Genomic DNA, 275,772 nt, shown 5'->3' with positions numbered 1-275,772 from the left:
TTTGACCTTGATTTTGGCCTAGTGACCAACTTTCACATTTCTCAAGCTACAGCCTTCAAATTTGGACCAGTTGCATAGTTTTATGTACCGATATAAACTTTGACCTTAAGATTGACCTAGTAACCTACTTTCAGATTTCTCAAACTACAGCCTTCAAACTTGATGCACATGCATAGTTTTGTGCACAAAGAACTTTGTCCTTGAAATTGATCTAGTGACCTACTTTCACATTTCTCAAGCTACAGCTTTCGAATTTGGACCACATGCCCAGTGTTGTGTACAGAAATGAAATTTGACCTTCAGCTAGTCATTAAGTCTTGAAATTAGGAACACTCAAAAATGGCACATTGGTGGGCGCCAAGATCACTCTGTGATCTCTTGTTTAGAATTACTCCCCTTTGCTGTTACAATAAATAGCTTATATTGTAACTTTTTAGCTCACCAGTGGTGAGCTATTGTGACCAGTCATTGTCCGGTGTCCGCCAACATTTTGCCTTGTGAACAGTCCAGAGGTCACATTTTTGGCCCAATCTTTATGAAACTTGGTCAGTATGTTAGTCCTGTTGATCTCTAGGCCTAGGTTGAAAATGGGTTATGTTGGTTCAAAAACTAGGTCAGTAGGCCAGATCAAAGGAAAAGCTTGTGAACTCTCTAGAGGCCACATTTGTGATCTAATCTTAATGAAACTTGGTCAGAATGTTCGTCTTGATGATCTCTAGGTCAAGTTTGAAACTGTGTCATGTGGGGTCAAAAACTAGGTCACTAGGCCAGATCAAAGGAAAAACTTGTGAACACTACAGGCCACATTTGTGGCCCAATCTTTATGAAACTTGGTCAGAGTGTTAGTCTTGATGATCTCTAGATCAAGTTTGACACTGGGTCATGTGGGGTCAAAACCTAGGTCAGTAGGCCAGATCAAAGGAAAAGCTGGTGAACACTTCCGATGCCACATTTATGACCCATTCTTTGTGAAACTTGGTCAGAATGTTAGTCTTGATGATCTCTAGAACAAATTCTAAACTGGGTAATGTGGGGTCAAAAACTAGGTCAGTAGGTCAGATTAAATGAAAAGCTTGTGAACACTTTGTGACCCAATCTTTATAAAACTTGGTCAGAATGTTTGTCTTGATGATCTCTAGGTCAAGATCTAAACTGGGTCATGTGGGGTCAAAAACTAGGTCAGTAGGCCAGATCAAAGGAAAAGCTTGTGAACATTCTAGAGGCCACATTTGTGACCCAATCTTTATGAAACCTGGTCAGATTGTTAGTACAGATGACTTCTAGGCCAAGTTCGAAACTGGGTCATGTAGGGTCAAAAACTAGGTCAGTAGGCCAGATCAAAAGAGGTTGTGAACACTCTAGAGGCCACATTTGTGTCTCAATCTTTATGAAACTTGGTCAGAATGTTTGTCATGATGATCTCTAAGTCAGGTTCTAAAATAGGTCATGTGGGGTCAAAACTAGGTCAGTAGGCCAGATCAAAGGAAAAGCTTGTCAACACTAAAGAGGCCACATTTGTGACCCAATCTTTATGAAACTTGGTCAGAATGTTTGTCTCGATAATCTCTAGGTCAAGTTCGAAACTGGGTCATGTGGGTCAAAAACTAGGTCAATAGGCCAGATCAAAGGAAAAGCTTGTGAACACTACAGGCAACATTTGTGACCCAAAGGTTATACTTGAAGGATTATTTCAGTATAACGTAATGCAATTTGAAATGAAAAATTCATCTGCAACGTTTTAGCGATGTGTCTGACCTTAAAGGATGTGATGGATACATTGACGATGCCGTTATATACCATGACACTAAATCATCTGCAAACGGGTAAGGATTTCGACAAAAGAATCAGCGAGGCAAAGTTGACAATGACAATCAACTTATCAAAAAGTGATTTTTTGTTAAACTTGTGTTAATTTCTTAGGTCATGCTGTGGGAAAGGGTTAAGTAAACCCCATCGATGCTAAGGTTGAATCAGTCTCTGATGTTCCAGTTTCAACTCGTAAAAGACAACTTATGCGTTTTCTCCATATGGCTTGAAACTGCTTCCTTCGGCATATTGATCGTATCTTGATTTTCTTTTGTTTTGAGCAGATTGCAAACTTTAGCGTTCTATTTCACAAGCTTTTGTCATCAGTAGCATACTGTAGCAAATTTAAAGAAGTGCCATCTTCTGAATGGAATTTCTCTTTAAGCAAGTTTAATGGTCCACGGACAGTGTGTAACCAAACATTAATCCAAACGCACTGAAGCCAAGTGATTCTTGTGCAGAATCTCTGCATGCAAATAGCAGTAAATGAATACCTTCATCCCAGTCCTCCTCTGTATCGAAACAATATGTTCTAATGATATCTTTTAATGTTTGATGAAATCTTCTAAGGCACATTGTCTTTTCGGATGATAGATTGAAGATTTGTATTGTTTAAGACCTAAATTGTGTAATACTTGTTGAACTATGTAAGACATAAAATATGAACCTTGTCCAGTCTGTAAAGATTTGGGGACACCAAAAAGGGTGAAAAATCCAATTAAGGCCTTAACAATGGATTTGACTTTAATTTTTCTTAAAAGAGTAGCTTCAGGAAATCTTGTTGAAGCATACACAATTGTCAAAAGATACCGGTTTCCCTAATTATGTTTTAGACAAGGGACCAACACGATCCATTTAAATTCTACTGAAAGGTCAATAAATTAGGCCAACAAAAATTCTTTAAGATTTTGTGGTACGTTTAATTTACACCACAATGACCTGACATGGGCCTTTCGTGAGCAATGGTTAGAATTTTCTGACTATAAAATTTTAGGACCACAATTTGGTAATTAACTGTCCATTCATGACCAGTAGGGGCATCAGATGGCCGTCATTTTCTCATTAAAATCCCGTGTTTAATGAAATAGCAGAAAATGACCCGTGAAGCTTCGATCAATAAAAGCCTTTTGTCAAAATAATGAAATTTCAGGATCATTGTGTCGTCCTGAATCAGCTGTGAGCTATGAGTTATGACACTGGTCATTGAAAAGAGAATGATCTGAGAAGGGTCTGCCTATGTCTGGCACGGGAGCACTCCCAATGGCTCTCTTAGCCGCAGAACGGGAACCTGCAGAGGAGGGGTACAGGTCAGGAATTTCCTCCTCATTTGAATCCGGGTTTTGATGTAAACAAGATTTGTCAGTTACAAGTGGATTAACTACTACCTTATCTCCGGCTAGATCATCTTCTAAATGTAAATGGACACTTCTGAATGGTAAATCAGGTCTAACACCCACAGTCACAGGGCCAGTAACCGAATCCGAGGTTAAATAAACATTATGTTCGGCGGTAAAGAAAGAAAGTAACACTCTACCCGTTGAATAAGTTCATTTTTACTAGAAGTCTTGACAGAAAAAGGCAGGACATCTGCATGACTAAGAGATTGAGAAGCTCTGTTATCCCGTTAGAATTTAATACTAGACAGAGTCACCAATAAATGATACAGAACAGCCAAGCATAAATGGCTCATAAAACTCAATGATAGAATCCTAATTGGTATCAATGACAACTAAAATAATATTAATATTAGTTTAAGACTGGGGTTTAGATCTCAGGAAGGTAAGGCATGTCAGCTTTGCCGCATCTCTGTCCTGCCTCTTAAGAGGAGTGAAACATTCAGAGATATTGTGTCCATGTTTCTTGTAATAGCTGCAAGTTAGTAGAGACAAGGGTTTCTCATTAGGTTTATTACCTGTAAAGTTTGATTTTTGGAATATTCACTCATTGGAAATATTGCCAGATGAGAGATACTTGAAAAAATTGTGAAAAGGAGAGTTTCTTTTTGAAAACATTTTGTTTGTTGAAGGGAAATGTACAAGTTAAAGTACGAGTTCCTACCATTGAGTCTGACTCAACATAATTCTTAGTTGTACAGCGACTATTTGCATGACATCCCCTAGAGCCTGCCAAAAGGCAATTTTCAGTTTTACAGACTGAGGCTATACGAGTTAATATCGAGTCTGACCCCCGATAATTCTCAGTTTTTTGTACAAATAATAATTTGTAGTTGTACGCTGTTTGTTTGTTCGAAATCTCTTTAAATCTGCCACCAGACAATTCTCAGCTCTAAAGTTGACTGTGAATATTTGTACAAGATCCCGATGAATATGCCACCAGACAAGTTCCAGTTTTACATTGACTACATTGACTTCTGTATGAGATCTCATTGAGTCTACAACACACAATTATCGGTTTTAAAAGGACTATTTGTACGAGATCCCGCTGAGTCTACCACCAGATATTTCATAGATTTACAGTAACCATGTGTACCAGTCACCGTCTATTCTCCCACCATGCAGAAAATTCTCAGTGGTTAGTGGTACAGTGACTCTTTGAATGAGATCATGTTGAGTGTACAAAAGGTACATTCAGACAAACAAAGTTTTGTCCATATCCACCAAGTGCTTTTTATCTAAATTATCTATTTTCCATAAACATATCTATCGGTTACTTGTCTAAGTTTCCATTCAGTGTTCCGTCAGGAAATTTGAGCTAGGAATCGTTTTCATGGTAACACCTAAAGATGGGTTTGCATACGCGGCCTGAAACACATGGACTAAAGTTTGTTTGTTTGTTTTGGGTTTAACGCCGTTTTTCAACAGTATTTCAGTCATGTAACGGCGGGCAGTTAACCTAACCAGTGTTCCTGGGTTCTGTACCAGTACAAACCTGTTCTCCGCAAGTAACTGCCAACTTCCCCACATGAATTATCAGAGGTGGAGGACTAATGATTTCAGACACAATGTCGTTTATCAAATAGTCACGGATAAAGTAGAAATGAAAACAGGTTAATTTTCATAAAAGTTTGAGCTTTGCAACACTATGCCACATATATTCCAGGAGCGTATATCTCCATTTTTTAGTTTTTTAGTGGACCCGTAGTTACAATCGGCAAATTACGTATTTTTCGTATGCGTTTTCGGCATTTTCCATAAAGCCGGCATACATGCGTTGAACTACATCCGAACAATTCCGAATTGCCAAATCCAGATCCAATACTTAAATTAAAACAAGTTGAGCCAGGTTAGCTTTGAGTAGGAGCGAATGCAGTGATCTAACATTACTAACAGTGTTCTGGAGGAGTCGCCCATAGGGGTTACCGATAGTGACTATAAGTAAGGACTATATATATAGATCTAGTGCCTTGGTACAAGATAATCATGGTACATAAAGCAGTTAGCAGATATTTCTCATGTATTGCTGACCATTTATATCAGATAGAAATAAAAGAAGAGGTCTCCGCGGCCGAGTGGTTAATGACTTGACTTCACTTCCCTGAGTCACCTGCTCCTCACCGACGTGTGTTCGAAACCTCGCTGGATGTGTAGTATTGTTCATGAGAGTAAGTCATCCAGCTGGTTAACGGAAGGTCACTGGTTCTACCAAGGTATCCATCCATGCCCGAACTTGACATTGCTAGGGTGGGCACCTGTAATCTTCCCAGAGGTAAACCGCTATTTGAGCCGCGCCATGAGAAAACCATCATAGTGGCTTTGCGACCAGCATGGATCCAGACCAGCCTGCGCATTCACGCTGTCTGGTCAGGATCCATGCTGTTCGCTTTCAAACTTTATTGCAATTAAAGAAACTGTTAGCGAACAGTATGGATCCTGGCTAGACTGCGCGGATGCGTAGGCTGGTCTTGATCAATGCTGGTCGCAAAACCACTATGTTGGTTTTCTCACGGTGCGGCTCATTTTTTATTTTGCAAATAGTTTAAAAAGTGCATTTTCTTAATTTAATTTAATTTTGATTTTATCCATTTTACTTAAAAGCCCGTTGAAAAAGTTACAAAAATACATACGAAAGGTAAATATAAGAAAACTGTAGATTTTGATTTCTTACTAGGGAATGTTTAAATTTCACAACACATTAAATGCTCTTTAACGATAGGACATGGCAACGCAATTACTCTGTTTTGTTGTCATTTTCTTCCCTCATAACGTTTTTTCGTTTGTTCATAAATTTTATTATTGTGACTTTTCAAAGACGCAAAAGGAGAAATTTATATGACAGCTAACATAATTTGATTTTGTTGAAAAAGTGAAAACTTTTGCTAAGTGTAGACTAAATTTCAAAACTGTACATTCAGTTATTAGCTCACCTGTCACAAGGTGAGCTTTTGTGATCGCGTGGTGTCCGTCGTCCGTGCGTCCGTGCGTAAACTTTTTGCTTGTGACCACTCTAGAGGTCACATTTTTCATGGGATCTTTATAGAAATTGGTCAGAATGTTCATCTTGATGATATCTAGGGCAAGTTCGAAACTGGGTCACGTGCGGTCAAAAACTAGGTCAGTAGATCTAAAAATAGAAAAAACTTGTGACCTCTCTAGAGGCCATATTTTTCATGAGATCTTCATGAAAATTGGTCAGAATGTTCAACTTGATGATATCTAGGGCAAATTCGAAACTTGGTTACGTGGGGTCAAAAACTGGGTCAGTAGATCTAAAAATAGAAAAACCTTGTGACCTCCCTAGAGGCCATATTTTTCACGAGATCTTCATGAAAATTGGTCAGAATGTTTACCTTGATGATATCTAGGTCGACTTCAAAACTGGGTCACGTGGGGTCAAAAACTAGGTCAGTAGGTCTAAAAATAGAAAAACCTTGTGACCTCTCTAGAGGCCATATTTCTCAATGGATCTTAATGAAAATTGGTCAGAATGTTCATCTTGATGATATCTAGGTCAGGTTTGAAACTGGGTCTCGTGGGGTCAAAAACTAGGTCAGTAGATCTAAAAATAGACAAACCTTGTGACCTCTCTAGAGGCCATATTTTTCAAGAGACCTTCATGAATATTGGTCAGAATGTTCACCTTGATGATATCTAGGTCAAGTTCGAAACTGGGTCACGTGGGGTCAAAAACTAGGTCAGTAGATCTAAAAATAGAAAAACCTTGTGACCTCTCTAGAGGTCATATTTCTCAATGGATAGTCATGAAAATTGGTCAGAATGTTCACCTTGATGATATCTAGGTCCAGTTCGAAACTGGGTCACGTGGGGTCAAAAACTAGGTTAGTATGTCTAAAAATAGAAAAACCTTGTGACCTCTCTAGAGGCCATATTTTTCAAGAGATCTTCATGAATGTTAGTGAGAATGTTTACCTTGATGATATCTAGATCAAGTTCGAAACTGGGTCACGTGCGGTAAAAAACTAGGTCAGTACGTCTAAAAATAGAAAAACCTTGTGACCTCTCTAGAGGCCATATTTCTCAATGGATCTTCATAAAAAGTGGTCAAAATGTTCATCTTGATGATATCTAGATCAAATTTGAAACTGGGTCACGTGCGGTCAAAAACTAGGTCAGTAGGTCTGAAAATAGAAACAATTTTGTGACCTCTCTAGAGGCCATTTTTTTCATGGGATCTTTATGAAAATTGGTCAGAATGTTCACCTTGATGATATTTAGGTCAGGTTCGAAACTGGGTCATGTGCGGTCAATAACTAGGTCAGTAGATCTAAAAATAGAAAAACCTTGTGACCTCTTTAGAGGCCATATTTTTCAAGAGATCTTCATGAAAATTGGTCAGAATGTTTACCTTGATGATATCTAGATCAAGTTTGAAACTGGGTCACGTGCGGTCAAAAACTAAGTCAGTAGGTCTAAAAATAGAAAAACCTTTTGATGTCTCTAGAGGCCATCTTTCTCAATGATCTTCATGAAAATTAATGAGAATGTTCAGCTTGATGATATCTAGGTCAAGTTCGTAACTGGGTCATGTGCGGTCAGAAACTAGGTCAGTAGGTCGAAAAATAGAAAAACCTTGTGACCTCTCTAGAGGCCATATTTTTCACGAGATCTTCATGAAAATTGGCGAGAAAGTTCATCTTGATGATATCTAGGTCAAGTTTAAAAGTGGGTCACGTGCCTTCAAAAACTAGGTCATTAGGCCAAATAATAGAAAAACCTTGTGACCTCTCTAGAAGTCATATCTTTCAATGGATCTTCATAAAAATTGGTCAGAATTTTTTATCTTGATGATATTTAGGTCACATATGCTCAAAAACTAGGTCACTATGTCAAATAATAGAAATAACGACGTCATACTCAGTTCAACACTGGGTCATATGGGGATAGGTGAGCGATTCAGGACCATCATGGTCCTCTTGTTTTTTAAATTACATTTTTGTACTGGCAAAATGTCGGTCTGCGGATCGCGGGGTCGCGAGTTCGATCCTCTGGCGGGGCGTATTTTCTCCGTCACTATTTGATAAACGACGTTGTGTCTGAAATCATTAGTCCTCCACCTCTGATCCATGTGGGGGAAGTTTGCAGTTACTTGCGGAGAACAGGTTTGTACTGGTACAGAATCCAGGACCACTAGTTAGGTCAACTGCCCGCCGTTACATGACTGAAATACCGTTGAAAAACGGCGTTAAACCCTAAACAAACAATAATAATAATAATACTAATAATAATAACTTTATTTTCTGAAGGTGACATACTAAGTGTACAAATACAGATATTTTACAACTTATTTCCATTATGGCCTTCAACTGATATACATTCACACATACACACAATCATACAGTCAATTTATAATTTAACATTTATACAAAAATACACATATCAGAATTACTTAAATTTTCTCGACAAACACGTCTCAAATTAAAGAAGTCTTAAATAAACGTAATGTAACAATAACTATGTTTTAAAAGAATTACCATGCGTCACAAAGATTATACATGACAATTAAGATACATACAAAAATGGAAGTCTGTCCCATAAGATAATAAATAGTTCCGGATTTGAATAATAAGATAGTATGAATATTATTATTATTGGAATAGAATACAGTAACATCAATTCAACAAAATCTTGTAATTACAAGTAATTAATTGCTAAAAACTATTGTAACAAGAGAAAATTCTTTAAATTATGCTTGAAAGTAGTTATATTATTATTATGAAGTTTAATGTAAGAAGGAAGTGAATTCCATATGTGTGCAGCTTTGTAGCTAAATGTTTGTTTCAGGTACATGTAGTTCGTTTTAGGTTTAACAATAGAAAGATCCATGTTTTCGATTGAGCGCAGACTGTAATGATCATTATGAACAAAATGTAGTAAATCTGAAACAAACAAACTAATGGCGATTTAGCTGTTTTGTTCAGTATACAAACTAAGCCTTTTTGTATTCAGAGAAAAGTAGGCCAGTTGCTTCTTACTGTATATAACGTATTCTTTCTTGGAGTGTTTGAAACAACAGAACATTTTAAATCATAACTCTGCAAATCAATTTTCAGTTAACATCAACAAAAGGAGGGTCAATGGTACTAGTACATGTATTGTTTACTGAACAAAGCGACGGAAAAATAGAGAGAACAAACATGAAATACAAACATCACGAAACAATAAAATAGAATTCTAGAATCAATTTGAAAGTGGACAAGAGGGAAACATCCTACTGGTTGGGTATTTTGGATCCTTAAAGAATGATAAAAGTGTTAGCACTCAGTTCAATATATAAAATCCTTATCTTTGTATACTTTTCGATAGACAAAACAGGATATTCATTGTTGTAACCAGTTGAAAGCTTTTGTATAAGACAACTTGAATTGAATAAAATAAAATTATACACGACGAGATTGAATCAGGTGCCGACGTCAATCATTTTTACATATATTCTAGTGTTTCCTGTAAAAAGGTTAAGTGTCTGAAAATAAATAATCAAAGAGTAAAGAAGAGGTAAAATTTCAAACTGAATTTAACGAACTGATATTAATCATTAATCGTTTTTGTTAAACTCCTTGACAGGGTTACCGTTCCTTACTCTTTTTACAATCTCCTTTACAGAGTTACCGTTCGTTGCACTCAGACTCTTCCACGCGTTTATACTACAGCGCATATATTTGTATTGCTAGACAGATCAGTGGAACAGACTATACACTTACTTAGAGCCGAATGTGTAAGAGGGTCCTTATATTATCTAAAATCACATTTACAAAACATTTGTGTTTCTTCTAGTAACTCTGTGCAGTGTCCCTTAATTCCCAACATATTCACAAACCAGTGATCTCTGACCTCCGCACACATCATCATTCCATGTATGCCCGGCCCATTCGATAAGGAGACCAGCACATTCACAGACTGTGCCTGATGGGCAGAATGGTTGTCCAATACCCCAGTTCGAATCACTCAAAGTTGCTCCACTCTGCCACTTCCAGACGCCGTTCGTTTTCTTGAAAAAAAAAATGAAATAATTTTTCTAACAGTATATTTCTTTGCTTACTACAGCAGTCTCATACGCAGTGGTTCCCCCTTGTATTAAAGTACAGTAATTTTTAAAATTGTTTTCTTTTAAAGTTGATATCAAATTTTAATTATTGAAATATAATTATTTCAGACATATGAGGTTATTTTAGGTAACAAAACGAAAAAATAAAATAGAAAAATACATATGAATTTCTTTTCGATGGTCAAGTGGTACATGTATTTGCACTGACTGTAGCGTTAGGGGAGATAATCAATGTAGGGGACACAAAGAACTTCTTACAATTTTGATTCAAAAAGAATTGGTTCAACCGTAAGCATCTACGCAATCCTGTTAAGTTCATGTCGTGTTTGTGTTAATGGTCCATGCACGACGCGAGACACGATGTACGATAATGCGGCAAGATGCGCGTCTTGCTCGATGTCGCGATGTCGTGACGTATTGTCGTCCGTCATATCGTGTGTCGAGAAGCGTGTCCCATTGTCGCCCGTCGTGTTGTGTTTGTTCTGTTCTAGGTGGACGTTTGTCATGCGATATGACGATCGATAATACAAAACGACGCTTGACATACATTACGACGGGTTAAAATATCACATGACATCCCGACATTCATGTCTCGCGTCGTTACGCACTGTTGTTTGTCGTGTCGCTTTGTCGTGGGTTGTATCGCATGTCGTGCATCGACCTAAAAAGTTTGCAATACAATAATACGAAATGATGGCATGACAAAAAACTAACATTACACGCGACAATGCGAGAAGACGATCGAAACATAATACGACCAGCGTCGTATCGTGTGTCTTATCGTATTGTCGAGCGTCGTGTCTTGCATCGCCGCCCTAAGACAAGACGGACGGCGCGCAAAAGTTCACCAGCTAAACAGGATTCTGTAATTTTCAACGTTAATTTGATTAACAGTTGTTTCACGTTAGATCTATATGTAACATTAAACGAGGTTCTTACTGTGATTGTATGTAGGCCTAAAAATAATAACATTTATGAAAAAAGCTGTGTTAGCATAGACTGTAAGCATAACATGAATAAAACATATCTTAGTTCGGTAATATAAAATTCTTTCACTGGTTGTAGGTGCTGATGGGAATTTCCGGTCTCGAGGGTAACTGTTTAGGCGGTTACGAGGCTCCAGCCGAGTGACCGCGTAAACAGTTACCCGAGAGCCTGATATTCCCATCTGCACCTACAGCCAGTGATGATAATCTTTTCCTTGCATACCATATTCAACAAAGAAGAGTAAAAAATAAATTCAAACAAATGATTTTCTTATAGCACTGTTTTCTTATAGTGGCGTACTAACAAAGCGCGGGAACTTTACGTCCGTAAACAGGAAGTACATCATGACGTTACAAAGACGAAAACAACGTAAGAGTTCCGGTTTTCTTTTATCGTCTACAATGAAACGTTATGTTATTTCTTTAAAATAACGTTGTTTTTTGTAATCGAGAAATATATTATAAGGAAATATGAGGAATTATCAAGGTATTTAATTTTGATCCCGTTTTACGAAAAACGTTATTATTACTACACTCATCTTCTGTACATATGTAGTTCGTTATACGTCATTTACAGCACGAGAGTCATCTTACACCCCGGAGTTTTCCAGCACCGGTGAAATCACCAGAAATCCCCGTCTGGTATGCAAGAAAATGATGTTCACAATTTAAAAAAATAATGTATAGAAAAATCGTGTTTTAACGTTATTAATACACGGAAAGAGGATTTACGTCCGCGTAATAATTTCTGGAGGGCATAGCCCGAGTGAATTATTCTGGCGACGTATAACCGATTTTGAGTGTGTTAATTTAGGTAAAACACGATTTTGCTATACATTTTTTCAATTCTAATATGCCCTTTATCTAAAACAGTAGATAAAATATAGTAGCGCTATTTCTTGGTCACAACAAAAACATTGACGTCATCGCACGTTGACGTGACGTCATTTTAGCGAAAGCTACAGAAACAAGCATATTAGAATTATATTTAAACTAATATGAAATAAGGCAAAGCCTCAAAGCGAGCTCAAAGAAATTGGATTTAGCTAAAAATATTATACATAATTTATTTGTCACAAAGAAACTATATTCACTACTCACAAGAATTCAGGAGAACCTATTCACTTGAAAAAGTGTACATTTAGTGTCACCATACCTATAACAGTGAATATCATACGTTGCAAAATTTATGGAAAGCCGGTGTCACGGTGACGTCAATACCGCGTTCCCGTTTCTTTCTGCTTATTAATGACATTTTTTCCATTTTCTGGCCGATACTTAATCTTTTAAATGAAATTAATATTTTTTTTCAAACAACTGGAAATCATTCTTTCATTATTGTTGAGTGATGAATAATTTTAAGTAATTGAATAAAGTTCTGTATTCACTCCGGAAAGAAGTATTTCCTGTGAGCACCTGTCCGCTAGGGTGCGCTTTTAAAGAACTTCCGACGAAACTTTTCAAATCCATCACCAAGTGTGAAAGTATACTTGCGTTACCGTAAAGCTCGATTCTCGAGCTCGCTAATATGAACTAAGGCAAAGCCTCAAAGCGAGCTCAAAGAAATCGGATTTATCTAAAAATAGTATGCATCATTTATTTGTCACAAAGAAACTATTCACTAGTCACAAGAATTCAGGAGAACCCATTCGCTTGGAAAAAAAAAGTCTACATTTAGTGTCACCATGCCTATAACAGTGAATATCATACGTTGCAAAATTTATGGGAGCCGGTGTCACGGTGACGTCATTACCGCGTTCCCGTTTCTTTCTGCTTTAATATTAATGACATTTTTTCCATTTTCTGGCCGATGCTTGATCTTTTAAATGCAAATAATATTTTTTTTTCAAACAACTGGAAATCATTCTTTCATTATTGTTGAGCGATGAATAATTTTTAGCAATTGAATGAAGTTCTGTATTCACTCCGGAAAGAAGTACTTCCTGTGAGCACTAGTCCGCTAGGGTGCGCTTTTTTAAAACTTCCGACAAAACTTTTCAAATCCATCACCAAGTGTGAAAGTATACTTGCGTTAACGTAAAGCTCGATTCTCGAGCAGGCCCTTCGGGCCTTCTCTTCGAGCTCGCTATGAAAAGCATACCCTGAGTTCTAATTTTCCCTTACCAGGCGGAGTCCTCGCGGAGTCTATGTCATTTCAAGATGTCATAAAATAAACATTGCATTCTGAGAAAAGTTAATATCTGTGAAACAGGTTTATTTCAATCTTGTTTGATGCAAATAAGCATGAGCTTTCCAGAACAATATATCTGTGATTCATTACCTTTACAATTAACTAAATATTTTCAGATGATAAAATGAGAGTGCGATGTATGTACTTACATGTATTCCTAGAAGAATTACTTGTTTGGGTATTAATGTCGCCACATCCGGTCTCTGTATCAAATTTGAAAACGCTAGTCGTTTTTTAGTAGTTTCTAGTGATATTACACGTGCGTTCCGCTGACTGCAGTATTGTTGACCTTCGGAAAATTTGTAAGTATTTGTTGCCACGTGCACACACATTTCTCCAGCTTCATCATAAAAAAATCCAAGATAACCAGGACATTCCGTATCTTCCGTTACATAAAACTTCCAGTTAGGCACAGTGATACCATCACTGATTTGAAAATAGTCCGCACTGTGAAGCCTGCAGATTTCTAAAGCGTTGTTATAAAAGAATGACATACATTCTGCACGTTGCCCACAGAAAGTCGCGCATCGCCTCGCATTCACCACGTTTAACAAGTCCACGATATGATCAGTATTAAAGTACAAATTGTCATTCCCGGTGTACCGAACAATTTTCTTATATTGTATCACAGCCATTGAAAATATATTAAAACAGTTGTAATATACAAATACCAGTTTAAGCACTCTCATTTTCCCGTAGAATCCAGTATATAGAAAAAACATTTTCATGAAAATCGACAATTAATTCAGTACGTGATCGTTATACATTTTTTTGCGCTGGTTGGAATTTAAACTAATACATTTAGATTAAGAATTGTTTATCCAGAACATGCCCAGGCCCCGTGTTCACAAAACATTTTCAGTCTCAGCTGAGTTTGATAATGAAACTTTATTGTTCATTTATATCTAAATAGCATGTTTAAAACTAAATTTGAAGTTAATAACTATTTTCAAGTGACTATTTACTACTGATGGCCAGTCTCATTTGGAATTTAACCATGTAGATTTAGTAAAACTGATATTAAAATTTCAAACTCAAACTCAACTGAGACCGAAAAATGTTTTGTGAACACGGGGCCTGAGCAGCATTTCATCGCAGAATGACAGTAAATGTTGACCGACAATGTGATGACAGCATCTCTAAATTGTTTTATTTATTATAGATTTCGGTCCACACATATTTCAATAGAACCGGATACAGGTAGGGCCTAGAGGTTGGTCGATGATTGACGTAGAGCATTTTTAACTTTCAATATTGAATATATTCGTAACTTGTGGTTTTATTCAATAATGATAGAAAGACGCCCCTTTTTGATATTTTTGATTTTAGATATTTTTAGTGGACACCAGTCAGGTCAGTGAACGCCAGAAATTAGTATAAAATGACATCATTTGGTGCTACATGTTTTAAACATATACTTATTTCCCAATATGTACATTTTAGATGAGAAAATACATAGATGAATTAGACTAGAAGCCAATAGGCTTATTGAAGTCCTCTCCATATATATAATATAATAAATTCTAACACGTTCCGCAGCAATTGCTAGTTATAATCATCTGTGCCACCGTATATATCCTATACAAAAAGAAGACACCGAACGATAGATTTTGTTCTTTTATTTTGTATGAGATATAATCAGTAAATGAAAATATGATCTTTATTATTTTCTTTTTATTTTTCATTAAAGAAACTAAGACATAGAAAATATAAATACACAAAATCATATATGTTGGCCTTAACAATTTTAGCTAGGATTAAATATTTTGCGCTATTCACATCTTCTCTCATTAATATCTATATATTCTCCAAATTTTTATAAAACTCTCTTAAGTTCTTTTGCAGTTATGTTCCCTACGCACAGAGTGGCTGACTTTATTACCATTTATATCAAGTACTATACATTTTAATTTCTGTTCATAATAATAAATATTCATATTGATACCTTTTCATCTTAATTACATAATCTTAATGAAAGTTATGATTACCAATGATATGGCACTTGAAAGAATTGGAAAACTAAAAACCCTAACTGATAACGTGCGGTTCACTCCCACGCTATTTAAATCAAAGTACTGAGAGGACTGATGGGGGCAATGCTTTGCAGTTTCAAGACTTGATGTAACCCATTCATTCAGGGAAGTACATGCAGGCATTATGTAATGCACTTGTGTGTGGCAAGAAATGGAGTGGTCACAACTTAAAGAGTGCACAACAATAAAATTTATTAACTTTGTGTTCAATACACTTCTATATTTTGTTCAAAAGGTAAAGATAAAAAAATCTAGTCTTGTTCAATAGCAGTTGTTCAACGACAAACAAAAACCTTTCATTGCCAGGTTTGATCAAATGGAAAAGATAAAGCTACTGTATACAATGTATTTCAATTTCTTTAATACTTCTGTTTGCACTCTATGTCCTGACATCATGTGTTCTTGACAGTCTAACAGAAGCAGGCAAACTTTGTAACACTTTATGAAAGTTTGGAAAGAAAGTCAAAATATTCCAATATGTGAAAGTTTAAAGGAACAGAATTTCCTTGAACTGACATTGAAAAAAATCTTGGCTATTTTTTCTAATGTGTACAATACTTTAAAAAGTCAGAAATGTTTTTTGTTACAAATAAGCATCATTTTAATAAGGAGTCGTCATTAGTTAACACACAATCACCTGTAAAAAATATTTTTATCGATCTACATTTTTTCCATTCCAACTATTGCTAAAATTCAGTAACTGTTTTCTTAACAACATACATGATATATGATGATTTATTTTTTATTCATATTGTTTATATTTTGTTGATCAAAATAACATTGTCTTTTCAATTTAGGTTATTTAATGTACATGCACCTGTATTTCAAACTATCACTATCATGATATAAGAATACATTAAACACTACGAAAACTGCGTGATTCGTCATATCAATGAACCTCCCGAACTGGCGTATACAGTTAGGTTCGAGTAAATTAGGATACGAAACGCCCGTGGAAAAAGAACAAGATTTCTGGTGGTTCTGCCTTCGAATATCACCATCAGAAACCATTTGCACCCTCAGATAGGTGAAATACATTCAACTGGTGACATAAGTGTATATCTGCAGGGATAGTTACCAAGAAAATGAGGCCAAAATATAACGGGCACCTGTGGCAAGTTATCATCGCGGAGTGGTGGATTACCTCCCATAGCAAAAATTACTCGGTCTGAAAAATGATGAAATACGTATATGTACGCGCAATTATAACAGTATTTAGCGCAGTTTTAACGTTAAACGATAATTTTCCTGCAGATAAATACCAGTTTGGTCAACGTATATGGCGTTTTTTTAAAATAAAAATCTGGGAATGTATGTTTTCTCCGGTCCTTTTTCAAGGATTTCCCGAACATTATAATTATGTTTAACACGTCATATACATAATGTTCTGATCTTTAGACTAAAGAATCGGGCACATGTTCAGTTTTAATTATCAGCGACTTTTTCCACAGTCTTTAACCAATTTTTGCTTTGATACCATACATATCAAGCGCACTATTTGTATTCATTTATCAATATTCTTCCAAATAATAAAGATAAATAGGCCGAAATGTAATGGAATTTTTCAAAACCACTTACTTTCGGTTTTGTCGTGGCACCGGCGGTCTCTCTGCATACCAGTTGTGTGTTTTTTTTTTTTGGTTATTTTTTTTATGCACAGGCAGGCTCTCTGCATTACGCACAGAGAGGCTCTAGGCTAATGACTATCTGGAAACATTATACAAATATTAATTTGGTGTGTTTATCTGACTTTTTATAACTGCCAACCTGTTTTAGCAAAGAATCGCCGTTCCGACGCAAGAAACCGCCGATAAAGCATATTCGCAAAGAGTCCGCCAATATGGATATGCACCGTGCAATTGTGTATTAAATTTTAGTAACTATTGAAATTCAATTAATTTTTATGCAACTTCTGTGGACAAGACATTTTGATTAAAGATTTACAGCTGATTTCGAGATCAAAATATAATTAATTTTATAAAAACAATCACGAATAAGGACGGTCCGACCAAGTACATAAATATGCCTTTATGCTTTTAAAATGTTTCTAATATTGGTGTAAGTAGAAGTAATCTGTTCATAGTTGATTTTACAAATTCGAACAATGGAGAAAAAATCTACTGAGGATTATTAGATAGACTATATTAATTCAAAAAATCAAACTGTCAAAATTATGACCCCACACCTGCCCACGTAATCCAATAATCATAAATTTCAAATGAACGAATAAAATGAATTGTTTCTACCATTCTATTTCAAGTAAACCATTTTTTTTTATTTTAGTATTTGTCATGATTATATCATTTATATAGTATTAATTTATTAATAACATATTCTTGAAAATTGTTTCTAGACATGCGAAAAGTATTTCATTTCGAACTCTATTTTTGAATAATATTTTAGAAATAACACCTGCACAAAAAAGATATTTAACAGATTGCGAATCGGGATTAGACTCTTCCACGCGTTTAGGTATACATTTACAGATCAGTGAAAACAGATGAATGCGGGATCTTAGGATGTGCTGCATATTATTATAGATTTCGCAAGTGATTAAAGTATCTTCCACCGTAATAACACATCCACCAACGTGTCGAGGCACGGTTGATGAAAATAATCAATAACTATGGCTTATCAGTGGCGTTTTCACGCAGATCATGTCATGAACAATTTTTTTAAGCGTACTGAAACTAGTCAGAATTTCAGGATAGGTCACATAGAAGGTCTAATACGTATCAGTTGTTCAGGTCACATGATCAAACAAGTGTCGGTTTCAGAATTTGATCACTATTCAAATCAGCGTTTTTATTATTCTTACGCTGAAGAAGATCTATTATAAATTTATATTTATAATGCAGTTTAGTTTTCTTCCACTACTGTTGTTGATATAAAATGTGTAGATTTATTTAATCATATCGGATCGAAAATATAATTGCAAAATGCAATAAAAGTTATGTTAGGTAATACTTTGGAAGCTTGTTTTCTGTGTGTGTCATTTGGTCTAAGCTCGACAGGAAAATGAAAGACGGTTTGTTAATCTGTGGGGCATTGCCCCCAAAAATGTTTCCGGTGGGGAGGAAGGAACCCTGAACTACATTGTATTATATAAATTGATCTATAAATTGAAAATATTGATGTTGTTTTAAACAATCAAACAGAAATTTGGAAACGCTATTATGTTCATAACTTTGTGGACCTGTAATAATGTTTAAAATCGTACTGAATTTGTTTCCAAATGTTTAAACATTTAGTTTCAAGCAGTACAAGGCAGTCTGAAAGACAGCTAAATCCCCCGCCACTTGCTAGGATAGTGAAAGGTATAAACCTTTGAATTTAGCTGTGACCTTGACCTTTGAACATGACATGGCATGACATCATGAATTCTGCACAACGTCTTGATGAGTGATCATTTGACCCAGTTTACATGAAAATCCTTCAGGGGTTTAGGACGATATCCAGAGCTGAAACCTTTGAAATGTCAGTTTGTGACCTTGACCTTGATTGACATGAGCTGACTCATGATTCTTGATGAGGTGATCATTTGACACAAGTTTGATGAAAATCTTCAAGTGGGTTTAGGAGATACAGAGTGGACGATCAAAATGAAGGCTCAACCTCGACCCTAGTTGTGACCTTGACTGAGCTGGCATGGTTGACTCATAATTTCTGCACATCGTTTTGATGAGGTAATATTGACCCAAGTTTTATAAAATTCCTTCAAAAGGGTTTAGGAGATATAGAGCGGACACGAAATGGAATGCTCAAACATTTGACCTTCAGTTGTGACCTTGACCTTGAGCCGACATGACCGACTCATAAATTCTGCAAATCGCTTTGATGAGGTGATCATTTGACCCAAGTTTGATGAAAATCCTTCAAGAAGGTTTAGAATATAGAGCGATCAGTAAAGGAAGGCTAAAACCTTTGACCTAAGTTGTGACCTGACCTTGAACCGGCAGACTGACTCATGGGATCTGCACATCGTCCTTGATGAGGTGATCATTTGACCCAGTTTTAGAAAATTCCTTCAAGGGTTTAGGAGTCTATAGAGCGGACACAAAACTGGAAGCTCAAACTTTGACCTTCAGTTTGTGACCTTGACCATGAGCCGACAAGGCTGACCATGAGTTCTGCACATCGTCTTGAAGAGGTGCATCATTTGACCACAAGTTTCATGAAATCCTTCAACGAGTTTAGAAGATATAGAGCGGACACAAAATGGAAGGCTCAAAACCTTTGACCCTAAGTTGTGACCTTGACCTTGAGCCGCATGGCTGCCTCATAGTTACTGCACATGTCTGATTGAGAGTGAATCATTGACCCAAGTTTTAAAATGTCTTCAAGGGTTTTATGGAGTTTATGAGCGGACACAAATGGCAGGTCAAAACCTTGACCTTGAGTTGTGACCTTGACCTTGAAACAGACAGGCTGACTCATGGTTCGCACATCGTCTGATGAGGTGATGCATTGGCCAAGTTTCATGAAAACCTCAGGGGTTTTAGGAGATATGGACCGACACGATTTTGTTACGGAGGAATGGACGGAAGGACGCAGACCATTCCTATAATCCCTCCGCCACGGCGGGGGATTAAAAACTGGTATTTTTAAATGATTTGTTTACTTAAAGACCTGCTCCAATCCTACATTTTAATCCTAAATTGTCACTGAAAAAGCCTGAAAATCCTGACTATGAACTATGAAATAAAGTGTGGCGCGTTGCCGTTATCTGTTACCTATTGTAATCATGGGTTGCATGCACACAATAGAATTTGAATAGCCGCGGAACAGGGCTTTAAATCTCTGTGATTATTTTTACTTACTTATTGTCCAAAAAGGAAATCACAATACAATGCATTTCAGGTAAAACTGAGTAATCATTCCTCGTCATTGTGGCATTTCCGGCCCTTTTAAAACTTTGTAGGATTTATACTATAGCTACTTTTAGAATCGTACCAGAGAAATAACTTCAGTTCCTTTAAATATACCGTTATGCAAATGCATATATTGTAATTACAATAGTAGATGCTTTTCAATTTCCATGAGCATTTTAATCTCAAAGGTGGGTCTTTCTGAGGTCACATTGCCCGGTTGGCTACGATTGTTTACATACGTGAAAAACGTGCGTTTTACCCAGAGCTAGTGCGTTAAGAATAAATTTGTGAAGGTTAATCAATCAAATTAAAATGTGAAGGTAAGAGAAAGATAGCTGCAAATATTTTTTTAAAAGTTTATTTTATTTGTCTATTTGTTGTACGTCTATTGGTAACAATTTACGTCGTGCATAAATTACACAAGGTAACAGAAAACAAAACAGCTACTATTAACAATAACAAAGTTTATTATAAAAAAGTAACAATTTAGATACCTTAAAAGTTTAACAGGCCGTATAAACCAATCTAATATGCAAGAATAGTCCAAGTTCTGTCTTAGTCAAATTTAAATCTAATCAGTAACAATTCCAAATTCCTCACAAAATCCAAACTGAATTTAGTATAACCAGAAAATATAAATATCCTCTTTTAAAGTTTAAAAAAAAATTAAATCCACAGTCTTAATGTAAATCGATCAAATCTGAAATTTCCAAACTGATATAATTTTGTTATTAAGAAATATAATCTTGAAAAGTAATCCCTCGAAAGACGAAAAATGCAAACAGTGAAAATTGCACTCGTTGATTGAGTTGTTCATGGAGCATGTAATGGCAAATGCAACATTGCCCCCCCTGCACCGTTAAGCAGTATCAATTTTCAAATCTTAATAGTTGAAAATCAATGATCCGAAGACCAGAAAATATACTAACACTGAGATGATACATGAAAATTATTAATTCTTAACTAATTTGTACTTCAGACAGCTCAATTTAGAAACACCATGGAAGATCCCATCACTTTCGTGTATCATCAAGAATGAAAAGAAGATTTTAGAAAAATCCAGAATAAACCCAGACTTTGAAATACTGTTTATCAATATTTTAATGGAACCTTTTGGAAAACCATAGAATATAAATAACTTATTGACATACATGATGTTTCAAAACTAGGACAGGCTTGACGGTAAACATTGAGTCGTCGATATAGAAAACTAATAAGGTGAATTAAGACATGTACAAAACAGTGTACATGTATATAACATGCATTTGATTGTTTAAAGATGGATAATCAGATTTTGGTCATGTAACGGATTTGTTCGAAACTTTAGCATGTGATCATTTACACTCATTTATGTTCAGTTAACACTTAATACAAATTAGATTTTCACTGGAGGTATTTTTAAAATTTCATTTTCCTATCCTGGTTGCCCAACCAAGATAGAGTTATTCTATCATAAGTATAAATTTGATAAACATACTTTGCCTAAGGAAATGTATAAATATTAGACATATTGTAATATATTTGTAAAATATTTGCATTAAAAAATATGTATTTAGATGGAATTCATTAGAAACGCAAGTTTGAAAAATTATTACTACCTCCTTTTGCCTATCTTGGTTGCGCAACCAAGATAGATTGGAAATAAATGAATTCAGAAGCTACACACAGCTTTTAAACTTGCATTTTGGTTCAGATTGTTCAATAGTTGATAGGTCTATCAAATGCAAATGTAAAACTAGACATTGTATCGAAATAAAAAGAAATACCCAGCTTTTTATATACTTTCATATTAAAGGGGAGTAATTACAAAATTTTATAAAAATAATAAAATATACATTTCAAATAGGAATCTAACTCTATGTAATCGGTCTTTTTGTTCCTTAAATAATTCTCTACCAGAATAAACAAAAAGTAAAAAATGTCATTAAATGTTGTTTAAATGTGATTTACCACCTTTAAAGCAAAATTATGTTATTTTTGTTATAAAAACATGTTCATATAAGTTACGATACATTTTAATTACTGTTCATATTAATAGGTATTCGTATTAATTTCTATGCATCTTTAATACTGAACATTAATGAAAGTTCTGATTACCAATGGTATAACACTTGAAAGAATTTAAAAACTGTAAAAAGCAAACTGATGATGTAGGGTTCACTCCCAGATTGTTGAAATGTTTCCGGTGGGGCATCCGTAAAAGGAAGCTCTTGAACTACATTTTGTTATATAAATTGATCTATAAATTGGAAATATTGATATAAATTTAAACAATCAAACAAGACCTGGAAATATTATTATCTTGACACATTTGCTGACCTCCAGTACAATTTAAAAATGTATTGAATTTGTATACAAGATAGTTATTGAACGTTTAAACAGTTAGTTTCCAGTAGTAAAACTTTTCAAAAAAATGATTCCTTTACTTAAATATCTGGGTTTCTTAGAGAAAGGAAACAACACAAAAATGTGATGCTAAAGGGATTGCACACTTAAAAAAATTGTCTGCGAACACAGATCTGACTGACTTTTGTCGTATGTTAGAGGTATGTTTTCCTTAACTGGAGAGTAAAGGCTACTCAGTTCTACTGCAGGGAATGAAGTCTGAATCCACATTCATCAGTTTAAACCAATTCAAAATTCACAATAAGTTCCTTTATTTTGTTTGTTTTGTCCATGTTTTCTATATATTTGACTTTGAATATGCATTTTGTGTGCATACGCATACATATATACACTGATGGAGGGGTCAGTTTGAGGAGAAGGCGGAGAAAAAGAGGGATTTGCTTTGTGGGACTAAACGTGCTTGTTTCTTTTCTTTTTTTGTGGTGGGGGGGGGGGGGGGGGGGGGGTAAGTTTACCTGCTACTTAAGAACGTGTGACAATTATAGAATCTTTATTTTATTCCTAATCATATCAAAAAGATGTTCATGTGCTACACAAGATAGTTCCATTCATTGACGCGGGTGAATTATCAATGATCAAGCAGTACTAATTTAACCTGCCTCCATTCGTACTGACCATTAAGATTATTGAAGATCTATCAATGATCAGGTATTCCAGCCCATGGCTACATCACTGCTGGCCATTTAGATAACTTCACGTAAGGTCACGCAGATTTCTTAGATTTGATACACATTTATTTTTGTCTCTTATAAGAAGAGAAGAAGAGAATGTAATAATGTATAAGTTAGATATCTATTAAGTAAAAGTAGTGAATGTTACTAATTCACACTTGAAGCTTTTTTTTTCATTTGCATGCAAAATGTTTGTTGTTTTTCTTTTATAAAGTTACATTTTGAGGATTTTGTACAGATAACATAACATTTTCTAATAGACAAAATGTCAATGCAGGTATTCTCCACTTTATCCTAGCTGTTAATTAATGGCATTGAGGTACACAATAATTGCGATATAACAGATTACATATTTATCAAAGCCCGCCCAACCAGACTTCTCAAGGCTTTGATTCCTACTGCTTCATTGTTCCTATTATTTGAGTATCATTCGAAGCTGAATACTGGAGAAAAAAACCTGTATCTCTATTATCAAAGTGTCAAAATATAACGTTTATCATAACCACAACTTGCCAATGATACAGAAAGTGTGCAGGTGTAAATCGGCAAAATCAGAAAAATCTTTGTAGAGCTGAAACAATTCTGTTCGTAGTTGCTGATTTACAAATTAGAACTGGTCGGCATTAGGCTTGAAAATAAGGTAATGCAATAATGTTCAATTAAAATTTTGTGTTATTCTGTTCTAGAATGGGTAAATTTGTAGCTGTTGACAAGCTTTCAGCTGACTTTTGTTAAACTATTTAATTTTCTCGAGAAGCTTTAAATCACTCAGTATAATAGGACACTAGAACATTAAATTGTTGTTCCGGTACAGCCAATGAAAGGACAATCCCAACAGTTTTGTTTAAATATCAATTCCTAATGCAAATACCTCTTTCCTGTGTTTGCCGCACTGCCAGCTTTCATAGCCAAATTTACATTGTAGCCTCCCTTGATTATCTGGCAATTCGTACATATCTGGATTGTTTCCCTTAGGCAACGTATTTAGGTTATCTGCTACCTGGTGAAAATCGATATTCGGTCAGATATTCGGTCATTGTTTGGAAGGCGTAAATAATCAATATTTGTCAGTGGTACTGTACAATTTAGTTGACCCATTACCAACTTTTAGTAACATCTCTAAACCGATAAAGCGGGGCAGATCTACCTATCATAAAAATCAATAAAACCAATAATCCAATATCATCGCTACCGGACGGATTCGTTGATTTCCGTACTAATTGTTGTTGTTGTAGTAACACGGGGGCAAAAATCGATAATTAACAGCTTTGGTCATTATCTGATGCATTTACAGGCGGGCGGTTTTCTATGATATACCTGAATGAAGTTTTAATAATTATTAAAGTGAAAATCATCATATAATACTTTATTAATTGTCAAATAAAAGTAATATTTAAGAATATGAATATGTTATCTGAAATATTTAGAAATCGTTACATTTTATACACCGAACACATAGATTTACTTTCTTTTTAATACATGAAACATCATGCTAACATATATCTATTTACAGAAAAGAAATATTTACGCACAAGAAACTGTCTGTAAATAAAATAAATATTCATGAATATGAATATGTTATCTAAAATATTTAGAAAGCGTATATACTTCCTCTATACGCGCTTTCTTTCACATATTATGAACATTAGAGTATGAGCTTTCGTTTCTAAAATATTTTCAAAATTCTAAATCACTAACGCTTTTCGATTTTTATCGTAAAGGGTAGTAAAACAGCAAGTTCTCATGTATTTCCGTAACATAAAGTTTGTCAGTAATTAAGTTTTGAAGCCTTCATAAGAAATATAGCTTTTTTTCAAGATATCTAAAAAGTATTTTTGTTGTCGAACGATTTGGAGACCAGTCGCTTTAAAGAAAAAGAAGTATAGAAATAAGACTTATACTTTTAAAAGGAAATACTTAACCCTTACCATGCTGGACACGATTTGTTCTTCCTTTGCGATCGGTGCAGATCATGATCAGTATGCACGGATGTGCAGGTCTGCACGGATGTTCAGACTGATCATCATCTGCACTGTCTGCCATTCAGACAGTAACTTTTTGGTATGCACCCTTTTCATAGTACTGTCCAAATTGAAAGATTGACAAGTTTATTATTGTAATTTAGCATGGTAAGGATTAAGCTTCTTATATCGTGCCTAAATAGAAATATCATATTTGCGTGACTTGAATAGGTACTGCTGACAAATACTACTACCATAGTATACTTTAACTATAAATATATCGTTACAGGAAAAAATCAACATTAAATAACAATAACTTAATCAATATCTCAATTTTAGAATAGCAGACTTACTAAATTATAATTTTAGAATAAATAAGTTTTTTCGTGAAATTTGGGCCAAGATCTTTACACAGTAAATATTTACGGAACAACTCAATTAACGACGTGAATTCTAAATTTGTACTGTCATACGATTCATGAAATAAGTGTAAAAATCGTAAAAACAAAGTTCCTGAAAGAAAGGGAAAAGACTATATAAAGACAGAAGAAAGTGAAATAAATATATTAAAACGCAAAAACCATAAAACCATAAAAATACCTATCACTTGTAGTAAGTGGGGTAACATATTTTTTATGACCCGGCTTGAAACAACACTGTTTACCCCTAGGCAATATTGTAATACACAATAAAAGTCAAAGGGTAATTTTAAGATATTTGTTACAATTAAATTATTTTATGCTTGACGTGATTGTGTGCAATCTTGGGACTAAAACAAATAATAGATATCGCATTTTTTTAAACGAATGATTTAAGAATGTACCAAAAACATGCATTAATTTAAGAATACAGAATAATATAAACAAAGTAGATTCGGAAAGAAGCAGAATTATCAGTTCATCAAGGCTATCTTTCAAATTAAAGTTTGGTCATATTATGAATAATAGAAAATGATTTTTTTGTTTCAAAATTATTTTAAAAAAATCCCATATGAAGAAAAAAAGTTGACCGCGTTGGAGATCGGACCCTGACCGCCGCGGCAATAAAAAAGTCACCAGCAGCAAAAAATAATATAGGTACTATAGGTATTTGGAAATTAATTATCGCTATATTTCTTAAGAATGCTTTGAAACTCAATTACTGACAGACTATATTTTACGGAAACACATGAGAATTAGTTGCTTTAAGTATCTTTTTTTGCGGTGAAAATTAAAAGCATTTGTATATTTTATACATGCGAATTGAACATTTAATCCTCCATAGCGTTATTTTAAACGACAGCAGATCTTGGTTTCTGAGTTTCTGAATTCAACAATTAATTTAGTTAATTTGTCTTATTACAATCTCAGTTTTTTTGTTGTTTTTTTTGTCAATGTGAAGTTGCCTACAATTCATAGGCTTTGAGCTATAACAACTTGAACGGACAAAGTCAGGCTAGCAGACGACAATATTTTCCGTAACAGCTTCCGAGTACTTACGGATAACGGCGGAAAAAGCCGGATTTTTAAAGAAATGTTCACTGTACACACTAAAATGCAAAAAGGACCAAACAAACCATTATCAAATTTAAAACAAATTACACATAACAAAAATTGAATAATTTTTCTACATTTTTAGGGGTATCGAATTTTTGATTATTTGCGGAAAATATCTCATTTTATCTGTTAAATTTGAAAAAGTCAAATTTTTTAACCCGTTTCCTACAGAGTCTATATGAACTGAGGTGGGTCTATTTAAAGTAAAAAAAGGACCAAAATAAATATTCATAATATCCGGAATAAATTAAACTTTAATTTGTGGGGTATCGAATTTTTGATTTCCAAATAGAACTTTTTCTATTTAAGTTTAAGTGATTTTTTCCTTCTTTGTTTATATAGGCAAATTTATCGATTTTCCGATAGATCGATGTTACTAAAAGTTGGTAATGTGTCAAAACATGTTTCTGACTTTCATGTTTTGTCACAAAAATTAAGGTTACCTTGTGCATTTATTGACCTGAAAAAGGCATTTGATTCAGTTTACCGTAATGGTCTGTGGTATAAACTTTTCAAATTAGGCATTGATGGCAAACTGCTGAGGATTTTTAAAGCCATGTACCATGTTGTCAAATCTTGTGTAAGACATTGTAATAGTTTATCTGATTTTTTTTAACATATCAGTGGGCTTACGTCAAGGTCAAAATAACTCTCCAGCTCTGTTTGCTCTATTTTTAGAAGATTTGGAACTGTATTTACAGAACGATATAAATTCTGGATTTCTTTATATGAAAATTTGTGTTATTTTACTATTATTTGCGGATGACATGGTAATACTGGGCCATTCCCAAGAAGATTTGCAAACTAGTCTTAATAGTTTATATGAATACTGTCAATTATGGGGACTTGAAGTCAATACTACAAAGACCAAAATAGTTGTTTTTCGCAAAAGGGGTAAATATCTATCCCCATGAAACTTGGTTTTATAATAATGAACAAATTGAAGTTGTTGATGACTTCAATTATTTAGGTGTTGTTTTTAACTATACAGGTTCTTTTGTACTTAATAACCAGTACGTCTGTGGGAAAGCCTTAAAGGCTATGAATGTTTTGTCATATAATATAAATAAGTACGAATTATCACCACATGTTGTATTGCAATTGTTTGACTCATTTGTTGGGTCTATTTTAAATTATGCTTGTCCTGTTTGGGGATTTACCAAAAGTAAGGATCTAGAAAGGATCCACTTAAAATTCTGTAAATCTACTTTGGGTGTTAAACTTAGTACCAGTAATGCGGCAGTTTATGGCGAATTGGGAAGATACCCTTTATACATAAATAGATATGTTCAAATAATCAAGTACTGGTTTAAATTATTGCATACAAACAATATTTTACTAAATGTAGTGTATGACAATGCTTTAAATGAATGTAAGAAAGGTGTTAAAAATTGGGTTTCCAAAGTAAAATGTTTGCTTGAAGAATATGGTTTTTCAGATATATGGAATAACCACACTTGCTTATCAGTCAAATGTGTTTTTACTAACATTTAAAGAAAGGGCTATAGATTGTTTTAAGCAAAAGTGGTTTTCTGATATTGCAAACAACAATGTATTAAATACTTTGTATATGTATATTAAACCTGTATTTGGTATGGAAAGTTATCTAGAAAAAATTGTTTGTAAAAAACTAGGCAATATTTAACCCGTATTAGGGTATCTGCACATAGTTTGCGCATAGAAACTGGAAGATATGGTAGAGATAGATTGGAGAGAAATCAAAGAACTTGTCAACTCTGTAATGTCCACGATATTGAGGACGAGTTTCATTTTATCTTGAAATGTAACTTTTATAATGAATATCGTAGCAAATGTATACAAAGGTACTACTATGAAAGACCAAATATGCATAAATTTGTCGAACTATTGCAGTGTACTAAAAAATCTGTTCAGTTAGGGTTATGTAGATATATCAGATTGGCAAGCGATAAAAGGAATACTATGTTACTTAGATAATAAGGCAAACATGTTCATTATGTCTCCCACCACACAGTGGTGTGGGAGACATATGATTTACTCCGGTCTGTGTGTGTGTGTCTGTCTGTCACAAAGATTGTCCGCACTTTAAGTCAAGCATTTCTCAATCGATCTTCACTAAACTTGAAAAAAATATGTGTGACCATAAGACCTCGGCCATGTTCGATAATTAGCTAAACCGGTCCAGGCATATTGGAGTTACTTCGGAGTAACGGCCATTGATTTACCGAAAAGTCGGCCTTGTTGCTATTGTCCGCAATTTAAGCCAAACATTTCTTATCCGATTTTCACCAAACTTGAACAAATGTGTTTGACCATAAAGGGCCAAGTTGGAGTTACGGCCCTTGATTACCGAAAAATCAGCTCTTTTGCTGTTGTCCGCACTCCAAGTTGAACATTTCCAACATGATCTTCGCCAAATTTGTACAAAATGTGTTTGACTGTAAGACCTCTGACAAGTTCGATAATGAGCCAAAGCGGAGTTTGGGCCCGTTAATTGTTGTGAGTGATATGTATATAAAGGCTTAACTTGCAATTTAGATGATTAGGCAGTTGGGGAGGCATTCCCTTTTCTTAAAAGCAGCTCTATTTGTAGTGTTGTTATGATTGTTTCATATATTTTGTATACGAAATTATTATCTGTGCTCATCCCACATTGCATAAAAGCATTGACAATTATAACTGCATGGAAACATTATACCAGCAGGACTAACAACTAGTTATTTTTTGTCATAGTGAATTATACATAGTTCATTCTTCCAGATAGTTTATGTAACTATATCAATATTGAATAGTAACCACTGATGTTGTTATTGTAACGTTTTTTGTGTTCCTTCGCAACATCATCATCTTTATTTTAAGACCGTTACGATTCGCGGGTCTTTTTGCCCCGGGACGTCCCAGTTTACATTTTTGGGTTTGTCGCAACAATTGAAAGGGAAACAACTGCTACATCTTTATTTACAGTTAAGTAGTTTTGGGTTGTTCCCCTTGAGTTATCATTGTTATATAGTTACCTAATTACAGTATCAAACAAGTGATTATTTTGATGCTGGGTGTCATGGTGGTTGCTGTGTTTTGGGGTTCTGGGGTGTCTTGGGGTAAAAAGACCTGCCCGTTACGGCTTGTTACGATCCGTTCTCCATTTAAAGTTTAAATTTTCAACAACTTTGCCACATGATCATATCTTATATGTCAATGTATATCATGTAATGAGGTACTGTATGTACAAATTACTGAATAAACTTCTGTTCTGTTCTGTTCTGTTCATGTTTCTGACTTTCATGTTAATCTTATATAGGCATGAATAGAATATAATGAAAGCCGGGAACATGTTTTGACAGGTCAAATAAATTGTACAAAATATAGGAGAGATCGCCGTGACGTCACGCGTTAACATCTGTTTATCTGGTGGTTGGCAAAACAAATGATTTTAACACCGTTTGCGTATTGAATCAGAATTTTTAATTTTTAATAACTTTTTTGCTCATGTATGGATTTTCAAAATTCAAAAAGATTTGAAATACTAACAATCTTCATATTTTTGTATCCAAATATCTTTTTTCAATGAATAACCGTTTTAAATTACATATAATTTTAAAAGCGGCGTAGTGATTTTCACAACCTTTTGAAAAAACAGTGTAAGTTAAGCGTTCATAATTAATCCATTTTATTTCGAAATAACAATTAAAAGTAATCAATAAATTGCTTGTTTTATAACCTTTCCACTGATCAAAAAATATTTTTGTAATTTGTGTTTTAAGAAAGTTTAGACCGTAAGAAAAACATCACTATTTACAAAAAACATTGACGGTCGGCTTCTGCCCACCCGATCACTGTCTTATCAGTTCTCAAAATAGAATTTGTATACAAACACGATCTCGCCTATAGAGATGTAATATTATAATCAGACTCAACACTAGATATCAAAAGACACATTTATATTGTAACTTTTGTTCCAGGTTGTACGCACGGACCGTTAAATTATTTGTTTATAATAGCATGGCAAGTTATTGGTTTATAATTTAAAAAAAAAAATGAGATAATTAAAACATACTTGTTTAATTGTTTTCATGTGTATTAAGTCTGGTATAGTTTTAGGTTTACACCGTATTATGAACACTGCATTGCAATTTATTTTTTCTTCACAAATCTAATAAAAAGTGAATCGAAGTGAAGTAAAATTATCAATAATTGATTAAGAGACATACCGCGGTAAAGTGCGAATCTATCGAGAGAAAATAATCAAAATGCCGAATATTTTTCCTGGTCAGTTTTATTCTAAATGATTTTTGTCACTCTATTCTATAGGTACGTGTCGGAAATGTTGAAAGGAAAACGGCCATTAAAACAGTGTTCTAACAGTCTGTAAGTGTTTGTTTATTCTAGACACAACTGTTGTGATATAAGGTGCTAATGTAGTTTAAATCTAATCGGTGCAAACGCTATCTTTCAAAAAGTTCAAATGGGTCTCTTCTGTATCTATTGCGAATGTTTGTAAAATAAGCAAAAGCGACACTTCACACATGAGCATAAAATATCGAAACTACTCTAAATTTTAATATATTATTCTGTACCTATTTTATCTATCCAATTGCGAACGTTCATTTGCAACACGTGACCGTACAATATATTACGGTATTTGGATGCTGTATTTTCTGTATTTGGACGGTTCAACAGTCACATGTTACACATACGATCAAGCCCGAAACGCGTGAAAATGTTCCGAATGTAAATCGGATGAAGTAGGCGCTCTATGTACAGGGTTTGATTATGCGTCTTGAAATCTGGATTTAATTTGAGTTTGTTTTCTTACAATACACGATTCAAGGGATAACAATGCTATCTGATTTAGATATTAAAACGTTCGTTAATAATCAAAAACTTAAAAATACAGTAAAAAGGATCATCAGATGTTGGAATATTTGAAAAGTCGCTTAAAGAAGCCATTCCGGACGAAACCTAGAAATTGGTATCAGTCCTGACTGTCTGAATAGCTACCTCAGCAGTTTTTGGTGGCTCCTGCCACCAGTGTCAAAAAAGAATACTCAGTTTGAGAAATCTTGTCAGTTCTTAAGACCATCCCAACAACACAACCAAAAATAGTTCCAAGTTTTCCAGGTAAACAATTATCTACACAACGTGCAGAATATGCAAAGCTACAATATATGCCTTAATACCATTTTTAATGTAAATTCGGCGACTAAAATCAATACAAACTGAAGTCAACGTTTTAATTAAAACAACCACGTGTATGAATACAAATATGCAAATTTATGGTCACGTGAATAAACGATGACCTCATGTCACCTGAACCGGAGCGATGATATTGATTACCTATTAGTAATGCCCCAGAGGTCACGTAGCTTATAACGTAGAAAAGGTAGCATATATATATATAGAAACCTAGCCTGGTAATCCAGACTGACAAATTCAAAAATGTTTCCTAACCGCAGTGTCACATGTATAACTCCCGAAATTTAAGGCTTTATTTGATATGCTAGCAATAATCCGCGGCTAAAAATAGAAACGGAATTTCAACGGATAAGTTTCCAAACATTTCCGGTCCATAGACAATACCAGTTTGTACCTCTGATAGCTTTTCCAGCAAGTTGTAACACTTTTCAAATATGTCAGAACAAACTTAAATGTTCGTCATAGCTATCAAATTGTAAGATATTATATTAATGCAACCCTAGTGATCTAAGAATCACGGGAGGGGATCCAAATTTAACATATGTATTCCCAAATGGGCACCGCTTAAAGTCATATGTTGTGCTTCCGGTAGTACATATGTGGTAAACATTTCGCAGAAAAATACGCGAGATTTTAATTTGTGATTGAATATTGTGAAAATGACATTGTTTTGCCAAAAAATCGCGATGCAGTGCAACCGAGTATACATGACCTACCATGTAAGTGCATGTACCTTACCTGTATTTGTAGAAATGACGGAGAAAAACGTATCGTCCGTGAAGCGGTTGGACTGGTTTAGGACTTTGCTTTGTCCTACTTTATGTCACAATTTTATAGCCATATAACTAATTTTGTACTACGTTTTGATAACTAAATAATATTACATTCTAATAAAACGTCTGACATTGGTTAGATGTCAGACATTTTCAATCCACGTTTATCTTGTGTCTTTATTGTGACATAAATGAACTGCATCGGCAGGGGAGCGTAAATATAAAACCATACTTTATAGATTGAAATGATATAAAGTTGTTTATATTTGCCTTTTAGCTACTAATTTTTACATGTGTCCATAATAGCAGTGCATAGGGGTCTTATCACGTTATTGTTGTTACTTATCCTTTTCGGACCTTTTCCCCCTTTCATTATCTTTAGCCTCGTTTTGAGCGGAAAACATCGGAAAAAATACAGAGAACTTTTTCTTATTTTATTTTGTTTTTCCACATACCACCCCACCACCCACCTTGCTCTGCTATTATGTTTTGTTTGAAAATGTCGCTAAACAAGTTTTCTAGTCACAATGTCTTATTATAGTTAGTGATGCTTTCTTTTCCTTGATCTGTTATATCTAGTCAATGGACTTTGCTTTGTCCTACTTTATGTCACAATTTTATAGCCATATAACTAATTTTGTACTACGTTTTGATAACTAAATAATATTACTTTCTAATAAAATGTCTGACATTGGTAATTGCGCAAGCCGCACAAAGGCGTAACTGTATAAAAAGCACACAAAGGCGCAAGCCGCACAAAGGCGTAAGTAGTAAATTAACTGCACAAAGGCAATAAGTGTATATAGTCAAACATCATACAACCTTTTTCTTTGTATTTCTACAGAACCAGGACTAAACAACTGTATTCTTCCTGTTTCCCCAATGTAGATTACCAGATTTGTAGTTCTAGTTTGTAGTTTGATACAAAATATCTGAAATGTACAGTAAACATGAATAATCAAACATATAAAAATAAAATATATTGACATAATGTACATGAATATACAAGGTATTGGATAATACAACACTCTTACAGGTGGTTTTCAGCAAACAAGAGTGCACCCCTAACTGAGTTGTAATATCATGGCATACCACGAACACTGTCTACGTGGATGCCATCTTGAGCCACATATTCTGCAAGAAAACGTCTATTGTAGTTGTTCCTGGAATGTGACCAAAAAATTAAAGAGGGATCTCCAGAACATACTTCCTGGAGCAGGGCATTAGTCTGAGACACCTTGCAGTTGAAATGTTCAGCAATTTTTCTTGGCAGTATTTCTGAAAAAAACAATAATTCTACACCCATACTCAAGTAGCTTGTACGCCAATTCAGTCATGCTCTGTACCATTTTGGATGGTTCCACAGCTGGATCACACAGGTCGTTGCTGCCAATATCTAAAAATGTTATTTGAACATTTAAAGCAGATGCCAAATACGTTTCGGGCCAGATGGACTTCTGATGACAAGGGTCAATGACATTCCCTCCACTTATTCCATGCCAGAATATCTGCAACCTGTTGGAATCTAGATTCATATTTATCTGCTGATTTTCAACACACCATCTCTGTAGCCTTCGAGTGAATGAATGACCTAGTATAAGAATGTTAATGGGAAGTGGCATAGTTAATATTTTAAAGTGACAATCGTAAAGTATTGGCAGTAGAAAGAACAATGGAATGTGGCTACAACCCACGCTATAAAGTAGGTCAAAAACGTGTTTCTTTGTTCCTTCTTTGTTCTATCCGAATTTTAAGTTTATCCGTAATTCGTACGTAAATTACTCAGTCAAATCAAAGTTAGATATATGATTAAGAAAAAGCTGCTAAAATTATCGATTATCGGAAGAATATGTAGCTGAAAAAACAAAATAAAATAAGAAAAACTTCTCTGTATTTTTTCCGATGTTTTCCGCTCAAAACGAGGCTAAAGATAATGAAAGGGGGAAAGGTCCGAAAAGGATAAGTAACAACAATAACGTGATAAGACCCCTATGCACTGCTATTATGGACACATGTAAAAATTAGTAGCTAAAAGGCAAATATAAACAACTTTATATCATTTCAATCTATAAAGTATGGTTTTTTATCGACAGGTGGAAATATGTTGTTTAGTTGCCCTGCGCCTGCTTAATTTTGCCCTCGCAACCTTCCATATGCTAAACCCCATCCAGAAGAAAAAATATTTGGCGATCACTTTGTTAGAAAAATATTTTTGGGCGAAAAACCGAATGGGATACATATGTTGTGCATGGGCTACATATGTGGTGCATTAGATTTTTTAGAACTCCACAGATCTTGAGCTTAAATGGTACCTAGATAAAGAAACGAACAGGAAATACGTGCTAAGTATATGTCACATCAGTCCAAAAATTATATATACATGTGTATGAAAGGGATAACTTATAAACGAGCACAGGTTTAAGCTTATATTAGATATTGTAGAACATTTTCACTTAGGAGTCAACGCATCTCTCCTAAATCCGAAAGGCGTTAATGTGTTGCTTATATGTGTGTTGACCTGTGAATGTCGGAAATACGCATGTTTAGTTTAGTTTAAACATATTTATTGCATGAATTTCACAATTAACAATAGTACAGTAACCATTTTGCATGCAAAGAATATTGACGAAAGCACATTGTACTTATAAGGTCAATCTTCTATTATAAGATATACACCAAAACATGGCTTAAATTTACAAAACAGAATAATATGTCTTGTGCAATACATCCAATTTTAGAAGAAAATATACGATAAGAGATGTTTCTTTGAATCGTAGACACTTAACATATAAGGCTGTATTCCTATAAATCCCAAGAACAAAACAAAATATTGACAGCCTGTTCGTACATATTTTAGAAGTCACAAATAAGTTAAGTGCTAGTAAGAAAATCGTAGTCACTTAACATCATACAAGGCTCTTTTATTCCTATAGTTACCAAGAAAAAGACAAACTATTATCAGCCTGTTCAGTCATTTTTCAGAAGTCACAAATAAGTTAAGTGCTAGTAAGAGAAGTAAAGAATTTCAAATCGTGATAGTTATAAGAAAAAATATGTAGAAAAAGAAAGGAATAAATCAATAAATGAAAATAAGTGAAAAATAATGAAAATAGAAATAATCCACCTGCAGATGAACAAGTTAAAACGTAGAAGGATGATGTCAGGTGTTATCAAGATATTACAGCACATGTCACAATGAAAGTCAATGTTAATTATTAGTGAACCTTCCACTGTCAAGAATATACTTCTGGACAGCTGCAAATAGTTCTATGTTATCTTCATCAGATAAAGAGCCGTCATCAAAGAGCAGGGTAGTTTCACAAATATTTCTAGTGATATGGACAAGACTCGCCAGAAGTGAGGTGCGACAGTTGTCATAAGCTCTACAAACAAATAAGAAGTGGTGACTGTTTTCTACTTCACCGCACTGACAGAGACGGGATTCAACAATATTACGTAGAAACAAGTGATAATTCAAGCTACTGCACTTCATCCGAAGTCTCGCGTGAAGGACCTGGGCTCTTCTATTGCCAGTGTAATAGAATTTTGGAGTTTTGTTAACGTTATTTTTCGAAAGATTCTTGAAGCTAGTCAAAGTTGGCGCATTTCGGATTTCAGTGGACAAATTGTTCCAATCACGTATAGTAGCAGGTAAGAATGAATAGAAGTACATGTACTGTGAAGTGCGCGAGTATACCGGTCTTATAAAATCAGGATTGCGAAGATTGTATTGGGTTGAAGCTCCTGCTGACGGAGGAATTAACTGTTGTAGATACTCCGGGGTCAGTCCTTTTTCATTTTATAAAATAAAATCAATCTGTGGTCTCTTCTTCTGTTTTCAAGTGATTTCCAATGGGTTTCACGTTGAAGATTTTCTAGGGATACTAGTCTAGTTGCTCCTGTCACAATTCGCGCACATTCATTCTGAATCTTGTCTAACTGATCCTTTTCAAAAGCTGTACAGTTATTCCAGATATCGTCGGCATACTCTAAAATAGGGCGAACAAAAGAGGTATATATCGTTTCAAGGGATTTCCTGTCGAGAGTCATTTTCAATTTACGCATAATGTGTACTCGTGTCCAGGCTTTTTCAGTGATGTAGTTGACATGTTCATGCCAAGAACAGTCATTAGTAAGTATGAGTCCAAGATGTTTATGATGTGACACTTCCGGAATCGCTTGGCCATACATAGTCAGAGCAGGATGAAGCAACTGTGTTGTTTTTCTGGATATAAGAAGTGATTCTGACTTTGAAGGATTGAAATCTACAAGCCATTGATCAGCCCATGACATGATTTTAAGAATGTCCGATTGCAGAAGCTCCGCAGCTGGGACCGGAAAGTCAACAATGATGTAAAGACTAGTGTCATCTGCAAAAAGGCGGATATGACTACCAAGATCAAGGACGATATCATTTATAAATATTAAGAACAAAAGGGGACCCAATATTGATCCATGGGGAACACGGCAGTAATATATGCCCAGGATGAAGAAATACCAGGAAGTACAACACGTTGACGCCGTCCAGACAGATAGTTGGTGAACCATTTTAAAAGATTCCCTGAGACACCGGCATTTTGGAGTTTTATTAAGAGGCCCTGATGCCACACCCTGTCAAAGGCTTTGCTGATATCGAAAAAGACCGCCCTAACTTCAAGTCCGTCGTCAAGGGCTTTGCAGAAAATATCATAGAGAAAGGCAAGCTGGTTAACTGTTGAGTCCCCTGGCCTGAAACCAGACTGATAAGGAGAAATAAAGTGTGCATGTTTAGTTTGGTGTATAGTATATTAGTTGCCTATAAGGTCTGCGTAATTATATGTTCTTGAACCTAGTGTTCTTTTCATGTTTGCTTTACCCGTTCGTGTGCGCCTTTATATAGATCTTCGGCGGTATTTTGCATCGTTAACTGTGAAAATTGTCTGTCCGTGAACTGAGTTATTGAGCAAAATATCTGTTTCGGGCAACGGACTCAAAAATAAAATGTAATAAATACTCTACGGCCAGGGTGTTTCAGGAGGTATTTTGGTTTGCACGATACAGAACTACTGGCCCAGCCTCTCCACTACATGTACACATGATATTGTGGACCTGGCACTTACTTGTGTAAAACTACGTTGTTTCATGTATACCGCAACTCCACATTCTAGGTCTATCATAGTTTGTGGAAATATAGGAGGGAGGATATACTTCAAGGTACTCTGTCATCTAATCAGAACATAGCTGCGTCTGGTAGGTAACTTTATCAAATTAAGGGCCCAGGACATATTTCATAATTTAATGACCATGCTGAGTTATATTCACACAATTTTTGACCGAGTACCTTGCAGTATATCCTCCCTCCTATATTGCCACAAACTATATAGGTCTAGCTTGCGAAGTTACTGCGTAGTTCAACACAAGTAAGTGCCAGGTCCACAATATCTTATGTATTGGAGCGGCCGGGCCAATAGTTCTGTATCGGGCAAACCAAAATTACCTCCTGAATTGAAATCCAAGACCCTAAAGTATTTATAACATTTTATTTTCGAGTCCGTTGCCCGAGACACAGATATTTGGCCCTATAACTCAGTTCATGATTCAAAGACAATTTCCACAGTTAACAATGCAAAATACTGCCGAAGATATATAGAGGTGCACATGAACGAGTAAAACAAACACGAAAAGAACACTAGGTTCAGTAACATATAATTACGCAGAACGTATCGGCAGCTAATATGCTATACACCAAACTATACATGCATATTGCCGACATTCACAAGTCAACACACACAGCAACACGCCTTCGGATTTAGGAGAGATGCGTTGACTTCTTCGTGGAAATGTGCTACAGCTTCATATGTAACCTTAAAGCTGTGCTCGTTTCTAATATCTTATCCCTTTAATATACATGTATATTATTTTTGAAATAATGTTACATGTACAGTCGAACTTCGATGGCTCGAACTCGAGGGTCCCGTGGAAATTAGTTCGAGTTTTCCGTTGTTCGAGCCATCCAAATGGCGGCCATTTTGAATTTGGGAATTCGAGGGCATGATGTGTTACAAACCTTACATCGTAATATATTTTCATATTGTACCTAAATGTGAGTATGATACGATGACAAATAAAAAACGAACGCTGAAATATGCTTAATTATTTATTTTCAAACATGACATGATACGGAAAAAACACAAAATAAAACACTAATATAATTATAAGAATTTGGTGAAGACAGCATCAAATAGAAAGACATGAATAACAAATCTTTTTGAATCATAGTCCAGTACAAATATTATCAAATTTATTGCTTTCCAGTAGCCGACTTAGCTATCCCCCCGTATCCGGGTCCTTTACTAAGTTGTTCAGCCATGCTAAAGCAGTATGAAAGTTGACGTCGGATCTTCCGTTTTTATGCAGAAAAAAATAAAGACAGACGTAGTATGTACATTGCTCAATCATTTTAAATAATTTTATTCGCATAAATCAAAGCCCATTAAAGCGTTGCAGTGAACGAAAGTCACTTTGTTTAATTTGTTTGTCGTATACTGACGCTAATTACGTAAGCGTGTGAAAATTAAGCACGCGCCGGTTAAAGGGGAAGCTTGGCGAATGTCAGACAGAAGTGTGAAAAACCTTGTAAACACAAGCCATCCCGGTAAAAATTGTCTGTTCGACTGAATAGGTGTAATTATCACTGTAATTAAGCCGAGGGGACCACCAAATGAGTTCGAGAGTTCGAATTATCGAAGTTCGAGCGATCCGAGGTAGAACTATATAGAATAAAGAAGGAATAAATTCGGGACCGGGCGAAGAGTTCGAGCGATCCCGGGTGTTCGAAAGATCCGAGTTCGAGCCATTGAAGTTCAACTGTACTTGGCAAGTATTTCCAGTTCTTTTCTTTATCCAGGTACCATTTAAGCTCAAGATCTGTGGAGTTCTAAAAAGGCTAATGCACCACATATGTAGCCCATGCACAACATATGTATCCCATTCGGTTTTTCGCCCAAAAACATTTTTCTAGCAAAGTGATCACAATAATTTTCTTTTTCTGGATGGGGTTTTGCATACGGAAGGTTTCGAGGGCAAAATTTAAGCAAACGCAGTGCAATTACAGCATCTGTCCATCTGTTGATAAAAATGTTGCTAATTTTCAGTCATACCGCTTCGCGGAAAATAAGTGTTTCTCTGTCATTTCTACAAATACAGGTAAGGTACATGCACTTACGCGCTAGTTAATGTATACTCGGTTGCACTGCATCGCGATTTTTTGGCAAAACAATGTCATTTCCGCAAAATTCAATCACAAATAAAAACCTCACCTGTTTTGCTGCGAAATTTTTACCACATATGTACTACCGGAAGCCCAACATATGAATTTAAGCGGTGCCCATTTGGGAATACATATGTTTGATCCCCTCCCGTGAGAATGTTACTGAATTGTCGACTGCATTGTCTTGTTTTCGTTTCAAGCACGCAAAAATATGACCACATGTTAATTAGGCTATTTATAGAAAATCGATAATCAGCAGTGATGTGGATTTCCTCAGGCGTTGATACTGCCAATTAACACTAATTAGCGCAAATTTAGTGAGATGATTTATGAACAGGACAGTAATTTATGGATATAATTTGGACATGTACAGTTCATCGTTATATCAAGAACAAAATATACTAAAACATGCTTAGCAATACGAGAGTGAACAAAAATAAAAGAACATTCAGTTAAAATTCATTCGATATTGTTTGCAATGTGACCTGCCGTGAGAATCAAAGACATGTATGTTTTCTAAATAATATTCACTCACGGATAATCTTCCTTTAGCAAATGTACAATATAAGATGCTGTGTATGCATAGATAAACATGTATTCGGTACATTTCGTCTGACAAAACACAAATTATCAACGTGGAAACCCACAGGTCGCCCAAGCTGACAAATGTTGCAAGCTCGCTTTGACTAAGTGGTGCTACTGTATCACGATTTCATCAACTTGTAAGCCCATGAAAGTGGCGCAGCGATGATACTAATACTCGCCTTTTTGAAAACTGTAGCAAATCGTCGGATAACAGATTTGACCAACTTAAAAACTGAATTGTTTCAAGACAGATTCTGCTCACTTCAGCTAAATTCATTCGAGTCGTACCATGAGAAAAACAACATAGTGCATTTGTGACTAGCATGGACTCAGATCAAACACTCTGGTCAGGATCCTTGCTGTTCGCTAACGGTTTCTCTAGTTGCAAGCTAACAGCATGGATTCTGACCAGACTGCGCGGATGCACAGGCTGGTATGGATCCATGCTGGTCGCAAACGAACTATGTTGTTTTCTGATGGTGCGTCTCAATACATCTGGATTGATACAAATATATGTATGAAAATTAAAACGGTTTCGTTTCGCCAATTACATGTAAGTTTGTCTGACTTAATGTCCAGCATTTTTGCGAAGCCTGCTGTTATGTCTAGCGAACTTTTGAGTATAACAGATGAAGTAATAATTAATGCACCTCTAAAATACACTGGCTGCAGAACTGACATTTTGAGATGCATTTGTGGTGCATGTTTGTGTTGTTTTCTTTCACAAAAGTCTCATGAAAACCACAGCTATCTGATACGGATTTAATCAGTGTGTATAATAATTCATGACAGGCAGTGCCCAAAAGTTTTAAAAAGGAAATCTTAAAAGCTGAATGATTTGGAGAAAAAGCTTGTATTATTTATAAATTCACAAATAATCATAAAGGATCAAAACTCATGATTCGTTAAAGACTGAATCAGTGCGTATGTAAACAATGACTGGCAGTGAAAAAGAATTAATTTTGAAACCAAAACCGAATATTAAAAAAAAAAATGCAAAAAAAGTTCTTATGGTTTATATAAACAATTCCTCAGTTGTCGCTTTCTTTGTAATATTTTAAACATTGATTAGCAGCCACCATCAGCGCTGAACAGCGCTTCAGCGCTTTGATTATTTAACGGTTAAGAAACAAAATGGAGAAGATTATGAATGGCAACGGACGGGCGGTCCGCATCCAAAACATGTCTGCTCTATAATTCAGTTTTGGTCGGATCTTCACCAAACTTGCTGACAATGTTTGTTGGCATTACATCTCGGCCAATTTCGATAACCAGCCAAATTATACCAGGCACTCTTTGATTATAGTCCTTGAATTACTCGAAAAACGGGGAATTTAGCCTTGTCCGCTCTTTTAAGTCGAATAGTTTTCATCCGATCTTCACCAAACTTGCTGACAATGTTTGTTGGCATATAATATCTCAGCCAAGTATTATTACCACCCAAATCGTCAAATGGCTGTTGTAGGGAGGTTGCACCAATATTTTTTTTAATGATGATACGCAGAAAAAACAGCATTCAATGAATTACGTATATTACGTATGAAGTGAAATAAATATAGAATAAAAAGGTTATTTAAATTCTTACATTGTTCTGTATAATATATATTTGCACTCATACCAAGCTGGGAAAAACTAGAAAAGGCAGGAATACAATATTCAGTGAAACATTTTTAATTTAAACTATTATTATAGTAAGATAAAATAGATATAGAATAAAAAGGTTATTTAACATTGTACTGTACAATACGAGATATATTTGGACTCGTACCCAGCTGAGCGGCTCGTCCAATATGGTTTTCTCAGCTGGGTACTCGTCCAAATATATCTCCGTATTGTACTGAACAATGTTAAATAACCTAATACTATATATAATACTTCTCCTAACTCTTTGATGTATTCAATTTCAATTTTATTTATTTCTCGCAGGTCACAATACATGACAACATTAAGTATTACATAATATCACACAAACAAGCGAGGCAACAAAAAGGCATAGAAACAAATAATCGTTACTGTATACAGTAGTATATAATAAAAACATGTTTAATGATATATAGTTATTTGGAAAGTACAACATTTTACTTAAGAAATAATGAGTTCCCAAACGTGGTTTAACGTAGGATAACCCGAGTTTTGAGTTCTTTTGGTCGTGTTAGAATTACAGTTGAACTTCAATGGCTCGAACTCGGATCTTTCGAACACCCGGGATCGCTCGAACTCTTCGCCCGGTCCCGAATTTATTCCTTCTTTATTCTATATAGTTCTACCTCGGATCGCTCGAACTTCGATAATTCGAACTCTCGAACTCATTTGGTGGTCCCCTCGGCTTAATTACAGTGATAATTACACCTATTCAGTCGAACAGACAATTTTTACCGGGATGGCTTGTGTTTACAAGGTTTTTCACACTTCTGTCTGACATTCGCCAAGCTTCCCCTTTAACCGGCGCGTGCTTAATTTTCACACGCTTACGTAATTAGCGTCAGTATACGACAAACAAATTAAACAAAGTGACTTTCGTTCACTGCAACGCTTTAATGGGCTTTGATTTATGCGAATAAAATTATTTAAAATGATTGAGCAATGTACATACTACGTCTGTCTTTATTTTTTTCTGCATAAAAACGGGAGATCCGACGTCAACTTTCATACTGCTTTAGCATGGCTGAACAACTTAGTAAAGGACCCGGATACGGGGGGATAGCTAAGTCGGCTACTGGAAAGCAATAAATTTGATAATATTTCTACTGGACTATGATTCAAAAAGATTTGTTATTCATGTCTTTCTATTTGATGCTGTCTTCACCAAATTCTTATAATTATATTAGTGTTTTATTTTGTGTTTTTTCCGTATCATGTCATGTTTGAAAATAAATAATTAAGCATATTTCAGCGTTCGTTTTTTATTTGTCATCGTATCATACTCACATTTAGGTACAATATGACAATATATTACGATGTAAGGTTTGTAACACATCATGTCCTCGAATTCCCAAATTCAAAATGGCCGCCATTTGGATGGCTCGAACAACGGAAAACTCGAACTAATTTCCACGGGACCCTCGAGTTCGAGCCATCGAAGTTCGACTGTAAGTCTAACTTATAAATAGTATAAGCAATATATATATGTGGTATTAATATTCTCACTGACATCTACATCAATTTAACAATTATTTCCTTCACAAAGAGGCATAGATTATTGTGTTCAGAAACATTTATTTTTGCAATATTCATTAAACTGTTGATCCTGTTTACATTTGGTCGTGTATAATATTCCGATTTAAGAAAATGTCTTCTTAACCTGAAATACTAATGTTATTGCAGCCTTTAGCACCTTCCTCTAGATCATATAAAAGAAAGCACATAAAAGAATGAGTTTAAAGCACATAGAAGACGCAAGGGACAGTAGATATATCGTTATTATCATGCCATTATTTTTTCGTGAATTATTGTACTACTCCTGAGCTCCCGCCACGTGCACGTCGCGGAGTACCTTCAGCCCATCCCATCCCATCCCATGAGACCATCCCAGGTTTTCCAGGATGCCTATTATTGTACCATGAAATGCAGATTTAGTGTGGTGATCAAGACTAGCTTTATCATGGCATAAAATAAAGGACAGTAGTAATGCCATTATCGTGTTATGATAATAGTTATAGGGCGGCGAATCGCCGGTGACATTATCGTGTTGTGATAGTAGTTATAGGGCGGCGAATCGCCGGTGACATTATCGTGTTGTGACAGTAGTTATAGGGCGGCGAATCGCCGGTGACATTATCGTGTTATGACAGTAGTTATAGTGCGGCGAATCGCCGGTGACATTATCGTGTTATGACAGTAGTTATAGGGCGGCGAATCGTCGGTGACATTAACGTGTTATGACAGTAATTATAGGGCGGCGAATCGCCGGTGACATTAACGTGTTATGACAGTAATTATAGGGCGGCGAATCGCCGGTGACATTAACGTGTTATGACAGTAGTTATAGGGCGGCGAATCGCCGGTGACATTATTGTGTTATGACAGTAGTTATAGGGCGGCATTAACGTGTTATGACAGTAATTATAGGGCGGCGAATCGCCGGTGACATTAACGTGTTATGACAGTAATAATAGGGCGGCGAATCGCCGGTGACATTATTGTGTTATGACAGTAGTTATAGGGCGGCGAATCGCCGGTGACATTATTGTGTTATGACAGTAGTTATAGGGCGGCGAATCGCCGGTGACATTATTGTGTTATGACAGTAGTTATAGGGCGGCGAATCGCCGGTAATTATAGGGCGGCGAATCGCCGGTGACATTAACGTGTTATGACAGTAATTATAGGGCGGCGAATCGCCGGTGACGTAAAACATGAGATAAGATGGCATTAATCATGCCATTATTGTGTCATTATGTAAAACGAATGTAATTTTAGGGCGGTGATATCATGTCATGAAATAAAACGAAGAATATATTCTATGTTAAACTTGGATTTCTTTTGATTTCATCAAACTGTATAGAACAGAACTATTGAAGAATGATTTATTCTACAGATTTCACTATACAATAGTCTGCTTTTCTTGAAAAAAAAAGATGCGAACTTGTCTATCTATATAGTCAAGCAATATCCAATGAGTACAACATAAACAAAGCAAGACAACACTAACTCAAGCTAATTATAAAGATATTAATACATAAAAAGGGGCTTGTTTGAACTCCATACACACCTCACAACGTTCATCCATAGAATGATCATTCCTACTGAAAAAGTAACTTCAATCCCGGCTTTAATAATAATAAAAAGGTAAGCAATCAATCGGCAAACAGATTCATAAACATTCACTTACTGTTACTTACATTATTTTATCCAAATCTAATAGTACAATATGGGGAGCGTTCGTCCTGGGAATGTTTGTCATGGGACTTGTTCCGAAAAGGCCGGTTCGTGAGCCGCGAGCTAGTTAAATTAATGGTTACCGTCTTCTATCCGCCTGGCGCCTGTCGTAGTGATAGGAGTTGGGAGGTAATTGGTACGCACAATAAGGGTGTCTCATAAGCCAAACTGGCTGGCCCTTTCATTAGGGGTGACACCATAAAAAACAAGACCTTCAACTTTACCTTTTTATATGTCATAGTCAGATGACATTTACTCACCGTGCCTTTAATATACGGTCTTACAGTTACCCTAGATACTTATCCTGATTTCTCTTTCAGAAAACTGGTGGTTGCTGTACTTTGGAGAATGGAATAAGTCATGACTTATCGGATCGGTACCAGGGTACTGAACAAAAACCATGCTTTACTGAGTATCTGATTGGTTCGTAAGTTTGGGTTGGAGGTGGAGTGACAGTAATTGCGCAATCATACTCATCTGTGTGCATGATTAAAATAGACCTGGAGCGCCTGTGAAAAATTACAGACTCGGGTATACACCGGATTCAAGCGATTTGAATGATAAGTTATCTTTAATGTATATATTTTGTAACCATATTAATCCTAACTCTAACCTTTAGTCAGTATATCATACATATTATACACTAAATGCATGCGGACATGCAATAATTTGTGTATTTTTGCCGTGCACTCCGATTGATAACCACTTCCGGACATGCACTGAAGACCGCTCCAGGTCTGCAGAGAGCAATATCGATTAAAATATGCATTAGTTTTATATTGAATTATACTAAAACATCTGTTATATATTAATTCGCCATATTGATTACGTTTGTCCTTTCATGGTATCTTTCAGAATATACCGCGTTGACCTCTCAGAATATAACGCGTTGATTTTTCAGAATATACTTTTTGATTGATTGTTGAAGTACGATATTTTAAAGTTCCTATGGTAAAAGCATTGAACCTGGAATTACTTAACCCTTAGCCTGCTAAATTTCTAAAATGGACTGGTCCATCATTCAATTTGGGCAATACCATTTATTATTTGAAGGGGTGTTTACTGAAAATTTACTGACTGAATAGCGAACAGTGCAGACCATGATCAGACTGCACGGATGTGCAGGCTGATCTTGGTCTGCACTGGTCGCAAAGGCAGAATTACTGCCGCCAGCAGGCAAAGGGTTAAGGGTTTTAAAGTTTACAGCGTAATGGTTTGTTTGCCATAAATTTCGTCTATTTTTTTTCCTATATTTTTAATTTCCAAACCGAAAATGTAACCATTTATTTCAATTCATCAACGTGATTAAGCATGGAGGGTCTACACAATATGTGAATACTTTGACAAATACTGTCACAGATTTTAGCGTTGACGCATTGTTACAGGCAAATCAATTGTTTTTATTTGAGCAAATGCCCAGTGTATTCACATACGACTTTGTGGGATTCCGAACATGAAATGTCATTCCATTTCCAGTTCCAAATCTGAAAAGCTGTCATACACGCGCAGGGAGCAGAAGGACAGTATGGTTGGCCGGAACCCCAGATGAATTCCTCTTGTATACTTTCGTCACTTTTCCAGTGCCAGCCACTTCCATCATGCTACAATACATGGTAACCATGAACTCAATACAAATCTAAATCCAAGTCAGTTTTCAGTTTGAAATTTATGGTGAGATTGTGACATGCTGTTAGGGTTTTACTTAGATTCTCCACATAACATACTGCCATTGTTATGTAAATTCTATTGTCTGTTTATTACTTATGTGTGTACATGTGATATACATTGAGCTTTCATGGAAAAATGAAACATTTACATTTCACAAGAAAATGCATTTAGAAATTTTTAAAATAGAGCTATAAACAGTTATCACTTTTAAGAATGATTTTTCCAACATAAGTTTAAGGTATTTACAAAGCCCATGTACTTACTTTTAAGCCAAGGTAAAATTGTTTGCCATTTATCAAAGGGTAAAGGTCGTCATTCTCCAGTAACTTATTCATTAGATTTTGGAATGCTTGTCGTTTTTCTGCAGTTTCTAATGTAATAATCCGCGAATTCCGTGCCTCACAGAGGTGTTGACCCTCTTCATAGGTGTAAATAGAACTAACCGCAAGATAAACGCATAATCCTTCCTGATTCGATATAAAGCCAAGATGAAACGGACAACCGCTTTCTCCGTATCTGTAAAAGGTCCATCCTGGGGACGTGACACCGTCAGCATTACTAAACACCATAACATTATGAAGTCTACACAGTTTGTTTGGCTTGTCATAAAATAATGACAGGCACTCGTTAAATTGTCCGCACATACATATACAGTTGAGAGCACTTGGTACGTTTTGTAAGATGACCAAAAGATGCGTTTCAAATATCAAATTATCGTACACTGTGGAATGGACAGCTTTTCCATGCTGCAGAACCGATGCATGTATATCTAAAACTGTTAGCAGCACCAGTGCTAATACAGCAGTAATTGTTCTTGTCATATTTGGTGCGACGTCAACAAACACGATTTAAACACAGAACAAAACAAGTGAAGAAAACTCTAACGTAGAGATTAAATATGTGCATACTTATGTTCGACAGAAAGAACGGTCTAAGCATTTTAGAATAAGAACAGAGCATTCAATCAATTTTGCATTTGACGGAAACACATTTATCAGTTTTATAATTTTCCACTTATGTCAATATTGAAAGTAGATCAGTTCCCAACACCCCACTCTGATTTTCATTATCTCGGTCAATACTGCATTTAAAAGGTTACCTCCCAGAATTATTAAGAGCTTTTCAATGTGTCTGAGAGGAACATCGACAAATCGAAGTTATTATCAACAATTTCATATTTACAATATACATATGTATAGAAACGATGTTTACCCACAATTTTCACAACAGTATAGAAGTATACACTATATTTGTCCATTATGCCTCCGTAATGCGGTTGCACTTATTAAACGTATTTATTTCCTCTTATAGGCATTCCTGTTTCAGAATAGTTTTCTTTGATGTTGTAACCGGTTTGAGTATCTAATTAACATAATGGAAACAATTATTCTGCTCCTCCTGGTTCCACATAAGCTGTCAAAAATATAAGTCCCAGTGTTTATAATAACCTGGTTCAGTGTGATGTTTCGTTCTCCTGGTCTTGCACAATTCGTGACCAACAATTGTTTTTCGAATACTTCTTTCAGTACTATTGATTCATTGGTATCTGAAAACAGTTTCTCTGTCCTCATATAAACCCAACTTTATCATCTCATGAAAGCAAACACCCTCATTCACTTAAGATATTAAATATTAACTGTCAATCTATAGTCAATGAAAACATGAACTATATGCTCGCATAGACGAACACATACCCGTCATTATTGTAGGTATGGAGTCATGCCTTTCCTCCGAACATTCTAATGCTGATATTTTCCCCCAGTCTTTGGGCTACCCACCCTTGAGAAGGGATACATCTGGGTCCAAAGGTGATGGTGTCTTTATTATAGTCCGTCAAACTTAAATTGCAACAGAACAAACAGAACTAGCCACTGACTGTGAAATACTATGGGTGAAACTGGAAATGGAAAAGTGTAAACCAGTTTATTTTTCTACATTCTAACGTCTGAGAGAGTCCTACTTTTATGGAGCTGATTATCTTTAGAGAAAACTAGGGTTTTAAAACGTAACATTTGGGTATTAAATTTTGGTGACTTTAGCTACCCTCATTTTTGTTGGGATGAAACTCATACCTCATCCATCAAACATGGCTGCAGGTACCCTAAAATATATGAAGATTTTATAAATCTTCTTGGTGATTTCAACCTAGCCAAAATGGTATCAGATAATACACGTGACCTATTCTTAACATCAAATCATACACTCACTAACACCGTTGTTACAACCACATTTGTAATAAAAACCAGATTTGTAATAATTATAACATTTCTCGTTTTTATTACAAAAGTGGTTGCAAAGGGTCAACCACATTTGTAATAACCAGATTTGTAATAAAAATCGCAAACGTTTTTTTCGGGATATATGTTATCCCACGTGATATTCAAGCTTATGCATGCGTTATTAAGCACGTGCAGGTCGAATTGAACTCTCCTGGGCCATTTAAGAACTCCAAATCTTTTACGTTAAATCCTTGTCCATGGACATAATTGTGTTACTTTAAAAAATTATTACATTTCTCGTTTTTATTACAAAAGTGTTTGCAAAGGTTCAACCACATTTGTAATAACCAGATTTGTAATAAAAACCGCAAACTTTTTTTTCGGAGATGTGTTTTCCCCACGTGATATTCAAGCTTATGCATGCGTTATTAAGCAGTGCAGGTCGAATAACAACTGTCCCTGGTCATTTAAGAACTCCGAATGTTTAACCTGAAATCCTTGTTCATGGACCTATTTTACTTTAAAAATTATTACATTTCTCGTTTTTATCACAAAAGTGGTTGCAAAGGTTCAACCATATTTGTAATAACCAGATTTGTAATAAAAATCGCGAAATTTTTTTTTCGGGAGATGTGTTTTCCCACGTGATATTCAAGTTTATGCATGAGTTATTAAGCACGTGCAGGTCGAATTAAACTGTCCTGGGTCATTTAAGACTCCAAATGTTTTAATTAAATCCTTGGTCATGGACATATTTTACTTTAAAAAAATATTACATTTCTCGTTTTTATTACAAAAGTGGTCGCAAAGGTTCAACCACATTTGTAATAACCAGATTTGTAATAAAAATCGAAAACTTTTTTTTTCAGGATATGTGTTTTCCCACGTGATATTCAAGCTTATGCATGCGTTATTAAGCACGTGCAGGTCGAATAGAATTCTACTGGGTCATTTTAGTACTCCAAATGTTTTACCTGAAATCCTTGTTCATGGACATATGTTACTTTAAAAAATTATTACATTTCTCGTTTTTATTACAAAAGTGGTTGCAAAGGTTCAACCACATTTGTAATAACCAGATTTGTAATAAAAATCGCAAATTTGTTTTTTCGGGAGATGTGTTTTCTCACGTGATATTCAAGCTCATGAATGCGTTATTAAGCACGTGCAGGTCGAATACAACTGTCCTGGATCATTTAAGACTCCAAATGTTTTACCTGAAATCCTTGTTCAAGGACCTTTGAACTAGTGACCTCATTCTCAGTTATGAACATCTAGGCTACCGGGGACCATTGCGGCCAAGTTTGATTAAAATCCACCAAGTAGTTTCAGAGGAGATGCCATAACAAAATGTTATCACAATTTCCAGTTGATGGTCTCTGTTACCTTGACATTTGACCTAGTGTCAAACTTGGCCGCAATGATCCCCGGTAGCCTAGATGTTAGTAACTGAGAATGAGGTCACTAGTTCAAAGGTCAAGGTCGCAGTGAGTTATGGCCCTTTTAACTTAGAATTTTTTCATTAAAGTTATTGTTTATGGAATTATCTCTGTTACTTTGAAAGCTATTGATTTGAAACTTAAAATATTTCTTTAATATCAAAGATTACACTAGTAGAAACAATCTCCATAACCCCTAATAGAAGAGAGAGTTATGCTTCTTTTGCACCGAGAACCTTTATGGTACAGTTTTATATCAAGTTCAATTTATCAGTAACTTTCAAAGGTATTGACTGGAAACTGAAAATGGATCTCTACTATAACACTTTACACTAGTAATGATTTTCCCCACAACTCTGTTATGAGTTTTTTTTTCTTTTTACATATTTATGCCACATTTTAAGTTAGATTTTGTTACATATAAAAGTATTGTTAAGCTCTTAATGTATATTTCTGCCTGCCAGGTTGTGCGTGTGCGCGTTCGTGTGCGTGTGTGTAAATGTTCGTGTGTATGTGTGTCTGTAACTATTTGCATCTGTCGCCTGCTTTGACTCAGCAGTGAATCTGGAAGACGTTAGGTGTTGGGTCATTAGAGTCAAAGACACTGACATGACTGATACTAAAAGCGATGTTGTAACCCTGATTTGTAGCATTGTGCCTTATTTCATGCCTGCTTACGATACTACGATACTTGTTGTGTAATTTTCGTTAATTGTTCATGTGTCTTTAAGGGTCTAAAGGATATAGACCTAATAAAGTTTACTAAATCTTAATAAGCTTGTATTTGATTATTTCCTATATCAAATGATTCTGCTGAAGTCCAATATTTGCCATTGGTGTCGTGTCTATGTCCATGTGTCAGGTAAGCTGTAAGAGTAAGGCTTAATGCAAATACGACCTTTCGCTAAGATGATCTTGAATACCCCAAGACGACAACTGTTTTACAACGGATTAGGGTCATTTAGAATTAAAAGTAGATGGTATTTATGAAATTTTGAGGAATTAATCCTACAGAAATTATTTGCGCATGTGTGATAAAATAGCTACGAATTAGCTTACATAAAGAGTCTACTAAAATTGCTGATATGAAATGGCTTTTGTTTACAGGCTTTTGGCAATTAAATTGTTTTAAAAGATAAATATAAGTAAATTTCTGGAATAGATTCATAACATTTTCCGAATCTCTATCAAGCAGAACCTTTAATAAATGCCGTTCATGTCTTGACAAATATTTAACAGAGATTTCAAGTAAGCATTTGGAGTTCTAAAATTGACCCAGAGAGTTCAATTCAACTGCACGTGTTTAACGCTTTGGCATAAAATTGTTGAAAAGAATTAAATAAAGTAAGAATTTCTGGAATAGATTCATAACTATTTTCCGACATCTTCTATCAAGCTAGAACTGTTAAAAATGCCAGTTCAGTGTCTTAGGACAAATATTTATACAGAGATTTCAAGTAATGCATTTGGAGTTCTTAAATGACCCAAGAGAGTTCAATTCAACCTGCACGTGCTTAATAACGCATGCATAAGCTTGAATATCACGTGGGAAAACACATCTCCGGAAAAAAAAGTTTGCAATTTTTATTACAAATCTGGTTATTACAAATGTGGTTGAACCTTTGCAATCACTTTTGTAATAAAAACGAGAAATGTAATAATTTTTCAAAGTAAAATAGGTCCATGAACAAGGATTTCAGGTAAAACATTTGGAGTTCTAAAATGACCCAGTAGAATTCTATTCGACCTGCACGTGCTTAATAACGCATGCATAAGCTTGAATATCACGTGGGAAAACACATCTCCCGAAAAAAAAAGTTTGCGATTTTTATTACAAATCTGGTTATTACAAATGTGGTTGAACCTTTGCAACCACTTTTGTAGTAAAAATGAGAAATGTAATTATTTTTTAAAGTAAAATAGGTCCATGAACAAGGATTTCAGGTAAAACATTCGGAGTTCTTAAATGACACAGGACAGTTGTATTCGACCTGCACGTGCTTAATAACTCATGCATAAGCTTGAATATCACGTGGGAAAACACATCTCCCGAAAAAAATAGTTTACGATTTTTATTACAAATCTTGTTATTACAAATGTGGTTGAACCTTTGCAACGCCTTTTGTAATAAAAACAAGAAATGTAATATCTTTTTTTTAAGTTAAAATATGTCCATGAACAAGGATTTAACTTAAAAAATATTTGGAGTCTTAAATGACCCAGGACAGTTGTATTCGACCTGCACGTGCTTAATAACGCATTCATGAGCTTGAATATCACGTAGGAAAACACATCTCCCGAAAAAAAAAAGAAAAAAAAAGTTTGCGATTTTTATTACAAATCTGGTTATTACAAATGTGGTTGAACTTTTGCAACCACTTTTGTAATAAAAACGAGAAATGTAATATTTTTTTTAAAGTAACATATGTCCATGAACAAGGATTTCAGGTAAAACATTTGGAGTTCTAAAATGACCCAATAGAATTCAATACGACCTGCACGTGCTTAATAACTCGTGCATAAGCTTGAATATCACGTGGGAAAACACATCTCCCGAAAAAAAAAAAGTTAGCGATTTTAATTACAAATCTGGTTATTACAAATGTGGTTGAACCTTCGCAACCACTTTTGTAATAAAAACCAGAAATGTAATATCTTTTTTTAAGTTAAAATATGTCCATGAACAAGGATTTCAGGTAAAACATTTGGAGTCTTAAATGACCCAGGACAGTTGTATTCGACCTGCATGTTCTTAATAACTCATGCATAAGCTTGAATATCACGTGGGAAAACACATCTCCCGAAAAAAAAAGTTTGCGATTTTTATTAAAAATCTGGTTATTACATATATGGTTGAACTTTTGCAACCACTTTTGTAATAAAAACGAGAAATGTAATAATTTTTTAAAGTAAAAAAGGTCCATGAACAAGCATTTCAGGTAAAACATTCGGAGTTTTTAAATGACCCAGGACAGTTGTATTTGACCTGCACATGCTTAATAACGCATGCAGAAGCTTGAATATCACGTGGGAAAACACATCTCCCGAAAAAAAAGTTTGCGATTTTTATTAAAAATCTGGTTATTACAAATATGGTTGAACTTTTGCAACCACTTTTGTAATAAAAACGAGAAATGTAATAATTTTTTAAAGTAAAATAGGTCCATGAACAAGAATTTCAGGTAAAACATTCGGAGTTTTTAAATGACCCAGGACAGTTGTATTCGACCTGCACGTGCTTAATAACTCGTGCATAAACTTGAATATCACGTGGGAAAACACATCTCCCGAAAAAAAAAGTTAGCGATTTTTATTACAAATCAGTATCTGGTTATTACAAATATGGTTGAACCTTTGCAACCACTTTTGTAATAAAAACGAGAAATGTTATAATTATTACAAATCTGGTTTTTATTACAAATGTGGTTGTAACACACCGTCCGCACTCTTCCTGGCATCTCCTATCATGACATTGTAGAAATAACATCAGATGTTTAAAAAATGAATAAACAAAAGCCAAGAGAAATACATCTTTACAAAAAACAAAACAAAAAAAAAACAAAAAAAAAAAAAAAAAAACATGCTGGAATGGGACATTTGGCTAAAAGACATCTACCGCTTAAACATTTGATAAAACAGAAGATTAAAGCATCCTGCAACACTTATTTAGAAAGTTCCTTGGCCTTGACAGTAACAATCCTGATCAAAGCTCATTCTCTACAGAAAATATTCTTACTAATAAAAATGCTAGAAGACACACAAGGTATTGCACCCCTATTAGACGATTCCAGTTGTTCGCTGAAATATGGTAACACTGACAAAGCAAATATTCTTAATAGCCAACTTCAATCTGTTTTCACTCCATTAAATCCCCATTCTCTCACATGAAAGGACCTCAGAGTGATTCATCGAACTATCGTCCTATCACATTAACCTGTATTCTTTATAAACTGACAGAACACATTATTGCATCAAATATTTCCTCACATTTTACTAGTTATATCATTCTGTATGAACTGCAACATGAATTCAGAGAGAGTCGCTCATGTGAAACGCAACTCCTACAATTGATTGCTGTTCTAGCCAGAACCCTTGTTGCAGGCCAGCAGTCAGATTTTATTCTCGTTGATTTTAGCAAGGCTTTTGTAAGTCACACTAAACTACTTTATAAACTTCATAAGCATGGTATCAGAGGCTGCACTCTTGACTGGACTTGCTCTTTCTTATTAGGCAGAACCAAGGTGTTTTTTTCTCAAGGGTGAGAAATTTGTTGAAGTTCCTGTGATATCTGGTGTGGTGTGTCCCAAGGTGTTTTATGAGATACTCTGAATGAGTAACACGGAGTACACTAAAAGGGTGTATAAATTAAAAAAAACTGTCTTTTCTGTTCGGACAAAATGCTATGCACAATTAATGTTGAAAATAATCGGATGAAAATATCACAAATCCTTTAAACAATTTGCACAGTCACGCGAATCCGTGAAACTCCTACCACTATTTACAATATATTACCATATGCCGAGAACCGGATTTTTACAAAATATAGCGTTTCCGTTAGATGTAAATAAAATACCTGTTTGCTGAAATACTATAAAATGTCATTTGTTGAACAAAAGAGGCTATTTAAACATCAATAAAATGCATTAAACATTCTCTTAAATTGGCAGTAAATATTAAAATAGAAATCTGAAATAGTTTTGTCTGAAGTACAAATGGAAACGGAGACAAAAGCACAGCAACAATTAAAAAAATAGCGGCAACTCAGTTTTGTACTTTTAAAATATTATTTATTATGTAAGGGTGATGATTTATGGTATAGTTGTAATTTTTTATCAATGTTCCATTTTTTTAATTTGTAGAACTTACCTGTGGCGGTCTTACTTTCTTTGAAAGGAATTTGTACAACGAGACCACAAGAAAATGGCATAGAAATCTTCTTGGTAATTTTTAGCTTTTTGCAATGGCCAGCCTTGTCTGACATTAACTCAGCCATTTTTTATGCGTCGCTCAGGCTTAAAATGATAAACTCAAATTTCTTCCCTAGTGAGCTACTTAGAAAGATTCTTGGGATTACATTTTTTTAATATATTTTTTTAGCAGTTTTTGAGTGTAAACAAAATTTTTAATATGAAAGTAGGTGCTACCTAAAAGGCAGAGCTCCCATGAAAAATCACCAGTGCCCGTTAAAAATTAAAGGAGTGGTGCTGGAATTATCTGGAATTATGGATTCGTTTAGGAAGTTTATGTTCTTTAGATCTATTAAAATTATTAATGATAATTCATGATTTCTGAATACATGTTTTAGACTGAATCAAGATTAATTCTCGACATGAGAAAACTCTACAAATATTCTGTATATAATCAAAAGAAAGTTTGATATAGATTAACATCTGCATCAAGATAAAGAAAAAAAAGGTATTTGAATAATTTCTGTTATTCTTATTAAAACGCACTGCATCAACAATTTTACATAACTTATTATCATACTGGAAACCAGTCACAAAATGATAACTGCTTCAAATTGAAAAGCTTGAACTCTGAAAATTTCAAACCTAACAGAATCTCATTAGGCCAATAGCCAAAGGAATTCTGTGTCTTTGCGTGTGAATATTGGGCAATGAGGACTTAATGTAAAAAGTTAATGTTCCAATTCCAAATTTAATTACAATAGACTTTAGTTATACAATGTTTTCAAAACTCATAATAATACAAAAAAAAATGAAATAAAAAATAAAAATTAAAAAAAAAATCTTGTCCAGGTGAGGTTCGAACTCACGACCTCTGAATTACAACGCGAACTCGCTAACCACTACACCATTGTGGAGTTATGACGTCATGAGACAAACATGAGTATATATAATAAAGTTCAGTAATGGCAGCGTGACAAAAGTCGTTTCAAACTGAAAATATTGTTTTATTTCTTTTTTTCCTCGTAGAAAATGTATTTAGCATTAATTTCTTATAATCAAACGCTCATTTGCATTTTTATTCAATATTCAAAGCAGTAAGCGAGACGCTTTTGTCAACCGTAAACAGTAAGCGTCTACTGACGTCTTTACTGATTAATTACTATGTGCATAGCGTACTTGAAAAAATCCGAACAACACCGATTCCAAAAAGTACCACGAATTTTCAACTCGATAGTATACACAGTTAGATCTCTCTATTCATTTTATTTTTCATACGTTTAACCGTAATGCGACGCTGTCGGCGCCGCTTCGCGGCGCTGATAGCTCTGCTATGAACGACACGGGTGACAAAATTAATAAGGTAGTTGTTCACATTTGATAAACCGGAAGTAACGGTGTAACGTCATGGGGGAACCGGATACCTGCAATCGGTATACGAAAATGAAAATCTTTTTATGAATTAACGACAATCCGTGAGAAAAGCGGCAACGTAACTATCTTTCTAAAGATGATAAATTATATCAAATTCTAACACGGTCCGATTCAATTTCCTATTAAACAAAGAAGGCAGAAAACAGTGAATTATTATACAGCAAATCACTGTTTTGACGTCACAATTATTACGTCATGGCGTCAAACGGCATAGCGGCGCGCTGGAAAAGAAACCGATTACAAACGTGCAAATATTTAATGAATGTCGTCAAGCATGTACTTAAAAATCCTTGGTAACGTGTTAGAATCGAAATAATATATCTCATTCAGTGATTTGCTCTTGAATAAATCATTGTTTGTCGTTCAGATGCGTATTATTATATCACTCGGGCTGCGCCCTCGTGATATAATTCCTTCGCATCTGAACTCCAAACAATGATTTATTCTACGACAAATCACTGGATAAGATATATTTTTTCTTAAACATTTGAAACGTTAGAAAATTCCAAACAATGTCTTAAATTCAGCGTTAAATTTATAAGTATACGGATGGGTGGGTTGGGGGGTGGGGGGGATAAAATGTAAAAAAAAGTGCAAGTTTAAATTATGCAGTCGAGGACATGGTGCATTGGCGTGTATTATAGGGGAAAAGTTTCACTATGTGCAACTATATCTGTTCAATATATGTGCGTGTGTCTTTCTTAAACCTGAAACTTATCTATAAAAGCTTTCAATCGGTCTGAAACATATTTCATTTGAGTTTTCTCTTGGTAACCCGTGCTATGAATCATAATTCATATACATGTTTCATCTTAATCAGATTTTTTTATATCGGAAACGCTCGTTGATGTTTCCGTCAAACATGTACAAATTGATCCATACACACACTCCTTAAGATAAAACAAAAACTAGTACATGCTTTACAGTCAAATCTGCATTGAGCAGACGGCCAAGAAATCAGTATAATGTGGCCTTTTAAAAGAGGTGACTGCTTGAGTTAATCAAAAATCAGAACATTAAGGAGGTAGGTTACCTTCATATTTGTATATGCGCATGTCCAACCGGAAGCTAACGTGACGATTTACGACGACGTTTACGACAAACTAAATGTGTTTGTATATTCATTCTTTTGAAAGCAAATCATGAACCTGTCTACAATCTGATGCTTTATGGTTTAATAATACAGAAATAATGAATAAATTGCCGCAGAAACGCTTCAAAACAATGTTGCCTTAAAATGACGTCATTGACGTCATGACGTTACGTGCCGGTTACCGCGCAAAATTCACAGCTTTTATCTTGAAAGTATTTTCTGTGCATTTTCTTTATTTTAACTATTTTCAAATAACCATTATTTGCTGAAATACTTTTTATGAGTCTTTTGCTCTGAATAATAATCAATATTTTGCTTCTTTTATGTAATTATATTGAAATGTTATGCGGAATGTAAGAAAATGGATGATGGTAACCAATGTTATTTGGAATATAGTTGGGTGAAAGGTTACTTGTTACGGCAATTTTCAAATAAAAAAAACTAGCAGTTTGATTTGTAATACCTATTTTTCAGGTTTCGTTGATAACTTGTTACTTATATACTAAAACTTAGATCTAAAATTGTTCAAATTTCAGTAGAAAATTGTGGTTTCTTGAATTGAATTTATGTTACCATGGAAACGAAGCCCGTGACCTATGTATCTAAATGTGAAATTCAAAAGCGTTGACACTGGTCTATTTAAGAAATACAGCTTCGGCTTTTTATTTTCATTTCAACAATATCCGTGGGAATAATAACAGCATGCTGAACGATTTTTCCACGAAAAATGCCAGACGAGGACTACTGCTGTAAATATTTTAAGCTGTGAAATTTGTTTGAATAAATGCAAATAACACGAAAATATAACTTACGCTAGAAATAGTATGTTTTAAATCTACATTAACTTGAAAGATAACCTTATTCAATATTTTTTTTTATAAGAAATTACGACAAAAAGCAAGATATAAGCTATTTTAAACATCACTGTTGCCATGGTTACTTTAAACCTTAAGAAAAATAGGGTATCATGTAAAGTGCTTGGCATTTTGCTAATAATATTACTCAAATATTCCATGTTGGTCATTAACAGAATGGCACTGAAGCCGTCGAAACCCCCTACTTTTATACATAGTTGTTTAAAAATGAGAAAAAATGCGTTACCATGGAAACACGAGCCCCGCGACATATACATTTTAAGCTTACATTAGAAAGCTAACGTACATACTAGTAAAATTATCAATTATGCAGACTTCTACGGAAAACAATAGAACTAACATACACTGAAAAGTGTTAAATATCCGTATTTTCCTTCTTCTTTCAATATGAAATACCTTTGAAGGGTCATGTTCTTCAAACCTGGATAAAAATTTAACTTGATGGGACAGAGACAAACGAAATTAAGATTGTAGCAGTTAAAACTTCATATTACACAAAATACAAGAAAATGCTGCGGTTTAACTAATTTGAATTTACCCTTGTAACAAGGTAACCTACTTCCTTAATCAATTTGGGAAATCATCTTTCTGGCTGCCTAGGACAATGACTGCTTGATACAGGTAGCTTCTAAGGCAGGTTAATTTGTACTTTGAAAAACAACAAGGACAGAGTCATATCAAAGATAGTTACTCTTCTTACGCAGCATATGATGCGTAAATATTTACCAGACACTCATTAATACGGTATCCCGTTAAGGCCATCACCGTATATTTTGATCTCGAAACAACAAAAGAATATATAGTATATGCTATACAGTCAAACCTGTATTGAGCAGTTAGCCAAGAAAGCAGTATAACATGGACACTTAATACATGTTACTGCTTGAGTTAAGTAAAAATCAGAACAAATATCAATTTGAGAAGTCAGCTGATTGGTTTACACGGCGGATTGTTACTTTTAACCCAGCATATAATGGGACATTCTTTAATACAGTTTCCTGTTAGTGCCATCACCTCCTCGTTATTTGAGTTCGAAACAATGAAAGACCGCTATAACGATAACGAAAACACGAAACGATGGTGAAAAGATGAAGTTAGTTCATATCTTTACTTTCGTCATGGTACTTTCGACTTTTCGCCATCGTGGTTTTGTTGTTTCAAGGCATTTAACAACTTGCTTTCGATATTCGACTTTTTAACACGTAGTTTCGACTTTTCACCATCGTATTTCGACTTTTCACCATCGTAGTAACGCGTTCCTGTTACACTTGCGCAAAGGATTAAAAACAATTGACAAATACATTAGAAAACGCTTCCACGAATAATACACGTACAGAAAAAACAGGCGGCAGGATGGCGATACTACGATGCTGAAATCGAAACTACGATTGTGAAAAGTGTGAGAAAGTGGCGAGATTACATGTATTTGCTTTGGCTGCGTTTGAAGCTGGCAAAGTATCTTCAGATAGTTTTATAATTATTTTCACATCTACTTTCGTTCATGCCGAGTAACGGCCGTAAAATCGCACTGTACTTTGCTTTTGTGTTTTTATTGTACATGCATATCACTTACGATTCGATATTACATTATAATAAAGTTCCGCTTAAACCGGTGCTAGGAAACGTGAGCAGTGTTGCCCGTTTTATTACTTGCCATGAACATTACCTCTTATGAAACATTACCTCTTATAAAACATTACCTCTCATAAACACCATCACTCATGAATCATTACCACATGAAACATTACCTCTCATAAAACATTACCTCTCATGACAACATCACCTCTCAGAAATCATTACCTCTCATGAAACATTACCTCTCATGAAACACATCACCTCTAAAGAACAGACTCCCTCGAATAGAATCTGCATCTACTTGTCTTAATTGCGGTCTATACGTCCAAAGGGTAATCCTATAGACTTGATTCATCGTCGCATACTTTATTCCCTTTGTAATTGGTTAATCGATTTGAAATGTCAAGCAGGGCATATAGACATTTGCGAATTAAGTCTACGTGGACTGTGAACACCTAAGACGATAGAATTTTCAAGGGGGCCGTCTCAACATGACTATTTTAATTTATGTGTGGTAGGAAAACATTCCTATTATGATTGTAAGGTCTGGCTTATTATGTTTCCGCACAGGATAAGATTTGGATTTGTCTGTCCGTCCGTCTGTTCGCCAGAGAAATGTTTTGTTATACATATCGCAAAAAGTATTTGATCTAGCGTCAAAACACTTTCCTGATATGTTCTTCAATATGATTTTTAGTGAGAGTTTTTCGGGAAATTTCTTCCCTTTGTTGTGCTTTTCCTTTGGGCTTCAACAGTAAAGTTCTTTAAATTTTGCTCCCATCCTCATCCTCATATTCCTTCCGGCGTATATTGTCCCGTTTGTTGAAGCACTTTATATTTCTGTAACAGCCGCGTTAATGACTTCTGTAATCGTATAACTTTATTGTTTTAATTTGTCAGTGGATGGACGAAGAGATGGACAGCTTATTTGCTGGATGAATGAACGGAGGATAGGAAAATCCAAAATATAAAATCTTCCCATTTGTACTGTATTATGGTATAAATATGAATAAAATGAAATCCATTTCTTGTTGTTCAGTTTTCATCGCACCCCTAAGTGTGACATTGACCATCCAAAACATGCACTCTGCACGTCGTCTCGATGTGATGGACACTGGTGCAATGTTTCTTTAAAATCCTTTAAACAGATCAAGGGTTACAGAGCGGACACGAAACAAAGTCATATGACCTTGACCATTAAGTGTGACCTTGACGTTAATGCGAGCCATCTGATACAGGCTCTCTGCACGTAGTCTTGATGTGGATAACATTTGTATCAAGTTTGTTTGAAAACTTTCAAGGGGTTCACGAGTTACAGAGCGGAGTCGACACGAAATTGCTAACGGAAAGACGGACACACAGACAGACAGATGAACACCTGTGGTATAACAAAATACGTCCCTTCGGGCGTATAATAACAAAGGAAAGGAGACGCAAGATATTACGATTTCTACAGTTTTCACAATGTTTTACCTGCTGACCTACATTTTGATCCCAGCTGACCCAGTTTAGATTTTTTCATGTCGGACGACGCCGACGATGGAATATGGATACGTTTCGATCAGACTAGCTTATCTTTTCAACTTTGTCGCAGATGCGCAACTTATAATTTTGAAGAACATTTCAGGAATGTGTTATGACGCTAGATCAAATACTTTTTGCGATATGTATAACAAAACTTTTCTCTGGCGAGCAGACGGACGGACAGACAAATCCAAATCTTATCCTGTGCGGTAACATAATAAGCCAGACCTTACCATCATTCAAGGAATTTTTTCCTACCACACATAAATTAAAATAATCATGTTGAGACGGTCCCTTTGAAAAATCGACCGTCTTAGGTGTTCACAGTCCACGTAGACTTAATTCGCAAATGTCTTATAAAATGTTATATTTTCAGTTTTATCTGTAAATCTATTCTTTCTAGAAATTCTGTCATATTCATTTTGTTTTGGTGTAGATGCATTGATTATCAAATTGTGTGGTCTTCTGGGATTGACGCATAATAGTAACAGCTGCTGCTGCAGAGTTACGTGTTTTGGTGTAACGAAGAACAAACTTAATGACAGATATGTTCTTTTTCCAAAGTGTGGAGGCAGACGGGGTGCTTGGTCGATCGGGATATGTCAAGCAAATCCGAAAATAACAAAGAAAATGACAAAAGAGCGTATCTGTATCATATTTCAATGATTAAAGTTTTGGAAACCAGAGGGTTTACTGACCCAAAAGACTCAAATTAAGATAGGTAACGTCTGCTTGTAACCTTTATACTACAGCTGTTTTGGCTGCAGTGATGCCACCGGAAAATAATTCAAATTGCGTTTACTTCCGATCGGCGATTTTCATTTATTTCTGTATCTGATCGCAATATTAGTCATTTATATGCGGGAGAATAAAATTCAAGACGTACGAGTCTGTGAAGTATGGTAGGTGATTTGTATGTCATGAACACGGCGCCTCCGCAGTTGGACCAATTTGTCAAGTTCGTTACCTTTATTAGTCGTTATTTCGTTTGAAAATAATTCGACTTTTGTGTTGTCCCACTATCATATCCTTGTATCCAGCACTCAAACACGACATGGCAGACGTCAGCCACTGCTGTAAAACATAACTTACCTGTTTAAAGTCTGTTTTGGGGCAATTAATGGCCTTTGGATTTACGCTATTAAAAATAATGCATTTGTTATATTTTCTGGTCTTTTGGAACTCAACGTGTATAGACAATAAAGTTCTATTCAAGCCGGTGTTGGGGTCATTGCAAATTGGCGTGCTGCCAATTACTAAAATTTCAACGGATCTATTTATAGATTTTATTAACACTTTAAGTGCCGTAAAACGGTCGTAACGTGGATTCAGTGTTGTTTTAACTTTGGTGTTTTGGGATCAAGATGTCCATTCAATCCGTTGTTGTTGGGAGTGAGAGGTGTTGCATATTTCACAACCTTTTGTGAGCAGATTCAATCAAATTGACTTTGCTATGACTTTGAATGATGACGGGAAGTGATATTTTCTTTTTTTATATATAGATTTCGTTATAACCTTGGTTTATACTATCGAATCTTTTGAAACAGTGTATGTATTTTAGCACATGTTTCACGATCTTGCTTAAGTCTAAATGAGATGAGATATCAAGATAATGTTTTATTTTCTTTCTTATATGATGATTCAGAATTCTTGTTTTTGATGAACACATGTTACAATGTAAAGAAATGATTACGCTTCATTACCAATTGTGAAAGAAAGATCGAATGTTTTTCTTCTGGTTTAAACAAACTGCGTCATGCTGATACGTTCAATACAGACATTCTGTATGAAAGGTCAATATAATATAAGCAAACATAAATAATTCGAAAGGTTTAAGTAATTCCTTTCCTTTCGCAGTCTCCTGTGCGACACTCAACCCTGTTCTACAAGGGTGTTGCTACCAGTGCGCGTACATGCATGAGAAATGCAAAGGACACAGAGTGGACATTGTAGAGGTAGCCTATAGTTATTACACATCAGCCGCCGAAGTCTTCAAGAAAGCCGATTTTGTGGTCCTTCCGTGGCGAACGCAAGTTGTAAACATATAAGTGCCATGTCCGGATTGACTGTGGCTCACTGCAGACCTGGAGCGCATGTATAAATTACAGACCCCGGTATATACCGGATTCAAGCAATTTGAATGAAAAGTATCTTTAATGTATATATTTTGTAATCCGATGTTTCTCATTAAAGACCTGGTGCAGCAGTTCTGCGCATGCCCGGAAGTGATTATCAATTGAAGCGCACGGCAAAATTACGCAATTTTTTCATGTCCGCACGCATTTAGTGTATAATATTTATAGGTTATTAGCTTTGTATCGGGAAATATGCACGAGTTCTCAGCGGAAATATTGCGCGACTTTAGGAGCGCAATATTCTTCCGCTGAAGAACGAGTGCATATTCCCCGATGCAAAGATAATAACCTTTTTATTACATACACATCTACATGTATAAATATAACGTAAATATTATAAATTTGTTCAATAGCCTGAACAGCATTGACAATACTGGACTGAATAGAAAAAAATAGTGCAAGAACAAACACTGAATTACGTCACGCACCCGATATGAAATTCAGGCGTCAGTGTATGGAAAAATATTGACGTTTCCGGTACCAGTGTAACTTAACGGGGAATAGAAACGTGTATGTAATAAGTATAATATACTGACTAAAGGTTAGGGTTAGTATCACCATGGTTACAAAATATATACAATTAAGATACTTCTCGTTCATATTGCTTGAATCCGGCATATACCAGAGTCTGTAATATATCACAAGCGCACCAGATCTGTTTTTAGTCACAGCCTTTTGTAACCATGGTAATACTAACCCTAACCTTTAGTCAGTATATTATACATAGAATACACTAAATGCGAGCGGGCATGCGATAATTTCGTATTTTTGCCGTGCGCTCAAATTGATAATCACTTCCGGACATGCGCAGAACTGCTGCACCAGGTCTTTAATGAGCAACATCGGTCCGGTTCAGTAGTTTCCGCCCTTTGAATGTTTACGGAATGCTGTATATTTTGCAATACTGATGTCAGCTTTGTGAGGATGACCCCTCCTACAGTTTTCAATGGATTTGGCCAAAACTCACAGATGTTTATCATTATAAAGTGACCTTGAGCACATTTTAGGACATGAATGCATCATGTCTGGACCTTTGAAATCATACAAAATGTGGTGTATCGTGAAAAATTTGTTCGAGCATTGCCTAGATATTTCCTACATTTTTCAATTGATATGTTCCAATCTTACAGATATTTATCATTATGAAATGAACTTGCGCAAGTATATTTCAGGACGTGAATGAATCATGCCTGGTATATGAGTTACGTCCCTTTGAAATTTTAAAAAATCACGAGACTGCTGTATATAATGTAATACTAACATAAGCCTTGACCAGATAAATTTTATAGATTTAAATGATCTGGCCCAAACTAACACGCATGTATCATTATGAAGTGAACTTATGCATGTCATCAGCACGCGAATGTGTCTTGCCTGCTTTAGGAGTTTTTAGAGTCATGACCCTTTAAAGTTTTACAGAATGCTGTTTAGTACCCAATACTGAATACTGTCAGAATAACTCCTCTTTGAGTTTATTAAAGTTCTTGCCAAAATTTAAAGAAAAGTGAAAATATTTTTAGGACATACCACGCATGATGAAGGAGTTATGGACCTGTAAAAGTTTACGAAATGCTGTATTTTGCTATATAGATAACTCCTGTAACAGTTTCCAAGGGACCTAGCCCAAACAACAGAACTGCATCGCTTATCAAGTGAATATACGCACATTAAGACACTTCTACTACCATATACCCTAAGATAAACGTCCCTTCTCCTAATAATTGCATACCTTCCTCCTATTTGCCAAACACATATTGTTTTAAAATACAATGCACTGACCACAAGACATTGACATTGAACCGAAATGGTTGAAAATTGCGTTCTGCACATCGTCTTGTTATGGTAAACATACGAGGCAAGCTAATTTGAAAATGGCAGTGACATTCAGACATACCCACACGATTTTTTTTGCGTATACCAGATGCCTTTGCGAAGATAATGGGGAATACATACGAGTGTTACCAGTTTTGAAGGAGACCAATGACACCTAGAATAATTTAAATAGTTCGGTCAAAAAAGTCCTTCTTTAATTCGTCTACTTTTCGCGCAATTTAACAAGAACTTGCGCTTAAATAATACTTTCTCTCACCGCTAGAATGCATTATGCATAAAATGAGTTGGATTTTTTATGTTCATAGCCTAACGATGACAACTTTTGAAGTTCTAAACCGAAAGTATAGGGGTTTAATGTGCGGACAAGAGCAAATATTTACATTCGCCATATTCTTTTCCATTGAAAATTATGACGTTCATTTCGTATGGACAGCAAAAGAAAAGGCACGAAATTTACGTCAACGCTGCATAGAGATAACGGTCCGCTGTTTTGACGACGCCCGCGTATAGTCAAGGAGAACGTTCCTTAGATGGCGTTGCAACTGTTCCGTCTGGTGAGCAGAATGGCCGGGAAGCTGATTTTAATGTTAAATGCAGCAAAATTTGTGAAATTTATAATATAATATTGTTTACAAATGGAAAGGAAATGCAATGTAAATATAAGAAATGAAACATTTTTTTTCGGTGTTCATGCGAAATGAACAACAGAATAGGATCGGCAAATTAAACATGAATCGCGCTAATGCGTCTTTTCTGGAGGACAGACGACCACCACTGAGGAACTATTCAACCCCGTATTTTCTTTTTATTTTTCCGTCAGTTTATAAAAGAACTTTCATGAAAAGTAGGTGTACGAGAAAGTGATGTTCTTTAAACGCACACGATTAAAAAAAAATATATAGCAAAACAGTGTTTTAACGCTATTAATACACGATGGGCGGTTATTCGTCGGGCGTAATAATTTCTCTAGCGCAGCCCGAGTGAAATTTCCTTTCTAAAATTTCGTTGTAATAACCATAAGATGCCTATTGAATCTGGTCGTTTTTATAACTTGCATCGGAATAATAGAATCTGTGAATTATGCGATCTTGAGCAATTAGGCGATGAGTATCATTATCTATTATGTTGTCCCTTTTTTAATAATTTTAGAAATAAATAGATCTATATTGATAGTGAATATTTTTCATATCCTAATACTTATAAGTTCTCTCAGTTAATGAACATAGATGATAAGGCAAAATTGTTAAATCTGTCAATATTTTGTAAGAAAATTATTTCTTTTTTTAACCAGTAATACAGACTCTCATTCTCCAATATTCATCATTTGTTTTACTGTCATCCATTCAACTTTGTGTATTTTGTCATATTATATCATGCAAATAAGTTGTTTCTTCTTTTTTATATTGATCATTATTGTTTTGTTTTCTTGCCATTTGTATGTGCTATTCTGTTTGTTGTTTATTGTCGTATCACATGCCCAGTTGGGCCTTGATTTATTCAATAAACTGAATAAACTGAAACTGAAATTATTTCGAACGACGTATAACCGCCCGAGTGTATATAAATAGTGTATACATGTTTGTAGCTGCTTAACAAGTATTGGGTAAACTGGCATAATAAACCAATAGTTGCTTAATAAGTATTGGGTAAACTGGCATAATAAACCAATAGTTGCTTAACAAGTATTGGGTAAACTGGCATAATAAACCAATAGTTGCTTAACAAGTACTGAGTAAACTGGCATAATAAACCAATAGTTGCTTAATAAGTATTGAGTAAACTGGCATAATAAACCAATAGTTGCTTAACAAGTACTGAGTAAACTGGCATAATAAACCAATAGTTGCTTAATAAGTATTGGGTAAACTTGCATAATAAACCAATTTGAAAATAAGAGCGCATTAATTGGGTGTCTAGACTAGGTTTAAACATTTAAACAGAAGTTCAGTTAGATGGCACCACTAACAGATCAATTATAACAAACACAACATTAATGCTTTAGCTCATATATCTAAAGGCAAATATAAACAATGCATTTTGTGCAAATACTAGCAGTCGTTATCTCATGACGTTGCAAAAAAATACCTCCCGAAAATCAGCTTCAATAATTTTTTGTCCAAGTTGAATGATGAGTCGGTCGTTTCATACACATATCACGTTCCAGCAATAGCTCCAAGCTTCCCATGGGATTCTTGTTTGTGCACATGGCCACGGGCGACCAATAGACTCCGTCTGTGTAGCACATGCATAATTTATCGCCAACGGTTACATATTCGCCTTCTTTTATCACAGTATCTCCCCTTAAACAGGTTCTTTCTGCAGTACAGTAAAAAGAAATACAAGTGTGAAAGTCAAAGCTCAGTTGGGAAATCAGTCCTGTATTATTCTTAGATTTAACCCTTAGCCTGCCAAATTTCTAAAATGGACTGGTCCATCTTTCAATTTGGACAATACCATTAACAGTAAAAAGGGGTGTTTACCAAAAAGATACTGACTGAATGGCGAACAGTGTAGACCATGATCAGACTGCACGGATGTGCAGGCTGATCTTGGTCTGCACTGGTCGCAAAGGCAGAATCATTTGCCACCAGCAGGCTAAGGGTTAATGTAAACTGATGAAAAATATGTCAGTAATACTAATTACTCTATACTTTATACATTCACATTTTATCACAGATGGCCAACCCACGTGACTTTTCGGTACCGACCGCTCGATTCGTATAACATTTTTGATTGTAATTTTCTTGTTACTTGATGATTTTTTTAAAGTAATAAATAAAAGGCGTGGAAGACAGAAAAACAGGGGATTTCTTCGTCACAAAACATCTGCGAGACTTTATCAATGCTGTCTTCAAAATTGACAAATATTTCGCCCAAATTCTAGTATGACGTCACCTAGCCGTTTGCTCCTTGAAAAGAGAAAAGTATCAAGAATGTCTGGCAGACGCTTTGTCAAATAGGGAAAAATAGGCATACAGACACTAAATAGGAAAATGGCGCGAAAAAATGGCGGATTCAAATAGTCCTCAGATTTTCTTTGCTCTGTAGTGCTATTTTTCTTATATTGTTTGCAATTTTTTGCTGAAATCACATGGCAGATCTATGCTTGACATGTTGGTAGCATTTTCATAATGAAATAACAAAATGACAGATTTTTTTCATGGAAACTTAGATCATACACCACCACTACAATTTGGGGTCTCATTTTTAGCTGATTTTGTAGTTTGTGTGTTTGACTGAAAATATTTTTCTTGCATCAAACATGACTCCCACTTTTCTTTTGATTTTTATTCAGCACTGACAATATTCTTCAAGAAAATGTAAGTTACAGACATTTAAAATGGGTCCTGATGTGTGCTGCGGCCATATGCGGAAATATGTCAATTTTATATAGAATAAAGAAGAATAGCTATTTAGTGTGTTGTAACCAATAGAACCTGCGAGTTTGCTAACTTTAATTTTGAAAGTTTGAAAAAAAAAAAAAAAAACAAAAAACCCAAGAGTCCATCACTTCTGGAATATGAAATTAACCATTTGCCAATGGCTTGTCATATTTATATGTTCCTGTTTTAGCAAGTCCTCGTTTTAGCATTATTTCTTCAAATTACTTTCAAAATAGGCTCTCAATGCCTTTATTGCATATTTAAATATCATTATGACAGTATATATTTAACAAATAATCAAGGCCTTCGAGTTGTTTATCGTCTGATTTACCACGGTTCAGAGTTCAGATGCGTAAGAATTGAACCTTGAGGGCGTTAGCCCGAGTGGTTAAATACTGAAGCATCTGAACGATGAACCGTGATTAATTAGACGATAAATAACAAGAAGGCCTTGATTGTTTTCATTCTGACATGCTCATTGATATATTTTAATAGATATTATACTGGACTTTGTTTACGCGAGGAGTAATATATCGGACGTCATGCGGCAATATGACGTCATAATTGACGTCATAAGGCTCTCTTACCGGTCCGCGCGTCAACCGTTGTTTATCGCAGAATATATAGAGCTTGATTTTCTTCTTTGTTTAACTGGAAATCAAATCGAGCCATGTTAGAATTTAAAATTTATTCAACTTATTCGAATGCTTAATGCCAAATACTAAGTACTAAATGCTAAAACATGCTTACCGTCAAATATTTCAATCTAAAGGTTGCATTCCAAATGTTATATGCTAAAATTTGTCAAATGCTAAAAAAGTCAAATAGGCCTACTTATTGTGTTGCTAAATGATAAATGCGTAGTGAGTAATTATTTTTATTCAGCTTAGGACCTGTATCTCTTAAACTAATGCATGTAACTCATTTATAAGGAAATATATCTGATTTAAAACAGTATCATGTTCTACTGGTCGGGTGAAAATGGAGACTGAAACTATTTCCTCTAAAATGCATAGAAAAAGTTTTTAAAAGAGACAGTTACATAACAAGCACCAATGACAATCCAAAGGACGCAACATTTAAAAAATATATTCAGCTAGCTCTTTACTTGAATAATCACATGGAAAATGCATTTTACCTTTCCCAGTTTACTTTTAGCATTTGCAATACTACAATTTCAATTTGACAGTCAATACTTGACATTAACGGATTTAGCAGTTTAGCATTTAATAGTTTCTCGCATTTAGCATTTGGTATTACATTTAAATCACCGGATTTTCCTAGATTCACCAAATGATGTTGAGATCAACAAATCACTTAAAAATCTGTGTCTTTTTATATACAGTTTACTGACACCAATTTCTTTGAAAACTACGATGTCCTATTCGGGCCACTTTATTAATTATCGCTTCTCTCCAAGTGAAGAGATACATAGATAGATATCTTTATTGCCTCCAAAGATTGAAAAGTACATATTATAATATATAACATTTCAATTTACAAAGCATAATTACAAAACAATAGGTACAATATAAGTTCAATGTACAAATCACAATTGCATATTAAGATGAATATTGAATATCAATTCCAATTATAACTGAGATGCTAACACATATGTATATTATATCTACATATAGTAGTAACAGAAACCTGTGTACATATGTGTGGAATAATAATTGCAGAAATAGTTCGAACTTCATTAGATGACAATAAATACATGTCACATGCATTTATGGTATTTAAGTGCACATTTCCAGACACCTTGTGTTTACATTTACACCTTAATTGTAGAAAACAGGTGTCACTATTTAGGGGATTAAATAGCCTCACTAATTGTGCGCAAAGGGCCCTTTGATATATAGAGACTATAACGCCCTCCATAGAGGCAGATATACGGTAAATGTCAGTGTGTAAAATCGGTCTTCCTTCCATTCGAAAAATTAAGACTATGGATTAAAGAACTGACCAGTTTAAAGGGGCATGTTCTAATCTCTGGCCTGGCCTGGCCCGGCCTGGCCTGGCCCGATGAGCTCTATTTTCGACTGGGCCGGGCCAGGCCAGGCCAGGCCAGGCCAGATTTTATTATATATAGAGAAATGAATGGCATAAAATCTAAATATACAATTACAACAGCAGGCGGTATTAACCCGCATTGTTTACTTGCTGCATGTCAACCAGTCCTCCGGAGAATCATTAATTAGCCGTCATTCATCTTATTTGAAATACAGATTTGCACTGAAGAAAATGGTGTAACTAAATGATAACTACCCATTTTTTCTGTAATCAAATTATTTAAAGTCAACTTTAACACTTAGTTTTAAAACTAATGGCTAATTTCATTGATAAGTTTACCTGCTGCAGTATAACTGAATATTTACATGCACTGAGAACACATCTCTTTGGGAATTGTAATTACAGGTTGTGTCCCTACTATCCTTAGCTGACCTTTTAACTGTTCAGTTGAACTTTTAATGTGTTCGGATTAGTTAAGCTGATGTCCAATTTATTGAAGAGTAATGAAAATAACACTCATTAATTGTGGGACCTCTAACTCATTGTCAGGGAGCTGGCATTTTAGATTATTGATATTTTTCTTGCACAAAAAAATAATGGTGCATTGTGTTTATGTTATTTCTAAGTGATATATTTCATGCTAAAAGATGCTCTTGAGCCTGTTTCACAAGACTTTGTATGATTTTTTTTCCACATACTTATTATCATTATAGATCAATATAAAAACAATCTTACAAAAATATTCAGTATGTGTATAACCTAAACTACAAAATTTATATATCGCTTCCCCGCACCATACTATCCCAGGTTCTAGAACGGAGGTAGCATTATTTTTAGAATTGAAGTTGTGTCTGTAAGTATTGACAGGTGCCACTCTTTATTTACATCATATTTGTAACCTGAAAATATCTAAATTGACCAAAATAACATGCAAAGTTTACCAATGGCACATTGGCGTAGTGATAAGTTCTCCGACTTTCATACATGTTACCGTGAGTTCGATTTCAATTCAGATTGTTTTCATTAAATCAATATAATGTCATTTTATTGATACTGGTTTTATTCTTACAACATTTTATGGTAATAATCCACTATGTAGAAGAATGTCAAATACTTGTGTATTTCTTTCAATAAATGAACAATAAATCACGATAAGTGATAATTTTCCTGCATTCTAAGTTTACAGAGGAAATTTAAAAAAAATGATAATGAAAATGGTCAAACAGGTGTTTCGAACTTACAGTCCCGAGATTGGTAGCTGAACGTTTTGTCAGCACAACTTTATCTGCATGTACGGCTAGAACTTGGTGTAAGACCACACCAAATTTAAGCTTGCCCTATATATGTTTCATCCCCATACCCAACTATACATTTCAATTTATGTAAATATCTATAGTTAGTACATGAGATATTTTACAGTAGATATCCTAATCACTTATAAATAGATCCACTTACGGAGTATTTCTATATACCTTGCAATATAGGGTCCCCATGTCCCCAGGTCCCCAGATCTGATCATCTAAGTTCACTTTTAATTTCTATTTATTTAGTATCTATAGTTAGTATATAATTTACTTTTTGATATATTAGGTATCTTTTAATTCACTCTATTACAAATATTTCTAGAACAAATTTTCTGTATACCTTGCAAATCAGGGTCCCCAGGTCCCCAGGTCCCCAGAAGCATGTTATTTATAACTCTGTCTGACTCTTTCTGACAGTTTTTCCTGTATTTCATGTAAATGGGGTCCCCAGGTCCCCAGCAGCAGAAAACTATGAAGAGCTGCAAGACTTTCAATTTTCCTTTAGTTCTCTGTGAAGAAGCATACAATTATATCTCCTGATTTTTACAGTTTAGAATTTGTCAGATGTATATATATATATTCAATAAAGTGTACCGGTATTAAAATTTCATGAAAGCGTATAAGTTCAATAATAAACTATACTGACTTGCACATTAATGTCCTGTCATTATTTTATCAACAATTATTTAATTTAGAATCTTTAAAACGTTTTGTCTGTATATGCAATAATACAAATATAATGCACCAATATATTCTCCACAAGTATTGACCTAGCACTCATGAATACTCTGTATATTTCGGTAAGTTAATTTTCGGTGCCTGAACCTATTCAATAGGGATATATCTATCGAAAAACAATGCACGATATAAATTTGTTAATTATACTGTGACCTAAATGTAAATAAATAAATAAATCATCACCAAGTCGCATGTGCATAAGCAAAATAAATAAATCAATCATCACCAAGTCGCATGTGCATAGGCAAAAACATTCATCTACCTATCTCTGGGTTGTGGGTTTGAGACCTTTATCTGACAGTGTACTCAAACCTCATCTTATATGTTCTGAATCATGAATTGTATACTTCCTTTATCTCTAGAATACAGTCTCAGTATTTAATATGACAATTAAAGGGATTTAATGCAAGTATGCAATCATAGAGTTTGATTCGTCTAGAAACCATTATATTTCCTTTCTCCAGTACAACTCTGACAAAACACGGAAAAATTAGAAACAGTGGTGATTGTTAGGTCAAAATGTGTTATTATAAATGTCAAAAGAAAATGACAGAACAGAGGACAGAACAGAACATAACGTATATTTTTAAGCTTTCAAGTTCTTGATTTGTACAAATAAAATTGCCAACGGATAACAATTTCAAAGCAGCAAATAACTGAAAATTTTACTCTTATCAAATGATAAAATTATGGTAAATAAGATTGCGTAATACATGTATGTAAAATGTTTATAACTTTCATTACAACACGACTCCTTATATAAATCACTGGTCAAATTTTTTTTATATTACAGTTTGACCGTCACAATGTAAAACAAACTGTATGCGTCAGATTACTTAACCTCCTAACAGTTTTATAGTTTATTTACGTCTCATTCATTTACAAACATATAAATTTACATACAGCATAAAATTGTTTTGTAAATGACCGTTCTTACTAGAACTACAAGAGACAATATACATATTCAAATGTGCTTTTATAAAACCCGTATGAATAAAAAGCTGAGAGTTGCAAATCAAATGAGTAAGTTAAGAGAGTACATGAATGTATGAATGTGGTGCAACTGACTGAGCAAGTACATATATAACACATGTACTATATATAACACATGTACTGCTGTATTAACTGACCAAGTGAGTACATGAATACATGTATAAATGTTGAGTGAGTACATGAATGCACGAAGTTGAGTAATTGACCGATTAATTACATGAATGTACGAACATTGAGTAAGTGACCGAGTGGGAACAGGAGTCTACAGATGTTGAGTAATGAGTAAGTGACCGAGTAAGTACATAATATATGTACGGGTGTTTAGTGAGTACATGAATGCACGAATGTTGAGTAACTGAGCGAGTGAGTACATGGATACATGTACAGGGGTTGCGCGAGTACATGAATGTTGGGTAACTGACCGAGTGACTACGTGCATGTATGGATGTTGAGAAGTTGCCGGGTGAGTGCATGAGTGTGCGGCTGTTGAGTTAGTGACCGAGTAAGTACATAGTAAATGTACAGATGTTGAGTAAGTACATGAATGTATAAATGCTGAGTAACTGGCTAAGTGAGTACATGAATGTACGGCTGCTGAGTAAGTGACCGAATGAATGCATGAATGTATGGTGTTGAGTAAGTGACCTTGTAAGTGCATAACACATGTACAGATGTTGAGTGAGTGCATGAGTGTACAAATGTTGAGTAACTGACCAAGTGAGTGCTTGAAATTACCTATGTTGAGTAAGTGAATGAGTGAGTTTATGAGTATACAGATGCTGAGTAAGTGATGAAGTGAGTACATAATACATGTATGGGTGTTAAGTAAGAGACTGTGTGATTACATGAATGTACGTATGTTAAGTAAGTGACCGTGTAAGTACATATGAGCCGTGCCATGAGAAATCCAACATAGTGGCTTTGCAACTAGCATGGATCCAGACCAGCATGCGCATCCCCGCAGTCTGGTCAGGTTCCACGCTGTTTGCTTTCAAAGCCTATTGGAATTAGAGGAACTGTTAGCGAACAACATGGATCCTGACCAGACTGCGGGGATGCGCAGGCTGGTCTGGATCTATGCTGGTCGCAAACCCACTATGTTGGTTTTCTCATGACACGGCTCATATATATACTCTGTTTACCTCTCATTTTAACAATTTATAGGAACATAAAATCATATGCAAAACCATTATATTAGAAAATTATAGGAGACTGAAACAGCTACAATATATACCACACACTATTAACTTATTACTATATATTAAGATATATATTTAAAAAATTGTATGTAAAAACATGTAACATGTTGATGGTGGCAACAGTTTAATTGCCGTTGTTTTCAAAATACGGGTAATAATTTTCGAGTGATAGATCAGGGTAATGTTTCAAAAACGGGGGAAATGAAACTACTTAGGATATATTTCCGACTCTCGTCTCGATGGATCACCTGCATTCTTAGATCAATAGGGAAAACACGAGTTGCAGGGTCGTAAGTTCAATCCTCAGGCGCGACATATGTTCTCCGTGATGAAAAAAAAAACAAAAAACATTGTGTCTCATTCATCCTCCACCTCTGATTCATGTGGGGAAGTTGACAGTTTAATAGTTACGGAGAACAGATTTGTACTGATACATAATCTAAAAATACTGGTTAGGTTAACTATCCACCGTTACAAATCTGAAATACTGTTAAAAAAAACAGTGTTAAAATCCAAAACAACAACGTCTCAATGGGATAGCACTGTATTGAAAATTGCATAATTATTATTATCTTGGTCAGGCATCTGGCTTTCCAGCTTCTTTTTCGAAAACACAGGTCGCTCAAGTTCTTCTCATAAATATTGTCAATCTTTCACAAAACGGAACCGTTCTGTTTTCTAGTAAATGTATATATATTCTTTTTTGTTTAAGTGATAATAAAGATTTTTTTTTTTGTTTTTTGTTTTTTGTTTTTTTTTTTTTTTTTAAACTAATTAATCAAGGAGTGATATGATATGAATATCATTTAGAAGCTACAGTACGGTCCATTAATTTTAAGTTAAAGCTTATTAAAATAAGAGTCTCATTTTTACTCTTGCGTTATTAGCTCGACTATTCGAAGAATAGTCTAGCTATTCTACTCACCCTGGCGTCGGCGTCGGCGTCACACCTTAGTTAAGTTTTTACATGCAAGTACATACAGCTATCATTTAAATGCATATAGCTTTGAAACATATTTTTTTCTTTTTCTAGGTCAATTACCAACCTCACTGGGTCAAGTTCCATAACTCTAACATGTATTTTGAGCAAATTATGCCCCCTTTTGGACTTAGAAAATTCTGGTTAAAGTTTTACATGCAAGTTACTATCTCCAAAACTAATGCAGATACTGAATTGAAACTTGACATGTGTCTTCGGGGTTATAAAACTAGTTGATAGCACCAAGTCCCATAACTCTGACCTTCATTTTGGCCAAATTATGCCCCCTTTTGGACTTAGAAAATTCTGGTTAAAGTTTTGTGTGCAAGTACCTACAACTATTACTAAAAGGCATATAGATTTGAAACTTATTTTTTCTTTTTCTAGGTCAATTACCAACCTCACTGGGTCAAGTTCCATAACTCTAACATGTATTTTGAGCAAATTATGCCCCCTTTTGGACTTAGAAAATCCTGGTTAAAGTTTTACATGCAAGTAACTATCTCAAAAACTACTACAGATATTAAATTGAAACTTCACATGTGTCTTCGGGGTTATAAAACTAGTTGATAGCACCAAGTCCCATAACTCTGACATGTATTTTGGGCAAATTATGCCCCCTTTTGGACTTAGAAAATCCTGGTTAAAGTTTTGTGTGCAAATACATACAGCTATTACCAAAAGGCATATAGCTTTGAAACTTATTCATTCTTTTTCTAGGTCAATTACCAACCTCACTGGGTCAAGTTCCATAACTCTAACATGTATTTTGAACAAATTATGCCCCCTTTTGGACTTAGAAAATTCTGGTTAAAGTTTTACATGCAAGTTACTATCCCCAAAACTAATGCAGATATTGAATTGAAACTTAACATGTTTCTTCGTCGTTATAAAACTAGTTGATAGCATCAAGTCCCATAACTCTGATACGTATTTTGGTCAAATTATGTCCCCTTTCGAACTTAAAACTATTTTGATATTTAACATTTTGGGTAATAATTTCCTCCTTCTGTGACAATATTTCGAATAGTCGAGCTTTGCTGTCTTACGGACAGCTCTTGTTTTCTTATAGAACTGATACTAGACCAGTCACTACAGACTGATAATAAACATATTTTTTGTCGAATTCAATTTCACAGAGACAAAAACCAGTCTATTTTAGATATTTTCACAGAGAACTGATTGTAATATTATCAGACAATGATATTAGACATTGGATCTAGACTGGCTCAGTTCACTATATTCATTCATAAAAAATGTAAAAGGATATATCATAGACTAGGAGCTAGTCTACACTGACATAATGTTTGTTATATGTTCTAAAAATAACCTGCATTTCATTGGCCGAAACCGGTCATCATCTTTCAAAATATATTTCATGTTTACTGGTTAGTGGATTTTCCCAATTAATCATTACTTTTAAAAATAGAATGGAAGTTGAACTGACATGTAGCTCTAGTTACAATATGAACAATGGGAAATCAAGCATCAAGTGTTACTCGGCTATCGCCTCGGTCAATATTGCCATCTTCCGGTGAATATCACATCATATCCAATGGCTCAAGAGTCAATAATTGTATAACATATGACATAAAACAGTCGTTGTTCTTTTATTGACTATACGTATTCTAGATTTATTTGTAACAAAAGTACCATTGAACATACATTTTTGTATTGTTTTAGAGCGCATAGATGTTAGCATGCATTTTCTCTACCGTCCATGAACAGGCTCAATCAAACCAAGGCCTGCAACATTTTCGTTTTTGTTGTGTTGTGGGACCTGTGGAGTTTCCACTTGTAATAAGCAAAGCTTGTTGTTTATCTTTATTTAGTTCCGGCTATATAGTGGAAGTTGATTCCTGTTAGGAAATATCTGTTTACCACAGCTTTAAAAAATATAACTTAATATATCTTCCATAAAATTTCTATAAATCATCAAAATGAATTAATGATCAAAAGATCAACTTACAAAAAAATCATTTTGCCTACACAATCATGTTTATAGATATTTATAAGTGAAAAATATAAAACATCTTAATATTTACCTTCTTTCTGCGTGTGACCTAGGTTAATTCAGTATACATTTTCCATTACCATTGATGAATAATGATTATTGATTACAGTCTTACAGATCTGATACAAATATTGTACATATTTAGACATAATTTCATATTACAATTATAACACTAAAATTTGTATATCTCAAACTCTATTAGGCTTGCTACTGATTTGATATTTTGCACAATAATCTTAATAAGTCCTAACCCCGCTTAGACTTTTCATTGCATTTTTTAAAAAAGAAAACTTTTTTTTTTCACTTCTGAAAATGAAACATAAGCGTGCGTTAGTGCGTAGGCCCAGCTATGTGCCTTTTTGTAACCGTTATTTCTAAAAGAGAGAGAATAAATGACATTAATCTTACAAAAAAATTCTGTTTAGTTTCTTATTCCTGGTATCATACCGCAATTAAGACCCAGACCCTGTTGCCTGTTCACAGGTTCTTTAAAATAATGTAAATTTTTAATTCAGAAAGTACAAGACTATTGATGATAAAGTTCTTGCATCTTTCACCTGTTTCTTACAAATGTGTGAATAAAAATGAACAGTATAAAAAAATAGCATTTACATTTGTAATGTCATTTTGATTATTGATTGGTCTAAGTGTTGATCGGTGTTTTAGATTTTGCTTTAACACACTCATTAAAACTGCAGTCCAGAACAAAAGCTGTTTTGATGAAAATAAAAAAAAAAGAAAAACAACCAAACTTGCTTAGAAATGGCAGTGTACAAGAAGTAATTTGGGTAAATAGATTGTCCCTTTGGGACATGGGTGATTAAAGGTTTATATCGCATCAGTTAGGTGCGATCTCTAATGGGCAGTTAACCATAGTTCTAAATGGCCATTTATCAAATGAGATCGCTAAATGTTTATACAAGAATTCTTAACGGATTCCTGGCAATTTCATACTAGGATGACATTACAACTTTCAATTTTCCAAGACCCGGATTGAATCAGATTTTCAAATTTTATTGCTGCAACATCAGTTTAACTTCTATATTAATTTATACTGTAAAAACACTAATATGTATATCATGTATTTAAAAATGCAATTTTGATTTAATAATATTTTGTTTATAGGTTATGCAGTAATTCGGTCAAAAATGTGCTTCCGTGGTGTATTGAAAGAAGTAGATTCTATTTTTTTTTCTATTTTTCGCGCATTTGCGCGTAAATCGGGAGCTAAATGGGGATATCTATTTAACTCGTGGAATGAATTGTACATAAAATAGGACACTTTTCATGCTAATATTTGCATGTTTTTGAGTAGTTTACTTGAAAAAGAAAGTAGGGTGTTTATTCTGCAGACCGCTTTCTGAAATGAGGGTACCTGACTTCAGTTTACTTGCATTTCACTGCATTCTATTCAACACCCTTTTTCTTTTCGTTTTCATGAAGCAAATGTATGGATATCTTGTGGAAAATAGGTCTACGACGGAGTGAAATCTAGAAACTGTAACAATATTGTTCTGAAGTAGCTGAATTTATATGAAACAAAGAACAATTTCTTTATTGGTATATAGCCTATATTGATAATTGGATTAGGCCAGGGTTATTGTAACCAACATCAGTAAACAGTCCGCCCCACACAGATCGAGTACAGTTACGTAGAATTACGAAAAATATGTAAAAAAATATAAAAGTTCATTCAGGGAATTGAACAAAACTATAACATACATACATATGTAGCTACACACATACATGCATACATACATACGAGATACATACATACATACATACATACATACAAACACACACAACAAAGAACACCATGACTAAAATTGTGTACATTGACAGTGTAAATCCAGTTTTTTGTCAGTGTTTTACTATTGTATTCCCAGTGTATTTTCATGTTTTTTTTTCCCAGCTGACTGCCAGCTTGTTATTCTGTTATAACCAGTTATCACAGTGTGTATTGAGTTTATTATCAGTATAATACCAGATCTGGTAATATCATACAATAATCTGGAATTAAACTGACAACTAACTAAAAACACACTAATACCCAAAACAGTTAAACAAAGACGGAAATCAAGCTTGGTATATTTAAGAAATAATAAATCTGTTCCTATATTTTATCAGTTAATAAAATATGGGCAGGAGTTTGGATGCGTAAGAATTAAATCACGAGTGCGTAGCACGAGTGATTTAATCATTCGCATCCAAACGACTGCCCATGTTTTATTAATTGATAAAATTATTGGAACATATTTATTATTTCGATTCTAACAACGCAAATAATTTGCATTTTACAGTACTACATTATCAGCGTAATACGTATTCGGGTCATATGCTGTTACAATTTACCCCCTGTGGTTAGAAAGAGTTGCATAGCCAATGGAACGTATAGATATTTGTTTCTTTTTATCAGAATTTTGAGAAGTATTTATAATTTAGTAATCTAACAGCTCGCAAACTAATTATGAAGAGAATCATCAAATTAAGCGATTTGATCCTGTGTTACAAGTTACGAGCTTAACTTTATATGACGTCACATCATTATGACGCCATACTTTATGTCATACATTTATGACGTCACCGCTGAATCTTAATTAAGCTAATTGAATTCGCTCGTAGAGATCGAAACGTGTTTTACGGTCCTACACACAAGTCAGTATGACTTTTTATCATATTTATGTTTTTGAAATGCTATTTTCAACCGTTTGGCCCTGAAATAATTTGTATGTAATGGAACTGAAGTAGAATCTCTTATGCCACAATCATAGGGGTTGAAATGTAACAGCCAACCATATTTTATCGTAGATTCATGTATAGGCGATTTCGCTATATGCTTATATAGCAATTGCTGCAGATCGTGTTAGAATCTGTGATAAACAACGGTTGACGCGCGGACTGGTAAGAGAGCATTATGACGTCAATTATGACGTGATATTGCCACATGACGTCCGTTATATTACTCCTAAGGTAAATGAAGTCCAGCATTACATTTATTAAATTATGACGATGAGCATGTCGGAATGAAAACAATCAATGCCTTCTTGTGATTTATCATCTAATTTACAACGGTTCATCGTTCAGATGCTTCAGTATGTAACCACTCATGCTAACGCCCTCGTTCAATCTCTACGCATCTGAACTTTGAACTAAACGATAAACCACTCGAATGCCTTGACTATTAAATTAAATTTTGTTAATTTTAACTTGAGTCGATTTGATTATTGGACCCCTAATAGTAATGTTTAAAAAATGGCAATTGTTTGGTATATTCTTAAAGTTGCCCATGTTTCGCATTGTGTTGCAAATTTTAAACAACTTTTACTGTGTCAGTTTTGGAAATTTTGTATAATTTATGGTATTTCCTCAAGCTCAAATAGAGACAATTTTCAATGTGATGGCCACTATCTAAAACGTTTGCAGATAATTCATTACAGCATTAATTTTGCTAAAAGAAACATCAAACTATTGTTAAACAATTATAAAACACAAAATAAAACTGTAAATATCATTTTTTCTAGGGTGCCTCAAGTAAACAGATTTAATGACACAGAATTCTAACTCCACCATTGAAAAATTAAGGTCGAATCCTGTGGGTCTGTTTTGAATTTTGCTCCCTTCATTCAAAACTAACCCTGGGGCAGAAGTAAAACCTACCTGCATTTCTTCCACAATATGTATTCTAAAGAATGAAGGCAAAATAGAGAACATTTACCGCATGTAACTCAGTAATTTTAATGATGTCTAACTCTACCCTGGAGGCCTCCTGATTCAGAGGTAAATTCACTTTGAACAGCAAGAAATCGTTTATAAAATGAAAATTTTCCACCTTTGTACAATACAACAATAATAAGTCTTGAAAGAAGTAATACCTTACTAGAAACAAGAGGATCATGATGGTCCTGAATCGCTCACCTATCCCCACATGACCCAGTGTTGAACTGAGTATGAAGTCGTTATTTCTATTATTTGACAAAGTGACCTAGTTTTTGAGCATATGTGACCTAGATATCATCAAGATAAAAAATTCTGACCAGTTTTCATGAAGATCCATTGAAAAATATGACCTCTAGAGAGGTCCCAAGGTTTTTCTATTTTTAGACCTACTGACCTAGTTATTGATCGCACGTGACCCAGTTTCGAACTTGACCTAGATATCATCAAGGTGAACATTCTGACCAAATTTCATAAAGATCCCATGAAAAATATGGCCTCTATAGAGGTCACAAAGTTTTTCTATTTTCAGACCTACTGACCACGTTTTTGACCCCACGTGACCCAGTTTCAAACTGACCTAGATATCATCAAGCTGAACATTCTGACCAATTTTCATGAAGATCCATTGAGAAATATGGCCTCTAGAGAGCTCACAAGGTTTTTCTATTTTTAGACCTACTGACCTAGTTTTTAAACCTACGTGACCCAGTTTCGAACTTGACCTAGATATCATCAAGGTGAACATTCTGACCAATTTTCATGAAGATCCATTGAGAAATATGGCCTCTAGAGAGGTCACAAGGTTTTTCTATTTTTAGACCTACTGACCTAGTTTTTGACCCCACGTAACCTAGTTTCGAACTTGACCTAGATATCATCAAGATGAACATTCTGACCAATTTTCATGAAGATCTTGTGAAATATATGGCCTCTAGAGAGGTCACAAGGTTTTTCTATTTTTAGACCTACTGACCTAGTTTTTAATTGCACGTGACCCAGTTTCAAACTTGACCTAGATATCATTAAGGTAAACATTCTGACCAATTTTCATGAAGATCTTGTGAAACATATGGCCTCTAGAGAGGTCACAAGGTTTTTCTATTTTTAGACTTACTGACCTAGTTTTTGACCGCACGTGACCCAGTTTCGAACTTAACCTAGATATCATCAAGGTGAACATTCTGACCAACTTTCATAAAGATCCCATGAAAAATGTGACCTCTAGAGTGGTCACAAGAAAAAGTTTACGCACCCCACGGAACGCCGGGACGACGGACGCTGCGTGATCACAAAAGCTCACCTTGTCACTTTGTGACAGGTGAGCTAAAAAGGAAAATTGGTTGGTCTCTGAGTGGGGCTTTAAACTACACCCACCTGAAAATTGCAGTAAAAGTAGGTTATGGTAGGAAATAAATACTCTTCAAATGGAGGTACTCTATTACGGGTCCAATACGAAATTGATGGGTTTAAAACCATGGTATTCATGGTTACCATGGTAGTTCATGGTAATGGGGTAGTGGTTAGCCCTGATTGACCATGTGCGGTAAAGGGCACCGCAGTAATAGAACATGGTATCAGACCATGGTCACAATCGTGGTCGACCATGGTAATCGAAGGTTTGTGTGCCATGGTATTCATGGTCTGGGACCAGGCTGTGGTAATTGGCACCACGGTTATAGAACATGGTTATCAGCCCATGGTCGACCATGGTTATGGACCACAGACAACCATTGTTGACCAAGGTCCATGACATGGAAAACCTTTGGAGCCAAAATGCAGTCAGGCGTCTTTGGTGCATTGTAAAACTTGCCAAGTGTGAAAATCACTAACATGACCATGATAGTCAATGGTAACCAGGGGTTGAAAAAAAAAAGAAAAATATGACCTGGTAGACCAGGGTCAAACTACTGATCGACTTTTCGACCATGGTCAACCATGGCCAATCTTATCTCACCAGGGTTGACCATGGATGACAGTGGCCTGACCATGTTTAACCATTTTATTTGATAGTTGACCACTTTTAGTTCATGGTCAACCTCAAGAAACGTGGTGATCAGGTCAGCCATGGTCAACATTTCGTCTGGAAGCTCTGTATATTCTGCGATAACAACGGTTGGCACGCGGACCGGAAGAGCAAAAGCATTATAAAGTCAATTATGACGTCCATATTGATGCATGCGTCCGTTCATTACTCCCGGGTAAATGAAGTCTAGCATAAGTTTTATTAAATATTTCACTGAGCATGCCGGAGGGGAAACAGTAAAGGCCTCGTTGTGATTTATCATCTAATTAACCACGGTCGTCATTCAGATGCTTCGGTATCTAACCACTCGGGCTACCCTCATGTTAAATTTCTAACATCTGAACTCTGAGCCGTAATAAATTACACGATAAACACCAAAGGCCTCGATTATTTTTTAAATTTAAATCACGAATGAAGGAAATATTTTAAATTTTAAAGTACACTTTAATTTAAATTAAAACTAAAACTGAATATTTGATTAAACGCCTATTTTATACAACGATATATTCAATGGCGTTGTACTAATAATAATAATTATTATTATAACAATTTTAATAATGTCAATAATAACAATAACAGCCTTATTGAAACAAATAGTCATGACCGCACCCCTCCCTTGGGGGTCATTTTACCCTATTGCGAATATCACACATGCACGCCAGACGAGCTGCATATAGAGGATCACATCCCCAGGTTAATGGTGCCATCATATTCTTAAGAAATTCTACACTACCCTAGAGCCTTACCAACGTGCATTTAATTGAAAAACCTTGGAAATATAAATTTGAAATGAAACCTTTTACAAAAAATCAAAGACTTATAATCACCTCGCATAATAAACATTTATAAAAAATTTTAAAAAACAATGCCGCGGAATCTCTAAAATACAGGGTCTTAAGATTTTTTTAATGTGTCAAGTGATTTATATTTGTGTAGTTCTAAGGGCATTTCATCCAAAGTTTGGACCAAAAGTACAAAAACTTCTATCATTGAATGTTTTGCACTTGTATGGAAAAACATAATGACATTCAAAATTTTTCAGGCGACCTAAAACCCTTTGTCTGCTAGGAAATACGCAAACCTTGCCCTACTAGAATTATATTAACAATTTAGACACATATGGACAATAGACAGACTGCAAAACTGGCTTTTAAACTGGGGAAAGTATGGTAATACACTGACAACACGGAACAGCTGAAAATAAACGACCAAAATTTAAATTTTGTCATTGTATTTCCAGGGGGATGTCAGATATATCTGGCAATAATTGAACAATTCGGGAAACTAATCTAAATGTCATAGGTTAATAACTGACAATACAATGGAAATAACCAAAGGTATTTCAGTTTGTTACCCTGTTTTCTGCCTCCACTCCCCCAATGAGTAATGAGGGCATATAGATTTGGTCTTATCTGTGCGTTTGTCCGCCCGCCCAAAGTTCGTGACGCGCCTACTCAAAAAGTATTTGATATAAATTAATGAAAGATTGCATGAGTCTTTATCATGATATGAATTTGCTCATCTCCTACTTTACGTCTGGCTCCGACCCCTATTTCCAGAGTTATGGCCCCTAAAATGTAAAACATGAACATTTTCCACCTTGTGCCCGCCTACTCAAAACTGTTTGATATAGTTTCATGAAACCTGCATGAGTCTTAATCATGATATGACTTGTGCATCTTCTTTTTTTCATTTGGGTCCGCCCCCTATTTCACAGTACGGGCCCCCTGAAATAGTCAAAAATGCACTTTTTCACCTGTGACAGCTCAAAAAGTATTTGATATAGATTCATGAAACCTTGCAGGAGTCTTAAAATCATGATATGAACTGCGCACCTTTTATCTTTCAGTTGGGTCTGCCCCCAATTTTTAGAGTTATGGCCCCTGAAATAGTCAAAATGTACATTTTCCCCTTGTGATGCAACCTAGCTCAAAAGTATTTAATATAAATGGTTGAATACTTGCATAAGTCTTATCTTGAAAAGATATGCACACCACTAATTTTTTGGCTGGTTCCATCCCCTATTTTTAAAGTTATGGCCCTAAAAATAGTAAAAAATGCATTTTTTTCACCTAATTATGTGCCTAGCTAAAAAAGATTATATGTAAATTCAGGAAACCTTGCTGGAGTTTTTAACGTGATGTGACCTTGTACACTTGGCATTCTTCTTGAGAATCTTAGCTCTTATTACAGATTTTATGGCCCTTGAAATACCCAAAAATAGTGGGATTTTTTGTTGTGATGCTCATAGCTAAAAAAGTATAGGGCCTAGAATAATGAATCCTTTTCATAAAATGTTTGTTGAGGCTATACCCCATTAGACTGCAAACACTTGAATTATTGCCCCTTGTTGTGACATGTACAGTGGGGGACACACCCTGTGCCCCTACAAAACATATTCTAGTGAAAAGAAAAAAAAATGACAAAAAAATCATTTTGAGAAACAATTTGATTTTTGGTCATGTTTAATTTGCATTTAGCCTATTCTAAGAGTAATAATGTTATTTTAAACGGCAAGGTGTGCTTGTGTGTTTTTAGGGGAAGACTTTGGTACTAAAAATATGTGGGATTTATTCGATAAAGGAAACACTACCATTTTTATGCCGTTGCTGCCCCACTGTGCGTAAACATTTGAAACTGGCTTGAAGTAAGACTTTCTGAAAGAGTATTCACTGCCCAAAGAGGGCCAACCATTTGTAAAAAATAAGTCTTTTGAAAAAAAAAAAATACAGACCTGGAAGCAATGCACATGTCAAAATGTTCATATCACCTTTCTCATTGCTCTTTGGGTCACAGGGCAAAATTTCAAAATGAATTTTTGGAATTTCTTTCCTTAGAAAAAACCTAACAATTGGAAAATATGTAAGTGTATATGGCTCATGGCCCCATACTGTATGTTACTACCACCTGTCTAAAAGGCATTTAAACCCAAAAATTTAACGTTATCTGCAGAGATGCATTTGAAGTGTTACGTAATAATGCATTTGAAGTGTTACGTAATATAGAAAAATGGATGAAAAGTACTTGAGGATAATGCTCACAGTGTCCTGACCTCAACCCTCTCCTCTGCACGGCTAACTGTGAGCATTTTAAAACGAAATAAGCATAATTTATTTGTCCCCACTCAGCATTTTTTAAAAATGTACTTCACTATAAGACTATTATTATTATATTATTATTATTTTTTATACCAGATTTATATAGCGCACTTTTCATGATCAATTACACGTTCAAAGGCGCTTTAGATATTCAAATGCAGGGCACAAAATTTTCATCCTCTACTAGTACAAAACACAGAGCGACTGACCAGGGGGACAGAGTGAGACAAACCCCCCACGACAGAGAGATCAGAAATCAGATACAGGTTATCCGGCTAACTTACCCTAGCTCGTGGCGAATAGACGCCTGGTTCTTTAACGTGCCCAGTGTATAGCCTGATACACGCAAGGATTGCCGGGGTTCCTGATCAGTACCCCCTCTAGTGAGTGGGAAACACGCCGGGATCGAACCCCAACCTCAGGATTGAAGGCCAGTTTGCAAACCACTGAGCTATCCGTCCACCCTATCCGTCTACCCTACCCAATTCACAATGAGCATGGGCGAATTTTAGTTAATACATTATTTAGGTTGATTGCGAAGGAAGTTCTACAACTTATATTTATTTTCACACAACACCTCTTTCCTGATGGAATCCATCGCCACAAGGGTATGAGAGAAGAGGCCATTTCCCTTTTAATGCTGAGCGCCTGAAGGAAGGGAGCTACTGGTACCATTTTTCACGTCTGTGGTATTACGCAGCCGGGGATCGAACTACCACCTCCCGCACTCTAAGTGGACGTTCAAACCACTTAAGGTTTATCGAGGCAAATTTGGATATGATCTGTTTTGGGTTTTTACTGCACCCCAAAACACATCGCGTCATAGACGACTGACTGAAAATTTTTGCTTCACATCTATTTACACCAAAATAAAATCAAAAGATATGAAATCACAGAGTTAAAGCAAAATCAAGTGTTCTGAACCACTGGCACCAGATCAGAAAGAAAATGCCTCCGTACGTGTTACACCCTACCCCTAGGTATTCTATAAGAACCATGGTCATGAACGGGAAAATATACTAACCCATTTCAATCGCGTATTTCATACCTAAAACACGCAGGTCAGTAAATGCCATATTGCAGAGATGCTCCGTATATTTTATGCTTTAGTCAACGTTACAGAAAAAACTTGCGTGAACTTCCCTAATGAACATCCGGTCTAGAGGTCACGACAGTGTGCACATGTTAAGCGAAATGTAAACAAAAAAAAACAGAATGCAATATATTCACAGTTTTACGATAAGACTCGAAATGATGAAAAAAATTTCCCATCTTGTAAGGGGTTTGAATTTGAAACATACATAGTTATACATCTACTGTTATTAATTCATTTTGCACATTTATGCTGCATATAAACATTTTAGCGTACCGTGTAGTAAAATGACGACTGACATACATTTTCACATCAGCCAATCAGAGTGTGTCTATAATCTAGAACGGAACTTCACCAGGGAAGTTCAAGCAAGTTTTTTGTGACCTGTGAAAAAACTGTAAACTCACGTTCTTTTTCTAAATATAAGAACTATTGAAAGAATGTGACCGGGACCAACGGAAGATAAATTACCACTTGTTTAATATCAATAGTACACATTTACGAACGGGGGTGTTTTTGATATGAAATACGGGGATGAAATGGGTTTAGTATATTTTCCCGTTCACGACCATGGTTCTTATAGAAAACCTAGGGGTAGGTATATAACATGTACAGAGGCATTCTTTCTGATCTGGCGCCAGTTTTTCTGAACCTATTATCGCCTCTCACGTTAAAATCATCTCAGTTTTTACAATAATATTATTAGAACCATGCAGTTCTGTTCAGTTAGGTTTTTCTACACTATCCTTATAACAAATTGCAAGATGAATTTTCAGATATGATAAATTTTCTTTTTCTGAAACTCTGTAAAGAAGATGGATAGATATTATTGCATGTATTCTGCTTTTGAAAAATATAGAATAGCCAGAATAAAAAACATTTCTGTATATTACAGTACCACAAAAGTTTGCATATCACTAATACTGTATCTGTCATGTTAAAAAACAGACCGAAAGACAATTGAAAGAAGTGTTGCAGATTCTTTCTATGAAATAACAAAAGCATATAAGAATGACTGCTAAACATTACATTAAATGTAAATGTAGCTCTACAAACACTCTTAGTTTATATATTTAGCCAAGTTAGATTCGTTTGAACTATTTCAGTGAGTAAAGTCAACTATTTCAAGTAAAGGGTATCTTTAAAACTAGCTCTAAAATATGGTAGAAAACCCCTTTATTTCGTAACACAAATGTATATATCAAGTTTGTCATATAATCTTCATTCTTGCACTACCATGGGTAAGAGCAGAGCTATGATACAAAGGGGATGCATTTTTGGTTTGACTTCATCTACATGTTGATTGATTTTTGGGAAAATTGTCAGTACTTGTGGGGGGCAAAATTTAATAAGCATCATACACATTCCAGGAACACTGGGACTCTGATAAAATGATAATCATAAGACAACAAAGCTTAGTCATCAAACACACAAAGCAAATTGTACACTAAAATTCTGCTATGAAAAATGTTGAATTTTTTACTTTTCTACACAAAGGTACAATATTTATTAAATGAATTTTTTTTTACTTCTTTGAATTTTCTTTAAATTTTCGTTTTTTAAGGGGGGCTAGAACTGATGACCAAATTTTTCAAAACCCGACATATGAAAGATATCCTGCAATCTAATCCCATGATCCTCCATCTTGAAATGAAGTTAGCAAATAATTGTAATGTACAACCCCATAAAAGAAATATTGGCTTAGTAATAAATCAGGATGTCAAAACAATTTCTGTTAAATGGACTTTTCTGGCTGTTCTATAATTATTTTTAAGTTTTAAAGGGGATCATTTTTATTTTTTTTTATAGATCAATCAAAACCCTTTCCACAATCTTCTGTATCTCATACATCTACCTATACAATCAAAAAATAACTTTAAGAAAATATTTTAGGTCAAGTCATCATGTGTTATATATTGTGTTAAAACATTACTTCGGGAATTTACTTGTATATCTTTTTTAATGTGGGAAAGTTTTACAAACAAAACTATTTGTGTTATTTTTCTATCTACCTATTTTCAATCTTTTGTGTGTGGGGTTGTGGGTTTCTTTTAATATGTTTCAGTAAATCCAGAACAGTTATTACTATTCTATTTCTAGAACAATTTTATAAAAAAAAACTGGTAATAATGCATTGTTTTTCCTTTGCAGTGAAATAAAACAAATATAATTATGTAATATGTTACATATATTATGATTTATAAAATTTTCATTATATTAATATTTTTGTTGATATAAATTTTGATTTGCTTATCTAACTATTTTCCTTATAATAACCTTTGTAGTAAATGTTGCTGATATTCAAGTACCTGACTATATATATATAGTAAATATATACATTCTTAAATAATACATTAATTTACATACAACAACATGTAACAACAAAGACAGTCATAATGTCAATGTATCAGTACTGGGGATCATACTATTGAATACAAATACCTGGTGTGTAGTGCAGCTGAGAAAACAGACAGAAACATTTTACTTTGATGGGGACATGGGGACCTGGGGACCTCAAACACAGAAACACAGGAACTGTTACTAAAAATAAAATTAAATATAAAGTTCACCATGTTTAACCTAATTGAAGATTGGGGGCTGGGGACCTGGGGACCTCAATCCAGGGGATACAAAGATATTCATGTAAAATTGTATGTATAATACACTATGTAATTTAAACAATATACAATGTTAAAGATTGAAATAATTTATAGTGAAGGAATAATATAAATATATTATTTAAAATCCAGATAATTTAAATATCTACATAGTGGTTGGGATGGGGATGAAACATATATAGGGTAAGCTTAAATTTGGTGTAGTCTTACACGAAGTTCTAGCCGCATGTACGACCTGGCAGTAAAGAAATGTTTAATTTTATTTGGTTTTCATATTTATATTTTTATTTTTGTTTGGGCACATTTTTTTTTTACGGAAGCATACAAAATATATTCTTGAGTGCTAGTTTTTTAATAATTTCGGACAATACTAAATAATCCTCAAAAGACAAAATAATAAATTTTTAGGTTATTCAATTTTGGGAAAACCAAACCACCATCAAGGGGCAATTGAGGTGGAGAAACCCCTGATAATAGTCATAAACAATTAACAGGGATCACCTTTAAATTAACATAAAGTTATGTTAGCTACAGGCTTATTCCCAGGTGTATAATTTTAAAAGAGTGGAGTTCAAAATGTATTTATATAATGCTGGGAAAAATCCAAACTTATTCCAAAAGTCCCGATTATAAAGACGCTATAGAAATCACTTTCACGAAATTGAAATCTATGGCCTGGCCTGGCCTGGCCTGGCCCGGCTCAGTCGGAAATTGGGCTCAACGGGCCAGGCCAGGCCAGGCCAGGCCGGGCCAGGCCAGGCCAGAGATTAGAACATGCCGTTTAAAGGTCCATTACTAAGGGAAAGTGAGATGGCATTTTTTTTCCTAGCCAGTGCATAGACTTCTGCAAGACACTAAATAATAAAGATTGGCAGGTCAAAATTTACAGAAGGTCTTTGGAACTCAAAGAAATGCTTTTTAAAAGAAATTAAAATGTTCACTTTCCTTAGTATTGGACCTTTAAAACTCATGTGAGATTATACATTTTTTTTAGTATATGACTGGAGAATATAACTGAACTGGTTTTCCCCTGAGAGAGACAATATTATAGACCTGTAATGGCCCTCGGTTATTTTCGTATGATTACGTACTCTCGTTATGCACTTCGGCCTTCTTCGGGCATAAATATAGCTGAACGCAAACATGGCAATCCGTAGAAAAACGGAGAATGCCGAAATCGCACACGGGACATACGTAACTTACCGATTGTCAATACGGTTTACACATATTTGTTCCTAACAATATACATAATTATATTTATATACTAAACATTACGAGCACGTACAGTTGAACAAAAGACAAGTCTTATAGAGTTCTTCTCCTAATTCGACTACCTTAAAGATATATTTCGGAGATTTTACAGGAATACTTCAAAATTACATCAATGGCTGCTTTTAAAAAGTTATATTTCAGTTAAGTTGATATCATACAGGGATACTTTTCAAAAATCAAATATCAATATGTTAACATTACTTTATTTCTTAGTATGCAGTGAAAATCTAAAATAAAAAATAAAATTAATTTTACACATGTCAGTGTGCGCCCACTTTAGCTCAATAGGGAGTCGGGGTTGGGGAGTGTGTGTGTGTGGGGGGGGGGGGGGGGGGTCTTGAGATATATCCATGGGCGAGGCGTATGTTCTCAGTGACGATTGAAAAGGCACTGTGTCCTCCATCGCCTCTTCATGTGGGGAAGTTGGCAGTTACTTGCGGAGAACAGGCTAGTACTGGTACAGAATCCAGGAGCACTGGTTAGGTTTACTGCCCATCATAACATAACTGAAATACTTTTGAATCCAAAACAAACAAACAAAATATTCTAAGTTCACAGAGCGCTTGCATTAATGTGCCAGCTCCTTAGATTGGGCGAAGTGAAATTTTTCCAATTTTAAAACTGTCATGTGATAAAGGGCCATACAATTTTATAGGTTTATATTTCTTTATATACGCGACTATTACTGGCTTGACGCCACGGTGGAAAGCATGCGTGCTTTTGTTATGGTGCGTCGTTTGAACGTTCCAAGTACTGACAGTCGCTGCAGTACGAAGACAAGTGAGAAACTTTTGAAAATATAAGTAATATAAGTACAGTATAGAACACGTAATTTAGACAATAAACATTGAGTTTTATTTGCAAACTTATTTTCCTCTACTGAAGTATTTTCTGTACGAAACTACCCTCTTTTCCCCACTAGTATCGTTATAATGGAAAAACAATCTATAACAGGTATTAAAATATATAAACATTAATCAAATGGTCCTCGTGACAGTGCCCGGATTAGTGTAAACGTGATCATTTGAATGCGTGTAAACGTGATCACTTGAATGCGTGTAAACGTGATCATTTGAATGCGTGTAAATGTGATCATTTCAATGCGTTTAAATGTGATCATTTCAATGCGCGTAAACGTGATCTTTTGAACAAGTTTTCCTAAAATTATCAAAGAAACAGCTCTAGTTTAGCCATCAACTTAACACAACTACCAAGGAGCTGTTTCATAAATGCCGTAAAAACTGCGAAACTTCTCATTACTTGGACATTTCCGGTCAGTGTACATAATACCCTGTTTGCAGGTGCGTGTGACACACTGTCTTTTCTTGAACTATGAGAGGTTTGATCAAAATCTACATTGTAAAACAGAAGTTTTACATGCGAATATTGTGAAAATCATTAAAATGTCAGGTTGGTTGGTCTATCCTCTCTTAAGACTATGACCATCTTCCTTACTAAAACGATTTAACTATTAAAATAAATTTATACTAATTCAATTTCAGATTGATTGTGATGAAAGCTTCATGCTTATTTGAACCACTCTGAGATCCGCTTTCAGAACAAAACCAGTGCCGGTGTCATATGGTGTGGTCGTGAAAATCGGGCACACCATATTTTAATATTTCAAATGAACTTCTCTATTTTGAAATACTTGTCCATTTTAAAACTCCTTTTAAGGCCCAATTAGGGGGTTCATTTTCAATAAAAATGGTAAATTTGTAATTTCATAAAAACAGTACCGGGCTGATTATTACTAATTAAAAAAAAACACACCCCGCCCCCCCCCCTCCCACCCCGCAAAAAAAAAACACCAACAAAAACAACAACAACAAACATTTTACTTCCACATCGAAACTATAAAGTATATTTTGAAATAGACTGTTCGAAACTTGAAAGCCCATCATACACGCGACATGGAGCAAAACATACATGTATGAATTAAAGAGATCTTACCATTTGGACAATACCATTCACATGTGTCTGGATTTATCTTCGCATCAACACATTGAAGCCTTGGCGATGGGCAAGCTGCTTTGTTTTCACAGGTGAGCTCTCCGTTTTGGCACCTGCATTGTTCGCATGCCGGATGAATATCATTATCAATTATCGCTGGGCCTGAAATATAGATTATTGTTTGCGATACGAAGTTCTGGCACAACACAATACAAGAGCACCTGCGCATTAGGCGGTAATGAGGCTTGCTGAATTACCGCCCATGCCCAGGTGGCCGAGGGACGGATATTTCTATCCGATTCGTAAACACATGACTGATATTTTTTCTTGCATATCGTATACAGGTTAGCATTTTATTCTGGCAGATTATTTTTTCTTGCATACCGTATTTTTACAAATAACTGGTAGAAATACTTTCTTTGTAGCACTCTTTCTTACAGTAGAGCGCGGGAAATTAACGTTCGTAAGCAGAAGTGACGTCATGATGTTTTGCGTTACGCATCATAACAAAGTTCCACTTTAGTTTTATCGTTTATAGCGTAACGTTACGTTCTTACGGTAAACTGACGTATTTTGAATCGAAAAATATACTAAAAGGAACGGAGAGAAACTATCAAGGTACCTGCTTTTTTCATATTTTTACATAAACAATATATTATCAGTGCATGAACCACTAAAGTCTGTTCCACCTATTACGTTTACCTCGTTTCTGAATTATCAGTATCGGTAACATCGTCCAAAAAACATATTTATATACCATACATCAATATCTCTAGACCTTTTTTTCATTTTTTCAATAAAGTGTATTTCAAAGATATAATCTTGGATTTTTCTTTTTTCCCCATAGACCGTAATGCTATATGACGTTACGCCGACTTTCCAATATGGCGGCGCCCGTAGCGCAATAAACTAGGGGTCAACTCAAAATTAAAACGCCCGAGTTAATATTTGAAAAGACTGTTTTTGTTATCATATTAATATGTTAATTCTTGGGGAAATTCAGGTTAGGCCACCTCAACATGAAAATAAATAAATATATAAGAAAATAGAAAGAAACAAACACAATAGAACAAGGACATTCTGAAAAGAAAAACAAAATTTGCGTGCGAACGTCTCGATATTTTAGTAACACATGGGCATTCTCCTTATATCATGTTTTCTGTCGTTGAAAGAAAATTATATATATCTTGACTTCAGTTGATGTGCCCTAAATAGATATTTTCTCTCGGAAGTATCTTTATGGATTTAATTAATAAAAGTGAAAACTAAACTTCGCAGTCCGCCAGGATATTCCCTTTCAACACGTCGCATTACTGAATTTGAACGGACAGGGCAAGGAAAAAACTATTTTAAACATAAAAGGGTTAGATGTCTACAACTCGAAATATTTGCGTTAAAATAAGTTCATACATACAAAAACCATCGTGACCGTTTAGAATTACAACTATTAGGTTTTCCTAAATAATCTTGTTAATATTTCTGTATTTTTAAGTTATATTTAGGACCCAGATCTAACAAAGAAATATCAGTTTATGTAAATGTTCCTCTGAAACACCAAATTTTAAACTCTGACCAGTGAGTATTCGGAAAACATACAGAAAAATAATAACTTAAAAAGATTTTTTCTTTAAGACTCCATAATTATGTTGCATGTAAAATCCTTTAGTCACCACTGTGGATAAAAATGTAGAACGAACCATGGCCTCTTTTTCAAAGGTAACAATTTAACGTTTTGTATTGTTATTATTAAAATAACATTTGATAGCAACATTGGTTAATCATACCCATTTCGATCCGTATCTTTCACATGTTTGTCCTCAAAAACGGAGAGTATATGAGCTTGTAAGACTACGAGATGTACAGGGATATATTAAACATTGTTCAGCTGGCAATTAATTTTTTGTCCGCCAGAATAAGTGAAAAGTCTTTTTGTGATTCAACTTGACGGCCTTTTTGAAGTTTAACGCATAATCAAAATATTAATATTTCCGCAAGAAAATTTTCATAAACATATAGTCACCGTCGTACAGAAACGAAATTCATTCACGCTCAGAATCGCGTATTTTCATTTGGTAAACTTACAGAATAATTCAAGATTACGTTCTATAATAAAATCAGAATCGTTTCTGTTGATATAAAACCATGACGGCAACATGAAACTTTATGCTAATGAACCGGTGGAGCGCAATAAAAACACGTGCAGTTTTCCCGCCAAAATTAGGAACGGATAACAGAAAACACATAGCAATTACATATACATAGAGATATTAATTCCCGCGGAACTGCACGGCAAAAAGCCTGTATGATTATTTGACATACATTTTGCATGAGCAAAACTGTCCTTTTTAATCATCTTCAGCCCGATTTAGGCCCCCGACGTGCATGCTTTTATTTCGGTTTAGGTTTCGGCGTATATATGAAAACCTTCGTCAGCTATAAAGCATTCTATTTTTTCAGGTTCAGGTTTGGTATGCATAGTTATGTTAAATCTCTCTATCTCAAAGTTAATTACATTAGAACAGTATGTTTCTATAATCTTTGGACTATTTGCGTTGCATCAAATTCTTATGTAAATGCTCTCTCAAATGGACTCTTCTGTTACTTCTATGGAAAAAATTCTTGTTTTAATTAAAAGTGCGGGAACGACGGGGAGTGGTAGAGGGGGGGGGGGGGGGGGGGGGCAAACAAAATACATGCTGTACACCATATTTGTGGGTGTCCTTCAGGTCCCGCTGCTCCTACGCCTATGTTACACTTTCTGCTTATCATTTTGAACATTCTATTATATTTTCTTCGATCGCGCGCCTCGTCACGTGCCAATTATGATACACGTGTGAGCAAAGGCCGAAAAAAAGAATTATTAATCGGTCTCCGTGGACTTTATCAACAAGAGTTTGTGCCAGAGACAATAATTAATCTGTGCTCGTTTAATCCAGCAGAAAACTAAAGTGACGTAACACTTGCGACGATTACGCACAATGTCATATCTTGTGGAATTTAAAAGCATACTCCAGCCTACATGTTCAACAGAAATGTACGATATATAAAAATAATGAAAAGGAACAAAAAGAAAATACCAAACCTTTGTTAAAAACCCTGACTGGCAGTTTCAAGAATGTAAGACTAAAGTAAAACTTTAACGGAGAAAAGTTTCAGCTCACATTACCGTTAATTATTCATGAATGATCTGAAAATAGTATTTGAATGTTTAGATCTGTTTCTGGACATCGTACCTCCGGTGGACAATAAAAGTTGATAAAATGATAGTTCGGGGATATATTTCATAATTGAAATCGGCGGTTATAAATAACAATATTCTACGCTCTATGACTTCTCTCTGAGTCAAATATAAATCTGACATAATAATTATAATAATAATGATGATAATAATGATTTAATAAACAGAGAGAATGTGTTCGCGATCCGATTTCGCTTTTAAAGAAATCTAAATAAGCAGCCTTCGGATCAAGAGTAAGTCACAGGTTTAAAAAGAGATGCTTTCATATAGGCCTAAACAGCAAAATTGTAATAATAATAATAAAAAAAAAACAAAAAAAAAAAACAGATAGGTTGATGAAATGATAAGCAATTAAGCATTTTTTAATCATATATTTCAAAAGTAAAGTTTAATTCTAGCGTGATGTACGTCAAGATGTCTATCTTCTATCGGCTGATTGTGTATCTAAGTACTACACCTGTGTAATTCTTCCCTTGTGCGCCTCGAATAAATCTGCATATTGCCAGCAATACTACGTCATTTATCTTATACGTCATAAGTTTCTTTCGGAGAAAAAGAAGCATACACAGCCGGGACTCGATATGGCGAATATTGTGTTTTGAAAACTGAAAATTGTGAAAGAAATTGGATATGTGGCGGACTGTAAATACTTCAGTAAGGATGCTAAAATACAGGTTATCTTTGAACCATGCGTTTGGAAATGATGTTAAATTGAACAAGTCATCGTTTCAAGGGCATGGTGCGATTGATGCCTGAATTTCATCGATGCGTAAAAGAGCTTGTTTGTTTACAACTGATTCACTGAGGATTGGATAGAGCTATTGAAGACTTGGAAGATTTTTGGAGTGTTTACACCTTTGATAGGTTAAAAGTGAGTCAATTTACATTTTTGTTAAATCTAAATAACATATTTTTAAACACAAAATTTCATTTCACTCAATGCATTTACATGTAGGAAATTGTAAACGAAATGAGTTTTGAGTCGCTCCCGAAAAAATTCACGTGAATTTTCCCGTTATACTTAAATTTAGAGAGCAAACTCCAATGGTGACAAGAAATTACAATGGGAGACTGCCGTTGAAAATATAAATTTGTCATTTATTTGGATATTAGGCAAAGCAGAAAAAAATCGTTAAATTTCTCGAGGGTGACTTTTTTTAGTTTATCAAACCATGTTTACTTTGCCGGTAAGTGTCGTAGTTTTGTCATATGACACCAAAGTTGGGGTAAACCTTTGGAATGGAACAGACTTTAGTTGTCATTAACAGCACAAGCGTCATCTGGCATGGGTGTGCCTGATGGGTTTTGCCGACATGGGTAAAATCACCGGAAACGCCAGTCCGGTGTGCAAGAAGATAGGTTGTTAATACTATAGATATTTGTATTTTTAAAAATAATTTAATACGGCATATAACTCACTGAATCACACTGTTTCCACCTAATTGTAGACACACTCAAGCACTGTAATTTTCCTAACTAGAGATCTCGCTGAATGACTTTGTTTTCTCCCAGTAACAGAACTCACCGAAACACTTTGTTTTCCCTCGATGATAGAACTCACCGAAACACTTTGTTTTCCCCCATAAATAAAACTAACCGAAGAACTTTGTCCCCCTCCACTCCCCACCACCATAATAGAACTAAACGAAGTACAAAATGTACTTTTATTTGGCCCAGTCCTGGAACTTAACGGATCACTTTGATTTTGCTGAATTATAGAACTGTTTTCCCTCTATCATAGAACTAAATGAACTACTTTGTTTCCCACATTTATAGAATTGACTAATTTGCTTTGTTTTTCCCTTATTAAAGAACTCACCGAAACACTTTGTTCCCCATTCTAACAATATAACTCACGAACTAATTTTGTTTCTCCCAAATATAGAACTTACTAAACCATGTTCTTGTTCCCATTTATAGACCTCACCAACCAAGTTGTTAACCGCCGCCCCCCGCCCCCACCCCCAGTAAAATAATTACTACTTCATGTTATTTTTTCTCATCATAGAAATCAACGAATCACATTGTTTTTCTCTAGTTATATATATATAAATAACTCACTGAACCAACTTGTCACCGTCACTCCCATCCGCCCACTCACTAAACAGTCACGTTGTTGTCCCCATTTATAGAAATCACTGAATCACATTGTTTTCCTCCAAAATTAAAATTTACCGAATCACTTTGTCACCGTCACCCCTACCCGATCCCCTCCTCCCCCCAATTGTAGAACTCACTAGATCACATTGTGGTCCCCATTTATAGAACACACCTCTTCACGTTGTTCCTATTTCCCAATTAAAGAGCTCTTTAAATCACGTTGTTTTACCCATCATATCACTCAGCAAATCATGTTGTATTGCTCCAACTGTATATAATTCACCGAATCACGTTGTTTTGCCTCAATTATAGATTTTTTTTAAATTACGTTGCGTATCACTCCAATAATAAAATTCACTGAATAACTTACAGACTTAGTTTCTTCCAATTAATGAATTCACTGAATTCCTTTGTTATCCTCCATGGATAGAACTCTTTTGAATCACTTTATTTTTGACCTTATTTTGAAAAAAAAAAAAAAAAAAAAAAAAAAAAAAAACAACAAAAAACACACACAAAAAAGACACGAAAAGGCGTGCTCCTTTAGGTGGCAAATAATGTTTTCTGATATTTTTGTTGTTCGCAAAAATCTCTTAAAGTTTATTACTCTTTTGTTATACTTCGAAAGTTTTATAGACGTTTATAGACGTATACATTTTTGGAAAGAAACTGAACCCTTTAGCCTGCTGGCGACAGGTGTTTCTGCCTGTGCGACCAGTGCAGACCAAGAAGAGCCTGCGCATATGTGCACTGTTCACTGTTCCGTTAGTAAAATTTCAGTGAACACCCCTTCGAATAATAAATGGTACTAGTCAAATTGAATGACAGACCAGTCCATTTTAGAAATTTAGCAGGGTAAAGGTTAAATGTGCAAACAGATATAACAAAACCAGTTTTTTAGCAGTTGTACTGATCTAGTGAACTATCTTTGGAAGAAAGTATTAACATGCATTTGAGTGTATGTATATTTAAGAATAAAAAAACTAGAACTTCCTTATTAAGGGCAGAAAAGACTTCTCCAAATTTAGATCCTTGTCTTATATGAAACAAGTTCTCTTTTTCTGCATTTTTTGTGCTTCTAGAATTTATTTTACATGATATGTACCGCTTTTATTTCTAACTTGTATTTAAGAACTTTTAAATGTATCGTAAAATCTCCATTTTGACAGGACACTTTGGATATCATTTTTTGATAGCAAATGCTACCTATAACATGACTTTTTCGACGTGACCAGAATAACTTTCGTTTTGTCAATTCTTTCGCTTACAGCCAGTGCAGTTATCAATTATACACGTAGTGCATACGTGTTATTTGCGCAACCCTTTCCGGTCTAATGTTGTTATTGAATGACGGCTTTGGATTGGCTGAAAAGTGTAAAACCCGTACGGTTCAATGAGACAATAGCTGATTGGTTAAAATGTGTTTCCTTGGATCACGAAAAAATATTTAAAACCTTTAAATGTAACTTTTTTTGTGCAATTTGTATTTTACAGCTGCCTGGCTATATATTTGATTCTGAAATTTGCAGTTAAGTTAAGTAAGTGCTATTAGGAATTCCATCACTAAATTCTATGCAAAAGTGAGGGTAGTTGTATTTGAATGGAAATAGGAAAAAGAAATGGATCGGTTATGCCCCATATATAATTACATTTTGTGTGTCTGAAAGACCTTTTGACAGGGGAAATGACACCTCATGGGTCAACGAAAGTTTTGACATGCTCCTACTGAGTCATTTCTTACAATTTACGCCTATCGGGAAACTCAATAGCAGAGTCTGACCTTCAAAGGCTGCGGCCTAAAGAACTTGGAAGACCAGATGGATCTGATGTTCCTAGATGCTATCACCGTGTCAGTATGGGTTCGGGTCCAGGTTCCGGCTAAACTGATTTAGCACGGTTTACTTTTAGTTTGTGCCCATGGTAGTTTTGAAACATGATATTGCCTCTTGAAATTAAGTAGACAAAGACCTACTTGTAAATAAAGTTGTTTTATACTGCGTAATATTAATTATGTATGTAGCCTACACTAGACGAAGCAGTTATTAAGGAAATATACTAAAGTATTTCACACTATACATCACAAGGCCAAAATGCTTACTTGACGGTAGAACAACTCCGCCCCTGGTATAACAACCACATGTCATACAACAATCATTCGCAGCATAGTGAGGTGTTCCTGAAGCGCAGCTTGTAATACTACAGGTTTTATCCTTGCATTCGGCATCGCAGTCAACACAACACCCATCTGGTGTTATATCTTCAAAGTGCTCCGTTCCGCAAGGGGGTGGCTGGGGTATGTTACACTTTTTTTTCAAGCACCTGACTTTCCCGGTCTCGCAACATGTGCACTCTCTGCAATTATCCATGGGATGAATGAATGTTTCTGAAAAAATAAAAACAACAAGTAACGAGGACAATGTTTTTATTGTTGTTTGTTGCCTTACAAAAAAGGAAATATTTTCAAAACGAGTCACAGCTGTAACGACGCACATCTTAAAGGGGATCAATTCATTTTGTAAATAAGGTGTTTTAGTCTTAATAATATATTTTCTTAGATTCTTGTTATATGAGCCGCGCCATGGTAAAACCAAGATAGTGGCTTTGCGACCAGCATGGATCCAGACCAGCCTGCGCATCAGCGCAGTCTGGTCAGGATCCATGCTGTTCGCTAACAGTTTCTGTAATTGCAATAGGCTTTGAAAGCGAACAGCATGGATCCTGACCGGACTGCGCGGATGCGCAGGCTGGTCTGGATCCATGCTGGTCGCAAACCCACTATGTTGATTTTCTCATGGCGCGGCTCATATATGAAACTAGTACCCATCAGTAAATGTGACCCTGTGTAAAATGCATTTCAACATTAAAAACAAGCATTACCAACTTGAGTGAGTTTAAAGGTACACGTATATTGGATCCAAAGTTCATATTTTAAAATATGAACAAGTACTTCATATCATTTATATACACATAAAATTAACAAGTTTATGTGTATTAACAGTATGCAATAGGTTTAAAATAGTACATACTGCATACAGATAAACACGCTATAAATGTGTATTATCACTAAAAAACTGGCTGTTTTTTAACCCTTAGCCTGCTGCAGGCGAATTTAACAGCCTTTGCAAACAGCTTGGAACCACATCAGGTTCCAAGCTGTTTGCTACTCTGACAATATTTCTTCCAATTTTGGAGCAAATTGAATGAACTTAACAATTTTAGCAGACGACATTTCCAGAAGACAACAATTTACCTAGCATGCTAAAGGTTAACAATCATCTGTTACTGCTTGACATTTAATTATGAATCTAGTTCCGTATGTAAACTTGATTTATATATTTAGTAAAAATAAATACATTTAACGAGGATTTTATGCATCTGAAGTAAATATCTAAAGATAAAATATTTTAGTGAAAGTTGGCCATTGGATATCTTTAAAGTACGGCTCTAATAAATGGGAACCGTACTTGAACATTTATAGCTCACTTGGGAACCGTTCTCTTACATTAATAGCTCACTTGGGAACCGTTCTCGTACATTAATAGCTCACTTGGGAACCGTTCTCATACATTAATAGCTCACTTGGGAACCGTTCTCGTACATTAATAGCTCACTTGGGAACCGTTCTCGTACATTAATAGCTCACTTGGGAACCGTACTTGAACATTAATAGCTCACTTGGGAACCGTACTTGAACATTTATAGCTCATTTAGGAACCGTTCTCGTACATTAATAGCTCACTTGGGAACCGTTCTCGTACATTAACAGCTCACTTGGGAACCGTTCTCGTACATTAATAGCTCACTTGGGAACCGTTCTCGTACATTAATAGCTCACTTGGGAACCGTTCTCGTACATTAATAGCTCACTTGGGAACCGTTCTCGTACATTAATAGCTCACTTGGGAACCGTTCTCGTACATTTATAGCTCACTTGGGAACCGTTCTCGTACATTAATAGCTCACTTGGGAACCGTTCTCGTACATTAATAGCTCACTTGGGAAACGTACTTGAACATTTATAGCTCACTTGGGAACCGTACTTGAACATTTATAGCTCATTTAGGGAACCGTTCTCGTACATTAATAGCTCACTTGGGAACCGTTCTCGTACATTAATAGCTCACTTGGGAACCATTCTCGTACATTAATAGCTCACTTGGGAACCGTTCTCGTACATTAATAGCTCACTTGGAAACCGTTCTCGTACATTAATAGCTCACTTGGGAACAGTTCTCGTACATTAATAGCTCACTTGGGAACCGTTCTCGTACATTAATAGCTCGCTTGGGAACCGTTCTCATACATTAATAGCTCATTTAGGAACCGTTCTCGTACAATAATAGCTCACTTGGGAACCGTACTTGAACATTTATAGCTTACTTGGGAACTGTTCTCGTACATTCATAGCTCACTTGGGAACCGTACCTGAACATTTATAGCTTACTTGGGAACTGTTCTCGTACATTAATAGCTCACTTGGGAACCGTACCTGAACATATATAGCCCACTAGGAACCTAATTCCTAAATTTATAGCTCATTTGGGAACCGTACTCAAACATTTATAGCTCTTTGGGGATTCGAACTCGTACATTTATATCTCATCAGAAAACCGTACTCGTATATTTATAGCTAACTGGGGAACCGTAAAGTAACTTTGTACCTTATTTCGGAACCGAGCTCGTTAAATTATGGCGCATTGGGAAGCCGTACTCGTACGTTTAGTGCTCATTGGGGAACCGAACTCGTAACTTTATGGCGCACTGGGAAGCCGAACTCGTACGTTTAGTGCTCATTGGGGAACCGAACTCGTAACTTTATGGGGCACTGGGAAGCCGTACTCGTACGTTTAGTGCTCAATGGGGAACCGAACTCGTTACTTTATGGCGCACTGGGAAGCCGTACTCGTACGTTTAGTGCTCACTGGGGAACCGAACTCGTTACTTTATGGCGCACTGGGAAGCCGTACTCGTACGTTTAGTGCTCACTGGGGAACCGAACTCGTAACTTTATGGCGCACTGGGAAGCCGTACTCGTACGTTTAGTGCTCACTGGGGAACCGAACTCGTTACTTTATGGCGCCTTGGGAAGCCGTACTCGTACGTTTATTGCTCACTGGGGAACCGAACTCGTTACTTTATAGCTCCTTCGGAAGCCGTACTCGAATTTTTATAACTCACTGGGGGAACCGGGCACGTAAAAATATAACTCAGTTGGGAATCGAACTCGTGCATTTATAGCTCACTGAGGAAACGTACTCGTGCATTTATAGCTTACTAGGGAACCTCACTGTCGCAATAATAACTCATTGAGGAATCGTAAATGTACATTAATAACTGACTGGGGAACCATACTCATACATTTATAGCTCATTGGAGAAACGTACACGTACATTTATAGATCACTGGGGAACCGAAGTCGTGCATTTATAACGGATTGGGGAACCGATTTAATAGCTTTATAGTCCCTTGGGGAGCCGTACTCGTACATTTATAGCTCAGCGGGGAACCATATTCGTACATTTATAGCTCATTGGAGACCGCACTCGTACATTTATAGCTTACTGAGGAATCGTACTCGTGCATTTATAGCACACTGGAGAACCTCACTCGTGCATTTATAGCTCACTGGGGAACCTCACTCGCACATTTATAACTCATTGGGGAACCATACTCGCACATTTTTTATAGCTCATTGTAGAATCGTCCTGGTACATTTTAACTCATTGGAGAACCAAACTCGTAAATTTATAGCTCAGTTGGGAATCGTACTCGTGCAATAATAGCTCATAGGCCATTTCACAGGAACTTCGGAATCTATCGGAAATTTTCGTAAAATCAAATCAGGTGGAGGCTTATCATCTGATCGGCTCGACCAATGAAATACTGGTTCTTAATTGTACATGACTTTTTTGTAATGGCGAGTGCTTCAGCAGCAGACGAGCGTCCTTTTATTGAATTAAAAGACGCTTATTCTATTGGAAAACTGCCACAGAATTTCAGAAAATTCAATATTTCTACTATTATTACTTATTTCCTCTATACGCATTCCGATTTTCGCTCAATCAGGGAAGATTCTTTCGAGCACTACACGAACGGACATGTCCGAGTAAGTAAACATGTATATTGGTATCGTAGCGTATGTAGGTTAAGTTCCAAGACAAAGAAAAGTTAGTTGTGAAGTTTTTCCTGCTGGACTTTTGTCTTTTTTTCACATTACTACGCTATGGTTAACCGTACTGAGTGATAGTATAAATAATGAAGTAGTTTCAGTTGACGTTTTTACAATAAAATCCATACTTTAAAAAGTAAATACGCGCCGTTGTTTATGATTTATGTTATGCTATTTAAAGCGTATTTTGTACATGTATCCTCCAGCATTTGATTGGTCAGACGATTAGATCGCCGATTTCCGTGGATTCTCGTTAAAAACCGTAGTGAAATGGGCTATTGGAGATCGCACTTATACATTTATAGCTCACTGAGGAAACGTACTTGCACATTTATAACTCATTGGAAAACCATACTCGTGCATTTATAGCTCACTTAGGGACCGCACTCGCACATTTATAACTCCGATGATTTGGGAATCGTAAGTGTACAGTATTGACTGACTGGAGAACCAAACACGTACAGTTAAGGGGACACATACTTTGAAATTAGAAAAAAGTGGGTGGGGTATTATAAAATTTACCTGCAAAAAAGTTCAAGGTTTTGGTAAATGAAATGAATACTGTTTCAACTGTTACAAGTACACAAAGGATTGCTCACTAAAATAAAAATGAGAAAAACTGAAACAAGAAAGTTATTGTTGAATTACATAAGACTTCTTGTGTACATTCAAAGTCAACAATTAAGACTTCTTGGTACGAAAATAATAGTGCTTCGCTTTGTCCAAACATTTATCAATGTCCTACAGATTCTAATTTAAAGAAAGAATGTGAAATAAGTTCACTGTCTTGCTTTTCATTTGGCATATGTGAGCTAAAACACAATATTTAGTTTGTTTACAAAGTAGTGCATAAGAAAAGATACGGTGGTCAAGGAATGCCACATTCCAAAACTAAAAGAGTATATTCCCCTTAATACATTAAACATTTATTGTTACAGAAGTCTAGTGGCTTACAATAAAGGCCTAGAAATGTTGCCATTATTAATTTTTAACTTGGTATTCATGAACTACAATGCACTTAAATATCAAAACACATTCAACAAACTTTTGAAAATGTATCTTCTTAAAAATCCCTAAAATAAGGTATGAAATTTGGTTGAGAGGTCCAATCAATGTGTATATGTGCAAAAGCAACATTATAATCTTGTTCACAAAAGTTACTAATACACAGCAGGAATGTCAATGATCAAAACTGGACGAATATACAGTTATCCTTACTTTAATGTCATTTATAATTTGTCCATGAATTCTCCACCATACTTTTCATAACTCTGTTTGCACGAGTTGCACGAAAATGCTGTCATTCACGTAAAAAAACGGGGTCAAATAAGTTGTAAATGCAATATCACCTAAACGTAATTAATGGATTATGCAGTTCAAGACAAACTTTATCTCATAACGTAACGAACATGTATAATGTTGTAACAAAAACTTTACTTACACTGATTTAAAGTAGCAGTCGGTTTATAAGTGACGTTATTGATTCATTTTGTGTTTTGTTATTGTTGTCAAAAAGTATAACGGAAGTGCCTCACAACTGAAGCGGAAACCAGTTTGATGCGCAAAGTAGTCCACTGTAAGTAATATTTTTTGACAAATGTCCACAGAAATTAATAATTTTCTAATATTAAAGACGAATATCTGAATAGGATTCATTATTTGATAAGAAATTATAATCATTGACATGTTTTTTTTTAAAAATCGTACACGTGCTGACACCTAAGTTGTCTCCCGTTGTTTATTAGAGTCACCTTTCGTCCGGCGCAGTAATACATTTGCAGTGAATCGCCGAGAAGTCGTGGGAAAATTAAAAACCATGTAAACAAACTAAAATTAACCACCTTTTCAAGATGAATTTCAAGTGATCGACATTATGCATTTAACCAGCCTGACCTGTGTAGCATCTTAGATATCTGTTCTAAGGTATTCATTGTGTAGAATGTCATGTTATGCCCTTGCAATGCTAATCCCACTCTGATTTTTTTGTTTACATTTTTTATCAACGAGAAATATGGCGTCCATCCCGAGATGAACTGACGTGGCGTTAAATTTTTACATGTTTAAGCAAACCTGGTGTGTTAGAAAGAAAATCTCATCCCTTCAACATTATTTGGAACACTGTTATTGTGAAAAACCTGTTTTTTCCTTATACAAAAGCGTAATATTTTGTGTTGAATGTACTTTCACAAAGACCTCTGTTTTCCTATTACATTCAATGTACCACATCCTTATCCACAAAATACTGAATATTACAGGTGTCCATCAGTATTTTATCAGTTTAGGAATATGTTTTTTTATTTTCCCACCATTGATTTCTTGAATATGCACCCCTTCCGCATTGCTGTATGAACTGTGAATGTAGCAATATGCGTCCCCTTAAAGCCCATTAGAGAAACGTACTCGTACATTTATAGCTCACTGGGGAACCAAACTCGTGCATGTATAACTGATTGATAGTAGTATTATAGCTCCTTTGGGAGCCGAACTCGTATATTTATAGCTCAATGGAGAACCTTACTCGTGCTTTTATAACTTATTGGATGACCGAACTCGTAAAGCTCAGTTGGGAATCGTACTCGTGCATTTATAAACTGAAACTGATTAATTTGATTAAACGCCTATTTCTATACAATGGCATATTCAATGACGTTGTACATGATATAATGATAATAATAATAATAATAATGATAATAACAACAACAGTAATGACAATAACTTTATTTAAACAAACAGTCATGACCGCACCCTACCTCCTGAGGCCATTTTACCCCTATTGCCGAATACCAGTGCTTAAAGCCTTACATGATATGCCCAGACGGTCTTGATTGATAGATGATGCTTAAAAAAAGAAATACTATTAGGTTATTTAACATTGTTCTGTACAATACGGAGATATATTTGGACGAGTACCCAGCTGAGAAAACCATACTGGACGAGCTACTAGGCGAGTCCAATGTGGTTTTCCCAGCTGGGTACGAGTCCAAATATATTTCGTAGTGTACAGAACAATGTTAAATAACCTTTTTATTCTATATCTATTTTATCTTAGTTAAAATTAAAAATGATTCACTGAATATTGTATTTCTGCCTTTTCTGTATTTTCCCAGCTTGGTATGAGTGCAAATATATGTTATACAGAACAATGTTAGGCCCTAAATAACCTTTTTATTCTATAATATTAACATTCGCCCTATTCTTTTCCATTGGAAATTATGACGTTCATTTCAAAACAGCAAAAGGAAAGGCGATAGTTACGTCAACGCTGCTTAGTGATAACGGGTCGCTGTTTTGACGACGTCCGCGTATAGTCAGGGAGAACGTTCCTTAGATGACGTCGCAGTTGTTCCATCTGGTGAACACAATGGCCGGGAAACTTATTTACTGTTAATGTTGCAACAAAATATGTGCAATTTATAACTTATAAATATTGGAAATGAAACTTTTTTTCCGGTGTTCATGCGAAATGAACGACAGAATAAGATCGGCAACATGTTCCCATCGCATGCTATGTAAAAATGGCGGCGTAAAAATCTAATGTTTTCAAAAGAGAAATTGAAAGAAGCGAAAAGGAGTAAATTCAGCGGGTTGTATTTAACGAACTGTAAGTTTCTTATATCAAAGTTAACACCCCTTGTCTTTTTTGTGTTTCTAAAGTAGCGATATAGTTCTTTATGGAAATATAAGTCTCTGAAATTCAGATATGCTAGAAAATGTCAGAAACCGTTTTAATGTCAGTGGATTTTATATAAAATAAAGAACAGCCGGATTTAGTGGTGTTTAGCCTTTATCGTATGTTTAACATAGGACTGTTGAACCGTCCAAATACGGAAAAAAATACAGTTTTTTTTTGTACGCACGTGCGTCCAATAAGGTAATATATTGTACGGTCACGTGTGCAAATAAACGTTAACGATTGGATAAATAAAAAAGATATAGAATAATACACGCTACCCTATCCATAGAGCTTGTACCGGCAAGTACATTTAATTTAACAAACCTTGAAAATCATGATAACAGTTGAAATGTAAAAACTTTTACAAAAAATTAAAAACTATCACCTGCTGTTATTGCATATAAAACAATTATCAAAAAATTTAAAACAATTTTATGAAGTCTCTGAAATACAGTCTTAAGATTTTTTGAATGTATCAAGTGATTTACTTTTGCGTAATGCTAACGGCATTTTATTCCACAGTTTTGGACCAATAGTTCAGAAACTTCTATCATTAAATGTTTTGCTCATGTTTTATGGAACAACATAACGGCATTCAGGATTTTCTCTCAAACCTTTATAAACATTTATAGCTCATCGTAGATCGCATCATCGAGGAACGTACTCTTACATATATAGCTCATTGGAGACCGCACTCTTGCATTTATAGCTCACTGAGGAACGTACTCTTACATTTATAGCTCATTGGAGACCGCACTCGTGCATTTACAGCTCACTAAGGAACGTACTCGTACATTTATAGCTCACTGGAGACCGCACTCGTGCATTTATAGCTCACTGAGGAACGTACTCTTACATATATAGCTCATTGGAGACCGCACTCGTGCATTTATAGCTCACTGAGGAACGTTCTGTTATATTTACAGCTCATTGGAGACCGCACTCGTGCATAATTTATAGCTCACTGAGGAACGTACTCTTACATCTATAGCTCATTGGAGACCGCACTCGTGTATTCATAGCTCACTGAGGAACGTACAATTATATTTATAGCTCATTGGAGACCGCACTCGTGCATTTATAGCTCACTGAGGAACGTACTCTTACATTTATAGCTCATTGGAGACCGCACTCGTGCATTTATAGCTCACTGAGGAACGTACTTGTATATTTATAACTCAATGGGGAATCATATTTGTACATTTATAGCTCACTGGGGAACCGTACTCGTATACATTTATAGCTCATTGGGGAACCGTACTCGTATACATTTATAGCTCATTGGGGAACCGTACTCGTATACATTTATAGCTCATTGGGGAACCGTACTCGTATACATTTATAGCTCATTGGGGAACCGTACTCGTATACATTTATAGCTCATTAGGGAACCATACTCGTATACATTTATAGCTCATTAGGGAACCATACTCGTATACATTTATAGCTCATTGGGGAACCATACTCGTATACATTTATAGCTCATTGGGTAACCATACTCGTATACATTTATAGCTCATTTGAGAAAGGTATTAGTACTGTAACATTTCTAGGTCACTGGGGAACCGAACTCTTGCATTTATAACTGACTTGGGAATCGTATGCGGACATTTAACATCTCACACGGTAACTTACATATAATACGAATAAGGTTTACGTTGATAGAGGAGCTTTAGGCATGAACACAATAAATAGCTGGCTTTCTTTATTCTATATAAAACTGACAAATTTCCAATGGCTGCAGCACACATCAGGGCCCATTTTAAATATCTGTAACTTACATTTTCTCGAAAAATATTGCCAGTGCTGAGTATCGAACCCGGAACCTCCCAAACCTACGGCGGACACTCTACCACGTCCCTATAAAAACTAACTCAAAAGCGCCCCCTTATAATCTGCTCTACTACATTACGATACGTAAATATTGAGATTCACTTACCATTAATATTGTAATCGTTCCCGAACTTTCTGCATTTTTGTTTTGGTTGGAAGAACAAAGTCCTTTCTCTGCTCGATGTCATGCTTGACCCCGTTCCCGAATCTTTGTCATTCGTATTTGACCCCTGTACCGAATCACTGTCACTCTGACATACTGCGTCATAAGCAAGCACAACAAACAACAGTGCAATTAACATCCACTTCTTCATCCCTTTATCTAATCACTGTTTTGTTTTGGACGATTTGTTTAATTAATTGCTATTCGAAGCGCAATCCACCACAGTTTAATATATAAGTTTCCATATACAAACATATATAGTAACATTTCCCATCAAAAGACGCAACGTCCAATGATTTTGCAATCTATTAATTTTTCTTCACTGCAGTAACAATTAAGGTGGCGTCGTATAGTGTTAACTTTCTAGAACGCGTTTGTTGTACATATCATTTAAAAAAAATACATTTTCAGCATTCTGTTGCTAGCATGTTACGATCTGATTTACTTATATGTAAATATATGGTATGTTAAAAGCCTAGTATCTTTGCATCAGTTATATGTAATGCTTGCGAAATAACTAATGGTTATAATAAGTGAACACTTTCTCAATCGATATTAAGAGTAAAGAGATTCTCGAATGTTTGACATGTCTTACACTTTAATCATTCTTTCACCCATTACCTTCACGAAATTGGAAGTATTTGTTTAAACATTTTTTTTTCAACAATGAATTTTACAAATATGAAGTCTAAATGGTTTTGTAATTAGAGGAACTCACGCCTACATCTGTAATTCCAATTACATTGAACTTTGTCTACAATTCCAATTACATTAAACTTCAACTGCACCTCCCGTAGCAGTTACCTGCACTATGTAATTTCTGAATCATTTACATTGATATGCAACTTTAATATGCTTTTCTCTGTTAAAACACTCTTACGCTAGAATGACGTCAAGTTAACGTGCGGTGACGTCAATGTTTTTGTTGCGACAAAGAAAGAGCGCTACTATATTTTATCTACTGTTTTAGATTAAGGCCATATTAGAATCGAAATAATTTATAGCAAAACCGTGTTTTAACACTATTTATAAATACACTCGAGCGGTAATACGTCGTACAAATAAGTTCACTCGGGCTACGCCCTCGTGAAATTATTACGCCCGACGTATAACCGCACATCGTGCATAGATAGTGTTAAAACACTCTTTTGCTATAAATCATTTCTTAAGTATCGCAGCAATCGCCTACGTCTGTAATTCATGTAAGATACACTTGCATCTGTAATAACCACATCATTCACTTGCATCTGTCATTTCTGAAGCTTTCATCTTGATGTGTACTTACCACAGCATTTACTTGCATCTGTCATTTCTGAAGCTTTCATGTTGATGTGTACTTGCCACAGCATTTACTTGCATCTGTCATTTCTAACTTTTTATCCGATCCACAAAAAGATAACAGTTCGGTGCCTGGCGATCCCACGTTTTTGGTATCATTTGAAAAAAAAAATGTGTCTGCTGAACAAGAACTAGTAAATAAGATGACCATAATAATATTCTTGTTTTTGAGTCTTACATTGTATAAATTTACATTGTAGGCCTACATTGTATTTACTGGATTTCTGTTGAAGTATCATTGAAAACTATAAAGTAAAAAACATATTTTTTTGTCATGTAATTTATATTTTCTCTTTAGTAGACAATTCACTTTCAAATGATACCAAAATTATATGAGCTTACCAGGAATCAATATTTGATATTTTTTAATAGCACTGTTATATAGAACTTGCTTATTTGTGGACCGGGTACTTTAAAGCGAAACGTTGGTAAAATATAAAATTAAATATTATTTAAGTTTGACTGTATTTATTTATTCATTTGATCAATCAACTGTTGGAATACATTCTTGAAGCAGGTATCAAGTAGATATCTAAAATAATCAAAGCGTCGTGTCCAGCAAGATAAGGGTTAAGACAGTAAACTCCCAAGTCTTGGCCTTTTAAAAGTTAATATGAAATCAGTGTTAATGTAAAAAGCAAGGTATTCCACAGTATTACGGTCAAAACACAGAAACACAAAATACTGTTATGCTGTTTTGGCCTTTGAACCTTTATGCCGCCAATATAAATAAATAAATAAAATAAAAAAAACATGCACAAAACACGGGTTAGAGTAATATTTGATGAGGATTGTTGTTTCTTAATTGACTCAACACCTGTTGCGCAAAAATGTAGCGTATTCTTAGGTTTAATGATTTTGCAACAACAAAAGAAGAAGAAAAAACATTTCACACGGATTTCGAAAAAATTGTTTACGTAAACTTTTTCTGTAATGAAAAGATTTTTCATTTACGGTATGATGGTAGTCTAATACATCGATTAATAAGACAACATTTTAATTCATATGATTCATTTTCCTTGAAAAGAAAACAGCTGTCAAGTGTATCTACACTGCGATCGATAACCTGAAGAAATGTACACATCACATTGTACTTAAAAAATTGTAATGATTCCTTCGATATTTTGGAAATATTTTCATTATTTCTAATAGAACATCTATACAATTTCCTTTAATCTTATATCTAAATTTCAACAATAAATTACTAGTAATAATCACGATACCATTTTATTCAGCTCACGGCCTTTATGAAGTTTATCAGTGCATTATTAATGTCTGTATGTGCTATTTTAAAAATCTATATTAGTATAGACCATTGTTTTAAAGTTATTGTCGGAAAATTCTAAAATGAAACTAACGAATCGGAGGTTTCAGAATGTTGTGTTTAGCGCAAACAATGCACGTTCACAATGAACATATAGCACAAGATACAAGAAGGGCAATTCATATTTTTCCATTAGAAAACAACAACAACAGCAAAAAACAAGCTACGCATCAAACGGTTTACATACCATCACATATCATAAGCAGGTAGTGATTTGCCGGATATGCCCCCTTGGTCCACTCGAATGTAGTCCATATCAATATATAGTGCAATTTTCCCGCCTAGTAAAGGCCATTTTCACGCCAAATATAAGCTTTATTGATGCTTGTTTGTAAAGAGGAATGTCTGCGAATGATTTTAAGCTACGTTATTAAAAGTTGAGTCGAAGCTGTCCGGTAAATGAAATTGAAAGTAGGTATTTCCTGATGTCTACCTACGCAATATTAGCGTTTTCATTACGTGTCAGTCACGTGACCATTATGATTATGGTCAACTCCATATTTTTGATTGCCTAAAGACAGAACTTCAAGACAAGTGTAGTCTCGTAGGAAGTGGAAGACTAGAAATGCTGATAAAAATATGTCATAAATTGTTATTTTTACATAGAAAATAGAAGCGGAGCCATTTAGTACCTTCTAACCTATAATGAAAAATTTGCACCTCGTAAAAATTGCTTCAACCGATGTAAAACTGGTACTTTCTGATCAGAATTGAGTAATAAATACCATTTTAAGACAAACTTGGTATATCATTTGCATACTTTAATGGGGCTTAATTCATGATATGCCTCTGCGGTCCACTCGAATGTAGTCCATATCAATACATAATGCAATTTTCCCGCCTAGTAAGTCATTTTCATGCCAGATATCAGATATAAGCTTTATTAATGCTTGTTTGTAAAGAGGAATGTCTGCGGATGATTTTAGGCTATGTCATATGCTTCAAAAGTTGAGTCGAAGCTGTTTGGTAAAATGAAATTGAAAGTAGGTATTTCCTGATGGGCAATATTAGCGTTTTCATCACGTGTCTCAGTCACGTGACCATGATTTTATTGCATTATGGTCAATTGCATTATGATCAACCCCATATTTTTTGGTATTTTTTCATTGCCTTCAGACAGACCTTTAAGACAAGTGTAGTCTCGCAGGAAGTGAAAGGCCAGAAATGCTGATAAAAGTATGTTATAAATTGTTATTTTTACATAGAAAATAGTAGCGGAGGCATTTAGTACCTTCAAACCTGAAAACGTATTAGCGTTCACATTACGATGCGCATGCGCAGACAGTGCTGTCTGATGGCCTAACTTAACTAAAGGAACCAGCGTGGGAGCCATCTGGTCTAGTCGCGTAATGGCTGCCAGGTATTTGAACACTATTTTTTCACTTGGCATGGCAACAGAGGTCTAAATTGAGGCTAGTTTTTGTTTAAATTTCATTGTGGATGTATTGTTGACATTTTGGTAGGAAAAATGGGAGAGCAGGTTGTATTTGGTGAAGTCAAGCTCAATTTTAGTATGAGTAGTACTTCCAGGTCACAGCAGTGTGATTTTGATGTCAGTTTACAGTAAGTAAATGTGACCAGAGAAATCTCTCTTAGAAGATACATGACCCCTACTTTTCTCTTCATTTTATATCAGTTTTATCATAACTCTTTAAAATGAGGTAAGGATTTGTTCTCTGAAATGGGTCTAGCTATGTTTGGTAGCTCTTTGAAAAAGGTCAGTTTTATATAGAATATATAAGGAAAACTATTTAGGCTATTGTGACCTATAAGAAAATGTGGGCAAAAATTAAGATTTGTCCAGATATTGATATAAATGAACTAGTTTGGTCAGATTTTGGTTAAAAATGAGCATTTCATTGAAATTTTGCTGCAAAAATTGATAAAAACCCAAAAAATCACATTTTCACTGTTTTGGGGGCATTTTTTTTTAAAAAAATGCAAATTTGCACTCTAAATTATGCCCATATATACCTTTCAGAGGGGACATTTGATATATTTCAAAGTGTTAATGTGTAATTTGCTTGCAAATTATGGTGAAAATTTATGAAATAGGGCAAAAACCAGCTCTGGCTAGAAGAACTGGTTAAAAATTATGTCGCGACATCAGTTTTGAAGGAAAATTGGCGCAGGGACCCGCGTTACTGAAAATGCCATAAAACCTGGAAAACTGATTTAATGAAGCTGAAACTTGGTATTTTTCATGCAGATGTGTTACTGGTACTATACAAATGAAATTGAGACTATTACAGAAAAAAAGTTTTTCTTATAGGCCTAACTTAACTAAAGGAACCAGCGTGGGAGCCATCTGGTCTAGTCGCGTAATGGCTGCCAGGTATTTGAACACTAATTTTTCACTTGGCATGGCAACAGAGGTCTAAATTGAGGCTAGTTTTTGTTTAAATTTCATTGTGGATGTATTGTTGACATTTTGGTAGGAAAAATGGGAGAGCAGGTTGTATTTGGTGAAGTCAAGCTCAATTTTAGTATGAGTAGTACTTCCAGGTCACAGCAGTGTGATTTTGATGTCAGTTTACAGTAAGTAAATGTGACCAGAGAAATCTCTCTTAGAAGATACACGACCCCTACTTTTCTCTTCATTTTATATCAGTTTTATCATAACTCTTTAAAATGAGGTAAGGATTTGTTCTCTGAAATGGGTCTAGCTATGTTTGGTAGCTCTTTGAAAAAGGTCAGTTTTATATAGAATATATAAGGAAAACTATTTAGGCTATTGTGACCTGATCTGTGTGTGTTCGCTTACATTTGGTGTTCTCAGCTCTTCTACGATTCCATACTTACTTCGTAGTGTGTTTCTATTCAGGACATTATTTTGATTACTCCATATACAGATATCAATAAGGGATGTGTTTATTTGTCTTTTTCTGAGTTTGGTGCCGAAATTAGTCCTCAAATTGTTGTAAAACAGTTTTGAGGACTGTATGTTTGCGCCTTGTCGGACAGTCCATAGATGGATTTTCAAATAAGTTGACACAAACTATTACCAAAAACAGGACAATGTGTCGCGTGCAAGACTCAGCTCCAAGTATCAATGTCACACAAGGAGGTAAAATATTTCAATTATGTTTATTTGTAATTGCATGGACAGATAGCCATAAACATGCCATTGCATGGATAGATAGCCAAAACATTTACCAGAACGTAACAATATGTCGCATGAAACACTTATACTGTAGGCTTAACCGTCCCAGTTACATTTAGATCGCTCCTGTATTTTCATGTGGATGAAGATATTAAACAATAGCTTGAGTCTGTGTCAGAAGTATTAAGTAATAGAGATAGAGATAAAGTGTAACAAAACATTAAATAAGTATAATTTTAAGCAAAAGGGGGGCATAATTCATGAAATATTGGTGCAAGAGTGTTGCACCTTGTGTCATATGATGTAGGTGTTGATGTGGAACAGCTACTTTAAGTTTGAATAAAATGCATTTAATAATATATATCTGAGATAGAGTGAAAGTGCACAAAACTTTAACCTAAGTAAAAAGGGGAGATAATTCATGAAATACTGGTGCTAGAGTTATGGTCCTTGTGTCATATGACGTGAGTGAGGATTTGGAACAATATTTTAAGTTTGAATCAAATCATCTCTGTAATAACAAAGATATAGTGAAAATGCATCAAAATTAACCTTTAATTCTAAGTAAAATAGGGGCATAATTCATGAACAATTGCTGTAAATCCATTTAGTGATAACAGAGATAGAGCGAAAGTGCATCAAAACCTGAAATTCTAAGTAAAAAAGGGACAATTCATGAAATGTTCATGTGAGAGTTATGGCCCTTGTGCCATATGATTTGGGTGATGATGAGGAATAACTATTTTAAAGATAAAGTGCATCAAAACTTTAACCAAGGTGCGGACGCGGAAGGACACCGACGCCCGGTCGAGTAGGACAGCTCTCCATACTTCGTATATTCGAGCTAAAAATGAGATATTTCAGATGAAATACATGGAAAATTAAAGAATCACGTGCTTCTTTTTCCTCTCTGTATGCATGGATTCGATTGTATGATGTCCTCTGACTAACTGCGAGTTTCAAAAACTAACGCACATTCTTTTTCAGCGTCGTCTTGCTGGAAGGGCCTTAATACTTATTCACGTTTGGGTCTACTACCATTAGTTCGATTCGGAAAACTTAAAGGGTTGGTGCCGTTTATAGACCTAAACTTTCAGCATTAAAGGGACTTAATTTGTCATTTCTAAACGACGTTCACTTTTTAGATGACGGCTACGCTTATATCATTATCAAATATAACAAACACAACAGTGTTTCAGTATGCTTTAGGTGTTCATATTTTCAGTCAAAAAGACATATAGGAAGATTTTATTTTTTCAAATAGTAATTGTCAATATTCCATCACGTTTCAATATCTGTTGACGTTCCTGCGGCGCAAAAATGGTACTTTAAGGATTTGGTGACCAAGTAGAAAAATCACTCGGTCTTTTCACGCACATATTGGCTGCCAGAGCCTCCTCAATTTCCCCCCAGTGACCAGCGTTAGCGCAAATTCCGTGAGGAAAGAAGCCATCTTTCACGCATGTGCATATACGCTCTCCAATTTTTTTGTACTCGCCAGGATGTATCACCTCTGATCCCACTTTACAGGTTTTGCCTGCAGTACAATAAAAAATTAACAGTGACAGTGCTTTTTTGTTTCAAAACATAGGTATAAAACTGAAAAGCTTTGCAATGCATGCATCAATACATTTTACAAGAATAGATATGCTTTCAATATTTCAAACAAAAGTGCGTAATTATGAGTATTTGAAATTTTCATATCAATCAAATTTTTTTGATCAATAAAATGTAAGTCTGCTTGCATATATAGATCAGAAACACAAAATAGGGACATAACTCGGTGGATATTTTTGGGGCAAATAGCCCCAGCGTTAACAATACGGATAAGATTCTCTTAATATGATCTGCCTACAAGCAACCAGTAAAAATTGTCCCCGAAATAGTCCTAACATTTCTGCAGAACAGTAATAACATTTATTATATACCTATGTACTATGCCCCAACGATAACTTGATATTTACAAACATGACTATAAATAGATTAAAATGGAACATAGGGAATTCAACATTTTTCTAACATGTTACAATCTAAATATTTCTAGATTTTGTACCAATTGGAAATTAGCTCAGTGGTAAAGCATACAGTCCATGTTAAACAGATCTTTTGCCGTGTGGGTTCGAAACTCAGCATCGACATTAAATTTTTATTTCTATAAACATGTAGATTGCTTCATAAACTATGTTTCAACACAACAGAGAAGTATCTTAAGCCGATATGGCAGATCAGAAAAGTTTAGCATTATATTAAAGATGATGTTGACTAAATGCATGCATTTAAGCCATGCAAATAATAAACATACTGTTGTGTTATATAACGGCATACATACAGATACTAATAAACTTTGATAATGTGGCAGTTGAGTCCAATAAGTCCAGAGGTGTTCAAAGATAAACCATCATGAAATTATCTTGGAGCTATATTGCAAAGCAATTATTAGTTACTTGTTTTGGAAAATTAACAGTGTCGATTGTATTGAGGTCATTTGTCACATTATCAAAGTTTATTAATACAAACCGTCAAAGAAAGAAACAAAAATACGAAGTAAAAATGAAAACGAAAAGGAAAAAAACACAAAAAGACAAAAATTAAAAAAAAAAAACTCACGAAAGATTCGAACCCACAAAATGATTTGCTTATGTTCAATTGTTATCTGCGTTTCACCCGACTGAGCTATGTTTCCATGAAATCATAGTATATTTAAGATGAAACAAATACTAATATTTACTTAGAAGGTAATGTGTAAGCATTATGGGTTGGTATTTCATCGGTTATCATGAAATAGAATCGTCCTTGCGTTTCGGCGGGAACCTTGTTATCGTTGGGGATTAGTAAATTCTGTCAAAAATACAGCTTGCATTTCACAATACAAGGAAATACGAACAGGCTGAAAAAATTCCCGTATTGTACCTTCCAAAATCCCGTATTGTACATTCCGTATTGTATATTGCCAGACTACTTTCATTAATATGCATGAGCTGACACAGTTATACAAATAGTGCACACAAAAACATCATTTCATTTTAACATCAACAAACATTTAAGATTTCGCTCGATTACAAATAAACAAACAAAAAGATGGAGGTATATAATAAAAGGGTCATTGCAACAGTATAGCTAGATCTGGGATTTTGTATTCGGCTCTCGTAGAATTTGCAAGGACGGATCACACTCGGCGCATGCGTGCCTCGTGAGATCCGATCTGGCAAAATCCACTCGAGCCGAATACATCCCAGATCGAGCTACTGTTATAATAACCCTATTGTATGGCATAAGAATATATGTAGCTGTTCAAAATACATAGAATGCTATAATTTCTACGTGTTTCTGTAAATGATTTTGTCATACAGCTCTCTGTGATCCTTTCAGATAACATTACAAAATACATGTATTACATAATGAAGGTAAATTAATCCCCTCCCCCATGAATGAAATATCCGTTTGAACGGAACTTTTTCGTTTTTGGTAAGGTAAAACTCAATGACATGATACACACACTGTGTAATATGCAGAGATAAAGCTAATAAATCATGCGAAATGTAAGATGTATTTATCAAAAATATATACACTATTTCTAATTTAAATTTTATAATGTTTATGTTGTTTAAATGGAAACGTGATTCCAGCAACCACTTCGTTATAGCTATGACCTCAGTCTATAAATAGCTCACATACATGTCAAACAAACAAGACTTATTGCAGACTGGTTCCGAGCACAGTTTCATTCATAACAAACGTCGATATGAATTATACTGTGCATTACAACTATATTTTTGATAAAAGTATTATAACTATATTTTTGATAAAAGTATTACTTTTGCTAGGTATGATTTTGCATATAGTACAATAAATAACAAGTAAAATTGTGATGCACAACATCAAATCGCCGGAGAACTGAATTTACAATAAGGTAAAAAATCACGAAATTTAATGATATACATATACTCCATATCGACAAAATTTATCACGTGATCCAAAACAGGTAAACAGAGAGTTTCCCAGCCAGTGTGTTTATATATATACCACATGTACACACTGCAAAATTTTACTAGTATGATCTTGAATAAATAACACACAAAAATTTAATTAAGTTTCAATTGTTTAAATAAAGTACAATTTTTTTTAATTACCAAGCAATACAGATGCATTGTCCGTCAAGAACGTTTAATTCTTTTAGATAAGGTATGTGGTAATTCATTTTTCCTCTGACTGCGACAACATTTTGCTTTTAGAAGGAATTTATTGTCCGTTTTACAAACAAACGCATCGTGTACATAACTTTCAATAAAAAATTGTATCCTTTTTCAAAGACCCTGTTTTATTTCCTCTTTCTTTTATGTAATCAGCAATATTTTAGAATTCCATTTAATTTTTACTCCAAGTCAAATAACTACTAGAGGCCTTTCCTGAAATTATCTGTAGAATGTTGTAAAAACTAGGATTAAATTAGGATTCTATGTAGGTTGAGGGTCTACTACAATTGTTTATTTATTAGCAAGTGATAAGAACTAGATTAACTGTGGTTATTAATCTGACATGGTTGTAAACCCATTGTAAAGGGATTTTCTCTGCAGTGTAGTGAGAATGTTTACCTGTTTCATATCACGTGATAGGGCTATTGATACGGAGGATAGGGATAAGTTCTTTATACATTTTCCCCATTTTCCTCAAAAGCTTTCTTTTGAAATAATAAAAATCTTATGCAATTTTCAGCTCCTAATTCCATTCTGTAAGTCTTTCATTAACTGCCTTATTTTTCTTTTGTTTACAATATCATTTTTTCATTGTCACATTTTAATAACTTCTCCTCCCAGCTGCAGAATCCTAAAACGTAACAAATATATAGTCGCCGGTTTGTAATGAGGAACAATTTTAGGGAGAGAGTTTCTAAAAAAGCTTATAGCTTCCTACTCAATCCTCTATGTTTGTATATTTGTAAAACTATAACAATTGTGACTATATCAATAAATACTGTTTAAACCAAATAATGAGCACAAAATATGAAGAATGTAAAAGGGAAGCATAAATCTCAAAAATCAATTCTTCCAGATCAGTTGCTAGGTTCTAAGGGAGGTAAGCGCTGTGTTGAATTGCCAGAAACAAATGACCACATTCTACGAGTTGTATATCGAGACAGTGTACATGTTATATTTTGTTACAGAAATAGTGTTTACATTTACAATAGAAACTATAATTTTATTTGATTTAATCGCAGTATTTTCTTTGACAATTTTTATTATAAACAATTTCGTTTTTAGAAACATTCTGACGAATGCTGAAAGTAATATTATAAAAAGTGCTTTATCTCCAATTTGTTTCAGTGTGTGTGGTGGGGGGGGGGGGGGGGGGGGGGCTTTATCTCCAATTTGTTCCAGGGGATGTGTGTGTGTGTGTGTGTGTGTGTGTGTGTGTGTGTGTGTGTGTGTGTTGGGGGGGGGGGGGATAGATGTAAGCGATTTTTCTTTAAACACCAGTTTTCAATAGTATTTCAGGTTATATTAAGGCGGTCAATTTTCCTTGCATCGGTCAATTTTCCTTACCATAGTATGAGGGAAGGAACCGGACTGGACCACAATCAATAACAGTCCATTTGGTAGCGGGGTTCGATCACAAAAATTCTCTCAGACTGACAAGACAATTGTCCCATCAGTACTTCAGTGCTTTGATTTTATTTAGGTGCATTTTATTTCAAATTCAACAATGATCTGAAAATATAACTACAGGTCCATTACAGAGGAATTACATCATAAAATTTAAGTGCCGATTTTCAAAAACCTTTTCTTCTCAAATCAATAGCAAAGCACGGATGTTGTTTATACGAAAATAAACGTTATTTTCTTTCTATACAAAACACACACTGAATGTAAATTTATAAGTTTAAACCATACAGAATTATTTTCAATATTATGTTTAAAGTTATTTCTAAATACAAGTCCACTAAATCAGGCTACTGTCTATTTCATATACAACCCACTTTATTCAAGTCGGCCTTTTCTAGAATATCAGAATTTCAAAGGTTTATGAATGTTCCCATTTAGAACTATATCTCTATTGTAAAATTTCTTACGCCGTTATTTTGTTTTCAACAAAAAAAACTCAACAGGAAAACAGATTAGGTCATGAGAGTGACCACCTAGGCCAATTTTAAACACTTTTAACTTACCACATATGCCACATTAAATACTTGGTATGAAACAAACTACAATTTTAAAATATCATAATTTGAGCCGCACCATGAGAAAACCAACGTAGTGCATTTGCGACCACATCCGCGCAGTCTGGTCAGGATCCATGATGTTCGCTATCAAAACCTATTGCAATTAGAGAAACCGTTAGCGAACAGCATAGATCCTGACCAGACTCCTATAAATCGGTGATAGATTGGCCATGCTTTTTATTGATGTATTTATTAAATGTTTTGTACTATGTACATCTGCATGGATTGAGACATAAATAAACTATTAAACTGTGAGAAGCTAATTAGCTTGCCTACGGAAGGCCAGTCGTGTTTCCAAGGTGCCCGACTGCCTGTAATAATGACCGGGAGGGCACTTGGGGTCTTCCTTCATCATCAAAAGTTTGGAAGCCGCCATAAGACCAATTTGTTAATTAATGCCACCCACTCCCTCAACCCTCTCCCCAACTTCACCTGCAAAAAAAAAAAAGAAAAAAAAGAAAAAAGAGATACGTACCATTTGGACATTCCCATGTACAGGTAGAGTTCATTACTTTACCATCAACACATTGAAGCTTGTTTTCGGGACAAGGTGCTTCATTTTCACAAGTAAACACCCCGTTTAAGCTCTTGCATTGTTCACACGCCGGATGAACTTCATCATCAATTATTTCATTGCCTGAAATAGAAAGTTGTGTTTTGAATTATCATATGATATCAATTTCTGACCATCTCAAATACAAAACAAGATTTTCTTTTGCAAATTAAAGTAACCTTTGCTTTTTTTTTGAAGAAATATTTTTTTAAATGTAGGCCTTCTTAAATATATACAAGATCTATGATTAACGAAATAAAAAGTGTGTAAGAAAACCTTTAAACATTTTAAAGTTCAAACATCTTTTTTATGTAATGACAAGCCAAGAATTTTCAAAAAAGTAACCAATCAACTTATTTTATTATTATTTCATAACTGAAAACATTGGTCCACTAAAAGGGGTTATCTATTTCCCAGGGAAACATATTATCACTCCAGCATGTGAATAATTAATAGTCATCAGCAAATTGGATACTCAGTTAGTGGTCAGCCATGTAGACCAGCCTTGCATATTAATTACCATCACATGTGTTTTATGGTCCGGCTTGGTGTGTTATCAGTACTGTCTTTTTTCAAGACAAAAAAGAGATTGTGGAAACGATGCTGTTTGCTGCAGTAGTATTATTTTCTTTGCAATACCATTCTCGCTATTAATTCCTTGAGGTCGTGTAGTCACGGTCAGTAAAATTTAATTCGTCAATAATACATAAATACTGACACAAATTGCAAGCACCAAGATGGTTATACTTCTGTTTTATTCCTTTTATTAATTACTTTGGTCTGTTTAATTATATTAATTAATTATGAGATAACTATATGTATATAGGTCAATATCCAATCGTAATTGTTATGTGCGTTGTCTGCAAATGTTCCGAATATACGATTTTATAAGTTAAATTAAATTTCGTACTAGATCATAAGTCGACGTACACTTTTGAGGATGAGACGGGGCGGTTCAATCTTTGAATTGGAATCACGCCGACTGGTAGACATTTGATTCCGTGTCCATGTTAATAATGCAATATTATTTGGTATTCCTTTTTATGATATTATGGTGGCAAATTTTGTATCTTTGTAATTAAGTGAGTTCTTATGAATTTTATTTTAATATAAATTTGCAGTATAAAATCCTCACAGTATAATACATAGAATGAATTCAATACATCGTACACTCAAAGTGGACACCATGTAATGTGTTGGTATGAAACCTGGCCCGGGATTACAAGAAATACTTTCACATTTCACACTCAAGACTCACATTACAAAAAAAACAAAATGCGCTATTATTTGTCTAAGATTGCAAATCTAGATAAGAAAGACCTATGTAAATGTTATGTGTATTGAAAATAAAATTTGGTACCTTTTTTGGCCTGGTTTACCAGTTATGAGGTATTTAGATGTAATTATTTAAACTGAGAGCCACATTCCACACTCAGACTCTGATAAATTACAATTATACTATATAATTACAATGTACTGCACTATACTTGAAAATGTAAAAGACCATGTAACAATCACATATTCTTGCTCTCAAAGTAGTGTCATTATGCACCTCAAAAGAGGAAACTTCACATTTTATTCATGTTCTTGATTATTAATGATAACCCTGCCAGTCAATTTTGAATTATATTTTCAAAAACAGGGTAATTGAAATAAATGAATAAATAATCAAATAAATAATAATGAGAACAACTATTTCTGATAAAAACCTAACTATTCGTCTCTGTAGAAATTGTTCTTGAAATGCATAAAGTAAAATGGAAACATCTCGCATATTAGTGAACAGTGTGGTCCTTGATCCCATGCGTTCTGGCTGGGTACATACTGGCTACTTTGACAATTAGCAGATAGTATATCAATGTACTTTTGTTGTTCATTGCAAATATACAGTATACATAATATAAATGTATAGTACATATTCCTGACTGATAGATAATCACAGCAGGCCAGATGGTTAAGCTGATAATGGATGGTCATGTTTGCTTCCAGTAATGGGTAATAAAACATATGAAACGATGGTTCTTAATAACCTGACAATAAGCTAAATGTTATGACCAACTACCGCTAGCAATATCTGCCTTTAATCATGAAGTAGTACAAAATTAATGAGTGTTCATTGTTCCGCCTACTATGGATTTCACACATTCAGGGAGGCGGAGCAACTGCCAAATCTGGGACTGCATACAAGAAATAATGTGTTTACAAGTTTTACAAGTTTACAAGTTTACAAATATGACGAAAAATCTTCAAATAATATCATCATAAAACAAGTACATATCTCAAACGGGCTGTAAACACTGGCTCCCACTCTTTATGGAGGTGAGTTGAAACAAGAAATGTCTTTAAAAAAGACAATCGGCGTAGAGGGTATAATGTTATGACGTATGAAAAATTCAGAATTAAACAGGATGTACAGACAGAAAAGATTTGGATATGCATATATGAACACATTATTCATTTGCAAATATTTCAACTAAGCAGCGAATTTAAATGATCATTAATCTATCCTTTCAGTGATATAAGGTCAAAATGATTTGGCGTCCTTGGCTGATTCTTATATGATTTCGTGTTGGGTCAGAATCACCCATAAGAAACCCACTAGCACAGTATGTCGACCAGCATACAATTAGTTGGATTGGAAAAGGCTAAAGCAGTTGAATACCTGAAATGAAGAAAAAACCCTAGCTTTTAAATTGCTAGTGACCCCCATAACTCTAATTACTATTAAATTTAAGATTTTTCAGCTGACCTACTGGCCTTCATTGGTGTTGTTATTGTTTTGTCTGCACTTACCGGAGCGAGGCTCCAGTGGGGAAAGATCCCTGATGTTAAATTATGTAGGGAATAACTCAGTTTCGTGAAATAATAACAAGGAATTTTTAAATGTATGCTTTATTTTTTCGCGAAGAACATGCATTTGCCGCGTGTGCGAAACCGCGTTCAGTCCGAAACCGGGTACACTGACTACAGTGAATAATCGTTGAATAAAATCGTTGTTTGATGTTCAGATGCGAAGGAATTTGATAGCGCAGCCATTTGAAGCGATCTAATGACAGAGAATGATTTTATCTTTGGATAGATATAATCTGTATCATTTCTTGAATAATACACAGTTTTCACTTTGAGATATATTATTTCGATTCAAACACGAAATAAAGGATAATTATATACATCCTTATAGTTCAAACATCGTTTTTATCCAATGACAAGCGAGGGATTTTCAAAAAAGTAACCAACTTTTTTTTCATATTATTTCATAACTGAAGAATTTGATCCACTTAATCATGAAGTAGTCCAAAATTAATGAGTATTCATTGTTCCGCCTACTATAGATTTCCCACATTCGAGGAGGCGGAGCAATTGCCAAAACAGGGACTGCATACAAGAAATAGTGTGTCTATATAATAAACGGATCATGTATATAAATATTACATTGTCCTATTTCTTCTTTTTAATGCTAGCTGTAATTTCATAGTTCAAGTTATACCTTTCTGCATCTTTCACTCTTTGTATTATCTCCAAGATTTTAATACAGCATTGACCGGAAAGTGCACAAATTCACACAACGGTTGCTAAAATGTAAACCGGAGTTTAGCCTGGTACCCGACTGTATTTCGAGAATCATTCTCCATGGAACGCAGAGAGTAAACACGGGCACCAGTCTGACCGGAGTTCAATTACCTCTACTGGTAAAATAACCAGAGTGCGATTCTATCCTTAAATGATTTGTGTCAAGCAGATGTTGGCCAATCCCAGAAATTCAATTCATTTTAACTTTTTTTTTCAAACTACACTGTACAATTAAACAGAAACGAGTTTATAGATATTGAAAAAGTCACTTATGCCTGCAATTCACCTGAATATATTCTTACTACGATTTAGGTATTCAAAGAAATTTGGGGCTAATAACGCAGAGATCTGATTATGAAAAGGGTTAACTAAGGTCTTATAATACACTTGACCTTCATGCATTAATTTTTTCACTGCCTATCTTCGGCAAACTTAATTGATTAGAAAGTCAATAAATGATCTATACCATCTTTATGTTGCTGTTGTTGTTTCTCTTCCAAGCGTGCAGTCATTGTTCATCTTGCTAATTATCTACGAACAAAGTATTTGTTGATGATAACAGCATTTTCGTCTTCTTTGTTAGTAGACGTTCATGTTAGAATATGCCCAACCGGAGTTCGGAGCTAGGAATTTAAACACCGGCCATGTATTACCATTACCCGTTCTCTTCCCAGATATATTAAAGAATTATAATGATAATAACCAGTAAGCAGATATGCCTTTAAATCTACCTGTCCTGTTTACAGAAATCGACCGGGGCCAAACTACGAAACCGCTCCCCTGCCACCTAAACCAGAGTGCGCTTACTATATATAAAATGATTTTGTGTACAAGCAATGTTGGCCACACCTCCCAGGGAAATTCAAATTCAAATTTTAAACTTTTTTTTATCAAAGTCACTGTTACAAAATAAAACAGAAACAGATTTTTAATAAGATATTGTAAAAAGTCACTATATATAACTCTGCAAATTAAAAGAATATATATCTTACTACTGATTTAAGGTAATTTCAAAGAAGAGTTCCCTGTGTGGTTTAGTTTACTTGAGACGGCAGGAGAAGTCGCTGATTGATGAAAAGGGGCGTTTTAACTATAAGTCGGTTATAGATACACTTATTGACCTTCTAATGCATTAAGTTTTGCCTTCACTGCGCTACGCTCCGTTTCGGCAAACTTAATTGCATTAGAAAGTCAATAAATGATCTATAACCTATACTTTATGTTTGCTTGCTTTGTTTTGTTTTCTCTTCCAGAGCGTGCGTCATTATGGCGTTCGATGCTATGACGTAATTATCGTGACGAACAAACAGTAATTTGTTGCATGATAACATGCAATTTTCAGTCTTCTTTGTTAGTAGGAAAACGAACTGGATCATGTTAGAATATGCAACGATTCACTGTTATTACGTCATAGCGCCAAACGTCATATCGGTGCGCTGGAAAAAAACTCGCACAAAACGGGTAACGGGTAAATATTTGGTGGATGTCGTCAAGGGTGTACATATTAATCCCTGTGAAATATTTTGGGTAAAGAACAGTTATTAGTCAGTCCTATAAGTATAATTTTGAAAAAAAAACTCGCCACGTAATGTATGTATGCGTCAAGATAATTATTTGATGTTTGCGAAACGAAGCATGCGCTACAGTGTACAAATTAAAAAAAAAATCAAATTAGGATATAGAAACTTCGTATAATGAATATAGGAACGATAGTACTTTATAATGCCAGAAAAAGAGGGAAAAAGCGAAATCAAATTTCCAGTAAGAAAATGTCAAATGGATTTAAAAATGGCTATGGATATAAATGGAATAAATTAATTCTGGACTTTTCAATGCCAAAAATAGAGAGAGACAAAAGGACAAACAACTTTGCAGATACCACCATCTCTAGCTTTTCAACTGGCCCTCAGTGCAACGCATAATGATCACAAATGGACATTCGAATCAAATGTTAGCAGGTCAAACTTTATGATGTCAACCTATCACTATAATAATAGTAACACTAACACCAATTCATGACATGAAACTCTGACATGCTCTGATTTCTTATACAACGTCATAACTCAATGTGGATCAACAAGATTGGGACACAGATACATACAGTGTTCGGTCACAAACCTAACGGGACGCATTGGTATAGTTGAGCAGACGATCAAATGTTTTGAGGTCAAGAGAAGTCGTCAGTTTGACAGTAATGACCTCGAGGAATTCAGTAAAAAGCAACGGCAAATTGACTCTTCGTTGGCTAATCCTCGTAAACTTGAATCGGAACAACGTACTAGAGAACAGGAATTACAAAGAGAAATTACCGATCTTAAATACAGAAGCACGAGGGACAAGCTGTTGTTCTTCAATATTCCAAAAGAGAAAGACGAAAACTGCGAGAACAAAGTCTATGTATATGATTACAAACTTAGGAATTGAGAACGCAAAACAGATTAAACTTCAGAGGGTCCATAGAATTGGTGCATACAAATCTTCCAAGATTCGACCGATTGTCGCAAAATTCTGAAGCTTTCCAGATAGAGAGAAAGTCAGGAAGTCTGCTTTACATTGTACCAATAATGAATTCAGTTCCTTCTTTATTTCATATAAACAATAAAATATTCAGACCTCATTTTAAGCACTTTCCCGGTCAATGCTGTTATACTTGGAATTATTTTCATGTTAATTTTTTTTCGAAAGCTTCGTTTATAGACATATCTTTGGTACTTTAAAAGACAATGACTTGAAATTAAAAACATTTCTTTATAATCATCATCTGCATGTGTGGTTACAATCCCCATAACTCTAATTGTATTTTTTTACAGAATTATGCCCCATTTCATACTTAACTTGAAACTTAAAATGTATCTATCATCACCATCTGCATGTGTGGTAACAATCCCCATAACTCTGATGTGTATTTTTGACCAAATTATGCCCCTTTCATACTTAAAGTTTTTGACAAACTTCGTTTTCTGGACATAACTTTGGTACTATATAAGATAATGACTTGAAACTATCTTTACAATCATCATCTGCATGTGTGGTACAATCCCAATAACTCTAATTGTGTTCTTGACAGAATTATGCCCAGTCTTTATACTTCATGTGCATGTAGTTTCTTGGACTGTTTTTTTTTTCTGATATAATTTAATTCCATCAAAATAAAGAATGTCAGTACACCTTCCATACTTGACCTTTAACCCCTTTGAGTAATAGGGTCTTTTTATATCTCGGTGTATCTTCCTTTTAAAGTTGAGGTCTCTTATTGAGACATAAATTCAATTTACTGTCAAATCGCCGAAAAGTGGAGCGACAGCTCTTGTAATAAAAATTTAACATTTATCTTATATTAGTTGCTCTTCTGATGCCTATTCATACAACACCCCTGTTCAAACGTCAATCAAATTGTGTTCGTTATACAAACCTCGGTTACAAGGAACCAGTTCGCTATACGGATATAAGGAACCTCGGTTATAAGGAACAATTTTTAGAGGTCCCAAGCTGTTCCTTATAAGCGAGGTTTAATGTATATGCGATACAGTACAGTAAAAAACGATATCTGTATAACCAGTAACCATTCCGTATTAAACAGTATAAAAGTAGAGAATTAAAATAACATTTACAACAGGAAATTATCCCGACAATCGTTTCGTAGCATTCATACAGCGTCTCAATCGGTCATTGCAGTCAAAATTCTAATAGATCTATGCTTGTTTCTGTTAAAACACGCTAACGCTAAAATGACGTCACGTTAACATGCGATGACGTCAATATTTTTGTTGCGACCAAGAAAGAGCGCTACTATATTTCATCTACTGTTTTATAATATGAATTAAGGCACCGCCTAGCATTGGAGATTTATCTTTTATATATCCGCTTAGAAAGAAATATTCAACGCTCAAGAAAGTGAAACTTTGCTCTAAACTGTAGTTTACATTTAGTGTCATCATACCTCTTACAGCGAATATCATACTTTGCAAAATTTACGGAAGCCATGCCGGTGACGTCATTCAGCGTTCTCGCACTAGCTTTTAGAATTTTGTTTTGTTTGTTTGCACTCCACACAGAAACTTGACGGTCTTTACACTTCCTTACTGTTTTAAAAGTGTTTTTCAGTTGCATGTACAGTTTTCATTACGAAAAAGAAGTAAAATAATCATGTTAGCGCGGTTTACGAGTTTCTATGACTGATTCGGAGTGCTCGGATGTTCATAAAGACAACCAGTCAGCGGATTTTACATAAACCGGAACCGGAAAACATCGAAAAAATTGCCTCAGTATATGCAAACAGCAAAGACGAATATCTATATACGGACGTTACCGTCTCGGGGATTTTCATCCCCTATTAAGGGCATATTGGAATCGAAATAATGTATAGCAAAATCGTGTTTTACTTAAATCAATACACCCCAATCGGTCATACGTCTTCAGAATAATTCACTCGGTCTACGACCGCGTGAAATTATTCCGCGGACGTATAACCTATTTTCGTGCATTTATAATGTTAAAACATGGCTTTTCTACACATTATTTCCTAAATTTTCTCTCTGGACATTAAATAATATAAGGAAGTCAGGGAAACATTCACAGACACTTGAAGACAATATTTCTTATAGACTTACCATGAATGTGAACTTGAAATAAATAGCTTGTTTTATGATTCTCCAGAACCGCCCCCCTCCCCCGCGCCCCCATCTTTTCGAGATTTTGTACGTTGGCAGACGTGGGTGTCATATTAAAATGTACTGCTCTGACTTTCTTAAAGATATTCTGGTAAATTTAATGTTAGAAAAATTCTGCAAAAATTTCGCAGACGATGTCGACGTCATAAGAAAGTCTCTGTCCTACAATGGGATGCTTACCCATTGATAAAAAAATAACTAAAACAAATATAATGGGAGTAACAGTTACAGATTTGGTATTTTTTCAGTATATCCTATACTGTGTTGGTGCGCCGTAAAACCTAAATAAATAAATAAATAATAAATAAATTTTAGAAGATTATAACTATTATTGTTTTTTCGACATTTGTATTAATCTTTAAGAAAGCCTATACGTATTAATTCTCATTTATAAAAATATTTTATAAATGCGTTATTTATAATGAACGAAATATGCACGGGCTTCAGGAAACAGCAAGGTAACGAAAGTCAAATATCAGTATCAAACAAACTCGTGCATTTTTAGCTCGTCTGATTTTTTGAAGAAAAAAAATCTACGAGATACTGTCGTCACTTGATAGTCAGCGTCGGCGTTGGTTCAGTTTTTGTTTAGGCCCACCTTTTCATTATTTTCATCATTAGGTGACTAGGCAGGCCAAGAACCATAACTCTGATAATTTTTTTTTCAGAATTATGGCCCTTTTTGTACTAAGAAAATTTGATTTTTTTGGTTGAAATTTTTGTTTAGGTCCACTATACATGAAAACTATAAAAACCACTAACATTGAAACTTTGCAGGCTTGTTCATCGTCGTTTGGTGAGTACGTAGGCCAAAAACCACAAGTCTGATATACATTTGTCTGAATTATCGCCCTTTATGTATAATTCAGAAAATTTTAGTTTAGTTTTTATTTAGGTCCACTTTCATTGAATTTTATTAGTGCTAAAGCTTTGAAACTTTGTACATTTTTTTCATTAGATTAGTTAGTAGGTCGAGAACCATAACTCTTTCTTGCATTTTGTCAGACGTATGGGCCTCTTTAACTTAGAAAATCAGTATTTCTTGTTTTTGTTTTAAGTTCACTTTTCTTGAATACTTACTTTAGCTTAATACTAATACTATATTTGAAATTTTATACATTTTTGTGATCAATTAAGAAAGCTTGCTTATTTGTTGACCGGATACCTTAAAATATAGATCAATCGTCGATAAGCATTAATTTTGATAACTTGAAGCATAATTCACCTATAATAGATCGTTTTATGATTTCTATTGAAACGAATTACAAAAGAAATCCAATTTCTAAATGCTTCAATTAAATGTTTTACATTTACCAAAAGTGACCTGATATCTTATTCACAATGAATACTAGCAATCTTGTTCTTCATATGATATACTTAGTTTTAACCCTTACCATGCTAAATTTCTCTTATGGACCGGTCCATCTCCCAATTTGGGCAGTACCATTTATCATTTGAAGGGGTGTTTACTAAAAATTTACTGACTGAATAGCAAACAGTGCAGACCATGATCAGACTGCACGGATGTGCAGGCTGATCTTGGTCTGCACTGGTCGCAAAGGCAGAATCACTTGCCGCCAGCAGGCTAAAGGTTAATCACAGAAGTTATTCAGTATATGTTCTATAGATTTAAAAACATAATTTAATTAATTAATTAATGTAGCTCGTACGAGCAACGAAAAATTTGTAAACAGAGTTGACGTAATGAAGACGTCGCTGACGTAGGCCGCAATACATACCCCTTACTTCAGGTAATTTACCCATAATGACACTCGGCAGTTTACGTAAGATTACGTAACCTCCCGATGCTTCTGCGGCATTCTCCGACTGCTAATGTAGCTCGTACGAACAACCAAGCGGAGAATTTCGAAATCCTATACTTAGAACACGTATTCACACGGAAATAACCAATGTTCATTATGGGGCAATTACCTCTTATACAAAACATAATGCATGGAAACAATTTCAGATCTGGTACATACACAATATTTCAAAACGACACAAACTTTCATTATTGGCTAGGTAAGTTAAGACGTATTTTTCAACGACCGACGTGTATCATAATTGTTAACAATGAATGGATGCCTGGTTTTTTATAAAATCTCAGAGAACTCAACTGGGAAGCTTTTTTCTCCATTTCTTAGTACTTCTAAATTAACCGTAAAAGCTTCTTTTTGAAAGGACACTTTCCCAACTTAATTTTAGCTTAAAAATGATTTAGCAGGGTTAACGGGTTGTATTGTCCATGATATAGTTTCCTATAATGTACCAGACAATGACCATGTACATGAAAATACTGTTGATCTATGTTGTAAGATATTGATAACGTATGTGACCTACTATAAATGAGCCACACCATAAGGAAACCAACAGAGTACGTTTGCGACCAGCATGGATCCAGACCAGCCTGCGCATCCGCGCAGTCTGGTCAGGATCCATGCTGTTCGCTAATGGTTTCTCTAATTGCAATAGGCTTTGAAAGCGAACAGCATGGATCCTGACAAGACTGTGCGGATGCGCAGGCTGGTCTGGATCCATGCTGGTCGCAAACGAACTATGTTGGTTTTCTCATGGTGCGGCTCAAATAAAGTTGAAATAAAGGACATGTAGGGAAGTGGTACACGCCATCCATCGCAAAAACAACATTCATGCTTTTACAAAATGCTTACTTGATGGATAAACGACTCCGCGCGATTTACTACCGCACGTGCCACAGCACGCGTCAGGTGCAAAGTGTATAATTCCAGGGCACCCTGATAAATCAGGACAATTCGGTGCTTCTGCTAAACATGCGGCATCACATTGTTGGCAGCACTCATTGCTCGCTATATCTTCACGGCGGTTTATTCCACAATCAAGGTTCACATTGGGGCATGCCTTTTTCTTGCATTTGACCTTCCCGGTCTTGCAACAAACACATTCTTTACAGGAGTCTTCTGGATGTGTAAATCTGTCTGAAAAAAAGAGCAGATTTGTAATATGAATGCAACCGCAGTTATATTTGAAATAAGATATTTGGACAAAGTGATAAAGATTATCCTAGCTTACATTCTGCTGTCTTATGTGACGTTGGAGATCTCAATATGTGCAAAAATATAAACACACACTTTAACCGAACTTTAAAAGAAGGCTCTGATCTGTGAAAACAGTATAGAGTTAAAAGTTTAGTTTGAACAGTATTTATTCAAATAAGCATAACACGATACAACATTTCTACAAATGAAATTAGGATTAGGAAAAAAAGTTAAAATGTAACTGATCGTGTCCTTCTCCTATAGTTAGTATACTTTTTTAACTGCTTGTTATGGCAGATTGAACATACAGGTGCACAACAAAAATGAAATCAAGAGAAACATATGTATTTACAGATAACAGAAATATATGTAAGAAAGTGAAAAGGTGTAATTACTCAGCAATGAGTAGGGGAGAAAAAAAAAAGAGAAATAAGAAGACAAGAAACGTGGAAATTCCACGAAAACCAGGTTTTTAATTGCATCACGTCAACAGGTTCTTTAAAAAAACGGTCATATTCTATTTTATTCTGCCTTCATGCAAAATAAAGGCAAAAATCAAGGGGTATGATAAATTTTGCTTTATCAGGTCAGTGACTTGATAAAGCTTGGCGGACTACTTTTTAGATTTTTTTTTAAACGACACCATCTAGTTTTTGAGAATAACTGCTAAAAGACGTATTGATGCAATTATTTTTATAAACGCGCTTTTATTAGGTACGTGAGACCATGTCACTAAATGTATAGAGTATGCATACCGTATTTGCAATTATTTTATAACGGAAAAATGACTCATGTATATTAAATCAAGGAATGAATGGAGATCGAGGAAACGGTTTGCCTATTTTTTCTGTCAAGCGGCGTTATGGCGTGTGTATAAGTCATGTCTAACGTTCGCTTATTGAGAATGGGTAATCCGATTTGCAACTGAACTTCGGACAAAACTTCACTTGGCAGCAATTAAAATTATTCATTCATGTGCAGCAGAACAGAGAGGTCGGGTAAAAAACAAAACAAGGTTACCCTTTGTTTTTCAGCTTTTATCTTATAACTTCTTAAAGTGGATATAACGTGAACAGTGAGTGCGAGAATAAGGCGGGCAGATTAACTGCAACCCCTGAAGATGTAAATGTAAGTGGTATTTTGAGCCAAACGAATCAGGTATTTCATGATCATGATAGCACTGATAAAAGTTGCGTCCTAAATTTTACTGGTGTCTTTGAAAAGAATCTAAATCTTAGACAGAATACACCCCACCCACTGTTACAGACCCAATATGGCCACCAGTGAAGAACAAAGTAAATCACAGCCTACGAACTCTGATATAATAGCATATTCAGAAAAGATAAACGGAAAGATATCACGTCTAGATAAACGTTTCATTTCGCTTGAGAAACCTGAAAGAAAGATCGACATTTTATGTTAAAGAAATGAAGAACAGTATTGGTATTTACAGAAGAGAAAAGCAAAATCTCACACGAAAGGATTGAAGAATTAGAATATAATAAGGAAAGCACTGACGTTTCTTTGGGATTAGTAAACGATAAAATGGTCCTAGAAAGAGAAGGAAAATTTACGCGAGGAGGTGATTTATTTACAATCGCTTTCAATGCGTATTTGGGAATATAACAGAGGCCTCGACAGAGGATAACGATGAAACGGAGGAAAAACAGAGAGATTTTATACAGGAAAGCGTGAAAGTAGCGAAAGATTAACAGACTCTATGACATCGAGTGGGTACATAGGATGGGTTCAAAAATTGACGGAAAATGTTGGAAAATTGTGGCAAAACACTTTTAAAAGAGAGCGATTTGGTACGAAAGTAATGGAAAGCTTTGGGAGGCACACCGTATTTTGTGCATAGGAAGTGACAGAAAAGAGAAAGTTATTTGTGTCGGTGCGACGTTAAACCCAACAAAATAAATAAATAAATAAATAAATAAATAAATATACAGATATAGCATTGATTTTACTTCTCTTTACCGATGATATGGTCATTTTAGGGAAACAAAAAAAAAAAAAAACAACAACAAAAAAACCCAAAAAACATAGTGTTTACAAAGCGAGGAAATGTATTATCAAATGAGAGTTGGACCTACAATGGCCATAACATTGAAAATGTAAATGACTTTAATTATCTTTAATTATCTAGTTTAATTATACTGGCAATTTTTATAGAATAAAGAACATTTGTCATGGAAAGCCTTAAATGACTTCAATATACTCTTAGTAAAATGAGCCGTGCCATGAGAAAACCAACATAGTGGGTATGCGACCAGCATGGATCCAGACCAGCCTGCGCATCCGCGCAGTCTGGTCAGGCTCCATGCTGTTCGCTTTTAAAGCCTATTGGAATTGGAGAAACTATTAGCGAACAGCATGGATCCTGACCAGACTGCGCGGATGCGCAGGCTGGTCTGGATCCATGCTGGTCGCAAAGCCACTATGTTGGTTTTCCCATGGCACGGCTCAAATGTATTAAGTTAAAGTTAAAACCTAGAATTTTATATCAGCTATTTAATGTTTTTGCCGCTGCGATACTAAACACTACTTGTCAGAAGTATGGGGTTATACAAAATCGAAAGTAATCGAAAGAATCCATGTAAAATTTTGTAAGGATCTTTTGAATGTGAGGCCTTCAACATGCATCACAGTATGATGCAGTTGTTTACAAACAATAAACACGCTGTTATAGAAAACCTAGCAAAATAAGGTAAAGGTGCTACGTCTGTAAGATTTTCACTTTTAAATAAATAAAATATACTTTTGTTCATCCTTGTTTCTGCAACTAAACACATGATCACGTGATACAAAATATTTGTATTTATGTATTATTTGTATGACGATGTACTTTGCACAAGTCTTAAATAAAATTTCTGTACTGTTCTGTTCTGTAACATGACAAAATTCCATGTGTGGCGTAAATCTGAAACTACATAGGTAGCTACAATACAATTGTTTAAAATGAAAAGTTTCTTTCATTTATTTACTAAAAACTCTAAAAAGTAAAGCTCTTAATATATAATTAACTTAAGCATCCCTTCCGAACATGCAAAGATAAAATCCTGGAAAGAAATAAACTGGCTATATTAAAAAATATTATCGTGGTAACAACTATCTGTTTTACAGAGTATGTTCTATTAGACAAGGTCTGAGATCGTCAGAAAATTCTGAATGTCGTTATGCTGTTCCATACAAGTGGAAAACATTTAATGGCAGGAGTTTCTGTACTACTGGTCCAAAACTGTGGAATGAACTGCCGTTAGCATTACGCAAAAGTAAATCACGTGATACATTAAAAAAATCTTAAGACTGTATTTTAGAGACTTCATGGCATTGTTATTCATTTTTTGATAATTGTTTTATATGCGATAACAGCCTGTGTTAGTTTTTAGTTTTATGCGAGGTTTTACATTGCATCATGAATATTTTAAGATTTGTTTAATTAAATGTACCACGCCTTTGAATACGTCATTGTATAAAAATAGGCGTTTAATTAGTTTATGTCTTGAATGTGCGTGCAATAAACCGTATTGTAATACATGTATACCAATTTTTATGCGCAAATAATGAAAGTCACTTACCATTAACGTCATATATATTGCCGTACTTTTTGCAGTGTGTGTGTTGTTTGAAGGTCAAAGGGTCAGAGCAGAAAACATAAGCAAGCTGACCAAACATCAGCAAAGGTAACAGCCACTTCTCCATCCTTGAATTTTCTCGATTATGTAGTTTATGACAGTCCGCCTTAGTTTAAAAGATATGTGTTTCGTGTTCAGTTATATATCATAATGTGTTCCATCAAAATGCACAGCGCCCGTTGATTTTGCATCGTTCCTTACATTAGCCAATAAGGTGGCGTCGCATCGGTTAAGGTTGAACGGGTACGTAGCCTTTAATTATTTTTTTAGAAAATACATTTTCAGCATTTTGTTGCCATCGGAACGATTTTCAGATTTGTTTCATACTTTTATTTATATCTAGGTATCTGGAATGGCATATACTTAATTTATTTGCAGCAGTTTCGATGGCCCTATATCGTTCCACAGCTCAGACAGTTATATCAAAATAGCTTTGAAGACTTTCAAAATTTTCAATAGGATCATATAGGAAAAATACGACACCCACCCCCTGCCTTCCCCGTCAGCCACGTTTAAGATGGTTTTAATGGTTTCAGCAGTCAGTAGTCAGTGTCATCCAAAGAACATTACTGTGAATTTATTTCAAAATTAGACCAGTGGTTCAGGGGATGACGTTTGAGGATTTTTTTTTGTTTTAACCTTTGATAAATCGGACTAATATATCGTCTATATCAAAATCAGACCAATGGTTTTGGAGATTTTGTATATTTAGCTCAGGCGGACATGTTTTTGACGCATCAGAAAAATTTGACCAATCTTAGAAAAGGGCCACACAAGGAACAAATCAGGCAAGCAGTTTCTAATGAGAAAATTTTTGAAGTTTCTACTCTATTCATATACGTAAATCTAACCACGCCCTCTGGCGGCAAAGCTTTTTGACGAATCGGAATAATACAAACACTATTCATAAAAAGTAACATAAGGCTCATTTATGTGTAATCATTTTAAAATTGGCGGATAGTTTTTGAAACGACATTTTTTGAAGTTTTATTAAAATATACAGGGAAACGTGACAACGCCATCTGGCGGCCATGTTTTTAACGAATCGGAATAATTTGGAAAATCTTTGTAGACTGTCGCCCAGGGAACATTTCTATAAAATCATTTTAAAATCGGGCCAGCGGTTGAGATGTCGCTTGAAGATTGTTCTATGTTCAGCTCTGGTTGCCATGTTTTTGGCGAAACAGAATAATTTGAATAACCTTCGTAAAGAGTTGCCCAAGGAAAATTTGTGTAAAATTATTTGAAAAATGGGACAGCAGTTCAGACAAGGATATCTTTAAAGTTTCAACAGTAAACATACAGCAAAAACTGACCACGCCTCCGGCCATGATTTTTGACGAATCGGAATAATTTGAACAAACTTGGTAGATGGTCACTCTATAAACATTTGCGTGAAATTACTTCAAATTGAAACTCTTCCTTTACCTGAAATGAAACATTTTCTCGAATTTGAAAGTGTTACTAAGGTATATATATATATATATTTTTTTTTTTTGGTTTAGACTTTTTGGTATGGGTGGTTCCAGTACACCCATTTTCACAGCCTTGGACATTGTTAATTACCCTTTGGATATGTTGCCGGCTTTTCGATTTGGTCTTATGACAGTTTCAGTGATACGCAGGCTCCACAATCTCAGATCAACTCTGTTTAGTCCTGCCCATCGTTTTCTCGTTTAGGGCTCATCCGTTATTTTAATTTGGGACCATATGCCGCTTTTCATGGAATTGCACTCAAGTGTATTATCAATGGTTCCACATAACCGTCGCATGAACACATCTGCGGATATCTCAAATTGTATTGTGTACTTTTAACATGTGCAGGTGCTGTGTTCTGCTCAACACGGGACCGGAAGACGTGGACAGTGGCATGCATTTCTACTACCGTCAATGAACACTCAAAACAAACCGAGCTTGAAAGATTTTCATATTTATCGTGTTTGGCGACCAGCGAGTTTCCACTTAGTCATTATTCATTTCATTAACCCAACTGCCTCGGTAGCCTAGTGATAGAGTGCCCGCTTCGAGTGCGGGGGTTGGTGGGTTCGATCCCTGGCCCCGTCATACCAAAGACGTAAAAATTTTACTAGTAGTTTCCTCGCTTGGCGCTCAGCATTAAAGAGGATAGTTCTAGGGCTGGTTAACCCGCTTTCAGTATAATGTGACTATGTGGGGTAGCATGTCACATGTTTACGGCGTGTTATTCCAGTGAGGCAGCACTTTAAATGTGGGCATTGTGCTCACTGCTACAAGTAGACACCGTCGTTTATATGACTGAAAAAGTGTTGGAAAAGACGCTTAACCCGAACACACAAACACATTTCGTCTGCTCATTAGTTTCACGAACTTTAGAAGTATTTCACTTATTGCTGTATGCTGCTAAAGAAAGTTTGAAAATGAGCATTTCAGTGACGAGTGTATTTAATTTCAATCCATTTTAATACAAATGTACTTTAAAAGAAGATATTTCTTTGTTTACCATTGAGCACCAGATACAGTATTAAAAAGATGTGAAATCTTATGTTAAACAAAGAGTTTTCCTTTTATTTCATGCTTGACTGCGTTTTACCGATTTTGTACTTCTTCACCAGTGAAAAATATGAATGAAAATTTTCATTGTGAAAATACCAAATATGTTTACTCCAAATTTCACTGAAGAATCGTATAATAATATGTGATATTGTAGGCCGATCTAAATGCATGAAAAAAATCGTGCATACTGTGCTGATCAAGCTTTTAAACTACTTCGCAAAAAACATTGGTTAGAATAACATTTGATGACGAGTTTTTTCTTCTTAATTTGTCCAACGTCTGTTGCTAAAATGTAACGTAGTCCCGAGTCCAATTAATTTATAACAAAAACGACATTTCACGCCTGCGGATTTCGAATAACTTGTTTACGTACACGCTTTCTATAACGAAAAGATTACCGTGCATGCTATAATGAACAGTTAATACATGATTTTGGAATAAAAATGTTTAAAGACAACATGTTAATTCATGTGTTTCAATTTCTTTGAAAACAAAAGTATGCAAAGTCCGTCAGCTGCTGAATTTGTATTTTGTCAGTGTTATTTACGCTGGGATCTGTTACTGGGGGAATTATATATGCGCATTTAAGCTGAACATCGCACTGATATTGCTTTTCTTCCTTTTTTTGCGAATTTCTATTCAGTTTTGAAAAGAAACGTTCTGTTAGAAGAAGCCGTAATTAGGCATATTTGTCAATTAAGCTGCTTTAAGCTTAAGCCAAAATTAGTTTTTCCCTCGATTAATCATAGAACTAGTAGGGCGTAGCTAGGGAATAATTAAATGTACGCAGTACGTTTCTCTAAGGGAGATCACAGCGTAGGAGTTTGGCTGGTATACTGTATGATATACACTAAAGCAATTCATGTAAGCTGTACTTTGCAAAGGTTGGTGTTCGAGCACTAGATGAACAATATCATAAACATGTGTCAAGAGAAGTCTACATTTAAACGGACAAAAAGGACGGACCAATATATGAATGAGGACCGAAACAGGAATGCATAAATTAAAAAGAAATTTAAAAAAAAATCTATTAAAACATTGTACTTCAAAAAAGTGAACAGCAGTTTTTGTTACAATCTCCTTGATACACAACAGTTACAACCATCTACAGATGGTACTTTGGTTGGAACAATTTTTCTTCCTAATTAGTTATTGTCTTGAAATGAACAAGAGGACGATTCAGTTCCTGGTGGAATGAATGAGGGAGTACAGTGAATTTGTCATCAAGGGAAGATTTCATGTGAATATCATTTTAATGTTTTAGTGATTTAAGATTACTAATGACACTGACAGAATATAGCATACAAATAATAAACTTATCTCTTAACACACAGTGTTATAATTACTTGTTTTATCTATAAATTTTGTAATTATTCCTCCCATAATTTCCGGTTAGTTTATGACTTCCGGTTAGAAGATATTGCATAAGGCATACAGATACGCATAATGGTGGATTCAAATAGTTGTCAGTTGTTTGTGTGTGTGTGTGTTTTTTTTTTTGTTTTGTTTTGTTGTGTTTTTTTTTTTTTTTTTTGCTCTGTAGAGCTATTTTCCTTACTTTCTCTACATTTTTTGCTGACATCACGTGACAGATCTATGCTTGACATATAGCCGGAACAACTGATACGTATTAGACCTTCCTGCATATAGGTAGTATTTTCACAATGAAATAATAACGTGACAGAATTTATCATGGATACTTAGATCATGCACCATCACTGCAAATTTTTCTTTTGCAAATTAGTTCTAAGTTAATTATCTGCACTATGGAATTGACACCGACATTCACTTTCTTCACGGTATTGACTTGGGTTCAATTGTTAATATACCACAGGACGAACTGCCCGAACGTTTTCTTTTTTATGGTAGGGTTTTATGGTAACGCGGTAGTAACTTTTTCGAAGACAATTCTGACAACAAAATATAAAATGTATTTTCTATATGTAAAAAAAGTGATCGCAACACTACAGTAAAAAATAAACTGTTTATTCATAAAAAAATATACCGTTCAAACATAGCAAGAGATTATCTAGCGTTCGTTCGAGTAAAGAATAAATTTCAAAGGTAGTTAACTCCGCATTTTTTATGTGATTACCTTTTCTGACTCAGACATTCGACATTCGTCGAACGTAAATTATGGTGGCATATTTCTGCCAACCACATATCAACTTTTTTATCTCGAAATTTTTCGTAAAAATGTCATTCATTCAGTTATTATCCGGCAAGTGACAAAACTGCTTGTTATCCAATTAAGTGTTTTAACAGGACAAAACTCTTCAAGGGTTAGTACCCGCTACTGCCATCCACATATTCACTTACGTTAGCTAGGTTAATTTTGATTTGTGTCAGTAAGTCAGTTACGATGGACAATATCCCGAAATCGTCTCTTATCATGAAAATACATAAACGGGCATAACAATTATGAAAATTTATCATTCCATATCCTATCTATATTCACAAACCATCACGGGTGGTGTTAGGGGATGAGGTAGATATACACACATTCATTCTGTCACAGGGTGAGAAAAAATGTGAAGCCAGACCGAGACTCGAACCCGAGGCTTCGGAATACTGTTCCGATAATCTGCCGACTAAGCTACCCGACCGCCTACACATTTTCTCCCCGTTTCAATATTCAAGTTCTATACCGTGACATATTTCCCCACCATTTTGAAGTTCGTCCTCGAATTTCAGCGTGTTCTTTATAAATCAAGCAATTACAGCTGTCGTAGACTAACCAGTGTAATGCCGTCAAGGCCCCCATTTGGCGCCAAATGTCACAGAATGAGAAAAATGTGCAGCCAGACCGGGACTCGAACCCGAGGCCCCCGTTCCAATGCTGTACCGACTGAGCAACGCGGCCGCCTATACATTTTCTCCCCGTTTCAATATTCAAGTTTTATACCGTGACAATTCCGTATAGGGGACGAAAAGTCTAACCCTTAATCGCCAATTTGGGTACGAATATTAACTGGATGTCAAGAAAATTTTACAATATGAATATGTGGATGGAAGAAATGGGCACTAACATGCAGTTTTGTCATGTTAACATTATTATCTGAATAACACGCAATTTTGCCACTTGCCAGATAACTGGATATGTGACATTTTTAGAGAAAAGTCTACATAAATTAGTGGATATTTGGTTGGCAGAAATATACCACCATAGTAAAAGCACAAAGCGCATACATATATTTTTCATTTGACAACACCGAACAACGCCGAAATAGCATGACGGGGAATTTGACTAAACGGTGCTGCGCGAAACCCGTGCAAACGTGAAAACTGCTACAGAAGCTGATCAGTATGAATTAGGACTTTTCTGAAAAGAATGAAACAGCAAAATTACTTTTTAGGCTTTGAAAACACATCATAGACCATTACTCAATACCTTAAATAGAAAGCAACGGATTATTTTTTTAACAAAATTATTTATTTCAATATTTGCAACGGACTGAAATTTCATTGGTTTATTACGACATTTGTTTTGCATTTCTGGTGCCTTATTTAAATACTGAATGTGTATACGTGTAAAAACCACTATTGGACTTTAATCCAATCCGTAAATAGCGCTAGCGCCGATTCTTGGATGATTTGCATGAAGTCCCAGATAAAACGTGCACAAGAAATTATATTCAATTCTAATATTACATTTTACAACAGCTTACTACAAAATTATGAGGTTCTTTCCAATAAATATAAGAAAAACATGAAATAAATCTCCAATGATCTTCAGACTGCATGACGGATCAATCTCGCGGAAAGGCACGCCCTTGATATTATTACATCAGTGTTGTTAAAATACAAATCGAATGTAAATAAGAGTAATTGTTTATAATGATGTATTTTGACATGCATTTTTTGCAGTATATTTCAAACTTATACATGTGTAAAGGTGAATGTAACAACTAAACATGTTCCTGGAATTTGAGCGTTTTCTGTACCTTGCACTTGTCCATAACTAAAAAATACCAAAAGCCTTCGGAATAAATACGCTTGAATACAAGCAAATAGGTACAACTTACAAGAAACTTTATTTGAAGTCGGATCATTTATATTATAAGTATTTAACACGACCCGACTCCTAATGCACCGAGTGGGCTATTCCAGAAAAATAATATCCCAAACAGTAATTTATCGTTGAGTAAAATGGTAATTTTGAGTTCAGATGCGAAGAAATTATATCACGAGGGCGCAGTAAGGGTGAAATGATAAAAAAACATCTGAACGACAAACGCTGATATTATTTAAGAGCAAATAAGGGTTCGATCCCCAGCCGCGTCATGCCAAAGATGTGTAAAATGGTATCAGTAACTCCCTTGCTTGGTGCTCAGTATTAAAAGGGAAACTAGCCTCTTCTTTCATACCCTCGTGGCAATGGATTCCATCAGGAATGAGATGCCTAGAGTGATTTATGTAAGTCACACTCGACCTAAAATAAACTATGTTTAAACTTATATACGATAAAATTACAGTTTATCGCTCAGAATGAATAAGACACGGCATAGAAAAATGTCTATATCTCACAGGACTGTCAAACAAGAAAAGCAATTCTTGCTTGGAATAACCGTAAAGTTCAATAATATTTTAGATTTTGTGTTAAAAACAGATGCAAAAGCTGTTATAACAGATGATAAGCATAATACATTGCTAAAAAATGCTACTTTTGATTACTGCACATGAACTGTTACAGGCAGAGCCAAAAAGGCAGGTAATAACCAGGTTATTTAAAAAAACAAGCAAAAGATTCAATAAAACTTTCTACTGTTTGCACAATAAAATCTATTATTTGCATCGGAATACAAACATTTGACATATATTAAAGATAACAATTATCGGAAACATGATTTAACAGGAAAGTAATATGGTTTCTGTTCATATTAAAGTTAACGGAAATTGTGGCAGCTACATTTTAAAACAAAGGCATAATGAATGCACACGGCATCCTGTGCTGGAGTAACACTTCAGAGAATATGAGATTGGAGTAAGTGGACTTTTGTTTTCGTTTATCGAATAAAAAGCAAAATGAGCCATGTCATGAGAAAACCAACATAGTGGCTTTGCGACCAGCATGGATCCAGACCAGCCTGCATCCGCGCAGTCTGGTCAGGATCCATGCTGTTCGCTAACGATTTCTCTAATTACAAGAGGCTTTGAAAGCGAACAGCATGGATCCTGACCAGACTGCGCGGATGCGCAGGCTGGTCTTGATCCATGCTGGTCGCAAAGCCACTATGTTGGTTTTCCCATGGCGCGGCTCAAATGATATTCGACATAGGTATGGAAAAACTCATATACATTGTATGTGTGAAATAGATGCAATTTCCAAATCTCTGCTGGCACAAAACGTAAAGAAGTATAAATGCATGAAAAAAATCCAGTTTCTGGCCTTATACATGTTATATGCCTCCTCTGTGATCACTTCACCCTTCTAATGATAATCAAATGTTATACATAAATGAATATTATATTCAGTTATGTGGATAGGATGAAAATTCCTAGTGAATAGGGGTGCTAGCGTATATCTTATAGTCAAATCTCTGTCTCTCATATCCATTTGTCTTTTTATCAATGTCATTGTTTTTCAATTTGCAGAAATATGAGGTCGCAAAGAAAACTTACGTTTGTAGCAAGTGTTCTAAACAGCTAATGGTAGACTGAAACGCATATCACCAGGTCATCAACCAGAATGGAGAACTGTATTTGCTGTCTTGCCAACGTTTACAACAACGCACAAGTTTATAGGCACGAGTTTGCCGCCGTTCATAGGGAGGTTAGATGCAGGCACATCTTTGTCATTTGCTTCAAGAACTTTGCCTGTGAAAAGTAACTTAACAAATACACGAGCAAGTAATATCTAGAATGTCGGTTTTTCGTACGTGCGATCTTCAGCAGGAAACACAGTCTTAACCCTTACCCTGCTAAATTTCTAAAATGGACTGGCACATCATTCAATATGGACAGTAACACTACCTTATAAAAGGGGTGCTTATAAAAAATATACTGACTGAATGGCGAACAGTGCAGACCATGATCAGACTTGCCGGTAAAAGGATTTCCAACCCCGAACATTTTAATGTTTACGTCCAACCATTTAATAATATAGATCCGAGCGGTGTCGAAAGAGCTACTTGAAATGTAGATAATTTACACAGCATCTTATAATTTATCAAAGAGTATCAGTAAGTTGATTTCAACATCACTGACCATGTTTAAATACTCTTGAGTATTGAACATAAGCTCCAAGATTTTATCAACAACTGACTCCGCAGAATCCTGAAAATAAGGCGGCCAGAGAGGATTTCAAATGAAGAGCTCTGGTGAAAGACCAAGCAGAAGTCAGTAATGCCCTCCATCAAAGAAAGAAAGTGGAGATGGCTGGGTCACATTCTGCGATGAGAACAGGCAAACATCACCCACCAAGCTCTTGATTGGAACCCACAGGGCAAACGAAAACGAGGTCGACCAGCACTGACCTGGAGAAGAACCTTTGACGCTGAGCTGCAGTCAGGCGTTCATGGGGCGAGGCAAAGAAAAAGGCAGAAAACAGAGACGACTGGAGGACAGTGGCGAAGACCCTATGCCCACCCGTGGGCGAAGAGGAATATAAGTGAGTTAGTAAGACCATGTTTAAAGCATAAAGAGTGCAGTTTTGCAACTTTTTGTTAAAAAGTTGGAAAAAAAAATTCTCCAAGGCCATAAAAGCATTAAGGGTCGGGCCAAAAAATTAGGGTAGGTCGGGATACCGGAAACAAACATAAATTTTTGCGCTTAAATAATTTAAATAAATACTTTCTACACACATTTTGACATGTTAATATCTCTAGTTGCGATGATTCTAATTTAAAAGTTAACAAATGTTTTGTGCGGTTTCAAGTGAATTGTAGGTCTGTTGAAAAACTTAACTTTTTATTTCAACTCATCACATCGCAGAAAATAAGGCTTCTACAGTGCTTACAATGTTTTTCTACGAATTGAAACTTTTGACGACATGCATATTATATGAATATGCATATCTATGAAACAACTAAACGCCCTTGAAAATGATCATAAAACAGTAAGAAAGTGCCAAGTTATCTAAGTCACAAGAACGAAACATCCAATTCTGTCACAGTACTACTTCTAAAATCTCAGTGTTACCTCAACAAAAAAACTTCCATGGCTTGGATATTACAAACGATTTCTCGCCTAACGCCCACATATGTGTAAATTGGTCAACTAGAAAGGGCTGTTCAAACTCTAGATTTCTCCTCCGAAACATTAAGAAATTAGGGTCAAATCGACACACTTTAGTTAAAAATTAAGTTCAAACTTGACTTATCACCCAACTGAACATATAGCTCCTTAGTGCGGTACCCTTATACCAAAGAATAAAATTGCGACGGTTAGATCTCCGTGGCATAGATTTTCGACTGTTCATTAATATATAGACACTAAATAGGAACACAGCTATAGATTCTTGTTGGTGGCCTTTATTTTTCGCGCTAACATGTCGATCATTACCCCTCCTTGTCGTTATGTCTTCATACCAAAACAAAAAGATGACAAATAAAATACCGTTGAACACTTTCATAGCAGCAAACACGAACCCTGCGAGATGGTGATTACTGGAGATAGTAAAATTTAAAAAAAAAAAAAAAAAAAACAGGGACAGTGTCTCGAAATCCAGTGCTCGCCTTAGATGTAATTATATGTAAAATATATGAGGCAGATCAAATACGTCCTTACGCTCAACGTCAAAAACCTCACTCGCTTATTTGCTATTACAGGGTATAGAGACAAAGAAAACAAATGTTACCATGAATATTAATTTATGTTCCCTTCTTCTTCTTCTTCTTCTTCCTCCATTAATGTACGGGGCTCACTCTGGAGCATTAATATATATCGTACGTCTCATTTTTCTCAAGTTTCTCGATTAATGAACCTTAATTGATAAATTGACACTACGATAATTATTTAAAGTCCAACAACAGATTTTAAATTAAGCATTGGTCTAAATCCGTTTATAGAGGCGCAGCGCTGCCATTATTTTTTTTTTCAGAAGGACAATACACTTTTCACAAATTTGATCATATTTTTGTTTCAAATTCGCTAGATCTCCAAAGTATAAAATGAAAATGAAAATAAAGGTTATTCAAGTCTTAAATTTATACTTCTTTGATTTAGGTTAAACCGAAAATTGAAAAACTTAATCATGTCCGCAATTATCAATTTTATACGTGGATTTTGTCATATCCTCTTCGGCGATAATACAGTGATGGTAAATTCAGCCCAGTTCTTCTAGGCCTTCACAGCATGAAATATCACTTACCTAAACGGGAATAATTTGTAAAGCACGTCTTTTTACATTAACAAGAACTTATTATTTTTGTTGATAACAGGATACGCAGAACTTTACACAAAATTTAAAAATTAAATCAATGTAAAATTTATAGGGATCTACTTTCCGGATTATATTCACTTCACAACAGCGGGTGTCAAGTGCTGTGTGGCGGCCGTAAAAAGTCGACCTGACTTCAGCTCAGTGTTGTTATATTTTCTGGTTTAGTTTATACATAATTTATTTTAGGTCGATTGTGAAGGAAGTTCTACAACTTATATTAATCACTCTCGACACCTCATTCCTGATGGAATCCATCGCCACGAGAGTATGAGAGAAGAGGCCAGTTTCTGCCCTTTTAATGCTGAGCACCAAGCAAGGGAGCCACTGGTACCATTTTTCACGTCTTTGGTATGACGCGGCCGGGGATCGAACCCACGACCTCCGACACTTTTTTTTATTATTTTCTGGTCCTTCTTCTTCTTCTTCTTCCTGGTAATACGCAGGGCTCACTCTGGAGCATCGTCGCGTATGAAAAGACTATGTACAAGGTCATTGTGAGATGAGCAACAGTGCAGGATAAAAAAGGTAAAAGCAGTTAAAATCCCTGTACATAGAGCTAGCGGTGACAACTGGCAAGCCCTGCCTTGAAAGTGTCCAAGGTCTGGGCTGCGACGACGTGCTCTGGCAGCTGGTTCCACAATCGGATGCCGGCTGGAAAGAAGGAGTGTCTGTAAGTGTCAGTCCTACAGAAAGGCAGTGCATATCGCAAGGTGTGACCACGTGTGGAGCATGTTGAACAATTCTCCTCTTAGGCGATCTTATCAGTACATCTGCGGCACATATTCTGATAAGCCATCAGACAGCGCAACTGATAAATCCTATTCCTATACTTACATTGATTTATATAGGAAAATGATACATTTACCATAGAAAATGTCATAAATTACACATTTATATTTATTCTATTATACCATCCCGGATATTTCCTTAAAAAACAATTCAATACCTTTACGATGATATATTTTCCTTCAAAATAAGTCAATATTTGGTTGCTTCAAAATTCGTTTGTAAAACGTCTCTTGAATTCAATATATTCTCTATACATATATGGCAGAATTACACGATAACCCTGTTTTTACTAAGTATTTTTGAAGGAAAAGTTAAAGTTAAAATATCATCCCGGATATATTTGGAAAATTCTTGTCGTGTACATTCTAGATATATATTTTATTATAAAATAAGTTATTTCTTTCTTGCTTCAAAATTCCTTTAAAAACAGGGTTTCAACGCTTTCTGTATATTGACAAAAAACGTGCTAAGTTTTACGCGAAGATAGAGCCGTATCGGAATAGGAATACATGTATAATTATATAACATAGTTTAACATGATTTTTGGGTGCGTTCCGTCTGACAAATGTTCTTTTAAAAGTTTTTAAAGTTTTTCATGGCATTTTCCTTTGAAAATACTGAGATATGTCTAAAAAAAAATCGAAAATAAAAGTGTAAGCAATTCTGTTGTTACATTATAGTAATAACCAAAATAATAATACACAATATTTATTATGACTTATTTTGACATAATGATTGGGTGTTTCAGTAATTAGTTGAATCTGAATTTTAGATTTTTAAAAGTGTCATTTTGGTCAAGTAGCATCCTGTTTCTTGTATACATGTATGTCTTCGTGGCAAGGGACAGCGTATTGTATTGACAAGATATTAGCATTATAAAGTTTATGGTCATGTGCCTTAAATCAGTGTACGCAGAATTTAAATTGTGTTGATTTAATTTTAAAGTGACACGTATGATGCCAACCTAATCACGGCATGTACGAATAAAAGGTATAACATCGTGACACGTGCCGATGTTTTATATATTTAGCGTTGAATTTAAACGCGTGATTTACGTCAAAGTAGCGGATTGTATCAGTGAATTAGAATAAAAATGAAATTAAGAAAATTGGCTAAGATTTTGATGCTGTGTGAAATCAGCAGCAAAATCATTATTTCGAAATTGCCTGAAATTTTCTTACATTAAATCTAAATGGCTTTAATTATATTATTATGTAGTACTAAACTTAAATGCCGTTTAAAGAATTAATTTGATAACAGTTTTCTAGTGTGTGCCGTTTTACGCCAAAAAGATGTTTATCTCTTAATAAGATTATTAATTAACAGTGAACAGATGCACATGTGTTTTCATAATGTAGGAGGAATCGACACCTTATAATTACCACATGTGTCATTTGGGCCAACATTTTAGGTTTTATTATTTTTTTCATGTTTACCCTTTTATTAAAAATAACAAGTAACAAGGAAAGAAAATAATTCTCAAATATGTTAAACTGCAAATATTATGTTAAACTGCAAATATAATTACGTATATAGGTTTTATTGTTTATTAAAGTCTCATCAAAGCACACAAATTAATATTAAAGACATGATAAAATTCTATATATACAGCGAAGTAGATCATCAAGCAAGAAACGAAGATTTGAGTTTTACATTCAGAGTACACATAAGAAATTTGAAAAAGAAAATGAAAAAACCCGCCAGTGAAATGACCAAGGAAGAACTAAAAACAAAACTGAAATCGCTAGGAATCGTCACAAAAGTTAGAAAACACAATATAAGCTGATAGAGTTATAACGCAAAGCTACACTGATGCGTATTGATAAGGATGTGTTAAGACGAAGCAGAGATAAGGACTCTGAAAATAAGGGAATGGTGTTAGAGATGATATATTATAAACAGATGTGTTGATATTGTATATAAAATTTCAGATCAGAAATCAATACAATCATGAATGTATAACGAATAAATTTCTAATGAAACACTTGTGTATTAATATGTGCGAAAAAGTATCCATTGTCCCGTGCAAAGAACAGAAAATTGCTAATTATTTTGTTTAAAAAAACGTCAGTCACAACATTCACATTCTGAATAAAAAATGCTATTTATTTATATTCATTGAATGTAAAGACAATCAAGCCTGTAAGAGATGATGTCTGGTTACATGGTCACTGTTTGAGATAACAGATATCAAAGTGCTATCGCTTTTGCTCACCAGGGGAGAAAACGCTAATAGCGAAAATGACTTAATCGTAGTAATTGCACACTTCCTTCCCCTGATAACTGAGGAAAATTTCTCAGTATGAGTGCTGTTGTGTGGAGGAACAAGTCTTTACGGATGTCTACTAGGCCGTGTGTAATGCGGTACATCATCACCAGTCTACTGTCTGATCTTCTTTGTTGTAAAGAATCCCAGCCAAGGTTCGATATCATCTGGCTGCTCTGCGCTGGACCGTTTCCAGTTCCAGTTGCTGGATGTTTCTGCTGGTATGAGGGTCCCAGGCGGCTGAAGCATATTCAATTACCGGCTTCACCATGGCAGGCTGTTGTAACATTGGGCTTTGACTCCCTGTGGGCATCTTGAGAGGTTGCGTCGAAGGAAGCCAAGCGTGTTGTTTGCTTTCTTGGTCTTGTCGTCCACATGAGCATTCCAGGAAAGGTTCTCAGTTAATGTCACACCAAGATACTTGCCGGAAGTGACTACTGATAAATCCCTTTGGGGAACATTGATTTCAACTCATTTCTAAAGATTTGAAAATTGAATACTGCTTTTAAGGCCGGTGCTAGGGGCGTGGGCAGTGTTGCATTTTCCATTACTGCTCATGAACAGACTCAATTAAACCGAGTCTGCTATTTTCACTGTTTGTCTCGGTGCTTCTGAGGGAGATCTACTTTCCAGATTATATTCCATAATCTAGATGCAAAGATTCGAGAACAAAACCTGTTAAACGTTAAAAAATAACCACTCGCATATTTTCTTTTCCCTTATCAGTTCTACGAACAATTTATGTGGTTTGATACACCTGAATATGCCCAAGTCCCTAAAAAGTTACGGACAGGTAAGACGTTTTAATAGAGCGAAAGTACGAATTTATTTAGTACGAAGTATATAGTATACTTGTCCGCCATTTTGTGTTGTAAAATCTGTGGGAGCTCAAAAATAACGAAATTGAAGGACCAAACAGGTAAATTTGTAGTGGTAAGATATGTATTTTACTTTAATATCTTTTTTTTCAGATACTGAAGCATTTTTAAAACGAGCGCAGCTTCCTTGCGTTTTGGAACGGTCAAAAACATTGGCGAAAATGATTCGACTTCGGAGCGCGGAAAAGTGAACTCGTCATGTGTAGAATTTCAGCTGTCGTATACAAGTTAAGGGAACATGGAACCTGCTGTTGATTTTCACTGGAAAGTAGATGTCATATTATGGAAACATCCATGATCATCATCCATTGCATTGCCTTCCCAGTCGGACCGATTTTAGAGTTATATGGGCCGTCGTGGAAAGTTGACCGAGTTGTAGTTAGTAGTGGTTGGCTTGCTCATGTTGCTGTTGGGCAGTTGGATTCACGCTTTAGTTTAGGCTAGCAACATGGTTAGTTTGCACCTACAGCTCACAAGGTACGGGTTCGATCCTCGGTAGAGAGGGGGGTATTTTATAGTCCAACTAATTTGACGTGATCCGAGGAAATGCTGAGATAATTTTTTCATATCGGCAATATCCCCACTTGCTGCCAACGCTTTGAACATGCTATAGGTTAAATGCAGATTATTTCACGAATAATAAATTCAAAAGGGGATTCAATTCCTCATTGATTTATGTAAAATTTTTCAAATAAAATCCAAAATTACGAATTTTCTGGTGATTTAAACCTATAATGAATGTACTGTAACATTTACCGTGTTTATACACGCCAATGTACAAGTGATAAAACTAATAACTTTACATGTCTGACTCTGTGTACTTTGATTCATCCTCCATTACTTTGGTCCTTTAAGGTTTTGACATTTAGATTGCCAGTCACAAATATAAAACAATCTGAACGTCAAATTATTTTGACTAGGGTATTTTACTACAACTGCAAATTGGCAACAAGGATGTTTGACAGACTCATGCATTTGGACGAGGCTAGAAACTGACAGGAGATTCAGTTGATGGTTCGGGCTAGCATGTTACCGGAAACTATCAATTTTTAGCACGACTATACGAAGTATGGAGAGCTATCCTACTCCGCACTTTGGTTAAAGTTTTGATGCACTTTCACTTGATCTCAGTTATTACGAAATGGATTTGATTCAAACTTAAAAATAGTTGTTCAGCATCATCACCCGCATCATATGACACAAGGGTCATAACTCTGGCACTGATATTTCATGATTTATCCCCCCTTTTTACTTCAGGTTAAAGTTTTGGTGCACTTTCACTTTATCTCAATTATTACTAAGTGGATTTGATTCAAACTTAAGATAGTTGTTCAACATCATCACTCACATCATATGACACAAGGGCCATAACTCTTTCACCAGTATTGCAAGCAGCATGAATCCCTTTTTACTTAGAATTTCAAGTTAAAGTTTTGGTGCACTTTCACTCTAACTCATTTATTACTGAATGGATTTGATTCAAACTTAAAATAGTTGTTCCACCTTATCACCCACATCAATGACACAAGGTCCATAACTCTGGCACCAATTTTTCATGAATTATGCCCCTTTAGAGTTAAAGGTTAATTTTGATGCATTTTCACTATATCTCAAGTTCTTACAAAATGGATTTGATTCAACATGACACAAGGTGCATCACTGTTGCACCAATATTTCATGAATTATGCCCCCTTTTTGCTAAGAATTATACTTAATATTTAATGTTTTGATGCATTTGATCCTTATCTCTCTTATTATACGCCCAAAGAGACGTATTACGTTATGACACTGGTGTCTGTCTGTCTGTCCATTAGCAATTTCGTGTCCGCTCTGTAACTCTTGAACCCCTTGAAGGATTTCAAGGAAACTTGACACAAATGTTCACCATACCGAGACGACATGCAGAGCGCATGTTTTGGATGTCTTGCTTCAAGGTCAAGGTCACACTAAGGAGTCAAAGGTCATATCAGTTTGTTTCGTGTCTGCTCAATAACTCTTGAACTCCTTGAAGGATTTCAAAGAAACTTGACACAAATGTTCACCACACCAAGACAACATGCAGAACGCATGTTCCAGATGACTTGCTTTAAGGTCAAGGTCACACTTAGGGGTCAAAAGTCATATCAGTTTGTTTCGTGTCCGCTCTGTAACTCTTGAACTGCTGGAAGGATTTAAAAGAAACTTGGCAGAAATGTTTACCACACCAAGACAACGTGCAGAGTGCATGTTCCGGATGACTTGCTTCAAGGTCAAGGTCACACTTAAGGGTCAAAGGTCATATATGACTTTGCTTTGTGTATATTGCTCTGCATTGCAGTGCTCTTGTTTTTATTTGGCAAATCTCTTTTTTGTTCACTTACAATATTTTTTTTTTTAATTACTTCCCTTTTATGTTACAATAAATAGCTTATTTTGAAACTTTTTCATTATTGGCCGTAGGGAAAAACCGAGACCACTTTTCTGTGGTACAACATGGATGGTACCTCAAATTTTTAGGTGTATTTTTACCTGACCTGATAAGGATTGCTTTTTTGTGGACTTAGATTTGTTTTTTGAAGTTTTCCTTTTGTTGTTCCACTCCTTTGGGCTACAACAGTCAAGTTCTTTAAATTTTGCTCCCATCCTATGATGTAATCCTTTGGGCGTATATTGCCCCGCTTGGTGGAGCTCTTGTTACTTAATACTTTTGACACAGACTCGAGCTATTATCCAATATTTCATCCATGTTGGAGTCATTTTACACCCAAGTGACAGCTCCAGCTGCGTCAAATGTGCCCAGTTTCACTATCCAGCATCGAAATAGTCGAGCGTGCTGTCTCCTGTGACAGCTCTTGTTAGCTTGACTATTCAAAGAATAAATCTCCATCATAAATATGCTGCCACCAAAAAGTTAAGTCTTGTCGTACTTTGATAAAACTATTGGAGGTCCAGACTGCAATTTATGCATCAAAACATTGTTGGTAAAGACGGAAACACTACAAATCTCGCGGCACACTTATGAAGAGTGCACAAGATTGAATGTACGCAATATCATCTGTTGCAGGTGATTCATCACCCAAATTTTTTTACAAACAAGGTCGGTGTTGCGTGAAAATGCATAAGAATGTATGATTTTCTTAAAGAAAAATGCATCCAAGTCATGTGATTTTGTCTCAGAATAGACCGACCATAGAAATGATTCATCAATACTAATAATAAGCTACTATATGGTCTTGTACTCTGTTATTATTCCGTTAGAAAATATCATATTTAATATATCGAATATATCTATCATTTTGTATTGATACAAATACCGTATCGATCATTTTGACCACTTACAGTGCGGGAGGTCATTGGTGTGGTCCCCCAGCTGCATCATACCAAGGACTTGGAAAATGGTACCAGTAGCTCCCTTGCTTGGCGCTAAGCATTAAAAGGGAAACTGGCCTCTTCTCTCATACCCTCGTGGCAATGGATTCCATCAGGAATGAGGTGTCAAGAGTGATTTATAAGGAACAACTTGCCAAACAATTGACCAAAAATAAATAATATTTGAATTAGGCCTAAAATTTCTTTGTTTCCAGTAACATGCTCAGAAAAATTAGGGTAGGTAGGTCAGATTTTTATGCCCCTGGCATCTACTGATGCGGGAGGCATATAGTGATTGTCCTGTCCGACCGTTTGTTCGTCCGTCCGTTCGAGGTTAACCAAATGGGACCGTTTAACCTAGCATCAATACTGACTTGATACTAATGCAGATGTAACCTGTAACCATTCCTCATCTTCAGACATCAACTGACCTCACTTTGACCTTGAACTTGACCTTGTTTTGGACTTAGGTTGCTTTGTATTGACAAGGATGCCACCGGGGGCATCAAGCGTTTATTGAATGGAGCTTCTTGTTTTTTTTTAGCTCACCTGAGCCAAAGGCTCATGGTGAGCTTTTGTGACCACTCAATGTCTGTCGTGTGACGTGTGTCCGTCAACATTTTCTAAAAAATCTTCTTCTTGAAAACCACTGGGCAGAATTACACCAAACTTACAGGAATGATCCTTGGGTGGCCCCCTTTCAAAATTGTTCAAAGAATTTAATTCCATGCAGAACTCTGGTTGCCATGGCAACCAAAAGGAAAAACTTTAAAAGTCTTCTTGTCCAAAACCGCAAGACATAGAACCTTGATATTTGGCATGTGACATTATCTTATGGTCCTCTATCAAGATTGTTCAAATTGTGCCCCTTGGGTGAAAAGAGGCCCCGTCCTGGGGGTCACAAGTTTTACATAGACTTTCGTAGGAAAAAACTTTAAAAATCTTCTTGTCTAAAACCACAAGACCTAGACCTATGGTATGTAGCATTGCCTTGTGGTCCTCTACCAAAATTATTCAAATTATTACCTTGGGGTGAAAAGAGGCCCCGCCCTGGGGGCCTCAAGTTTTACATAGACTTAATCGCTTATATAGGAAAAAACTTCAAAAATCTTCTTGTCTGAAACTACAAGACCTAGGCCTTTGATATTTTGTATGTAGCATTGCCTTGTGGTCCTCTATAAAGATTGTTCAAATTGTGCCCCTAGGTTGAAAAGAGGCCCTGCATCGGGGGTCCCAAGTTTTACATAGGCTTATATAGGAGAAAACTTTAAAAATCTTCTTGTCTGAAACTGCAAGGCCTAGGCTTTTGATATTTGGTGTGTTGCATTGCCTGGTGGTTCTGTACCAAAATTGTTCAAATTATTACCCTGGGGTGACAGGCTTTTTTTTCGGCCGTTTTTATAGGTGTTATTCGGCTATATTCCCAATGTCAAAAAGTATGTATTTTTCCCAAAATGAGTGCAAAAATTCCCAATTTACATTCTGAAAAAAGATTATGGACAATTTTGTAATGGAAGTATGTTAAAGAGGTTGTACAATGTGAAACATTGGTGTATGAGAAAGTGCTTAAACACTTCCTTACTATATCCTATGGGACTAAATATTTCCCAATTTGGAACATTTACGCGTCAAAATTCCCAATTTTGGGGGTATAGGCTATGTTCCCAGATTAGCTAGAAAAAACCCTGCGGTGAAAAGAGGCCCTGCCCCAGGGATCCCAAGTTTAACATAGACTTATACAGGGAAAAAATAAAAAGCTTCTTGTCTGAAAGTTCAAGGCCTAGGCCTTTGATATTTGGTATGTATCATTGCCTAGTGAACCTCTAACAGGATTGTTCAAATTATGCGCCTGGGGTGAAAAGAGGCCCCACCCTGGTGGTCACTTGTTACATGAGTTATATATTAGGATAAAATACTTCAAAAATTATCAGATCATATTTCCTAGACTGTTTAATTATATTTACCTGATGTACCCAAGTGATTACGTGTCACCTTACTGTGACCTTGACCTACTTCCTTGTTTTTTAAGATACAGCCTTGAAATTTGGATGACATGTACAGTTTTGCATAACAATCTTAAAACTTACTTTCAGTGACCATGAATGTGACCTACTGACCTACTTTCTAATATTTTAGCATCAGTTTGCCATTTGAAACATGGGCTCATATTACTCAGGTGAGCGATATAGGGCCATCATGGCCCTCTTGTTTAAATTTTTTTTTTATCAAGTAAGACTTTTAGGAAAGTATTTTCATGTCAAAAAATGAATACAAATAAGGGGGTTATACCTTTAGAGCACCAGTAAGTTGATATCTAACATCCATGACCATGTTTAACATGTTTAAAGTATAAAAAGTGCAGTTGAAAAAAATATTCTCCAAGGCCGTTAAAGCAATTAGGGCCAGGCCATAAATTTAGGGTAGGTAGGGATACGGGAAACAAACATTTTTTTTTAGCCTTATGTATCAAGAAGTCTACAGGTAAGGATTGGTACCCAAAGACACTTAAAACTTCAAACTTGTATTATCTTTACCTTTTCAGATCACATGTGAGGCTCGCATATATTTGAAGAGTTGCAAAAGAATCCATGGCAAAGCAAATGGTCGGACCCTTATTACAGGACCGAAAATTCACAATCCCAGTGGATGAAGCTTTGAATATCTTGAAAACAGTTGAACATAGCAAGTGCATTGATGTACCACCAATTCAGCCTAAAGGTAATATGTGTTTTTATACTTGTACAAACAGAATTGCAGTCTATATTGATTACTCCAAGTAGTACAATATATTTGATTTTAGCTCTAAGCAGCCATGGCAGCTGTGAGGAACAGTAAAAAGTTACACATATCACTATTACTAACACTATCATAGAGTGCAATTCTGCTACCATGAAGGTAGAAATTTCAATGAATAAAGTAAGCATTAAGCTCAACGAAATTAATCTTTAATAACAGAAGATGAACTTTGAAGCCAATGGACAGAGATATCTGCCAGCATGGCCAGTACAGACAAAATGCTTTTTTTTTAGCTCACCTTAGCCAAAGGCTTATAGTGAGCTTTTGTGACCGCTCAATGTCCGTCGTCCGTCGTGTGTTGTGTGTCCGTCAACATTTTCTAAAAAAATCTTCTTGAAAACCACTGGGCAGAATTACACCAAACTTCACAGGAATGATCCTTGGGTGGCCCCCTTTCAAACTTGTTCAAAGAATTGAATTCCATGCAGAACTGGTTGCCATGGCAACTGAAAGGAAAAACTTTAAAAATCTTCTTGTCCAAAACCACAGGGCCTAGGGCTTTGATATCTGGTGTGTAGCATCATCTTGTGGTCCATTACCAAAATTGTTCAAATTATCCCTCTAGGGTCAAATATTGCCACACCCCAGGGGTCACATGGTTTATATAGACTTATATAGGGAAAACTTAGAAAATCTTGTACAAAACCACACAGGCTAGGGCTTTGACATTTGGTATGTAGCATCATCTAGTTGTCCTCTACCAAGATTGTTCAAATAATCCCCCTAGGGTCAAATATGGCTCAGCCCCGGAGGTCCCAAATTTTACATATAGACTTAAGTTATTAAGGAAAAAATGTTTAAAAATCTTCTTGTCTGAAACCACAACGCTTAGACCTTTGATATTTGGGACCAGGGTTGTAGCATTGTCTTATGGTCCTTAACCAAAATTGTTCAAATTGTACCTCTGGGGTGAAAAGAGGCCCTGCCATGGGGGTCCCATGTTTTATATAGACTTATATAGGAAAAAACTGTAAAAATCTTCTTGTCTGAAACCATACGACCTACATGTAGGCTTTTGATGTTTGGTAGTCCTCTACCAAAGTATTCAAATTATGCCCCTGGGGTTAAAAGAGGCCCCACCCTGGGGTCACTTAGTTATTATGTGAGTTATATAGGAAAAAATACTTTTTTTTTTTTTCTTTTTCTCGGTCATGTCAAGTCCCATGACTGACATGCATTTTGGGCAAATATTGCCTCCTTTTGGACTTAGAAAATCATGATAAAACTTTTGCATGTAAGTTACTATCTCAAAAACAAGTGGAAATATTGAATTGAAACTTTACGTTTTTCTGTGACATGAATGTTACAAAGTTATGTCCCTTTTGAGCTTAGAAACTTCTGGTAAAAGTTTTGCATGCAACGCCAAGTAACTTACTTAAATATCTCCAAAACTAACGCAGGTACTGAATTGAAACTTAGGTAATATACCTGCTGCTGGGACAACAGTTTAAGAGTAGCATTGGCTGTTTTACGGACATCTCTTGTTCAAAAAGGACATTTTTACCACAGCTTTTTTTTTTGCTCAGTTTGGTACAAAATGCTTGATGAGAGCGTCAATGTGAGCTATTGTGATTTCCCTTACAAAGGAGGTGCAGACTGAAAATAATAATAAAGAATTCTGTCCCATTATCTTTTTACCATTTAATATACTTATCAAAATTGTGCAATGCTAAGAGAAGATAATTCTGCAATGACCTGAGGAAGGAATTATATTTTCAACATTCAATTTAGCCAATTTTTTTAGCTCGACTTTTCAAAAAAAAGGAAGAGCTATTGCACTCACCCCGATGTCGGGTGTCGCCTTTGTTTAAAGCTTTTGATACAGTCAAATATCTCTGTTACTATCAACATGATCAAAGCTTTTCAATTGAAACTTAAAATACCGTAATTATTTAATATCAAAGTCTACACCAGGAAAAACTATCCACATACTCTTAATTTGAATTTTGACAGAACTATGACCCTTTTTAACTAAGATTTTTTTATTGAAGTATTTGATAGTCATGTATCAATGTTACTATCAAAGCTTTTGACTTGAAACTTAAATTTTTTAGTTATTCATTATCAAAGTCTACTCCAGAAGAAACAATCCCCATAACTCTGATTTGACTTTGGACAGAGTTATGTCCCTTGTTAACTTACAGTACTTTGGTTAATGTTTTATAAAGTTTTTACTGGCAAAGCTCTTATTCAGAGTCAAGCACTGAGAGAAGTCAAGTGTGCTGTTTTACGGACAGCTCTTGTTAAAAGAGTCATTTTGAGGAACTAGAACATAAAACATAAACCCTTTTTTAGCATGTTTCCAGAAACAAAGATTTTTTAAGAATATATTATTTTTTGCCTTAATGTCAATGTACAAAGATTGTTTTGTTGTAGATGGAGATGTTTACGTCTACAAGCCTTCGGATAGTGAATATGCCGATAGCTGGAAGGAAGACCAGCGCCAGTGGCGTATTATCTCTTCTGTTCATTTACCACGTCGCAATCCAACCGTTTTAAAACGCGTCTATGCTTTGATGTTAAATGATGGTAAAATTGACAAGGAGTTACGGAAGGAGGTATATTGTGAAGACAAGGGTCAAGATCAACATAAACTGACGTTATTACATTTCCTGGGCAATTTTCAGTTTGAAGAGGAAACTGAATCAGGTGATTTGTCTATGTAGTTTTCACCAGTTAGTAAGGTCATACAAAATTCATTATTGTTTGCTTTTGAATAAAATCCAAACTTTATATTTTATTCTGATATGACTAACAATGCTTAAAGCCTTTAATCAACGATATTATGTTAAAGTCATGTGATATTTAGCACAATCTACGCATTAAGAAATATCATAGCGCTTTCAATTTGATCAAATATTGTACTTATAAAGATGTTTAAAACAAAATGTCACATAGAATAACTGTTTTAATTAATAGGTGGTTATTAGCTTGCAGAATACTTTGCAATTATTTGTGCCCTAATGGAACTATCCTGCCAGGCGTATTACCATTAATTTTATGGTACTGGCATCTATAAACAAAGAAGCTTGACAACCTTTCATAGGTATAGCTATTGCACTTGCACATTTGTCAGTGTCAGTCAGCGTCAACATCCCAATTTGGTTAAGTTTTTGTATGAAAGCTGGTTTCTCAGTAACCGCCTCTGGGAATGGATTGAAACTTCACACACTTTTTCACTATCATGAACTGACTTGCAGAGCTTAGGTTCCGTATTTTCTACTTTGCTTTTTACAGTATTATGCCCCTTTTTGTTACGTAGTAATTTTTGGTAAAGCTTTTGTATGTAAGCTGGTATTTGAGTACACACTAATTGGAATGAATTGAAACTTTACTTCCTTGTTCTCTGTGATAATGTGACATGCATTGTACAGGTTCAATAACTCTTTTTTGTATTTTAAAGGCACTGACCTGATTTTGGCTAACAATGATCTTTCCTTAAAATTGAAGTTCGGTATTATTTTGAACATTAGAATATGAGTTTTTGTTTCTAAACTATCTTAAAAGAGCCAAATCAAGCAAAAAAGATACCAGAGTCAGGAATCGAACCCGGGCCGTCGCAGCAATAAAAACTTTCCGCTGTCTTTACCAATACACTATGGCGGAACATATATTTCACGATTATTAAATGTAGTTATTTATATTTAAGGCAGTGTACCCCGAATAAAACATTACAAACGCTTTCATATTTTCAATATAAAAATTAGTTAATCCAACTTATTCTCATGTATTTCCATAACATATAGCCTGTCAGTAATTAAATTTCAAAGATTTCTTAAGAATTTAAATTAACTGATACCTAAAAATTTGCTCTTTTTTTGTTGTCCTGTGATCTGGAGGCCAGTGCCTTTAATGAAATTATGCCCCTTGTTTGACTTCTGTATTCATTCAGTTAACTTCCTTTAGTGACTAGACTGTTGAAATTGAATAGTTGAGCCTTGTTGTCCTTTGACAGCTCTTGTTCATTTTTTTCCCCGGAAAAGTAGGTTTTAAAAGTTAAACTATAGGAAAATACTGTCTCTGAAGACATCATTCCAACTTACTGCTACAAAGTTGGCGGAACCTTGAGGTTTTGGTTTAACTTTGGTTTCTATTTTTTAGGAAACAAGGAAGGCTCTGGTGTGTGTTCAACAGATCAGCCAGACGAGGTAAAAATTTGATTATTTGAGGCCGAGCTTTGTCAACATTCTTGTATTAAAAAGCTTCTGCAGTTAATTGAATTGTATCTCCTTACAGTGTAAACCTACATGGTTTTAACCTCTCATCTTTTTACCTTGTTTTTAGGGCCATTTTTGGGGCCCAACATTGGCCACATTCCCCTGTTTTTCCCCATTTCTGAAAAAAAATCCCCTCATAAAAAAGATTCTTTTTTTCTATTTTTTTTTCACATATTCCAAACAAAATAAGTAGATCTTCATGATAATTTATAAATTGTACCATTTAAAACACAAGACAATGTGTGCTTTTAAATAATTTTCTTTTCAAGTTTAACATATTTATGAAAAATATGTTGCTTTTATCACAACACAATTTTCCCCTTATTTTAGTCATTATGGCGGGATTTTCCCCTCCTAATTGGCCCTGCCACCATTCTTCCGAAACTAAAATGAACATTGTTTTAATTGGTTTTCCTAATTGTATAGGTATGTTTCTTTTACTTCTATTGATTTGAAATCTCCCTCATATCTGCATTTTGTAGCTGAAAATTTTTACAGTAGATACAGTTGTCATAAAACTTAATCATGTTTGTTTTGCAGGAAAATCATACATTTAAAAAGCCAGCACTAAAACCTGCTTTGAATGTAAAATTGATAATTTTTCAGAAATTGAAAAAAGGCACTTTTGAAAATAAAAAGTGCTGTTTTAAGGGATATAATTTTTACATATAAAATTTTAGTCTTGTTCTATCATTTAGAAATGTCAAGTGGTCAGAATATCTTTCATCTTGAACTTTCACCAGTCAGAATTGTAGCCATTGAAGTGAGGTTGTGCAGGGAAACCTGTAAATCTTTTGTTTAGGAAATAATATATCTTAAACAGCTACAGTCAAACTTTGTTCGCTCGAATTTGGGAGGACCGTCAAAATTTGTTCGAGTTATCAGCAGTTCAAGCCATCGAACAGCTTACAGTATACAGGGAATTTGCCGGGACCTGACTACGAGTTCGAGCAAAGGGCGGTGTCTGAATTATCCAAGTTCAAGCAAACGAGGTTTGACTGTATTTTTCGTTGAATAAAATCACTTTTTGGGAGTTCAGATGTGAAGGAATTGTATCATGAGGAAACAGAAAGAGTGATGTAATAATACACATCTGAACAACTATGATTTTATTCAAGAGAAAATCACTGTTTTAGATATATGATTTCGATTCTAGCATGATATCAAGGATTATTACATACTCATTTCTATATCTCGTTAAGTAACAATGGTACCAGAAACGTTTTTCCATTCTGGGAAATGCTCATGTAATATCACAATATGCATTTGTCCCATATAGTCGCAGTAGTTTGAACCTTTAAAGAAAATACTTGCTTTTGTTACAGGGAACATACATGCAGATTGACACGGAGGCAAGCCCTGAAGATATCCTGCATGAGTCGGAACCCAACTCAATGACTGGAGACTCGAACCTACAACCTGCTGAAGAAATACAGGAGCAGAATACCAGTGTCGGATCAACAGTATTGGATACAAATGATGAGCCTTGTACATCTTCAGTAGAGTCTGTAGACATGAGCACTATGCACGCGGTCAGTACCAAGCAGGCTGCAGACTCAAGCACCGGACCTGGGGAGTTGGAGACTGCATGGAGGTCATTACAGACTGCCCTAGGCAAGAAGACTGGAGCCAAGCCAGTTGTGGACATGGTTAACAAACTATTGGAAACAGTGGTGATTAAGTTATTTTTCTGTTTAAATGGCATTTTTAGCTCGACTTGAAGAAAAAGTAGAGCTATTGCACTTGCCCTAGCGTCGGTGTCACCATTGCCGTCGGTTAAAGTTTTTGATAAAGTCAAATATCTCTGTTGCTGTCAATGCTTTTGACTTGAAACTTAAATTAGTTATTTACTAAAGATTTGGCAAAGCTCTAATTCAGAGTCAAGCCCTGAGAAAAGTCGAGCTGCTGTCTAATGGACATCTCTTGCAAATACTGCTATAACTGGCTTTATTTTGTAAACAAAAGTAAGATTATATGTATATAAATTGCTGTAAATTTTTGGCCTGAAGTACACATTTGAATAATTCCAAAATTACATATGTACTATTAATAATATACACCAATTTAAAGGAATCTCATCTGTTTCAGACTTTGCTTATTAAATGATTAAGGCCTTTGCTTGGTTTAATGTCTGGTTCACCTTGGTTCAGACTTAAGAGTTGCAGAAATTGAACCATGTTACAAAATTATCTTAAGGATTAAACGCTGGATCAGATGATGAATCATGATAAGAGATTTTTTTTATATTTGTCATTTATGTTCATTTAAATGTTATGATGAAAATCATGCTGAACTGTTTATGCAGGCTAATCTTGGTCTGTACTGTTCGCTGTTCAGTCGATAAATCTTTCAGTGAACACCCCTTTGAATAATACATGGTACTGCCCATATTGAACGATGACCAGTCCATTTTAGGAATTTAGTAGGGTCAAGGTATAATATCTTGGATCGATGCAGTTCCGAAATCCATTTAAGAATGGGTACCCCACAAGTATTTACGGTTTCACATTTAGTACTGTTTTAGATTCATGAATAACCTTCTAGATTATTAGTAAGATATGTTCAAGAAACTTATCCAGACTACAGTATTTCTTGTTTTGGAAAGAAATGAAATAGTTTCTCCAAAATACAGTGTGTTTATATTTACAGTATGTTATGTAATGTTTCAGTAAGTCACTGAGTTTGTCAGATACTTTAATGATTACGTGGTGAATTATATTTTACAGACAGAAGATAATTCCGAGGTAGATTACTGTTTGGTCGTGTCGGACAAGAAGAGTGGCAAGAGTTCCGTGATTGGATCGCCAGATATAGCTACTCGCAGAAGTAAGTTACCGTAGTAGTAGAAGTAAGTGTCATGGCACAGAAGTCTCAATAGTAGCTTAAGTTACCACAGTAGTAAAACTAAATAACCATGCCACAGAAGTAAGTTAACACAGATGCAGAAATTACCACGGTTGCAAAAGAAAGTAAACATGGTTGCAGATATAGGCTACAATGGTCACAGAAGTGAACACTGTTTGGTGAACAGTGCAGATCTTGATCAGACTTCACAGCTCTGCAGGCTGATCATGATCTGCTCTGTTCGCAAAGGTAGAATCAGTCGTGTCCAGTATGATAAGGGTTAATCATGCAAATGTATGTTGATACATGTTAACACATCTGAAACATGACTAGCCGTCAGTGATTATTTGACTGGGAACATGGTGACATAAATAAGTACATGTACACTGCTTACAGGCCTATAACCAGAGCAAAATTTTAATAGAGACATGCATTGCAGAACAAAATTATTATGTCTCCCATCACACAGTGGTGTGGGAGACATATTAATTTACACCTGTCTGTGTGTCTGTCTGTCACAAAGCTTGTACGCACGCTGAGTTGAACATTTTTTATCCAGTCTTCAATAAACTTGAACAAAATGTGTTTGCCAATAAGTTCTTGGCCAAGTTCGATAACTGGCCCTTGAACATAATTACCGATACACAGATACACCGATACACTGATACACAGATGTGGACCGGTTACTTCAACATGTGAATACCAATAGGCCACAAACTATCTAAAGGCAGACTTACTATTCAGATGATTAGGCAGTTGTGGGAGATATGCGTTTTTCTCAAAAGCACCTCTAGTTTAAGCTGCATTTCCATTTCTCATAACAGAAATAAAAAGAGCCGTGCCATGAGAAAACCAACATAGTGCATTTGTGACCAGGATCAGGATCCATGCTGTTCACTAACAGTTTATCTAATTTCAGTAGGCTTTGAAAGTGAACAGCATGGATCCAGACCAGACTGTGCAGATGCGCAGGCTGGTCTGGATCCATGCTGGTCGCAAATGCACTATGTTGGTTTTCTCATGGTGTGGCTCAGAAGTATTTGTAGAGATTTTACTAGGAAAGAATCAAGGTTTGTGGACAAATACATTTTATATCTGCCAAAAAAATATAGCATGTAATGATATTATAAAATTTGTTTTCGTAAATTGATTTCTTAAAAATTCTGTATGACGTAAGTACCACCGTTTTCCTCGGTGCAGGTCAGATGTAACAGTGTACGGTAACTGAAATTTCATTGGCATGTATTACAGTTGCAGTAATTAGTCCTGTCTTAAAGTGGTATTCTCTGAAAGGTTTTCAAATATCTATTAAAGATAGCCAGTGCGCATCTTTCATTAATTTTAGATAGTAACTTTACCTGTAGAAGGTACTCAATAAATGAATCTAATTTGACTATATAAACGGTGTTTGTAGGTAGCATTCAAAAATAAATGTCATTAATAACTCGTTTGTTAAAAAAAACTTCCATTCTTTTTGTCGCAGAACACATTTGTTTTGTGGTTAACTGTACATGTATTTGGTGTGTACTATTTTAAACCTAACACACAGTACTGTTCATATTCATAAACGTGTCAGTCTTACCTTTACAGTGGTGATACATGTGTATAAAGTTGTTCATACTTTCAAATATGAATTTTGGTTGAATATGTCTTTTAGCTACACAATAAAACAATATGTCCCAATTTTAAGTTAATGTATTACCAGTTTTGATGATATGTTTCGCTTTGTGACACAAACAAGTTTTTCTCTCCAATACATTCATGTTTACAGGGCCTCCTTGGCTGAGTCGTTAAGGTTGCCGACATGGAATCACTTGCCCCTCATCACTGTGGGTTCGAGCCTCACTCGCAGCAATGAATTCTTTATGTGAGAAAGCCATCCAGCTTGCGGAAGGATGGTGGTTCTACCCAGGTGCCCGCCCGTGATGAAATAATGCACAGATAGGCACCTTGGGTCTACCTCCACCATCAAAGATGGAAAGTCGCCATATGACCTATAATTGTATCCCCCCGACAACAAAGTTGTAAGGGGGGTATACTGGTTTCAAGTTGTCTGTCTGTCCGTCTGTCTGTGCGTCTGTCCGTAGACACAATCTTGTGCGCACCATCTCCTCATCCCCTTGACACAATTTGATGAAACTTCACACAAGTGATCAGTAACAACAGTATTTGTGCATGGGGCATGTTAGGTTCTTTCAGAAAAAAAAATTGCAGAGTTACGAGACTTAGTTTTTTGTAACTATACTATATACATAGACACAATCTTGTGCGCACCATCTCTCCTCATTCCCTTGACACAATTTAATGAAACTTCACACAAGTGATCAGTAACAACAGTAGTTGTGCATGGGGCATGTTAGGTTCCTTCAGAAAAAAAATTTGCGGAGTTACAGGACTTTGTTTTTTGTTGCTATACTATATACATAGAAACGATCTTGTATGCACCATCTCTCCTCATCCCCTTGACACAGTTTAATGAAACTTCACACAGGTGATCAGTAACAACAGTAGTTGTTCATGGAGCATGTTAGGTTCTTTCAGCAACAAAAATTGCAGAGTTATGGGACTTTGTTTCTTGTTAAGATACTATGTACATACAGTCTGCATATGCAATCTTGTGCGCGCCTAATCTTCCGAACCCTTGCACACAATTTAATGAAACTTCACACAAGTGATCAGTACCAACCCTAGTTGTGCATGGTGCATGGTGCATGTTACGTTCTTTTAGATAAATATTCTGCATAGTTATGGCACTTTGTTTTTTGTTACTATACTGTATACAAACAGTCTATATACATACAGTCCACATAATTATGCAATCTTGTGTGCATCAAATTACAATGTACTGTGTCAGTGCATGAGGGGGGTACAGTCGTCACCTTTAGTGATAGCTCTAGTTGTGTCTGTATGAGGTTACACTCAACAAAACTATTAAACAAACAAAGGACTCATTTAATCATTAATTAATGATCCATTAGCAAGTTTTACTATACAAAATCTGTAATTTCAGGTACACGAAAAAGACCAGCCGCAGACCTTGAGGAGGAATCTCCCAAGCACGCAGTATGCGAGGTGACACATGGGGAAGAACTGTCTGAATATTTTGAAAATATAAACACAAGCAAAGATGATGTAGCTGCTATAGACATACCTAGTGTCACAGAACTTGGAGGTAAATCTGAGATTGTTTGAGGTCATTATTACATCATCATGTTTGAGTAGTTTGTTTTTAGCTCCACTGTTCGGAGAATAGGGGGGCTATTCTACTCGCCCCGGCGTCGACGTCGGTGTGACCTTTCTTGGTTAAAGTTTTTCGGCAACCTTTGTTTTTCTGTCATATCTTTGTTACTATTGCTTATATCTTACTGTAACTTCACATAAACATTGTCCAGTATACAAACAAAATATGTATAGGAGCTGAGCCCATTATACCCAAGGTCAAGGTCACCAAGGTGTTATACTTCGGTTATTTTTAAGGTTTTTTCGGCAACCTTTCGCTCGATGTCCGGCGTCCGTCGTCTGGCGTCTGTCGTCTGTCAACATTTAACTTGTGTATGCGATAGAGGCTGTATTTTTCAATTAATCTTCATGAATATTGGTCAGAATGATAACCTTGATGAAATCTAGGCCGAGTTCGAAAATGGGTCATCTCGGATCAAAAACTAGGTCACTAGGTCAAATCAAAGAAAAACCTTGTGTATGCGATAGAGGCTGTATTTTTCAATTAATCTTCATGAATAATAGTCAGAATGATTGCCTTGATGAAATCTAGGCCGAGTTCGAAAATGGGTCATCTCAGGTCAAAAACTAGGTCACTAGGTCAAATCAAAGAAAAACCTTGTGTATGCGATAGAGACTATATTTTTCAATTGATCTTCATGAATGTTGGTCAGAATGATTGCCTTGATAAAATCTAGGCCGAGTTCGAAAATGGGTCATCTCGGATCAAAAACTAGGTCACTAGGTCAAATCAAAGAAAAACGTTGTGTATGCGATAGAGGCTGTATTTTTCAATTATTCTTCATGACTATTGGTCAGAATGATAAACTTGATGAAATCTAGGCCGAGTTCGAAAATGGGTCATCTTGGGTCAAAAACTAGGTCACTAGGTCAAATCAAAGAAAAACCTTGTGTATGCGATAGAGGCTGTATTTTTCAATTGATCTTCATGAATTTTGGTCAGAATGATTGCCTTGATGAAATCTAGGCCGAGTTCGAAAATGGGTCATCTCTGGTCAAAAACTAGGTCACTAGGTCAAATCAAAGAAAAACGTTGTGTATGCGATAGAGGCGGTATTTTTCAATTGATCTTCATGAATTTTGGTCAGAATGATTACCTTGATGAAATCTAGGCCGAGTTCGAAAATGGGTCATCTGGGGTCAAAAACTAGGTCACTAGGTCAAATCTCGGAAAAACCTTGTGTATGCGATAGAGGCTGTATTTTTCAATTGATCTTCATGAATTTTGGTCAGAATGATTACCTTGATGAAATTTAGACCAAGTTCGAAAATGGGTCATCTGGGGTCAAAAACTAGGCCACTAGGTCAAATCAAAGAATAACCTTGTGTATGCAATAGAGGCTGTATTTTCAACTGATCTTCATGAAATTTAGCCAGAATGATTGCCTTGATAAAATCTAGGCTGAGTTCGAAAATGGGTCATCTGGGGTAAAAAACTAGGTCACTAGGTCAAATCGAAGGAAAACATTATGTAGGCAATAGATGATGTATTTTTTAATTGATCTTCATGAAATTTGGTCAGAGTGATTGCCTTGATGTAATCTAGGTTGAGTTTGAATATAGGTTATCTGAGGTCAAAAACTAGGTCACTAGGTCAAATTAAAGAAAAATCTTGTGTATGCGATAGAGACTGTTTTTTTCAATTGATTTTTATGAAATTTGGTCAGGATGATTGCCTTAATGAAATCTAGGTCGAATTTGAATATGGGTCATCTGAGGTAAAAAACTAGGTCACTTGGTCATATCAAAGAAAAAACTTGTGTATGTGATAGAGGCTGTATTTTTCAATTGATCTTCATGAATTTTGGTCAGAATGATTGCCCTGATAAAATCTAGGTCGAGTTTGAACATGGGTCATCTAGGGTCAAAAACTAGGTCATATCTAAGAAAATGCTTGTTTTATCGCAAGAGACCAATTTTTTGGTCCAATCTTAATGAAAATTGGTCAGAATATTTGTTTCCATGAAATCACTAGGTCAAACATGTTTTACACTGTTATGGTGTGTCTCTTAGGTGAGCGACCTAGGGCCATCTTGGCCCTCTTGTTCTGTCATATCTTTGTTACTATTGCTTATATCTTACTGTAAGTTCACATAAACATTGTTCAGCATACAAACAAAGTATGTGCAGGGGCTGGGCCCATTATACCCAAGGTCAAGGTCACAAAGTTGTTGTACTCGGAATTATTTTCATGTTAAATTTTTTCGAAAGCTTCGTTTATAGACATATCTTTGGTACTTTAAAAGATAATGACTTGAAATTAAAAATATTTCTTTATAATCATCATCTGCATGTGTGGTTTTAAACACCATAACTCTAACTGTATTTTTGACAGAATTATGCCCCTTTTGTACTTAAAGTTTTTTCGCAATCTTCGCTTTCTGGATATAACTTTAATGCAAGATAAGATTAAGACTTGAAACATAAAATGTATCTTTATCATCATCATCTGCATGTGTGGTAACAATCCCCGTAACTCTGGTTTGTATTTTTGACCAAATTATGCCCCTTTAATACTTAAATTTTTTAACAAACTTTGTTTTCTGGAAATAACTTTGGTACTGTATAAGATAATGACTTGAAACTCAAAATATATCTTTACCATCATCATCTGCATATGTGGTAACAATCCCAATAACTCTAATTTGTGTTCTTGACAGAATTATGTCCCTTGGTGTATCTTCCTTTCAAAGTAGAGGTCTCTTTTTTGAGACATATATTCATTTTACTGTCAAATTGCCGAATAGTGGAGCATGCTGTCTTACGGACAGCTCGGAATTGCATTTCAGTCACTAAGCCAACCATCAGTGTCTCTTTGACTTTCATGCATGTCCTCTACTGACTTCTTGCTTAAGACTACTTCCTTTTGGAGAGACAATGTCATGTGCTTTTTAATACAAAAGCATCTTCTAGTTAGACTCTTTATTTTAAGTTATCTCAACCAGAACAATGATAGATTATGTAGATGATATACTGTTAGATCATTTATATTTGTGGACAAGTGTTTTTTGCGGATTATCTAGTTGTTTCAATCCACAAAATTAAATCCCAACAAGGGGAAAAATGTTATTCATTTTTAAGTCTTTGAGTTTTGCATTACACAAAGTAGACTTCCTACGAAATATTTTTGGCCGAAGTGATTTCACTGTAATTCAGGGCATTAAAGACCAGAGTTCTGCCGAGGCTGCGTTTTTGCGCCATTGGCGCGAAAAAAATATGAATGGCGCACCAAATTTCGCGTTGGTGGGCCTTTGGCGTGCAGAAAATCTGAAACTCAAAACCCGATAATGATCGCTAGTTTGCCAGTCTTGCACGGTAGATAGACATACCTCCAGGGGAGATCACTGTGACAGATTGAAAATATAATGTGTCGTGATAATTGCACCATGATTGTATCAAAATGGCGACCGCACCGAAAGGAAAAGCGATTATGCATAAATTTTTCAGTCCTCCTGCCCCTAGGAAAATGAACTAGACTTTAGTTACACTGGGGAAAGATACAAATAAAAATGATACATTGAACAAAAGCGACAATTTAACTATAGATATCGCTGAACATTAAACAACAACCTCAGAATCACAGATTGATCCGACCCCCACCCAGTCAAGTAATTTGCGTAAAGCAAAAAAGTAAGAGTAAAACGTCTGGCAAACAGAGCTTTCAGAAGAACTTATTGGTTGAGCATACATGGTTAAGTTATAAGGAAAAGAGAATTAATGACATGTACTTTGTGTATAACTTTACATTTAAAAAACTTTATACTTTTTAAAGCATAAGAAAGGTAAAGTTTTTTATAACAAAGTAAAGTTTTTTAAATGTAAAATTTGATTCTTTTTGAATGGCCCAAAAAGTTCCAGAATGGCACCATGTTTTCAAGGTAGATGGGCCATGGGCCCATCATGCTGAAATCCTCGGCAGAACCCTGAAGACATTAATGAAAACAGTTAAAAACCACACATAACTTTGCCTCTTATATTTTAGAGCAAGAAGTTCTTACAGCTAAAGGGGATGTTGTGAAATTCCCAAAACCGAAGACAGAGATTTATTTCAGCTACATAGTTGTATCCGAAGAAGAAAAGAAAATCCACTCAGATTTCTTCAACAAGAGACGAGCTGCAAAAAATCCACAACGCTACCTGAAAATAAGAAACCATATAATAGAAACTTGGTAAAACCTGTTCTCAGTTGAAGTTATTAAGAGTACTTAGTATTTTGCTGGAAATGAATTTAGTTTCAACTCAAAATCTGTACTTTGGATAGACCTACTGCCACCAAACTTCCTTTATAGATAGCATTTATTGAGACAAAAGTTTGGATTGTATTTCGGTTACTCTGGTCAAGGTCACTTCACTAAAATAGAAGGAACTGTTTAGGCAAATGTTGAAAAGCTGGTTTTGTTTTGAGTTTCTCGTTCCGAGTTGAAAACTTAGTTATTTTAAAAGCTGTTGGGTGGGTCAGTGGATGATGGCATCAAAATTTTTATTTCCTTTCAGTTACTTAAAGTTGGGTTGAGATTCTGAAACCTAACTTAATTTAATTACAGTTTATAGTAAGGTAAGGTCAAGACTTGGAATGCATTTGGGATTATGTAGTAAAGGTCATGGTCATTGATATGTTGAAATTAGATTTGGTGTATAAGTAGCTAATAGAAAAAACAACATAACTGTGTTCAAGGTCAGTATAATCTGCATACTTTGAATATTCCGTGGTAGAGCATTTGGCTAAGTGTCGGTTTAATGTACCTGTTTTAAATGTGCAGTGAAAAAATGTAGGATCTTATCTCGGTCCTGGCTTTAACTATTTTCTTGTTTTTTTTATGCCCCCGAAGGGAGGCATATTAGTTTTCAACTGTCTGTCCGTTCGTTTGTCACAACGTTAACTTTTTGCATGAAGGCACTTTACTCGCGAACCACTGCACCCAGGACCTTCAAACTTCACTTGCTGATAGTACTTACTGAGTACACAACCCCTACTTACTTTGAGGTCACCAGGTCAAAGGTCAAGGTCACCAGGTCAAAGGTCAAGGCGCTGCGGGGGCATTTGTCACCATTAGTGACAGCTCTTGTTGTTTTTTTTTTTTTTTTTTCCTAAAAATGCATACAGCAAATCAACACATTATGTTTATTCTTGTATGATTTTAGGCAACAACAGAAACCAAGATATGTGAGTATTTCACAAGCAAGGAAAGGTCTTAAAGACTGTGGAGATGTGACACCGATCAGTCGTATACATAAATATCTGGAGTGTAAAGGAGTTATCAACTTTGCGTCAGGTATGCTTTTTACAGCACATGAATCACTACTTTTAGTACAATAATAAAATGAGCCGTGCCATGGGAAAACCAACATAGTGGGTGTGCGACCAGCATGGATCCAGACCAGCCTGCGCATCCGCGCAGTCTGGTCAGGCTCCATGCTATTCGCTATTCGCTTTTAAAGCCTACTTGAATTGGAGAAACTGTTAGCGGATACGCAGGCTGGTCTGGATCCATGCTGGTCGCACACCCACTATGTTGGTTTTCCCATGGCACAGCTCAAATAATCCTGTTTTACCAAGGATGAATTTGCATATTGATAAGTTGTAAGGCCTAAGCTGTGTCTGTCTTGTGGCTCAGATATTGTAGAGGGAACATCTTACCTTGAAAATGTTTTGTATCTTTCCATTTATTAGTCCCCTACTGGTTGAAAACCAGTTTCGGGGACTATAGGAATGCACTTTTCCGTCATTCCGTCCGTCTGTCCGTCCGTCCGTCTGTCCGTCCGTCCGTCCGTCTGTCCGTCCGTCCGTCCGCAATTTCGTGTCCGGTCCATAACTGTGCCATCCATGAAGGGATTTTAATATTACTTGGCACAAATGTTCCCCATGATGAGACGGCGTGTCATGCGCAAAACCCGGACCTCTAGCTCAAAGGTCAAGGTCACAATTGGAGGTCAAAGGTCAACAGGGCTTTTTTCCTGTCCGGTCCACAACTCTCCCATCCTTGAAGGAATTTTAGTATTATTTGGCACAAATGTTCCCCATGATGAGATGATGTGTCATGCGCAAATCCCGGACCCCTAGCTCAAAGGTCAAGGTCACAATTGGAGGTCAAAGGTCAACAGGGCGTTTTTCCTGTCCGGTCCATAACTCTCCCATCCATGAAGAGATTTTAATATTACTTGGCACAAATGTTCCCCATGAGGAGACGACGTGTCATGCGCAAAACCTGGACCCCTAGCTTAAAGGTCAAGGTCACAATTGGAGGTCAAAGGTCAACAAGGCTTTTTTCCTGTCCGGTCCATAACTTTCCCATCTATGAAGGGATTTTAATATTACTTGGCACAAATGTACCTCATAATAAGACGATGTGTCATGCACAACTTTCAGACCCCTAGCTCAAAGGTCAAGGTCACACTTAGCAGTCAAATGTTAACATAGCATGAACAGGGTCTGTTTCGTGTCCGGTCCATAACTCTGACATTCATTAAGGAATTTTAATATCACTTAGCACAAGTGTTCCCCATGATGAGACGACGTGTCATGCGCAAATCCCAGACCCCTAGCTCAAAGGTCAAGGTCACAATTGGGGGTCAAAGGTCAACAGAGTTTTTTTCCTGTCCCGTCCATAACTCTGCCATCCATGAAGGGATTTTAATATTACTTGGCACAAATGTTCCCCATGATGAGACAACATGTCATGCGCAAAGCCCAGACCCTTAGCTCAAAGGTCAAGGTCACAATTGGAGGTCAGAGGTCAATAAGGTTTTTGCCCTGTCCGATCCAGAACTCTGTCATCCATCAAGGGATTACAATATTACTTGGCATAAATGTTTCCCATGGTGAGACGACGTGTCATGCGCAACACCCAATACCCTAGCTTAAATGTCAAGGTCACACTTTGAGATCAAAGGTCAAGAGGATTTTTTTCCTGTCCGGTCTATAACTTTGTCATGCAAAGCATGATTTAGAGATCAGTTGGCACAAATATTCCCCTGGATAAGACAACATGTCATTCGCAAGAACCAGGTCCCTAGGTCTAAGGTCAAGGTCATATTTAGAGGTCAAAGGTCAAATTCAAGAATGACTTTGTACGGGACATTTCTTCTTCATGCATGGAGGGATTTTGATGTAACTTGGACCAAATGTTCACCACCATGAGGCACCCTTGTTTTTAGAATTACGTCCCTTTGTTATTACTATAAATAGATTTTATTGTAACTTTTTTATTACTGGCGGTAGAGAAAAATCGAGACCACTTTTCTGTGGTACAGCATGCATGTTACATCCAATTTTTAGGTGTATTTTGACCTATCTCTACCTGGTTAAGAGTTTCTTGTGGACTTGTATTATATAGATTTTTTTTTTTTTTTTTTTTTTTTTTTTTTTAAAGATTAATTTCCCTTTGTTGTTACTATAAATAACTTACATGATAACATTTTTATAATCAGCCAAAAAAATTCAATATGAAAACAACTGTAGGTTTTTATATGTATAAATTTTAATCCAAGTGTTTTGTTATAACATATTGTATATATAGTACAATATTGTTTATACATCATTGACAGATATCAGTTCATTATGTTATACTGCAGTAGAGAAAATTAGGTGCCTTCCAGTAGGGGACTTTGTATTGCATGGCAATACTTCATTCACTTGTTATCAGGTAGCATAGTAGCTGTTTGACCTATAAGTGTGCCAGTGTCATGTTAAAACCAACAACGAAAAAAGTGCATTATCTGATATACTTTTCAGTGAAGAGTCGGCCTTGGATGAAAAAGGACAAAGAATCTGTACACATGACAAGATCTGAAGCAAAGAGGCGGAAAGTAGTTCCAGCGAGTGATTACACAGTAGAGATGGACAATGACCTTGAAGATATGGATTTTGATACTGAATTAGATCTTGATGAGAACATTATGTCATTAAATGGTAAGTATTCTCTTTATCATGTAATGTATTTATCAAGCCATTTGCTCTCATTAAATAATTTGACAGGGCCCTGACTGTAAATGTGTTGTTTTTTAAAAAAGTGCAAATAGGTGAAACACTGGATGTATTATGTGAAGGCGCGTGCATCCATCTATCTGTCAAACTTGGCAGATAGGTAGGTTGTTATGAGACAATGTGCAGAGTGCTTGAACCGGCTCTGTAGTCAAAGGTCAAGGTCACAGATTGAGCGTGGCAAGTAGGTAGGTGACGATGAGACAATGTGCAGAGCACATGAACCGGGTCTGTAGGCCAAAGGTCAAGGTCACAAATTTAGCTCAAAGATCATATTTGTCTCGTTTTATTTCGTGTCCAGAGCATAACTTATTGACCATTCATAGTTTTGATCTCAAACTTGGATTTAGGTAGGTGCGATAAGACAATTTGCAGAATGCATAAACCAGGGTGGTAGGTCAAAGTCACAGGAAGGTGAAATCTGCCCATCATATTTTATGTCCAGAGCATAACTTGAAAACAATAAAAGGTATTTGCTTGAAACTTGTAATATAAGGCAGGTGTTGATGCAGACTGCAACAATCTACATTGCGCCCGAGCCACCCCCCCCCCCCCCTCTTCCTCCACCCCATCCCATTTTTACCTCGACTATTCGAAGAATAGGGGAGCTATCCTACTCGCCTCGGCGTAAGCGTTAGCATGAGCGTCACAAATGTTAAAGTTTGTGTACCACCCCAAATATTTTCAAAGTCCATTGAGTTATTGCTTTCATATTTTGCATACTTGTTAACCATCATGACCCCAGTCTGTAAAAGGAGGAGGCAACTCTATCAAGCATTTTGACTGAATTATGGCCCATTTTCGACTTAGAATAAATGTTAAAGTTTGCGTACCACTCTAAATATTTTCAAAGTCCATTGAGATATTGCTTTCATATTTTGCGTACCTGTTAACCATCATGACTCCAGTCTGTAGAAAGGAGGAGGCAAATTTTTGACTGAATTATGGCCCCTTTTTGACTTAGAATATGCTTATTGTAATGTTAAAGTTTTACTCATAGCGTATATTATACTATCAAGAACTGAGAATAGTTGAGCGTGCTGTCCACTGACAGCTCTTGTTTTTTTATTTTATTTCTTGGCCATTAGTATACTGTCTACTATCACCACCACCATGCACACACCCTGGTCCCCCTCCAAATCCCTTATATGCTCTCCCAAAATTTTTTTAAGTATGCTTTTTATACACCCAAAGGGACGTATAATGTTATACCACCTGGTGTCCATCTGCCGATTAGCAATTGCGTGTCTGCTCCGTAATTCTTGAACCCCTTTAAGAATTTCTAAGAAACATGACACAAATGTTCACCACATCGAGACGACTCGAGAGCGAATTGTGCTTGGAGTATGTACTGTGATCACTCACCATCCATTGTTTGTCTAGTCACAGTTTGTTAAAAAAGATTTTAAAAAATTGTCCTTATGAACCACTGGATAGATCAGTTGGATTTTCACCAAACTTTGTTTACAAGGTTTTGCCTGACCTATCTTATAATATGCTACAATTAGATTTTTGAAGTTCAATACACATTCAGATAAAGTATGTTGATGATAGACTGTACTTTGTACCTCATGTCCATATATATAAATGCAGTCTGAAAGGTTTTAAGGTCAAAGATCAAGGTCACAGATATCTTTCAGTTGATAAATTAGAAAGAAACTGAAGAAAGTTTGAAACTTCATCAATCTTTGTAGTATGATGACATGTTATCATTGGGTAACTAGTTTTTAAATACAACTGATCATGCTGTATTCTATTTTAGATCACGAAAGCTTACAGTTGAAAAGTGGAAAGACAGCAAGGCAGAAACTCCGGCTTGATAAAAATGAAAAACACAGTCCAGACATATCAGTTGGTCAAACGGTGAAAAATGTAAAAGTTGTTCAAGGTAATGCTGATGATAGTAAAGTAAAAGCACAAGTTTGTAAGGATGAAACAAATGATGCTGATGAAAGTTCAGCAGAGGAAGTTACCAGGAATACCCCAGAAGTTAGATCAAGTGGACGTAGGACAAGAAATGTAGCTACACCAAACTGGGCAGATATAATTAGTGGGAGGAAAAGTTTTAAGAAAGATGGAGGTGTTCTCATTCAGGTGAAGAAGGAACCAATTGATGAGGAGTATGAAAAAGCAAATATAAAACTAAGTAAAGCGAAGTCTGGAAGTAAGGATAAACCAAAGCAGTTTGCAGAGAAGGAAAATGATGGAGAGACAGAAGATGCAACAGAGCCAGAAAAAGCTGTACCAAAATCTGAAAAGAAGAAAGGAACTCAGCAAAAAAATTCAAATGTTACAAAAACAATGGTGTCTCCACAGAATGAAGAAAATTCAGAAAATGCCAGTGGAAGTACTAAATACATAGATAACAAGACTGAACAAGAAGAAGATATGGCAGAAATGGAAACAGAATATGGTTCAAGTAGCAGGTTAAGAAAGGGGTTATCATACAAGTTTGCTTGTACAGAATGTGATAGGAGATTTTGTGTAAGTTATTTGCTAGAGGAGCATATGAAAAATATTCATTCAAAAAGTGTTGATGGTGTATCCACTGGTAATGATATTGATGTGTCTGAACCAGAAGACAATGATTTGTATGAAGGAGAAATTGATGGAGATGATGATGATGACTATGCTGATGATGTTGATGATGAACAGGATGATGATCATGAAATTGATGAGGAGGATAAAGAGTTAATACAAGAAGTAAAAAAGCCAATAGTTAAGAAGCAGCCAAAAACTAAAGAAGTGAAAAGTTTTAAAGATGGTAAAAAACCCAAGTGCAATATCTGTGGGCAGGTTTTCTTAACTGAAGCCAATTTGAGAAGGCACAGTCTTTTACATACAAACAAAATGTATGAATGTCCATTTTGTGCAAAATTAATGAAAAGGAAAGATTATGTAAATCAGCATGTAAGAAAGGTTCATAAAGACCAAGATATTGATAAAAATCCCATAGATTTTGATAAATTTACACACACTATTGAACCAGAGGTGGATTGGAATGCTCACCAAGATTTAGCAAACACAAATGCAGAAGATAATGACGATGCTGAAGATGTTAAACCGCCACGTATGAAGGTGGTGACAGGACTAGGAAAGAAAGTTTGCCCTGAATGCAGTAAATTGTTTGATGCACAGGAAGATTTAGAGCAGCATATGATTGATATTCATAACAAAGAGCTAAAAGATGCTGCCTACACGTGCCAGGGTTGTAAGAAGCAGTTCAAGTCTCTAGTTAGTTATCAGGTTCATAAGCTGAGTCATAGGAAAAAGGACTACATATGTCAGCACTGTGGTAAAAAGTTTGTCAATAATTCTCAGTTGCAAGTTCATCGCAGACATGACCATCAGATTCAGTATGGAACACTTATGTACTTCGGATATCTGATGAATGAAGGTAGACTCTCTTGTGAAATTTGTAGTCAAGATTTTGATGATATGGAAGAATTTCATAAACACAGACCAGTACATGTTGTGTTTGACTTTATGTGTAATGCATGTGGAAATGGATTTAAAAATGAAGATAATTTACACAAGCATAAAGAGTCCGGATGTTCACAAGTGAACCTTCATTTGCCCTGTGGAGTTTGTGACATGCAGTTTTCAATGTATGACACACGAAGAAAGCACGTACTGTCGAACCACCCAAAGCAGACAGACTTTTTCTGCCACCATTGTGGGAAAACTTTTGATGACATGAAAAGTTTGACTGAACATTTCCCTGGCCACAAAGAGGAAAAAATATTTGTTTGCGAATTTTGTGGTAAGAAATTTTTTGAAAAAAGAAATTTAGTGGACCATAGAGACTTGCATCGATCAAGCAAAAACTGGCAGTGTCATATTTGTGACAGATTTTACATTAGTAGTAAGAGTCTGCAGCGCCACATAAAACTCCATCTGAATAAATCTGTGAAGAACTGTAAACACTGTGATTTCAAATTCCGAACAAATGAAGATTTAGAAGAACATATGTTAAATGTTCATTCTGACCAAGATTCTGAGAAGTACCACACATGCAATGTTTGCTGTCGCGTTTTTCTGGAAAAGTCACGCCTACTTAAACACATGCAGATACATAGCGGGGACAATACATACACATGTGATGTATGTAAAAGAACTTTTGATGCGAACGCCCTACCGCAGTGGAAGCATCTGAAAATGAGTCACCCAGAAGAGGCCAAGAGAAGAAGTAAAAAGATATTTCAGTGTGAACAGTGTGCATTTTTCACAGAGCACAAACAGAGACTAGAGAGGCATATGGAAACACACAGGGCAACAAAGGACTTCGAATGTGAATATTGTCATCGAAAATACCAGACGACAAGCTCTCTGATGACCCACATGATTGTCCATCGAGGAAAAGTCAAGAAAGGAGCAAAACCAGAGCCTATTTGTACCTGGACTAATTGCAATAAACAATACATCAAGCATTCTTTGTATAAAAGGCACTTGCTTTCTCATATTTTCAAGGTCAAGGTAGGCAAAGATTTGTGTGAATGTGGAAGGTGTCAGTACAGTGCTCCCCAGCCAGGACAAACTTATTTTGTACAAGATGATTCTGACTACTCTGCAGTTGGCTTTGTTGATGAAGAAGGAAATCCACTTGTTGCAACAAAACTAGCTAATACTCAGGATCAGACAAATGTAATAAATGTTCATGTCTTGTCGTCTGGGACAGCTGAACAAGGTTATGAATCAATGGATGTTTTGCAAGAAGCAATTGCGCAAATAGAGGACATTGAGAACAAGAACAACTCTACAAACAGTAAAAAGAGTGCAGAAAGTACCCGTAATGATATGAAAATAAGTGAAAACAAACTTGATAATGAGGGGAATGAAGTAAATGAGAAGATGAAAGATAAAGATGGTTGCAATCTTAATATGGATTTGACAGAAAATGAAGGCAGACAGAATGAAAAAGACGACAGAAGTCACCAAATAGATGAGAAAATAGAAACTACGGTAAATAACACAATTTCTGAGCCTTCGATGGAGAAGGAAAAACTAGTAGAATCAGATGAAGGAACCACGCTGACAGCTGAAGCTGGAACCCAGAGTATGGTTGAGGAAGTACTGGTAGCTGGATCTACCAATTCAAATACTGCTGCACTAACAGGGTATAGGTATGAATGCGGTGTGTGTGAACTAATGTTCCAGTACAAATGTCTTGTCTTGTTTCATCTAGAAGAGGACCATCCAGAAAGTAAATTCCCACACTGTCCAACATGTGGTAAATGCATCATTGACAAGAAGAACATGACGGAGCATATGTATATCCACGAAGATACTAGAAGCTTTCGATGTAATGTATGTAACAAAGGGTTCCGTACGAAGCAGTGCTTACGACAGCATTCATTTGTCCATGCAGTAACAAAACCTTTTACATGTAACTATTGTGGTCATGGATTCACACAGAAAGGTTTTTACCTTGAACACATCAGACGTCACACTGGCATTAAACCTTTCAAATGTTCTGTCTGTTCAAAAGCATTCGTGTCAAAGAACCTTCTCCGTATTCATATGTTTTCACATGCAAACACACGCCCTCATCAGTGTGAACATTGCCCAAAATCTTTCAGTGAAAATTATCAGCTTACTGCACACCTGCGTACACATAATGATGATCGCCCATTTGAATGTACTGAATGTGACAAAGCGTTCTTTGTAAAACCAAAACTTGTAAGACATCTCAACACAGTGCATGGAATAGACAAGGAGGACTTGACAAATTATGTTGCAACTCGTGTTGGAGACGGTGTCGGCTACAGAGACAAAACAAAGGTTCAAAATCAAATAGCTCAGAAAACACAAGTTGTGTATATAGATTCCCATGGTAACATTGTAAGCCAAGAACTTAAAGAAGAGGAAGGTATCGAAAAGCAAACTCGACCAGGCCCAATCAGACCACCCATAAAAATTAGACCAAATGCACCATTTATTGTCATGAAAAATTCAGATGGCATTACATCAACTGAGACGGAAAGTGATGAAGTGCAGTCATTTGAAGTGGTAACTAAACGCGATGAGCATGGTGGGTTACAAGTAAACGCTATAATGCAAGGAGAATTGAATGTCCCTGAAGCTGTTACAGAAGATGGACAAGTGTCATATCAAGCTACAGATGGAAATCTTGAGATTAATGGGGAAAATTATACACTTGTTACGCAAGCAGGTCAGGATGAGGGTCATATTACACTACTTACTCAAACGCTTGAAGGTGTTGAGGGGCAGGGTAACACTACAGAAGAAGACGGTCAGATTCAAGTTATCACTCACCAGGAGGCTGTTGACAGTGAATTTGCAGAAGGACAAGAGAATTTACAAGTAATAACGCAGGAAGACCTAGCCGGTAGTGTATCGGGAGCAGAAAATTTCAGCATTAATATTGGAGAGGATGGAACAGTAGATGCTGCAGACTTTGAAAAGATTGAAGCACTGAGAAATATGTATAGTGATCAACAAATTGTCATTGTTTTAGAGAGTCAACAGCAGTAGATTGCAAGCTAAGGACTAGTACATTTTATCATAAAAACATAGTTGAAGCTAAAAGGAAGCTTATTATGTTCCATGAAAATCAGTTTAGGTTCTCTAATCTTGCAATAAACAAAACGTAAGTGAAATGGAAAAATAACGATTCTTTGTTGCTTTAGTACGTTTTTTCCATCATTATTGTAATGAACATTTGACTCTTAAGATTCATTTCACATTAGCCGTAGTTTTGTAAACCAGGAGGCATTAGGTGAAATAAGCACAGATGTCTTCGACTTACCAACTTTTTAAAACAGAAATGTTATATATTATCACAGTTTAATGGATACTGGTACTTAGGTTAGAAAGTACTCTCAGTCATTAAAATATAGTAAACTTGAGTATGAAGTTTAGTCGAACTTGCTAACTTAGCTGCTCTGTGATAAGTGCCTGACGTATAGATGTTTGTTTTAAAACACTTGAATATTTTTTTGTATATACTATACAGCATTTTATGTTTTGTTCTTGTTTTTATTTTTGTGTATACATATGTATTTCTTGTTAGATGGCATTTACTTACACATTATTTATATAAATGTGAATGTTAATTATACATGATGTATATAAATGTGAATGTGTTCGGTGACGCTTAACTTACGAATAAACTGTATAAATGTGAATGTGTTAGGTGACGCTTTAATTACAAATGATCTATATAAATGTGAATGTGTTAGATGACGCTTAAATTACAAATGATCTATATAAATGTGAATGTGTTAGATGACGCTTAAATTACAAATGATCTATATAAATGTGAATTTGTTAGATGAGGCTTAAATTACAAATGATCTATATAAATGTGAATTTGTTAGATGAGGCTTAAATTACAAATGATCTATATAAATTTGAATACATGTGTAAGGTGACACTGAATTAGGTATGATTTGTATAAATTTACATGTAAATATGTTAGATGACTTTGAATTACAAATGATTTTCATAAATGTGTAAGAGAATACTGAAATAAACATGCTTACTATTAGTGTGAATGTTTAAAAAATTCATTCAGTTTGATTAAGCATACTGTTCCCATTAAGTATTTTCTCACTAATATGTGTGTGTATTACTTTATGCTGTGTTTGACTGTTTGTTGTTAAATAATTAAGCATGTTGATAAATTCCTTTACTCTGTGTGGAAATATCCTTCAGACAGACAAGTAGTCTTTGAAGAAAAAACGACTTCTTTCATGCCCCCGAAAGTGGGCATATTAAACTCGCACTGTTCGTCCATCAGTCCGTCCGTGTGTGTGGGTGTGTTCGTCCAAGTAAATTCTTTTCCGGGTTGTAACTCTGCCATCCGTATAACTTGGCATAAATGTTCACCATAATTAAACGACGTGTTATGCGTCAGACATAGACCCCTAGCTCCAAGGTCAAGGTCAAACTTAGAGGTCAAAGGTTAACAGGGTCTGTTTCGTGTCCAGTCCATAACTCTGCCATCCATGAAGGGATTTTTAAATAAATTGGCATAAATGATCACCATAATGAGATGACGTGTAATGCTTAAGACCCAGACCCCTAGCTCCAAGGTCAAGGTCACACTTAAAAGTCATATGTTAACATGGTCTGTCTTGTCTGGTCCATAACTGCCATAGATGAAGGGTTTTTAAAATCACTTGGCATAAATGTACCCTATAATGAGATGACATGTCGTGCTTAAAATCCAGAACCCTTACACTTGGAAGTCAACTGTTTCTGCCATTTATAAAGGGATTTGAAAATAAGTTGACACAAATGTTAACCATATTCATAAGATGCATCGCACTTATGACCCGTGTCTCTCAGGTCAAGGTCAAGGTCACAAAATGATTCTTACCTAAACTATTCGGGCATATTTTGCGCAGATAACTAGCATTCTTGGGCACGCTTCTGGGGGATTTGTTAGCACACTGACGGCTTGTGTTTAAAATTCTTACGGCAATGGGACATTTATACAATTAGATTGATAAATACAGTTTTCATAGAATAATATTATGAAATTATCAAATATGGAAAGCATTGAGCTTCCCATTGATAAAACTATAAGGGACATATGAATATGTCATGATAAAAAAGGAGCTATAACGAGTAATTTAAAGGCGACATATCGAGGGTTGAACGCAATACTGTCATAAGTCCTTCTTCATTTAATAGGAGTTACTTTAGTATTGCGTTCAGCCCTCGATATGTGTATGTTGCGAAATAATGCTGTTGATGAATGCGAATTGAACGACAAAATTAGCATGATACATGGATTTGCCGATCCTATCATGACATTCATTTCGCATAAACACTGAAAAAGTAAATTCATATCTTGTATTTACGGTATATTTCCTTTCCATTTTAAACAAGTTTTTTTTTATAAATTGCACATATTTTGTTTTATTTAACATAATCTGCTTCCCGGTCATACTGTTCACCCCACAGAACAACTATGACGTCATTTAAGACAGCGGCACATTATCAGGAAGCAGAGTTCTTGTAACTTTGGTGCCTTTCATTTTGCGGTTCATACAAAAAGAAAGTCATAATTTTTAATGGAACGAATGAGGTATTAGAGTTTACTTTTCAGCTATGTAAAATGTGGTTGAGTGATTTTATATGTATTTGAATGTGATTTTTTTCGATGAAATACTGTTGGAAATTACTGTCTGTTATGAAATATTTTATCTGATTTATCATACGAATTAATGTGTGTATTGATATTATTTTTCCATGATGTATGTTTTATTAAAAGTTAATGATGTGTGTTTGTTGCAGATATGTTTAATTATTTATATACGTTAATTAGGTCGTTTGTTGTGTAAGGCAAATATACATGTACGGATAAAGTGTCGAAAGAATGGCAGATCACGAGATACATGGTAAATAGGACGTATGGAAAGTATTTCAGTTTTAGGCTTTGTACTTCTAAACTTAAATTGATTTTCATTTCTCAATGTGTGAGTCAGGTAGAGTTAAAATGACTTCTGATTTGTTCCATTTTATGTCATTGTTTTAATTGCCTAAAATAGTTTGAAAAAAATAATACCCGTCTTTATTTTTAAGTTTTCTATTACAAAATGTAGTGAAAGTAGTCGAAATGTTATTCTTTAAATGAGCCATGCCATGAGAAAACCAACATAGTGGGTTTGCGACCAGCATGGATCCAGACCCGCCTGCCCATCCGGGCAGTCTGGTCAGGATCCATGCTGTTCGCTTTTAAAGCCTACTGCAATTAGAGAAACCGTTAGCGAACAGCATGGATCCTGACCAGACTGCGCGGATGCGCAGGCTGGTCTGGATCCATGCTGGTCGCAAAGCCATTATGTTGGTTTTCTCATGGCACAGCTCAAATGAACAATGCTAGAAATTCACTGGTTTCTGTTAACAGTATGATGGGTACATGTACACCTTTGCTGAAAAACAAACCCGACATTAGGCGATAAGAAGTTTGGAAAATGATACATGTTTGTTTTTAAATTGTTCAAGAATATGCAATTGTAAATAAATTATAGAAGAATTGAAGGGTTTGATTTTATGTATTTTTAGCTCACCTGAGCTAGAGGCGCTTGGTGAGCTTTTGTGACCGCTCAGTGTCCGTCTGTCATCAGTCCGTCAACAATTTATAAAAAAATCTTCAAAACTATTGGGCAGAATTACGCCAAACTTCACAGGAATGATCCTTGGGTGGCCCCCTTTCAAAATTGTTCAAAGAATTGAATTCCATGCAGAACTATGGTTGCCACGGCAACTGAAAGAAAAAACTTTAAAAATCTTGTCTAAAACCAGAAGACCTAGGCCTTTGATATTTGGTATGTAGCATTGTCTTGTGGTCCTCTACCAAAATTATTCAAATTATAACCCTGTGGTGAAAAGAGGCCCATCCCGGGGGGTCTCGAGTTTTACACTTATATAGGAAAAAACTTTAAAAATCTTGCCTTAAACTGCAAGGCCTAGGCTTTTGATATTTGGTATGTTGCATTGCCTTGTGGTCCTCTACCAAAATTGTTCAAATTATGCCCCTGGTGTAAAAAGAGGCCCTGCCCTGGGGGTCCCAAATTTAACATAGACTTGTATAGGGAGAAAAAAATCTCCTTGTCTGAAAGTTCAAGGCCTAGGCCTTTGATATTTGATGTGTAGCATTGCCTAGTGGATTTCTAACAAGATTGTTCAAATTATGCCCCTGGGGATCACTGTTATATTAGTTATATAGGAATAAATTCTTAAATTATCAGATCATATTTCCTAGACAGTTTAATTATAATTACCTGATGGCCACAAGCGATTAGGGGTCACTTGACTGTGACCGTGACCTACTTTCTTGTTGGTTTTTTAGCTCGACTGTACGAAGTATGGAGAGCTATCCTACTCGACCTGGCGTCGGCGTCCTTCCGTGTCCGCACTTTGGTTGAAGTTTTGATGCACTTTCTCTTTATTTTTGTTATTACTTGATATATTTACTTCAAACTTAAAATAGTTGTTCCTAATCATCACCCACATCATATGGCACAAGGTCATAACTCTGGCACCAATATTTCATGAATTATCCCTCCTTTTTACTTAGAATTTTAGGTTAAAGTTTTGGTGCGCTTTCACTTTATCTCGGTTATTACCTAATGGATTCGATTCAAACTTAAATAGTTGTTCAACATCATCACTCACATCATATGACACAAGGACCATAACTCTTGCACCATTATTTCATGAATTATCTCGCCTTTTTATTTAGAATTTCAGGTTAAAGTTTTGGTGCACTTTCACTTTATCTCGGGTATTACATTATGGATTTGATTTAAACTGAAAGTAGTTGTTCCACATCATCTCCCACATCATATGACAAAAGGTGCATAACTCAGGTACAAATATTAAATGAATTATCCCCCCTTTTACTTAGAATATCGGGTTAAAGTTTTAATGCACTTTCACTCTATCACAGTTATTACTAAATGGATGTGATTCAAACTTAAGATAGTTGTTCAGCATCATCACTCACGTCATATGACACAAGGGCCATAACTCTTACACTAGTATTTCATGAATTATCCCCCCTTTTTAGTTATAAATTCTGGTTAAAGTTTTAATGCACTTTCGCTATTGCCTTACCCTTGCATAATCGTAAGAGGCGACTAATAAGGTCTTAACACTTGGTTTTGCTGTAACTCTGCAATTCCAGCAGGTATGCAAATTTTGATTCCATACTCATGTTTTCTATTTTGATGTAAATGAGATGTGAAACCAAAATTTGTAGTCCTGTTTGGCGCCATATAACCTATACTGTGTTGGTGCGCCGTAAAACCCAAATAAATAAATAATTCACTATATCTCAGTTGTTACTGAATGGATTTGATTCAAACTTAAAATAGTTGTTCCACCTTATCACCCACATCATATGACACAAGGTTCATAACTGGCACAAATTTTTCATGAATTATGTCCCTTTACCTTGAATTAAAGGTTAATTTTGATGCATTTTCACTATATCTCAGTGATTACAAAATGGATTTGATTCAACATGACACAAGGTGCATCACTCTTGCACCAATATTTCATGAATTATGCCCCCTTTTTGCTTAGAATTATACTTATTTAATGTTTTGATACACTTTATTCTTATGTCTCTTATTAATTAATACTTTTGACACAGACTCAAGCTATTATATAATATCTTCATCCACATTGGAGTCATTAAATACTCCAGACACCTCCAGCTTCATCAAATATGCCCAGTTTCGCTATCCAGCATTGAAATAGCCGAGCGCGCTGTCTCCTGTGACAGCTCTTGTTTTAAGATAGAGCCTTGAAATTTGTGTGCCATTTTAAACATGTGGCTCATATTACTTAGGTGAGCGATTCAGGGTCATCATGACCCTCTTGTTAGCTTTTCTGAGCGCAAAGTTGTCTATGCGAACTATTGGCATTACTCACTGTTGTTGACCATCATCTTTGAAATCATTTGACAGAAGTTGATGAAACGCTGCCTGGATAGCTCACCTGAACACAAAGTGCCTGGGCTGAGCTACAGTCGCCATCCTTTGTCCATCCGTTATTTATTTTTGAAGCTTTTGGTAGAAGTTCCTTGGATGGTCTTAATGCTCTTTTGCAAATAGGGGTCGCAGCAAAAAAGAAAAAAAAAATCTTCAAAGCGGCTATTTTTATCCCCCATCGAAGGCGGAGGGATATAGTTTTGGCGTTGTCCTTCCGTCCGTATTTCAGTCCGAAGACATATCTAGGAAGTGGTTTGGAATATTTAAATAAAACTACATATACATGTTTACCACTATAGGGAAATGTGACCCGTGAAGTTTCAGTCGGATTCGCAAGTAACACTAGAGTTATGGCCCTTAAACGTTTCTAGTGTTAACTGTATAGGGCATTATAAATATGGCAATTTCTGCTTCATAACTTGTGACTTAGTGTTAAAAATCCACATATTTGTACATAACAAACAATTTGTAGAATTTCATTAAACTTCTTTCATTCTTTTCCATGAACATTTAACTTCTGTGAAGTTGTGTACCCACACCCGGTCGCCCCCACAACCCTGGCCATCCCCCTATCTCCCCCATGTTTTTTCAAACCTTCCATGAATATTTATCAACATGCCAAGTACCCTCCCCCACCTCGTTCCTCCACCCAGTCACCCCCACCACACCGATTATGCGCCCCCAACAGTTTTTTTCATTTTCCACTAATATTTATTATCAACGTGAAGTTTTGTACCCTCACCTGGTCACCCCCCCCCCCCCCCCTAAAACATTTTTTTCTTTTCTTTTTTAAGAATTTTCCAAACCTTCCATGAATATTTATCAACATGTGAAGTGAAGTTGTAACACCTCCACCCCCTACACTCCCCCACCCCCCATTTTGTTCTAGTTACACTTCAAGGTCACCGTCACATTTCAAATAACTCCATATTCTAAAAGTTAGGCAATCGCAGTAAACATATTCCATTCAAAATAATTTCATAAGTCGGGATCAGCTTAACTTACATTTATTATGTTCACTTAAAACATTTATTTTCCTGTTAAATTGATCCTGACTAATGAAATTATTTGCTTCTTAGTAACATCCTTATCTTTTTGCCGGAAATTTGTCTTTGCCATTCCTCACCACAAACCCGTTCGGTGGGGGATACAAATTCATCGAATTTGCTTGTTTTTCTAGAATTATGATCCCTTCTTGTTTCATAATATAGGCCATGCTGAAGAAATTTGGTGTATTCAACTTGAAGGCATGGATTCAAAGTTGCTCAGGTGCACAACCTTAGCTGAATACAATTTTCTTCACATTCTACAAGTGAAGATAGTCTAGGATGGCGCAGTCTGTATGGGCACAATTTTAGTTTATTAATACAAGCCGCCCTTTTTCAATCACGTCCCAAAAATCGATTTTCTCAAGAGAATATTAATGTTTAACTGCTTTACAAACGAGTTATTGCGATAATAATAAAATGGGTCATTTAATGGGTTTCCACGGTATACGCCTGCAATCCTGTGAATTATTTCCTGCCCTTCTGGGAATATTTTCGACAGTACGCAATTTAGTCAGCATTGGCTGAATATTTTTAATCAAATCCGATTTAGAACTAGAAGTTGCTTTTTGTCTCCCCCAATGCATAGTCATATATGCAAAAACAAGAGCAAAAGTCCTGGTTGGCTGCAATAGGGATCACCTACTTGGCATGTCCAATCATCCCACTAAGTTTTAACATTCTGGGCCTAGTGGTTCTCAAGTTATGAACTGGATATGGTTTTCCATGTTCGGGCTCCTGTGACCTTGACCTTTGATCAAGTGACCCCAAAATCAATAGGGGTCATCTACACTGCGTGTCCAATCATCAACATTCTGGGTCAAGTGGTTCTCGAGTTACTGACCGGAAACGGTTTTCCATGTTCAGGCCCCTGTGACCTTGACCTTTAACAGAGTGACCTCAAAATCGATAGGGGTCATCTCCTCTGCAAAAGGGGTCGTCCACTTTACAAGCCATGCCACCCTATGAAGTTTGAAGATTCTAGGTTATTATCTGAAATGAAGTGTGATATACGGAAAGACGGTGGACAGGGCAAAAAACAATGTCTTCCCCAGTTATGTGTGTGTGTGTGTGTGGGGGGGGGAGACATTATTATCCAGCTTTGTTATTTTCTTCTGTTGTTTATTTCATGTACATTGAACGTTTCCACCCTAAACTGTACATGGTCATACAATCAATCTAAATAATGGTGGCTGTTTGATTTATTCGCCAGATTAATGGTGCACAGCCTAGATTACGTCCCCTTGACCGGCCTAAATTCTGGTATATTAAAACATCTAGTTAATTCTACAATTCCAAGAAATCAGCAACAGAATTCTTTGTATGGTGTAACGTTTTGACGCATTTTGTATTCCTTTAATCCTCTATAGAGTTGATTTCCAAATTTCTTTACACTTCCCGTCACTTCTGTCACAAGAAATAAAAACTTTACTTTAAAACTGTATTTATAAATAAACTAGAAGATGCTTTTGTAGAAAAGCGCATGTCTCCCCCAATGCAGAGTCGTATAGGCAAGAAGTCAATAGGGGACAGGAGCAGTCAAAGAGACACTGATAGTTGGCTGCAGTGGGGATCATCTACTTGGCATCCCACTAAGTTTCAACATTCTGGGCCTAGTGGTTCTCGAGTTAAGAATTGGAAACGGTTTTCCATGTTCAATCCCCTGTGAACTTGACCTTTGATCGAGTGACCCCAAAATCAGAAGGGTCATCTACTCTGCATGTCCAATCATCCTATCAAGTTTCAACATTCTGGGTAAAGTGGTTATCAAGTTATTAATTGCAAAAGAGCTTTCTATGTTTATCCCCTGTGACCTTGACCTTAGATGGAGTGACTCTTAAAACTCTTAAAAACAATACGGGTAATCTACTCTGTAAGTCCTATCATCCTATGAAATTTGAGGGTTCTAGGTCAAATAGTTCTCATGTTATTGACTGTAAATGGATTTCCATGTTGTTGTGTCCACTGCGACCTTGACCTTTAATAGGGTGATCCTAAAATCAATAGGGATCATCTACTCTGCAAATGTCCAATCATCCTATAAAGTTTCTACATTCTGGGTCAAGTGGTTCTCGTGTAACTGACCGGAAATGGTTTTCCAGGTTCAAACCCCTGTGATCTTGACCTTAAATAGAATGACCCCAAAATCAATACGGGTAATCTACTCTGCATGTCCAATCGTCCTATGAAGTTTCAACATTCTTGGTCAAGTGGTTCTCAAGTTATTGATCGGAAATGGTTTTGAATGTTCAGGCCCATGTGACCTTGACCTTTAACAGAGTAACCCAACAAGAGCTCCATAGGATGACACATGCCCCCGATGGCACTTTGAATGAATAGTTATGGCCGATGTTAGAGTTTAGGACCTTTGACCTACGGAGCTGGGTCTTGCGCGCGACACGTCGTCTTACTGTGTCACACATTCATGCCTAGTTATTTTAAAATCCATGCATGAATGACAAAGATATGGACCGGACACGCCCATCGATGCACTATCCTTTAACGTCTAAGTGTGACCTTGACCTTTGAACTACGGACATGGGTCTTGCGCGCGACACGTCGTCTTACTGTGGTACACATTCATGCCAAGTTATTTGAAAATCCATCCATGGATGACAAAGATATGGACCGGACACGCCCATCAATGCACTATCCTTTAAAGTCTAAGTGTGACCTTGACCTTTGAGCTACGGACCTGGGTCTTGGGCGCGACACGTCGTCTTACTGTGGTACACATTCATGCCAAGTTATTTGAAAATCCATCCATCGATGACAAAGATATGGACCGGACACGAAAATTGCGGACAGACTGACAGACCGATAGACGGTTCAAAAACTATATGCCTCCCTTCGGGGGCATAAAAATTAATAGCGATCATCTACTCTGCATGACCAATCATCCTATGAAGTTTCTACATTCTGGGTCAAGTGGCTCTCAAGTTATTGATTGGAAATGGTTTTGCATGTTCAGGCCCCTGTGGCCTTGACCTTTAACAGAGTGACCCCAAAATCAATAGGGGTCATCTACTCTGCATGATCAATTATCCTATGAAGTTTCAACATTCTTGGTCAAGTGATTCTCAAGTTACTGATCGGAAATGGTTTTGCATGTTCCCCAAAAACAATAAGGGGTCGTCTACTCCATAGCCCTACCACCCTATGAAGTTTGAAGATTCTAGGTCAAATGATTCCCCAGTTATTGATTGGAAATGAAGTATGACGGACGGACGGACAGAGCAAAAACAATATGTCTCCCCAGGAGACATAATTATCCTTGTCGGCATCTTGACAATCATGGATCTATATAAAATGAGGATTTGAATTCTTTTTCTCAATAGGATGTAATTGTTTTCAAGATCTTTAAGCAGGAAGAACATACTTTGATATAAGGACCAGGCATCATTTCAAGAACATTCCGACAACATTTCACTCCGACAACTTGGTAGAATCACTAGCTCTACTATTCAGAAAGTATACTAAACATGATCGGGTTTAATGTCACACTGAATTAGGTTAACCTTTTAAACGTAACAATTTCCTTACTTTCAGGGATAAGAAAGACTGCTGTTACATTCATTAAAATTTATTGTTTTACAAGAGCTTTTATATAAATGTTAAACAGAAAAAATAATATAGAACAGAACTTTGGAGCCAACACGCACTTCTTCCTCTATACGGAAAAGGCTTTTGAAAAGAGGAAGAACCTCCAGGCATTATTTCAGGCAGCAGTGGACACCAGTGTGTGGAACCATCCTTCATCACTAAGCCAGATGAATGGTTTCCCCGCATAAATTTACCTTACTCGAGGTTTTGAACCCGATGTGGTGATGGGTAAGAGATTTGATGTCAGAGACCTTAACCACTAGGCTACAGAAGCACCAATACCTTTGAATTAAAAAATGCTTGCGTAATTCAAGTAACGAATATTCTACGACGAAGTCGACAGATTCTTTTATTCAAACTGTATAAACTCTTTATTTGCAAACATTTCAGGGGTGAATATATTGAAAGTACTTCCAGGAAAGCCTAAAATGCAAAAAGTTTGAAGTATCAAACAAAGTATTACTTCAGATCTTTGTATTTTTTGTTATTTAAAATAAAGTCGACAAAAATGTTCTGCACATTTTAATATATTGTATATAAGAAATGCGCAGATAGATCAATAAAATTAGGGTTATCATATAAATAAATTAAATGGACAGTACAATACGACCTCTCAAAAGCGGCCTATGCTATGCAAAACCCTCTGTAACATCATCATCAAAATTGCCCTAAGCTGAAAATACTATCGAATTTACCTCTCCAGAACAACAACTACATAACAGTCAATTTTGTATCTCCCAAAGGGTGTTGCTCTACAGAGGTTTTTAGTAATCTGGATATAAAGACAAATAGGGAGCAATGAGAAGAAACTGCAAAATGATGCAGATCCATCCCAAAGTGTGCATCGGTCTTGCACGTTTTCAAAAGAAATAGGTAGTTTAAACCATTGTATAACCATCATAAGCACATGTAACAGAATCTGCTTGGTCTGCTTTGTTGCTATGCTTCAAAAGGATCTCGCAGAGTGTATAAAAATATTTCCATACAGCAGTCTTTAGATGACCGTGTGATGGCCTTTAAAGCATCCCCGTACCTGGACTTGGATGTTGTTTATTTTTTGGTCCTTTGGAGTTATGGAGTCCATTCCCTAATACCTGTTATTTTGTATCGATTGTGTTCCATTTCAACTGATGTTTCAGAGTATGAGAAGTGTTGCAGAACAGAATTAATCAAACCGAGTCTTGCTATAATATTGCTTGTTAGCATTCTATGCTTCGAAAGAATCTTCTTATAAGACTTTATTACGTTTATAGGATATTCTTTCGATTCTTCATGTAAACGATTTAAATTTCCAAACAGGAAGATAACTTAGGTTATCAAAAGAATCTTTACACGGTCCATTAATAGCTTTTGTAGCAATTACAATAGCTAATTAAACATCGAATCATTATTTCTTCGTTTTTCAAACTACAGTAACAACTGTGCACGACTTAAGAACAGCCAGTCTGCTAAGACTTAAGCATTGTCATCTGACATGCAACAAGTTCAAATACTAGTACTCAGTTCTTGCATGATCTGACAGTAAAATGAATTAGTTGTTTGCATCTAGCATAAAATGCATGTAATGTTAACTTTCAGCACAACATTACCGAGTATGCAAATGGCCAGCAATTTCTGTTTGAGACTGATTTTTGCATATGCCTCCCGTATCCACACAACTGAACGTCATACATCTTTTGAAACCCAAACCATAGTGCATGTGATGGCAAAGACTTTTCAAACTTTTGAATAAATTCTGATTATTTTTTACTTCATACGGTTGCGTCCTAATTATAGTTTTATCCAATGAATGCATTATGAAGTTGCCAAGGTTATCGAAATGTTATTTGATTATAAATAAAGTGTGCAGAACTTTTTCGTCTCGTACAAAGCTAAAACGATAAGATGTTGACACATTGCCTAATGATGAAATGTAATTTTAATGCATCAACAGCATTGTGCCTGAGTGGATAATGTCATTATATAGGTTCTCTTGATCCAATCTGTATTTGATACCACAGAAAAGAAACCCAGAAAACTATTTTTCTTTACATAATACCTAAAACACAAGCAAATAAATTACAAAAGTTTTAACCATAATTTGTTCATGATTAAATGGCAACTGCTTAGTTTCACACTGAGGATATAGAACATTCAAATGGACATAACTATATGTCAGCAAGCAGTGCAGTTGAGACTCGGTATCTCGACTTCCACGGGATCGAACATTTTACTTCGAGATAACCGAAATTCGACTTTAAATTAAGACATCTTTTAGATAAGCGAGTTCGAGATATCGAGTTTCATCTTTAATTATAACATTAAATCTGGAATGCATCAATTAGATTAGTCAGCCATTCTGAATGAATTTATGTCTAAAGGATGTACTAGTAATCTTTCTGAGGAAGAAGGACCAATTATTTGTAACTTTAGTAAAACACACAGACGGCATTACCTATTAGAAGATTTAATTTCAACCCCTTAAAACAATTCACGAAGTGAAAGTTTATGAAAAGAGAAAAAGCCAACCTGTCTGATCATTGTTTGATCACCTTAATGTAAGGTAGAAAAAGCTGACTACTAATAAACATAAATTTACTTAGAATGGCAAGATGGCAAAATGATAACACTTAGTACAGACTTGATACAGAACTGTATTATTTGACAGGTTATTAATAAACTAGAAAGCGTACATTTTGCATTTTGCTTAAAACCCAAAAATATTTCTCATTGTATGTACTTTCATATGAGTATCGGTAACCGAGTTAAGACTTCATTAAATACTTTAACGAAAGTAATGTAAACATACAAAAATTCGAACAGGCTTTTAAGTATTCCCACAATAATTGTTTAACAAGGAAAGTACAATATACATTTTATATATAAAATTCAAGAACAATCAAGAATAACCTCGCATTCAATGAAAAAGAACCTTCTGAACTACACAACTACTGTAAAAGCACATATTTTCGCTGGATAAACTTTATGAATTTGAAATTTTGAGTATGTTCACCAGATGTAATATTCACAAAATTGTAAAAATGATATCCTACTTGAATTTGAATAATACTAAAAATGTGTGCAATGATAAATTTTCACAAGATGTAGGGAGGGCCTAACGAATATAGCAAATTCAAATCCTCGCAAAAATTTCTGCTTTTACAGTATATCTAATTGGCTTACAGCTCCACCGACATTGAAAATTCTTGCTCAATTTTTACAAAACATTTGAAACTATGGACGACGTATATGAATTAGTTAAGTGTGAAAGAAGTTTATATTCATAAATCACTATTAACAGCAAACCATTTAACGAACCCAGTAAAATCTTTAAACACTAATGTAGATTTTATCAAGCTGCTGAATGCTGAAAAAACAAGAGCTGTCTGTAAGAGTGCGCTCGACTTTTCTTCGTGCTTGACTCTGAATGACAGCTTTGCTAGTAAAATATCTATAAAAAGTTTAATAAAAAAATCTAATTTAAAAAGGGGCAAAACTTTGTCAAAATTTAAATCAGAGTTAGGGGAATTGTTTCTCCTAGTGTAGACTTTGATAGTAAAAAACTATTTTAGGTTCAAGTCAATAGCTTTGATAGCAACCGAGATATTTGACAATAAAAAACTTTAACCAAAAATTCTAAGTTAAAAGGAGCATAACTCTGTCAAAATTCAATCAGAGTTATGGGAATTGTATTTCCTGGTGTAGACTTTAATAGTTAATAATAATTTCAAGTTTTAAGTCAATAGCTTTGATAGTAACAGAGATATTTGACTTCATCAAAAACTTAACCGAAAATTCTAAGTCAAAAAGGGGCATAACTTTGTCAAAATTTACATCAGAGTGATGGGGATTGTTTCTCATTGTGCAGACTTTGATAGTAAATATCTATATTAAGTTTCAAGTCAATAGCTTTGATAGTATCAGAGATATTTGACTTTATCAAAAACAAACAATGGCGATGCAAACGCCAACGCTGGGGTGAGCGTAAAACTCTACTTTTTCTTTGAAAAGTCAAGCTAAAACAGCCATACAGCTTGTGCTGAGATAGGTTTTGATTTTGGTCAATCCAAAAATATAGTTACAATTAATACGTTTGAAATAATATTTAATTGTCTGGCTGTATTTCTACTTCTTTTTTGCACTAATTTTTGTAAAAGTCTTTATCTTTTAAATGATAAAGACTGTGCAAATTACCAATTCCATTTCTTCTGCCTACAATGTCACTGACTTACGATAATCTATGCTGTCATTACCAAAATGTACACAGGTATTAAACATATATCTACAGTCAATGTGAAATGATCATTTAGTATTTTTCAGTTGGTTTGACAGCCAGTCAAGACCTTCGTAAAGACCATCCCCACTTGTAGCGCACGTTGCCTGAATGTACCAGTTTCTAGCACGTAAACTGTGTAGACCTAGTTTATCTGTTATCTCGGCTGCATTCATAGCATTTGGTAAATCCTGAAAAAGGGAAAAAGCATCAGTAAATAACACAATAAATAGAATTTAGTAAATCTTGAAAAAGGAAAGAAACAGTAGTAAATACGACATTAAATAGTATTCGGTAAATCATAGAAAAGAGCAAAAACAACTGTAAATATGACATTATATAGAATTTGGTAAATCCCGAAAAAGGACAAAAACAACAGTAACTAGACGATGCTTTTGTAGAATAGTGCATGACTCCCCCACAGCATAGTCGTATAGGCAAGAAGTCAATAGGGGACAGGTGCGAAAGTCAAAGAGACACTGACGGTTGGCTGCAATAGGGGTCATCTATTTGGCATGTCCAATCATCCCACTAAGTTTCAGCATTTGGGGCCTAGCGGTTCTCAAGTTATGAATTGGAAACTGTTTTCCATGTTCAGGACCCTGTGGCATTGACCTTTGATCAAGTGACCCCAAAATCCGTAAGGGTCATCTACTCTGCATGTTCAATCATACTTATAAGTTTCAACATTCTGAGTTGTTTCCAAGTTACTGATTGGAGAGAGTTTTCTATGTTCAGCCCCCTTGACCTTTGATGGAGTGAACCCAAAAACATTAGAGGTCATCTGCTCTGTAAGTCATTTCACCCTATGAAGTTTGAAGAACCTAGGTCAAATGGTTCTCATGTTACTGAGCGGAAATTGATTTCAATGTTCTGTCCGCTGTGACCCTGACCTTTAATAGGGTGACCCAAAAATCAATAGGGGTCATCTACTCTGCATGACCAATTATCCTATTAAGTTTCAACATACTGGGTCAAGTGGTTCTCAAGTTATTGATTGGGAAGAGGTTTCTATGTTCATCCCCCTGTGATCTTGACCTTTGATGGAGTAACCCCCAAAACAATAGGGGTTATCTACTCCATAAGCCCTGTCATCCTTTGCCGTCTGAAGGTTCTAGGTTATTGACTGGAAATGAATTTCCATGTTCTGTCCACTGTGACCTTGACCTTTAATAGAGTGACTCCAAAATCAATAGGGTTAATCCACTCTGCATGTCCAATCATCTGGGCCAAGTTGTTCTCAAGTTATTGATTGGAAATGGTGTTCCATGTTCAGGCCCCTGTGACCTTGACCATTAACAGAGTGACCCAAAAATCAATAGGGGCCATCTACCCTGCATGTCTAATCATGCTACGAAGTTTCAACATTCTGGGTCAAGTGGTTCTCAAGTTATTGATCGGAAATTGTTTTCAATGTTCAAGCCCCTGTGACCTTGACCTTTAACAGAGTGACCCCAAAATCAATAGGGGTCATCTACTCTGCATGACCAATTATCCTATTAAGTTTCAACATTCTAGGTCAAGTGATGGTTTTCCATGTTTAGGACCCTGTGACCTTGACCTTTGATGTCGTCTACTCCATAAGCCCTTCCACCCTATTAAGTCTTAAGGTTCTAGGTAAAATGGTTCTCCAGTTATTGATCGGAAATGAAGTGTGACTGAAGGACGGACGGACAGGGCAAAAACAATAGTGGGGGAGACATAAATACGACATTAAATAGCATTTAGTTAATCTTGAATAGGCGCTGTAGGGCAGCGTGCTCAACTAATTCAAACTCTTCCTCCTCAGTATCAGTACATGTATTTAAATTGTTGTTGCCATGTCATCTTATGTTCTGTCATGTGCTAGTAATGGCTTTAGGTTTGTCTTATAAACTATATCTCACTGTTCGTGCTATGTCATGTAATGTTCTGTTTTGTGCAAGATATATTTTTAGGTTAATCCAAAGAGCTATAAAAATATTATAGTATTTTATACTTCTTTGGTTAATCATTCAAAACAGACCTTCTTATGCTCATAGTTCTTTTAATCAAGTCTTTCTTTTACAGCTCGTTTACTTTTGTTCCTGATAAATGTCAGAATAATTTGTTTGTTTTTTTTGGTTTAACGCAGTTTTTCAACAGTATTTCAGTCATGTAACGGCGGGGGTTTAACCTAACCAGTGTTCCTGGATTCTGTACCAGTACATACCTGTTCTCCACACGTAACTGCCAACTTCCCCACATGAATTATCAGTGGAGGACGAATGATGTCAGACACAATGTCTTTTATCAGATCATCACGGAGAGCATACGCCCCGCCCGGGGATCGAACTTGCGACCCTGCGATCTGTAGAACAACACTCTCCCTACTGAGCTAAGTGGGCGGGCTCTATAGAAGTATTGATAACGTAACATATAAGCACAGATAGTGCCCGACTCCCTTTTCATGCTGTCATTGCAATAACTATTGTTAAATTGCTGTCAATAATAGGATTTGGGTTCATTATGTCGAGTCATATACAATAGTTTAAGGGAACCAGATATTTGTTAGAGCATGTACTCGTTGTATAATACTATGTACAAATTTCGACCAATCAGAAACAAGTTCTATAAATATCACCAATCAAAGCTCACGTATGCTAAGGTATAAAAAGATTGATGGATGACAGAGAGATCATTCGGTATCCAGCGATGGAAGAAGACGCATCGAGGAATCAACTAATAATTTATCCCAGTACCTTGATAAGGAAGTAATTGCAACTACCCTGTCAGGGCGGAGAGATTATTAAAAAGGAGACATTTGAAGTTCATAGACTAAAGAATTTCAAGAAGGTTTCGAGCTATAGGGCCAGCGCATAGTAGTTTTACCTTAACGGTAGTTGAAAAATATAGGCTGAGCATCGGAAAGCTGAGAAAGAAACCCAGAGTTTGGTAATCTACTGAGATAATAGGAGAGGCGGTTTAGCGTTACTGGCAAAGTACAGCCAAGGCATCGGGGATATACCTATATGGTAGTTGAATACTACATGTTACAGCATATAGGCGTTGAGCATCCAGGAGTCAGGGCAATCATATAGCGTTGCAACTTCAATTAAGAGGACAGAGGCCAAGCATCTATGCGATAGGATGTTGTTGATTTAAAGACATTGTCTGACGGGAACTTCGACAAAAAGACCAGTCAAGTATAGAGTCTCCAGCCTATAGGAGTTTGACTGAAGATTGTTAGTTTGAAACATTTAGTGATTTGCCTAATCCCTGTAATTATTTTGCTCATAATTTAAATCATTTACGAATCATTGGTACACGAATCATTTAGGCAAGATAGCCAGGGGAAAGTCTATGTATGAGATATTTAGTCTCGTTTTAACAAAGGACATTCTATACCGTTTGTCAGCTAGTCTAAGACCTAATCGCCTTAGCGATTGGACCCATTTCATTGTTCAAGATACTTAAGGCATAGGCACTTCCCTGGGTCATATTACTTGTATTCTGACACACTCTGTATTTCAAGTAGTTATTATCAGGTCATTTGCAATCAAATATTTGTATCCCAGTACCTTGATAAGGAAGTTATTGCAACTACACTGTCAGGGCGGATAAATTATTAAAAAAACAGATGTTTGAAGTTCATAGACTAAAGATGAGTTGCAGACTTTCAACAAGGTTTCGAGCGATGGGGCCAGCGCATAGAGGTTTTTAACCTTAAGGGTAATTGAATGCTGTAGACGATAGCAAATATAGGCTGAACACCGGAACCCAGAGTTTGGTAATCTACTGGGATAGTAGGAGAGTTCAAGCTTATAGGCGGTTCAGCCTTATTGGCAAAGTACAGCCAAGACATCTGGGATATACCTATATGGTAGTTGAATGGTACATATGATAGCATACAGGCGTTGAGCATCCAGGAGTCATGGCAATCATACAGCGTTGTAACTTCAATTAAGAGGACAGAGGCCGAGTATATGCGATAGGACTCGTATGTTGTTGATTCAAAGACATTGTCTGACGGGACACAAATCATTTTGGTAAGGTAGCCGTAGAAAATTCTATATATTAAATATTTGGTCTCACCAGCTATACTTTTAACAAATTGCATTCTACATCGTTTGTCAGCTAGTCTAAGACATAGTCACCTTAGTGATTGGACCCATTTCATTGTTCAAGATACAAAAGGCGTAGGCACTTCCCTGGGTCATATAACTCGTATCCTGACAATAAATTTGTTAATACATTATCGGTTCAAAAGCACCCCGAGTGCTTATGTTGTATTGTTACTTGTCTTGCTGACTCAAAATAAAATTTGTCGTATCTTATCTTATTTTACCTAATACATGTACTAGCGTACGCAAAGCTTTTTTAAGTTGAAAAATGGGCATAATTTTGTAAGTCGGAGATAAGGAACCAGGCTCAGAATAGTCATTCCATGATGCTGAAGACCTATAAGGAGTTTGAAAGCATTCAGTACTTTCATCAAAATTCAAAATGAAAAAGGACATAATTATGCCAAAATGTAAACCTGACTAATTAAATCTACCATGTGAGATACTCTTATTAAGTCAAGGATGTGTGCAGAATCTGAAAATATATGGTCATGAATTTTCTCAGAAACAAACTTCTATGCAAAACTATGACAAATTTTCTATATCAAAAAGGGATGTAATTTCATTAAGATACGTCAGAGTTATGGGGGTCAAATCACGATGACAAAAGACTTATGAGGGGTTTGAACGCATTCAGCCTAAAAGTTTCAGAAAAACCTGCTTACATGCAGAACTTCAGCCAACACTTCTAAGTTGAAAAAGGAGCAAAATAAGCAAAATAACAGCTTCAGATATGTCACTTACCCAATGAAGTCATGTCAACTCATTTTACCTAATGTAATTTGAAAAAACTGCTTACATTACCTGTTTGTTAGCGAACACAAGTAAAATTGCATCTCGAAGTTCGTCTTCAGACACCATTCTTTGCAACTCGTCTTTTGCCTCACCTACTCGTTCCCTATCGTTACTGTCTACAACAAATATCAAACCTGAAAAAAAATATTTAAAAGCATAATGGAAACGTTATATTAACGTTTGCTTCATAAATTAATGTTTAACTGTACCATTTGTATGATTTTACACGCAAATGTTTTATCAAACATTACTCAATCTTTTTATACCACACTGACAATAATTTTCATTACATAATACATAGACTGTGCCTTTCAACTACATTAAAGTATTTATACAAATCCATCATACCCATTAAAGACACGGAGATACTGAGAGGGCCATAAAAGTCCTGATCACTCATCTTACACTATTTTGACACAAATAACCCTGTTTCAAAACTGAAGTAGATTTCATAAAGATGAACATTCCAACCAGGTTTCACGCAAATTACGTAGAAAGTAAAATGTCTTTTTTAACTATTTTAACCGCTTCGGGATGCTAGTGGTAAAGCGTCAGCTTCAAATGAGAGGGGTCATGGGTTCCCTCCCTAGTCGTGTCATACTAAAGACGTGAAAAATGGTACAAGCTACTTCCTTGCTTGGCTCTCAGCATTAAGGGGATGATTTTAGGACATGTCAGTATAGTGTGACTAGGTGAGGTATGATTTTAGGACTTGTCAGCCCCATGTCAGTATAGTGTGACTAGGTGAGGTATGATTTTAGGACTTGTCAGCGCCATGTCAGTATAGTGTGACTAGGTGAGGTATCATGTCACGTGTCTACGCCGTAATATTCCAGTGAGGCAGTGCTATAAAGTTGAGCATTGTGTCCGTATGCAAAACCCGAGTACACTCTACGATTTCCTCTAGTGACCTAGGTTTTAACTAAAGATGAAAGAACGAATTCAAACGATGAAGACAAAATATTCTTAACTGGTTTTATGTAGTTAGGTAGACAAAGTGACATCTGGACAATAAACGAGCTTTTTTATAATTAGATCCAGTTGCCTTGTTCTTTAATCACAGGAAAGTGTTTCTATACTCAAGCTATGTTTTGTTTTAGTTTATATTTAAGAGGTGAAACTTTCCAGATTTAAACATTTTTATAACACTAGCATTTTTTTATTAAGATTTTGGTACTGTCAAAAACCAATGTAGTTTTTATTCCCTTACATTGTTATATTAAGTTCCGCAAGTTTTAGCCCTGCAGTATCATCGTCAACAGTTTTCTGTTTATACTCTATATTTGCCCAGTCCTAATGCAACTTGGTCTGGATATTTGTGTCATTCAAATTTCAATAGAGTCTGATACTGTGCTAACACGCGTCAAAACCTAAGATACAGGGTAAGGTGATATAAAAGAAATCTTCATATAGAAAAAAAAATAACGATTCAGTCTGAGAACACGTGAAACACCAATCATTTCCGCTGGCACTGGCTTAAGTTGAACTCTTAATACAAACATTGTACAGACACCATGGTGCCCAAGGATATCAAAATGTTACCTTGTGTATTCTGGAAATAATGTCTCCACAGAGGTCTGATTTTATCCTGTCCACCAACATCCCATACTGTAAAACTGATGTTCTTGTATTCTACTGTTTCTACATTGAAGCCTGTGAAAAAAAGTCAACTGGAAATAATGCTGCAGTCTTTCTAAAATAAAAATTCCAGAATCGACGTCCAAGAAAACAAGAGCTGTCCGTGGACTGCTATGCTCGGCTATTCACAGCCTTGTCAACTGAATCAGTATTAATGGAAAAAGAGACACAATTTTGTAAAAATGCGTAACATAGTTATGGAACCTGTACAATGCATGTCGGTTCATCATAGTGGACAAGTGTGTGAAGTTTCAATTAATTTCCATTAATGGATACTAAGCTACCAGCTTACATAAAAACAAAACCAAACAAGAGGACCATGATGGTCCTGAATCGCTCACCTCTTCCCACATGACCCAGTTTTGAGTATGACGTCCTTTTTTCTATTATTTGACATAGTGACCTAGTTTTTGAGCTCATGTGACCCAGTTTTGAACTTGACCTAGATATTATCAAGATAAAAATTCTGACCAATTTTCATGAAGATCCATTGAAAAATATGGTCTCTAGAGAGGTCACAAGGTTTTTCTATTATTTGACCTATTGACCTAGTTTTCGAAGGTACGTGACCCTGTTTTGAACTTTATATAGATATCATCAAGGTGAACATTCTCACTAATTTTCATGAAGATCTCATGAAAAATATGGCCTCTAGAGAGGTCACAAGGTTTTTCTATTTTTATTACCTACTGGCCTAGTTTTTGACCGCACGTGACCCAGTTTTGAAACTGACCTAGATATCATCAAGGTGAATATTCAGATCAATTTTCATGAAGATCCATTGAAAAATATGGCCTCTAGAGAGGTCAAAAGATTTTAATAATTTTAGACCTACTGACCTAGTTTTTGATAGCAGTTGACCCAGTTTCAAATTTGACCTACATATCATAAAGATGAACATTCAGACCAACTTTCATACAGATCCCATGAAAGTATGGCCTCTAGAGAGGTCACAAGGTTTTTCTATTATTTGACCTACTGACCTAGTTTTTATCGGCACATGACCCAGTTTCAAACTTGACCTAATATCATCAAGATGAACATTCTGACCAATTTTTAGGGAGATCCATTCACAAGTATGGCCTCTAGAGAGGTCACAAGGTTTTTCTATTTTTAAACCTACTGACCTAGTTTTTGACCGCACATGACCCTGTTTCGAACTTGACCTAGATATCATCAAGATGAACATTCAGACTAATTTTCATAAAGATCCCATGAAAAATATGGCCTTTAGAGAGGTCATAAGGTCTTTCTATTATTTGACCTACTGACCTAGTTTTTTACGGCACGTGACCTACTTTCGAACATGACCTAGATATCATCAAGGTGAACATTCTGACCAACTTTCATACAGATCCCATGAAAAATATGGCCTCTAGAGAGGTCACAAGGTTTTTCTATTATTTGACCTACTGACCTAGTTTTTTACGGCACGTGACCCAGTTTCGAACTTGACCTAGATATCATCAAGATGAACATTCTGCCCAATTTTCATGAAGATCTCATGAAATATATGGCCTCTAGAGTGGTCACAAAGTTTTTCTATTTTTAGCCCTACTGACCTAGTTTTTGACCGCAGGTGACCCAGTTTCGAACTTGACCTAGATATCATCAAGATGAACATTCTGACCAACTTTCATACAGATCCCATGAAAAATATGGCCTTTAGAGAGGTCACAGGTTTTCTATTATTTTGACCTACTGACCTAGTTTTTGACGGCACGTGACCCAGTTTCGAACTTGACCTAGATATCATCAAGGTGAACATTCTGACCAATTTTCATGAAGATCTTGTGAAATATTTGGCCTCTAGAGAGGTCACAAAGTTTTTCTATTTTTAGACCTACTGACCTAGTTTTTGAGGAACGTGACCCAGTTTCGAACTTGACCTAGATATCATCAAGATGAACATTCTGACCAATTTTCATGAAGATCTTGTGAAATATATGGCCTCTAGAGAGGTCACAAGGTTTTTCTATTATTTGACCTACTGACCTAGTTTTTGACGGCACGTGACCCACTTTCGAACTTGACCTTGATATCATCAAGATGAACATTCTGACCAATTTCATGAAGATCTCATGAATATATGGCCTCTAGAGAGGTCACAAGGTTTTTCTATTTTTAAGCCCTACTGACCTAGTTTTTGACCGCAGGTGACCCAGTTTCTAACTTGACCTAGATATCATCAAGATGAACATTCAGACCAACTTTCATACAGATCCAATGAAAAATATGGCCTTTAGAGAGGTCACAAGGTTTTTCTAATATTTGACCTACTGACCTAGTTTTTGACGGCACATGACCCACTTTCGAACTTGACCTAGATATCATCAAGGTGAACATTCTGACCAACTTTCATGAAGATCTTGTGAAATATATGGCCTCTAGAGAGGTCACAAGGTTTTTCTATTTTTAGACCTACTGACCTAGTTTTTGATGGAACGTGACCCAGTTTCAAACTTGACCTAGATATCATCAAGGTGAACATTCAGACCAATTTTCATGAAGATCTTGTGAAATATATGGCCTCTAGAGAGGTCACAAGGATTTTCTATTTTTAGTCCTACTGACCTAGTTTTTGATGGAACGTGACCCAGTTTCGAACTTGACCTAGATATCATCAAGATGAACATTCTGACCAATTTTCATAAAGATCCCATGAAAAATGTGACCTCTAGAGTGGTCACAAGCAAAAGTTTACGGACGGACGCACGGACGGACGGACGACGGACACCGCACGATCACAAAAGCTCACCTTGTCACTTTGTGACAGTTGAGCTAAAAATGGTGAGGCATAATTTTGTGAAAGTGCAGTTATAAACCCTGAGCAATGCTTGTCATATCATCACAGTGAACAAGTGTGTAAAGTTTCAATCCATTCCCATTAGTGGGTACTAACATACCAGCTTACAAACAACTTAACTAAAACTGATAAACCGAAAAAGGGCATAATTTTGTAAAAGTGCAAGAGCAGATTTATGGAACTTGCACACTGCATGTCACAATGAATAAGTGTGTGAAGTTTCAAACTTATACCAGTAAAGTGAACGGAGATAGCAGCCTACATATAAATACTTAACCAAATAAAAAACAAAAGGGCCATGAAAGCCCTGTATCGCTCACCTGACCAAGAAATCATCAAGATTAACATTCTGACCAAATTACATTAAGATATGGTCATAAATGTGGCCTCTAGAGTGTTAACTAGCTTTTTCTTTGATTTGACCTGGTGACCTCATTTTTGACCCTACATGAACTAGATTCAAACCGGTCTTGAGATCATCAAGATTAAAATTCTGACCAAGTTTCATGAAGATACAGTCATAAATGTGGCCTCTACAGTGTTAACAAGCTTTTCCTTTGATTTGACCTGGTGACCTAGTTTTTGACCCCAGATGACCGAATATCGAACTCGTCCAAGATTTTATGTAAGGTAACATCCTGACCAAGTTTCATTAAAATTGGGCCAAAATTGTGACCTCTAGAGTGTTAACAAGCTTTTCCTTTGATTTGACCCGGTGACCTAGTTTTTGACCCCATAAGACCCAGATTCGAACCTGACCTAAAGATCATCAAGATTAACATTCTGACCAGGTTTCATGAAGATACAGTCATAAATGTGGCCTCTAGAGTATTGACAAGCTTTTCCTTTGATTTGAACTTGTGACCTAGTTTTTGACCCCATCGGAGTCAGATTTAAACTTTACCTATACATCATCAAGATTAACACTCTGACCAAGTTTCATTAAGATACGGTCATAAATGTGTCCTCAAGAGTGTTAACTAGCTTTTTCTTTGATTTGACCTGGTGACCTAGTTTTTGAACCTACATGACCCAGATTCTAATTGGACCTTGAGATCATCAAGACTAACATTCTGACCAAATTTCATGAAGATACAGTCATAAATGTGGCCTCTAGTGTTAACAAGCTTTTCCTTTGATATGACCTGGTGACCTAGTTTTTTAACCCAGATGACCCAATATCGAACTCGTTCAAGATTTTATTGAGGGTAACATTCTGACCAAGTTTCATTAAGATTGGGCCAAAATTGTGACCTCTAGAGTGTTAACAGCCAAATTGTTGACGACGACGTCGACGGACGGACGACGGACACAGGGCGATCACAAAAGCTCACCTTGAGCACTTTGTGCGCAGGTGAGCTAAAAAGTCGAAAATGGGTTATTTTTTGCAAAAATCGCATAACATACAATCTTAAAAGATTGTAAGTGGCTGATACGTGCAGGCTGATCTCGGTATGCACTAGCATAGTCACTTGCCACCAGCAGGCTAAAGGTTAAGCATGCAGACTTCACATACATTATAATATGTCTCTACAAATTCTATTTTATTTTTTTCTGAAGCCAGCTTATTTTGTTTTGTTATTAACTTACCAATGGTTGGAATAGTAGTAACAATTTCTCCTAGTTTCAGCTTGTACAAAATGGTAGTTTTACCAGCAGCATCCAAACCCACCATCAATATTCTCATCTCCTTTTTTCCAAACAAACCCCTAAAAAGCGAAGCAATTCCCCCCATACTGGCTTTTTCTTTCACTGCTCACTCGGTAATATATCTGGAAAAAGTAAGGAACTGTATTACAACACTATGCTTAAATATTTGTGTCATTGTTCAACAGTAATAAGCTTAAATGTCCACGCTACTGTATAACAAAAAATGATGTCCCTCAATGTCCGCTGAAAAACAACAGTGATTAAAATGTCTATGTCATGCTGTAACAATGTTGTGCTTTATTGTCTACTTCACTGTATATCAATATCGCGCTTTTTGTTTACCAATAACATGCTTAAATGTCCGTGACTGTATAAAAATAAGTATTGTGCATAAATGTTCATGTCACTGTAAAATTTATATTGTGCTTGAATGTTCACTTCATTGTAATACTATTAGGTTATTTAACATTGTTCTGTACAATACGGTGATATATATATCTCGTATTGTACAGTTCAATGTTAAATAACCTTTTAATCCTATATCTATTTTATTTTAGTATAAATTAAAGATTATTCGCCCGATTTACATTCGGAACGTTTTCACGCGTTTCGGGCTTTATCGTATGTTTAACATGGCACTTTCTGAACCATCCAAATACAGAAAAATACAGGTTTTTTTGTACGCACGTGCATCCAATAAGGTAATATACTGTACGGTCATGTGTTGCAAATGAACGTTCACGATTGGATAGATAAAATAGATATAGAATAAAACTAGATACGCCTTTTAGTAAAAGCACATCTCTTATCATTCCGCTTCACTTAAAGCTACTCGACCAGTTTGGGTGCAATTTTTCAACACGTTCATTTCCACCAAATATGGCACAGAATGTGTACAGGACACTGAAAAAGTATGATAATGTTGGTGAAAATTAAAGTGAGATATTTGTAAAAATGCAAGAAGAATGTATTTTTATTGCATTATTTCAAAAGCGTTGCAACGGTTTACTACCTTCTGCACAATATGTTTGGTAATTTATAAGAATATTTTGCAAAAAACTGATGTCAATAAGCTTGTACCACTTGTCACTTTCAGAGTGCACACCTTTTACGGATTTTTGAGAGAAATTATTTTTTGCCTAATATGTTTATGTTAGTCCCTTTAAAGCCCTGCCACTAATCCCAAAAGGGAGGCCACAAATCTACGGATCACAGCGTCATGCGCTCACCCCATTCTGATTAAGTCAATTGCCTCTAGTTACATAAATTAAAAGTGATTCAAATAGGCTTAGGCTTTCATCACAATCGAGCTGAAATAAATCAGTATAAACTTATCCATAAAATAATAGCAGAGATACAATGACTGTGCATCTCCCCATATACAATGTACTTTGTACAGCCGAGGTAAAAATAGAAATGACGATTAACCAATGTAACGATTACTGAATGCATAAAGGGAAGTAATTCAATTAATATGCAAATTTGTAAACCTGTCAATTGTCACTGGAGTAAAATGACAGTATATATGCACATTAAATCACCTTTGGTGATGAGCTAGCTTTTCAGCGACGGGATTTGTGTGTGTCTGGCCGTGTGGATGCCAGTACAAACGTTACAAATGGTGGCAGTGGTGGGATGAAGTCAACTGCCGGACTAGAGTTGCCTTACCCATGTATTCCTAGGCCAAATCTCAGGACGAGATTTCTCGGAGGGGAAAGTAATGTAACGATTACTGAATGCATGAAGGGAAGTAATTCCATTAATATGCAAATTTGTAAACCTGTCAGTTGTCATTAAAAAGTGAAAAGACAGTATATAGGCGCAATAAATCACCTTTGGTGATGAGCTAGCTTTTCACCGACGGGATTTGTGTGGCACTAAAACGTTACACCAGAAATAGGTAGGCGGTAAGAAAACAGACCTCCGACAAAAATAATTAATAAGTTTTGTTGTGATCTGAAGTCACTGAGACATTAACCACTTCGCCACAGAGGTCCCCAACCCGAAAATGCTACAGATATGGTATGGTAATGAGCATTCTAACGAAGACTGAGTAGTCAGGACATACAAACTGACGGACAAGACAAAATTAATATATCTGCTCGCATATGGGGAAACAATAACAGTGTGCCAAAATGTGCATGTCACGGCACTGTACAGAAAAGTCCGTATCATGAGGTTGTATTGGTGCAGATATTCCATATCCAAATAGAACATATAACAAAGGAAGAGCTTCGGTAAAACACGCTCAAAACCTAGAAGATGCTTTTGTAGAAAAGCGCATGTTTCTCCAATGTATAGTAGTAATAGGCAAGAAGTCAAAGGAGGACAGCAGCGAAAGTCCAAGAGACACCGACGGTTGGCTGCATTTGGGATCAACTACTCGGCATGCCCAATCATTCTAAGAAGTTTCAACATTCTGGGCCTAGTGGTTCTCAAGTTATGAACTGGGAACTGTTTCCATGTTCTGGCCCCTGTGACCTTGACCTTTGATCGAGCGACCCGAAAATCAATAGGGATCATCTACTCTGCATGTCCAATCATCCTATTAAGTTTCAACATTCTAGGCCAATTGGTTCTCAAGTTATTGATGGGAAAATGTTTTCCATGTTCAGACCCCTTTGTCCTTGACCTTTGCTCAAATGATCCCAAAATCAATAGGGGTCATTATTATTATTATTATTATTATATACCTCATTTATATAGCACTCTTTTCATATAAAAATACGTTCAAAAGTGCTTTACATAAAAAACATTTATATAATGTTCAATAAAAAATGGGAATTGAACTATTATAAAAGAAATTAAAATTACATTACGGTAATAAGATACCAAGCATTTTAAATTGGAAGGTAGGCAGATCAAAACATGAAACAAAAATACAATATCATAAAACATTAACTGACTTATCAAAGACACAGGTCAGAGCAGAATAGAACAGAAGATATCTTACATTTTGAACAGACAGAATTAAACGGTATGATGTCTGCGAAATGCATCACAGCATCCGCTCTGTAAGTCCTATCACCCTATAAAGTTTGAAGGTTCTGAGTCAAATGGTTCTCAAGTTATCGATCAGAAACAGTTCTCCAATTTCAGGCCCCTGTGACCTTGAACTTTGATCAAGTGACCCAAAAATCAATAGGGGTCATCTACTCTATATTTCCAATCATGCTAAGAAGTTTCAACATTCTGGGCCTAGTGGTTCTCAAGTTATGAACTGGGAACTGTTTTCCATGTTCTGGCCCCTGTGACCTTGACCTTTGATCGAACGACCCGAAAATCAATAGGGATCATCTGCTCTGCATGTCCAATCATCCTATTAAGTTTCAACATTCTAGGCCAATTGGTTCTCAAGTTATTGATGGGAAAGTGTTTTCCATGTTCAGACCCCTTTGTCCTTGACCTTTGCTCAAATGATCCCAAAATCAATAGGGGTCATCCGCTCTGTAAGTCCTATCACCCTATAAAGTTTGAAGGTTCTGAGTCAAATGGTTCTCAAGTTATCGATCAGAAACGGTTTTCCAATTTCAGGCCCCTGTGACCTTGAACTTTGATGAAGTGACCCAAAAATCAATAGGGGTCATCTACTCTACATTTCCAATCATGTTAAGAAATTCAACAATCTGGGTCTAGTGGTTCTCAAGTTATTGATCAGAAACGGTTTTCGACGTTCAGGCCCCTGTGTCCTTGACATTTGATCGAGTAACCCCAAAAATATAAGGGGTCATCTACTTTGTAAGCCTTATCACTCAATGAAGTATGAAGGTTCTAGGTCAAATGGTTTTCCAGTTATTGATCGAAAATGAAGTGTGACAGGCAGATGGCCCCTGTGACTTTTAATGGATTGACTCCAAAAACAATAGGGTTCATTTACTGAAGGTTCTGGGTCAAATGGTTCCAAAGTTATTGATCGGAAATTGATATCTACGTTCTGGTCCCTGTGACCTTTAAGAGTGATCCCAAAATCAATAGGGGTAATCAACTCTGTAAGTCCCATCATCCTATGAAGTTTCAACATTCTGGTTCAAGTGGTTCTCATGTTAAAGGCACTGACCTCCAGATTTGGCTAAAATCTTTCGGTCAAATTATGAACATTAGAATATGAGTTTTTTTCTAAAATATTTACAAAATTCCAAATCAAGAAAAAAAAAAGATGACCGCGTCGGGAATCGAACCACGGACCGCTGCGGCAATAAAGACATTTTCCCGTCTTCGTAACCAATAGCGCTATAGCGGAAGTGGTGAATTATGACTTCAAAATATAGATATTTATAATCGAGACAGTTTACCTGGAGTAAAAGCGTTATGAACGCTTTTCAATTTTCATCCTACAAAGTAGTAAAATCAGCAAATTCTCATGTGTTTCCGTAACATATAGTTTGTCAGTAATAAAGTTTTAAAGCCTTCTTAAGAAATATAGCATTTACTTCCAGATATCTAAAAAAGAACATTCTGGAGGCCAGTCCCTTTAAAAATTTATATTATATATAGTACAAGTTTTAATCGCTTACATTTCAAAAACCTGAATTTTAGATTTACTGTATGATATTTACTGTATAATCATGATTAATCTCGCACATGAGCTCATAATATTACGGTAAGTCTTATGGTGACATTCCAGCTTTTGATCTTGAAAGAAATACTAAAATGCACATGGGTATTGCCACAATTCTTCTGTAAGAGAGTTGGATGAGTTCCTCCCATATAAGAATCCTACATTCCAAGTGAGATTTCAAAGCCACAGCAATGAGGCCTCAGGGTAAAGTAATTTCATGCAGTATACCTTAACCACTTGGCTATGGAGTCCCTGAATCCTTAGCTTGTTTACAGAAGAACAAATCTGGAGGTTGCTATGAGTGGCAAACATTTAGACTAAATTTAAACAAACAGGACATGGTGGCCCTAACCTGCTCACTTGACCTTTGCTGTTTGACTCTGAGTATATGTATGAAATACTGAATCGTGAATGGTATTAACTATGTTTAGTAAAAACTGGTAACCCTCAAAGGGCCCTCTGCCTCTAATTAAAACAAACGTAAAAGGACCACACAATGTTATAGACCAAGTTTCATGAAGATCCACTAAGCAGTTCCTGTGAAGTCATTTAAATGTTTTCTATTTTAAGCTCTAGCGACCCCTACAAGGGGCCTAGCATCTCCTTATGATCAACTTTGGAAGAGGACCTTATAATGATCATGAAGACCAAGTTTGATGAAGATCCAATTTGTTCATTTGAAGTTGTTTCAAGGTATTTCTCTCTCTATTGGCCTCTTAAATGGAGTCCAGCGCTTGCAAAATGCACGACGGTGTTATGTATTTTGCTGTACAGTCAGCTTTTGATGGTGAACCAGTGTTGCAAGTTTTAAAGCAATAGCTTTGATAGTTTTGGAGAAAGGCTGATCTAAAAACAAAACTTAACCAAAAAATCTGATTTTCTAAGTTCGAAAGGGGCCATAATTCTTGCAAAAAGCAATGTAAAGTTACAGTACTTGTTGTGCAGAGTCAGCTTTTAATGGCTAATAACTGTTTCGTGTTTTAAAGCAATAACTTTACACCATTAAGGAGAAAAGACCTAAACGCAAAACTTAACCAAGAAATCTGATATATTTTTATTGAAATAAAAAAAAAAAAAAAACAAACAAACAAGAGGGCCAAGATGGCCCTAGGTCGCTCACCTGAGAAACACACCATAACACACCATAACAGTGTTGTAAACATGTTTGACCTAGTGATTTCATGGAAAACAAGAGCTGTCTCCATAGGATGACATATGCCCCCGATGGCACTTTGAATGAGTAGTTATGGCCGATGTTAGAGTTTAGGACCTTTGACCTACGGAGCTGGGTCTTGCGCGCGACACGTCGTCTTACTGTGCCACACATTCATGCGTAGTTATTTTAAAATCCATGCATGAATGACAAAGATATGGACCGGACACGCCCATCATTGCACTATCATGAAAAATTACCTTTAACGTCTAAGTGTGACCTTGACCTTTGAGCTACGGACCTGGGTCTTGCGCGCGACACGTCGTCTTACTGTGGTACACATTCATGCCAAGTTATTTGAAAATCCATCCATGGTTGACAAAGATATGGACCGGACAAGCCCATCAATGCACTATCCTTTAATGTCTAAGTGTGACCTTGACCTTTGAGCTACGGACCTGGGTCTTGCGCGCGACACGTCGTCTTACTGTGGTACACATTCATGCCAAGTTATTTGAAAATCCATCCATCGATGACAAAGATATGGACCGGACACGCCCATCAATGCACTATCCTTTAATGTCTAAGTGTGACCTTGACCTTTGAGCTACGGACCTGGGTCTTGCGCGCGACACGTCGTCTTACTGTGGTACACATTCATGCCAAGTTATTTGAAAATCCATCCATCGATGACAAAGATATGGACCGGACACGCCCATCAATGCACTGTCCTTTAATGTCTAAGTGTGACCTTGACCTTTGAGCTACGGACCTGGGTCTTGCGCGCGACACGTCGTCTTACTGTGGTACACATTCATGCCAAGTTATTTGAAAATCCATCCATCGATGACAAAGATATGGACCGGACACGAAAATTGCGGACAGACTGACAGACTGACAGACGGTTCAAAAACTATATGCCTCCCTTCGGGGGCATAAAAATATTCTGACCAATTATCATTAAAATTGGAGCAAAAATCTTGAGTATAAATAAGTATTTTCTTTGATTCGACCTGTGACCTAATTTTTGACCCCAGAGTACGAGACCCATATTCGAACTTGACCTAGATTTCATAAGACTATCATTCTGACCAAATTTCATGAAAATCAATTGAAAAATACAGCCTCTATCGCACACACAATGTTTTGATTTGACCTAGTGACCTACTTTTTGACCCAAGATGATCCATTTTCAAACTCGCCTAGATTTCATTCAGTTATCACTTTGGACTTAATTTCAGGAAGATCAATTGAAAAATACAGCCTCTATAGCATATACAATCTTTTCCTTTGATTTGACCTAGTGACCTACTTTCTGACCCCAGAAGACTCATATTCGAACTTACCTAGATTTTATCAAGGCAATCATTCTGACCAAAATTCATGGAGATAAATTGAAAAATACAGTCTCTATCGCATACACAAGGTTTTTCTTTGATTTGACCTTGTGACCTAGTTTTTGACCCCAGATGACCCGTTTTCGTACTCGGCCTAGATGTCATCAAGGTTATCATTCTGACCAAAATTCATGAAGATTAACTGAAAAATACAGCCTCTATCGCATACACAAGGCTTTTCTTTGATTTGACATAGTGACCTAGTTTTTGACACCAGATGACCCATTTTCGAACTCGGCCTAGATTTCATCAAGGCTATTATTCTGACCAAAATCCATGAAGATTAATTGAAAAATACAGCCTCTATCGCATACACAAGGTTTTTCTTTGATTTGACCTAGTGACCTAGTTTTTGACCCCAGATGACCCACTTTCAAACTCGGCCTAGATTTCATCAAGGTAATCATTCTGACCAAATTTCATAAAGATCAGTTAAAAAAACAGTCTCTATCGCATACACAAGGTTTTTCTTTGATTTGACCTATTGACCTAGTTTTTGACCCAGATGACCCATTTTTGAACTCGGCCTAGATTTCATCAAGGTAATAATTCTGACCAAAATTCATGAAGATTAATTGAAAAATACAGCCTCTATCGCATACACAAGGTTTTTCTTTGATTTGACCTAGTGACCTAGTTTTTGACCCCAGATGACCCACTTTCAAACTCGGCCTAGACTTCATCAAGGTAATCATTCTGACCAATTTTCATGAAGATCAGCTGAAAAATACAGCCTCTATCGCATACACAAGCTAAATGTTGACAGACAGACGACAGACGCCGGACATTGAGCGATCAGAAAAACTCACCTGAGCATTGCTCTAAAAGCTAAAATAACAAACTAGAGCACCGCCTTGCGGACGCAGACGCTCATCTGATTTTTTTGTCTCCTTATAATAAAAATATTGTCCTATCCGATATTTTCAGTCCAAAAGGGGCCATAATTCTTGCAAAAAGCAGGATGGAGTTATGTTTCTTGCTGTACAGAGCCAGCACTTGGGTGAAAAAAATGTTGCAAGTTTTAAAACAATAGCTCTGATAGTTTAGTAGAAAAGCTGACCTAAACACAAAACTTAACCAGGCAATGCCGACGCCGATCAAGTGATGCCAATAACTCGCCTTTTTTTCCAAAAAATCAGATGAGCTAAAAATAGAGAGGACCCTAATATGATACTATAAACCAAGTTTGTTGAATATCTATCGAACGGTTTAAGTTTTTCTATTTTAGCTCTAGCATGAAAAACAAAGAAAAATATCAAATAGGGAATGCCACGCACCAAAAACGTAGCCTCCTCAAAACGAAACACCAGCACGCAGACGCGTGCACCACACACACACCCAAAGCCAACACATAAGGACAAAACGAACAACACACACACACACACTCAAAGCCAACACATAAGACGAAACGAACAAACAAAGGAACACAGTGGGGCACCGCCTTGGAACGGTCAGTGGCAAAAACACCACTGGGGAGCTTAAACCGGTTTATGGTGCACCTAACCTCACTCTTACCCCCACCATGTTCCAAAGACATGTGACAGTGTAAATAAAAGTAATCCCCTCCAGGTGAATCTCTTACACACGTAATGGAAACAAAAAGGCATGGCATGTAAAACACAAAAAAGTCATGAGGAAACATATGACCAAAATTGAGAAAGGACCTTGTCAGGAGGCTTGACCAAGTTTTGAATAATTCTTACTGGTAGTTTTACTGACGATAATGCACACTTTGGACGATGGTTTATGGAATATGGACGCCGGGCCATCTATCTATCTTAAAAGCTCTCCCCGAACCTTTGGTTTAGATGAGCTATTAAAAAATTCAGATTTTTTTTTAAGCTGGAAGGCCAAACGTAAAAATACATGTTATTCTATTGGACAGGGGACGTTCTATGGTGATCTTTGGTAAAACTTCTAACCGTATCACTGCTTTACACAGTACATCTGCAAGAACTTAGAAGACACTGGGGTATGTTAATGATTTCAGCGCCTATGTAAAACATGGTTTTCTGTTACTAATCAAACATTTCATGAACAAAATATAATATAGTCAATTACACAGAGCTAAGTATAAACGAATAAGAGCTGTCACTAATGGTGACAAATGCCCCCGCAGCGCCTTGACCTTTGACCTGGTGACCTTGACCTTTGATCTCATGACCCCAAAGTCAGTAGGGGTTGTGTACTCAATAAGTACTATCAGTATGTGAAGTCTGAAGGGCCTGGGTGCAGTGGTTCGCGAGTAAAGTGTCTTCATGCAAAACGTTAACATTGAACAATGTGATCTTGCCCTTTGACCCCAAAGTCAGTAGGGGTCGTGTACTCAATAAGTACTATCAGCATGTGAAGTTTGAAGGTCCTGGGTGCAGTGGTTGGCGAGTAAAGTGCCTTCATGCAAAAAGTTAACGTTGTGACGAACGAACGAACGTACGAACTAATGAACGGACGGACAGTTGAAAACTAATATGCCTCCCTTCGGGGGCATAAAAAAGGTATACTACTTGAACTTGAATTATACTAATGGTGAATATTTATGCTTCGTCTATACCACAAGCAAGGCTTCAACCCATAGCAATGAGAGACAAGTGTTGGAATTCTAGACCTTAACAACCAAACCACGGCTACAATCATGTTAAGTTTGAACATATTCCACCACATCGCTTTCATATATTGGAGCAAACGGATGGACGGAAAGTGATCACAATTTGTTCTGCTTTTAAAAGCAAATTGTGCTCATATCAGCTAAAATACTAGTGTGATACGGATTCCGTTAAGTAATAGAAAGAGCATTGAAACTCCAGTGTAAACGATTTGTACGAGGGGGCGTAGCCCCCGAGTATAAATCGTTTACACGAGAGTTTTAATGTTCTTTCTGTTTTGTATCATAGCCATCCATATATGGTAGTTGTAGGCGTAATTATCACCACAGCGTTACTTTTCAAATGGATACGTTTCTTACACCATTTTTACAAAATACAATATTAACAATTAACATTTTGAAAGGAAATCTTTATCAACAAAAAAAACTGAGCAAGTCTCGTTTATCTATGAACTCTTTTCTTTAATACCTGAAACTTACACACTTTGTACAAAATGTAATAATGTCCTTTTTTTATTAATAGATCCACTAAAACCATGTCAGCAAAGCAACAGGAAAATCAATACAAGTGTTAAAAGCTACTGATGTGTTTTTCTACTTTTTGCATCCCTCCCTGTACTTTGAGTTAGTTTTCGTGGCTCCCCCTTTTTTCAGACTGAATGAATCCTAATGAGGTACACAACTGTTTTTTCCTGCTTATATGGGTGCGTTTGTGTGATTGTGAGTCTAAGACGGTGTCCTACTGTTTTCTATATTATTTATTTGGGTATGATTGTGTGTTTGACTTTGGTACAGGAGTGTCTGCGCTTTTGCGGTTTACGTTATAGTGTGACTGTTATTAAGGAACGTAGCATTCCCTTTGTTTTTTCATCCTTGTTCTTCTTTTTTCCCCTTCAAATTCCCTTCCCCCCACCTTTTAACCACTCACCCCCCCCCCCTATCTACATTTCACGTAAAGTAATATGTACTTGTTAGATGTTTGAAGCAACCAGTCTATAATATTTTTCCATTACAGCTTCTTTTTGTCGTGGGCCTACTTTGCTAATGCGTGGCTCTGAGGCTGTTTTAGGTGCTCTGTGCTTCCGAGAAATCTACCCATAACTATTATCTTACATATAATTCTTACACATGTAGTTTAAATTACCAAGTATGACCTACAGAAATGCACTAAATGAAAAACAAAATTTGCAACCAAGCTTCAAATTCTTTAATTTCCCTAACAGATAGCGTTGTTTAATACGGACTTTATTCGGGAATACTTGCGGGCAGATCTTATCAGTACTGTCTTAAGTTTCCTTGATGTATTCCTCAAGCATGTTTGAATATGATGGTTTATATTAGGAGTATGCCATCAAAACAGAAATTTTTGATAAACAAACATCTTTACCAGCAATCTGCAATCCTGTCCATTACATGTTCTACCTTTGTCCCCTACTACTGGATACTTGAAATATTCTCAAAAAATGTCCCCCTTGAGGAATGAACGTCATTTGTAAAGGAATGAAAATAACAATTGCTGAAAAGTACGTTCCACCTAGTTGTGTAAAATTTTAGCACTAATGCACCAAAACGAAGATATGTTAAAAGTTTGTTTTAAAAACAAAAATGCGAGTTTTTTAATGCGATGAACTGTCTGCAAGTGTGACCCCTTTATGCAGTCCTTTTCCAGACTTCAATGTACATACTACTACTATTACTAGTAAATTGTCAATTATTTTGTAGAGTTATATACATGTTTTACATTCTGTTAAATTGTAATTTCAGACAACCCTTCCTTTCCACGATTTGTTGTTTCAATTTTTTTTCTCAAAATGTGGGACTAGCCGTTAAATGCCAAAACTAATTACGTCCTATGTCTTGAAAAGCAAGAACTACTGCCAGGTACCATCAAAGTGACTGAGTTCGAAGTAAACAACGATAGTTTCCATAGATTTTATTTAAGTACATTTGTATTTAGAAATTAATCATACAACAGTGCACAAAAATAAATAAATGACATGACAAATAAGAATCAAATACATGTGTATGAATGACATACATGTAATTAAAGAATGTTATTAAGAAATTTAGCAAGTTTAGCAAGTTGTCAATGACAATGACCTCCAAGAAATTCCATATACCTTGTGTTCGACTGGGGCATTTCTTACAGAACGTTTCTTGTATAAAAAATGAATTCTGAATTCTGTTCAACACTCTATAAACTATCACTCCGGGTTTAAAAAAACAACAAAGAATCAAAATCATACTTGAAAACAGTAAGGTACATAAACAGTTTTTAATTAGCGTAATAGTCGGACCCATTTTGATTTACACTGTGTGTCGCAGTGCGCTAGAAATCTAAATTTCTATCAGTTACATAATTATGTTGATATAAAGTATTCGCTCTGAAAAGACTTCCACTGAAATGAAATATTCAAATGAGAAAACTGGGTCAAGCAGCAGTTGGCTGTTACTTATACTGACTTTATCTCCCAAGTTTCTAGATATCATGCGAATACAAAAGTCAAAATTTAAGGTAAACCTGAATTTTTATTTTAATATGGTAATTAACTTACAATGGTGATTGTAAGTTCAAGTGATATTAATTGATATATTAATGATAAAAGAAAAAACCCTACAACACATGATCGTTTATGGCCAATGGAAAACAACAATGCAAATTAATACTTCCATTCATCAGAACCACTCGATGATACACACACAGTACTTATCTTGAAAGTACTAATAACATTTTAATATACAAAGAAATACATTAAACAATTAACCATTGTTGAAAGAATTAACAAAGGCTATCATATTCAATAATAAAAATTTCCAAAAATAAGGTCCCACATTATTATGAAGAAAACACAAAAAGCTAGAAAGTGCCAATATGTATTTGTATTATCATAGTTCTTGCATGCTTATAACGAGTACCATCTTAACACAAATGAGTGATACCAATACGCATGGTAGAAATATGTTGTAAGTGATAAAAAGGGCATACCTCAAGTAAAAGAGAATCTGCATGTATTTCCCCATAATATACACACATCCGTTTCATGCTGATGATGTTAACAAAATGTTTCATATCACTCGGATGAAAACTGTAGGTCTTAACTACACGAGCCCCTAGTGCTTTACTTTTTCATAAGGAACAGAATTCCAGAAAAAATAATCGGATATAAAAAATCCAGAAAACATGCACACGTTCATTTCTAACTGATGACGTGCACCAAGTTTCATAAAGCTTGCTTAGAAAATGTATTGAGAATTCAGTATACAAGACAATGTAATGGACGTACAGAAATTTCAAACACTATGCCCCACAGGTCTTTGGCATCGTGTACAATAAAGTATGATTGAATAGAACAGAGTATTGCCAAGTAAGAAATTGTCTTCTGGAAATGTACGTGTATTTCTCTATATCTTTAAGTCACATTATTTGAGAAGTTTTGTAGTCAATGTGAACTGATTTTTGCATTATTTAGTATTTTTCAGTTGGTTTGACAGCCAGTCAAGACCTTCATAAAGTCCATCTCCACTTGTAGCGCACGTAGCCTGTATGTACCAGTTTCTATTACGTAAACTGTGTAAACCTAGTTTATCTGTTATCTCGGCTGCATTCATAGCATTTGGTAAATCCTGAAAGGATGAAAAAAGTAATTATGACATTTAATAGCTAAATGCTGAAGAAGGACAAAAACAACGGTAAATACAACATTTAATAGCATTTGGTAAATCCTGCAAAGAAAAACATAACAAGAGGACCATGATGGTCCTGAATCGCTCACCTCTTCCCACATGACCAAGTTTTGAGTATGACGTTGTTTTTTTCTATTATTTGACATAGTGACCTAGTTTTTGAGCTCATGTGACCCAGTTTTGAACTTGACCTAGATATTATCAAGATAAAAATTCTGACCAATTTTCAAGAAGATCCATTTAAAAAAATGGTCTCTAGAGAGGTCACAAGGTTTTTCTATTATTTGACCTATTGACCTAGTTTTCGAAGGTAGGTGACCCTGTTTTGAATTTTATCTAGATATCATCAATGTGAACATTCTCATTAATTTTCATAAAGATCTCATGAAAAATATGGCCTCTAGAGAGGTCACAAGGTTTTTCTATTTTTATACCTACTGGCCTGGTTTTTTAAGGCACGTGACCCAGTTTCAAACTTGACCTAGATATCATCCAGCTGAACATTCTGACCAATTTTTATGGAGATCCATTCACAAGTATGGCCTCTAGAGAGGTCACAAGGTTTTTCTATTTTTAGACCTACTGACCTAGTTTTTGACCGCAGTTGACCCTGCTTCGAACTTGACCTAGATAACATCAAGATGAACATTCAGACCAACTTTCATACAGATCCCATGAAAAATATGGCCTCTAGAGAGGTCACAAGGTTTTTTATTATTTGATCTACTGACCCAGTTTTTTAAGGCAAGTGACCCAGTTTCAAATCTGACCTAGATATCATCAAGTTGAACATTCTGACCAATTTTTATGGAGATCCATTCACAAGTATGGCCTCTAGAGAGGTCACAAGGTTTTTCTATTTTTAGACCTACTGACCTAGTTTTTGACCGCACATGACCCTGTTTCAAACTTGACCTAGCTATCATCAAGATAAACATTCAGACCAACTTTCATACAGATCCCATGAAAAATATGGCCTCTAGAGAGGTCACAAGGTTTTTTCTATTATTTGACCTACTGACCTAGTTTTTGATTGCACGTGACCCACTTTCGAACTTGACCAAGATATCATCAAGGTAAACATTCTGACCAATTTTCATGAAGATCTCATGAAATATATGGCCTCTAGAGAGGTCACAAGGTTTTTCTATTTTTAGACCTACTGACCTAGTTTTTGATGGCACGTGACCCAGTTTCAAACTTGACCTAGATATCATCAAGATGAACATTCAGACCATCTTTCATACAGATCCCATGAAAAATGTGGCCTTTAAAGAGGTCACAAGGTTTTTCTATTATTTGACCTACTGACCTAGTTTTTGATGGCACGTGACCCAGTTTCAAACTTGACCTAGATATCATCAAGATGAACGTTCTGACCAATTTTCATGAAGATCTTGTGAAATATATGGCCTCTAGAGAGGTCACAAGGTTTTTCTATTTTTAGACCTACTGACCTAGTTTGTGATGGCACGTGACCCAGTTTCGAGCTTGACCTAGATATCATCAAGGTGAACATTCTGACCAATTTTCATGAAGATCTTGTGAAATATATGGCCTCTAGAGAGGTCACAAGGTCTTTCTATTTTTAGACCTACTGACCTAGTTTTTGAAGGCACGTGACCCAGTTTCGAACTTGACCTAGATATCATCAAGATGAACATTCTGACAAACTTTCATAAAGATCCCATGAAAAATGTGACCTCTAGAGTGGTCACAAGCAAAAGTTTACGGACGGACGGACGCACGCACGCACGCACGGACGGACGGACGACGGACACCGCGCGATCACAAAAGCTCACCTTGTCACTTTGTGACAGGTGAGCTAAAAACTATCAGGCCAACAGGTTTTGTTTAAAAAATGGTCATGTTCTATTATACATATCTGTCTGCAACCAATCATGCCATTCAGAAGTACAGGTATAAGAAAAGTACACGTGTCATTGCCCTATGTAATTTATGATTCTTTGATAAAAACTACTGTAACAAAGTTTGCTGACAATAGGTGTACCTAAATTAAAGATACTAAGCATAAACCATTTTTCTATTTATAGTGTCCCAAAATAAAATTCAAAGCTAGTTCTTATTATAAACAGTTATAAACTCGAAACAAAGTCTTTTTATGATAAAAGTGAAAACGAGGAGCTGCGTTCAATAAACGCTTGATGCCCCCCTGTGGCATCCTTGTCGATACAAAGCGACCTAAGTCCAAAACGAGGTCAAGTTCAAGGTCAAGGTCAAACTGAGGTCAGGTGATGTCTGAAGATGAGGAATGGTCACAGGTTACATCTGCATTAGTATCAAGTCATTCTAGTTAGGGGTATTGATGCTAGACGAAACGGTCAAATTTGGTTAACCTCGTACGGACGGACAGGACAATCACTATATGCCTCCCGCATCAGTAGATGCCGGGGGCATAAAAATCTATAGCCCCATTTTTCTATTTTCGGTTACATTGACCTTGAATTGACCCAAATGACACAAAATGCATTCTAACCTCTGTGTTTGATAAAACAATTACTACAAAACCCAAATTTCAATTTTACAGTGCACACTGGTACAAATAAAATACATCCGAAAAATAAAGATGTCTGGAGATAATAATAGGACGACAGAACTACGCAAGAGGTCAGTGACCAGAAAAGGGCTCACCTGTGTACAAGAATTCAAGTGTGTTTGTAAAGTATAGAGTTAAGTTTCCTCTATGTTAGCCTATTATTAGTGTATTATATATATGTCACATACATTTTTGAACCTAGGGCAATAATTTGAACAATTACAGTAGACAGTACAACTCTTGATATCTCATGCTAAATATCAAGGCTCTAGTTGTTACTGATTCAGAGAAGATTTTCCAAGTTTCTTATATAAGCCTATAGTAAGTACATGTCACACACCAGGGCGATTTTTAAAGTCTGATAGCTGAAAACCTATTTACCTATTTTTAATCAAAAAAGACCCATATGCTCGATGACCTGGATTCATTTGAACAACTTTGAAAGAGGGCTACCTCTGGATCATTTGTGTAAAGTTTCAGTGGTTTTGGAGACGTTGTTTAAAGAAATTGTTGATAAAAATTGACCACAAATCAGAAATTTTGAACAATATCTGTAGAATGTCACACAAGGACAATTTGTGTGGATTTTTTTTAATCGGGCTAACAGTTTTAAACAGGAAGGGTTTCTACTTGTTTCTAATATATATATAGTTTCTACTTGTTTCTAATATATAACAGTAATTACAGTACCAATGTGTAGTACAATTTGGGCTCGTATATAAAGCAGCATCGAAACTAATCTTGTTGGGTTAGTGGACTTGCTGTGGCATGTGCGTGTTCGTTTGTACTGCTAGGCGCTTTGCCGTAACTGGTCTGGTATAGTGTGGTGGTGATTCAGTTCGTATAAATTCTCTCTACTATATAATAATTTATAATGCGAACTTGTATCCTAGCGGATCTCACATATGGGAAAGTCCACTGTTCTGAATTTAATTATATTCCTTAAGGATAACACGGTATAATAGCCATATTTCATATCTTGTAACTGGATGGAAATATTTAATTGAAATTTGGTCACTTTAAAGACATTCAGAATTAAAAACGTTTCACCGAGAGATTTTTCAAATTTTGTCATTGGGGGTGGGGGGATAATCGGTATTGAAGTTAACATTGATGCCTATGGGAAATATATAATTTCTTTGATTATGAAAATCTGAACTTGAATTTCGTGAAAATTTTGCGGTAGAAAGCTGCATTATATGATTCTGATACAAATATCAAAAAGAAATCTAAAATTCCTCGTAGGGAAAAGCAGAATTTTTTTTTCTAGTTTTTAGGGGAGATAACTCATGAAAAACCAAAATTATCAGGGGAAGTAATCTAAAGGAAATTTTTGAGAACTTCTGTCACTATATAACTTTATCGTTTGACATTTTCAAAGCTTACATTATCAAGTTGTATGTATGCTTTTGTTGAAACGGATGCCTATTACGGGTAGTCATCCTTAATGCAAACTATCTCTTTCAGAGAGAGAAAATATAGTTTCTCTGGTCCCAATCAGTTAAAAAGACTAAAATATCACTACTGATTTGTGAGACATGAAAACAGACATTTGAGTATATATATGCAAATGTTGAACCAGCACGAGTGTGTAGTACAATTTGGGCTCGTATATAACAGTAGTTACAGTACGAATGTGAAGTACAATTTGGGCTCGTATATAAAGCAGTATCGAAACTAATCTTGTTGGGTTGGTGGGTTTGCTGTGGCATGTGCGTGTTCGTTTGTACTGCTAGGCGCTTTGCCGTAACTGGTCTGGTATACTGTGGTGATGATTTAGTTCATATAAATTCTCCCATTATATTTATATATATAGGAAAAGTGACCACACACCCTGGCAGCCATGTTTTTTGACAAATCGGAATCATTTGAAAAACTTGGCTGAGGGTCACACAAGGACCATTTGTAAACTTATTTTAAAATCAGGCCATCAGTTTCACATTTGGGGATTTTTAAAGTTTCTACTATATACATACAGGGAAAAATGACCACGCCCCCTGGCGGCAAAGTTTTTTTTATGAATCTTTATAATTTGAACATTCTTGGTAGAAGGTGACATAAGGACCATTTGTGCGAAATTATTTCAAAATTGAACCATCGGTTTAGGAGAAGTCGTTTGAAGATTTTTCTATTTTTAGCTCTATGTGCAACCAAAGCAGAACCATTTGAACAACTTTGGAAGAGGACCACCCAAGGTACACCCAGGCCAAGTCTCATCAATATCCAGTGATTTTGGAGTGATTTTGGAGATGTCGTTTAAACATGTTTGTTGACGACGGACGGACAACTTGACACGCACAACAGACATAGCATGATCACAATAGCTCACCAAGCCCACTTTGTGCTCAGGTGAGCTAAAAAACAACAAATCTGGTTTTGAAATGGGGTTGTGTTTAAGAGGGATACTGAAACAATACTGAAACAGATTAGATAGTATTATGCGTAAGAAAAATTGCAAACAAGAGGACCAAATGACCTTAAGGCGCTCACTTGACGAGGACCTTGACCCTATGACCTACTTCTGACCAAGTTTGGTGAACAGTTCATTAATATAAGTTTACTTAAGTTTTTTTCTCTATATTTTGCTACGACAGCAGCCAAAAAAATGCATAAACAGAACAAACTTAATGATAAGAATTTTTTAAATAACTTTCTATTTCTGGCTTTGGTGTCCCCTAAAAGGAACAAAGTGCCTTAAGTTAAATAAATATGGCATAAGATCTTACAATGATACTACCAACAAAGTTTGACGAAGGCCCAGCAAGCGGTTCATGAGAGGAAGTCATTTAAAGGTATTTCTATTTTTAGCTCTAGTGGCCTAAAAAATGGGGCCAAGTACTTCCATTTGATCTAATTTTGGAAAGGACCTTATAATGGTTTGATCAAGATCCATCATGCAGTTCACGAGAAGAAGTTGTTTAAAAGTATTTTCATGTTTAGCCCTAGAGGCCCCTAAAACGGGGCCAAAGTGAACCATTTGAAAAAAACTTGATAGAAGTGTGTGCCAGTCTGTTACTGGTCAAATTTGGTCTAATTCTGACCAGAAGTTTCAGAGAAGGAACTGTTTAAGTAAAAATGTTGATGCAGGTCGCAGGAAGACGGACCATCTACCTATATCAATAGCTCACTCTGGTGAGCCAAAAAATGAAGTCTGCCATAAAACTTTAACCAGAACTATTACAATGTTTGACCACAGTGACCATGCCTTCAAGACACCTGGCCCTAAATTAATCAGATTCTGTCCCATACCAAGGTATGACACAATTATAGGTCATATGGCGACTTCTCAACTTTTGATAGCGGTACCTCTCTGTGCATTATTTCATCATGCGCGGGCATCTTGGTAGAACCACCGACCTTCTGTAAGCCAGCTGGATGGCTTCCTCACATGAACAATATAACGCCCTGAGTGAGGCTCAAAGCAACATCGATGAGGGGCAAGAGATTTGAAGTCGGTGACCTTAAGCACTTGGGCCCTTTATGCTTATGTGTGATAATAGGTGTCTTTGTGTGTTGGGGTTTTCAACAATTTGTCAGTCATACATATGACAGTGTGTACTTGTAACAGTGAGAAGTGAGCACTAAGCCCAACTTTATAGTATTTCCTCACTGGTATATCATGCTGTAGATATGCAACATGATACTCCGCCTAGTTACATTAAACTGAATCCAGTCTTTAAAGTCCTAGAAATATCCTCTAAATGCTAAACCAAGCAAGGACACTACTAGTATCATTTTTCAGGTCTTTAGTATAACCCAGCCAGGAAAAAAACTCACAAACTCGAAGTAAGCAGTCTTGGTAATAATACGACAGCAGTTAAGAAGGCATAGTAATATAGATAAACTTGCCATAAAAATTTAACCAGGTCTATTACAATACCGACCCTAAATTATCAGTTGTCTGTCCCTTACCGCCTGAATTTGCATGAGAACAGAGACATCAGTTTATAGGTGCTGTTAAATACTTGACATTTTCTGTCTTTTGGACTCGTGCATATTTTCTGACTAACTTAAAAGCTAGGGAGTCCTTTGTCTTCCTCAATGCAAGCAAAACCCAACACAAAGATGAAACCAAAACTTCATTGTATGTTGAATAAATCTTTTTAAGAAGGAATTTGTTATTCTTACCTGTTTGTTTGCGAAAATAAGCAAAATAGCATCTTTAAGCTCATCTTCATTTAACATTCTCATCAATTCTTCCCTGGCTTCACCAACACGTTCTCTGTCATTACTGTCTACCACAAATATCAAACCTACAGAAAACAAAAAGTGTTGATAGCTAGGTGTACCACTGAGCATTCAAAAGTGTTCCTTCTTCATTTGTTTGTTACTTCTATATTGCATTTGTTTGTGTTAGTGTGTACATGTGCTCAATCACTGTGTACAAGTAAGACATATCCACATTTTAATGTGAAGCGACTTTTCTGTGTTCTTCGAGAGGTTTCTTGGACTTTCAAGTGATATTAGTATGCATAAGTGGAAAACCTGTTATGACTTTTTGATAGTAGAACACATCTACTGCAAATCTAACTAAAGCACATCTCCAATTAATGGTACACTTTTGATCTGAAGACGTGCTAAATGATAGACTCGTTCTGACAACCATTCCGCTTTCCAATCAGACCCTTGCTTTCAACATTTTGAAAGTGAAAGTAAAGGTTTAAAAAATCTATATTTAGCCTTTTTTCGTGTTTACAATACTATGACGAACATATCATGACTGCGCCTTCGTGTTTTGAGAGGTATCATATGTCAGGCTATGGACTTGGTCAAGTAAGGGGAGAATGTGTCAGGCAGCTGGTTAGCTCAGTCAGTAGAGCACTCACCCTGTAAGCAAGGGGTCCTGGGTTCGCGCCCCAGACTGACTGCACATTTTTCTCACCCTGGGACATTTGACGCTGTTTTGATGGTTCAGCCAAATGTTTGTTGAAACAAGTCGGCAAAAATCCAATTAATATACAGAAGGGTCATTCTCAGATCTTCATTTAAAAGATCAAGTACTTTAGTCAGACTGCATCTACTGAAATTATGGACTGAAAAAGGAAAAAGGTCCATCACTTTGACCTCAAACTGTTACCTTGATCAAGGTAGAGTATGGTTCTTGAACACTACCTTTCATCTTGTAACAATGAATGTATGTGACATGAATTTACATACCCATGCATGCATAAAAGAATTATAGAGCAGATGAGACGAATGGCCTTTAATCTTTGATGTGACTGTATAAATCTGAATGTGACGCGTCACCTTGATATGGTAGATATTTCAAAATCTGACCAAGCATAATAAAGATATAGGCCCGACAACAGTTTGTGCACTGTAATTATCAGCTTTTCAACAGACTAAATAAGACCTGTGTAACACCACCTTCTTGTATGAAATAGAAATTTTCTTAGAATGAAATTGGGATTTAACTCCACCATACTGATGATCTGTAACCCAAATTGAACTTTGACATGTATTTTTTATTTTTTTTGTGTGTCTACAAATCTATTCATCCATACATCAACATTTCGAGAATTTTCTTTTCTTTTATTTTGGCTTTGAGCCAAAAATGAATTCAATACAGCCATTCTTAACACAGACATCAGCATTGTCATTCGAGTATATTCACCTCTTAAAAGCTGCACTTATATAATTATAGGTCATATGGCAACTTTCAAGCTTTGATGGGGGAGGAAGACCCTAACTGCCCCTCCGTGCATTATTTCATCAATGGCGGGCAGCTCGGTAAAACCATCTATCTTCTGTAATGCCAGCTGAATGGCTTCCTCACGTAAGAATTCAACATCCTGAGTGAAGCTCGAACTCACAGTGGTGAGGGACAAGTGATTCAACGTCAGCGACCTTAACAATTAGGCCACAGAGGCCTCTAAAAAGATCAAAGACTTCCTTAATATAAATATTACGTTTCTTTATCAAGTTGGAAATCCTTGATATCAGCCGATACCAGAAGCAACAAGAGTGCAAGAATGTCACAATATACGCCCGTCACAGCAAATTTCTTTACTCTAGCACCTGTATTTGCAAATGGAATTTTAACTTTGTGGTTGTTTAGTAATAACTAAGTGTTTTGTTTTTCTAAGTCCACAAAAAAACTCCTTACCAGGTAGAGATACCTTAAAATACACCTAAAATTGGAAAGTAACATCTATGTTGTACCACAGAAAAGTGGTCTTGGTTTTTCCCTACGGTCAATTATAAAAAAGCTGTTACAATATAAGTTATTAATAGTAACAACTAAGGGAAGTTAATCTTAAAAAAAAAAAAAAAAACACAAAAAAAAAAAATCAAAAAAAAAATTGTAAGTCCTCACAAAAATCTTAACCAGGTAGAGACTGGTCAAAATACACCTCAAAATTGGATGTAGCATGCATATTGTACTACAGAAAAGTGGTCTCGATTTTTCCTTATGACTAGTAATGAAAAAGTTACAATATAAGCTATTTATAGTAACAACAAAGGGAAGTAATTCGAAAGAAGGGAACTGCGCATGACACTTCGTCTCATGATGGTGTATAATTGTGTCAAGTTACATCAAAATCCCTCCATGCATGAAGAAGAAATGCTTCGGACAAAGTCATTCTTGTATCTGACCTTTGGCCTCTAAGTGTGACCTTGACCTTAGACCTAGGGACCTGGTTCTTGCGCATGACACTACGTCTCGTGGTGGTGAACATTTATGCCAAGTTATATCAAAATCCCTCTATGCATGAAGAAGACATGCTCCGGACAAGGTTTTCATTCTTGTATCCTTTGACCTCTAAGTGTGACCTTGACCTTAGACCTGGTTCTTGCGCATGACACTCCGCCTCATGGTGGTGAACATTTGTGCCAAGTTATATCAAAATCCCTCTATGCATGAAGAAGAAATGTTCCGGACAAAGTTTTCATTCTTGTATCCTTTGACCTCTAAGTGTGACCTTGACCTTAGACCTAGGGACCTGGTTCTTGCGCATGACACTCCTTCTCATGATGATGAACAATTGTGCCAACTTTCATCAAAATCCCTCTATGCATGAAGAAGATATGCTCCGGACAAAGTCATTCTTGAATTTGACCTTTGACCTCTAAGTGTGACCTTGACCATAGACCTAGGGACCTGGTTCTTGCGCATGACACTCCGTCTCATGATGGTGAACAACTGTGCCAAGTTTCATCAAAATCCCTTCATGCATGTAGAAGATATGCTCCGGACAAGGTCTGTGGACGCCGCCCGCCCGCCCGCCCACCAGGGGCGTTCCCATAATACGTCCCGTTTTTCAAACGGGCGTATAAAAATACCTGGTATAAATTATACTGTTATGTTGGTATTTTTTAAATATTTTTTTTTTATTTCAGGGAATTCACGTCAATATCACTGTACACCGCCTCAATGTCAGACAGTAAATGAAATCTGTGAAAAGATCCTTTGTACGTGTTAGTTCGCTTTGGGTTTAGCACCATTTTAACAGGGTTTCAGTTAAATTACAGCACTAAGTGTACCTAACCATTTTTTCTGGATTGTGCACCTGTACCAACCCGTTCATAACTGCCAACTTCTCTACATGAATCAGTGGTGAGACGTTGAAGACAAATTATTCCAGACATGATGCCTTTTATCAATCGTCACGGAGAACATACCACTCGTCCTGGGATCCAACTAATGAGGGATGATACTTCACAAACGTGATCACAATAGCTCACCATAAGCATGGCTCATTTAAAACATAATAAAAAAAACTGAAAAAGTTTTTCCTATATAATTCTATGTAAAACCAGTGAGCTAGGGCGGGGGTACTTTTGACCCCAGGAGCAAGATTTGAAAAAGACTTGGTAATGAGCCACTACATAATGCTAAATGCCAAATATCTAAGCCCAGGCCATTATGGTTTCAGGTAAGAAGATTTTTAATGCATTATTACAGTTTAAGTAGGTTTTTTTCTATTTTTAGCTCTAGTAGTCCTAAAATTTTGTTTGATTCTGACCAGTAGTTTCAGAGAAGATGTTTAAGTGAAAATGTGGACGACAATGGAAGATGGACCATCCACCTATACCTATAGCTCACCATATTGCTCACCACCTGGAACATCCATAAAAACATAGTTTTTGTTTAACTTAAAAGGCTTAAAATACTAGTACTGTTGAAATGTTTCAATGTGGGTAAAATTATCACTTAGTATGTTACCTTGAGTATTCTGGAAATAATGTCTCCACAGAGGTCTGATTTTATCCTGGCCACCAACATCCCATACTGTAAAACTGATGTTCTTGTATTCTACTGTTTCTACATTGAAGCCTGTGAAAAAATGTTGTCAGTCTTTGAACAATGCTGCAGTTTTTCTAACATGAACATGTATTCAAGAGGCACAGGGCACGCGCGCACACGCATGCATGCACACACATCTGCCACAGAAAAGGTTCGCAATCCAAAGATGAAAGTATTGCGATCAACCCAAATTTTTTGAAAAACCAATCTGTTACTACTGTGAAATCATTAACATTAGTGGGGACTAATTTTCGTGCATTTCGTGCTTGAGTCAATCCATGAAATTTAATCCTAACAAACAAATAAGATTCCCATTAATTTTATGTTCAAAAGTTAAAATCCACAAATTCATATCCCCACGAAATTGCCGTTTTGACCAAAACCACGAAATTTTATGCCTACGAAATTAAATGATTTTATAGTATCTTTTTTGTAAGCATGGATATCTGCACCACCCCCAAAATTAAATGTATGATTATGCTGGTAAACCGTATGTTTTTGTAAGTAAATGCAAAACATATACATGTAGATATATTTAAATACTAGTAGACTGAAAAGTGTACGCAAAACATTTTTGACAGGTCTTACACCATTAACATCGAATGATGCGTATTTTCGAAAGCTGCCCTTTCTCAACATGGACAATTAATTTTTTTTTGATATATTTAAATACTAGTATACTGAAAAGTGTACGCAAAACGTTTTTGACAGATCTTACACCATTAACTTCTAATGATGCCGTTTCTCAACATGGACAATTAATTTTTTTTTCTTGTATGGTTGAACATCACACACTTATACCCCTGCGGGAATTATTAATCATGGGCGAGCACCTGGGTAGAACCATCGACTTTCCGCAAGCTGGATGGCTTCCTCACATGGAGAATTCTACACCCAAAGCGATGCTAGAACCCAGGGGCAAGTAATTTGTTTTGTTTAGTAAGCTGAAAACAATCCAGAAAAGCTAAGTTTAGACACAAGTTTAAACATGACAAATAAAGAAGTGGACTATTTCTAAAAGGTCTAACAAGAATCAGCAACTTGTTAAAAAAAAAAAACCCTGAAAGAATGCTCTTAACTTCCATGGGAGTTAATTCAAATTTGTAATTCATTTAAATGCCTACCAGTAAATCTTGCAAACTGAATTTTAACCAATTATTACAAAATGTTAAAAATTCCCACTTTATAAGATTTAGTTGATTTCTCGATACCTTTTCCCTATAGTAACATTTTACCACGTAAAAAACTTTCAATTTTACGTAGGGACCTTTTCCCTAAAACTCCACAGAACTGAGCTCTTTAGGGATGACATGGTCAGTGGCTAAAGTTAAAATGACAGTGAAATAGCTTATCTGGTAGCAGCATGAGAACTAAATCAAAGATAAAAATTACATATCAATTTTGCACTGCCCAAATAGCTATGGGACACGAGTTTCATTTAAGATATATCACAAATGAAACTTCAAATTTTAGCACCACTTTACAAATAATGCTTAACACCTTTTAAATGTAATTATTATTTGGTTGGCACATGTTTAGGAATGCCATACAGCAACTGTAGTAGTTTTGTTACTTTCGTTCTTTATGCAGTCTTTAATGTGCCCTTTTTTTGCTGTACTCATGTCCTTGTAAAGGCATTGAACTACAATTTAATTTCCCCCCATTTTTTTTTTTTAAATTGTTTAACTCAGAATTTTTTCACCATTAACTTACCAATGGTTGGAATAGTAGTAACAATTTCTCCTAGTTTCAGCTTGTACAAAATGGTAGTTTTCCCAGCAGCATCCAAACCCACCATCAATATTCTCATCTCCTTCTTTCCAAACAAACTCTTGAAAATCGAAGCAAATGCCCCCATCCTTACTTGTTCCTACTGCTCACAGGACACACAGCTAGAAAGGAAAGACGTTAGGATCAATTTACTGGCGAAATAACATCTACAGTACTTTGATTGAGATCTTGAAAATCAAAATAACTGACTTGTCACAACAAATAATTATACATGTAATAATTCAAAAGAAATGATGTGCAGGCAGGGTTCCAGATATTTTTTTAGGCCAATGAGTATCTACTCACCATAATTCTTGTGAATGAGTAAAACGGTAAAATCTCAACTTAACCCGAGTAATTTTACTCCTGAAAATTTTGTTCATGAAACCCAGAAATCAGTTTTATAACATTTATTGGTTGGAAGTTGATTTGAAATTCAGCACTCAAGGTATAACCCACTGAGGAGTGGCTGGTTTTGGGTTGTACTCTGCCACTGGTTCATAAAAAGATCAACCTTAGCAATGATTCACGATGCCTATCTACAGAGAACTTTTGAAGGTTCTTAGAGCCAGAAAAAGAACAATGTTTGGGAGACCATTTTCTGTTGGTTTGAAATATGTGTAGAATGTTTGTTTACTTTTTAAACTCTTTGAAAATGACATTTTAGTGTTTTCTGCACACTGCAATTTTTGACAATTTTAACCATCTTTGAAAACACACTCGACTACCGCACATGTAAACTGAATGGGAATATTCGCAAGGCAGCAAGGGGCATGCTCACACATATGGTCTGTTACATGATGCATCCACACCATTCAGAATTTGTTTAGGCTAGTATTTCATAATTGCGTGCCTTTCTGTAATTCAATTTATGCTTTTATACGCATAAAAATTATATATGCATTATTTCAATGTGCAATTTACGCTTATACACATCTTATCTGGAGCGCTGCTTAGTGCAGGTTTGGTGTTATAGACTTTAATTAATAGACCTGTAAACAAATCTACGTGAACTGGTAAAATGTTCTAAAGATTAAAATAGGGATCTAAAAAACCCGAGCTGTCCATCAGACTTTTAAGTCAAACAAAATAGTTTCAGTATGGCAATACTAACAACTTGCAAGCAAAATCAACTCATTTTTCTAAGTAACAGTAATTATTTTAAATGAACTGAACAAATAGTTCTCCAATTTTGTTCTGATTACATGTTGGTTGAAAAGGTTGCATTGTCATCTTAAATTTTCCCAGTCGAGAAAGGGCTTTAATTTCAATAGGAGTAATATAACTTGGTTATTTCTGTAGGAGCCTTTGTGAAGTCAAAATCTAATACAAGTAATGATTACTCAGCTATGATCTTTCAGGCAAATATTCAACTAAGGTGAGGCCCACACTTCCAGTAAGTCAATCTAACATTTCAATTTAAATGGTGCCAGTAAAACAGATGATTGAATGACCAAACTTAAAATGGCATGTTGACAGGTACTTCAATTTACAAAGTTCAAGCCATTTTCGTATGTGTTTACACATGGTACACGAAGCATGCTAGCTTTATCAACTGTAAAACAATAGTCCTCCGTATATGTTAAAGAGAGCTGTGCTTTACTTGCCGTTTTCCCATATCCCCGCAAAATGCCAATGTTCTGTGATTAAGGACTAAGGTGGCCAAAAAAAAAAAGGTTAAAATTTTATGCATACTATTTAGAGCTAGCTGTCAATAGTTACGGTTTATATACATTTCTACCTTTCCCCATTTTTAAATAGTTCCTTTAAAAGTTTCAATAATACATGTATTTACTAAAGAAACATAAATAAAGAACAACATAAGGCAGTTATTGTTCTCATATGATGCTATTCCTGTCTTCCACATATGTGTCAACTTTCAACAAAATTCATTTGTAATTTTCTTTTTCAAGATTTTTTCCCCTTCCCAGCAAAACAATCCCTAGTAGCATCACCATTGTCTATGAAACTAGAAATACATTCTGCATGCCCATGGGCAGAAAGTCAAGCCTACCAGCACCTTTGACCTCTAAGTGTGACCTTGACCTTAGACCTAGGGACCTGATTCTTGTGCATGACACTTTGTCTCATAATGGTTAACATTCATGCCAAGTTACATCAAAATCCCGCCATGCATGAAGAAGTAATGTTCCAGATAAACTTCAATGTGACTTTTGACCTCCGTGACTTTGACCTTTGAGATAGGAACATGGGGTTTGCTTATGACACTCCTTCTCATTGAGGTAAACATTCATGCCAAATATAAACAAGATTAATCTTTGCATGTCAAAGTTATGGTCTGGACAAACTTCAATCTGACCTTTGACCTTCAACTGTGACCTTGACCTTTGAGTTAGGAACATGGGGTTTGCGCTTGACACTCCTTCTCATTGAGGTGAACATTCATGCTAAATAACAAGATTGGTCTATGCATGTCAAAGTTATGGTCCAAACAAAATCCGATGGACGCACATACACCAACCCGCCAGACTATATCGAGCTCTTCGCCAGCAGGCATGACAAAAATTCTAGAACGGCCCCTCTAAGTATGTAACATCCAAAGCGCTCAGTTGAGCTTTCAATTTGTGCAACTGTAATTTTTTAATTCTGATTGGTTTTTAAATAATATTTAATGGAGAACCTTGCATGGGCCCTTCAAGGTAGATTCAATCATCTAGGAATCTCAATGGTTTTCTTGTTTGCAGACATGGGGGCGAAGTTTGGCTCAATCTTTAGAACAAACAGTATGTTTATCCAAATTCTAAAGCTAAAATTCTGAGTGAGATTAGACAAACTGGTGTATTTTCAGTCTGTATTATTCACAAAAACAGTATCATCTCCCAATTTGAACAATGTCAATCCTGCTGTTTGATGGTCATACGCTCAAGCTTTCCTTAACAACTGCCCATAAAGTTTTGAAGCAAGATAGCTGCATGCTCAAGCGCGGTCTCCAGCTATTAAAAATGCAGTTATAGTACAGTATGGGAAAGTAAAAATGGTGGCTGCAGCTAATTTACACAACAGGTAAAAGGTAACAGAGCTTTACTGTAAAATCCTTTCAATACTTTGGTCATTTCAAAGAATGTCCCGTTATTTCAAAGGACGTTTATTTATGGTTATAAACTAAAACTGTGTTGTGTTTCAAAATCATAACATTCGAGAAATAAAGGATTATAACTCCACTGAAAATCAATGAACCTGAATATGCGCAATATATGCACATCTAAGCTTGGCAACGATCACACCCAAACTATCAGAATTCAACGAATCAAGGGTCATAACTCTGCTGAAAATCACAGAACTTGAATATGGGCAATAATTATGCTCAACTAAGCTTTGCAACAATCCCTTCCAAAATATCTCAGAATTAAACAAGTCAAGGGTCATAACTCTGCTGAAAATAACTGAACTTGAATATACGCAATTATTCTGCATAATTTTTCTTGGCAACGATCACTTCCAAAATATCACAGAATTCAACGCATCAAGGGTTGTAACTCCACTGATAATCAATGAATCAGAACAAATGATATGGACAATATGCACAAGACTTGGCAATTATCACTTTTTGAAGTTTGATGTAAATTCACCTTGTAGTGTCAAAGAAGTTGCTTAATCAATATAGGATTTGGAACCTGCAATTTATATTGCAATATCTATGTGACATAATTCACGGTTTTGGAAATTATCTGCATCAAATTAGAGATTTTCAATTTGCCTAGTCAATTCCCTTCATGCAATGCCCCCACCCCCATACAGGAAAATCCCCCAAACATGTAAAAGTTGCTACCCTTCTTATACAGTTCAAAATAGATAAACAAATGATAAGAATGAAAGAAGTGAATTTAAACAATAATTTACAAAGCAGTCTGAAAGACAGCTATACCCCCGCCACTGTTATGGATAGTGAAAAGGTTGATGGTATCAAGTAGAAGCATTGACATTGGTAAAAAAATTGTATTTCATAGTCCATGTATGTCGCATCAATGAATTTGAAAGTTCTTCAAGGGGTTTAGCAGATACAGAGCCGACACCTTTAGCTGTGACCTTGACCTTCAGCCAATATGACTGACTCATGATTTCTGCACATCATCTTGACGAGGTGATCATTTGACCTCAGTATCACACAGTTGTGACCTTGACCTTGAGCCGACATGGCTGACTCGTGAGTTCTGCACATCGTCTTGATGAGGTGATCATTTGATCAAAGTATCATGGAAATCCTTCAAGGGGTTTAGGAGATACAGAGCAGACACAAAGGAAGGCTCAAAACTTTGACCTGAAGTTGTGACCTTGACCTTGAGCAGACAATGAATCATGAGTTCTGCACATCCTCTTTTCACCCAAGTTACAAGAAAATCCTTGAAGGGGTTTAAGAGATACAAAGCGGACACAAAATGGAAGGCTCAAAACTTTGACCTGAAGTTGTGACCTTGACCTTGAGCAGACATGGCTGAATCATAAGTTTTGCACATCCTCTTTTGACCCAAGTTTCAAGAAAATCCTTGAAGGGGTTTAAGAGATACAAAGCGGACACAAAATGGAAAGCTTGAACATTTGACCTAGAGTTGTGACCTTGAGCCGACCTGGCTGACTCATGAATTCTGCACATAGTCTTGATCAGGAGATCAATTGACCAAAGTTTCAAGAAAATCCAGAGATAAAGAGCGGACACAAAATGGAAGACTCAAACATTTGATTGGGAGTTGTGACATTGACCTTGAGCAGACATAGCTAAATCATGAGTTTTGCAAATCCTCTTGATGAGGTGTATGATCATTTGACCAGTTTCATGAAAATCCTTCAAGGGGTATAAAAGATACAAAGTGGACATAAAATAATACGGACAGACAGGAGGACGGACAGAGACCATTCCTATAAAGCCCCTACCACTTGTGGCGGGGGGATTAAAAACAGTAGACAAAGTATATAAAGCATGGCCGATATAGTAAGAAAATGGCCAGTGAAAGCTTCCCCTAACAATGACACTACATAAAAAGAGTAAATTATATAGTGCAGTGTTCAAGTAATTAGTTACCTTTCTTCCTGGCAAAAATCACTTTCAAACTCGACAAGTCTGTTCGGAAGAAAACAACCCCTCCTTTCTGATGAGATTTTGATTTATTCAAATCTGAAAAAAGCCGTGCTGTCATAAAACCACACGCTCGACTTAGTTCAAACACCGTGGCCACAGAAATACTGCAAACAAAATTTGCCATTATTGCTCCATTTCTTTCTCATGCAAGTTGAAATTATACTAAGACTTTAAGACTTAGATAAAAAATCCTTTATATTAGAGTAAAACCTAAGTGCAAGTCCTTCCCTGTTAACTACAAAGCATTTCTTAAAGCTCCGTGAAATATTTAAGATCATTTATCCTGCATTCCATTATCAATATGCTGACCAGGAAAGGCCTATAACATGTTTTAGAACTGGGTATTGCCTATGAAAGAGAGATGGGCTTTAAATGGAATGGTAAAATATCAGACAGTTCAATCGCTGTATGTACTGGGGGCATAAAAATACTATCCCCTCTGGTGGCCATGTTTCTGACAAACTGGACTTATCTGAACAACCTTATATAAGGTCATGAAAGGAACTATTTCTGTAAAATTATTTAAACTAGATTCCAAAGGGACATTTGAATCAGGCATATCATTATATATATCTACAGTTTTCAATTATTTGACAAAGTGACGTACTTTTTTTTTACTGGTGTGATCCAGTTGTTTGTGGTTAATGACTATCACAGTGTGGTTCCAATAAACAGGGGCAACTGTTTACTGGAAAGAAGGTCTACCTTGTAACTGTATATGGAACAGTCTTTCTTGTTACCTAACCTTCAAAAGTTCTAGCCACTTAAAAAGATTTGAAATTACAAACATAAAACTAGAATGTGTCTGCCTTATGACAGCCGATTCACTTTTTAACTTAACCTAGATTTAACACAGACTTGCATTCTGACAAACATTAGAACATTAGGCCTCTAGGGTGTTGCCTGTGCCAAGACCTGTATCACTGACACCAGTATTTTCTGCCATTCAAGGGCCATAATTCTGAAGCGGCTACGCCATTTTGGCTAGTTATCGAACTTGGCCGAGTACTTATTGGCAAACACATTTTGTTCAAGTTTGGTGAAGATCGGATGAAAAATGTTTGACTTAAAAGTTCAGACAAGATTTGTGACAGACTGACTGACTGACACACACACAGACAGGAGCAACGTCTCCCACCACAGTGGTGTGGGAGACATAATAATCCACTTTTTAATATGTTCAAATTAAAGGAGAGTCATTAAAAAATTTCATGAAAATAATAAAACGCATACTTTTAACCAGGATCAAACAAAAAAAATGGGACAGTTTCACGAAGATCACATAGAAAATATGACCTTTCTATGATCTGAGCAGCAACCTAGTTTTGGTCTCAGATAATCCAGTTTAGAATCTAACCTGCAATTCATAACTGAACAAAACATTTTATCAAAATCTAACTTGAACATTTACAGTTCATCCTTACAAATAGAGACAAATATTCTAACAAAATTAAACAAGTATACCAGTCAGGTAGAAATTGTTGACAAAGTTTTCCCTTAAACTTACCCGCAGTGACTTAGTTTTTGATCTAAAATGACTCAGTTTTCAAGTTGTCAGAGACTATACAGAGTAACATTCTGACCAAATTTCATAATGATATGGTCAATATTTCCACCTCTCGAATGTTAATAGAAAAATTACTGATGCTGAAAATAGATCAATCACAATAGCTATTCTTCCTAACTCCTGAAGTCCTGAAGCTTCAGTTGGGTACCAAACCTATACACCGACTACGTCTTGAATAACAAAAACTGCTGTTAGGTACTAAGTTATCAACTACAGTGTCTGGAGTGCAAAGTAAACAAAGAAAACAGATTCCATAGATTTTATTTTAAATGTTTTTCATACAATCATGCACAGAAATAAATAATTGATAATAAAACAAATTCTGAACCAAATACAGAGTTACACCTCAGCAAAGACACGGTGAACTGCTTCTTGATATAAGTGCAGTTATCCACTCTGCAACCAGTTGAAGATTACAGTGACATACTTCAAGAATACTAAGGACCATTTATGAAGTGTTTATCTGATGATGAAATTCGTTAGTGCTAACCAACTGTCAACTGATGACCTTCAGGAATTGTTAGGTCAGATGCCTTGAATTTGATAAGGATATTATAATTTTTGTGGCCCTCAACTGATTGACTTGCATGTTGTTGTATATCTGCTCCCTTTCTTTAATGTTTAGAACATTTATTATTTTACGTAACTGACCATAACAATGAGAATTTTTTGCCTTATCAATATATTCTTATAATTCCAGTTTCTTTTTTTGTTCTAAACAGTGCTCTACTTATACATCATGATCAACAACAACACTAATATGTCTGAACAAAAATTTGAGCCGTGCCATGAGAAAACCAACGTAGTGGGTTGGCGACAATCATGGATCCAGACCAGCCTGCGCATCCACGTAGTCTGGTCAGATCCATGCTGTTCGCTTTCAAAGCCTATCGGAATAAGAGAAACTGTTAGCGAACAGCATGGATCCTGACCAGACTGCGCAGGCTGGTCTGGATCCATGCTGGTCGCAAACCCACTATGTTGGTTTTCTTGTGGCACGGCTCAAATCTACATAAAAGACTGAACAGCCATGAGATTTCTTAACTACTCACATTAACAACAGAATCACGGAATGCTTAAATATCAGAACCATTCATAAACTCTCATTTTGTCAGTGTTCCAACTGGAGCACAATGCTTATGAATGGATTACCAGTATGCAAATGATTATGTAAAGTAAAAAAAATATCCAAAATGCTAATATTGTGCCTTTCTGGCAATAATGATACCCAAAACATGAACAGTTTTTACTGTGTATCTGGTTGTTGAAGGACAGTAATTTTCTATGCTTGCTACAGATTTTCAGAAAATAGTATCAAATCAACTTCTGAACTCTCAGAAACTTAGGAAATATTAATAATTCTAACTGAGAAACAACTTATTATTGACCAGTGCTCTCCTGTCAAAATAATGGCAGAATATGCAAGTAACCCTAGAAGTAGTGATGGGCCGACAATCGGCGACAATCGAATGTCGGCGTTGCATTAATGAGCGCGATCGCCAACTTCGCTTTTCCCTGACCGATTAATTATTTGGCACCCTAAACGGATAATTTAGTTGTTTCTTATCTCTTTCTTTCTAGTATTTATGGTTCTTTGGGGCAATTACGCCAAGGGAAAGTACTCTACCTAAAAATGGCATCCTCATAAGTCTCGAAAGAAATTGAGGTCATCTGTGATCACCCAGATTTTGAAAGATATATAGCTTTTACAACATTAAGCTGGGAAAACCATCAACCTCAACTCTTGACATTAGTATGACAGTATGCATAGCATGCCGTAAGACTTACGCAAGCATATTAGCAAAGGAATTTTCATTTTTTGATTTTTTAGGATTGAAATCATTCCAGTCGTAAACTAAGAATTAATAAATCATTAATACGTTTTTTGCTCCAAACAATTTTAATTTGGTAACACAATATCACTGGATAAGTCCCTTGTGAAATTAAGACAAGTACCTGATTTGAAGTTTACTATCTTTTTAAATATTTTACTTTTATGCTGTTAACTTACTCATGTTTATGAAGGGATACAATAGAACTAGGATATTTGACATCTGTGTGGTTCATTTCCTAAGTAATGACATAAAACATACACTGTGAGATGACCTTATAGATATGCAACTAGAGTAACCAATTATCCGATTGTATCCAATTAATCGAATCGGTTGGCTTGTCCGATTAATCGATTGGCAAATCTAACCGATTTGCCCATCACTACCGAGACGGAACAAATTTTCCTTTGCATCATTCTTTTTTTATTCCAGGGAGGCCAAACTGTCTATTATATATTAACTTGACCATAACTTCTATTAACAGCGGTATAAAAATGCAACATAAACATAAATTTACACAGTTACGGAGTCATACAAACTTGTTCAATACTACATCACTAATATTTCTTTACATTCCCCACATCACAATATGTCAACAAATAATTATACACAAATAAATGAACATTTCCATTTACACCAAAATATGACAATTTTCATATATACACTTTGGTATGAATGTTTCTTTCCATAAGAATCACCCAATTTGTACTCACACAGTACTTCACACTTATTTTTTTATTTTTCATTAAAGAGAGAAATTTATGCATTCATAGAATTTCAGAACACAACTCCAGTAAGAAAGAAGAAAAACAAATAACATGGATTCCTTTTTCCAAAAACAGGGCCCCCACACTATTTTGATAAATAAATAATAAAAAACAAGAGCTGTCTCCATAGGATGACACATGCCCCCGATGGCACTTTGAATGAATAGTTATGGCCGATGTTAGAGTTTAGGACCTTTGACCTATGGACCTGGGTCTTGCGCGCGACATGTCTTCTTACTGTGGTACACATTCATGCCCAATAATTTTAAAATCCATGCATGAATGACAAAGATATGGACCGGACACGCCCATCAATGCACTATCATGAAATATGACCTTTAACGTCTAAGTGTGACCTTGACCTTTGAGCTACGGACCTGAGTCTTGCTCGCGACACGTCGTCTTACTGTGGTACACATTCATGCAAAGTTATTTGAAAATCCATCCATGGATGACAAAGATATGGACCGGACACGAATGCACTATCATGAAAAATGACCTTTAACGTCTAAGTGTGACCTTGACCTTTGAGCTACGGACCTGGGTCTTGCGCGTGACATGTCCTCTTACTGTGGTACACATTCATGCCAAGTTATTTGAAAACCCATCCATGGATGACAAAGATATGGACCGGACACAAAAATTGCGGACAGACTGACAGTTCAAAAACTATATGCCTCCCTTCGGGGGGAGGGGGCATAAAAAGACATGTAAACATATGTATTTTATGTATTTATGATGACAAAGAACACTATCTATGACAAGGAGCAAGTGCTTAAATGCATTTTTTATATCACAGTTCATTCATGCTTACAAGGAATCTCAAATAAACAGCCATTCATACACAAGTTTCTGTTGTTTTCTAGTCTTTTCTTCCCTTCCCTGCACAGTCTATATATTTACAAGACTTTTAACTCTCTACTGCATCACAGTATGAGATTGTACAAATATATGAATATTCACTTTGCCAAACAAAAAATAGGACTGGATAGAATTGTATAATACATGTACTAGGTAAGACATGTGAAGATGTTTCTCTCTGCATTCTGCACTAACATAATTTGATATCTACTGTGAATGATAACTAGTTTTTAGATTTTTTCAGTTCGTTTGACAACCAGTCAAGACCTTCATAAAGTCCATCTCCACTAGTAGCGCACGTAGCCTGTATGTACCAGCTTCTATTACGTAAAGTGTGTAATTGTAGTTTATCTGTTATCTCGGCTGCATTCATAGCATTTGGCAAATCCTGAAAAAAGGACAAAAACTCAACAGTAAATATGACATTTAACAGCACTTGGTAAATCCTAAAAAGAGGCCCTAGTTTTACCAAAGGGCTGTATAATAATAAGTCTTGGTCACTCTGGTAAAGTTTAATTGTAGAATTCTGCCCTTTGGGTCATACATCTGTTGAAAAACACCAAACCCTAACATGCCCAACATATTTGAACATAGCTTGGCAATGATCACTTTTGTCATGTTTGGTGTAATTCCTTCTGGTGGTTTTGTTTGTTTGTTTTGGGTTTAACGCAGTTTTTCAACAGTATTTCAGTCATGTAACGGCGGGCAGTTAACCTAACCAGTGTTCCTGGATTCTGTACCAGTACAAACCTGTTCTCCGCAAGTAACTGCCAACTTCCCCACATGAATCAGAGGTTAAGGAGAAATGATTTCAGACACAAGGTCGCTTATCAAATAGTCACGGAGAACATACGCCCAGCCCGAGGATCAAACTCATGACCCCGCGATCCGTAGACAAACGCTCTTACCTACTGAGCTAAGCGGGCGGGTCCCTTCTGGTGGTATAGGAGCATTTACCTTGACAAGGTTAAAACAAATCAAGGGCCATAACTCCACTGAAAATCACTGTACCTGAACATGCCAATAATATGCATAATGAGGTTTGGCACCGATCACTCCTGTAAGGTTTAGTGAAAATCTGCCCAATAATTTAAGCAAAGTGGCTAAAACATTATAAAACTAGAGCTGCTTTTGAGAAAAGAGCATGTCTCCCACAACTGCCTAATCATCTAAATGGTATTTGTTTGTTTGTTTGTTTTAGGTTTAACGCCATTTTTCAACAGTATATCAGTCGTGTAAAGGCAGGCATCTAAGTAGTAAGTCAGTCTTTATATACTGTTTACTCACTACAAATATACCTTTGAAGGGTAAAAAGGCTGATTTTTGGGTTATTCAACATGTTCAAGGGCCATAATTCTGAAGTGCCTTGGCAATTTGGCTAGTTGTCAAACTTGGCTGAGGACTTATGATCAAACACATTCTGTTTAAGTTTGGTGAAGATCGGATGAGAAATGTTTGACTTAGAGTGCGGACAAGAGTAAAAAGGCTGATTTTCTGAGTCATCGGCCATAATTCCGAAGTGCCTGGGCTGATTTGGCTAGTTATCGAACTTGGCCAAGGTTTTATGGTGAAACACGTTTTGTTCAGGTTTGATGAAGACTGGATGAGAAATGTTTGACTCAGAACGGGGACAAGAGTAAAAAGGCTGATTTTTGGTAATTCAAGGGCCATAATTCCGAAGTACCTGGGCGCTTTACATATAGCAAACGCAGCCACACAGGGCGCGAAATTCATCTTCTACTAATACAGAAACAGAGCAATCTGACCAGAGGGACAGAGTGAGATAAAGCCTCCAGAAGAGATAGAGAGAAATACATTTTAGATACTTGGCCGAGGACTTATGGTGAAACAAATCTTGTTCAAGATTGGTGAAGATCAGATGAGAAATGTTTGATGTAGAATACGGACAAGCTTTGTGACAGACAGACAGACAGACACAGGAGTAAATCAACATGTCTCCCGCACCACTTTGTGGCGGGAGACATAATCTGATATATAAAGGGCCGAGTAATTTTGGAATAATTCAAGGGCCATAATCCAGGAATGCCTGGGCCAATTTGGCTGGTTATCAAACTTGGCCGAGATATTATGCCCACAAACATTGTCAGCAAGTTTGGTGACATTCTGATGAAAACTGTTGGACTTGAGCGGACAAAGCTAAATTCTCAGTCTTTAGAGTAATTAAAGGGCCATTATCCTAGAGTACCCAAGGCAATTTGGCCGCTTATCGAACCTGGCCGGGATGTTATGCCCACAAACATTTTCAGCAAGTCTGATGAAGATCAGATGAAAACTGTTTGACTTAGTGGACAAGGCTGAATTCGCTGTTTTTTTTGAGTAATTCAAGGGCTAAAATCCAAGAGTGCCTGGGACAATTTGGCTGGTTATCAAACTTGGTCGAAATATCATGGCCAGAAACATTGTCAGCAAGTTTGGTGAAGGTCCGATGAAAACTGTTCAACTTAAGATAGGGGACATGCTTTGGCTGCCACTCACCCACTTCCGCCACCATGGGTGTTAACATTATAATATGCAACGGTCTTTCAGAGACAGGCGTATAAAATGCAAAATACCACAGGAACTGGAAATATAAAATGCTTACCTGTTTGTTAGCAAAGACAAGTAATGTAGCATCTCTAAGTTCATCTTCATTTAACATTCTCGACAATTCATCCTTGGCTTCACCAACACGTTCTCTGTCATTACTGTCTACCACAAATATCAAACCTACGAAAGCAAGATTACATGTAAGATAGCAAATACAAGTAATGTAGCATATCTTTAGTTCATTTTCATTTAAAATTATTTCTATTTATTTTTTGTTGGGTTTAAAGTCACACTGACACATTTAAAGCCTTTCTGGCTTTGCTGGTGTAGGAAGACCCCAGGTGCCCCTCTGTGCAATATTTCATAACGGACGGCACCTGGGTAAAACCAACGACCCTCCGTAAGCCAGCTGGATGGCTTCCTCAAATGAAAAATTCAATGCCGCGAATGAAGCTCGAGCCCACAATGGGGAAGGACAAGTGATTTTAAGTCAGAGACCTTAACCACTCGGCCCATTAACAATTCCATTTAATTTTTCCTTGGCTTCAGTGTTCTGTGCCATTACTGTCTACGACAATTAATAACAAGAAACGTGGAAATTCCACAAAAACCAGGTTTTCATTTGCATCATGCCAACAGGTTCTTTAAAAAAATCAAGACGCCCTGTATCGCTCACCTGACCTATTGACCTAAAGATCATCAAGATTAACATTCTGACCAAGTTTCATTAAGATATGGTAAAAAATGTGGCCTCAAGAGTGTTAACAAGCTTTTCCTTTGAATGACCTAGTTTTTGACCCCACCGCCGACGGACACGGGGCGATCACAAAAGCTCACCGTGAGCACTTTGTGCTCAGGTGAGCTAAAAATGGTCATATTCTATTATACATATATTTTTAGCTCACCTGAGCACAAAGTGCTCAAAGGTGATCTTTTGTGATCACCCTGTGTCCATCGTCCGTCCATCGTTGTCGTCAACAATTTGACTGTTAACACTCTAATGGTCACAATTTTGGCCCAGTCTTAATGAAACTTGGTCAGAATGTTACTCTCAATAAAATCTTGGACGAGTGCGATATTGGGTCATCTGGGGTCAAAAAGTTGGTCACTAGGTCAAATCAAAGGAAAAGCTTGTTAACACTCAATTTGGGCCCATTCTTCATGAAAGTTGGTCAGAATGTCACCTTTAATAAAGTCTTGGACGAGTTTGCTATCGAGTCATCTGGGGTCAAAAAGTAGGTCACCCGGTCAAATCAATGGAAAAGCTTGTTAACACTGTAGAGGCCACATTTATGACTGTATCTTTATGAAACTTCGTCAGAATGTTAATCTTGATGATCTTTAGGCCCAGTTTGAATCTGGGTCATGTAGGGTCAAAAACTAGGTCACCAGGTCAAATCAAAGGAAAAGCTAGTTACACTCCTGAAGCCACATTTATGACCATATCTTAATGAAACTTAGTCAGAATGTTAATCTTGTCTGTTCTTGATGATCTTTAGGTCAAGTTCGAATCTGGGTCATGTGTGGTCAAAACTAGGTCACCGGGTCAAATCAAAGGAAAAGCTAGTTAACACTCCTGAGGCCACATTTATGACCATACCTTAATGAAACTTGGTCAGAATGTTAATCTTGATGATCTTTAGGTCAAATTTAAATCTGGGTCAGGTGGGGTGAAAAACTAGGTTACTAGGTCAAATCAAAGCAAAAAGCTTGTTAACACTCTAGAGGCCACATTTATGATTATCTTCATGAAACTTAGTCAGAATTAGGGATGTCAACGGATATCCGGATATCCGGTTATTCGGTCACGGGTCCGAATATTCGGATCTAATTTAAGTATTCGAATATTCGGTAGTACTATACAGATTACTGAAATATTTATTTTCATGTTCATAGCATTAGAATTTTTCGTCATGTAGATAGCGTGTCAAAACGTAATACACAGTCGCCATGGCGATGACACCTACCCGACAGGTGTGCGAAACATACTTGTCATCTTAGCTAGTCCTGACTGTTTAATCAAACAATGCAATTATTGTCAATTAATAATTATACATAATTTAAAACACATGTTTACAAATCGTCGGCAAATATTGCAGCTTTAAAGAAAAGACGCAAGAGAGTGCAAAAGTGATAATTAGTACACGTGCATTATATGTTCTTTTATTGACGCCGGCTGTAACAAACATTTGCCGATAAATATCGGCGCTGCACTTGATAATGTGTTTGTGTAAGGATCCAAACGGGCAGATATGCAAGAAACAATACCCCACGTAATGAACGTTACTGTATATTTTGTAACCAACTTGATATTGAAGACGAGTATCATTTTGTTTGTATATGCCCATGTTATACTCTTATTAGACAAAAATACATTAAGCGTTATTACTATATTCACCCATCTGTGTTCAAATACCATCAACTTTTAAACTCTGATAATAAGTTTGAATTGATAAAGCTGTGTAATTATGCCAAGGAAGCATTATGTATTCGTAATGCTATTTTAAATAGTTCTGCTTAATATGTTCATCCTCTGTTACCATATCATATACTTCTAGCTTCATATTATTATCATAAGTATGTACATGTTCAATCCATATTTCCTCTATCATATTACTAAATGTTTCATTTGTATGTTACACTATTTCCATGTATATACACGTGACATGTTAAAAATGTTTAAAGATGTGTTTAGACGATGTACTTATGTATAAGTCTTAATAAAAGTCTGTTCTGTTCTGTTCTGTTCTGTTCTGTAATTAAAGAAACAAATCCGTCTTTTCATACTGAGTTTGCCATTATATAAAGCCTATTTTTGAAAGAATATATTTTGGACCCGGACTTATATAAATAATTACATATTACTGACAGAAGGGATTCGAATCCTTCCAATTTGCATAATAAAACTAAACCGAAAGTAGAAAAATCTTGTCAGAGTTACCTTTCTTCCATTTCAAAATGGCGACCGCTAATTTATTGCAAGTACGACGGGTCCTAGAAAAACGTTATAAGCCATTATATAGATACGTTTAGGTCATCAGAAAAAAGAGGTTATGTGCGGGAACGAATATCTGGATATTCGTTCGGATAGTTGACCGAATATTCGGATACCAGTTTTGGTATTCGTTGACATCCCTAGTCAGAATGTTAATCTTTATGATCTTTAGGTCAACAGGTCAGGTGAGCGATACAGGGCCTTCATGGCCCTCTTGTTTATTATAACTATAACCATATAAAACAAGAGGACCATGATGGTCCTGAATCGCTCACCTGTCCCATCATGACCCAGTTTTGAACTGAGTATGACGTCATTTTTTTCTATTATTTGACATAGTGACCCAGTTTTTGATCTCATGTGACCCAGTTTTGAACCTGACCTAGATATCATCAAGATGAACATTCTGACCAACTTTCATACAGATCCCATGAAAAATATGGTCTCTAGAGAGGTCACAAGGTTTTTTCATTATTTGACCTATTGACCTAGTTATTGATGGCACGTGACCCAGTTTCAAACTTGACCTAGATATCATCAAGATGAACATTCTGACCAATTTTCATGAAGATCCATTCAAAAGTATAGCCTTCAGAGAGGTCACAAGGTTTTTCTATTTTTAGACCTAATGACCTAGTTTTTGACCGCAGCTAACCAAGTTTCGAACTTGACCTAGATATCATCAAGATGAACATTCAGACCAACTTTCATACAGATCCCATGAAAAATATGGCCTCTAGAGAGGTCACAAGGTTTTTCTATTATTTGACCTACTGACCTAGTTTCTGATGGCACGTGACCCAGTTTCGAACTTGACCTAGATATCATCAAGGTGAACATTCAGACTAATTTTCATGAAGATCCATTCAAAAGTATGGCCTCTAGAGAGGTCACAAGGTTTTTCTATTTTTAGACCTAATGACCTAGTTTTTAACCGCAGATGACCCAGTTTCGAACTTGACCTAGATATCATCAAGATGAACATTCAGACCAATTTTCATACAGATCCCATGAAAAATATGGCCTCTAGAGAGGTCACAAGGTTTTTCTATTATTTGACCTACTGACCTAGTTTCTGACGGCACGTGACCCAGTTTCGAACTTGACCTAGATATCATCAAGGTGAACATTCAGACTAATTTTCATAAAGATCCATTCACAAGTATGGCCTCTAGAGAGGTCACAAGGTTTTTCTATTTTTAGACCTACTGACCTAGTTTTTAACCGCAGCTGACCCAGTTTCGAACTTGACCTAGATATCATCAAGATGAACATTCAGACCAACTTTCATACAGATCCAATGAAAAATATGGCCTCTAGAGAGGTCACAAGGTTTTTCTATTATTTGACCTACTGACCTAGTTTTTGAATGCATGTGACCCAGTTTCAAACTTGACCTAGATATCATCAAGGTGAACATTCTGACCAACTTTCATGAAGATCTTTTGAAAAATATGGCCTCTAGAGAGGTCACAAGGTTTTTCTATTTTAAGACCTACTGACCTAGTTTTTGACCGCAGTTGACCCAGTTTCGAACTTGACCTAGATATCATCAAGATGAACATTCTGACCAACTTTCATAAAGATCCCATGAAAAATGTGACCTCTAGAGTGGTCACAAGCAAAAGTTTACGCACGGACGCACGCACGGATGACGGACGACGGACGCTGCGCGATCACAAAAGCTCACACTGTCACTTTGTGACATGTGAGCTAAAAACGGAAGAAAAAAAATTGGATCTCAGTAAGTTGAACCGAAACCCTTCAATTCCACAGCACAAAAATCTATTTTTTATTTCAAATATGACACCATTTTTCTATTTTTAGCTACACTGACCTCTGAGTGAAATCAAATATATTCCCAACCTTTTGCGTTGATAAAAGCTATATACACACCAAGTATACTGACAATAAGTGTACCAAAACAGAAGATATTGATTGAAAACCATCATTCTATTTTTATTAACAGTGACCCCAAATATCATTCAAAGCTATTTTTCAGATAAGCTTGCTGAACACAAAGTTTGGTGGCAGTAAGTAAATCCAAACTAAAATTATAAAGTGGAAACCACCTTTTGATCAAACTAAGAAAAAAATCTTATTTTTAGTAACAGTGACCTTGACCTTGACCAAAAACAAGAGGGCCATGAAGGCCCTGTATCGCTCACCTGACCTATTGACCTAAAGATCATCAAGATCAACATTCTGACCAAGTTTCATTAAGATATGGTCATAAATGTAGCCTCTAAAGTGTTAACTAGCTTTTCCTTTGATTTGACCAGGTGACCTAGTTTTTGCCCCCACATGACCCAGATTTAAACTTGACCTAAAGATCACCAAGATTAACATTCTGATTAAGTTTCAAGAAGATACAGTCATAAATGTGGCCTCTAGAGTGTTAACAAGCTTTTCCTTTGATTTGACCTAGTGACCTAGTTTTTTAACACACCTGACCAAGATTTAAACTTGACCTATAGATCATCAAGATTAACATTCTGACCAAGTTTCATTAAGATATGGTCATAAATGTGGCCTCTAAAGTGTTAACTAGCTATTCCTTTTATTTGACCCCCGTGACCTAGTTTTTGACCCGACATGACCCAGATTCGAACTTGACCTAAAGACCATCAAGTTTAACATTCTGACTAAGTTTCATGAAGATACAGTCATAAATGTGGCCTCTAGAGTGTTAACAAGCTTTTCCTTTGATATGACCTAGTGACCTAGTTTTTGACTCCATCTGACCCAGATTTAAACTTGACCTAAAGATCATCAAGATTAACATTCTGACCAAGTTTCATTAAGATATGGTCATAAATGTGGCCTCTAAAGTGTTAACTAGCTTTTCCTTTGATTTGACCTGGTGACCTAGTTTTTGACCCGACATGACGCAGATTCAAATTTGTCCTAAAGATCATCAAGTTTAACATTCTGACTAAGTTTCATGAAGATATAGTCATAAATGTGGCCTCTAGAGTGTTAACAAGCTTTTCCTTTGATATGACCTAGTGACCTAGTTTTTGACCCCACCTAACCCAGATTTGAAATTGAGCTATAGATCATCAAGATTAACATTTTGACCAAGTTTCATTAAGATATGGTCAAAAATGTGGCCTCTACAGTGTAAACTAGCTTTTCATTTGATTTGGCTTGGTGACCTAGTTTTTTATCCTACATGACCCAGATTCAAACTGGACTTTAAGATCATCAATATTAACAATCTGACCAAGTTTCATGAAGATACAGTCATAAATGCGGCTTCTACAGTGTTAACAAGCTTTTCCTTTGATTTGACCTGGTGACCTAGTTTATGAACCCAGATAACCAAATATCGAATTCGTCAAAGATTTTATTAAGGGTAACATTCTGACCAAGTTTCATTAAGACTGGGCCAAAAATGTGACCTCTAGAGTGTTAACAAGCTTTTCCTTTGATTTGACCTGGTGACCTAGTTTTTGACCCCAGATGACCCAATATCCAACTCGTCCAAAATTTTATTGAGGGTAACATCCTGACCAAGTTTCATTAAGATTGGGCCAAAATTGTGACCTCTAGAGTGTTAACAAGCTTTTCCGTTGATTTGACCTTATGACCTAGTTTTTGACCCCAGATGACCCAATATCGAACTCGTCCAAGATTTTATTGAGGGTAACATTCTGACCAAGTTTCATTAAGATTGGGCCAAAAATGTGACCTCTAGAGTGTTAACAAGCTTTTCCTTTGATCTGACCTGATGACCTAGTTTTTGATCCCAGATGATCCAATATCGAACTCGTCCAAGATTTTATTGAGGGTAACATTCTGACCAAGTTTCATTAAGATTGGGCCAAAAATGTGACCTCTAGAGTGTTAACAAGCTTTTCCTTTGATTTGACCTGATGACCTAGTTTTTGATCCCAGATGACCCAATATCGAACTCGTCCAAGATTTTATTGAGGGTAACATTCTGACCAAGTTTCATTAAGATTGGGTCAAAAATGTGACCTCTAGAGTGTTAACAGTCAAATTGTTGACGACGGACGGACGACGGACGACGACGGACGCCGGACACAGGGTGATCACTAAAGCTCACCTTTGAGCACTTCGTGCTCAGGTGAGCTAAAAACAAAAAATGAGGGCCATCACTCACCAGAGTTGATCTGGCCTACTGACCTAGTTTTTGACCCCACATGACCCAGATTCAAACTTGACCTAGAGGTCATCAAGACAAACATTCTGACAAATTCTCATCAGTTTCAAACTTAAACTGTAGACTCTAGAGTGTTAATAAGATTTTCCTTTGATCTGGCCTAGTGACCTAATTTTTGACCCCACATGACCCAGATTCGAACTTGGCCTAGAGATCATCAAGACAAACATTCTGACCAAGTTTCATAAAGATTGGGTCACAAATGTGGCCTCTAGAGTGTTAACAAGCTTTTCCTTTGATTTGACTGGGTGACCTAGTTTTTGACCCAACATGACCCAGATTCAAACTTGACCTAGAGGTCATCAAGACAAACATTCTGTCCAATTCTCATCAGTTTCAAACTTAAATTGTGGACTCTATAGTGTGTTAACAAGATTTTCCTTTGATCTGGCCTATTGAACTAATTTTTGATCCCACATGACCCAGAATCAAATTTGAACTAGAGATCACCAAGACAAACATTCTGACCAAGTTTCATAAAGATTGGGTTACAAATGTGGCCTCTAGAGTGTTCACATGCTTTTTCTTTGATTTGACCGGGTGACCTAGTTTTTGACCCCACATGATCCAGATTCGAACTTGACCTAGAGGTCATCAAGACAAACTTTCCGACCAATTCTCATCAGTTTCAAACTTAAACTGTGGACTCTAGTGTTAACAAGATTTTCCTTTGATCTGGCCTAGTGACCTAATTTTTGACCCCACATGACCCAGTTTCAAACTTGACCTAGAATTCATCAAGACAAACATTCTGACCAAGTTTCATAAAGAGTGGATCACAAATGAGGCTTCTAGAGTGTTAACAAGGCAAATGTTGACACGCAACGCACAATGGACAATGAACGGTCACAATAGCTCACGTTTGGTGAGCTAAAAATAAGTATTTTTTTTGATCTCCATAGGATTTGAACTAACCCTCTTCTGTCCCACTGACTAAAAAGCAGCTTTTGGCCCAACACTGTAGATCACTGTGCCATCAGGGAATTTTCTAAGTGTGAAGATTAAATAAGTTATCCTGACCTTGATCTTGACCCCAACAACCCCATATACAATCCCAACCTTGTTTTTTCTATAAGCTACCTATAGGCCAAGTTTTATTTCAATACATCAATGCACACAAAGTTAATATTGTGCGGAAACAAATTTTTCTTTTTAAGCAACTGCGACCTTGACCCAAATGACCCTAAACGCAATTCCAACCTTTGTCTCCTTACCATCTATCTACAGGCCATGTTTGGTGTCTATAGCTTGTTCCAAACTATAAAACCAAGTTTGACACCCAGCCCCGCCCCCACTGCCAAATGTCATACCCCTAATCTAATAACTGGTTTTCTAAGAGAATCTGGTTAATGACAATCGGTGCACTTTTTTATAAGTAGCATCAAAATTTGAGGAACTATCTCTGGTTTACCCTAGTGGATCAAGTAATCTGAGTAGACAACATTTGGTATACCAGTATCAGGATACTACATTCTGGATACATTTTTAGCTCGACTATTCATAGAATAGTAGAGCTATTGGACTCGCCCATGCGTCGGCGTCTGCGTCCCGATTTGGTTAAGTTTTTGTATGTAAGCTGGTATCTCAGCAACCACTTGTGGGAATGGATTGAAACTTCACACATTTATTCACTGTGATAAACTGACTTCCATTGCACAGGTTCCATAACTCTATTTTGCTTTTTTACAAAATTATGCCCCTTTTTCGACTTAGAAATTTTTGGTTAATGTTTTGTATGTAAGCTGGTATCTCAGTAACTACTTGTGGGAATGGATTGAAACTTCACACACTTATTAACTGTGATAAACTGACTTACATTGCACAGGTTCCATAACTCTATTTTGCTTTTTTACAAAATTATGCCCCTTTTTCGACTTAGAAATTTTTGGTTAAGGTTTTGTATGTAAGCTGGTATCTCAGTAACTACTTGTGGGAATGGATTGAAACTTCACACACTTATTTACTGTGATAAACTGACTTACACTGCACAGGTTCCATAACTCTATTTTGCTTTTTTTACAAAATTATGCCCCTTTTTCGACATAGAAATTTTTGGTTAAGTTTTTGTTTGTACATGTAAGCTGGTATCTCAGTATCCACTAATGGGAAAGGATTGAAACTTCACACACTAGTTTACTGTCATGATATGACATGCAGTGCAAAGGGTCAATAACTCAACTTCGCATTTTACAAAATTATGCCCCTTCTTCAACTTAGGAGTTTTGGGTTAAATTCTTATAGGTAAGCTAGTATCTCAGTACCCACTAATGGGAATGGATTGAAACTTCATACACTTAACCACTGTCATGAGCTGATAAGCACTATGCAGGTTCCATAACCCTGTTTTACTTTTTTTACTAAATTATGCCTTTTTCGACTCGTATCCATTCAAGCGACAATGCTGTTGAATAGTCGAGCGTTGCTGTCCTCTGACAGCTCTTGTTATATAGACAGTTACAAAGTAATTATCAAATCTATGGCAGTGTCAATTCAACTTGCAAATCAGAAGCAAAATGTTACCTTGTGTATTTTGGAAATAATGTCTCCACAGAGGTCTGATTTTATCCTGACCACCAACGTCCCACACTGTAAAACTGATGTTCTTGTATTCTACTGTTTCTACATTGAACCCTGTGAAAAAAGTAGTCAATTTTGGAAATAATGTTGCAGTTAATTACTGTGTAGTCTTTCTATAATAAACACGTATTCTAAAGGCTTATAAACTATAATTATGGTCCGTGGTGAGAATCTGGCAGTGAACTAATTTAACTAGTAGCAGTGTTATCATAAGTTGCGTACCAAAGCCGGACTGCGAAATACTCTTTAGTACAGAAGCTTCATTCATTGTACAACAAATTGGCATCATTTGTTCCAATTTTTCTTAAACAGATACTTCTATATTTTTCATGTTTGATTTATTCTATTTTACTACATTAATTAAAGACAGAAAACAACTGTTTTGTCAATTAAATTTTACAATTATGACTTAAGTGAAGCCGCAAAAACATGATAAATCAACCAAACTCTATCTTACCTTGTCCATGGTAAAATGAGGAGTATAAAAAAGAAACATGAATTGCGACATTTAATAGCAATATTTACGTGTTATCCGAACCTAGCACAGGTAGATTTAGGAAACAAGAGGACCATGATGGTCCTGAATCGCTCACCTCTTCCCACATGATCCAGTTTTGAGTATGACGTCGTTTTTTTCTATTATTTGACATAGTGACCTAGTTTTTGAGCTCATGTGACCCAGTTTTGAACCTGACCTAGATATTATAAAGATAAAAATTCTGACCAATTTTCATGAAGATCCATTGAAAAATATGGTCTCTAGAGAGGTCACAAGGTTTTTCTATTATTTGACCTATTGACCTAGTTTTTTAATGCACGTGACCCGGTTTCAAACTTGACCTAGATATCATCAAGGTGAACATTCTGACCAATTTTCATGAAGATCCATTCAAGGGTATGGCCTCTAGAGAGGTCACAAGGTTTTTCTATTTCAAGACCTACTGACCTAGTTTTTGATCGCAGTTGACCCAGTTCCAAACTTGACCTAGATATCATCAAGATAAACATTCAGACCAACTTTCATACAGATCCCATGAAAAATATGGCCTTTAGAGAGGTCACAACGTTTTTTCATTATTTGACCTACTGACCTACTTTTTGAAGGCACGTGACCCACTTTCGAACTTGACCTAGATATCATCAAGGTGAACATTCTGACCAATTTTTATGAATATCCATTCACAAGTATGGCCTCTAGAGAGGTCACAAGGTTTTTCTATTTTTAGACCTACTGACCTAGTTTTTGACCGCACATGACCCTGTTTCGAATTTGACCTAGATATCATCAAGATGAACATTCAGACCAACTTTCATGAAGATCCATTGAAAAATATGGCCTTTAGAAAGGTCACAAGGTTTTTCTATTATTTGACCTACTGACCTAGTTTTTAACGGCACGTGACCCACTTTCAAATTTGACCTAGATATCATCAAGATGAACATTCAGACCAACTTTCATACAGATCCCATGGAAAATATGGCCTCTAGTTAGGTCACAAGGTTTCTCTATTATTTGACCTACTGACCTAGTTTTTGATGGCACGTGACCCACTTTCGAACTTGACTTAGATATCATCAAGGTGAACATTCTGACAAATTTTCATGAAGATTTCATGAAATATATGGCCTCTAGAGAGGTCACAAGGTTTTTCTATTTTTAGACCTACTGACCTAGTTTTTAACCGCACGTGACCCAGTTTCGAACTTGACCTAGATATCATCAAGATGACCATTCAGACCAACTTTCACACAGATCCCATGAAAAATATGGCCTTTAGAGAGGTCACAAGGTTTTTCTATTATTTGACCTACTGACCTAGTTTTTGATGGCACGTGACCCAGTTTCGAACTTGACCTAGATATCATCAAGGTGAACGTTCTGACCAATTTTCATGAAGATCTTGTGAAATATATGGCCTCTAGAAAGGTCACAAGGATTTTCTATTTTTAGACCCACTGACCTAGTTTTTGACAGCACGTGACCCAGTTTCGAACTTGACCTAGAAATCATCAAGATGAACATTCAGACCAACTTTCATACAGATCCCATGAAAAATATGGCCTTTAAAGAGGTCACAAGATTTTTCTATTATTTGACCTACTGACCTAGTTTTTGAAGGCACGTGACCCAGTTTCGAACTTGACCTAGATATCATCAAGGTGAACATTCTGACCAACTTTCATGAAGATCTTGTGAAATATATGGCCTCTAGAGAGGTCACAAGGTTTTTCTATTTTTAGACCTACTGACCTAGTTTTAGACCGCACGTGACCCAGTTTCGAACTTGACCTAGATATCATCAAGATGATCATTCTGACCAATTTTCATGAAGATCCATTGAAAATTATGGCCTCTAGAGAGGTCACAAGGTTTTTCTATTTTTAGTCCTACTGACCTAGTTTTTGGCGGCACGTGACCCAGTTTCGAACTTGACCTAGATATCATCAAGATGAACATTCTGACCAACTTTCATAAAGATCCCATGAAAAATGTGACCTCTACAGTGGTCACAAGCAAAAGTTTACGGACGCACGCACGGATGACGGACGACGGACACCGCGCGATCACAAAAGCTCACCTTGTCACTTTGTGACAGGTGAGCTAAAAACAAGGAGCTGCTTTCAATAAACGCTTGATGCCCCAAGTGGCATCCTTGTCTATACAAAGCAACCCATGTCCAAAGCGAGGTCAAGTTCAAGGTTAAACTGAGGTCAGGTGATGTGTGAAGATGAGGAATGGTCACAGGTTACATCTGCATTAGTATCAAGTCATTCTAGTAAGGGGTATTGATGCTAGACAAACGGTCCAGTTTGGTTAACCAAGAGATGGCCAATATAAAGCAACCCAAGTCCAAAATTAGGTCAAGGTCAAACTGAAGTCAGGTGATGTGTGAAGATGAGGAATGGTCACAGGTTACATCTGCATTAGTATCAAGTCATTCTAGTAAGGGGTATTGATGCTAGACGAAACAGTCCCATTTGGTTAACCAAGAGATGGCCCATATAAAGCAACCCAAGTCCAAAATGAGGTCAAGTTCAAGGTCAAACTGAGGTCAAGCGATATGTGAAGATGAGGAATGGTCACAGGTTACATCTGGATTAGTATCAAGTCATTCTAGTAAGGGGTATTGATGCTAGACGAAATGGTCCCATTTGGTTAACCGGACAAACAAACAAACGGACAGACAGGACAAACACTATATGCCTCCCGCATCAGAAGATGCCAGGGGCATAAAAAGAAGAGGCTGGGGCAGTGAGCACTGTCACTAGTATTGACATTGCCCCCAAGCATTTATGGCAAGTAATTTGAAAATTCCTTCATTGATGGCAGAGTTAAGGACCAGACAAGGAACAGACCATGTTAACCTTTGATCTCTAATTGTGACCTTGACCTTAGAGCTAGGGGTCCGGATCTTGCGAATGACACTTCGTCTCATTATGAGGAACATTTATGCCAAGTAATTTCAAAATCCCTAGATGAATGACACAGTAATGAACTGGACACATACAGACCTTTGACTTGTAAGACTTGACCTTGGAGCTATGGATGTGGGTCTTGCGCACAACACTTCATCTCTTTATGGGGAACATTTATGCAGTTATTTCAAAACCCTTTCATGGACGGCAGTGTTATGGACTGGACACGAAACGACTTTATTGATCTTATTTTTAATTCAAAAATGATTCAAACTTTTTATTATAAAATTCTTTTCCTTCATCTACCCATGAGAAATTTGGATTTTTGCCTCATCGAATCACTTAATAACATTCATATTTATTCCAAGTTTGATGTCAAAGTGCAACCTTGATCTTTGATCTAAGTTCATGCGCTTGAATACTAAGGGCTAAAAATATAACAAGAGGACCATGATGGCCCTATATCGCTCACCTGAGTACCATTGCTTTAGCCAAGTACAAAAAGAAAAAATTCTTACAAGGTACAGATATGTTAAAAAACACCTAAAAATTGGAGGTACCACCCATGTTGTACCACATAAAAGTGGTCTCAGTTTTTCCCTACGGCCAATAATAAAAAAGTTACTAAATAAGCTATTTATAGTAACATAAAAGGGCAGTAATAGAAAAAAATATTGTAAGCAAACAAAAGAAGGTTCTGCCAAATAAAAACAAGAGTACTGCAATGCAACGCAATATTCATATAAAACAGTCATATGACCTTTGACCCTTAAGTGTGACATTGACATTGAATTTAGCCATCCAAAACATGCTCTCTGCACATCCTTTCAATGAGTGAACATTTGTGTCAGGTTTCTCTGAAATCCATCAAGGGGTTCAAGAGTTACAGAGCAGAAGGGAAATTGCTAACCAACACACAGACAGACAGACGGACCGAGGCGATAACATAACACGTCCCTGCGGGCGTATAAAAAAGAATTGAGATCTTACGGTGATAAAAGTTGTGTGCAAGTTTGGTTAAAATCAAATCATAAATGAAGCTGCTATTGTGCAGACAAGGTCAAAATAGCCAAATTTGGCCCTTTCAGGGGCCATAACTCTGAAACCCATCATGGGATCTGGCCGGTTCAAGAACGGAATCAAGATCTTTTGGTGACACAAGTTTTGTGCAAGTTTCATTAAATTCAAATCATAAATGAAGCTGCTATTGTGCAGACAAGGTCAAAATAGCCAATTTTGGCCCTTTCAGGGGCCATAACTCTGAAACCCATCATGGGATCTGGCCGTTTCAAGAATGGAACCAAGATCTTTTGGTGACACAAGTTTTGTGCAAGTTTGGTAAAAATCAAATCATAAATGAAGCTGCTATTGTGCAGACAAGGTCAAAATAGCTAATTTTGACCCCTTCAGGGGCCACAACTCTGGAACCCATGATGGAATCTTGCCAGTTCCAGAAAGGAACCAAGATCTTATGGTGATACAAGTTGTGTGCAAGTTCAGTAAAAATCAAATCATAAATAAAGCTGCTATTGTGCAGACAATGTCAAAATAGCTAATTTTGACCCCTTCAGGGGCCATAACTCTGGAACCCATAATGGGATTTGGCCAGTTCAAGAAAGGAACCGAGATCTTATGGTGATACAAGTTGTGTGCAAGTTTAAATCATAAATGAAACCACTATCGTGCAGACAAGAAATTGTTGACAGACGGACGCGCACGGACGAAGGGTGATCACAAAAGCTCACCTTGTCACTATGTGACAGGTGAGCTAAAAAGCAGACCTGAAATAGGAGAGTCAAATTTGACCTTTCCTAATTTCATAGATCGAATATTTCCTTGAAGAAATATGTTGATTCTTTTAACATTAACTTACCAATGGTTGGAATAGTAGTAACAATTTCTCCTAGTTTCAGCTTGTACAAAATGGTAGTTTTACCAGCAGCATCCAAACCCACCATTAATATTCTCATCTCCTTCTTTCCAAACAAATTCTTGAAAAGTGAAGCAAATGCCCCCATTCTTACTTGTTCTTTCACTGCTCACAAGACACACAGCTAAAATGAAAAGATGCAATGATTAAGTTATTGGAGATATCAAAGATAAAACACTTGCAATTAATTCCTTGGAATTTCAAATAACTGACCATGTACAGCAGTTCAAAAAGAAATAATGGACGTCAAGTTCGGAGTACGGTTTCATAGATGGGTAAATTAGAATTGTGTCCATAGGACACGGATGCCCAGACATACGTCCGTGCCATCTTCTATACAGCAAAATCTATCAACGGGCCATAACTGCGAGGAAAAATTCCTTACTTTATGGTCATCTGCACATCAAGCGTGTTCATCTATGAAAGTTGGAGGTAAATCATGCTAATAGAGTGGGAGGAGTTGGACACAAGACTTTTCTTTGTAATGTATATTGCAAAAATTATCAAAGGGCCATAACTGTTGTAAAATTAGTCAAAGAAAATATTCCTTCCATTATTGCCATCTGTACATCTAGGTTGTTCATCTGATAAATCAGGCTAATAGCATGGGAGGAGTTGAAAACACAAGGTTTCGGGACGGTAGTACGGACAGCAGCAACGCTTTATGCCCCCACATAAATGTGTAGGGACATAAAAATTAATCTGACATATCGAGTCAAAACACGTGTATTTTATTGCAACATCTGACATGTCTGATTATAAAATGTTATCAATAAAACCCGAGCTGTCCTTTATAACAGCACTCTTGACTATTCGAAAAATTCTATGTCTTACAAGGACTAGGGCTGGGACATCTGCTCGTACTAACGAGTAGAAAAGGCCTGAAGATGAGCAAAATTTTCTGCCAGGTTGACTTGTAAAGAAAGGAATCTACCAATTAATTAGACCATCCTGGCTAAAATGATCACACAATTGTCATAATTTGTTGACTGTTTAGTAAGTGATTTCAGCCAAGTACCTGTGTGCTATTATAAGACATATAACATGAAACTGAACGTGTATCTGTTTTATCCCATTTTCTTTTAAGTATTCTATATACTGCACAATCATGTTGTCTTCAAAAATATGCAGGACTAGTGAACTCCCCTGCAAGCTGAGAAAACTGTTTGCACTAGTCCTACAGGACAAGTTGTCTTTAAAAATATTTTCATTCCCTGTAGGAACTTAACTTGGAGAAACTTACTTCGTACATTTAGTACGTGTTGGTGAGCTTGATGCTGCATGCTTAACTAACCAAAAAAGGGCCATGATTCAAATAAAATTCATCATGAGTTACCTAACTTGGTTATTTAACTTATTTTTGTAGATTTGATAAGCAGAAGGGCGAGTAGAATAGACGTCAATATTTTTCCAATAGTCATCATGGTCATCAAACAGTGCAAGCAGAACTGATTTAATGATTAGGGAACCTTGCAAGGGCACTACAGGATTATGTATCAAGGGATCTGAACTCTTTGTTTTTTACCATAGTATCCAAGGCTCAAATTTAGCACTTGCTTTGCAAGCTTGCAAAATGTGACTGGAACCTAAAAATGCAAGCAGTTATTTTCAGATGCTTACAAAATTTTCCAAGTACAAAAACTGTGATGGAATATGTTTTCTCCTTAAGATGATAATAAATGGTACCGGTCTCAATTGAAAATGGTATTTTTTTGTCTGAATTTCCAAACTGATTTTTCAAAAATGGCCAATTTGCAAGATTTTAAAATGCATTACAGTATGATATCCCCTGCCGGTGCCTGGACTCTTTAATAACATGCTCATAATTTTATGAGCTTGAAACTTGAACTGTAATTTCTTACAGAAATGAGTATGAATACTATGATGTATTATGACTATGAGGCACAGTTGGAGGTTAAAAGAAACTTGACTGTAAACAACTTTTATCATCATTATAGACTGAGTGACAATGAACTAGATTTGTGTCCAAAGGTCTTTGTCACTGTATGGATTTTTCGGACTAAGTCAAGGGCTATAACTCTGGTCTGGCCGTCCCAAATCCAAATTATGATAGAATCTGTAAATTAAAGTTCTGCGAGCTGAAATTTCTTACACTCACAAAATTTTAGAGCATACACTAAAAGGTTGGAGACCCTGACATCCACAGTTTTATATGAGAGTTCACAGCCAACTGTTTCATCTTGAATGACATGTCAGATATTTTTTACTGTCTAAGAAAAGTAAAAACAAAATGAGTTATAATAATATGAAAACAGAAGTAATTTCAAAAAGATGTTAAAGAAATGCAACCCATGTCTGTAAATAATTCTATTTGCTTGGTGTCATTAATATGAAGATATACCCTTATGATTTTGTAGTATCAAGACACTTCTTTTCTTTGAATTGTTTGCATTTTGGAACCAATGATTTGTATGCAGCATTTATGTGACATCATTCACGGTTTGTTCAGATATTCAAATTAGTACTGAATGTGAAAATTTATGGAACATGTTTTCATGGTTTGTATTTGTTTTAATCGGCTATGAATATGCATGCTATGCAATTTTGAGCAAAATAAATATCATTAATACTATATTATGCTATGTTATTATATAAATACATGGCAGTCAATATCAAGATAGAAAAATCAGAAAATATTCAAAAATGCAGAGGAATTGTTGAAGACAAAAATGAAAAGAAAAAAGGCCCTTGCATGATTCCCCTAATATCACAGTAAGAAACTAGGTACACCTTTTATAAAGCAGTGTCCAAATAATTAGTTACCTTTATTCTTGGCAAAGCCACTTTCACACTGGACATAGTTTGTTTAGAAGAAAACTATTCCTCCTTCCTGATGTGAATTTGATATGTTCAAATCTAAAACACCGTTATGCGATAGAAACACACGTTCAAGTTGCTTCAAAAACCGTGGCCACAGAAATAATGCAAACAAATTCCTTGGTTTCTTTCCGATTCAGTTACAATGTTCAGGTTTGCAGGATTCAAAAAGTTAGTGACAATATGTGAAAATAACATTCACACAAAAATCATTTTTGCTATCAAATATTTGCAGCTACTATAATTTACTATCAACATTTGGTGCATTGACAGAAAGCCCTTAAAATTTTTGTTTTCATAATTTTATTGTAGTCGAAAAATGGATGCATCTCAAAAATAATAATCGGACATGTAAGTCTAGACAAGATGCCCATGAACACTTCATGCTGATCAACACAAGGTACAGATAAAATTGCAAAATCGTAAATTCAGAAAATGGACACAATTTAAACAAGAGGACCATGATGGTCCTGATTCGCTCACCTGTCCCCACATGACCCAGTTTTGAACTGAGCATGACGTAGTTTTTTCTATTTATTTGACATAGTGACCTAGTTTTAGAGCTCATGTGACCCAGATTTGAACCTGACCTAGACATCATCGAGATAAAAATTCTGACCAATTTTCATGAAGATCCATTGAAAAATATGGCCTCTAGAGAGGTCACAAGGTTTTTCTATTATTTGACCTAATGACCTAGTTTTCGAAGGCATGTGACCCAGTTTCGAACCTGACCTAGATAGAACATTCTCACCAATTTTCATGAAGATCTCATGAAAAGTATGGCCTCTAGAGAGGTCACAAGGTTTTTCTAATTTTAGATCTACTGACCTTGTTTTTGACCGCACATGACCCTATTTCGAAACTGACCTAGATATCATCAAGGTGAACATTCTGACCAATTTTCAGGAAGATCCATTGAAAATATGGCCTCTAGAGAGGTCACAAGGTTTTTCTATTTTTAGACCTAATGACCTAGCTTTTGACCACACATGACCCACTTTCAAATTTGACATTGATATCATCAAGGTGAACATTCAGACCAATTTTCATGAAGATCCATTGAAAAATATGGCCTCTAGAGAGGTCACAAGGTTTTTCTATTTTTAGACCTAATGACCTAGTTTTTGACCGCACGTGACCCTGTTTCGAACTTGACCTAGATATCATCAAGGTGAACATTCTGACCAATTTTCATGAAGATCCGTTGAAAAATATGCCTCTAGGGAGGTCACAAGGATTTTCTATTTTTAGACCTACTGACCTAGTTTTGGACCGCACGTGGCCCTGTTTCGAACTTGACCTAGATATCATCAAGATGAACATTCTGACTAACTTTCATAAAGATCGCATGAAAAATGTGACCTCTAGCAAAGGTTTACGCACGCACGGACGACGGACGCCACGGGATCACAAAAGCTCACCTTGTCACTTTGTGACTGGTGAGCTAAAAATGATAATTAATTGAAATATTGGAAGTGCCAATGGACAATAATATGCATACATCCACTTCAAGTACAGACAAACACAGACTTCCATCGGATTTGAATAGTTACTATAGAAGTTTAAGCAGAAATTAGTGACAGACGAAAAATAATATTCCTCCAGATTGGGCAAAAAGATGTCATATAAAATATAAAAGTTTCTGGACTTAAAGGGTCTGATTTTCAATTCAGTCACAATACAAAATAGCACTTTTTTTCACAAAAAGCAGAAAAAACACCATTTTGTGCAGATTTCACAAATATTGGTGCTTAAATTTCATAATGTACTGTTCCAGTAAATCTGATTTTTTAATCGAATCAAGTGACTTACTGGTAAAGTACTGAAGCAAATGTAAATTTATACAGATTGTAATAATAAACAAGTGTCACAGGGTGACAAAAATGTGCAACAAGACCAGGACATGAACCTGGAGCCTCAGAATACCATTCTGATGCTCTACCGATTGAGCTATCCAGCTGCCTAATTTTTCAAAGAAAAAAGGCAACACTTTGGCACTAGGCAAGACAGTTCATTTTCTGAATAGAGGCTATTTCAAACCACCCACTCATGAGATCTATTTACTTATTTATAAGTTTATATTATATTTCCAGGGTTTAGAGCAATACAAACACAAAACATATCAGCTTGTTTGCAACAGTACTGTAAAGGTAACTGTGAAGGTAAGCTTTATTAAACATCACATATAATCTTAGTCTTACTCATCTGGCTTATTGGAATGACTTATTTTATGATCTGATATCTTATAGTTGCCATCCCTCTAAGCCTTACCCATATAGGTCTGCATTTTACTGTTAGGAAAACTAAGACATTAAAAAAAACCCCCAAAAAAGTCATAATAATTTTAATATACTGGTCTGACTTACTTGCTTCAATAAATTAAACATTAATATATATTCATGTAGAAACTTCAAATGGGTTGAATTTAATTCATAATTTTAAAAAAGAGACTCAAATCTTCAAAAATATGATGTGACAGGTGCAAGGCGATATCTACCCTGACGACGGTTTCAATAAAAGCAGACTACCGATGATACTAAATTGCAGAAACAAAACACAAAATATACATTCATAAAATGTCAGCAAGGCAAGTTTATGCTTTAATGTCAACATAAATTCATTTTTAGAGATGTAATTATTACAAATACTTTGCACATGTACCCAGGGATTTTTTTACCATTATAAACCTGGGGCCTGGGGCCCATTCAGTTGGGAAAAATGGCGCTTAAACCTGAAAATTGGGAAATTTCACAAATAAGTTTTACCATCATAATACCTTTATTTCAGCATTGTTATGTGGTTATTATCACATTACAAATTTATACAAGTCAATTTTTCTGGGTTTTTTTTTTGTCTTTTGAAAGTGTCTACTTAATTACACAAAGAAAGCCACAAAAAACTCTCAGACAGTGAAGGGTCATTAAAACCTCCATAAAATTTAGTGGGTCAGTACCAGTGTCACTTGTGTTTTATCAAATGTTTTATCACGGGTGTATCTAATTCGTCATCAGCATTCACCGTCCTTAACGAATCCTGGGACTTTATGGCGGTGGCCTGTTTCTCGCCACTTGTTTTATTGACAAAGCCGAAGCTTGACAGCTTTTTGTTGTCAGCAGCATACTTTTTTGTAACTTTCTTTGTATAATATTTACTATTTATTGCTCGGTCCGGTAAAAATTGGCAAGCTTGATTAAATGCAGTCACGGTCATGTATATGGAACATAGAACAGTTAGCAAGATTTAATAAAATCGGTACTGGAGCAGTTATTCTATTGACACAGGAACAATGCTATCTCAAACAAGAGCACCGCCTTGCGGGTGCTGACGCTCATCTGATTTTTTTTGTGTAATAGAAATATTGTCCTACCCATGATTTTCTAAGTCTAAAAAGGGCCATCATTCTTGCAAAAAGCAGGATAGAGTTATGTTTCTTGATGTACAGTGTCCACTTATGATGGTGAAAAACTGTTGCAAGTTTTAAAGCAATAGCTTTGATAGTTTATGAGAAAAGTTGACTTAAACATAATACTCAACCAAGAAAATGATTTTCTAAGTCCAAAAGGGGCAATAATTATTGCAAAAAGCAGGATGGAGTTATGTTGCTTGCTGTACAGGGTCAGCTTATGATGGTGAACAAGCGTTGCAAGTTTCAAAGCAATAGCTTTGATAGTTTAAGAGAAAAAGTTGACCTAAACATAAAACTTAACCAAGAAATCTGATATTTTCTAAGTCCAAAAGGGGCCATTAATCTTGCAAAAAGCAGGACGGAGTTATGTTTCTTGCTATACAGGGTCAACTTATGATGGTGAACAAGTGTTGCAAGTTTTAAAGCAATAGCTTTGATAGTTTAGGATAAAAGCTGACCTAAACATAAACCTTAACCAAGAAAACAGATTTTCTAAGTCCAAAAGGGGCAATTAATCTTGCAAAAAGCAAGATGGAGTTATGTTTCTTGATGTACAGGGTCTGCTTATGATGGTGAACAAGTATTCCAAGTTTCAAAGCAATAGCTTTGATAGTTTAGGAGAAAAGTTGACCTAAACATAAAACTTAACCAAGAAATCTGATATTTTCTAAGTACAAAAGGGGCCATAAATCTTGCAAAAAGCAAGATGGAGTTATGTTTCTTGCTATACAGGGTCAGCTTATGATGGTGAACAAGTATTCCAAGTTTCAAAGCAATAGCTTTGATAGTTTAGGAGAAAAGCTGACCTAAACATAAAACTTAACCAGGCAACGCCGACGCCGACGCCGACAACCGCTCAAGTGATGACAATAACTCATCATTTTTTTTCAAAAAATCAGATGAGCTAATAAATATGAGGAACAAGAATCAGAACGAAAACTAATTGAGCTAGTATCGGAAACCTGAAAATCGAGATTACCGTAAAATTTGTATTCTTTGGCAGATTTGGGGGAAATTTAAACCTCAGAATTGGGAAAATAAGCAAATTTCTGCAATTGGGATGGGTCTGAAATTCGGCCCCAAAATTGGCCTTAAAAAATCCCTGGTACCAGAAAACATTCCCAACGGAATTTACTGGGTTCCTAACAGAAATATGCAGCATGCCCACTCATTTTTAAAGTTGAGGGTACATGTACCCCCTGCTTTTGCAAAATAGGGGTACACTTCAATTTTTGGGGGTACACTACATGGCAGATCTGAAAATTTTCTATTTAACTACTGAAATTTGTATATTACATGGTTTTTTTTGTTGTTTTTTGTTGTTGTTTTTTTTTCATACAGAACTCGTGGGTGGGGTATAACAGATGAGATAATTTTAGAAAATGTAAAATGTTTTTCCAAAGTTAAGATAGGAAATTCTGAATCAAAAGACCCCTCCCTATATATAAATAAGTTTTCAGCAAGGTTCATGTATTCCAAATTTCGTTAACGGAACACGATTCGTCCGAAATAACATACAGTCAACTGAAGACTGGTAAAATTCGTCCATCAATAATAAATGCCCAAACTATTACAGATATGCAATGTGTATCAAAATTGCAGTTAAATATCGAAAAATAAAATACTGTTAACCTTTTGCTGAGTTTATTAAAGCTAAAATGCGTTTTTGCGTTTCGTATCCATTCTTTTTTTGCACACGACCCGTGTGACGTCCGACTAAAACATTTACCAAACCCCTCTATACAGCTGACAATTACGCCGAGAATTCGGTGATGGAAACGAAATTATAACGTTCGTGGACCGGATCTGCGTTTTAGACCATACCAAACAATTGGCAAGTGCGCGATGAAATAAACAGCGATTTTGCAGCTGAACTGGAGTTCCGAATCTCTGCGTGCATGTACCCCCAACAAGTGATTTTTATGCGTGCATTTGATATTTTGTACGTGATTCACGTACTGCAGTGCGTGAATGGGCATGCTGATATGTAGATTAAGTTTGGACGTGACAGACAGTGTCTGTCAAAAGTTATCACGCTGTCTCGAAACGTCCTATTACTTGGACTAATATAATCCAACATACAGCACTAAGAGTGGCGTTCACTTGAAGACAAAAGATCATATGCCAGGCTACTTATGTTTTACAAGATAGTAAATGGACTGGTTGCAGTGCCAATGCCGCCTTATGCTATACCCACTCCCCGCTTCACTAGACACATGCACCCCTCGTCTTACAAGCAGATCATTACAGGGATCGAATTTAGTGGTTGCTAACTCGCGGAATTTGAGTAAAAATAAAAAAATGCGAGTAGAAAATCATGGCACTCAAATATTTTCGCGATCACGTTCAAAAATCGGGGAATTCATTCAAACTGTCCTTTTCTCTTTAAAAACTCCTTTTGGGCAGTTAATTTACCGGTAATCATGTGACTGCTTGTAGACGCTTGTCGTTTTATACAAAAGTAATTATCGGATATCTAAGTAAGCGTCTGGGCAATATTTGTTTTCATTTTGGTCTGTAATATGCAAAGTTCTGCAGAAATGGAGAGGAAAATAACACGTTTCTTGGTGCAAAAAGGCCTGCAGAGACCGAAAATGCTAGCAATATTAGGGGCAGTGACCTGAGAAAAACTTAAAACTTCAATGTCCTGCCAAAAGTCCAAAGAATCATTGAGTACTTTGGTTCGTATCGTACTTTCAAAACCAGAAAGTCCCCGGCCTGTCCGGACTGTGAACTTTTATATGAAACCAAACAACAACAAAACAACTTTACAAGATTTAGCACATAAACAGTTTTTAAATAATTGCTAGTGGAACCCGTAATTTTGCTAGTAGAAAAAAATGGCTCTTGCAAAAATTTGCCAGTGGGAAAAAAAGTTAAATTCGATTCCTGCATTACACCATGTAATTATTACAAATTCTCCTTCGCAGCTACTAAGTTCTATGGAACTCTCTTCCAGCCGAGATTGTGCAGGTCCCTACCCTGGAACAATTAAGACAGGGAGGGACCAAATGTTCTCACATGATCTAATGTTAAAAATGCTGTTTTTAATCTCTTTTAACTGTTAATATTCCTCTTTTTAATAACACGGTTGTTTTGATTTTCAATATTTCACAAAAACATTAGTATTACTTGGGATCCGGACATTTGCCCCCCAATAAAAAAGTGGACTGCTGGACATTTGCCCCCCAGTTGAAATGGTAGATAGGACATTTGCCCCCCAGTGCTTATTTCTGAAACGGACATTTGCCCCCCAATACTTTTGTCCCCTAGTGATTTTTTAGGAACTTAGTAGAAGATAATTATCATATTGTAGATAACATTGTCTTTGTTTCTTACATATTTCTAGTAGATAATTGCCAAATTAACAAGTTTGAGTGTTAAAAACATTGCACAAATTAAAAAATTATAACATTGTTATGAGCACTTTTATAACTCAATAATAGGCTATTATTTACCTTAACACCTAAATGTAATTAACATATTCATCAAATTTTTATCAATAAAATAGTTTTTTTTTTACTGAAAATTGCCTTTTAGAGTAATTTTGATAATAAAACAACATAAAACACAGTACATCTACTGGCACATAGGACAAAAAATATTGGGGGGCAAATGTCCATTTTAAAAATAAGAAGTGGGGGGCAAATGTCCTATCTGCCATTTCAGCTGGGGGGCAAATGTCCGGAAATACAATTTTTCATTGGGGGGCAAATGTCCTGGGGGGCAAATGTCCTACAATCGTATTACTTTTTCCCTCTTGTACATCTGTGCTTTTAAATCTCTCACACAGTCGCGCACTTGCATATAATACTCGGAAAGAGGGCGTGGCAGTATAAATAGATAGATAGCTACAAAGTTCTTGTGTGACAAACCAGGTATCCAGTCACTGATTTTTACCTTATCTTACCTCCTGGGTACAACCCTTTCAAGCGTCAGTGCCAAATAAGGGTGCTACTAGTACCATTTTTCATGTCTTTGGTATGACGTGGGGATGGAACCCCTGACCTACCCCACTCAAACAGGCTACTGAGGAGGATCAAACTGATAAGTATGATTTCGCATGATACTTCTACTGAATAAAAAAGATGTTCTTTTGGTCCACACAATGTTTGAAAGACAAAAAATGTATGGATCGGAGGACACAAACAAGCTTACTGTTGGCAAAAAACTACGAAAACTATTCAACACTGTTCAACTGGAAACACAGTTCATCATTCACATCAACAAATAAAACCCAGACAAAACATCTCGTTTTAAAACATGAAACTTTACAAATAAAGCTAGTCATTTACTGGTGATTTCTGCTCCTTGTTGAATTTACGAAGAGAAGTCCTTAGCAACAAAAGCGTAACACAAAAACTACTCAAATCCAACCGGTTTACCCCACCCACTTAATCAGGAAGTAAACAAAAACATAAAAACACAAGTATCCATAAAAAACTGAAAACAACCTTACTGTAAAAAACTTCACACGAGTAACAGACGTCAGTTGGTCCCTTGAAACTGCAATAACAATTCTTAACAAAGACTTATTGGTTCAAATAGCTTTTGATATTTTTCAAACCTGTCAAAATGGCGGACGTGGTCGAAATTTCGTTGCACATGCCACGTCAATAGCCCGAACAGGGATAGGCAAATTCGCGGATTACAAGCACCCCAAATTACGTCATAATATTGACACAATGGAATCCCCTATTGCTTTAGCAAAATTACACGCAAATTATAAAAGGGTTGCTTAAAATGATTGATTTTCGTCATTTGCAATTATTTTCTCTTGGACACAGGTCACAATGGTGTAAAAATTAAGGAAAACCCATTATTATTTTAGCGTGACGTCATCATGCCGCTGCGGATAGGACAAAATTGCGAAAAAGGCTT

General features: G+C 36.0%; 6 protein-coding genes across 16 annotated transcripts; 1 reads left to right on the top strand and 5 right to left on the bottom strand.

Moving 5' to 3' along the window:
* Positions 1 to 8,522: 8,522 nt before the first annotated feature.
* Positions 8,523 to 14,944, bottom strand: LOC123532197 (uncharacterized). The gene is made up of 2 exons (XM_045313566.2): positions 13,593 to 14,944; positions 8,523 to 10,209 (listed from the first exon to the last, which is right to left on the bottom strand). The coding sequence occupies exons 1-2, from the start codon at positions 14,169 to 14,171 to the stop codon at positions 10,015 to 10,017; spliced, it is 774 nt and encodes a 257-aa protein (XP_045169501.2). The 5' UTR covers positions 14,172 to 14,944; the 3' UTR covers positions 8,523 to 10,014.
* Positions 14,945 to 44,817: 29,873 nt separating this feature from the next.
* On the bottom strand, positions 44,818 to 49,544 carry LOC123532000 (C-type lectin domain family 6 member A-like). The gene is made up of 2 exons (XM_045313331.2): positions 47,509 to 49,544; positions 44,818 to 47,178 (listed from the first exon to the last, which is right to left on the bottom strand). The coding sequence occupies exons 1-2, from the start codon at positions 48,064 to 48,066 to the stop codon at positions 46,978 to 46,980; spliced, it is 759 nt and encodes a 252-aa protein (XP_045169266.1). The 5' UTR covers positions 48,067 to 49,544; the 3' UTR covers positions 44,818 to 46,977.
* Positions 49,545 to 68,269: 18,725 nt separating this feature from the next.
* Positions 68,270 to 112,109, bottom strand: LOC123531866 (von Willebrand factor C and EGF domain-containing protein-like). Its single transcript, XM_045313156.2, has 4 exons — positions 111,796 to 112,109; positions 102,113 to 102,397; positions 94,677 to 94,838; positions 68,270 to 68,595 (listed from the first exon to the last, which is right to left on the bottom strand). The coding sequence occupies exons 1-4, from the start codon at positions 112,001 to 112,003 to the stop codon at positions 68,381 to 68,383; spliced, it is 870 nt and encodes a 289-aa protein (XP_045169091.2). The 5' UTR covers positions 112,004 to 112,109; the 3' UTR covers positions 68,270 to 68,380.
* Positions 112,110 to 118,807: 6,698 nt separating this feature from the next.
* LOC123532222 (kielin/chordin-like protein) lies at positions 118,808 to 139,402 on the bottom strand. Its single transcript, XM_045313608.2, has 4 exons — positions 139,223 to 139,402; positions 135,297 to 135,581; positions 124,310 to 124,471; positions 118,808 to 119,154 (listed from the first exon to the last, which is right to left on the bottom strand). Exons 1-4 carry the CDS (start codon positions 139,344 to 139,346, stop codon positions 118,946 to 118,948), a joined length of 780 nt encoding a protein of 259 aa, XP_045169543.1. The 5' UTR covers positions 139,347 to 139,402; the 3' UTR covers positions 118,808 to 118,945.
* Positions 139,403 to 154,094: 14,692 nt separating this feature from the next.
* Positions 154,095 to 188,562, top strand: LOC123531841 (uncharacterized). 2 transcript variants are annotated; one of them, XM_053517829.1, is made up of 12 exons: positions 154,104 to 154,168; positions 154,221 to 154,604; positions 160,018 to 160,193; positions 162,648 to 162,920; positions 164,373 to 164,419; positions 165,814 to 166,161; positions 167,215 to 167,314; positions 170,343 to 170,504; positions 174,555 to 174,741; positions 175,715 to 175,845; positions 178,305 to 178,481; positions 180,316 to 188,562. In XM_053517829.1, exons 3-12 carry the CDS (start codon positions 160,064 to 160,066, stop codon positions 185,046 to 185,048), a joined length of 6,288 nt encoding a protein of 2,095 aa, XP_053373804.1. In that variant the 5' UTR covers positions 154,104 to 154,168; positions 154,221 to 154,604; positions 160,018 to 160,063; the 3' UTR covers positions 185,049 to 188,562. The 2 variants fall into 2 exon arrangements, with proteins under 2 accessions (XP_053373805.1, XP_053373804.1); XM_053517830.1 differs by lacking the exon at positions 154,221 to 154,604 and having other exon boundaries at positions 154,095 to 154,168.
* Positions 188,563 to 195,639: 7,077 nt separating this feature from the next.
* On the bottom strand, positions 195,640 to 275,526 carry LOC123530732 (ADP-ribosylation factor 1). Of its 10 annotated transcripts, none has more exons than XM_045311499.2 (6): positions 275,351 to 275,521; positions 241,906 to 242,066; positions 236,811 to 236,989; positions 235,017 to 235,127; positions 230,978 to 231,102; positions 222,525 to 224,232 (listed from the first exon to the last, which is right to left on the bottom strand). In XM_045311499.2, the coding sequence occupies exons 3-6, from the start codon at positions 236,953 to 236,955 to the stop codon at positions 224,071 to 224,073; spliced, it is 543 nt and encodes a 180-aa protein (XP_045167434.1). In that variant the 5' UTR covers positions 236,956 to 236,989; positions 241,906 to 242,066; positions 275,351 to 275,521; the 3' UTR covers positions 222,525 to 224,070. The 10 variants fall into 10 exon arrangements, 9 of the variants coding, with proteins under 9 accessions (XP_045167438.1, XP_045167432.1, XP_045167434.1 ...); XM_045311500.2 differs by having other exon boundaries at positions 241,906 to 241,998; XR_008366151.1 differs by lacking the exons at positions 222,525 to 224,232; positions 230,978 to 231,102; positions 235,017 to 235,127; positions 236,811 to 236,989; positions 241,906 to 242,066 and adding exons at positions 243,774 to 244,367; positions 244,507 to 247,377; positions 249,592 to 249,716; positions 259,241 to 259,351; positions 264,588 to 264,768 and having other exon boundaries at positions 275,351 to 275,524.
* Positions 275,527 to 275,772: the final 246 nt, after the last annotated feature.

Source organism: Mercenaria mercenaria, chromosome 11, assembly GCF_021730395.1.
Source record: "Mercenaria mercenaria strain notata chromosome 11, MADL_Memer_1, whole genome shotgun sequence".
Taxonomy (NCBI): domain Eukaryota; kingdom Metazoa; phylum Mollusca; class Bivalvia; order Venerida; family Veneridae; genus Mercenaria; species Mercenaria mercenaria.
The sequence above is the reverse complement of the archived record's forward strand: the minus strand, read 5'-3'. Positions and strand labels throughout refer to the sequence as shown.

Excerpts from the sequence above, each read along its gene's own strand:
- LOC123531866 (XM_045313156.2), bottom strand. The coding sequence starts at position 112,003 with ATGAAGAAGTGGATGTTAATTGCACTGTTGTTTGTTGTGCTTGCTTAT. Across the intron at positions 94,839-102,112 it reads CGGAGTTGTTCTACCGTCAA|GCCCAGCGATAATTGATAAT; the intron begins GTAAGCATTTTG and ends TCTATATTTCAG. Across the intron at positions 68,596-94,676 it reads TGAATGGTATTGTCCAAATG|AAAGAACCTGTTTAAGGGGA; the intron begins GTAAGATCTCTT and ends ACTGTACTGCAG.
- LOC123530732 (XM_045311495.2), bottom strand. The coding sequence starts at position 264,732 with ATGGGGGCATTTGCTTCACTTTTCAAGAATTTGTTTGGAAAGAAGGAG. Across the intron at positions 259,352-264,587 it reads TACTACTATTCCAACCATTG|GGTTCAATGTAGAAACAGTA; the intron begins GTAAGTTAATGT and ends CTTTTTTCACAG. Across the intron at positions 249,717-259,240 it reads TTATTTCCAAAATACACAAG|GTTTGATATTTGTGGTAGAC; the intron begins GTAACATTTTGC and ends TTGCTTTCGTAG.
- LOC123532222 (XM_045313608.2), bottom strand. The coding sequence starts at position 139,346 with ATGGAGAAGTGGCTGTTACCTTTGCTGATGTTTGGTCAGCTTGCTTAT. Across the intron at positions 135,582-139,222 it reads CAATATATATGACGTTAATG|ACAGATTTACACATCCAGAA; the intron begins GTAAGTGACTTT and ends TCTTTTTTTCAG. Across the intron at positions 124,472-135,296 it reads CGGAGTCGTTTATCCATCAA|GCAATGAAATAATTGATGAT; the intron begins GTAAGCATTTTG and ends TTTCTATTTCAG.
- LOC123532000 (XM_045313331.2), bottom strand. The coding sequence starts at position 48,066 with ATGACAAGAACAATTACTGCTGTATTAGCACTGGTGCTGCTAACAGTT. Across the intron at positions 47,179-47,508 it reads AATTTTACCTTGGCTTAAAA|CATGATGGAAGTGGCTGGCA; the intron begins GTAAGTACATGG and ends CATGTATTGTAG.
- LOC123531841 (XM_053517830.1), top strand. The coding sequence starts at position 160,064 with ATGGCAAAGCAAATGGTCGGACCCTTATTACAGGACCGAAAATTCACA. Across the intron at positions 162,921-164,372 it reads TGAAGAGGAAACTGAATCAG|GAAACAAGGAAGGCTCTGGT; the intron begins GTGATTTGTCTA and ends TCTATTTTTTAG. Across the intron at positions 175,846-178,304 it reads AGTTATCAACTTTGCGTCAG|TGAAGAGTCGGCCTTGGATG; the intron begins GTATGCTTTTTA and ends TATACTTTTCAG.
- LOC123532197 (XM_045313566.2), bottom strand. The coding sequence starts at position 14,171 with ATGAAAATGTTTTTTCTATATACTGGATTCTACGGGAAAATGAGAGTG. Across the intron at positions 10,210-13,592 it reads TAATTCTTCTAGGAATACAT|AAAACGAACGGCGTCTGGAA; the intron begins GTAAGTACATAC and ends TTTTTTTTCAAG.